Raw genomic sequence first — 288,358 nt, 5'->3', positions numbered from 1 at the left:
TTCAATTGATCATGTTATGAAAAATGTTTGTGGAAAATTGCAAACTTTTACAAACTTTGATGCTCTTGTCGTGCCAGGGGCAGAAAATTACCACCAGAGTAAGCATTAGTCATCGCGGACGATTCACGCTAAGAAAAGTAAAGATCGTGACACCTTCAGTTCCCCAATTTCCCTTTCGAATTGAAATATGGCTTTCTAATAATGTCGTAAAATTTGCCTCAGTAAGGAAACTAATAATTTGCCACACAGAAAGTTTGCCTTTGCTCTAAAATGCGCCAACTCCCTCATGGCCTCTACAAACTAGAGAAATTTTTGTCCATATTGAAGGAAATTCCTACTGTCAAATATGGACATATTTTTCTCTAGTGTATACGTGTATAGAGGCCATTAGCTTTATAAAGTCACAATTTTATTTATTTTTTGGTTGATGTGCTTGAGTTATTTTTTGTAACTTTGGCTATTTACATTCAGGATTTTGGTCCATTCGTGATTTTTTTCTTTCGCGATTTAGATCCATACGAGATTTTAATACACTCGGGAATTATGGCTTTCGGTATTTTAACCAATTCGAAATTTTGGCTTTTCCGGATTTTGACCCAATCGACTCTTACGAATTTTTGGAATTCAGGATCTTGCCGCATTTGAGATTGTGGCTTTGAGGGATTTCGGCCAATTCGGGATCACGTCTTATTCGGGATTTTGGCGGATTTTGACCAATTCGGAATTTTGGCTTTTCGGAATTGTAGCTCTCGGAATTTTGTAGCATTTGAGATTTTAGCTTTAGGGTTTTTGACCAATACGAAATTTTGGCTTTTCCGGATTTTGACTCAATCGACTCTTACGAATTTTTGGAATTCAGGATCTTGCCCTATTTGAGATTTTGGCTTTGAGGGATTACGGCCAATTCGGGATCTTTACTCATTCGGGATTTTGGCTTTTCGGCATTATAGCGTTCGAAATTTTGGCTTTAGGGATTTTGACCAATAAGGAAATTTTGGCTTTTCCGGATTTTGACCCAATCGACTCTTACGAATTTTTGTAATTCACAATCTTGCCGCATTTGAGATTTTGGCTTTGAGGGATTACGGCCAATTCGGGATCTTTACTCATTCGGGATTTTGGCTTTTCGGCATTATAGCGTTCGAAATTTTGGCTTTAGGGATTTTGACCAATAAGGAAATTTTGGCTTTTCCGGATTTTGACCCAATCGACTCTTACGAATTTTTGTAATTCAGAATCTTGCCGCATTTGAGATTTTGGCTTTGAGGGATTTCGGCCAATTCGGGATCATTGTTCATTCGGGATTTTGGCGGACTTTGACCAATTTTGGGTTTTCGGAATTATAGCTTTCAGAATTATAGCTTTCGGAATTTTGACTTTCGGGATTTTGTCGCATTTGAAATTTTAGCTTTAGGGATTTTGACCAATACGGAATTTTGGCCTTTCCTTGTTTTGACTCAATCGACTCTTACGAATTTTTGGAATTCAGGATCTTGCCCCCATTTGAGATTTCGGCTTTGAGGGATTTCAGCCAATTCGAGATCATTGCTCATTCGAGATTTTGGCGGATTTTGACCAATTCGGAATTTTGGCTTTTCGGCATTGTAGCTTTCGGGATTTTGTCGCTTTTGAAATTTTAGCTTTAGGGATTTTGACCAATACGGAATTTTGGCTTTTCCGTGTTTTGACTCAATCGACTCTTACGAATTTTTGTAATTCAGAATCTTGCCGCATTTGAGATTTTGGCTTTGAGGGATTTCGGCCAATTCGGGATCATTGTTCATTCGGGATTTTGGCGGACTTTGACCAATTTTGGGTTTTCGGAATTATAGCTTTCGGAATTATAGCTTTCGGAATTTTGACTTTCGGGATTTTGTCGCATTTGAGATTTTAGCTTTAGGGATTTTGACCAATACGGAATTTTGGCCTTTCCTTGTTTTGACTCAATCGACTCTTACGAATTTTTGGAATTCAGGATCTTGCCCCCATTTGAGATTTCGGCTTTGAGGGATTTCAGCCAATTCGGGATCATTGCTCATTCGAGATTTTGGCGGATTTTGACCAATTCGGAATTTTGGCTTTTCGGCATTGTAGCTTTCGGGATTTTGTCGCTTTTGAAATTTTAGCTTTAGGGATTTTTACCAATACGGAATTTTGGCTTTTCCGTGTTTTGACTCAATCGACTCTTACGAATTTTTGGAATTCAGAATCTTACCCCATTTGAGATTTTGGCTTTAAGGGATTTCGGCCAATTTGGGATCATTGCTCATTCGGGATTTTGGTGAATTTTGACCCATTCGGAATTTTGGCTTTCGGGATTTTTTTCGCATTTGAAATTTTAGCTTTAGGGATTTTGACCAAAACGGAATTTTGGACTTTCCTGGATTTTGACACAATCGGTTTTTTTGGAATTTTGGCGCATGTGCGATTTTGGCTTTCAGGGATTTCGGCCAATCAAGTTAAAGGACAATTGTTCTCTGTTCGGTCCGCCTTTCTATACTGCACTGTGTGCCATTTAGCAAATTACCCGGTATTCTATTTAAAACTGATTAATTGAAAAACTGGAGTCAAAACTTGAATAGTAAATAGTAAATTACAAAAATTACACATTTAATTAAAAAAAAAAAAAAAAAAAAAAATATATATATATATATATATATATATATATATATATATATATATATATATATAATACAGAATATATAAGCAAAAATCCTATTCTAGCTTTTTTCACTGTGTACTTCAAGGATAGCTTTTTCAGTTAGCGAATGGACTTTTATTGTTCAAGGTCCTTTCCATTGTTTATTGCGAATATTCTTTCATAATTTGTGGAATTGTTCGTTAAATATACAAGACTTTTTTTATATTTATTTATTTTATTACGAAGTTTAAATATTTCATAATTGTTTTACGACTCAATAAAAAAGAGATAATTAAAAGGGGATAATTAAACGTTTTATAGTCAAATCATGAAATTTTCATTTCTTTGATGTTTTGTTCTGCAATGGCGATTGAGGTCAACGCAGTGGTATAGTATTTAAAATGATCTTAGAATCCAAAAGCTTTTAAGTTCTAGAGAAAATTCTTGCCTATCCGACTCGAAGGACCAATAATTGAACTTTTATTGATGATTTTTAAGACTGAAAAATTGTTTTAAAGAATTCTATATTAACGTGAAAATGTTCTGAGAATAATCCACTTGAAGAGGGCCATCCAGAAGAGGATAGCTAGGAAATATAAATGCTACAATAAAATTTTTCATAAATTTGCACACTTCCATAAAAATCTTGCTTTCTGTTCGTTTTATGTGAATATAGCTGAGAAAAACTAATAAATTTCCTGACTATAAAATCACACACGATAAAAATCTCACACTATGTTCTCGACTGGTGCAGTTCTTTGTCACTTCTCCAAACTCCCCAAAAAGCATTATGTTTCCCCTATATTCAATACCGAATCCATTGTGCACATAAAAGTATTACAAACTGGTCTCGTTTTCACTCTAAGCAGATTATATCGTGTAATCCCTTCATCTTGCACAAACGTCTTTTGGTTGGGTTGGAATGTTCATCTTTAGCCACCCACAAATATTTTCCTCCCACAGCACCAGAAAGTCAATCCCTCGTCCCTCAGCAAAATGCACTTCATCCGATCTCTTTGCACAATACAAATATTTTTCCTTTCTCCAGGATTATGACAAAACTCCAGGAAATCATGTCAAGCTCCCCAAGAGACTTCCTATTTCATCCCCCAAATTCTCCTCCTCCACTTTTTGCCAAAAGACAAAATGGCAAAATATGCATTGTACTAAGTAATATTTTGCCAAATGCTGTGACTTGTGTCTTTTCTGCGGTTATGAATCTCAAGAAGAAAGTGTTTGCAATGTGCCTTTGGCACAAGGAAAAGTTTTGTGGCAAAAATATGCTTTTGCTCATTTCAGTCACAAAACTATGCTTTTTTTTGCAGTTTCCCAAAACATTTCACGCAATTTATTCAACCATAATGAAGAGTTGTATGCCTTCTTTTTTTGCATAACTCTGTGTCTCTGTGGCTAGAAAAGTACTATGAATTATTTAAAATTTTAAGTGATAATTAAAATTAAAAAGGATGACGTCAACGAAAGTTTTAAGCACCTTATTTAAACAAAATAGCAAGACATTTTTTTTTTTCAGAAATAGACCGTTTAGCTAATATACATTATTTTGTTAAATTAATTTTAAATCATGCTCTTATATGTTATTCTTCAAAAATAATCTATAAAAAAAATTAATTTCGATTATCACAGTGAACTACAATCGATTTAGGGTATAGTTTTATATTTTAGAATTCAATTACTCAATGTAGAAACAAATAAAATTGTTGAATGTAGGAGCTAAGATTGGATTCCTTAGACGTTTTGAGGATGTGTCTGTGGGAATTATGGGAGAGTCAGCGGTGTTTTGTCTGCTGGGTTGAGGGGGTTGAGCGAGAGAAGAGAGAGAGAGAGAGAGGGTGACGGCTGTCAGTATGTGAAAGAAATCGGAAGAGTGAACACGTGAATTATGTGAAGTTAATTCTGGATATTAATAAAAGATTGATTTGTTCAAAGTAATTTAGCAGTTTAATTTTGTTGTTCAACATAAGGTCCTTCGAGACCCAACCTAACAAAAAAAATGTTTAAGTCCACTCCAAAAACGCAGAAAAAACGCAAGAATGCAGAGCGTCTTCGCTCAATCGAAGAAGCCAAAAAACGCAAAATGGCGGAATTAGAGAACCTCGAAAAGCTCAAGGAAAAACTTGAGGCGTCTGATGATGAAACTGAGGATGAAGTAAATGAATTAAACGAGGAATATGAGATCTCAGAGGGAAGACAAGATTCTGCAATCCACGAAGAGAATGAGCTATCGATGCATATTGCAAACATATCCACAATTATTGCCAATCAAGAGAAGCAAGTCAGCAAATTTATCGCACGTCAGGCTGTGGCCAAAGAATTGCCAGATTTTAATGGTGACCCTGAGGAATGGCCATTATTTTATGCAATGTTTCAACAAAGTTCCAAGGACGGCGATTTCACAGCTATTGAAAACACCATGAGATTGGCAAAAGCACTAAAAGGGGATGCACGGGATAGAGTAAAAACTCTCATTGCTACTGCAGCAGCACCGGAAGACATCATAAACGTGTTGCAGTCGCATTTCGGACATCCAAGACAAGTGATAAATCGAATGATGACTCGCATAGCTTCAACACCTGACCCAAAAGATGGTGATCCAGAGAGTATTGTTAAATTTGCAACCGTTGTAGAAAACTTGTCGTTTGGTTTGAAATGGCTGGACAAAGGACGTTATATGGACTCTCCATGGGTGACAAACGATATTGAGAGAAAACTGTCTCCAACCATGAGGATGCTTTGGGCAATGAAAGCCAAAGAAATTCCAAATTACTCTGTGACGGATCTTGCAACTTGGCTGAATGACCAATCGAAAATTTCTTTGAATATTTTGCCGATGACGTCACTCTCGACTCAATCATCAACTGGAGAAAGGCAGGTGTTTCGGCTCCAAACAGCTGAAAAGCCGAAGCTAGAGGAAGAGAATAATCCGAATCCCGTCAGATTATTCCCTTGCTCTGGTGAGAACTTCCTGGGGAATTCTTCCACTGTTTGGACTGACTCTCGGCTGTTTTCACGGCCTCTAGTAACGGCTCTTTCGAGCCACCGGGCTTAAGGCAGTAATGCCCCCTTGTGTAGGCTACCCCCGGGGGTGCCTCGAGAGAGTTTAACCAAGGTTAGAAATAAATTTCCAACCTTGCAGTCCGGCAAATGAATGCCTCTAGGGAAAAATTCCTCCAGAAATATTCTCAAAGCCTGCCCTAGGTCTTAAGGCTTCTTGAAGAGAAGCCGCTGTTTCCTGGCAGTAGGGAGCCAATTGGCCGCTGGTAATCCTTAGGCAATAGGATGCCGCTGGTCTTGGGCCAAAAGGGAGATGCGATTTCTCTGGAACAAGCACTCTCGTGCTGCTAGAAGTGAAACTCAGGAATCTCTATCGCAATCTGATTTATTTAACAAAAATTAACCCTATTTATACAAAATCATTTTTACCCCACTTAATTACTAAGGTGAACTTCGTGAACCCATAATGCGTCATTGCAAAATTGCACATTCTTTATTTTGCTGACGAAAAAATGCTGATCAAGAAGTGAATGAACGGGTGTCATTAGCACTAAGCATAATGACCTACTTTCAATAAGAATTTGACAATTTTCAATCTCTAATATCATAGAAACTACTTGTTAGAATGGTAGCAAATTGATACCAGATAGAGTTAAGGATATAGAAAATAGGATGGTAAAAATTTAGGATCGTTTAGCATCCTAGTTTCTTCAATATTTGCCGTTAAAGTGAGGCTTGTTTTGTATACTTCGTGAAATGACTCGATTTAACCAAAACTAAAATCCGTATATTAGTTAAACTATTCGTCTCTAATTGAAATGACAAGACATTCCTAGTAGTAAGAGTATCTAAAAATAGTGTAGTAGTCCTTAAATCCTTTAAGGATAAGTCAATGACTTAAAAAGTAGGGGTAACGAAAACCCTTGTAAAGTCTTGGTGAAGCCAAAACTTTCCAACTTTTGTGTTGAATAATTCGTATCCTTTTTAGGATGTGAGGACTTATGATGAATATCTTGGTGATTTAACTATTCAAAAGTAGTTCGATATGAATTAAAACCCATTATTATCCCTTAAAGATTAAAAAATCCTTATTTGAAAATTATTTGTATGAACGTGCATGTTCATCTTGAACATACTGGGGCCCGCGCCCTGGAATAACGGATCCTCTTAGTTGCTCTTGGAGTTGTTTCCTATGGCTTTCAGGATTCTGTATCTTCTTGTAAGGAAATTCTGAAGTTCTTCCAAGGATGGAACCGTCGTTGTATCAGGCAAAGTCTCTTCAAAAGCTTTAGCAGTTTCAGAATCAAATTTGTTCATGGCGATGGATACGATTAAGGGATCCCAGGAACTGATGTCGTACTGAAGATTCTTAAGTCCCGTAAGAGACACGTTGATGCGATCATGTAGCCCAATAACATCTTCAGCGGAGTAGATTTTGAATTTCTTGTACCTGACTAAAGGTTTGACGTAAGATGCGACCAAAATCCTCTTGCTTTCATATCTAGTTTTAAGGATACTGATAGCACTGGCATAATTGGCATTGGAGAGTGTCAGGTGATCAATCAAGGACAGTGGTCCCCTTTCAAGGTATGACATCAAATACTGGAGCCTTGCTACATCTTTGAGCCTTGGATTTTCGTGAATGACTGTATTAAAGAGCTCAAAGAAGGAATGCCAATCTTCTTCGTTACCGGAAAACTTCTTGATCTCAATGGCAGGTAGTTTGGGAAACTGGACTAACCAATGAGACAACAGTCTGATGTCTTCCTCAGTTGATGGAATTTCTTCTTCCGTTGGATTTGAATGAGCCATTCTGATAGTAGAGTTGTAGGGAATTATTGAAGAAAGTTTTGGTGTGTGTCAACACTGGACGTGTGATTTACCCAAATGTAATCTGATCCTCACTGTGCCTTCTTCGCGCGTCGTGGATTGCCGCTTCAATCTTCCAACGTTTGCACTTTTGATTTTTAATTGTAGATGAATTGTGTGAAATTAATGCGGAATGTGACGTGTTGGACTTTGCATCCTCTCCGCGTGATAGTGATATCTGTGAATATATTTCGTGAGTGCGTGGATGGTGCAGTGAGTCTGAGATAATTCTGTATCTCTAGTTGATTTTGAAGATACTGAAGAATGTGTGGTGTCCCACAAGGAAAATGCCTGGATTAGCAAATTTATGAAGAAGCATTCATATATAGAGTGCTCTTGCCGCTTTTTTGATTCTTGGATTTCCACCCTCTTGTCTTCTGGAAATGTTGGAGCGAGGTGGTGAGTCAACAAGCTGTGGCAATCAGCGAATGTGATTGCTTTCCCAATGGATCTGGGCGGATGCTGGATTCTTTCTGGAAAGGCGTAAATTTCCCAGAATTGATGAAGTTTGGTGAGTAAATTCACCGGAGATCAATCAACTGATACAGTGTTTTTCTCCTCGAGGATTGTGGAGAACGTTCTTATGGTAGTGATCTACTGAATAAGATCTGGATGGATGTCGTCTGGACTGGACCTTAAAGTGACGTTGGACTTTTCTCAATCTTGATTCGATGAGAACTGAACTGTAGTCTGGAACCTTCTGATGAGGTCCTTTAACGATAGAACATCGTTGGATCACCGGAGACAGGACTCGATGATGGATCCTGCGATGTTTCCTCAAAGAAATACTGCAGGCTGAAGATTTGGCAATGGATCCGGTTTGCCGTTGAATGGGAACACCGCTCGAGAATAGAGGGCACCCAACACAGATTGGAATAAATCTGCTGATCACGTGAGACTGGACTCAGTGATGGAATGACTTAGAAAAGTCGTCTGCGAACCTCCTGAAGACAATGGATGAAGGACGAGCTGTCCCAGGACACCTTCGCCGGAATCCTTCCAAGAAGTCGTGCACTACTTCTTGGAGAATTAGCTGTCTGCTGATGAGACGAGAAACGATGAAACTGATGTCAATCGCTGGTGAAATGACGTCTTATGGAGACTGACGTCACGGTGAGTCGAATATCTTTCCAAGATACTCTCGTTGGTATGGTTAGTGTCGCTGATAGATCACTGATGAGGTTCCCTTCTAACTGCTTGTCGTATGTCCACAGGGAAGAAGCAGTCCTCTGGTTGGTGATTAACGTCCTCTGCGTACACCTTGGGTTGGGACCTCAACGATGCCAGATAATCTTGTAAGGATTATCCGGCTCGAAGGACCATGTTTCGGCTCCAAACAGCTGAAAAGCCGAAGCTAGAGGAAGAGAATAATCCGAATCCCGTCAGATTATTCCCTTGCTCTGGTGAGAACTTCCTGGGGAATTCTTCCACTGTTTGGACTGACTCTCGGCTGTTTTCACGGCCTCTAGTAACGGCTCTTTCGAGCCACCGGGCTTAAGGCAGTAATGCCCCCTTGTGTAGGCTACCCCCGGGGGTGCCTCGAGAGAGTTTAACCAAGGTTAGAAATAAATTTCCAACCTTGCAGTCCGGCAAATGAATGCCTCTAGGGAAAAATTCCTCCAGAAATATTCTCAAAGCCTGCCCTAGGTCTTAAGGCTTCTTGAAGAGAAGCCGCTGTTTCCTGGCAGTAGGGAGCCAATTGGCCGCTGGTAATCCTTAGGCAATAGGATGCCGCTGGTCTTGGGCCAAAAGGGAGATGCGATTTCTCTGGAACAAGCACTCTCGTGCTGCTAGAAGTGAAACTCAGGAATCTCTATCGCAATCTGATTTATTTAACAAAAATTAACCCTATTTATACAAAATCATTTTTACCCCACTTAATTACTAAGGTGAACTTCGTGAACCCATAATGCGTCATTGCAAAATTGCACATTCTTTATTTTGCTGACGAAAAAATGCTGATCAAGAAGTGAATGAACGGGTGTCATTAGCACTAAGCATAATGACCTACTTTCAATAAGAATTTGACAATTTTCAATCTCTAATATCATAGAAACTACTTGTTAGAATGGTAGCAAATTGATACCAGATAGAGTTAAGGATATAGAAAATAGGATGGTAAAAATTTAGGATCGTTTAGCATCCTAGTTTCTTCAATATTTGCCGTTAAAGTGAGGCTTGTTTTGTATACTTCGTGAAATGACTCGATTTAACCAAAACTAAAATCCGTATATTAGTTAAACTATTCGTCTCTAATTGAAATGACAAGACATTCCTAGTAGTAAGAGTATCTAAAAATAGTGTAGTAGTCCTTAAATCCTTTAAGGATAAGTCAATGACTTAAAAAGTAGGGGTAACGAAAACCCTTGTAAAGTCTTGGTGAAGCCAAAACTTTCCAACTTTTGTGTTGAATAATTCGTATCCTTTTTAGGATGTGAGGACTTATGATGAATATCTTGGTGATTTAACTATTCAAAAGTAGTTCGATATGAATTAAAACCCATTATTATCCCTTAAAGATTAAAAAATCCTTATTTGAAAATTATTTGTATGAACGTGCATGTTCATCTTGAACAGCAGGAGACAAACGCACAAACACGAACACCAAAAATACACAGTTCAGCGGTTATGACGACCCAAATTGCAAAGAACAGCTACAAATGTGCAGTGTGTGAAGAAGGCCATTATACCAATGAATGTCCAAAATTGAAGGATTCCAGTGTGAACGATCGTTACAATCTCGTAAAGGGTCTCTGTTGGGGATGTTTGGGCCGAAACCATCGCTTGAATACCTGTGTTCGCCGCCGCACTTGTGGATTAGAAGGATGTAAGCGAATGCATCATCGTTTGCTGCATAGGACAGACAAATCCGCAAAAGTCGAAGATGAGCAGAAAGAAAACGACGATAAGACAGGTAAAAAATAAGATCTATAAGCTGTGATCATTCAAGATTGAACGCAAAACAAAAACGGATAACATTTTTATGTGAATTAATTATTGAAGTAATTAAGATTAATCGCTAAACAAGAAATGAAGTAAAAATAAAATTAAATTGGCTAAATTTTGTCCTCAGTAAAATACATAACAGAATTTTTGATCTTTGAAATTTTTATATTGGATTTGTTCTGAATTTTAAAAAATTTTGATTAAATTAAAATGATTACTAGTGGTCTTTGGCAATATGACTCATTGACACGTGAAAGAGAAAACTATGTAATAAAAAACAATGAAATTGAAATAAAAAAAATGTTTCAAAAATACTAACACTGAGGTTTCAAACAAACTGAAAAATATGGAGATCCCTGTGGATGTGACCGATCCATCAGGACGAAAACTACTCACAATGGAAGGGTTATTTTCAAAAATTTCCAGTGAGTCTTGGAAAACTATCTCCATGGGAGAATTTCAATTAATTGTGTGTTTATCATAGGTGAGGCCGAAGAGTCTTGCAGTTCAAAGTGTACGCTTACGGGGGGAGATGATGCCTTTTTCGGTAAGCGTAAAAAAAAAAAAAAGAAAAAAGAAATTAAACACACAATTTTTGAAATTGTAAAACTGGTCTTATTTAAGGTATACCGATTATTATTAGCCAAACCAAGGTACGACGACTGAGATCGTCAGTTCGCATGGAAAAACAAGTGGTGAGTAATCGGTTATACGGGTGATACGAAATCTAGAGTGTTAGTAGATAAGGTTTTAAAACGTATTTTAAATGCATTAGGTGTGTCCTTATTTGGAGCATCTAATTACGGGAAAAGAAACAATGTTTGATGGAAAGAATCGAAAGAATGAAAATACTCAAATGTCTTCTGAGTCATGTGCCAAAGTCCAAAATTATGTTAAGAAAATTTCTTCAGTAGAATTTCAGTCCAAAGGAAGACCCCCAGCATTTTCTGGTGCGTCTTAATGCCAATCAACAGTAATGTTGAGGGCATTACCAGTAGAGATTGCTGCTCCTGATAAGAGTAACATTGTTCGAATTCTGGCTTTACTGGATTCTGCTTCATCAGTTAGTCCAATTGATAGTGCTTTAATTCGTCGACTGGGCGTATTTGGTACTCAGGCCTCCATGGAACTGATGTGGTTGGATGGTTCAAGTAAAGAAATTCACAGCACAACGAAGGTAACACTTGCAATACGAGGAGTCTTTCCGGATGCAAAGTGGTATGAGTTGCGAAATATACGAACCATGTCCAATTTGATCTTGCCAGAGGTGCGTGTGGATAAAGAGAAATTGATTAATCAATTTCCCTATCTCAAAACAATAAAATTTTCTGGATTTTCTAACTAAGCACCTCAAATACTTCTTGGTGAGGATAATGTTTTCCTTATCGCCACTCATGATCTCATACATGGTCCTCTAAAGGATCCTGTAACTTCAAAAACTGCATTGGGATGGGTAATTAGTGGCTCAGATGGGGGGAGACGACGTCACCCCGAATACACTCATATGTCGAGAGACACGAATAACAGTCAAATTCACGAGCTCATTGAAATTATCAAGACATCCTTTAGTACAGAAGATTTCGCTGTCAAGGTCTATATCGAGAAACCCAGAAGTCAGGAGGGCAAATACGCATTATCAATTATAGAATCAATGACAAAACGTGTTGGTCAAAGATTTGAAACATGTCTGCTCGGGAAATGTGGAATAGAGTGGGACGATGATCTGCCATCTGACCTTGGAGACGAATGGAGGAACTGGTTAAAGCAACTTTCCCTTTTACCTCGTATCTCAATTCCGAGATGCTATTCAGATTTACGTTTCCGAACAGCTTCAGTAGAACTACATGTTTTTGCAGATGGAAGCAGTGAGGCCTTTGCTTCAGTTGCATATTTAATATTTGTGAGAAATGGAGACATTCGTGTCAGCTTTGTAATGGCTCGTACCCGTGTCGCACCTATAAAGGGATTGACAATTCCTAAATTGGAATTGCAGCTGCTTTAATGGCTAGTCGTCTCTCCGACACAATAGAGCGATACATTGATATTACTATTTATCGGAAAGTCTTTTGGTCTGACTCTATGGCAGTGTTAGGTAAGATTCGAGGAGATCTTTTGCACCGCAATGCTTTCGTCGCGAATAGGGTTGGCAAAATAAACGAACTCACAAACCCTGAAACATGGAGATACGTGCCCAGTCAGTTAAATGTAGCAGATCAAGCCACAAGAGGGAATGGTATGGCCGATTTTAGTGTAACATCAGCTTGGTATCAAAGCCCGCTATTCTTGTGGAAAGATGAAAACCTGTGGCTGGCTGCACCCTGTACTCAGGATATGAAAAAAAAAATGAAAGCGAAGATAAGTTGGATTTTGAAACGATAAACGTTACAACTTTAGATGAACCAGCAGTAGCAGATAACGACAAGTTACACCAATTAGTATTGGATCCGGAAAATTATATGTGTTGGGATCATATGCTTAAAGTCGAGAGTTATGTTTACAAATTCATTGAAGCCTGTCGTCAGCGTCGCAAAACTAGTAACAGAACGGAATGGAAAAATATTTCTGACCATCAATGACTACAAAGGTTTGGATGAGAACGAAATAATTCGTGGTTACAGTAAAATTCAGACGATGTCACGAGCTAGCGAAGACTTCAAAAATCCTATCTTGCTTCATGCAGGGAATCGGGCAGTACAGCTAATGTTGCCTATTACCATCAAGACCTCGGTCACTGGGGAATTCCTTTGGTGATGACAGAGTTACGACCACGCTTTGAAATTATTACTGGAAGGAAGGCGTTAAAACAGATTCAGATGGATTGTATCACATGCCAGAAATCACGATCGCAACCTATCGTACCAATTATGGGCCAATTTCCTAAGGAAGCGGTGCAGATTGTGTTAGCAGAAGCAGAACATCTAGTGAATTCACGTCCGTTAACTGAAATCAGCGATGCAAATGAAGTCCTTACTCCTAATCATTTTCTGATTCACCGTCAGTTTGGGCTACAAGCAACTGGAACCTTCACTGATCAAGACCTTGTACTTCGTAAGGAATGGCGTAAATTACAACGTTCCACTGACATCTTCTGGAAGAAGTGGCTGCAGTTCTACGCACCGAGACTCATCAACTCAAATGTCAAAGTTGGAGACCGAGACCGTGCTATGATTGTGGATCTTTACCTGGAGCATAACACGTGGCCTATTGGACGGGTTGTCGAATTGTATCTAGGGAAAGATGGAAAAGTTCGAGTGGCCCTGGTCCCAATTGAAGAGGAGTATAAAGTGTTTATTAAGCGACCAGTAGCGAAGTTAATCGTCCTCAGAACGCCCGAATTGCTCAACGATGAATTGAAGCCGAAAGATCGGCTCAATTCGGGGGGAGAATATGTTGAATGTAGGAGCTAAGATTGGATTCCTTAGACGTTTTGAGGATGTGTCTGTGGGAATTATGGGAGAGTCAGCGGTGTTTTGTCTGCTGGGTTGAGGGGGTTGAGCGAGAGAAGAGAGAGAGAGAGAGAGGGTGACGGCTGTCAGTATGTGAAAGAAATCGGAAGAGTGAACACGTGAATTATGTGAAGTTAATTCTGGATATTAATAAAAGATTGATTTGTTCAAAGTAATTTAGCAGTTTAATTTTGTTGTTCAACAAAAATAAAAAGGTTAAACTTTTTCCATAACACCAAAAGTATTATACTTAAATTGATAATTTTATGCTTGTTTCATTTTTTGTTTCATTCCGGATTTGAAATATAAAAAACGTTTCGCCTAATACCGAGATAAAAATTAATTTTCTTTTAAGATTCAATATTGAATTTTTATTTTAGCTTATAAAAGTTGAATCAAAATTAAAAGTTTAGCATTTTCATTTTAGTTTAAGAGCAAGATTAAATTTTAGCCTTTGTGAACTTTCTGTGTATTTTTTGTGTTTGTGATTAAACACTAAGAAACTTTAAAATTAAAAATCTTTATTGGACGATATTAACTGGTTTTGACTCCGATTTCAGCATTTAAAATTTATAGCTTTAACTCGTAATTGCAGAGGTTATTTAATATTTTAAATATATTATCTTGATAATTCAGCAAGTTTCATTTGAAAATAAATTAATAAATCTTTATTTCAAAGATGCCCCACTTCCTCCTATAGTGCTTTTTTTAAATCGTTAAATGAAATCTAATACTTAAAAAATCAAAATGGATTTTTTGGAGAGCTTTGGGGAAGCTGCCGATCAACTTTTCTAAAAGAAATTTGGAAAATTTGCAATATTGTCTTATAGAAGAGCTGTCAAGGAATCAGTGAAGCTTTCCACATCTTCCTCGATACTCTGACCCATGATCAAAATCGGTGCAATAATAATTCTTTTGAAACAAAATTTTACAGAAGAGTTATTGAGACTCTAATAAGCATTTTCATTTCAACTTTTTTTTTATCAATTTCCCGGAATTTTCTTCAAGAAAAAATCGTCTTGAGAAAAAAGTAAAAAGTTTAACGGCTATCTGTATCACTTTAAATAATTAAATTGGGATTTGAATAGGACTTGAAATTTAAGTTTAAAACCTTCTTTATCTAAACGAAATTTCCTTCCAATAAAAGCTATTGAACTCCAAGAGAATGTTTTTAAACCTTTACCTAAATTCGTAAAAATCGGTACAGAAATTGATCAAAGAATAGAATGTCCTCAAAAATATCATCTAAGTGATTATACATATATGATATTTGATTTTCTAATAAAGGATTATATGGATTTATTCAATAATTTCTACTTCACTAAAATGGAATCAAAAATTGTTTTTTGTGCGAATATGCAAAACATAACCCATTGACTTAAATATCCTAAAACTTTCAAAAATAATTTTCATTATAATTTTTATTGTTTTACTTTTTTTAGAAAAATATTTAAGGTTCTATTCCAATGAGAAATGAATAGGGCAAATCTTTCTCCTGGACATTTCTCTTTAGCACTTTACTGTTCTCAAGTGTTTCTGCAGTATCGACGTTTCTTTCTGTTGTTATCTCGACTCTTTCCTCAGTCTTCGTTGTGTTCTAAAAGCACCAAATAGTCGTAACAGGAACCCATACAAAGAATTGTTGATAATTGTCCACGGTAAATAGATAATAAAGGTGTTGGTTTCTGTCATGACTATTTTGTGGTTTTTCGAACACAGCGAGGACTGGGGAAAACAGTCAATGCAGAAGCACTTGAGTGAGAACAGTAAGGTGCTAAAAAAGCATGTTCAGGACAAAAATTTTCTCTTTTCATTTATAATTCCATGGTAGTATAATGCAGAAATTCCAATTTCAAATTCGACCACTTTCTTTATAAAACTATGGCAATGCCCTCAATAGGTCAAGGTAGAGTACTTAGTAGCGTACCTAGAGGGATGCGGGAGGGGCGGCCCGCCCAGGACGCAAGCCATCAGGTGCGCCGGTTTGACTATTTTTTTAATCAAATGAACTGTCATGGATTGCCTCGTAACTCACGCCCTGGCCCTTTAATCTTGACATGTTGAACTAAAAAACATTGTAACAAAAGAGACTCAGAGACAATGGGCGCCCCTCTAATTCTTGAAATGCATTATGTCTTTTAATCGTACAAAATTTCGCGTTGAAATAAGAAAAATATATTTTAAAATTTTAAATCAAAATTGCTTTGAAAACACGCAGAGCTGAAGCATAAGATGGTTCAGATTGTGCACAAAACACGCACTACTTCTCATATTGTGCATAAAATCTGCACAGCTGAAGCATAAAACGGTTTACATTGTGTCGAAGATACGCACAGTTCAATTAAAAAATGCATATAAGATTGTGCTAAAAACCAGTACAGATCAATAATTATATCGCTCCTTGGAAATTACAAGGGGCCAACTCACTTTTTGGCGATTTTGAGTTTCAAAATTTTACACTTTATGATTGCTTGCGCGGTTTTGTTTGAAGTCAAGGGGCACAAAATAGATTTATCGTTCAAATTTTTGTGATACAAGGGACTAACTCAAGCAAGTTGATCCCGTGTCATTCTAATTTCATGAAAATTTGCGCATCATTTAGAATGACAAAGAGCTAACTCATAAAAAGACATATTTTGAAAGATAAAAATATGTATGTTTCGATATTTATAATAATGCTCATACAAATAGAAAAGAATTAAATTATTTTTATTAACATACTTAATTGAGATAATTATTTATACAAAGTTGAATCTTTCATGCCGTCTCCTGAGAAATGGCTCAGATTGAGTTGGCCCCTTGTAATTTCCAAGGAGCGATATACTTGTTAAATTTATGCTGACAACACGCACAGATTAAGTATAAAACGCTCAAGATCGTATTGACGATCTGCACAGCTCAAGCATGAAACTGTTAATAGTGTGCTGAAAACATGCACATCAGTCAAACATAAAACATAAAACATGCAGGACTTATGCTCAATTTCAACCATTTTATTTTTGAGCTGTATCTGCTGTGGCGGTTTTGAGTACCATCCGTTTTAAACGGAGTTTCGAAGGATAAATCCCTATTTCAAAATTTTTCCAAGATACCTTTTAATCATTCTGAGAGCAAGAACTTGGTCTAAATAAACTCCCAAAATGTTTTACCGTGAAAGTCAATCACTTGAATGACCGAAAATGCTTTAGGGCAGAATCACATTGACAGTAAAATGCTCGACGTATTTCGTTAATTTACATATTTTCATTGCAATTCTTACGCAAATTTTCGATTACCGTATTACCTTATCTCATACTTGGTGGCACTAGTTGAAATAAATATAAGAAAATTGAAGAAATAAAACAAAAATGTGATAAACGTTGAGCAAAAAAACTGTAATATTAATTTCTGATACAGTGTTTTTTGCTCACCGTTTATCAAATTTTCGTTTTATTTCTTTAATTTTCTTATATTATATTCACTTATGGTGCCACCGACTATGAGATAAGGTAATATGGTAATGGAAAATTTCTGTAAGAATTGCGATGAAAATGCATAAATTAACGAAATACGGTGAGGCTACGGCGACCATTTTATTGCCAATGTAATTCTGCCCTTAATGTTTAATCTTCTATATTTCATATTAAAGTAAAATGAAAGTTAAAATCGTAATAGAAATTTTGCAAAATTCCCTGTGGTTAAAATCCTGTTTATTGGTCATGAAAATTAGTTGATCGGCATTGAAAAGGACGATTCTGGGTTTGGGTTTCAGCAAGGAAAGGCGACACACATTGGCGATAAGTGTAATATTGGTCTTTTGGGGTCAAGAGTTGCAAATTTTGCCATTTGTTTGCCGACCAAATCATGGGTGAGTTTGAGGGGGGGGTGGATGCTCTTCTCTGTCCGCACTGCGGTGTTGAAGAGTTTAGATAGCAAAGTTTGCATTGAATTACTGACCAAGAGAATTATGAAAGTATGGGAATGGGGATTGAAAACACCGCACAAACCAATCCCAGCCCCCCAAAAAGCTCCCACAAAGCCAAACTCCAGAGAGAAAGCAGTATGTGCGAAGCTTTTGGGACCATCAGTAAGTCATCATTGAGTTTGGCAAACGAAATAAATTCGATTAAAGAGATTTCACAAATTAAATTCCCGGTTTTTGTTCAGGGGGGCGGAACCGGGAATGAAGTGAGAAGTTGCCGAGTGATTTTAGACTTATAAAAGCTCTGTTGGAGTATGATACAAAACATTTTAAGGGTGGATTTGTGAGTTATTTTTCCGAGTGTTTTCACTATCTATCACACCATATGATTCTTCCCTTGCATTTTCTAAATGGAAAGAGCTATGAAAGGATGGTTGATTGCACTGGAAATTAGCATGATTCACGAGTGTGCATTAATTAAATGGAAAAGAGCAAGAGACTGAAAATCACGATAAGACACTGAGCCAAGAAAAGAGGAATATCCCCCGCACCTGTGCAGACGAATAGAAGCGATTAATGACGCTTAAGCACGCATCTCGCTGACGAAAGCTCCATCAAATGGTGCTTTTCAATTTCCTTATTTCATTTCCTCACCACAATCACCCATCCGGATGTGCTATCCCTGTAAATCACCCCCCAAACCTCCTGGATGTCCATCAATGGAATATTTTCTGCATTGTGCAGAAAAAAGCACCAAGAGAGAGAAGTTTGAGGTGATCGATGTTGCGTCTGTGTTGTCTGATTTTATTTTTATTATTGCTGATGTTGAGGAAAAATGTTTCATTTGTAAAATTCTCAAATGTGATGAGTCAGATTTTCTTGGCCTTCGTCTTGGTAATTTGTATCCTCTTTTCCCAATTTTATTACAAATTCTATCAAGAGAATAAATTTCAGGAAATTTTTTGAAATGTTTCAAAACCATTTCTACTCCTTTCCCTTAACCCTTTAACGACGAGACACTTTTTACGGACTGAAAATCAGCATTAAACAATAAACTGAGAAACATAATCAATGATAAGTTTTACATCTAACCTTGGAAAGTCCAACAGAGTCTGATTCGGTGTATTTTGTGCCACTATGAACGATAGGGACAAAAATAGCCCAAAAATTTAAGTAATTTTTCTGACAATACCAATGAATAATATTTTTCGCTTTAATAAAAAATATTACGTATGAGTATTGTAGTCTTTATTGCCAAAAGGGTTTTGTTTAAGAAAAAATTGGATGTATAAAAAATAAATAAAACCAATTATGAATTTGGTAATTTAAAAATTCGTCATTTTTGAGCTTAAATATTTACTACATAGCAAATAGCTAGACATTTGCAAAAAATATTCTAGATACCTTCAACCTTCTACTTTACAATTATGTACAGACATAAGAAAAAAATAACTTTAGGTAGTCAAGAAAAATTATTTTCTTTATGGGACACCGGTGTTCCAATCGTCCTTAAAGGGTTAAAGCTCTCTATACATTGGGAGTAATTTTTGACAGAATTTTGACATTTCCACCTACAGCGCTGCAGGCAATTTCCTGCAAAAAAGCATTTTTGGATGAACATTTCTCCCAATAGAGGCCATAAGGGCCAAGAACAAAATTTTGTCAAAACCGAAATTCAACGTCCATGGCATTGAAATAAGTGTTACAATTTCTTTATCTTTCTTGCAGATATTAAAAAAAATCCATGACAAATTTCTCTAAATTAAAAAAAATGAGAATATAGTGAGATTTAATTTATTATTAATAAAATTAATATTGTTGTGGGATTGAGTTTATTAATTATAATTATTGATTATTTACCATGAAAAATTGTATTATTAAGAACATTCAATCCCACTACAATGTTGAAATATTGTTGGAAGTTCGAAAAAATATTATTCATTTAAACATCTGCAAGAATGGAACGGAATTCAATGCCACGACTAAACTCAATCCCACTACAATCCTAACGTATTTTATATCTGCAAGAAACGTAAAGAAATTCTGGGACTGAGTTTTAGTGATTGTGACTTTTATTTTATACAATAAATTTGCAAGTCACATGTACCATACATCCAGTAATAATTTTTATACGTTGTGGTACTGGATATTAAAATCAATTTCCCAAAAAAAACTATAGTTTTGATTTAATCATGCAGTGGTATTGGTTTATTACATACATTTTAGCAAAAAGACAACGTTTTGGGTTCTAGAATATATTTTTGTCATATCAAACATTATATTTATTTTATCAAAGCCCTGTGGGATTGATTTCAGAAAATCTATTTTCTTATACGACAGGTACTTTAGAATTGTCTACCATACATCGTGGGATTGATTTCCAATGCCATATTGGCTTTAAATTAATGGCGTGATTCTCTTAAAAGAAATCCCATAAATTTCTATAATCAATACCACAATGTTCAATAATACAGTTACCATTTTTTTCTTAAAGCAGTCAAACAATGTGGCAAAATTTAATTTCATTAAATATTCATTAAATATAGAGGCTATAATGAATCTTAATGTTTATGGTGTATTTCTTGATAAGGTTCAAGTTATTTATTTATCAAAAAGGTATATTTAAAAAAATCAATCTCACTGTATTTTAATAAAAAATACGGTACTTATTTTCGGAAAACTCCTCCCATGTAAAGATTGTGGGATTGATTTTCAATCCCATATTGACTTTCAATTGACCAACATGAGTCACTTAAAATTAATCCCATAAATTTTTAAACTCAATCCCACAATGTTTTACAAAACAGTCACACTATTAAAAAACAAGAATTGTACGAGGTTTCAAAATTTTAATCCCTTTATATCCTGAAATCAATCCCACATATCTTTTTTATTGTAAAAATAGGTAGTATAAACTGAATTTCACCTTTCAAATCATAAATTTTTAATGCAAAAAAAAGTGATTAAGGAAATTTAATTAGTTGAGATGTATTTTTAGATCTGAATTGTGCTTAATGGTGCAATCCTGTGAAAAATGAAAAGGGGACAATTTGGAACACTCTTTTTAAGTAACGGCTGTCCTCATGTGCTTTGCTTTGTGTTGGTTCCTGTCTCGATTATTTTATCCATTCCTCATGGTGTTCCAAAACGCTAAATAGTCGTGACAGGAACCGACACAAAGAAAAGTCGATTTTCTCATTTCCTTTCCATTAGAATAGCACCTTAAAAGTAATTTTTGACCGATTTCACATTATGTACTGACAAAAAAGTTTATTCTTTTAAAAATCAATGTGACAGTTTATTAGAGATCAATACCACAGAACTATAAAGTTAATCCCACAAAATTTTAAATTTCTGGTATTGACTAAATGACAGGAAATCATTGGGATTCAATCCCAATATATTCTAGAAATATTCGGTAAAGTTTCAAAAAATAAAAATTCTTTATTCCTCTTTCCTAAAATTTCTATGCTTAGTCATAAGCCTAGACATTTTTAAATTTCTGGTATTGACTCAATGGGAGAAAATCATTACAATTCATTCCCAATATGTTCCAGAATCATTCGATAAAGCTGCAAAAAAATAACATTTCTTTATTCCTCTTTCCAAAAATTTGTATGCTTAGACATAAGCTTGGAACAAATTTTAAATTTCTGGTATTGACTCAATGACAAAAAATCATTAGGATTCAATCCCAATATGTTCTAGAATCATTCGATAAAGCTGCAAAAAATCAAATCTTCTTTAATCCTCTTTCCTTAAATTTTTATACTTAATCATAAGCCTAGAATAAATTTTAAATTTATGGTATTGACTAAATGACAGAAAATCTTTGGGATTCAATCCCAATATTTTCAAGAATCGTTTGATAAAGCTGCAAAAAATTAAAAATTCTTTATTCATCTTTCCTAAAATTTCTATGTTTAGTCACAAGCTTAGAATAAATTTTAATTTTCTGGTATTGACTCAATGACTAAAATTCATTGGGATTCAATCCCAATATGTTCTAGAATTATTTGACAAAGCTGTAAAAAATCAAATATTCTTTAATCCTCTTTCCTTAAATTTTTCTACTTAGTCATAAGCTTAGAACAAATTTTAAATTTCTGGTATTGACTAACTGACAGAAAATCTTTGGGATTCAATTCAAATACGTTCTAGAATTATTCGACAAAGCTGCAAAAAATCAAATCTTCTTTAATCCTCTTTCCTTAAATTTTTATACTTAGTCATAAGCTTAGAACAAATTTTAAATTTCTGGTATTGACTCAGTGACAGAAAATCTTTGGGATTCAATCCCAATACGTTCTATAATTATTAAATAAAACTGCAAAAATTTAAAAATTCTTTATTATTCTTTCTTAAAATTTCTATGCTCAGTCATAAACATAGAATACCTGCAAAGTCCGAATTTTTCTAAATGTTCTATGATATCTTGAAGAGAAAATGTAACATATCGTATACCTCAACATAAGCAAGATTTTCCAGAAGAAAACTCTCAAAATTGCAAGAAATTTATGAGTTCTCCTTAATTTTTGCTGCTTCTCCAATTTTTCCAAGCCAAAAACGAATGAATTATGGACAATATTGTGCTGATATCGATGCTTCAGGAGAAATCCTTCTGCTATCATTTAATATCTGGTCGATTGTGGTCACGTCTGAATAATGTATTTCATCCACATGTTGGGCAAAAGTATAAATTTCAGTTGAAACAGCAAAAGAAATTGTTCAAGTGAGATTTTATTTCGAGCTTCACATTAAGAATCTTCCTCTGTAATGCTCCATGAGATATGATAATAGGAAATTTCTCAAGATGTAAAGGGGGTATGAAAGGGGGAAATGAGCTGATATCCTCGAGACTTGAGTTGAATGTCTAAAGAAAGGGAATTTACTTAAAATTCATATATTTTTCTGCTCTTGGAAATCATCACCACGCGACCAACAAATAATTCCCCAAGAAAGGGAAAATGTATTAAATGGAGTAAATAGAAGAGAATTTTGGGTTGTGGGTGGGTGATAAAATGGATCAGGGTAAATTTCTCTAAATCTCGCTAATCCCACCCAGAAATTCACTCACTGAATTAATTCACTCGATTAAAGTATTGTCTGCATTCACCCTCAGCCCCTCCGCAAATGTAAACTGAGCCTCAGGAGAAAATTTAAAATAATCGATTTGGGATCTGAAGATGGGAGAAAAAAAAAGAAAATACAATCCAAATGCACAATTCAATTAGCATTTAGGACCATTTTTTCGTTGAATTTAAATAACACTCCTTGAAGCATATGAGTGGATTTTTCTTCAATCAACCCTCTTTGCAGCAAAAAGCACCAGAAACCCGATTTACTCACAATCCGTAATCCAAGAAAATAGACTAAATCAGGCCTTCGAAAAAATCATTGGAATTTCAATTCGTACTTAAATCCAGCAAAGAACATTTGATGATATCGAAAAGGATGAAAATTAAATTTCGGATGGAATATTAGGCTGTATTGGATGTGGAGCCTTGTCAATTTAGTTTGCCTTTGGGGTTGATCTTGTGGGGTGTTAGATGTTGGTTCTTGAGCGTGGAGAAAGCACAATCATCAGACCTCATTTAAATGTATTAAGTTGTATTCCCTTCAATCGCAACAATAAACATTTAAACAGAAAACAGGAGGCGCGTCATTTTGCCCTCAGCATGGGATAAATTTCATCTTCTCGAGAGGTTTGAGGACTCAACCAACAAAAGACTGAACAAGGGGTTTGTCATTTCAAATACCAATGTCATATATGAAGAATTTAAGATCACTGAATATGGCTATGGTCCGGTCAGATCTGAGGATTAGCCAATTGGTGCCATAGTGTAAATACAATCTAAATACTGTCAAGTGCGCTAATCCGGGCACTTCGGTATGTGGATCATTATGACTACGCTAACTAGATAAAATTACTTAAAATAATATTTTCTTTTATTTCCGTAATATAGTCACTAAAGTAACATAATATAACTATTCAACTTTGAGAAAAAGCAAAAATAGAGCGCCCCAATAGCAGGCCCATGACGCTTACAAAAGAACAAGAAGAAAAACTTGTCATGTGGATCCTGGGATGTGCGGATGGTTGGCATCCCATCGGCAAGGAACAAATTCTTGACAGCGTCAAAATCATCTGCGAGACCTTCAAAATTCCAAACTATCTTTCGGATGGAGCGCCTGAAGATGCTTCGTTCAGCAAATTTCTCAAGCGTCATCCAGAGCTCAGCATGCGGAAGCTCAAGTCCTTCTCATTGGAAAGGGCTGTGGTTACTGCTGAAGATCTCATGGAATGGTTTCAGAATTGTTGAGAATATTCTTGTAAATTGAGTGATCCAATTAAAAAACCATTTGATCCATTTAGCGAACAGTCGATTCACTTAGTAAACGTTAATTTATTTCAGTTATCATTATTTTATAAATTTTCTTTAATATTTTTGATATTTTTTTTAATTTTATGTATCTGAATGAACAGTGAATAATTCTATGGATTTAGAAGAAGTAAAAAAGAATTTCATCAGTCCTAAAACAAACGTTTAAGTAGCACTCTACGGAAAACGATCCGGTTACTGCACCTTACTATAATGCATAAACTATATTTTCATCAATTATCCACTAATCCGTCTCTCGGCTTAAGTCGTATGTCTATTAAAGTCTTTACAAAAGACTTAACATATTTCTTGTTATCATAATTTACAATTAACAAGAAATATGTTAAGTTTTGAATCTATTTAACCGATTTTAATGATCTTGTAATATGTATGTCTGATACTTTTAATGTGTTATAGAAAGAGATATGGCCTCATTGTATTCACCGATTTCAGTAGATTTATTATATATTTTGTTTTATTTTTTAATTGTGATTTATTTAATTTCTTTTGAAATCGAACTCAGATGCGAACCGTGTTCCCATGCCGAGTTTCGGCTTTCTATCTTTTCTCAGAGAGGAATTATAGTATAAAAGCCCAGATAAGCTTATGGTAGCTGAGATTCTTTACAGGTGACCTCGAATACGTGCAACTCGGGGTGCTTGCAACTCGGAATACGTGAAAATTCGATTGTGATTTGAATTTTGGGGGTAAAGAATCGCGTCGAGCAAACGGTTCTCGGACACCGAAATGGATAAAATTGGCTAAAAAGTCAATATTTTGTAAGGTGGCTACAAGAAGGAGTGGAGGGGGAGGAGCCTATATACATGGTTAGGGAACCTTTCATAAACCTTGGTCCTATACCAAGTTTCAGTTTGCTACTTCTTCTCACAGGAAAGTTAAAATGAAAAAAGTCCACATTTTGTTTGGAGGCTACTGGAAGGAGGGATGGGGGGAGGGGGTTGTATCAATGAATAAATAGATTAAATCATACATTGACTCCATACCGAAATTCATGAAGATCCTTTTAGCTGATGTTGAGTAATTCGATGTCAAAATGATATTTTTCGAAAGGATAGAGGCGTTTTTACAAGGACTCCCGGCGAATATCGTCCTGGGTTTCGGTAATTTTTCATCCTACAACATTACCTATAAAATGCGCCTAGTCCCATCTGTTGTCGCCACATAGATCAACTCCCATACATTTTTGCCCAATGTTCTTTAAACAAATAAAAAATCTAATTTTTCGCGTAACCTTCTGAAAATTTACAAAATTCCACACAGAGAATTATCAAGTATTTTTCCTCCTTGCTGAAATCACGAACATCAAAAGTCTTCTTATTTGCATGTCAAATAGATCTTCGGATTGATCTTGCAGGAAGTATCCATGTTCAGGCAGTTTTAACAAACCGATACACATTCGCAGATCAATTTAAGCCTAATGAAGAAAATGTCTTTAGAATTTTACAATAGAGCACCCTTTGGAGCTCATATCTCCATTCTTGAATATTCAACTCCACTTCCTGGTGAAACTCTGAAGACGATGGCATGAGTTAAATCGCACGGAAAAGACGGTTTGGGCGACAAAGTCCTCATTGAGTGTGTGTTTTTGGTTGGGAAAGAGAACAATCAATGGGAAATGTTACCAATCCTCCCCCTGAATCCAATCCAGAATGAGAGAGGCGCAACTTTCTCCAGCCTTTTCCCTGTGACTTCTAGCTGAAGTTGAGCTCTTTGGGGCTGGAAATTGAAGGAGATTGGTGCGGGTGGCAAATAATAGCACTACTCTACATACAATTTGAGGCAAGAAGTCCCACTTTGATCCCCAGATGAGACGTGTAATTGAAATCTTAAAATGTCAAAGCCAAATTACCGTAGGTCGGAAATGAGCCAGAGTTGGATTCTTCGACCGTTTTTCCTCTCATTCTTGCAGTGATTTCCCAATTTTTTTTTTTTGGTGGCAAGAAGTACAGTGGCTCCCGCGGGAACGATATTCATTTAGTGGAAAAACTCAAAAAGTAGAACTTGATGAAATTTTATGAATTTTCCACCGTGAAAATCACTTTCAACTCTGTGTCGACTTAATCCACTCCCACACCGTCTGCAATCGCACCTGCAGGTGGATCAGGGAGGAGACTATGCTGGGTGAAATTACTTGCAATCTGTATGCAAAAGTCGTTCTCATGGGCGGCAGGAGAGTTAGAGCGATACCCAGGAGGGGTTTGAGGTGGCCAGACTGAAAGTGTCGGCGGGATGGAAGAGTTTGCCAGAGAAGGTGAGATTTTCCGGTCACGACGTCAAAATAGCAGACACCTCAATTGTTTAACTTAAGCTCTTCGACAAAATTACTATAATTTCCCCAGAAAACAACATTACCTCATTCCTATCGAACAATTCAATTAATTTCACCCCAGAATCAATTAACCAATCCTCGGAAAATCACAATCAATAATATATTGCATTTTCTAGAAATTATTATTAAATTCTTATTTTTGGCGATAAAAATTGATTAATAATTAATTCAAAAGCTCTTTGAGTAATTTGAAGAGTTGAAAAATTTGAAATTATACCGAGAATTTTCCATTAAATGACAGATTTTTTTTAATTGCATTGGCGTAACTCCAGCGAAATTTGTTCTATATTTTCTATAAAACAAAAACAAAATAGGGGAAGTGGGGCACCTTTGAAATTGGGATTTTTCACCTATTTTTAAATAAAATTGCGCTTTATCGTGATATAATTTAGGTACACAAATAGATTGGGAAGCTAAATTACATCATGATACAGCTCAGTTCCACTTAAACCTAGGAGAAAATCCCAATTTCAAAGGTGCCCTACTTTCCCCTAAATAAATTCAAGACGAAAATAAAAAAAAAAATAAAGAAAAAGGATTGCAAACTGTTTGATCCAAAATAAATTTGTGGTCAGAGTTATGCCCTAGACACACTTACGACTTAAGCCGAGAGACGACTTAGTGGAAAATGATGGAAATGCACTTTAACGATTATTTCCAATATAATTATGCTAAGACGTCTCTCGGCTAATCTTCATGTCTGTCAAGGCCCTTACGCCCCATGTCCTTTCATTTCCGAATGAGCTTAATTTATATTACCCAAACTCTTGAATTGATTCATTTGATAATATTATGAAAAAAATGTAAAGTGTTACATATTTGCCAAATGCTCGAAGTCATAAGATTATATTGTAAAGAAAAAGCGACGTGAAACAAATTTTATCAAGTGCATACAAAGACTGGTTCCCTGCCCCAGGAAAATCCCGAGAAGAAAAAGGAAAATATAAAAATTTGTTATTGTTAAATTAGTAAAAAGAAGTGTCACCATTCTCTACATGTGCCCGGTCCAAATAAGTCTGATCAAATTGAACGAAACTCAGAGAAGAACTTGAAGACTTGACCATTGATGAAGGCTTGAAGACTGAGCCGAAAGCTCTGGAAAAAGTTAATGCATTTTCCCTGAGCGATTTTCTACTTCCGACGATTTCTGGACCTTTATTCATAAGATTATATTTGTCCATAAATTATCTCTGTGAACAGTGTTCGGGTGTAAGCTGGTTATTACCGATTTAAACTAATTTATAAGCTATACTAGAAACTATCTTAAAATTATAAATTTATAAGGACTATGGTTATTTTAGTCTTTCAACCATTTACCGTGAAGCATGGCTGTACAAGTGTACAAAGAAACCATAAAGGAGTAGGAATAAATCGAGGACATTGGAATATAAGCACGGAATGTTCGTCTAGGCTCTTTTTCAATACAAATTAAAAAGTATTATATTAATGGGGAATGAAGGGCATTAAAAGAAAAAAATCTGTAGATAATGTCCACTTATTGGGAGGGTCATCGAAGACTGGAAATCTAAGTCTAATCCCGTTTGGCCTCTAAGTGAAGATAACGAGAAATAAATAAAATAATTAAAAAATCAATTTCCAGAACCTTAACAAAACATTAGTAATTAGGTTCGATACAGTTTAGATTTGGCAATTTGAATACCTCTCAAAAGAAATTAAATTTGACCAAATCGTTTGAAAATGAATTTTTCCAAGAGAAAATCAGCTCGACTGAAGTATATTTTTAACTGAAAAACATTATTATCATATACTTCAGTTAATATAAAATTCTACATCAATAAGAATTAATTGTTACCTCAATATTTGTCGAGTTAATTTATATCGCCCGTACAATTATACGATTTTTTCGGTTTTTCGAAAACTTATTAGAAAATGAATAAAATTGCTTAATTGAATTTTAGAAAAGCCTAGCAAAAAAGGAGGACGTGCGAGTAAAGAAAAACACGTCTGGGGATTATGCTAACTTATGGGGCGGTCAGCGAAAATCATGAGGTCAATATCTCTAATCGTTTGAGCTCCAGATTGATGAAAAGTTGGTAAAAAACATATTTTATATATTGTTCTCTTATTGAGTTTAAGCAATATATGGCTAAAAAAGGAATGTGAACCCACAAAACGCGTTTTATAAGAAGAAAGAAGAGTTTAGAAGAGTTCGAGGCTTTTGTGCCCTTTCCCGCTACGTAGAAAAAGAGACAAAGCTGTTGCCCCCTCTGCCTGCCCGAAGGTGTCTACGCTCGTCTGATGCGCAACCTTTCCTTTTGAGACTAAGTCGTTCCGTCTATGTCTCATGCATGTTCCTCCTGACAAATTTAGCGACTTCTCATCATAAGCCACGGGTAGCATAGTAGGGGAAACTGGGGCACCACCAAACACTGCAATTTTTTAATAGGATATTCGATTTCAGAGGACAAGACTTATAGAATTTTTTAGGAATTATAGGGATGCTTGTTCACTGAAGAAATGGTCGAGACAGTCCAAGTAGTTTAGAAATAAAAATTAGTGTTTGGTGCTACCCCGTGTTTGGTGGTGCCCCAGCTTCCCCTACTTGCCGAATGAGAATCCCGCCACTGCCGAATGAAGAGCCCTATCATATGAGACTTTAAAAGAGATGAGGTCACTTACGCTTAAAGACATCTCATATAGCCCTAAGTTAGTCGTCTCTGATCTCAATTGACGTCATCTCGTCGACAAAAATGTGGTATAGTACCTAAAGGATGGGGTCCCACCACCGGTAGATACGGAGAACTGTTGTAATTCGCCCGAAAAGGATAAGGCCGCCCACGCTTTCGGACCGGACATTACCTTAAAGCTTTAAAAGCGCCCTAAGAAGCGGGAAAGGGGCCATTTTCCCTTTAGTTATGAGCCCAAAACTTGAGTCAAACAAACCTTTAAGTTTGAAGATAACCCTATGCCTTCTTAATGCTGCTGGCCCCAGCCTAGTCTCTCCCTCCGCTCGACAGATTGTAAAGGTCTCATCCACAATAATTCTTTTCGAATTTCGTTTTCGACTCCGTGTGGATCTTCGAATGGACTTCCGAATGGTTTAGTTTAGTCACTAAAATTATGATTTTGGTATAGAACACCGTACTGGTCTCATCTGGCCCATTCTGGCCCTTGGCACCATTATTTTAGCAAGACGATCAAACTATATTCAAATGTCAATTTGAAGATTAACATGCATTTGACAACTTCGGTCACTTCTGACTGCGTAAGGTGGCATAATTTTATTACCTAAACTAATCCATTTGAAAGTTCATTCGAAGGTCAACAAAAAAATATAAAATGCTGTCATTTCTTATTACCTTAGGTGGAACCATTTCAGTAACCAGACTAAACCATTCGAAAGTCCATTCGAAGATCAAAAGGCAGTCGAAAATGTAGTTCAAGTATCTGCCACTCAAGCGCTAATGATACTTGATTTGTCATTTCTTTCTGAATGTAAACAAAAGTTTTGGCGGGAAAAAGAAGGATTTTGATCTGAACTCTTAAAGTCATTCTGCGAAGTAAGACATCACTCTTACTTTCAAAAGACTTCTGGGAAAATCACTTTCTTCTGGCAAAAAGAAACCATTTATCACTGTGAGAAGATGTTAAATCTCTATTTTCCACTTATCATTGCACTTTCTTCAGCTGCTTTTTTTCTGCTTCCCCCTTTTAAATCGCCTGGAGAACGTAGCAGTTTTGAAGAAAAGCTAAAGAGTATAATTGAATTATAGGTTTTTCTTTATGATGGAGCAGGAAAAAAAAACCACAAGATAAAATGGTCATTAAAAACACTTAAAGCTCATGTTTGAGTGTTGTAGCAATTAATAATTATGAATGAGAAGAGTGTAATAAACTTGAAAAGGGGTGTAACAGACAAAAATAATCATAAAAGAGGGTGGAACAAGACTGTTGAGATTTTTATGCGTTGATAAGGAATAAAGAAATCTCAAAAGAAAAGGGGTTCTGTATGACTTTTACCCCAATTAAGCAAACTCCCCATAAGAACAAATTGAGCAATGGGGACGCCAAAGAAAACTTCAACAGCTATAAATTTTCTATTTATTTTCCAATTCTTAAAAGAAAAACCATTTTTACATCTAACGGCATTGTCCCCACTGAGAAATGTTGTAGAGAATATTTAGTGTCTTAAGTATTCAGTGAACTTGAAAAAGAACAAGTAGAGAAAATTTATTACTCAATATCGTGACAATGAGTAATTAAAGTTGGTCTTACACATATTCTGGAGCAAATTTACTGGTGGTAGAATCTTCAAGGCATAACTTTATCCGCTCAATTTTTTTTTCTCCTGGCCCCAATTTGCCACCCACGAAAAGATGGGGTTTCATTTTCGAAACAATTATTCTCACCAAAGAAATTGAGGGTGCAAGAAGTGTGAGAAGATTTAAAAAGTTGAAATCAATTAATCTTCCCATTAGTGCAACAACAAAGTTTCACCACAGAGATTTTCTCTTCTTCAAGGTGGGAAACATCTCCCCTTTTCCCCCATTTCGCAATATCCTCCTCCCAAACGAAGGAACTGCAAGAGAACCTTTTTTGGCTTGCAGGAATATTCTTAAGGAGTATCACAACAACCAACTCCGTCTTCATTCAGCCACTCACGAATAATTAAGTTAATTCCTTAAAGAAAAAAAAATCAAGGGAAAAGACGGTAGTCTTTTCCGAATTTTCTTTCTTTTTTTTGAGGGGGATGGTTTTGCTTTCAGCTTCTTTCTCTTGCAGACACCACAATCTGTGGTAATTAGATTAATGTCATTCAATCAATAAATTTAGTTAAGTACGTAGATCCTCTGCTGTGGTCGTATGCTGGAAAGTGCAGACTTTTAAATTGAAGGAAAAGTCACTGAATTTTTTATTGGAATTCCCGTTGAAATTTAAAACGTGCAAACAATGGCAATTGAATATGTGCAGAATGCTCGTACTTACTGAATAAGTACTAAAATTTGATTTAAATCCTTTCGATAAATCGAATCAAAGCCCCTTTAGAGGATTTTCCTTTATTAGAATTTTCGTAAAAATGATCTATTTTGACGAGAATTTTTAATATTAACTGGGACTATCAATGAGAGAATTTGAAATGACACCCAGTGGAATAATGCCTGAAAATTTCCCTTAGTACAGAGGTGTGCAAGAACCGTTTGAAACCGAACAAACGTCAAATGAAACTTGTTCGTCAATGGTCAAAACGCTACCCGAACAAACTTATTTTGACGTTTATTCGGTTTCAACGGTTCTTGCACACCTCTGCCTTAGTGGTTCGTTTCTAAGAAAAATCTTTTTGCATCTGTCATAATTCCCTCAAATGTGTCTCGGCTAAAATTTAATGTCAGACCATTGATAAATTGGGATAATACAGTACTCTCGCTAATTCGGCTCTTTTAAGATCGGGTTACTTTTTAATTCGGGCAGCAGTTACATTTGAAAAAAGTTTCTTGTCATTTTTCAAATTTTATTATGATTATCAAATGAATCAAATATGCTCAAATTTTCCATGGTTTGTTTTAGTTTTGATGTAATTTCGCATTATTAAGGGATTTTCATGCAATTTATGATGTAAATGAGTGTGTAAGCTCAATATGTGTATGCAGATGAATAAAAATCGTTGTATTTCAAAAAGTTTGTCGCCAGAATTTCTGTATAATTCGGGTGACATTTCGGTCTCAAATGCCCGAATTTGAGAGAGTCTACTGTAATCGATTTTTTGTTTCATTTACTTACCTAAACGAATATTAATATAAAGATCTAAATTGAAATTATATTATCCGAAATTCTATTATCAGAAAATTAATAGAAATATCAGAAACTTCCAAAAATTTAATTAGGGTCAGTTTAAAAGTAACTGGAGAGAAAATCTCCTTTACGGCGTCTTTTATACAGGGAAACTTCGAAATACACGCATCTCGTCTGTGCTAAGCACCAAAGAGTAATCGGGAAATTTGTCCTAGTGCTTCAGTGTGCCCTGAGTATTTTATTTCGAAATGTTTCGAAAATCAGTCATTCAATGCTTTAATTATTTTTTAATGTTATTAGACCTTGAATTGTCTTATTAGGAATATTGCACTTTCATGAAAATCCTTTCTCCCGATCAGTATTAAATTCTATAACAGTATGACAATGTCATGACAAATTTTCGTAGTAAATTCTTGAATAAGATAACTGAAGTCCAGTGAGCATCGAATGGCTGTTCCAAAAAACTCTATCAGACTTTTAGTAACTAATGGTTCTGTTCAGTAATAACCTTTCGAAGAAACAAAGCCAAGCTAAACCTATTCGAAAATCTCCCGGAAGCCTAAAGTGTAAGTTCACATATAGTATGGTGCGGTAACTGGATCGTTTTCCGTAGAGTGCTACTTAAACGCTTGTTTTTGAACTGAAGAAATTCTTTCTTACTTCTACTAAATACATAGAATTATTTACTGTTTGATTTAGAAACATAATATTAAAAAATATATGAAAAATATTAAAGAAAATTTATAAAATAATGATAATACTAAAATAAGTTAGCATTCACTTAGTGGATCGCCACTTTGCTAATTGGGTCAAATGGTCTTTTAATTGGATCACTCAATTTACAAAGCATATTAAAACGAGAAAATAATTTTTTATTACATTTTTAAAATTTTTATTGGATTATTTCATTTAACATTTAATGTGAACGGCATTTTTGGTGTAATATCAGTTTTATGAACAACCATTGGAGGAACAAGTTGGCCAGTAGAAGACATAATGAAGAGTGTTGTGGCACATTCCTTCGGTCCAGAATTTTTAAGAGTTGGCACACGATTTGAGTTGAAATTGCTTTGTTGAAAATTCAGTGTGAGCAATTGCTTACGAGAAATATGACAGGACTTCGTGTTTACTTCAGTCTTATTTAGCTGTGATGAAGTACTAATAATGTTTCTTCGCTTTTTTTGAGTGATATTATTGAATATTCATTGAATATTGGGTTGATTCACGTTAGTAGTGATTTGTACATTTTACCTGGAGTGAGATTTCCCTTGTGAATTAAGTTTTTTGTGTGAAAAATGGGAAATTTTTTAAGACATTTACCAGTGAGGTGATACTCCTTATTTTGTACAGGTGTTTTTCTCAAGAAATTTCGTGAAGTATTAGCTTTTGTGATGACTAAGTAATATAAATGCCTGGAGAAAGAAAGGAGCATCTTCTCTACGAACGAGATATAGCGAGAAAAGCCTTGAAAAGCTCACGGAAAGGTCAGGGAATGCACAAATCCGGGCGTACTTGGAGTACCGAAGTCAACTCACTTTAAATAATGATATGGAAAGTGTCCGGGCTTCTTGTAACATTCTGCGGTTCCCTTACATGAAAAGGAAGAGGACTTGGTAAGATTGGTTGATGAAATGAAGAACAATGGTCATCCTGTTGAGGTGGATTAGCTGTCCAAATTTACAGCCAAGTTGTCCAAATTAGTAACCAAGTTGTCCAAAATAAGAGTCAAATTCACCTCTACATATCAATTCATTTTTAAACGTATTAAGACTCATTTTAGTAAAAACAAAGACAATAAACCATTGCCAAGTTTCTAAGCAACCCTTCTGAATAGAGAGTAACAAAAAAATCAATTAGTATTGAAAATATCGCACTTTAAACTTGGAACATCGATGCTTATAAGCAGACTGTCCAAAATTATGAGCCTTTACCCTACATTCGAATCCGTAAAACAAGTTTTTTACTGGAATCCACTTAACTGTCAACTCACTGGTGTGCAAATGTCAGAAGAAAACTCGATGGACAGCGCTCTCCACTCTATCAAAACTGTTCATAAAATTTCTTTTTAAGCTTTACGTGAAAATGTTCAACCAAATGAAAATTTGAAAATATGAAAATTTTCCAGTAAAGTTGTCAAGAAAATCTTCAATAAAAGATTCTGAATTTTTTTTATGAAATAAATAAATGGTTCTAAGCTTCCAAATTCATTTGTTCGGCATTCCGCGTTGTCCGGAATTACAAACTTTATTTTATTTCATTGTTTTCAGTATTTTACTTCTCAAAAAAAGAACAATATAATTTAATTTTAAATGAAATATATTTTTATTGTCAAATGAAAGCAATAAGAATCTTGTAAAATGTCTTATGCATATTTTTTGCTAAGCGTTGTTTTCTCCCATGGAAGGGCGCTGAAAACTGTTCTCAAAATTCAGTTTACGAGTCAATTTGACTTGAAATATTCATTCTCATTAAATAAAATGAATGATTATTTTTCCAAATTGTTGTGATCCCAATTTGGGTAAGTGTACCAAATTTCGGCATAGTTGCATGGGTAGCTCGCAAGCGTCAAAGTCTCATGTTTGGAATTTAATACAGTAGAACCCCGCTATAGACCATCGCTCTATAGTCCACAATTTATCGACTGTTGATTTCAAAACACTGATTTTAAGTTAGGTCATGTTTTTTAGTACACGAGATGCAATGTGGTCATTAATTATTTTAATATTTTTGGCAAACTTTATTGAGTAATTTGTGATAATTGTGATCCATAATGAAGAGAGCGAGAACAAGTACCACAATTGCAAAGAAAGTGGAAGCCGTCGACCAATTTCAATACTAAAAGCCGTTGATAATTTTGAAAAATTACAGCGACTATAGTGCAACCCAAGTGTCAATTCTGGAACCAAATATGGCCTATAGCAAGGCTCTACTGTATTTTTAATACAAATTGATTTTTTTTATTACTTCTTTTCAGGGAGTCTTGCTTGGAATCTTGTAGAGAGTTTGTTGTCTTTATTTCCTCTAAAATCATTCTTAATACATTTTAGAATGAATAAAAATGTAAACATAGCTTTGGTGGCCTATTCCGGCCACCTTCATTCTCATGGTTCCTTGCCCTTCCCGAATTATTCCAATGTCTTTTTCACATCATCTTGTTTGTCGTAGCGACATTTTTTTGTGTTACTTTTTGCATTAAATCTCTGGAAGAATATGCAAAAACTCAAAATTTATGGAAATTTGGGAAACAAAAAAGTGGTCGGAATTGCAAGCTGGTCGGAATTTTGTACACTTATCCTTAGTGGCAATTTTTAGAAATTCTTGAACAGTAATCCTTCTCCTGAAGAGGTAGTAAAACATGAAAAAAATTAACAATATTCTTTTTGATTTGATGAAGAAATGCCTTGTGGATTGAAGACATTTTCTCAAGAGAAATTTCACTCATATAGACACGAAAGCCATTAGGGTCGTGGAATTTAATTTTGCACCTCATAAATTATTTCACTTATCCTTTCGCACGTAGAGTTCTCATCCTCAACCTTAGCACATACACACCTTCATCTTATACAAAGCATAAAGTAGTGAATTATAATCCCTTTATTATTAACGTGTCGAAAAGTTTTACTCTCATGGAAATTCATTGAAAAAATATTAGGTGATGCTTTCTTTTCACCCATGTGAAAATATTCTGCACCGTCTCTCATTGAACAGACATCGATTTCTCAAGAGAAGTTTTCCTCATGGGGAAGAAGTTTTTGAACAACAGAATCCAGAATAGAGGAGCTAAAAAGGTGTTCCAGAGGGTGAGTGAAGAGTTAAGACTGACTTTATGAAATTTATTTCTTACGATATTCTCATCCAAGCACATGAGGGAAAATTCTTGAGGTGGTTGTAATGTCTCAGAAGGTGGGATTTTCACACTTTTTCCTGCATCGCCACATTCAACAAATTCCCTCAAACTCCTCATCGCGTGCGGAGATTGGTCCTTCACAATGAGAGTGAATTTCATCGACAAAAGAGGCATTATATGAGGGAAAAGCGGTGAGTATATTTCACAACTTTCCAATGACTAGAGTACCAACTTTTCCATATTATTTCGGCATGCCAGACAAAAAGACCAGAAAGAATAGAGGCCTGATTTATTTGGAACTTTATTGAGCTTTTGCCTTTTGTCTCTCCCACATAACATTTATTAATAAATCCTTTCAAGAGGACATCTTTCCCAAATCCTTACCCTACCAATGGATTTTCCAGCACGATACAATCGTCTGCTCTTAAAGCATTTCCACTATTATTATTTTACAATATTACACGAAGAACTTACAGTAGAAAGATTTACAGTTTCTCAATTAATTTCCTTTTCTATATCGTTCATTTCACTGAATTTTACCATCCATCAAATTTAATTAAAATTTTTAATAATTTTTTGAAAGCATTTTCAATTCACTCTTTAATGGTATTAATTTCTTGACCAAAATAGAATTCATATGCGGTCAACTTTTTTGCAACTGGAAAAACTTTCCCAATATTTTTAAATTATTTTCAATGGGAAATTGCTTTTTGCAATCACTTATTAATTTGTGACGCCATAATAGTATGGCAAGAGTATGTGCTTAAAAATAAAAATTTCACGATTTCAATAATATATTGCATTCACAGTCAATCCTCTTTGTTTCGAAAGTTTCTTTCTGGTTGAATATTTTAAAAAAGTTACACAGAGGTACCCCTAACCATACAAGCCGTTTGGCTTTTTTTTCTTTCGAAAGTGTCTCGAATAAAATGTTCTTAAGACTAGTCTTAAAGGACCATTTAGAGGAGGGTATTTTAATTCGAAATGTCCTGAGTTCGAACATTCACAAATGAAATTTCTCCAAGAGAAAAGACATTTGAAAATCGGTTTCGAAAGCCAAAGGAAAGACATTTTTTACTTCTCGTTTCATCCACGTGGTGGCAGAAGTGTTTCTTATTCAAATTTCGAAGTGTATTTCAAATGTCAACATGTGTCAGTCTTGCATTTTATTATGGGAAACAGAAATCAGAGACAAACCACAATTCAGATCATATCACTGCATAAACCTTTTTTATAAGAGTTTAGTGTAATATTCTATAAATTGTCTTACCCTTCTATAAAAACTTAGTTTGGATATTCGAAATTAATTTTGACTCCTTGAAGGACCAATGACATTTTTTGCAAATAGAATATTACAGACCTTTTAGCAGAGACACTTCTGGAGAATAAAATTCCAGTCCTGAGCACACCTACTGGAATAGAAATTCTTTCGAATTTCACGATTCTACGCAACAACGAGTCTTGGAATATTTTTCTCAATATGGTTTATTTATGAGATAAATTGCCGTACCAACTAATATAATCCACCTAAGTGTGTCTTGCCTAATAAAAAATCTGAAGAAAATAATCTTCTTTCTTTCTAAACGTATTTTTTTTTTGTAAAAAGTAAGAACAGGGCTATGACTGGAAATGAAAATTTGGAAAAAAGAAATGATAGGGATACTTTTATCCCATTTCATTAAAGGATTTTGCGTTTTTGCTTATTTTTTTCTTTTCTTAATAACTTATTATTAGATGATTCGAAAATCAGTGGAAAAGTGTCGAACTCACAAAAAAGGGCAATTCGTGAGTCATATTTCGCATTATTTTTGAGTGTATAACAATTTACTACCGATTAAATTGATTCATAAATTTAAAAAATCGTCCTGAAATAATAAGAAAAAGCAAATTTTAAAATATTTTAGCATTAGTAACAAGTAGAAAGTGATATAATTTGGAATTAGTGTTACAAGTTGGACAATTCGCCGGTACAAGTTGGACATGGCTATTTTCTTGATAAATACAGTATAAAAATTGTTTTTAAGCACAAGGAACCAAATTATAAAACTAAAGCATTAAAAATATACAAATATAAATGAAGTACTAAATTTATCAAGACAATAAGCCCTGTCCATCTTGTACTATTGTTCAATTTGTACCACTTTACCCTATACGGACAAATAAGAAGTAAATCTGAGAAAGATATATCATTTACAGGTACATTGTCGATTCATAACCGATTAAGTCCGATGCAACCAGATTAGAAAATTTCAAGATCTTTAAAAAAAACAAAAACAAATTTAAGGACATCGATTAAGAAATAGGCCCTCCGTACCCTCAAATGTGGTTCAACTTTGACCTTCGAAAATTTGATATCGAAATACCTTTCGGACATGGGTGTCTAAAAACGAAATGGCTCCGTTCAGTAATAACCTTTCGAAGAGACAAAGCTAAATCAAAGCTATTCAAAAATCTACCTGAAACTCAAATTGGAAGTTCACGTACTCGCCGCTTTAGATGATTGTTCTGACATTTCGAATTTCTGTATTCTTGAAACTTATCAATCGTCAACAATATCAACAACAGTGATACAAAAAGTGAGTTTTTGTGTAATTTTGTGTATTTTTAAGATAGTTGAACGTTTGAATTGCAATTTCATTCAAATAAATGTCCATTTGATGAACTTGCTCACTTTTCTGTAACTCGTAGGATTAATCTTTCGAACTTCGAACGGGTTTTTAGGTAAGTTCTCTCTGATATACCTTCGAATCGGTGCAGGAAAAACCTCAACAGATCAGAGGTCTCACATCGGGAATATTATTACTGAACGAGAGAAATATGTACCTGAACTACCTCCAATACATATTCGAAACAGGAAAACAATAAAAAAAGACTGTGATAGATATTATTGACTTATTGGAGAGGGGTCATCGAAGAACGAAAGTAGATATTCGCTCCAGGTTGGTAAATAAGTTAAGAAAAAGGATTATATAACTGTTCTCTCTTTTAAAAATGGCTTTACTCTGAGTAAAAAAGACGCCAAATTTCGAAAACAAATGTAACGTATAGCTTTTGAATAGGAATTCTAATGTGCCGAAAAAACAGGCAAAATTGATAGAAGGTAAAGTTCGATTAGGGATTTTTTGTTTCGAACGGTAGATTTGGAATCGAAATGCCCTCGTTTAAGAGAACCTTAATTGAGCAAAATATAATTGATATTCGAAAAATTCCGAAAGCCAAAATTCCGAAAGCCAAAATCCCGAATGTTCAAAATCCTAAAAGGGAATAAATTATATTCAGGATAATGTGTAGAATAATTTCCCAAGACACAGAATATTTCCCTTTGCCTTCATAGCAACCGCAGATGCAATCGCGGGAATAGCTATGATACTTTTAAGAATTCGGGTTTTTGGCTTTCGGGATTTTAACCGGGACCCTTAGTAAGATAAGATCAATATGCACCTGTCCATAATCTTACCTTCCTTTTTTTCCTTATGGAAAAGTGTCTCTGCTTACCTAATATTCTAAAAGATTTTTTTATATACTGATCTACTTAAACTAGTAATTAATAAATTAATTAAACGAGTTAATTTTTATGGAATAAAATGCACTAATCCAAATTTTTCTGCAGCTTCTTCCAAGACTCACTTCATTATTCAAAATTTTAAAGTGAATAAATCAGGATTATAAGCCTTTAGCACAATTGAAGAAATCTTTAATTTTGTGTTCTTGTACTTAAATCTTCAAGTTAGTACGTTGTACAAAAATTTAATTTTATGCTAAAACTCTAATTTTATGGTATTTTAAATGAATTTAAAAAAGCTTTAATAAAATTTTAATGCAATTTTCGTTGCCATAACAGGCAATTTTCTATTTAAATTTTTTTTCAGGTTGCAGAAACACTATAAAAACTGCTTTATGCAAAAAGAATGCATGAGGGAAAATCCATCGAAAAGACTTTTCAACGATATGAGTCGCGAAACAAAAGGTGAATATAATATAATAAATTAAAATATCAACGGAGAGGATATAAAACATTCCCTTTCACAGAAATTTCAACCGCCTCCGCCCCCCCAAAAAATATACTCCTTTTCACATTCAATTTCCCTGGAAATTTCTCGCGTGTGAAATTTTATTTGAGGAAGCTCTGGGAGAAACTTTAGAGAAAATTCCCATGAGGCGATAGAAGTGCTATACCATGGAGGGAAATCGGAGGGAAAAGGTATATGGTGGTCGATGGAGTGAAATGAGGGATGAATTGAGTATCGGAAGAGCCACCCTCTCCAAAAAGTAAGACATTAAAAATTTTCTATCTCACATTGGGAGGTTTTCCACTCCACCAAATCCTCTTCCCGAATGAGATTTTCCCTCATCAAAACTAATTATAGAAACTGAGAAAAGGATCTTTCCACGAGGAGTGGAGCAATTAATCGAATGAGTGACCCCGTCATCAAAACAACATGTTACTTAATCGAATCGGATTACTTTTATATGCGATTAGATCAAAACCAAGGATATAACCCCCCATGAGCTCAAATTAAAGTGTAATGAGATACCATTTATTTCGATTACCAAACAGGACGATGAAGGGAAAACTACAGAGAGTATTATATGATAAATTTTAATTACTATTCACTCATTCTGTGGCTTTTGAGAACTTTGTGCAATTTTTCCGCTTAAAATGCTTATTTAAATGACAGCTTTCAATGCAGTTCTTATATAAATTCTGGGTAAATAAATGGGAAAATATATTCTAAATTGAGTAAATAAAAAACTGAGGGGTTTTTAAATTCCCAGACTTAATTTCTTTATGGCTAAAATGGCACAGTGCATTATAAAAAATGATTGGAATAAAAGTCAGGTTAGGAATTCATCAAGATTTTGAGGTTAAATCCTAAAATGTCGGACCGTTTTAAACTCATTAAATTGCTATTTCTATACTGCAATTGTAATATAAATATTAATAGCGTGGTTATAATTACAATCTTTTGATAATTCTTTCTAAATATAATGTACGTTATTCTCCTATTAAACTTTGAGGTTATGTAGAAATATCACATTGACTCTCAATTCCAGGGTAAGAGTATGATATCCTAAGATGTAAAAAGACAACCGATACAAGCTTAAAATAAACTGCATTTTATTACAAATATCAAGATGTTCTTGAAGATCTCTCAATTCGATGAATTCTAACACCTTTTTTAAGGTTAAGTACAGCATAACCTCATATTTCTCATTAAAATATTTATTTAACAAAAGGGAATTAGCTCGATTGGGTGTCATTCTATTTCGCACATTCTGAAGGGGAGTAGTTCTTAAATTTTTAATTTTATTGGTATTATTTTGGACTGATGGCGGTGGTTACCAATACCCCGAAAGACAAAATCCTTAAAGTCAAATGTCCAAATTAGATTATCTTAATTAAATAATGTGAAACTAATAATGTCCCAAAACGCAGAAAATGCCTCTTTGCTTCATTCACTGAAACTTATAATACTCCAAAATACAGAAAAAATCCCTTTACTTCTGCAAATGAAACTAATAATTTCCCATAACACAGAAAATTTCCCTTAGAGTCTCAACAAGGGAAACTAATAATTTCCCGAAAGACAAAAAATATTCCTTGGATACAGAAAAACACAGAAAATTTACTTCTGTCCGAATATAATCCAATAATTTCACAAAGCCTAGAAATGTACCTTTACTCTAACAAATGAAACTAATAATTTCCCAAAGCACAAAAAGTGTCCTTTGGATCAAGCAAAGGGAAATTTACAATTTTCCAAAAACACGGAAAACGTTCCTTTACCTCAATAAGCGAAACTAATAATTTCCCAAAACACAGAAAGTTTACCTTTGACTGTCAACAAGCGAAACTAATAATTTTCCAAAACAGAAAATTTCCCTTTGCCCCAATGTAATCGAAACTGATAATTTCCCAAAACACAATTAATGTCCTTTTGATTCAGCAAGTGAAATTTATAATTTCCCAAAACACAAAAAGTGTCCTTTGGATCAAGCAAGGGAAATTTATAATTACCCAAAACATGGAAAACGTTCATTAACCTCAATAAGCGAAACTAATAATTTCCCAAAACACAGAAAACGGTCCTTTACCTCAGTAAGCGAAAATAATAATTTCCCAAAACACAGAAAATTTCCCTTTGACTCTTAACAAGCGAAACTAATAATTTTCCAAAACGGAGAAAATTTCCCTTTGCCCCAATGTAATCGAGGCTAATAATTTCCCAAAACACAAAAAATGTCTTTTTAATCCAGCAATTAAAATTTATAATTTCCCAAAACACAGAAAACGTCCCTTTACCTCAATAAGCGAAACTAATAATTTCCCAAAATACTGAAAATTTCTCTATGACTCTCGACAAAGCATAGCTAATAATTTCCCAAAACAGAGAAAATTTGCATTTGCCTCAGTATAATCAAAACTAATAATTTTCTAAAACACAGAAAATTTCCCTTTGACTCTCAACAAGTGAAAGTAATAATTTCCCAAAACATAGAAAATGTCTCTTTACCTCAATAAGCGAAACTAATAATTTCCCAAAACACTGAAAATTTCCCTTTGAATCTCGACCAAGCGTGGTTAATAATTTCCCAAAACACAAAAAAGTCCCTTTGCTCCAACAAGTGGAACTAATAGTTTCCCAAAACAGAGAAAATTTGCCTTTGCCCCAATATAATCAAAACTAATAATTTTCTTAAACACAGAAAATGTCCCTTTAATCCAGACAGCAAACCTAATAATTTCCAAAATAACAAAAAAAGTATCCTTTGCCCCAATATAAGTAAAACTAATAATTTCCCAAAACACAGAAAATTTCCCTTTGACTCTCAACAAATGAAAGTAATAATTTCCCAAAACACAAAAAATGTCCCTTTCCTCAAATAAGCGAAACTAATAATTTACCAAATTTTGGCTTTTCATTTCGTTTTTGGGATTTTGATTTTCGGGATTTCGACCTATATATTCGGGATTTCAGCTTTCAACAAGGCTTTCAAGATTTTACCGGAATCAATTTCGGACCTTCACAGGTAGATAAAATTGTAACAAATAGCATTGGCTTTTTATTTGAAACATTAATTTTTGTTTTTTTTTTTTTTATAAGTTTTCTGAAATTTTATTTAAATACGTTTAGAAGTATTTTAAGTGTGTCAAATTGAATATTTCAATTCCGATTATACCTTGTAGAATTTATTTGGTTATGATTTCATCAATATTTTTTCAAGGATGTGGTAATAAAACTCCACATAATTTGTCATTTTATTATATTTTACTAATTTTACGTTTTTTAAATATATATTTTTAATATATATTTTAAATCAGACTGGAAAATTTGAAGCTTTCGAAGTCATAGTATGTGCGAAATCCAAAGTTAAATAGGGGGTGCGGTATCTTCGGACAACTAGACAACTCAATTTTTCATATGTTCCCTAATGAATTTGACTCAAGGTAATATAAATTTTAATAGTTAGTTGTATACTTCACATTTCCTTAAAAACGCCATGGGTCAAATTCATTAGGAACATAGAAATGAAATTGAGTTGTTCAAAGGTAGCGCGCTTCCGCCTAATATAGTTTTAGCAATAATAATAATAGGGTAGTTTAAACTTCCCATACAAAATTTTATTACTCGTAAAAGAAAGTTATACAAATGAGGTTATGTGAAATAAAAATTATGGTTAGGAATTTTTAATTCCTCTAAGTACTAGATAGTGTCATCTTTGAAAGTCAAATTGATTTATTTATGTCAATTTTACTTGAGATACTGAAGTAGGGGAAAGCGTACTACTTTCGGACGACTCAAGCTTCGAACAATCGAACAATTCATTTTTTTATGTTTTTTAATAAATTTTAGCCATTCTAATATAACATTATAACAGCTAGTGTAAGGCCTCAAACTTCTTAAAAATAGCCATGGGTCAAATTCATTAAAAACAATTAAAAAAAATAGTTGTCCAAAGCTAGAGTCGTCCGAAGGTAGCGCGCTTTCCCTTATTACGTTCTATGCATACAGCTCCCGCTTTGTTATTCAGATGATTGGGAGACAAAATGACAGCTGTCCGCTTCGTAATCCGGATGGATTTTTTGAATTTGTTCAACGTCTCGAAAATATAATACAAGTTTTTTTTGTAGAATTAGAATTAAACTTTTAAAGAAGATTAAAAAGACATAATTAAAGAAGTCTATTCTATTATACTTCATTTATTAAACAAAAACATTACAGGATAATTCATTTTCATTGCTGAACACGCATGTATACATAACCTCAAAAGTATTTTGTCGAGAACTCGTCTCGATTACGGAGATCCGGATTAGAAAGCGGGCACTGTAATTAACGATCGCGCATTAACCCTTTAAGGACGATTGGAACAGCGGTGCCCCATAAAGAAAATATTTTTTTAAAAAGAAAGTTATTTTTTAGAAAAGTTATTTTTAGTTAATTTTTAAAAAGTTATTGTTTTTCTTGTATTTATATGTAATTGCAAAGTAGAAGATTGAAGGAATCTAGGATATTTTTTGCAAGTCTCCACCTATATGCTATATGATAAATATTTAAGCTAAAATCTGACGAATTTTTAAATTCTCATATAGAAAACTATTTTATTTATTTTTTTATACTTCCAGTTCTTTTTTTAAGCAAAACCGTTTTGGAAAAGGAAACTACAATACTCAAACATAAATTTTTTCATTAGAGTAAAAATTATCAGTCACTGGGTATCATCAGAAAAATTACTTAAATTTTTGGGCTATTTTCGTCCCTATTGTTTATAGAGACAAAAAATACACCAAATCAGACTCTATTTGTTTTTCGAAGTTTATATGTAAGACGTTTTAGAAGTTCTGTTTATCGGTTTCATTTTTATTGCTGATTTTTTTTTATTTACTGTTAAAGGGTTAAGTCTATAATTGTTTTTTAATGTCTGAACAGTCCGAATAAAGCCCGTTTCATTAGATATAGCGTCAATAAAGAAAATATTTCCCTCATGTCTCTTTTACTGAAAAGTTTCATTGAAAGAAGCAAAGTCAAATATAAGTGAGGTTAGAAAATTCAAAAGATTGAGGTTAGAAGCGTCTATTGCGCCTGATAGCATGCAACTAATTTGTACTGTCATCTTGCTCATAAAATATTTTCAAAATGAATGTTAGACATTGAGCAAAGTTTTCAGCGATGTGGAATGAAAACAATACCAAATAGTTTTAGATCCGGAAGCGAACTAAAGGTTCTAATTACCGTTCTCCCGGTGAATAACAACGGATATTTAGTTAGAGAGTTTGGGTAAATTTTCAGGCATGGGGTTTATTGGAAATTCGGATGTTGATTGTGGTGTATCGCAACAATAGTGGATGAGATTTGCCCAATATCATGTTCCTGTGACGCGTTCCCACAGGATAAGCCGCAAACATGATTGTCTAGTCACTTCCCAACATTAATTTTGTAATCAAATCGATCAAACACCTTCGACACCTGAACATCAGCTTTCAATTAGCCACCTCAAATTGATCCCTTCCGCTCAATCCCTCATTTCGAGATACCCTTAGTTACACTTATTTTCTTTTCCAAAGATCTTCTCCCATTATTTGGAAATTATAGGGGAAAACTTTGCCTTATCGATAGCCCCCCTTTGGATAATCCCTGTGGTGCAATTAGCTGATTCAGCACCTCAACCTTCCGAAATTTGCATAAATTCCCATCAATTCTGGAAGTGACAATCAACAGTGATAAAACATTAATTGAACAAACAGGTCATTATTTGTCCTCTTGTCAAGAACTCCATTTTCTCCGGGACATCATGCCGAAAAAAAATGCTATTTCCATTCAAATTTTATTGGCAGCATTCCATTTCCGCCAAAAAATCATCCCAACATGCCCCCCTTATCACTCAGCCAGACAAAAAAATCATCGCCACGCCAGACAATGACTGTGATAACAGTTTAGATAAAAATTTAATATCATTTGTTTACCTCCGCGATCCTGGATTTTCCACCCCCCTCCTACCACAACATAAAGTTGAAAAACAAGACTAAAAAAATCATCGTATAATTGGGCAGATTTGGGAATTGCATTTAAAGGGGGAAAAATAGGGATATTGAGACAAAAATTTCCCAACCATCCCCTTTAGCTCTTTGCTGTGCACTAAAAGTTGGAGCTTTGAGAATTGAGAAACTGAACTCACAAGTTCCACAATTTTCATCCCCTCAAACGCTTTTCCAAATGTGATAGAATCCACCCATTTTATGGACAAAAGTGGGGACGCATTTCCCCTTTAGAGAATGTGGAACGTAAGAGAGCAAAAGCACGTGTTTCCGCTTCCCCTGCAACGCTCATTGCGCGGGAAAACTACATTCCACAGATTCTTATGCAAAGCAAAAGACATCTCTATAAGCACCTTTACAGTTTTATACGATCCATCAAAACTGAAATCGTTTTTAAAGATATTAACCCTTGAAAAACAAAAATGAAGATTGTGCCCATGTTTTCTAGCTTAAGAATTTTCTCATGTAGAAAAAGTCCTGTAAATAAATCTTACTTAGGGTAAGATGGGGTAATTCGGAACAATGTCTATTTTGGAATTTTAAGATTTTATCACTGTTTGAGATGGTCAGACAGAAAAAGGAAACCACGAAGGAGTACAAGACTTTAGATTCAAGAGAACTTTTTCATTGTTTTCCCCTTTTGCCGTCGAAAACTGTTAAGAAATTTCAATATTTCAAATTAGACATGGTTCCAAATTACCCCATCTTACCCTACACAGTAAAAAATTGTGTGAGAAATAAAGTTGTGTATTTGAAAAGTTGTGTAAATTCACAAGCAATATAGTTGTAAATTGTAAAATTACTATCATAGTGGTGGTACGATACTAACATAATGCTAGTAAAATTATGTATTGTGTAAGGAAATTTGTGTATTGGAAAATTTGTGTGAGAACTGTCAAAATTCCATTGTTTACTATTGCAATTTTCTAATATTTCAGATAGATTTTGCATTTTTAACTGCCTAATTGTCTTCTGGAATCATTCATTGGATTCTTAAAATGTGCCTCAGTCGTGAAAAATTAGGAATAATTATGTAATAACAGAAAACAGAGGAAGCATCATGTAAATTAGAAAAATTGACGATGCAACTCTTGGCCATTTGCTGAAGAGAAGTAAGCAAGTCGGTAGCGCAGTCAGAAAACACGAGACCATCAACGCAAAGATTATGGGTTCAAGTCTCAGACTCTGTCTTGTTTTTTTTTCCTTTTTTATTCTCTTTTTCTTTTTTTTCTTAGTTTAATACCGAGACATATCACAGATAATACAAATAAACCGAACAAAATTGCTCTACAATCAAAATTATAGACAGGAAGCCATTTTATAAAATTGAAAATACACAACTTTGCCAATACACAACATTTCCAATACACAAAATTTACAACCATAGCGCTCGTGCAAAAATTACCAATCGTAGTGGTTGTAAATTTTTTTACTGTGTAGGGTAAGGTTCATTAAGAGAATATGGGAAAAATATAAAGTGTTCGAAGACAGAGTATGTGCGAAGCATGAAAGACTTCCCCTATTCATTTTACAGACTTTCTTATTTATAGATCTAGAGAATTGTGAGACATTAGAGACCCAGGGTGGAATCACCACTTCTCGCCACTTATATTGAAATTTCAATTTTTCCATTATTTGTGAAATAAATTAGCAGTACTGCTGTTACTTATAGAGTCGAAAAACACTAATTTTTTGTTTTAATTTAATTGCAAGTGCATCGAATTTAATATTTCTTACTAAATATAGTAAGTGTTATGAAACTTTTATTGAACAAAATTTATGATTTTGAATAAATAATTTGTTTATTGAACATTTAATTACATTAGGCGAATACATAAAATTTGTATTTAGTTAGTTAATGTTTTATTTTATATTATTCTAATGTAAAAACGAGCCATGGCGGAAAGTGGTAATATTCTAAAATTGATTCACCAGCTGTCGCCATAACTTTTCAACAGACGACGCTAACTTCACTTCATAGATTCTCAGTTGTCAAATCTGCTTTGTTTACTTTCTGCAATAGTCTAATAATTTGATTTCTCAAATAAAAGTGAAGAAAAATTATTTAATGTGAGTATTAATAAGGTGATCATGAGGAAAAGAAATGCTGAATGTATTCTTTTCATAATACTGCTCTAAATAATCGAGTTTGAACCTTTCCAAGTGGGTGGCGAGAAGTGGTTACAGAACTGGCAAAAAGTGGTAAAAAGTGGCGACGAAATGGTTATTTTTGTATTGTTAATAAAAATCAAACTTTTAAGTAATTCAGGGTTAAATTGGAGGACTATTGTTTTCACGAATCTGCAGCCAATACATTTAAGTAACTTTGTGTCAAATTTGAGTTGTCTTGTAATAAAGGGTAAAAATTATAATACACTTTAATTCCACTTTTTCCTAAAAGTGGCTATAAGTGGTTACTCCGCCCTATACCTTCTTCTGTATGAAGAATAAAATTTATAAAACCTAAGCGAATATGTGGCCACCTAATCACAAAAAAATTACAAAATGGCAAAATGGCAAATTATAAATAAATTTATTAGACACAACAAATATAAGAAAAATACTTTAGGAATAAGGAACATAAAATTAACGTCGCATAATTTTAATTCATTTAATTTTGTGTTCAAAGAATATTTTAAAAAAAATATAATGGGTCACTTAAAAAACTCGCAAAAAATTTAAAAAAATATATTTTTTAGTTCTTGAATAACCGGAACCATTATACGCAAACTCAGGATAAAACTCAGGTTCCGCTCAGTTCCGCTTTGAAAAACTTTTTACGAATTCTATACGTATTTTTATTCCAAAATAACAGAAAAGTATCCCAGGACCCAGGAGGAGTAACCAGGACAAGGTACAGGGTGTTCCGCTTTGAAAAAAAATTTACGAATTTTATACGTTTTTTTACGAAATAAATTACGAAAACGCCGTGATATATGCAAAACGGTTCATAAAAAGTCCTTTCAAATTTACTGCGTGAAAAAAATTTCATACATTTAGGAGAATTTTAAAAATGATTTTTTTTTAATTAGCTCCCAATTGTGGGCAATTTATATCAAATTCTTTCAGTCCGTTTTTTCTCAAATCGGAAACTCCCTATAACTCAGATAAATCAAACTTAGATGATGGTGTACTACGCTGATTATATAATTTAGGATTATTGGATTATTATAAATAAAAGACAATAATAATTTTTTTTTAAATATAAATTTTCGGTATAATTAAATAAGGCTGTAGCAAATGAGACAGTATTCTGGTAAGAATGGAGAGTAAAAATAAAATTCAGCTAGTATAAATACAGTATAGTGTCTGCCAAAAGTTTCTTGATAAATCTATCTTCGAGAAACTAGGTGGAAAAAAATGATGAAAGACATAACTTTTTAAAATTTTTCTTTTTGCAAATGAGTTGTTTGTAGTCCATAGGGGAAAGTACTCTCCTTTCGAACGTTCATGCCTTCGAATAATGTGAATTTCTTTTACTTTTCCTAAGAGATTTCTACATGATTGTCACATAATTATCAATAAATGATAATTAGCTGACTAATATTTAATAGAAATGTTTAAGTCTCTTAGAAAAACTTAAAGAAAATTCACATTATTCGAAGGCATGAACGTTCGAAGGAAGGGTACTTTCCTCTAGATGTTATTTATGCATTTAAGTAAAAGATCCTTCATTTTATTTCATATCGAAAATAATTATTTTCCAAAAGTTAATCATTTTTATTAGCCAAAAGTTTCTTGACACATTTTGAAAATAATTCAGAATGGTCCAAGACATGCAGCTGAGCTTTTTTAATCCGATAGTCAAATTAACTTTTTTTTGCGTATTTTGAGTAAAACTGTAAAATTTTATTAAGATTCTACTTGCCTACCCGTGAAATCCTAAAAATCAACCAACCATTTTACCATTTTTCTCAATGTGCGATTGATTTTTGAAATATTTAAAAATGTTAACTGCACGTATTTGATCATTTTGAGTTACTTTTCAAAGTGTGTCAAGAAACTTTTGGTTGATGAAAAGCGATCAAATTTTGGAAAACAATTATTTTTTAATATAAAATTAAGTGGAATTTGTTTTGTTTTTTTAATACATTAAGTAACATCTATAGATTACAGACAACTCATTTTCAAATAGAAAAATAAAAAAAGTTTTTTTTTATTTTTTCCATCTGGTTTCTGAAACATCGATTTGTCAAGAAACTTTTGGCCAACACTAAATAAACACCTAAATAAAATGAACTTCATAAATTATAAATTTCCAAGAGTAGGGAAATATTCTTGACTTGTTAAGAAATTACTCTTATTATCTACTAAATTTAATTGACAAAAAATTATATTTATCACCAAAAATATTCAGAACTTGCATTTAATTTTTCAGAAGCGTTTCTGGACTCATGGCCACCCTTTTTGGCATCTGCAACACAGACTTTAAATAAATTTTATTGCTAGTGTATCAAGTTTCACTTTAAATTAAAAATAAATAAATAAAAATCAAGAATTATCCAAAAATAACTAATATTAAATTAAAATTAAAATTAAATAAAAATTAAAATAAAATAACAAATATCTATATAAATTTAATTAACTTAAGTATTTTATAGAATTAAATATTTATTTATCAATAAACACTTGCAGTGAAAGTGACAATCAAAATGAATTTTTGATGGTCAACAAGTACAAAATTTCGGCCAGCTTGCAATTTCGGCCAATATTTTTGTTCTTCAAATTTCCATTAATTTTTAATATTTGTATACTCTAGAGAAAAAGTAACTTGTGAGTTTTATACTAAATTTTATTTTTCTTGATTACATTTGGGGAACATTTAAGAACTCATAAATTGCAAGAATCATTTAAGACCTTTTAGGAACATTTGGTAACTTTAGGAAATTCTTAAAACACTTGGTTACACTTGAGAACCTTTAGCAGCCCATGAAGAATACTTGAAATTTTGTTATTCTTTTTTCTTGTATACAGGGAAAATAGAGAATTATTGAGAATACTAAAAAAAAATTGAGAACCCTATCAAGCATACTAGCTCTTTAAACCTTCCGAAAAATCTTAAATGTATTTGATAATTCTTGGGAACGCACAAAAAAAACACTTAGAACTTCTTTGAAGTCGTTCTAAACTTTTAAAGCTCACGGAAAGTATTCAATAGCTTTTGAGAACACTGAGAAACCCTAAGCAGAATCAAGAGGATTTCTTTAGAACCCATAGAAAACCCTTGGGAACCCAAAAGAAACGTTTGACAACTTCTTTGACTATTTAGAAACTCTTTTTAGGAACATAAAATACTTAGGGGAAAGTAGGCATGGTTCGCATAGAGTGAACCTTCAAACGATGTGAATTTTCGCTTTGTATGTAAGGATCAAACTTACCATTACTCATCTCGTCTCATGAACTTAATAATTATCTATCCTATGGCTAAGAAATGACGAACTAGCTCTTTGTACACAAAGAGAAAATTTGCGTTGTTTGAAGGTTCACACTGTGCGAACCATGCCAACATTCCCCTAGGAATTTTTAGAAACTCAGTAGAATGCTTAAGAACTCTTAATAATTCAGGAAGAATACTTGAGAACAATTAATTTATTTTGAGAACTCTTTGGGTTCCTCTTGAAGCAATTCTCATTATAAAAAGAAATAAAACCCATCTCCATTCTTGTACTTCTTGTAGTAATTTATGTTATTTTATTTTCTTAAGTTTCCAACTAAAATAATTTCAAATTTAGTTTTGATTTCTTCATATTTCAATTCTTTTGAAAAGAAAAAGAAAAGATTTAAATAAATTTTCTCAACGTGGAAAAATCCAAGGCAGGTCCTCAAAACTCTTCAACTACTGCCTCATAGCCCTCATGTACCCATTCACAAATCAGAAAATCACAAAGAAAACTAAACTAAATCCTCTTTGTGTAATCCTTTGACATTCCATTTTCCTTTTTGGTGCATGGAAAATCCTTTTAATTCTACATGGTAGATAAAAACATGCAAATAATAAAGTTTTTCATAATATCAAAAGAGCGAAAGTTCTGCGTGTGTTTCCTCTTTCCTCTTTTCCTTTGAAATGGCTTAAAACTTTCTCCACGAATTCAATATGTGACATTCTTTCCTTCAAACTTATCCCCTTATGAGTCTGCGGAGAGGTTTCTTATTGGAAAATTATTAGGAAAAGGGGGAGATTCTTGAATGATAAACATGGAAAGCGTTTTGAAAACGGTGGATATTATGAATATTTGGCGGGATTGGCGGGACTGCTAGAAATTGGTGTTCCGCGGGATGGCGCTACTGGTCGATTAATCGCAAAGATGTCGTGATATTTTTTCGACAATTTCTTCTTCTTCCTCCAGCTGGAGTCAGTTTCTTCGACGAGAATCTCTTGAGAGCACGTAAAATTTATTTTGTGTCTCGCCGTGAATAGTGGCGTTTAGTTTGTATGTTTTGTGTGGAAGAAGGTCCATTTCCGAGTGATATGTGTTTGCTAGTGACCAGTTTGTGCTCCAAAAATTCAATCAAAGTGTTGTGAAATGTAGGAAAATTTTTTGCAAGTTGAAAATCAAAGTTAGGGACTGTTGCTTTTTTGTCCTCCTCCCTGATTGTTTTTGTTGTGCACCACCCGAAAGAAAATTGCAGAAAAGTCACAAATTCTGCACGGGAAACTCCTCCAGTTGGATGACATTAAGGTTTTGGGACTCTTGATCAAGTGCCAGTGAAGTTTCTTCAGTGATTTTCCATAGTATCTGAGTCACAAATTCCGTTTTATCTTGATGAACAAAAGTGATCTTCATGACCAACATTTGAGGACTAATTGGAGATTAATTGGCCGGAAGAGCAGGTAACTTGACTGTCTATCTCTGACCTAATAGGGCGAGGGATGGGTTTAGCTTGTAATCCGGGAGTAGAGGGAAGGGTTTGAGGAGCAATGATTTGGGCATTAGTTCTTGTGACACGTCAACGATGGCATGGCGAGAAGGCCTTCCATCTCGGCTCACGCATACTATCAGACTCTGGGATGGGAGGGAGTTGGGGAGAGGTCAAGAAACAGGTTCCGGTCCACCTTCAAGAACCTCGCGAGACTCGCGAAACCTCCGCAATATCTCGTAAACTCAACAGCGGATCGTTGTTGGTTCTCTGGAGTTTACTAGGTAAATTCCAAGAGATATCGGTCAAGAGAATGGTCAGGATTTACAAAGGCTCTCCCAGAATCTCTTTCATTCATCAAACATTCGTAAATTGCTTGTAATTTGATATAAATTAAAATGATTACACATGATTGTCCTTTCAAATCCGAGATCAATCTTTAATGACCTCTACACATTGGAAACAGTTTTCGTCAAAAATTGCATTCTTGACAGAATTTTGACGTTTCCACCTGCAGGAAGTGCAGACAATTTCCTTAAAAAAAGCATTTTTTGATGAAAATTACACCCAATGTGTAGAGGCCTTAAGGACGGGACTTTCAAAAATTGATGATCGGAAAAATTACCTTTTTCTGACTTTTCAGACGAAAGATAACTGTAGATTGGAAAGCCGTAGGAAAAACATTTTGAGACACCGGTGAACAAATCATCCTTGAAGGATTAAGATTTGAACCTACACAGTAAAAAAATGTGTGAGAAATAAAGTTGTGTATTTGAAAAGTTGTGTAAATTCACAAGCAATATGGTTGTAAATTGTAAAATTACTATCATAGTGGTGGTATGATACTAACATAATGCTAGTAAAATTATGTATTGTGTAAGGAAATTTGTGTATTGGAAAATTTGTGTGAGAACTGTCAAAATTCCATTGTTTACTATTGCAATTTTTCTAAGATTTCAGATAGATTTTGCATTTTTAACTGCCTAATTGTCTTCTGGAATCATTCATTGGATTCTTAAAATGTGCCTCAGTCGTGAAAAATTAGGAATAATTATGTAATAACAGAAAACAGAGGAAGCGTCATGTAAATTACAAAAAATTGACGATGCAACTCTTGGACATTTGCTGAAGAGAAGTAAGCAAGTCGGTAGCGCAGGCAGAAAACACGAGACCATCAACGCAAAGATTATGGGTTCAAGCCTCAGACACTCTCTTATTTTTTTTTCCTTTTTTTATTCTTTTTTTCTTTTTTTCTTAGTTTAATACCGAGACATATCACAGATAATACAAATAAACCGAACAAAATTGCTCTACAATCAAAATTATAGACAGGAAGCCATTTTATAAAATTGAAAATACACAACTTTGCCAATACACAACATTGCCAATACACAAAATTTACAACCATAGCGCTCGTGCAAAAATTACCAATCGTAGTGGTTGTAAATTTTTTTACTGTGTAGAATCAACTTTTTAAAGGTAGTTCGAATTCCTTGATAAAGATCTTTTATTTTAAATTGTCAAATTTCTTTTAAAACTTTAAGTTAAAATGGATCAAACTTCACATTGACCATGGAAATGTCAAATTAAAACAGTATCGTAGATATGGGTGACTTTGCCCCCCTACTGTTCGTGAGCTTTACTTTAATGCTAATATTTAACACGTCATGGAACCCTAACTAAAAGTGTCACGGAAGGACCAAGTGGCAACCGCTGCCATTGTTTGGATTTTATAAAATATTTTGACATTTTTACTTATATTTTAACATTCGGAGCCTCAGTCGGTTCTTTTCTGGTATCTGAACCAGAAATTTTATCTCCTTGGTCACTGTTTCTAAGAATTTCTAACCATTCGATGTTTTCATCTTCATCAGAATCATAGAAGAATGCTTTTTCATCGAGTGTTTTACGGCCTCAATAATTCACTGAATTTTCATTATTTTTCTTCTTAATAATTTACAAAAACACTTTAAAACTGTTCTTTTAACACTTCTACATAATAATAATCAAGAAAATTACATTCGCAAAACGGCAAACTCCCATATAAAATGCAAATGGCAGTAACTGCTACTTGGTCCTTCCGCGTGCAGTTTTTTTGTTTTTGCAATAGTTTTACATTAATATTTAATTTTTATTAAAAATTTTATAACGAAAAAATAGCCAGATGAATTCTGTACGCATTCAATCAGGCGTCCAAGCGAAATGATATATTCTTCATTACAAAAAATAAAATTGAAAATAAAATTGGAAGCGGCTGCCACTAGCGTCTTTACAAGTGTTAAGAATAGTCCGTGCCGATCCATTGGTACCGATGGTAGATCGGATTGATAAAGACCATACTCAAGTGCTAAAATTGAAGAAAAGCTTGCGAATAGAAGGGCGGCAAAGTCAGTCACTGAGGAATAAGTCACCCTCATCTACGGTACCTAGTTTTTACTATAGACTTTGCCTAGTAACCTGTGTTTAGTAGTGCTTAAGAGCCTAATACGGGTTTCAGACCTAAGGCTTAGCTATCGGCCTTAACTCCTCTAATTCCTTATCAAGCATGATTTTTTAGGAAATTGTTGTTTAAGATTGAAGATTGAGGGCGAATGATTCATTAGATTTTGAAAAATCAATAGAATTGCTTGTTATTAAGATTTTTGAGGCCTTTGGGAACTGGGCTAAACCTCCAGTCTGAAGCCGGCATAATGCCCTAAATACTCTTACGACTAAAGCCGAGAGACGGCTTAACGTAATTATAATCAAAATAATCAACACATTACATTTTCGTCAATTTGTGACTAATCCATCTCTCGGCTTAAAGCGAAAAACTGCTTAGTTAGTGGGAAACAGATGGGAATTTAGTCAAAATATTATTTTGATTATAATTACGTTACGCCATGTCTAGGCTTAAGTCCTAGATGTGTCTATGGCATACGTATAAGACAATAAATTATGAAAATACATTTCCCTGCTAAAATAGACCGCTCTAAATGAATCTCCGGTAAATACTTTTAATTTGCAAGTGTCATTTTTAAGACTTTTATAGTAAAACTTAAAGGCTTCACAATACGACATTGAAATGGAAATGTCAAATTTCTTACTTCTTAAATTTTGTTACGAGATTAAGCTGTCAACTAAGTCAGAACCATCTTGTCTTTACCTTCGACACAAAATACATATAAATTCCTTTATCTCAAAATTTAACAAGATGTTTAATTTTACTGGATCAAAAGCTTTTAAACTACACTTAGCTTTCCAATATATAGATGACAGCTGTCATAAACTTGAGTGCTTCAAAAACTCCCTCTTCACGAATTTTTATTTGTCATCTTCTCTTCCAATCATTCATATAACGGAAAGTTCGGTGTAAAGCAAAATAAAGTTCAAAATAACAAATCCGAAAAGAAATATCAAAATTCTTTAAGTTGTCTTTAATTTAAAAGCCAGTCGTCAAGAACTGAAAAATCATTCCACTTTTAAAATACATTGAATATTCTAACATTCGGCTCTTTGATACTCTAATGACAGTCAGTAGAGAAACACACGAAAAAGTCAAAAAATCGCTCTTCTCCTTTGGGTTTTATCTGTTATTTTCAGTCCCAATCAGTCGACTATCGCAAAGCCCAGTATACTGAAAATTTTGAATTGAGATGAAGCTTCATAAACCTTTAATCCAAGACTAAATTCGTAACCTGATAAAATTGATTACTATTCACTGGTCAGGCTATTATTTGGTAATAACCAGAGTATGGGGATTACCACTTATCGAGTACAACACACAATTTCTCCTAATCTGAAATAATTCTCTCTACTAAATCACAAATTGCTTGTATTGTGACATCAATCCTTTTAATTCTAAAGAGCTCTACACAATGGAAGATGTGTACGTAAAATGTCAATTTTGATGTAAAAGTTGGACTTCCATATCTATTGTCAAATTTACTTCACTCAGCACCTCCCAAATGACAGCTGTCAAACACTCTTGAACTTCAAAAAGAATCCTTTCTACGTCAGTTTTATCTGTCATTTTTATCAATTTTGAAAATTTCCCTTTCCCTGCATTTTGCAAAAAATGCATTATTCTAAAACTAATAAACTACAAAGACTATGTGTCACAATATTCCTTAAATACATAGGTCTGCTCGCAAACGAAAGTTCCATTGTGACGAAAATTTGTATAATAAATGTTATTCAATAAGCCCGTAAGATAAGAAAAATATTTATTTTTGGTCAAATTAGAACGTCCGCAGATATAGTCGATATAACGTTTTTAACAATTATCTGACTTTTTTTTATTCCGCCCAAAAACGCTCTAAAATTGGCCATTGGATTTGTTTTGGATTATCGTTTTCTTGAAATAATATTTTAAAAAAACAAACTCAGAATTTCATATTTTAACTCAGGTTGCTTACTTCTAATAGCTGTAAAGGTGTCTACACATTGAGAACAATTTTCGTCAAAAATTGCTTTTTTGAAGGAAATTGGCTGCAGTGCTTTAGGCAGAAACGTCAAAATTCTGTCAAAAATGCAATTTTTGACAAAAATTGCTCCCAATGTGTAGAGGCCTTAACTTGAAAACCAATTGCGGTCAAATTATGACACCTATCTTTTGGAAGGTTTTTTGATAATGGCTCAATCTATATGTCATCTTAGAGATTTATTGAATGACCTGTTAATGTATTGAAGCCTTAATGGAGATTCGAACCTGAGACATTTGTTTTTTTTTTTCAACTGAATCAATGTCAGCATTGCGTACCTTATGGCCCCTACATACTAGCAAGGCGTGAGCAATTTACTTCAATATATTGACGAAAATTTTTTATAGTGTGCAGCGGCCTTGAGTTTGACATCTGTCAAAAATACATTTGACAGCTGTCAATGTCACAAAGGAAGTTTCTGTCTAAATTTAAATATATCGATGGTTTCAAAAGCTTCCAAGGGGCTAATGACGGAGCTATAAACAGACATTACCAGCCGGAACTGAGTATCGAGGAGAAATTAAATAATACTGTAATTAGGGAAAAAAAAGGAAAATTGCACTTTTACCACAATCACATGCTCGTCTCCCAATGTAATCGACAGTCTCGAATGAGTCTGAAAATTAATTGACTGCGTTTGTTCACGTACTTGTGCACTTGGCACAAAACAAAACACCAAAGCAGACTCTTCCTCGAGCTGCAAGAAAATTGTAAAAGTATATAATGCATTTTTCTCCCAGTGCAATTGCTCGCGAAAAGGGGGAGGGTGCAATGGATAGATGACGATGATATAAGGGAATGAAGAAGAAGCTTGTCAGAGGTTGAAGATACACAAATTGACAGACCATGAAATATTTTCCATGAATAAACTGAGAATAGGAAAGAAAAAGAAAAAAACCTACGAAGAGAAGAGTTATTGGTTTCCACATGGTCCGTTCTTTCATCTAGAAAGACGATAGTGAGTTGATGTTGGGGGAAAATTTTCCAAAGTTGAGGGAAAGGGTCAAAGAGCTACAGTTATTTGATTAATCAATAATGAAAATGTTCAATTTCTCACACACTCTGGTGACATATTAAATTAATATGTGGGTGGAAGTCCTTTCCAAACCCTTCGATTTCTCTAGCCCTGGGGAGAAATACCAAATATAAACCCATTCCTCCCCGCCAAAGTGAATAATTTACCGTCTTGGTAAGTCGATTTGGATATCTTCATGGAGGCAGAGAGAAAGGTTTTAGCTCATTCAACTCAGCAGACATGCCTCATAAATCTCCCACAAATTATCACTTTGGAGATACCTTCAAGAGTGCTTTGTCAGACCAAGTGCAAAAGTAGGATCAAGATCGTGATTTTCTCACTTATTGAATTACTTTGCTAATTCACAAGAGTGTCTATCTCGTGAGAGAAAGGCAATGTTGACGGAATTTCGTGAAATATCCAAAATTTCAAATTAACGAGATAAATCACAAGCCAAAAGTGATTTTGTATAGTGATAATGATTTTGAAATTCATTGCAATTAAGGATCTGTGAGACACATTTCAATTAATTTTGAATTGAAGAGCTGCAGAATAGAAAATTGGATTTAAAGGGGCTTGAATATTTCTCATATGAAGACAAATGAACGGTATTACAAAATACTATAGCTTCCTGAAACATTTGTAGTTCATAGGGCCAATGGTAGGGGCGCTATAGTCTAAGACATTCGTCTACTTTTCCGTTAAGTTTAAACTAAAGAAAAACCGGAATCTTCATTTTAGAGTAGGGGAAAACACTATTGGACTAGCTATCAAAATACAATATCATAATGGGTCAAATTTATTAAAAACATATTGAAAAAGATATGAGTTGTTCGAAGCTTGAGTCGTCCGAAGGTAGAGCGCTTTCCCCTACAGTCGAAAAGTTTGCTGCTAAAATCGAATAAAAACACACGAACAGTTCCTAAAAAAGATTTCCCAGAAAAGCTAGGCAGACCTAGGACAAGGTGGCTGAATCAAATTCAGAATCTTGCCTTGAAACGCCTTCTGATCGAACCCGAACATTTTCCTGAAGTGGCGTAGGATCGACAAGCGTGGACTGCTAATTTGGATGTCATGAGCGCGCGACCCCAATAGCGATAAGCGGTTGAATGAAAATGATGATAATGAATGACATTTCCTAATGCTTCCAAATCGCCTTTTAGATCAGGAAAATTTCATGAAATCAAAATTTCCACCCCTTTCGCAAACTATTATACCTGTTTCTCCTATTCTTTTGCACTCAAATCTAAATTGAATTTGTTGTGACATTCAAAAGAAGAAGAAGAAGAGCACGAGAGACTGGAATAAACATGCAAAACTATATAGAAAGAAAGGGATAGAAATTTTGATTTCATTAAAAAAATCATTCATTTTAATAAGCCACTGTATTGGGTCAGAAAAATTGTAAAATCAGTAAAGGAGACCGGGGCAGATTAGCCACGTATAGTATTATATCGCTCCTTGGAAATTACAAGGGGCCAATTCAACCTGAGCCAACTTTTCAGGAGACAGCATGAAAGATTCAACTTTGTATAAATAATTATCTCAATTAAGTATGTTAATAAAAACAATTTAATTCTTTTCTATTTGTATGAGCATTATTATAAACATCGAAACATACATATTTTCACCTTTCAAAATATGTTTTTTTTATGAGTTAGCTCTTTGTCATTTTAAATCATGCGCAAATTTTCATGAAATTAGAATGACACGTGATCAACTTGCTTGAGTTAGTCCCTTGTTTCACAAAAATTTGAACGATAAATCTACCCCTTGACTTCAAATAAAACCGCGCAAGCAATCATAAAGAGTAAAATTTTGAAAAACTTTTCTAATAACGAAATTTATTGACTCATATCATCTGAGATTTTATAAAATTTTCTGTCTGAGTGCATTAAAACCTCAAAATCGCCAAAAAGTGAGTTGGCCCCTTGTAATTTCCAAGGAGCGATATAGTGGTATCTTATAGTTTGTCTGCGAAGGAATATTGAGGAAACTACTCTTTATTCTACAAAAATTTCATTTGGTGGCTAATTCTACCCCAGTCCCCCCTAAGTAAAGAATTTCATTTGATTAGAAAATATGACATCTTGTCAGTAAAAAATCCATTTTTTTAACTAAAAGACTGTCAAATTTGTTCAGTAATGTTTCCGGAATACCTTTTAGGTTAAGATAATTTAATTAAATCGAAATTCGCATTCTTTTATTTTCAAACGCGTTACCTATAGCTATCCCATTCTTTCGCACTCTTCTTCTTCTTCTTCTTTTGGACTTCAAAGTATTGGATTGAGTGCAATTCATTTTTAAATGCAATAGAGTGGGATGGAACTATGCAAAACAATGAATTTCGCCTTAATTAAATTTTCTCTTAATTTTCATAAAAAAAAATCTTCACAAAAAAAGCCATAACACTTAGCTTGAGAACTCTCTATTTTCGTTTTGGTAAAACTTTGTTTTCTTTTATATGATTATTTCATTTTTTTTTTGTACTAGAGAAATTTATGTCCATATTGAAGCAAATATCCTACGCTTGTGTCGGAAAAACTCTTCAATATGGACATAAATTTCTCTAGTGTGTAAGGTCCATAAGCTTGTTACCAGACTGGAGTTGAAACGATGAGAGATATTTATTTCCGGTCTTCTATGACTTTTAGATCGCAATTTTGAATTTTTGTAGATCAAAATTAAGCCTTTTTAGAGGCCCTATTTCAATCGATTTAGTTAAATTTGGATTTTTTGGAAAGTTCTTGAAATTTTCTCTATGAATAACTTGCAAAACATCGTTGTTGTCAAATGAAAAATTTAAATAACCGTTAGGAATTCTTAAAGTTCCAAATTAGAAGATTCTAAATTACCCTATCTTACCCTGCTACCTTTAAATTTGACACAATAAAATTTAATGCATTATTACATAATCTACACCACTTTTTGAATATTTAATACTAAAAAATTGTATCATTATTAGCTAGGGTGAATTTAAAGGAAAATCGGTCTTTCGCTTTGTAAGTTATAAGTACAAAATTAAATTTGAATATTTTAATAAAGTCTATTTGTTTATTCTAGTCTAAAATCTATAAAAATTGAAAGATTTAAAGTTATTTTTATAAAAATCAACCAGATTTTTTTGTACTGTAAAATCTTTATTATTTTGATAGATTGTATTACGTTGACGTAGAAATATGACAGAAGTCATTAATGTGATGTATTACTTTGACAGAAGTTATTACTTTGACATTTGTCAAATAATAAAATTTTGACATTTCTCATTTTCTTATCCATTCACTCTCACAAAATCTCCAATTAATCAGAGCCTTTAACCTCCCAATGAGCTTTCAAATTAAATTTCATAATATCTATGAATACGATCAATAAATTAATGGTATAATTTTCTCTCAATTCGTGGTAGAAAGAAGCAACTCGAGCGGATACCACCAACAACTGGTTAAGTATCTCTCAATTGCATTTGAAATGGGATTTGAAACCTTCCCAATAATTCTCCTCCTATAGTCTAATCAATTTGAATATAACCACTGAGAATTATGCTAAAATTGCTGAATGAGAGTGGTATAAGTGTGCCTCTGAAAGTGTGTTTTGCAAAAGAAAAAGACATTCCATTTGTCGTGAGCTCGTGCACTCAATGCCATTGTGATCTTTAACCTTTAACCGAGTCTTCGCCAAAAAAAAAACTTTGTCACATTTCCGAGAGTTGTTGTTGTTGCTCCAAAATCCGCGATTAAATGTGAAAGAAGAACACGAAACATTGTCTTTTTGAACTCAATATGGGGTCTCTTTTAATACGATCATACAAGATTAGAAAGTGATTGAAGAAAATTATAAAAGAGTGATTTTGATATTTTTTTTGAAAAGTGAAAAAAAAAGCTTGAAAATCGTGCCTGGTTATAAGTTTTTATTTATAGAGGTAAACTTTGTGAATGAGACGTTATTATTGTCTCTATTTACGAAGAAGGCTTATAAGGGAAATGACCGAGGAAATTGATTCTTTTGTTGTGGAAGAATTAAATATTTATCCAAATATGTCAATAGATCTATTATTTTTCATTTTAGTCCGTGCATTATACTCAAGAATAATCCCGAAGAAGATTTTCTTCTTTGTGTTATCTTGTAGAAATCTCTATGGTATTAGCAAACTAGGTTTCTTTTGTTACCCTTTCTATACATCCAAATGTGAAATTTACGTTCTGTTAAAATAGTGATTTCTGGATAAATGTGTGGATTATTTAATTACTTAGACGAAATATCTTAAAGTTTAAATTATTAAATTGCCTATTATTTTAATATAAAAAACAATATTTTTCATAAAAATCCTTTTTTAATGATAAATGTCCAACGCACAATAACTTTTGTTTTGTAAACATGGTTTCGAAATCGATTATTAGAATGAGCGAGATTGTTAGATCTAAATTCCATTAACCCTTTAAGGACGATTGGGTCACCGGTGACCCAAAAAAACTCTTCTACAAAGCTAGAAAAATAATTTTTTTTTTGGTCCCGCTCAATTTTAATGTTCGAATCATTTTGAAGATATCGCTTGACCCCTACGCATATCCTTATACGGAGCAACAGAGGCAACCTTTTCCTTCAGCAGGCACTAGCCTACTGATACTTCATTAGCCGAAGGAACTCATTTTGTTGATTTGCATTCGAAAATATCGTTTAAGGTAAGGAATAAAAAATGTACCTGATACAATAAAGAAATCTGAGTGTTTACGGAACTATTTAAATCCAAAAACAATGGTTCGAACTCAAAAAATGAGCAGTTATAACCAGCTTTCTTTTAAGTTGTTACCGTTCAGGAGCTTAAGCAACAAGAGACATCAACTTTCAGTCGTAGTGACCGCATGAAAAAATCATTATCTCCAGACGTTTCTTTCCTTTTTCTCCTAAAATATTTCGATATCGAATTTTCGAAGATTAAAGTTAAACTGAACTGGAGGGCCTATTTCTCAACCGATTTACTTAGGGAAGCTCTTGAAATTTCTGACTACAGAACTCTAGACTTAATGGGAAATAAATCGGTAAAGTACCCGTAAATGACTCATTTTATTCAATTTTTTTTTTGTTTATTGTTTATGTTTTGTTAAAAGATTTGATGGAGATATTAGAACTGACGATTGCACCAATTTCATGAGAGTTAACTGCCCACAGAGACTGATGCTCACTCACAGAAGACTTAGGACAGTTATACGGGCTTCAGACCTAAGGCTTTGCCATATAGCTTGACTGCTCTAATTTCTTATCAATCACGATTTTTTTTTTGGAAAACTTAATTTAGGATTGGATTGTTAAAGACAAGTAACCTATTAGGCTCTCAAAAAGCAATAAAATGGCACGCTATTTATGATTTTAAGACTTTAGGGAACTAGGCTAAACATATAGTCTGAAGACCGCAATAGAAAGAGCCCCATAGCAATCTTTCAGCACCCATAAGAGTGGTAGGAGTTAGGCATATTAAAGGAATGAAGTATCAGGATTGGTTGAATTCAGCCGTGGACTCGGTTAACATATGTCGAATAGGCCGTACGCTCTACACTTATATCTTTTTCGATCTAGAGACTAAACGGTAAAAAATATCGACTTCCACCAAACCAACACTCCAAAGCCGTGTTTCTTTTAGGATTTCTCTCAAATATCCAGCGATTTCTTTTATTTTCGGGAATGTTTTGGTGGTAGTCCAATGTAATATTTCGTCAATAGACACCTATGATCGAAAAAATTTCGACATCGAATTTTTGAAGGTCAATGTTAAATCATTTTGGAGGGCCTATCTGGAGGGCAAATCTGCTGCTTCGAACTACTTTCACTTGTGATTTCGGGTATTCCGCAAAGCCAATACCTTTGTCAGCTTTTTTAATTTGTCTTTAAAGGGCTAATATCCCACGAACAATAACTTATGTTTTGGAAACATTGTTGTGAAGTGACGTTTCAATTGAAGCGAGTGAAATGTAGATCTAGTCATCTTGCTCACTATTATATCTAGGCAGTTTCGAAAACGTTTTTACGAAACAAAAGTTATTGTGCATTACGCATAAGTCTGTTTCTATTTATGTAAATTGTAAAAAAGGCTTAATTTAAAATATGTTTTTCCTCAATTTTTTTTAATTAAATATATTTGTATTTGTATATAAAAAAAATTGGCTAAGAAATATAAAACATCTTCAGAAATCTAGAGGGGGGATTTCGGAATATATTTCATTATTATTTGCCCCAGAGGCAAGGGGTTACTCAAGTATGGAATACCGACACATTTTTCCGCTAGAATCCATGGAATTCACGGAATCACTGATCAGATTCTGACAGAATCTTAAATGGAATCCATACAGAATCACTAGAATCAATTGGAATCACTGGAATCAAATGGAATCACAGAATCCCTTATTTACGATTGCTATCATTTTGACAATATGATCCATCAAATTTAAGAAGTATTCCTGAAAATACCGAATAATGATAACTTTTACTTTGTTGAAATTATGTAGCTTTTTATTCCAAAAATTTTGCTTAAAAAGATCTATCACAGGTCTTTTTTTGAGTTCGAGCAGTAAAAATAGAAATATAAAAAAATATTAAAATTCAATCATTAATGTGAAAAATTGAATTTATTTTCACTTTTGATCTGAAATATTTATTATACAGCAAATATCTGGAAACTTGCAAAAAATATCTGAGAAATTTGAATACCGGAATAAACTGAATCACAAATTGGAATAATTGAGAATCACGGAATATCAAGTTGAATCATTAAGAAAATTACTTACTTAGAATCATTGGAATCACATTGGAATCCCATGAAATAACGGAATATGAACACAAATTTTCGCCCTTGAGTAACCCCTTGCCCAGAGGGTATTACAAAGCTCCCTTAGTGGTTCATTCCAAATATAAAATGCCCCTGCTGCCTGTTATAATCCTCCGAAATGTGTCTCGGCTAAAATAAAATCATACAGATTTTTTTAAATTTTATTTCGAAATTTTGTGGAGTTGTTCGATGGAGTGTTACATTAGACATTTGGAATAAAAAATTGATGAAATAATTCTATATACTTCATGATAATTTAATGAAAGTTTTGTTCGCAAATTCTTTTGCAAAAATTCAATGTTTTTTTTAACCCTATTTTTCTATTTTTAGTGGCTAGTTCTTAAAAGCAAAAAAAATGGAAAATATTTCGAATATTGTAAACCTCAGGACGGGATTTTCATTTCACAAGGGAGATTTTAAATTGAAATACCCATGATTAAATAGATCTTTACGGGATCGTGTTTAAATATTATGTCGATAGAACAGCTTTTGTGCTTCTTGGGGACTGTCTTAAGTTAGAAAACACTATCAATCTTAAAGGGATTATTTACAAACTTAACACATAAGGACTAGACAGAAATAAAGAAAATAAACTGTGAAAATGCAGATAGTGGAAAGTGTATTAAATTTCTCTGTCATTCGTGAAAATGAAAGAGTTCCAAGAGTAGAAAGACCTCAAATAGACACACAAGAAAAAAGAGCTACTGTCAGGTTTTAATGTGAAATTCTATCCACCACGAATTAGACACGATGTTTGCATTTTTTTTCTCTCACTTTACTATCAAATAAATTTTTCACCTCTACCCTTCGTAATTTTCCTGGAAATCTTTGCTGTTTTATTTTTTGTTTGAAGTGAGAGATACGAGAGAAATCCATCCAAGGTTTTACCATTTCAAAACACTGACCTACGAATATTTTCCCGTGTAAAGTGTATGTTGTGGAAATTCTACAAAATAACAAGAAGTTTAATGTTAAACAAACCTCTCTGGTTGGTGGCTTCTGAGGTGCAATTTTATTCGTTCGCGAAATTCGTGGCAAAGTGGTTGAGGAAAACGGAAGAACAAGTTAGTTATTTAGTTCGAGTATTGCACTTTGGGAATTTGCAAATTTCGCCGATCCATTTCATTGAACACGCAAAGTTATTCCAATATTGTAATGTGTCCAATTTCAATAAAACTTCACGCCTCATTCGGGAATAAGGGGGACATATTAATGGTGAATTTTTCGTGGTTGCACTGACTGAGAGAGAAAGTGTTGTGATTTTTAGGGAAGAACATACACTGGAGACTGTTTTCATGGTTCAATTCAAAAGAGTAAATAAAGGTAATAAGAGTAACAAAAAAAAATAGGGACAAACAATTGGCTGGTGCAATATTTTTTGAGGTAGAGGATTGTGCTCCAATGCTGATGAATTGCGTCACGCCAAAGTATTGCATTTTTGTGAATTCTTCCGTATCGACGTATTTCTATTAAATCACTCTCAATCGTTCACTAGGTGGACACAAAATAGAATAATACAAATAGTTGGAGGATGTGTGAAATTGAAAAAAAAATTGATACATCATCGTAGCGCTGCTCAGTGAGGGGTATTGGATATCACAGGGATTGGTTCCAACTGAGATCAACGATCTTAAATCACGAAAAGGTTTGCGGTAGGGTTCAAAATGGAATAATTTTGAAGCAGAATCGAAATTTGAACTGTAAGATCTCACTATTTTAGATTGGCAAAAGAAAGAAGCCACGAAGGATGTATTCTTTGATTGTAGGTCTTGCAGTTCTTCGTGGTCTTCTTTTTCTCATGGTCCATCTGAAACAGTTAAGGACTTTCCAAGTTTCAAATTTGGGTTCTGTTCAAAATTACCTATTGTACCCTATTACACTCAACAAATATTATTATTAAGGTTATAGGCGGTCGACGACATTGTCCATAAAAAGTAGGGGAAACTGGGGCAAAAAGTCACAAAACGGATATTTTATTTTTTATAATCTACCCGAACACCCCAGAAATTTCTAATTAGTTTCATAGGAAACTTACCGCTCTATCACTTTGTGAAAGTCATTTTCCTCTATTTTGTAATTTTGTAATGAAATTTATTTATCGAGACATTTTCTAAAAGATAATTTTGTGACCATTCCCAAAATTGCTGGGCTAATATTATCACATTTTGATACGTTCTATTATGGGCTCCGATTAATTTAAAAAATACATAAGGAAAACTAGGGCACCACCAATCATTGCAATTTTTGATCAGGTATTCAACTTCAGAGGATAGGACTTATAGAAATTTATAGGCATTATAAGGATGCTTGACCACTGTAGAAATGGTCGAGATAGTCCAAGTAGTTTAGAAATAAAAATTTGTGTTTGGTGCTATCCCGTGTTTAGTAGTGCCCCAGTTTCCCCTAAATGACATATTTTCATAGGAAATTTATTCCTTTACACTTTTCTACAATGGCGTTTTCTTTAGCTCAACGAGAAAAGCGCTTTTCAAGTTTTTTTTCCAAAGGCTATTTTTTGATAATAAAACTCTATTCAACTATTCTGAAAAAGGGCGAAAAATGGTGAATTGGGCGAAATGAATTTGATGAAATCTGCCGAAGAGTTGCCGAGTACTGGAAACTTTCCATCCACAAGTAGATCTTGAAAACTATTTGAAAAGCCAAAAAAGAGACTTTCTTACTTCTTGATAATTCCTCAAGGTGGTTGAAGTACATCTTTTTCGAATTTCGAAGTGCTCAAGTGTCAAAATGTGACGGTCTTCACATTGTTATGAGGAATAAAAGAGAACAACAACGCTTACTGTTCTTGTCCCATTATTTAATCACTCCATAATCAATGAGTAATTTTTTCCAGCTTTCTAGTGTGATATTTGATAAACTTTCCCCACCTTGTTGGAAAATTTAGTATGAAAATTCGAAATTGAATTTGAATTTTTCGAACATCAACGACTTTTTGTGCAAATAGGGTTCCATTTACTTTTTATCCAAGACACTATTGGAGAATCAAAATCTACTTTGTGTTTACACCCAAAGAAGTGTTTTGTGTTATTTTTAAACTAAATATTTCAGATTCAGTAAAACTCGACAGAGGGTGCAAACACAAGTAAATTTTGATTCTCCAATAGTGTCTTAAATAAAAGATAAATGGAATTCTATTTGCACAAAAAGTCGTTGATGTTCGAAGAATTCAAATTCAAATTCGAATTTTCATACTAAATTTTCAAACAAGGTAGGGAAAATTTATGAAATATTGTACTGAAAAGCTCGCAAACAGGTTACTCACTAATTATGGAGTGATTAATTAATGAGAGAGAAACAATAAACGTCGTTACTTTGTGAACAGGATGTACTTTAGCCACTTTGCGAAATTATCAAGAAGTAGAAATACTTCTTTTTAGCTTTTCAAAGAGATCTCCGAATTTTTCAAGATCTACTCGTGTATGATAAGAGAATTTTATCACCCTGAATTGAGCTGTGCGTACTATTTTATTTTTTTGGATATTTATCATTTTCACGGTCTACAACAATATGCGGCGACACATGGCAATGACGGTTCTTTTCGCCGTAGTACATCAGAAATTGCTTCAGCTTTTGTTACTTTTTGCCCCATACCTTTTATCTCTCTTTACCCCAAGTAGTAATTTTAATTAAAAATGAAATTCTGTAGAAAAGAATCTTCAAGAAATCAGAATTTTCATATCATTTAGGAAATATTCACCAGTGCATCAATTTTAGAAAATAAATAGGTAAAAATTGATATCTGCTGTAAGGAAAATATTTCAAAAACAGGGCTAAAAATAATTTTTTTTATTTTCTAAATTTCTTGTTCGAATTTTAAGAAATTTACAATATTGAAGAAGGTTAATGGAGGATATCTATAGAAAAAATTTAAGCCGCTATCATTTTTTACCTCAGAAGATATTGAATTTTTAAATTTTCGATTTCTGACTTTTTGGCCCAGTCTCACTGTGTTATCACACTTGCACATTAAAATTTTAATATGATTCACATTAATTGTCGCTGGTGAGAGTCCAAATGTGTAATTTGTGTGTTTGAATCATTTTGTATTCAAAATTTGATCTATTTGTTGATAAAAAGGTAGACTTGGCCCGCAAAATTTGGTATAAATTGATTTATAGCGTTAATGCGAAAAATTAATAGGATTTTCTCTTTAATTTTTTTAATGTGAAAAATATTTATGCTTTAGGTAAATTTAAACTTATTTTTGCAGGCCAAGTCCACTTCTTTATCAATAAATAGAAAAACCCCAACTATTAAGTGACTCAAAGACACAAATAACATATTTGGACACTCACAAGCGGCAATTAATGTGAATCACATTAAAATTTTAATGTGCAAGTGTGATAACGCCGTCACAGTTATTTCTTATAAACTATTTTAAGTGATTGTTAAAATATGGTTCATGTCATGGGTTGAAAAATTGTCTTTGCTAAAATACACAATGAGATTTGTTTCAAGGGAGGTGGGACAACATTGAGAACGCTTGATTTAATTAAGATCCACAATCGTTTTGCTTATCTAAATTACATTACCTTAAAATTTGAAATATGTAAAATATGTCATTTTCAATCTATTTCGGCTGAATATAACCGATGTAGCCTTACCGCCCCTCTTGTATTCTGCATTTCAGTAAAATCAGATAAACGAGGTCCTTGCTCAAAATTTTAGTTTGAAAATTCGAAATTCAGTTTGAATTTTTCGAACATCAATGATATTTTGTGCAAATAGAAAATTATGTACTTATGTACCTTTTAGCCGAGACGCTTTCGAAACTCATTTATAGCATCTCATACTTGAATCAAAGCTCATTTGTGGGAATATTCTGAAACAAACACAAATACAATTGTCTATTATACTCAATTTATTATAGTAATATTCTTCGACTAAAATAATTTACTCTTGAGTAAACTTTTTCACAAATGAGACATTTTTAGCTCAATGGACTTCAAATATTTGGGAAATTTATTCAAGTGTCAGTACTAAAACACCTTACATATTAATGAGTTCGTTTCAATAAATTCAACGACCACAAATTACCTCCGGAATTTGTTGTTGTCGTTTGGGAAAATTCATCAAAATAATTGTGCCGCAAATGTCTGTTACACGTTTCATGCGATAAAAAGGCGTTCTTATCGTTGAAAGTTTTAAGTTCAATGTTTGACAAAATAATCAACACATTTAGCTTTATAGGAGAGACCATTTTTGCCGCATTTTTTTTTTCTCACTTTGGTGCTGACAGAATTTTTATTGCTTTTTTTTCGTGTGCAAGATTTGAAGAATAAAATTAAATTATAAAGGGAAACATGTGAATTTTTCGCAATATACAGCTGGGATGCATGATTAAAATGTGAAAAGGACATAATGCAAATTTCATATTAATTCGAGAGAGCATTATTGTGCCATATAGAGTTGCAAATTTTAAGCTGTTTTCTGGGGCGTTGAAGCATTAAGAGCTCGTTGGAAATGTTGCAACAACCATTTTGACTCTAATCTAATGAATTTATGTTGCGTTTTTTTTCTTTTTGTTCCTGCAGAATCATTCTGAATTGTGAAATTCCTGGATGGAGGACAAGTGGAGGTGCAGTTGGGGAATTGCTGAATGTTTGAGGAGAGATGTTTCGTTAGAAAATTTTCACGTACGGCGAAAGTGACAAAATTTTTGATAAAAATTTTTGATCAGAAAAACATTTTTGGAGAAGAGGCGAAAGTGAAAATTAAATCGTATGGAATGTTGATGTGTCATTCGGATGGATCATTTGTGTGAAACTTTCTCTGTGATCCATCGTATTACTTTTTCGTTACTCTATTATTTGCATTTTTCCACCAATTGAACTGTTTTTTTTGTGAATTTGTGTGTGTTTTTTTTTATCTGTGTTCTATGTCTCGCCGAAGAATTGTGGCAACAATCTAACAAAAAAAAGTGATTATTTTGACTGGGTGAAAAGTGCGCGGGAAAATTTTGTGATAAACAATTGGAATTCCAGCAAAATGAATAGAAGCTGCTAAAATATTGCTCAGTGATTTTGTGAGCAATTGGCACACCTGAATTTATTGTATAACTCCCAAGTTGTGAGCGCACAAAAGCATGAATTTATATGGGTGACAATAGATCTAATTGTTAATTGAAACAATTACTCACCTCTTGTCATTTGCTTTTTTTTTTGAATTTTTATCAAAACAACCGTCAACAACATTGTTAATTTTAGTTACTCCCCTTCTCCATGTGGCATCAGTCCACAAAACTAACAATCAGTGCTTTTTTAAAAGTTAGTTGTCCCCCCAAAAAGGCGGGAGACTAAAGTGTGACTACAACAAAAAAGAAGAAATTGTGTGATTACACGAAAAATATAATTTAAAATATATTTTTCTGTTTGATTGTTATGAAACATACAAGTGGAAATTTTGCGAGAATGTTTCGCGGAAAATTGCGTATGAACACCTGTCGAATCATCTTGCTCACGTCTCTCGTGTGGCTGCTGATTGATGTGGCGCTCATAATGCACTACATGGACCTTCACGGTAATTGGAATACCGGTGGACGAAGATCCGATCATGGAGATTTGGAGGTGAGTTGTTTGCTTTATATTGCACAATCTACATAGAAAATCTCCCCTAATGGTTCGTGTCTAGACTAAAATTCCCCTATAATCTATTATAATTCCCCAAGTGTGTCTCGGCTAAAACAGAAAGCCCAGATTTTTTCCGTTTTAACGTTCAGTGAAATTAAAAAAGTATAGATTTTAAATACTGATATGCATTAACCAACAAACTAGACAAAATAATGACAAAAACTAACATATTTTGAAATTTAACCTCAAAATTGAGATTACCTGAGAAAGGTAAAGGTCTTTTTTTCCGGAATTCACGAAATAAAACAAAATATTTAACAAAAAATTTAGTATAATTTTTTCCCGCCAAATCTGTAGAGTAGGGTCGTTATCGACAACCTCACCGTGGCAATATGTGTTAGAGTAGAGGCTCTCAAATCTGAATCTCTCAAATTCGAACGACGTTTGAATTCGAAATGTCAATTATGGGGTTATGTTAAAAAATTCGTGTCCTGGATGAATTAAAATTATATTTATGTACTTCTTCCTGAATGTTCACATACATTATGATCATATAAAAATAAAAGGAAGTATGTGTAATATTTGAAGTATAATAATTTGATTTAAAGTACAATTTAATCTCACATAAATTTCGTTAGTTTTGAAAAAATCGTTCGAATGTGGGAGGTGAGTAATGTCAAAATTACCTCCCGAGCGTTCGAATTTAAAAGACTCTACTGCACTCAGTGATAATTGAGTGATTAAATAATGGAACATAAATTAAAAGCGTCGTTGCTTTGTGTTTTTTCGCATAAAAAAGGAAGACTAATACATTTTGACACTTATGGCGTCTACACATTGGGAGTAATTTTCTTCAAAAATTGCTTTTTTAAAGGAAATTCCCTGCAGTATTGTAGGCGGAAACGTAAAATTTCTGCCAAAAACGCAATTTTTGACGAAAATAGCTCCCAATGTGTAGAGGTCTTTAGGCACTACAAAGTTCGAACAGGATGTACTTCTGCCACCTTGTGAAATTATCAAGAAGTAAGAATGGCTCCGTTCAGTAATAATTTTTCGAAGAGATAAAGCCACTACAAAGCCAAGCCAAACCTAAATATTCGAAAATCTACCGGAAGCCTAAAGTGCAAGTTCACATATTCGCGGTTTTAATGCTAGCTCTCCTTTTCCATTTCGAATTTTCGGTATTCTTGACATTGATCAATTATTATTTTTATAAACTAAAAACTAAAGGAAATTCCTGATCCATTAGACTTTTTGAACTTTTAATTTTTTTTTAATCTGTGTAGTAAAGAAAAAAAATTATGGTAAAGCTACGCCATCCTATCCTATCTTTCTTTTTTCGAATTTAAACAAAAATGAAAAATCAAATTTTAAAATGATGACCTTACAATGTTGCACGATTGGGCTATTAAATCATCAAACCTAAAATTGTGCTTAAGATAAGCTAAATCAATCACTTAATATTAAGTGGTCTTATGCTTTCGATTTCATAATAATACAAGATTCGTTGGATTTGACTCCTTAATGACGACAAGCTTTCCTAAGAGCTGAATTCTATGCAATTTAGTAATAAAAAATATCGGCCTCGGAAGTTCTGGAAAACTACGGATGTCAAGTCCTATGTGGAACTAATATTAATAATAATAATAATGGTGGCACAACGTTTAATATAAGAACTTAAGCCTTCCCGCAAGGGGAGTTCGGGACATGCATTATTATTTTTTCTTGTACGGGATGAGGTTGTCAGTCCCATGTCCCGTTGAATCAAGTGCAGTGAAGCTCACTGGATCCAATTCGAACACTTTTATCGCCTGAAAAATTCCTGGTGACCTAAAGGGGATTCGAACCCGGGACACATAGAGCGAGTGCTCTACCATTTGACACATTGTGCGCCTGGAGTGGATTGGAACTGAGGCAGTAATAAACATGGGGTAGTTATGAACACTGCCAATTTTTAATTGAACATTGCACAGAGAAAAATTTTGACTCTAAATTTGAGAATATATAAGACTCCGGAAACTTAAATTGGACGTGAATCCGCGAGGCGTTTAAATTCAGAAGCTCTTTGCCAATGAAATGGGTTAGAAGCCCTATCTCTTTGATGGTAACAGATCGGGAGTTTAAGTTCAGCATTAGCTGAAAAATGAAAAATGTCTTGAGATTTGCAAATTACAACTAAATCTAAATGATCAAGGATTTAGGATTAAGGCATTAGCATTCATTGGATGGGATTTGAAATTAAAATTCTGGGTGTTTCCGTTTAAGAATTTTCCATTTTTCTGTTTGTGGACTTTACAGAGAGAAACCTTTATGAATTTATATTTAGATACTATATATACATGAATGAGTACCAGTACACAGAATTACACGTTCAATGTAAAATTTACAGTGAAAATCATGGTAAAGGAGCCAACATTTTTTTTTCACTGTGTAGGGACCCTTATCCACTGAAAAAAATAGTTGACATAGCCCAAGTAATGTAAACATAACAATCAGTGTTTGCAACTACCCCACGTTTACTACTAGTCCAGTTTTCCCCATATCTTAAAATTTAAATGTCACTTTTCTAAAACAATAGGGGAAGTGGGGCTATATTGAGCTGTGGGGTTACATTGATATTCGAGTTTTTCTCATATTTCTAAAGGAAACTTTGCCTTCACGTAATATAACTTAGATAGACAAAACAATTGTGAATCCAAAAAAAAACAATTATATAGATCAGCTGCCTTTAGAAATATGCGAAAAATTAGTATATCAATTTAGCCCCACAGCTCGATATAGCCCCACTTCCCCCTACACAGAGAATTTGAAAATTCTTCAGTTTTGAGATAAAATGTTTACTATTAGCAAGTAAATGGAGATTTGCAGAGCATATCTTATATTTCTACAACTTCCTACTCTACGACTGTGTACGAACCTTGGTTCTCAAAGGGTTAACTATTTTTTTGAATTTAAATATAGTTTCCTGTAGATTAATATTACAATTACCCTCTTATCTCCCTGGAATAGAAATCGTTACTTAAGGTGGAACGTCTTGATGAGGGCTACTTTTCTATTTTAGTCAGTCTATCGTTAGCCATAAAACCGTGCGTTGGATATTTTGCAATAGTTAGCCCTCCTACGGGTTATTTTTTTATAGTACTACCTGTTCTACCGCGAGTTTTAGAATAAGCATTGGTGGTTCAGTTGGATATTTATTAGTAAACTTTCGAATTAATTTGGTTTTTATTAAAGCAACATTGTTTAATTGAAAATAAAGACAAATGAGCAGTAAAATAATTGAAATTGGTCAATAAAATATAAAAATCCAGACACACTTCCAGACTGGGCTTGACCAGTGAGATCTTTTTCTTAATCATTTATTTATTTTACCGTTTTTCTTTTTGTAAACTTTCCATTTGCTCGGTTTGTCTTGATTGCCACGCATTTGTAAGGGGGTTGTACCCTGTTCCTGGTTTTTAAATAAATTAACAATTGAATTGAAAAAAAAAGCTTTTACAATAATGTTCTAAAGGAGCAAAAAATGAACTTATACGCGTATTTAGAACTAGTTTTTGAAGCTGAATCTATGTTTCAGTCTAATCCAAAGGACGAAGCTAAAACTAGAGTGTCTTCAATTCAGACAAAGTGTACTCGAATGATATTAATAATAAGTAGTAATTCTAAATTGATTACTGCTCAAATTTAATTTTTTGCTAACCAAGTTTAATTTTTTACTGCTCATTTGTACAGTTCTGTCGCAAAAAAAGCTGAAGTAAATCTGGTGTCTAGTTGTTTAGTAGATTAAAATCCTAGTTCCCTTAATTTAAAAAAAAAAGTATACAGTAAAGTGGGGTAACTGGATCGTTTTCCGAAGAGTGCTACTTAAACGCTTGTTTTTGAACTGATGAAATTCTATTTTACTTCTAAATCCATAGAATTATTCACTGTTTGATTCAGAAACATAATATAAAAAAAAATAATTTCAAAAATATTAAAGAAAATTTATAAAATAATTATTATACTGTAATAAGGCAGCATGCACTAACTGGGTCGCCTTTTCGCTAATTAACTTTTAGTTAAACCTTTGGATTTAAAATACTTTTTCCACAATGATAAAACAACAAATGTTTTCAATCAACCAGGTGTCAATAGCGAAGATATTACTGCTAAAAAATTTTTAGTGAAGAACCCAGGTGGCACAAGTTTGAAATGAGTCAATTACACTCACTTATTTAATGGATAAAAATATTATTTTTGCTTTTCGGCAAACTTGAATAATTATATTATGTTACTGTAGTGACTATATTACGGAAAGAAAAATAAAAATATTATTTCAAGTGGATTAGTCATAAACGATCCAGATAGCGAAGCACCCGGATTAGTACACTTGACTGTAATAATTTTTACCTTTCGTTTTTGAAGTTAAAATTAAGATATGTTGCTGGGTTGGCTCACCCTCCCCTGAATTCATTTTTCTTCGAATTTGAGCTATTATCACATTTTAAGAACTCAATCTTTCATTGTTGCATGATTGCAACATTCGTACTTATCTTTAAAAAGAAAAAAACTCCTTTTGCAAAACATGTGGTTTTTGAATAAACCTTTAATTGTGCTAAAGATAAGCTAAATCAGTTGACAACCACTTGAGATATAAGTGTTATGTTATTTCTTTGATGTCATAATAGTTAAAGCAGTATTGGGCTGTACAACTTGAAATAGAGACATTGTAAACTTTAATGTGAAATATTTAAAAATTTAATCTTCAGGAATTGTTATCAGAAGAATTTCAGTTCGATGGAATGTAGCAGGAAATAGACGGAAACACTGAACCTTTATTATTGAATTTTCGCAATTTTATTCTCTGCGACGTTTCGAGGATGGATGTCTTCTTCATCAGATATCGAATATGGCAGGGAAAACCACGTACAGGTGGGAGCTATTACATTGCACTTGGACTTGGATCACAAGTTGTTCCGTAATGTTCTGACTGACTGCCTGACTGACTGTGTCAGTCAATCGAATGATGAACTTTGTGGAACAGGTTGTGATCCAAGTCCAAGGGCAGTGTAACAATTTCCACCTGTACGTGATTTTCCCTGCCATATTCTATATCTGATGAAAAGGACATCCATCCTCGAAACGTCGTAGAGAATAAAATTGTGAAAATCAAGACAATTTCAGTGCTTCCGTCTATTTCCTGCTAAATTCAAATCGGTACTAAAATTGTGTATAAAAATCGATTAAAGCTTATTTATTAGAAAAAAAATACTATAAAATTTAATAAGTTACATGTCATCCATGCTTTATATTATTCGTAAATTAACGACTTATGGTGTTATTCCAATGAAAATTGAAAAGGGGAAGTCCTTCTCCTGAAAAGTTTTTTAGCAGTTTACTGTTCTCAGGTGCTTCTGCATTATTGACTTTTCTTAGTTTTGAGTCCTGTCTCGACTGTTTTGCACGGACTTCGTCGTGTTTTAAAACCGACAGTCGCGATAGGAACCAAAACAGAGAAAAATCTCTTAAGAACAGTAAAATGTCAAAAACTAATGTTTTTTATTATTGGAATAGCACCATTATACCTGCACCAATCCCAGGTACATTGATGACTAAAGATTCCTATGAGTTCTATAAATTGAGATTCTGGAACCATACAATAGAAAAATCTTCTCTAGCATAAAATGGGTTAACATTGAACTATCTCGAGTTGAGTGATTAGGGTGTGAATTGATTGATCTCTTCTGGATCTTCAAAAGACTCTCCGCAACGCAATTGCTTATTTACGGTTCTTTTCAATTGTTGTTTTTCTTACTTCCATCATTTAACTAGAATTTCATCAGAAAACCATGTTTTTCTACTTAAGAACAAAAAAATGTATAGCACAATTTCCTCACTTCCATCTTCGTTCAATTTGACTAAAATAAAAGAATATAAAAAAAGAATACTCCGTTTTAACAAGGTATTTTCCTTTTGTTTTATGAGAATACAAAAAAATTATTTGTGTGTTTTATTGTCTTAATTATTGTGGGAGGGAATTAATTAAAGGAAAGGTGTTTTTTATAGTGCCTAAACTTTATTTCTTGCACACCATTGCCATTAAAAAAAATTCAGTGAACTTGATGGATTTGCATTCCCTCAGCTCCACCCAAAACGTTTATTTTGAAGTTAAATTGAAAGGCAAGGTCTCTGCATTTTCGCACAAATTAATACACCATGTCAATCGGCAATTTGCAAATGCAATTATTTCTCTTTAATAATCCAATTATCCACTTAGTCAAATTATTCACTTCCCATTTGCATTTCGAAAATTTCACACTCTCAATCGACTTTGGCGAAAAAAATTTCCGATAACCAAGAGGTGTACAAAGAAAAAATCTAGTAATAAGCTTGCTTTAGCTTATGGGACCTGTGATTCTCTTTCATTTGAAATCTTGGATTCCAAGACTAATTCAAAATACAGTCTTGCCATGGATATTTAGATATTTGTAAGCTTTTTCTGAAATCGTGATCCCCGTTAATGCGAGACGTTTACATTTGATGCCCAAGACTTCACGAAGCACTGATATGCATATGAATATTTGATGTTCTATATGATTTTTGCATAATGAAAAATATCTCGACTGAAGTATACGCCTTAAATTGAAATTCAACAGTTTTTACACAACTTTTGTTGAAAAAGAAGTCAACACCTTTGGTTGAAATACGAAGGGTTTCACGTTAAAAAAAATTACACAGTAAAAAAATTTCAGATACTTTACCATGATTTTCATTGTAAATTTTACATGAACACGTAGTCGTGTGTACTAATACACATTTGTGTAATTTCTGCACATTTTGTCTGAAAACTGTGTAATTTTACACGAAATATGTAAGAAAATATACGGAATTGTGTAATCATTCACAGTTGGTTACACAGTTTACCATTTCATAAAATTACTATTAATCAGATTACGCGTTTTGCTGTAATACGTATTTGAGTATCGATTATTCTTGTAATATTTTTCTACTTTGTATAATAATGACAGTCTAAAACACTATGATCACTCCATAATAGCAGGCAGTTTTATAATAGTTTCAACAATTTAGTGTTACACAATTTTATTGAAAATATTTATGGCTATAATAGTGAACAATTTTACACAATTTGCAATTAAAATATTAAACTGTCAGATTTTATACTGGTTTTAAAATTATACACATTTTTTACTGTGAATTTTCTACACATTTTGTATAAAATTTGTGTAATTTTACACAAAAAAGTTTTGTCCTGAAGGTTGGTATCGACATTAAGACGGTGAGGGCCTCACAGGGAATGTGTTACAGGAAAGATATGAAATAAAATTCTATTTTGCATAAAATGTGTAACAAAGGTTACACAATTGTGTAATCGGTTAATAATTTTTCCATGTAAAATCTACTGTGTAGAATTTCACTGGAAATAATCACGAAATTTTCAATAAGCCATTCGAAAAGCAAACTTGTGTCTTACAAGATAGTGTAAACTGTTATATAACAATTTTTGAAAAACAGAATAAGTACGTTATTTTGTGTATTCAACGCTAGAGTTTGAAAAACTGAACGATTGCTTTCGAAAACTACAGAAAAGGCATAGAAAAGACATAAAATTATGTGAAGGAAGATTAGAATGATAAATCAATAATTTGCTTTTTGTACCAGTATTTTTGTAAAGTTACACAAAAATGTCTTAAGATAATGTGTGAAATATAAATTTTCTGTAATGGGAAACTGTGTAATCAGATGTCAAAATTAGCAACTACTCGCATATTTTTATACATTCCATTGAAATTAGGTGCAAAATTACACTATTTTAGACAAAATGTATAAAAATTACACAAAGTGTAGCAATACACAAAATTACATTTTCATATAATTTTTTACTTAAAATGTTATTAAACTGTCTATATTCTTCTACTCTGCATTTCTTTATAAATACTTTACAATTTTGTCAGTTCCAGAAGGTGAATCATGTGATTTATATAACTTCCTGTTCAAACTTCGAAATATTTCGAGTGTCACCATAATGTTAGTCTTACACTTTTTTGTGAGTAAAATTAAAGGAAAGAGCCTTTAGTATGCCTGTTTTTTTTAATTCTTCTAAAAAATACTGAGAACAATTTTTAATAGCTTTCAGTGTATTATTGGATTGGGTGCTCTGACAAGTGAAGTGTGATTCTAAAACAAAAACTAGAAGATATAGGGGGAGTTGGGGCTATTTTGAGCTGTGGGGCTACATTGATATACGATTTTTCGCATATTTCTAATGGAAACTGAGCATTAACATAATGTAAATTATATAGACAAAACAATTATGGATCTAAATTAAATTACAGCAAAGTCCAGCTTTCTGTAGGAATATAAGAAAAAGCTGTATATCAATATAGCCCCACACAGCTCAATATAGCCCCACCTTCCTCTACTAGGCTTTCCGATATTCGGCTGGTTTAGACCGAAATTGACCAACAAAAACTATTGCAAGAAGGTTTTTTCTAAGCATTCTCGTATGTTTGACAGCTGTCACGCGAATATCGGAGAGCCCTGTGCAAATGGATCTCTATTTAACAAAATATTGTTGATGTTCGAAGATTTAAACGCAATTTCTATTTTTAAACTAAAATTTCCGGACAAGGTGGGGAAAATTTACAAAATATCATGCTAAAAATCCGTAAAATACTGACAACAGAGGAAAGACTGACAGATTTTTGACACTAGAGCACTTTGAAATTCGCACAAGAAGTACCTCAGCCACCTTGCGGATGTATCAATGTTTTTTTTTGGCTTTTGAAATAAATTTTTGAATTTTTCAAGCTCTAATTGTGAAAGATAAGATTCAGTATATTTTTACACCATTTTGCGAAAATTTAGTTTGAAAATTCGTAATTTAGTTTGAATTTTTCGAACATTACCGGCATTTAATTCAAATTTTGACTGTTAAACGTCCATTGTCGTCTTAGTTTTAATAACCGACATCTAGCAAAATTATTTAAAAGTTACAAACAAGTTATTAACTCACTCTAAAAATAGTCGAAGTATCTTTTTCCAAACCCGAACTACAGTGTACTAAGACCTATCGACCGTTCCGGTTTTAGATCGATCTAACTTGGTGCTTGAACCGCTTCACTGTGATAAAGAAAAGATCACAGGTAAACCATATCGATGAGTGTGATCTTCTTTTTTTCTTTTACTTTAGCCACTATGGAGACGGCTATTGAAGAGTGAAAGTTTAATTATAGATTTTATTTTCTCTCCTTCTCAATCACAACACTTGAAAATTTTCTTCTTCAACTCACCTGAAACATACCATAAAAAAAACATGATAAAGAAAGCCGGTTCCGTGTCTCTTCACATGATCATCTCACTCTCAATGTCCAAGAACAAGAAGTACAATTCAGAGAGAGAGTGAGAGAAGTCAAAAGAAGATGAACGAATTAAATTAAAAAGTTTAAATTTAAAACACTATAACCCTTTGATATCATCAATTTATGATTAACATTTTTTCATATGTTCATTTGCCACTAAAATTATGGACGCCTAACACACTAAAGGAAAAAAATATATATTTCTTGAGAATTTATGGGAAAAGGTATATAAAAGTCCCGCTAGTGTTAGACATAGATAAAACAATAAAATTCTCTCAGCATAGAATTTCATAGCGGATTTCAAAGATAAAGAAGCCATTATAGGTATGTTTATGTGGTGAATATCCACCAATTTTGATGGAAGGTCGAGAAATTGTGTTCCCGGGAGATTGATGATGAAACAACCAATCAATTTCATGTTAACTACACTTTAGACCACCTGAAAAAGACTTCGCTGATCTCACAATTCAGAGATCATTTGGTTTGGTAACACAGATTCTTTGACCATGACTTTTGGGTTTATGTAATTATTTTTTTTTTTAGTTTTCATTAATAGGAATGCGAGAGAGTGGAAATGTCACTGGTGAAGATTCACCATAAAAAGAAAAGAAAAACTAGTTCAAGCGGAATTTATTGAAGAGACCCGTTTGATAATGTGGTCTTCGAAACTTTTATTGATATTTTAATTGTGCTTTTTAGGGCTCAGTTTTATCGCGTTTTACCTAATAAATTTTACAATTTTGGCGTAAATAAACAACTTTATCAGAAAATTTCTAGCATGACATGAGTAATGGACGTAAACCAAGCATTAACCGCACATAACCAGGAAAGGAAAACGCGAGATTTTTTAAGTATTCTGAAGATTATTAATTAAATTGTATCTAGATTCGCATATTAAGGTGATATTGTGTAATTCTGAATCTTTGAGACTACCTCACTGTTTAAGATGGCAAGTCAAAAAGAAGACCATGAAGAAGTACAAGGCTTATACAGGCTTTAGACCTAAGGCTTATGTCCTAGACACACTTACGACTTAAGACGAGAGACGACTTAGTGGAAAATGATGGAAATGTAGTTTGACTATTATTTCTAATATAATTACACTAAGCCGTCTCTCGGCTAATCCTCAAGTCTGTCACGGCCCTTAGCCATCTAGCTTTACTCCTATAATTCCCATCAGGCATGATTTTTTAGGAAATTGTTGTTTAGGATTAAATATTAAGGGCAAAAGATCCATTAGATATTGGAAATTCAATTAAATTGCTTGTTATTTAGATTTTTGAGACCTTCAGGAACTAGGCTAAACCTCCAGTCTGAAGTTGGTATTATACGGGCTTCGAATATGAGGTTTAACTAATACGGCTAATAGGCAAAGTTTTTGAAAAAAAAACTTAGAAGCGTTAAAGTTAAAGTAAGTTTGTAGTATCTGATTTAAAAAAATGGGGATCTCTGTGAACCAGGTTTAACTTTAAGTCTGACAGACCGTTTTCAACTCGAGCATATTTCTTACTGGTTTTTCGCCTTGACCACCTGAAACAATGAGAAAATCTGAAAATTCAGAATTATCCCATTTGGCTTAGCAGAAAACTTTTCGTTAGGTACGTAATAGATTAAGTGATAGAGTATTCGTTATATAATGTAAGTGCCATGAGGACCTGACTTCGTATCCCCTTTAGGCCCCTTAAAAAGCTATGGATTTAAGTTTTCGAATCGTATCTAGTAAGGTTCACTGAACTTGATTCTACGAGGAATGGGACTGACAACCTTATCCCTCTGATCGCCAAGGATGGGCCTGGCATTTTTCTGATAAAACATAATTCCCCTTCTATTGGCCGATTGTGATCGCTTCTAGTCGATAACATTAAACGCATTCAGTTGTTCGATTGACCGCTCAAAGCTCAATGTTTCTCTCTAAGAATGTGAGAGAATGATCGGTCTTTCTCACAAAGACTACCCCTAAGTGGCAAAGGTCTCGAATAGCCGTATCCACCGGAGGAGAGCATCAGCAGTGGCACCAATTCAAATGAGAGCTCAGGTATTATTTACCGGTTCCAGAGAGTGATATCACAAATTTTGATTTAAGTTTAGGTATAGTGGATAAACAATTCATTAGAAAACTACTATCGCATTTGGTTATTTAGGATTTGGGGTATTTTGGGGACCTCAGGGGCGCAATAGGCAAGACCATTGGGTCTTGGGCGGTGAGATCTCTGACTCGACTCTCACAGATATGAGTTAGAGTCCCGCCTGGTGCAAGCAACTGAATGTCTAGAAAAATACATTTCCACACAGAATAAAACGTAATTAAAATGCACCGCCTCTGCCTTGATAACTTCGGAAACATAGTAGAAACATTCACTACGGGGAACATTGTAATGATTACATTAGAATAAAAGTAAAATCTCTGGATATAGTTAATAACAATTTAGGATTTCGAGTCATTCGGAAAATGAGCTAAACTTCCAGCTGAAAGCCGTATTAAGTCTGGTATAGATACAAATCTCAGGGTTAGCCAAGTCTGAGTAGCTTCAAGCCTACTCCAAGAGAGAGACGGCTTAAAGTAATTATAATGAAAATAAAAATTAGACATCATCCCCATAAGTTTTTCACTACGCTGTCCCCGGCTTAAGCCATGAGTCTGTCTAGGGTATAATCCTTAGGTGTGAACAGGTTTATAGGTATATAAGGGCTTTCCCTTGTAAACTACCGGTGGAATTCTTAGGCTAGAAGGATTTATAGGAAATGGGCTCTCTTAAGCAACTAGTCGCCAACCTTCTAGCACCTAGTTTGATTCCGTCGAGAGATCCAAGTCCACACGTCCTTCTTCTCTGACGATGTAAACCTAGGGTGACATGATAACTTATTTTCGATACTAACTACTGTCGGTTTTGAAAAATTTAAACGATAGCAGGACTTCCTGTAACTAATATAGATATTTATCAACAGTCACATTCCTTTAAGAATGTCACAATGAATGGCCCAAAAATGCGTAAAAAATCGACATTCACTTTATCTAACAGATATAAATTTATCGATAGTATCGATAAGTTATCATTCTACCCGTGACTGATTCTCTCGGCTCTTTAACTTATAGGTACAGTGACAAAAATCCTGAAGGCGATAGCACCGTAACGGCTTAGAAGCGGCCCAGTAAGAATTTGAATAGTAACGTTTATAACAACCGTGAGTTTCGCAAACGTATACAATTTATTGGAAATAGTTTGACACCCTGAATACTTTAAGTCGCAATCTCTAGTCATTTAAATTCTAGGCTTCTAGAAGGATAAATGTAATGGTGCTATTGCAGTAAAAATGGAAAGGGGAAATCTTTCTCCTGGACATTTCTTTTAGTACATGACTGTTCTCATGTGCTTCTACGTTATCGACTGGTTAATATCGCTGTGAGTGTTTTTGACACACTTCTGTTCGCTCGGTACTTAATCCTAAGAATTTTTGTGTTATGCACAGAGAGAGGCGACAATTAGAACTAGTGATACGCAGCTCCACAGATTTCTAAGTAGAGATAAGAAAAAAAATCCTGCCTCCACCCAGGCTTGAACTGGGGGTCTTTCGCTGTCTAGACAAATGATCTACCAACTGAGCTAAGGTTGCACTGGCTCTGATTATATCTGGATTTTCTGGTAGAATTTTGAAATCCTAAAGTCCCCTATACATTTTTTTAGTACATGACTGTTCTCATATTCTTCTGCGTAATCAACTTGTCTTTGTCTTGGCTTCTGTCACGACTGTTTGGTGGTTTGAGAACACGACGACGATTGGAGAAAACAGTCGAGACAGGAACTATCGCAAAGAAAAGTCGATGACACAGAAGTAAATGAGAACAGTCATGTACTAAAAAATATTTAGGAGACTTCGTACCTTTAGATTTTCTAAAATTACGTAACTAATTCAAGTGACACTTTGTCATACGTATAAAATTCAAGAAGACAAAAGAGAAATTATTCTAAATAAGCACCTGAATATGTGGAAACCACAATAGCAATTTCCTTTAGCAATTCAGGCTGCATATTAAATTTTAATAAATATACTGGAAGTCCATATTCTGACATAATAATTGACCCAAATTTTGCATCAATTCACATACCGCAATTTTCTTGATATTTTTCTTTGTACAAAATCCTCTTTCCTTTGTCTCGGGCTTTTGACACTAATGGGTTAATTGCTTTCAAACGCGCGCCTTCATGATTTGTGATTGTGTGGTTTTGTGTCGATTTAATTGATGATGCTTCTTTGTTGAGCATCAATGCAACAATTACATTTAAATCTCTCCCCCCTTTATGCTCCATTGTTTAGTTTAGCATATTCCCTGAATGAATGGCATAACACCAGAAAGGTCGAAGGTTACCTGTTGCACTACTAAAAAGTCCACAGTTAATTTGAATAGCAGCATTTGGTGAATATAGAAGATTTACAATATTGGAAAATGTATTCTAAAAGCCCGATGGTGATGGAGTGGGAAGAGAAATGGGTCGTTTTCTCGTTTGTTATTCAATTTAAATGAACTTTTATATTATATATTTATTTATTTATTTATTAAATAGAGAGCAAACGAAGAAGAAACAGAACAATGAGTTCTTAATAAACGACTCAGATGAGTTTCAAATACATATATTTCCCTTAAATGCATATCTTCTCTCTTACTTAATTATCTAAGATGGTATTGTAAGAGTGTGAGATGAGAAGTAAAACTGCAATTAATTTTTATAAAATACCTACAACATTAGTTATGTGTTGAAAATTAAATATTGCAAAAGTGAATGAGAAAAAAAACAGTTGCATTTGCGTGTTTAAAACTTATAGATTTTCCTTTGCCAGAAGAGCATTTTTATTCATAACTTCAGAACCACAAATATCTCGGAAGCAAAATTTCCAGCAAAGAAGAAAGAGATATGGAAAATGTAAATTAACATAAATATGAAGATTCATGTATGGAGGCGAAGTGTGAAAAAAAATGAATCTTATGGAGATCTCAAACATTTCCTAAGCACATTTGACGCCACAATTTGTACCAGAAAAGAAAACATAACTCTCAATATTATGATAGTGTCTCTTTTTATGACAAAAAAGGCACCATAGTCTCTTTGCCCTTACATATAGCCCAATTAACCAATTGGTTCTGGGAGAAATTCCATGAACTTGGGAATCTTCAGCCATCTTCAGCAATTTTCCAAGTTAAAGTGGTTTATTTATCAATATTGCAACAAATAACGGAGTAGCTCTTATAATTTCTTTTCTTAGAAAAACTAATGAGAATTGTGTGAAATGTGACGCTTAGATTAAATGTAGGACTATAGTAAGGCCATGTAACTCCGACGATTGCAAAACTCGGATGCCGCGACCGATTTAACTCCGATACATCCACTTAAAATATAATTTATATTTTTAATTCTGTAATTAATTACTGAAGTATCATAATATAACTATTCTACTTTAAGAAAAACCAAAAATTATATTTTTATCGGTTTAATAAGTGGGTAAAAGAAATATTTTTTAAGCTCGGGTCAACTGGGTTGTGTACTAAAAATTTAATTTCTGAGAAAATTTTGCTGTTGACAGCTCGTCGCTGGAAAAAGTTTAGTGTTTTTTCTATATAATAAAACATTATTTGCAATCAAAATTATTAATAAAAGTTAGTGTAGTTATTGATCTACAAGGTGAGTAAGAGTTTATTGATAATATATTAATAATTCATACAGAAATAAGTGATTTTTGTGAATGTTTACATTTCGATGCATGTCGGATGCGGTGAAAGTCAATGTTTTGGTTCAGAATTTGCATTGTTCAGGACTCTTTTTCTGTTTCAGATGCCAAAGGGAACAAAAGAAAAGACCTATAAGGACAAGCCCTACTCTAAGGAAGGTATTAGGAATGCCTTGCAGTGTGTACGAGATGGTTCTACCATAGCATATGCATCCAAAACATTTAATGTCCCAAGAACAACACTGCGCAACAAATTGACCGGCAAATACCCAGAGGAGTGCCCCAATGGCAGGCCAACAATTCTTTCAAAAGAACAGGAAAAAGAACTTGTCAAATGGATCCTGGGATGTGATGATGGCTGGCATCCCATCGGGAAGGAACAAGTTCTGGACAGCGTTAAACTCATCTGTGAGGTCTACAAAATTCCAAACCATTTTACAGCTGGAAGACCCGGAGACGTTTAGTTCAGGAATTTTCTTAAGCGTCATCCAGAGCTCAGCATGCGCAAGCCAAAATCCTTCTCATTGGAAAGAGCTACTGTTACTGCTGAAGACCTCACGGAATGGTTTCAGAATTGTCTTAAATATTTCACAGAACACAACCTTCTGAGCATTTCACCAGACCGTGTTTTTAATTGCGACGAAAGTGCCTTCTTTTTGACACCGGAAGATGGAAATGTCCTGTCCAGGAGAGGTTCACGTGTAGTTCCATCTCTTAAAAATTCAGGACCGAAGCAATGTATCACAGTACTCTTCATGGTGTCAGCTACTGGCGAACTTGCTCCTCCAATGGCTGTTCATAAAACTGACATTACTCCAAAAATTGCCATTCACAACGCAGAAGGATGGAAAATGGGAACGTCACCACAGAGTGGCTGGATGGATGGGCCACTTTTCTATGCTGGTCTTTATTTCCCGAAAAATGTTTTCCAACATTCAGAGGAGTCCATTATCAATAACCAGCACGATCAGGCCACCGACAATAATCCTTCAAATGATCCAGTCATCCCTGGAAACCAACTCTCTGCAACTTCTGAGACTCAACCGATCTTCGACACACTAAAACAATGCTATTTCTGGCCAGGAGAAATTCCAAAACGTCGTCAGAAGAAGAGGGTCAAAGCCAGCAATGTCAAACACCAGTATATTGTATCTTCCGAGGAAATTATCGCGGAACAGGAGGAAAAATTGAGGCAGGATTTACAAAAAAAGAAAGAAATTGTTTAACGGAAGTTGACCAGAGAGAGGAACAAAAAATAAGGGCAGAAGAAAAGGAGATAAAACTAAAGGAGAAAAACATGGTAAAGGAAAAGGCTCAAATGCCAATTGAAGCTGAAAAAAAAACGTGGAAGGAAGTCAGCCAAGAAAACCGAGGAAAAATCAAAGAATTGAGTGCAATCTTAAAATAAATAAAAATATATATAATTAAATAATAAATTAATGAAATGAATTGATGGAATAAAACTCTAAAAAATGTTTCTGAAATAATATCTTCTCATTTTTATGCATTAAACTTTTCCTTAAAATGAGCATCCGAGTTTCATCGAATTCAACGGAGTTACAAAAAAGCATCGCAGTAACATTCTTGCGCATATATTAATATTATCGTAATTTTATTAATTTTCATCAATATTATTGCTAAAATTATATTTCTATTATGATTCTGAATTAAACAAAGAATAATTCTATTGATTTGGAATGGCGAAAAAAATATTTCATCAGTCCAAAAACAAGCATTAAAGTCGCACTCAATGAAAAGTATCCGGATTACCTCTCTTTACTATAAGAAAACTCTCTAAATAAGAACTCATGGATGCAATGCTGAACAGTTCTAGTGGAGTTTGCAACATTCTTTGGAGATTTTAAAAGCAATGAGCGTATTAATGTAAAATTAACTTAATTTAGGGGGAGACTTTTAGTCTTCGAACATTTCATATTTTTCCATAGTTGCTTTAATGAATATGGCTTAAGTTTTTCAGGATATAAGTCTTCGAAGCCTTAAAGCCTTCCCCTATCCTTGTTTTCCAATTTCAAAATTTCCCATAAAAAGATCTCGTACATAGCATTTTAACTTTGATTTAAAATTGCATGTTAATAAAGCGTTCCATGCCTAGCAAAATGCTCGAACTCGTAACTTAGGGGAGACTGGGGCAAAATTTGTCAAAACGAAAATTTCAATATTTAATTTTCTAAAATAAAGGAGACTGAGGCTTGAAATTTTTATTGTAGATAGCATTCATGAACCTTCCTAAACTTACAAAGTTTCAAGGGATTCGAGGAATGATTATGTAAAATAAAAAATAATGAAATATTAAGTCCTATTTTTGGAATATTTGGCTTACAGAAAATATCAATAGGGGAGACTGGGGCAAAAAGTAACAAAAAGGGTATTTTATTTTTTTACAAGCTACCCTAGCGCCCCAAAAATTTCTAATTATTGCAGTTTTATAGCACAATTTACTGCTCTACAACTTTGTGAAAGTCATTTTCCTCTATTTTGTAAGGAAATACATTTATCGAGCTGTTTTATAAAAGGTAATTTTGTGACCACTCTCAAAAATGCTGGGACAAATAGTACCAGGTATGGGATATTATCACATTTTGATTTGCTTTATTACGAGCTTTCGTAAATTTGAAAAAAAATAGCTAGGTGACATATTTTCATAGAAAATTAATTCCTCTACACCTTTTTAAAACACAATTTTCTCTATCTGAACGAGAAAAGTGCTTTTCAAGCTATTTTAGAAAAAAACACACAAAAGACTGCAAATCGTTTGACCAATACAAACAGCAAGCGGCGAGTCATGATAATGACGTTTCTTTTCGCCGTGAGATATCAGAAATTGCTTCGGTCTTTGTTACTTTTTGCTCTATACCTTTTGTTACTTTTTACCCCAAGTGGTCATTTTTAATAAAAGGATTTCTGGAGAAAAGAATCATTGTAAAATTCAAAAATAGATAACAGATTCGTATTCAAAGAATATCCAGATAATTTGGGAAATATTCACCAGTGCATCAAATTTAATATAAGTAGCTAATAATTGATATCTTCTGCACGGAAAATATTTCAAAAATACGGCTAAAAATTTCGATATTTTTTTATTTTCTAAAATCTTTGCTCAAATTCTAACAAACTTATGACATTGAAGAAGACCTGTGGAGGCTATCCATGGAAAAAATTTAAAGCCGCTATCTTATTTATCTTGGAAGATATTAAATTTTAAAATTTTCGATTTGTGACTTTTTGCCCCAGTCTCCCCTACATTTTTCCTATATAGTTGCTTTAATGAATCTGGCTTAAGTTTTTCAAGATATAAGTGTTCTAAGCCTGAAAGCCTACCCCTATCCTTGTTTTTCAACTTTAAAACTAAAAGATCTCGTGCATCGCATTTTAACTTTGATGCATATTAATAAAGCATTCCATGTTTAGTAAAATGCTCAAACTCGTAATTTAGATGCTATGTATAACTCAAAAGAAATTTTGCATCATTTATCGTTTACCAGTTCACAATGATTTTGAAATAAATCATAAATTACAACAAACAATCGCCGAAAGTAGCTGAAAATTATTGGAATTAATTTACGGGCAAAAATTACTTAACGGTTCATAACCGGTTAATTACCGCATACCATTTAGAAGTGGTTTAGTTTTATCAGAAATTCCAAGACCTTTCCAACAAGCCAAACATAACTCCATTCGGTTGAGAAATACGTTCTCTGGAGCCTTTTAAACCTTTGACCTTGAAGAACCGTTATTAACCCATTTGTACCCATCGATTAATATATTAATCAAAAAATAGACGATTTTTGATAATTTATTTCTGCGCAATTGATGTCCGAATTTCTGTCGGGAATGGATTTTTTCGTTACTTTGGTCTTTCAATTACTTCGAAAAAATACAGAGATGTAAATACATTTTTTTTCCTTTTCTCACTTCCCAGAAAGTCATACAAAATTTTTGTTCAAAATTGCAAACGGAAAATACGACATCCCATCGAATTTCTTAAAATTGACGTCCATCCTCTTTCCTGATTTGAATTCTGATTGCTAATTTGTGTTCTTAGATAGTTACTCTATCTAAATCAAAAGAGTTTGTAATTAATTAATGTACCGAATTTAAATTCAGTGATCGTTAAGACGCGTGTTTGACAAGGGTTCTCCGCGCCACCATGATAGATATTTTTTTTTCTTTTCAAAAAAAATCTTCTCTTAATCTGTATGAAACTAATTCCAAAATATGAACAATCTATTTCAAGTATTTCTGGTACATTGACTGAATGGGTTAAGAATCAGGGATTGAGCTCATAATTTTGGACAGTTTCTAAATTTGGACACTTTGAGGGCAAAGTTGGACACTAAAAATAAATTGATTAAAATTATTGATTTTTATTCCAATATTTGAAAAATAATGAATTCTATCTAAATATTTGTTCTTTTTGGAAGATTTTAACACTAAATTCGTCAAATTTTGAATATGATTTGATTTAAAATTGCTTTGTTGAAACCTCAGTGTGAGCACTTGCTTACGAGAAATATAACAGAACTTTGTGTTTATTTCCGTTTTATTTAGTTGTTGTGAAGTACTAACAATTTTTCCTCGCTTTTTTGAGTGATATTGTCAAATATTCATTGAATATTGTGTTGATTCACGGTAATGGTGATTTGTTGATTTGACCTGAAGTGAGATTTACCTTGTGAATTACGTTTTTCGTGCGAATAATGGGCAATTTTCTAAGAAATTCACCAGTGAGGTGATACTTTTTATTTTGGACAGGTGTTTTTTTCTCGAAATTTCGTGAAATTTTAGCTTTTGTGATGACTAGGTTGTATAAATGTCTGGAAAAACCAAGGAGCATCATCTCTACGAACGAGATGTAGTAAGAAAAGCCTTCAAAGGCTCCCAGAAAGGCCAGGGAATGCGTAAATCCGCGCGTACTTGGAGTGGTGTACCGAAGTCACTGCATTTTAATGAATGATATGGTATAGAAAGTTTCCGGGTTTCCTGTGACATTCTACGGTTCCCTTACATGAACAAGAAGAGGACTAGGTAAGATAGGTTCATTCAAATTAAGATAGGTTCTTTAAATGGAGAACAATGGGCATCCTATTGAGGCGGATTAACTGTCCAAATATACAGCCAAGGTGTTCAAAATTTGATTTAAATTGACCTCTACATATCAATTCATTTTTAAACGTATTAAAACTATTTTTAGTAAAAATAAGACGATAAATATCTTGCCAAGTTTCTAAGCAACCTTTCTGATTTATTTACAATATTTTTACAATAAATTAATAAAAAAAATAGGTGTAATTGCAACTAAGTACCCTCGGAAATTGGTTCCGTTATGAAACTTTACGGAAATTGTTTCCGTAAAGTTTCATAACCGTCTATTTATCCATTGAATCACTCAGCAAAAAAAGACGAAATTGTAGCCTGCTTTTACTGCTAGCGATATAAATTTTCATCTTTTATTTAAATTTGTTTTATTGAAATGCTTTTCCTCAATACTTTGCAATACTTTTATTTAAAACTGAAAATTTCTAGAACTCCCATTTTAGCCGAGACACACTAAGGGGGATTGTAGCAGATGACAGGAATATTTTATCTCAGATACTAACCTTTTAAGGGAAATTAATTTTAAAATTCACGACTTTAAAGAAGCCCTAAAGAGTTAACCTGGCACATTACAAAAAGATTAAATCTATTGTATCGTATAAATTTTATTTCCGTATATAAAATCACCAAGTTGAGTACGTCTGTAAAATGGATTATATTCCCACATGACTTTAGTAATTCATATTGTTAGTGATAAAAGTGCATCTGTGTCGAAATGTCGTCTTATCAGTTCGATCAATCCAAAAGAAATCAATCATTGTGTTTGTCAATTCTACCCTCACATTTTATTTCCTAACAAAATTTTCCCATTATTAGATTAGGATATTCCTTAAAAATATTTCAAACAGAAAACTTTTTACTAACACAATTTCAATTGGGCAATTCTGAGAAAGTTTCCCGAATGGCAAAACTTTGGTATGAAATAGAGAAGTGTTAGGGATATGTGAATGTAACCCTTTCGCATGGAATTTTGATGAATTGATACACAATTTTGATCAATTGAGCATTTGAAAGTGAAGATTGATTGGATTGTGAATTCCACAAAAAAAAAGAATAAGGAGACACTGATTTTCTTCAGCAATTTTTCCCGTGGCAGTTTACTTTGGATATTTCGTGCGAATGGCCAAAAAGTGGAACTTAATTTCTAGAAGAATAAGTTACTTAAGAAAATGAAGTTCTCGCGACGTCCCGTGATACACGCAACTCGACGTGAAAGAAAACTTCTTGATGAATCGGCATTTGTGGAAGAAGATTCTTGTAGCATTCCAGCAAAATACCTCAATCTCTTTCTCATACTAACCTTTATCTTTGTAAGACATAGCACAAAAAAAATAGAGAAGAAAGAAACTAATTTGACATCAAATAAAATGACAGCGATTTTCTCACTAATTTTCTCTCGGTAATTTTCCTCTCTCGTAGATGACAAGATTGGCAGAGAAGAGAATTGATGAGGATCCAATTGTTGGAGATGAGGAAATTGACACGAATAATAATATGGACGTGGGATTTGGGAATACCGTGCCAAGAACATATCGTCCGGAAGACTTGAAAAAGTGGCGACCAGCACCAACTGTGATGGAAAAATATGGTTATCCTGGGGAAATGGGAAAACCAGTGAAGATTCCCGATGAGCAGCAGGCGCTCATGAAGGAGAAATTCAAAGAGAATCAGTTCAATCTCATGGCCAGTGACATGATTTCTCTCAACAGATCCCTCACGGATGTGCGACATGAAAAGTAAGAAATTATTTTTTGTTCTTCTTTAGCATGGATTTGTGGCTCTAGCGACCACCAGTTGATTCCACCATGACTCAATAAAATTCTCCGAAGATTCATGATAACAAAAAAAAACCGTCTTATAAACCGCGAATCGTGCAAAATACTTCCTATTATTTTGTATGATGGAGCTGCAAAAAGTTTTGCACCAAAAAAAATGTTTGTTAATTTTACGAGGAGAAAGTCAATTTGAAGAAGAACGATCGATTTCGTAAGACAAATTTAATAAATAAATAAGAATGACTACCACAGTTAAATAGAGAGACTTAATATTTGCTACAAATGAAATTTAGCATTTTTAGTACAAGTACTAAAAATACCAATTTTATTTATTTTTCTGACAAACTCACTATATTCAAGAATATTCTGCTTTATGGTGCTTATTTCAATGCAAAAAAAGAAGAGGCGAAATCTTTCTCCTAATATTTATTTTTAGTACAGGACTGTTCTCAAGAGCTTCTGCATAATCGACTTTTCTTTGCGTTAGTTCCTGTCGCGACTGTTTGGTGGTTTTTTAAACTCGGCAAGGACTGAGCAAAACAGTCGAGACAGGAAGCAACACAGAGAAAAGTCGATATTACAGAAGCACATGAGAACAGTCTTGTACTAAAAAAAAATGTTGAGAAAGATTTATACTCTAATGGATTTCGACCGTTTTTTGTATCAATATAGTCAAAGGCGGGGTTTCGGTCTAATTTATGCTCTGCAATTTTACTTTATCATTGCCGACGTTTCGATCCTGGATGGGATCTTTTTCAGGGCCTATTACAATTATAATTCACAAAATTAATATGGTACAATTTTTTGGGGTGACTTTATAATTGTAATAGGCCCTGCAGAAGATTCCATCCAGGATCGAAACGTCGGCAATAATAAAGTAAAATTGCAGAGCATAAATTAGACCGAAACCCCGCATTTGACTATATTGTTGAGAAAGATTTCCCCTTTTCATTTTTCATTGGAGTATTACCATAAGACAATGTATTCTTGAATAATGTACCTGTGTCAAAAATATAAATTCGGTATTTTTAGTACTAGTACTAATGTTGTAAAATTTTCGTAGTAAATAACATTAGTCTTTCATATTCAAGCTTTTCTTTGTGTTGATTCCTGTGATGACTGTTTTCCCCAGTCCTTATGGCGTTACAAAACCACCTAACAGTCATAACAGGATCCAGCATAAAAGCCGATTATGTACTAAAAAAAAAATGTACGAGAGAAATATTTCCATCTTTCATTTTCCATTAGTATAGCAATATTATAAGTTTTTCATTGTGTTTTTGTTCACAAAATCTCCGGAAACTTTTTTTGTTACGTAACTTTTTTTACGTTCTCCAGTTTTTCGTGCCCGAAATATTTACTCTAGCTTAAGAGTCAATTCAATTTAATTTATTCGAAAATTTGCTTAGAAATTTATATAGCTTTAAAACAAGACTAATATTTTCAGAAAATTTCATAGTTTTAGTACATAAAAGTAAAATAATCTTCATGTTCAAATTTCAAAAATTCTTGAATTTTTTGTATTGAAATAAATCTCAATCTTATTCAACTTGTACTAAAATTTTTAATAATCCACTTATATATTTCTGCTTTAATTTTGTTAATATTATTTACTATTTATTCACAATAATAGGGTCATCCCTTTTACAATTGTGAAAGAAAGAAAAGCAAAAAAAATAGGAAGATAACGCTTCTATATTTTATAAACAGAAAGCGAGAGAGTATTTCACTTTAGTTCAAGTTGACTAAGATTGAGATTTATATTTCAATATAAACAATTCAAGAATTTTTGAATTTAGAACATGAGGATTATTTTACTTTTATGTACCGTCGTTGCGGGTGACTTTGCACTCGGGGGGTGACTTTGCACTCTGCTGTTCGTGAGACTTTGAACAATTCTAGCACTTATTGATAGTCTTCGCCGATCCGGTCTACCATGTCAAAGTATATAGGGATATGTTAAGTACCAAGTAAGGTACAATGATCCTCAAAAGGATTCTTGTGGTTTCAGTAATAGTCAATGAAATGCTAATATAGGTATTTTGCCAAAAAACGGCTCCGTGAAAAAGTTATCTGAAGGTGCAATTTTAAAATCGATTTCAGAGTAGTAAATTGCCCAAATCTATTCTAAATTTATTTGGCTAGAATAATCCACTTCGATTTTGTTGATTATTTTTATTAAAATATTTTTTTTCCCTATTATCTTTCTAAGAACGCATGATTTATGTTATAAAATTGCATGTAATGGTCTTTCTAAAGCATTATAATAAAAGTATTTGGCTAAAAATTATCCAATTTTTTGATAATTTAAGATAAAGTGACCGAGATCTACAAGATGGTGTGGTCGCCATCTTGGTTTGACGTTTCTGTCCGCCATTTTGAATAACTGTCAAAACCTAAAACTGGTCCGATTGAGCTGAAATTTTAGTATGTTCTACCTGATGTCAAAACCTTTTCAGAACATATATAACATCCGACCTAGGTCAAGCGATTGCCTGGATACAGGAGCTCCAAGTTCAAAATTTTGACATTTTCATGAATACAGAACTACGGAGAGCTTCTTTTATCGAAATCATCACAAAAAAGACTGTACTATCGTTAGGCGATGAGATCTAAATAACAAACAAAAACAAAAGTAATGTTTTTCTTTATAACAGCATATTATTTGAAGATCTGAAAAACTGTTTTTGCAAAAATGAAAAAATAAAAAAATTAATAAATGCACTTTTCATTAATTTTTTTTTAATTATGTAAGAGTAAATAAATATATAAAATAAAAGCCTCAACCATTTTTAATGGATACTGAGGCATTTCATTTAGATTTTAAAATTAAGGATTAGTAAATAAAGATCGCCAAAATATGATGATTTCAAAATTTTAAAATTTGAGCCTCTGTATCTAGGTTAATACTTGACGTAGACTGGGACATAGATACGTTCTGAAAAGGTCTTGACATCAGCTACAATATACTAAAATTTCAACTCAATCGGACCAGTTTTAGGTTTTGACAGTTATTCAAAATGGCGGACAGAAACGTCAAATCAAGATGGCGATCATGTCATCTTGTAGATCTCGTGCATATTACCCTTAGATGTAAAGATCTTCATTGTCGTTTATTATCAGAAATTGTTGATTTTTTAGTATTTATTAAAAAGTGCAAAGTCACCCGCACCTTATCCCCAGTGCAAGCCTTTTTTCTTGATTTTTTTAAACATAGTAAAATTTTATAAAATTAATGCTAGTGGCACAAAATCCATTCATTAACAACTGAATACAAATAATTTTACTCAAAAACCCCCCTCCCTTCACTTTAACTATCCACTTTTAGAGAGCAAAGTTGAAAAATAGCGAAAAAACGTGCAAAGTCACCCGCAACGACGGTACTAAAACTTTGAAATTTTCTGATTTAGAGGGAATATAATTGTAAATAATATATATATTTTTAGTACAGTGCGACTGTACTAATTTTAACGCATGTAGCACTCCATCATTGAATCTTAGTACATTTGTAGTTACCGAATTTTTAAACGCTAAATATAAAAGTTTGGCACTCACTGTGAAATTTCAAATATTTTTAAGTGCTCTAGCTGCTTACTTTTTAGTTCACTCTGTACTAAAATTGTTAATTCTTTAAAGGTTTAGTTATTTATCTAAAAGTTAAAAGGATTACCTGTGAAAATGATTTCCACCCTAATTCACAATTTTCTCATTTGCTAAAAAGGGTCTTATATAGTATTTAAATTTATCAAAATTGTTAGATGAGTACTAAAAACCCAATAATTCTTTTTTAATTTTTTAAAATTATTTTTTAAAGGTTTAATCAACTTATTATATAATGAAATCGGATTTAGTGCTCTCCGCGAAATTTATATTTTCTTTAGCCTTACTAAAATTTGTTACAGAATAACCTGAGTTACTAACAACCATTACAACGAAGGCACACTATTTTTTATTTTTAGTCAAAGATTTGCTTCATTGTCTTTCTCTTTAAATAATAATCCAGTTATGAACATTTCTGACATGAGTACTAAAAAACTATTTTTCCTTCTTTGATTACTTAAGAGTTAAAATTATGTGTTTTTGCGAAATCAAACAGAAAATGTTCTTCTCACATATTCAAAGTCGTATGCAAGTACTAAAAAGTCAAAATAGCTCTTGTACTAAAATTGTCTTAAATTATATTTTAAGTTTTTTGGATTAAAGCTTTAATGTACTCGTTAAGAAATATATTTTTAATAGTGCGCAAAATGTCTAAATCTCGTTTACAAGTCATACAATTTTTTTAGTACATTATTTTTAGTACATGTCATTATTGCTTTCCTTGTTAATTAGGTGTCGATCAAAGCACTATCCAGCCAAACTGCCAACCACCTCAATAGTCATTGTCTTTCACAATGAAGCCTGGACGACGCTCCTTCGAACAGTTTGGAGTGCAATCAATAGGTCTCCCAGGCCACTTCTCAAAGAGATCATCCTGGTGGATGATGCCAGTGAGAAGGAGCATTTGGGCAGAAAGTTGGAAGAGTATGTGGCTACTCTTCCTGTCCATACATTTGTCCTGCGAACGGGACAACGCTCTGGACTGATCAGAGCTCGACTCTTGGGTGCCAAGCATGTCAAGGGGCAAATCATCACATTCCTCGATGCCCACTGTGAATGCACTGAGGGCTGGCTGGAGCCCCTTCTGGCCAGAATTGTCATGAATAGGAAGACAGTGGTGTGTCCGATTATTGATGTGATTAGTGACGATACTTTCGAGTACGTCACAGCTTCCGATCAGACTTGGGGAGGGTTCAACTGGAAGCTGAACTTCCGATGGTATCGAGTGCCAAATAGGGAGATGGAGAGACGGAATCACGACCGAACGGCTCCATTGAGGACTCCCACAATGGCCGGCGGATTGTTTGCCATTGACAGGGATTATTTCTACGAAATAGGAAGCTACGACGAGGGAATGGATATTTGGGGTGGGGAAAATCTCGAAATGTCCTTCAGGGTAAGTTTGGTCTTTTCTATTCAGTTGCCGTTTAGTTGCTTACAAGAGAATTGCACAGAAAAATTCTGAACATTCCAAATGGCACCTTTTGGATGCATTCAGAAGGTGTAACATTGAGCTGCAAATATTGCTCATAAAAATGGCAGCAAAAGTTTAATGGGAGAAACGAAGATAACAGGTGAATAATTCATGTTGAAGGTGTGACTGAGGTTTGATGCTAAAAGCAGTGCTCGTAAAAATTTTCTGAACTTTATTCAAGAGTAAAAAGAAACTACAGGTTTAGATATCAAAAGTTCTTGATTATATTCCAAAGTTGTTCTTTAGAGAAACGTGAGTACTAAAAACGCTATAGTTTTTTAATTTATTAATTAAGATTTAATATGATTTATTAAAATGAAACCGAAATTTGAGATAAATTCACTTTACTAAAAAAGCTTTACGTTTTTTTATTCACCAAAATTAAGCGTGAGTACTAAAATTTAGTACTCATAGATATAAGTTACTAGTTCAAGGTTGAAACGTATTAAGATTGTATTAAACTTAATTTAAGACGATTAACATACGTAATTTCGTGATACTAAATTTTAGTACAGTAGTAGTATCAGTTGAGAAATGTCAAATCTAGAAAAGAAAAAAAACCTCTTGTATTTCAGCAAGTGAAGTAAGAATTATTAATCTTTAATCATCCATCTTTTGCTCAAATTATTCAGCTATAATTTTTAGTACTATAAGTACTAAAATCTTCGCCCTTCTCGTTACTACAGAAATAAATATTGTTTCAGTTTTTTGCTCTACAATTTTTAGATCTTTTAGTACAAGAAACTACTAATACGAGTATTCTTTGAACTAAAAATTATTTTAAGAAAACTCTTTAAAAAAGAGCTTGTTGAAGTGTCTCTTGGAATGCCTCAGATTATATATAGCCCCTGAATGTAACTGACTTCATTCTCCTCAAAAGAGGAGTTTTAGTGCGGAAAGCGCTAAACTTTCTAGTAATTTCTAGTACAAGAATTATAGTAAATTCTTACACATTTACTACTTTAATATCTATTGTTTTTTAGGACTAAAATTTCTTGAAATTCCGAATATCAAATGTACTAGAGATTTTTATTAATTTTTACTGCTAAAAATACTAGAATTTGTACTGATTTCTAGTACTAAAATACTAAATTATTGGAATTTTTGTTTCAAAGCCGTTTCTAGTACTAAAATGCTACGAATTATATCCGAAAGAAATTTTATAGTTTTAGCTTTTTCACTAGAAGTATTAGTACGATAAGTTTTATTTCTTTGGTACTAAAACTTCTTATGCTCTCGAGTATCAAAAGTACTAGAAATTTTTAGTAATTTCCAGTGATAATGTTGCTACATTTTCTACTAATTTCCCGTACTAAAACACTAAGTTATTATAATTTTTAGTTGGAAAAGCAGTTTCTTGCACTAGAATGCCAGAGATCATATTGAAAAGTTATTGGATGTTCTAGCACTTTAAATACTAGAAGCTTGATTATTTTTAGTACTAGAATTTGTTGTAATTTCGAATATCAAAAGATCTACGATTTTTTGGTAATTTTCAGTTCTAAAAATTCTAGGATTACAATTAATTTCTAGTACTAAAATTTACTAAGTTATTGGAATTGTTGGTTCTAAAAATAGCTTCAAGTACTAAAATGCTAAAGATCATGTTGGAAGATTTCGGTAATTATAGTACTATTAGTACTAAAAGCTTAATTCTTTATAAAACACAAAAAAAAATTTGTAAAATTGATCATAAATGTTTGTGAATTCTTGGTAGATTACTGACGGCAGCAATAGCACAAGAAAAACAGGAAAACACAATATTTTTCGCGAAAGCTTTCGTGAAGAAAGCGCGTTAAAGCATCGAAAGCTTTGGCAAAGATTTTTGTGTTTTCCTGTCCTGAAAGGATTGCACCCCCTGTCGCATCCGGAGGGAGTCCATCTCCTTGACTTCCTTATGTTTGTAAATTCCTACTAGGGACATACGAAATGCTCGTAAATTGTATATCCCACGGAAAAAGTTCGTAAATGTTTGTACCTTTTTTACAAACATTGTTCGTAATAGGATCATTTGACGAGTGTTTTTTCTGTTCTTTTACAAATATTCTAAATTCTAAAATGCTAGAATTTTTACTAATTTCTAGTACTAATACACTAAGTTATTGGAATTTTTAGTTCTAAAAGCGATAGGGCTAAAATGCTAGAGGTCATATTGGAAAAAATATTGGAAATTCCTACACTTGTAGTACGAGAAGCTTTGTTATCTGTAGTACTAAAAAAATTTAGTACTAAAATTTTAGAGATCATATTGGTAAAAAATATTGGAAATTCTAGTACTTTTAGTACTAGAAGCTTTAATACCTTTAGTACTAAAATGCTGGAGATCATATTGGAAAAATATTGGAAATTCTGACACTTGTACTAGAAGCTTTGTTATCTTTAGTACTAAAAATTTTTAGTACTTAAGTGCTAGAGGTCACATTAGAAAAAATATTGGAAATTGTAGCACTTTTAGTACTAGAAGCTTTAACAGCTAGTACTAAAAAGTTAGAGATCATATTAGAAAAATATTATCAACTCTGACTCTTGTTGTACTATAAGCATTGTTATCTTTAGTACTAAAAAATTTTAGTACTAAACTGCTAGAGATTTTTTTTTAAATATTAGAAATTCTGGCACTTTTAGTACTAGAAGCTTTAATATCTAGTACTAAAATGCTAGAGATCATATTGGAAAAATATTGGAAATTCTGGCACTTATTGTACTAGAAGCTTTGTTATCTTTAGTACTAAAATTTTTTATTACTAAACTAAAGTGCTAGATATCATATTGGAAAAAATATTGGAAATTCTAGCACTTTTAGTACTAGAAGCTTTAATATCTTTGGTACTAAAATGCTAGAGATTATATTGGAAAAAATATTAGAAATTCTAACACTTGATGAACTAGAAGCTTTGTTATCCTTAGTACTAAAAAATTTTAGTACTAAAATGTTAGAGATCATATTGGAAAAAAATCTTATTATTTTATATAATAATAATATTATATATATTATAATATAATATTTTATATAAGTCTTGTTATTTTTAGTACGAATTTATTTTAGTACTAAAATTTTATAGATGAATACAAAAGATCATGCATTTTTTTCTCTCAATGAAAGTGATGAAAAATACCAGTAGCATCTGACTCGAGACATACCATAAAACAGTGATAAATGATTCGTTAGGTATTGCATTTGAGAACAGAAAGTAGCAATATGATTTATTGTCCAATGCAACCCAAACATCACTTGTTTTGGAATTTATATTGTGCTGTGTAAATTCTCATTATAACAACAAGTTTTCTGTGCATTTTCTTTTGAGCATCTAAACTGCAACACATACAAATATTTTGAATATTTTCTTTTTCACAATAACCTATTGATTCCTTTCGCAGCTGTTTCCATTGATATTCTCTTTTTTTTTTGTTTGTTAACTTGTGATAAAATTTCGAGCTATCCCCCCTAAGTTAAAATGATTAATGATTTTTCTTCAGGCACCAACATTGAACTTTATTAATTATGTTTTTTTCTCTATCTTTTTTTTTTAATCCCAATGTCTACGACTGCCAACCACCGTTGTGTATAAAACAAAAATCCTTAATGCACAAAAATGTCCCTGCACACATAAAAAATACTTTTTATCTGGGGGCGACGTGATAAAACCAAAAAAAATAAATAAAAAACAAAATGAAAAGATCTGGCAATGTGGTGGAACATTGGAAATAATACCGTGCTCTCACGTTGGCCACGTTTTCAGGGATAAGTCCCCCTACACTTTCCCCGGCGGTGTCGCCAAAATAGTCCTCCACAATGCAGCCAGAGTCGCCGAGGTGTGGCTGGATGAGTGGAGAGAGTTTTATTATGCAATGAGCCCAGGTTTGATTTCAATTTTTTTTTTTTTGTTCTTTTTATCCTCTAACTCCTTCATTTTTATTCCCCATTTTTTTTTAAACTTGTGCATTTAATGACCATGAATCCCAAATGAAGAGATTTGGTTCAAGAGACAATCGCAGTGATTTATAATAATAAAAAAAAACCAAGACATTTCGAGTGGTTTTGGCCACAAAAAAAGCGCTCATTCTGCCATTTTTGGTGCATTTTCTTTAGATTGCGGGATATTACATTTAATATTTGTGCACAGTGATTAATTTTACAATCCACACCGCAGCAATTTTTCCCAAGAAGTTTATCTTTTGCAGAGTCAATGTTGATTTTTTTCATGGAGAAAAGAAAGGGTTTCTGGGATAAGAAATAATAAAAAAAAGAAGCAATAAAATTGCCCTCATTTTGCCATTCTTGCAATTTGACGCAAAATTGTGTTATTTGAGCTGTCTCATGGGGTGTTATAAATGTTACATAATATTTCTTTTCTTCAAAGAAAGAAAAAAGAATCATTTAATTTGAAATACGAGGTTTTATATTCAATTACATTCGCGTGTTATTGACACATGGGAAAAGCACAACGTAGGTCAAGAAAGGTGTCTTGACAAATAAAAAGCACTAAAGATTAAATGAAATTTATTCCTCAAGCTTCTAAAACTTCCAATAAACAAGGATATTTCGAAAAACAATCTACTACGTTATGTTCCAAGTGTGTCTCTGGAAATCTCCCAAAGTGTGTCTCGGCTAAAATAGAAAATGCAATGTGTTTTCTATTTCATTTCTAAACTTTACTGTGATATCACACTAGAGAATTTCACATTAAAATTTTAATGTGATTCATATTAATTGTTGCTGATATATGTCCTAATGTATAATTTTCATCAAGAGCTTTTAGAAATCGATTCATTTAGTGATAAAAAAATGGACTCGAGTCACAAAACTTGGTTTAAATAGATTAAAATAGCATAAATACGATTGATAATTAATGAGCAAATTAATGAGAATTGAGCAAATTTATGAGCAAAATTTGCTCATTAAATTTTCATCAGGTACCACTTTATTGCAGTCATTCGGGTAGTTTCTGCGCCACAATTTTCTCATCAATTTATTCGTGATTAAATTGTGATAAAAGGTAGAGCTACTACTATTTATCGCGCACGAGATGGAGAAAGGACAGAAGACATTGAGAAAGATCGGTGAAGAGGATAAGTAAGAAAAAAGCTAAACAAAAATGTGTTCGATCTACATTTTATATTCCTGCATTGAGTCACCAATCGCCGTAACTCACACCTCAGTCGGGATTTGGGTGATATTGGCTCCCTCATTTTCGTAGTCTTCTTTTGAAAATGAAGCCCTACGATTTGAAGAAGCTCTTTAAATTCCTCTGAAGTCATCCGGAGAAAATTATTATATCCAAAAAAAAATCGCCCCAGAGAATTTCAATGACACCATGTGAAGGTCGCGTTAGGAGCCAATCTCTCGCCCACATCCTCCTTATTCTCACTTAGCGGGTCCTTTTGCACGACAGGAGGAAAACTTCCTCTTCTTCACTAAAATCGCACATTTTCGCTCAAACGACTGAAATACTTGAAAAACAAAAACACTCATCTGACAACTCGTATGCCATCGTGACATTGAGCAATTCTAGCAATATGTCCTAACTAAATCAGCGATTTCGAGTGGTTCTAGAAGTTTTAATGAGCAACTTTTCACTTTAACTTTAATGTGAAATTTTCTAGTGTGATAACTCCGTTACGCAGCTTTCAGATAGAAAACTTTACATTTGATAAAATGGTAAAGCGTCTACGTCTACATAATATGTTTCTGAATAATTTCTGAAGAGAGGGAAAACTTAAAGAAATATCTTTCGAAGACCAAGAAAAAATGATGGATTCGAAATTGATCGGTTCAGTAATAACCTTTCGAACAGACAAGGCCACTGATTCTCCGAAATTGACTAAAAGAAAAATAGCTGTCTAGTTTCCACAAAGTGTCGTTAATGATCGAAAAATTCAAACTAAATTTCGAATTTTCGAACTAAAGAATCTGCAGATTTTCGGCAGAATTTCTGCCGAAAATTGCAGATTTTCTAGGCAGAAATTCTTCCGAAAATCTGCAGAGTTCCTCTTAATGTACTAGAATATACCGTTACAATTCAAAAAACCTCCGAGTAAAATCGGCAGGTAAATCAATGATTTGACGGGAACCTTTCGAAGACACAAAGCTATTCCAATACCAAGCTAAACCTATTCGAAGATCTACCGGAAGCCTAAAGTGCAAGTTCCCGTACTCCCCGCTTCAGCGCTGATTGTTCTGCTATTTCGAATTTCGGTATTCTTGACACTTCAATAGTCTCAATGTCAACAACAGTGCGTAAACGTTTACCGCAAAAAGTGAATTTTTGTGTTGTTTTGTGACATTTCATGATGGCAGAACGTTTGAATTGCAATTTCATTCAAATGAATGTCCTTTTGATGAAAACTTTTCATTCACAAGTAGAATTGTGAATGAAAAATTCGAAGATGTTTTTGAACAACCAAAACAGAGACGTTCTTACTTCTTGATACTTTCGCAAGGTGGCTGAAGTACATCCTGTTCGAATTTCGAAGTGCTCAAATGTCAAAATATGTTGGTCTTCACTTTATTGTGAGGAAAAACACAAAGCAATGACGTTTATTGTTTGTGTCCCATTATTTAATGACTGCATAATCACTGCAGTAACTCCTTTGCGAGCTTTTAATTGCAGTATTTCATAAATTTTCCTCACCTTGTTTGAAAATTTAGTATGCTAGCTCGAAATTGAATTTGAATTCTTTGAACATCGACGACTTTTTGTGCAAATAGGATTCCATTTACCTTTTATCCAAGACACTATTGGAAAGATTAAAATCTACTGTTCAACACTTGCGCACTTTTGTGTAACTCGTAGGTTCAAACGTTCGAACTTCCAACGGATTTTTAGGTCAGTTCTCTCTGATATACCTTCGAATCGGTATAGAAAAAACCTCAACCCGAGAAAACTCAAATTGAGAAGATTATTACTTAACGAGAGGAATCTCTAGTTGTGTTTGCACCCATTCACCTTTTAGCCGAGACACTTGTGAAGAATTTTAAACTTCAACTGTGAGCACACCAATTGAATGTTTTAGTTTCAAATAATTTCTAAATATTTCCAAAGCTTCTGTTTACAAGTAATGTGACTGACGAGGCTGGCGAAAAAGTAATGACATATTTCGCCCTCAAAGTGCTGCAATTAACAATTTTTTTCTGAAAGAATTGGTTTTTTGGATCAAATTTGAAGTGAAAGCTATTCAAAAAGGAAGTTAAAAGTACATTTTGTGTTTTAATTTCATAATAAATAATGCTGAAGACTGTCTGATTGCACTAAGAAATTTAACCCAGGACAACAACCTTATAGTTCATACAGCATCCTATTTTAGCACGTACAACATACCATCCGAGACACTTTCTTGAATTTAAGGATGAAAAATTTACCTTCTCAGTATACTAAGAAGTATACGCTTCTTGTTATACAGAAATTATTCAATTTAGCGTGTTTATTTTAAGATATCAATCAATTAATGAGACATCTTGTTTGAAATATATTTTCATTGCTTTTCTCCCTCTGGAACCTTATAAAGTATTTAAAGTTTTACTGACTGGAATATACAGAGGTAAAAAAAAATCATAAACCTGCGCAAACACAACATCGTAGCGAGAGATAAATTAATTTGTGGTCGATAAAAATTACTCTTGGAAAATTCAATAAAAATATCTGCTTGTTTAGCTGTCGCCCCAGCAAGATTTTCTTTTTTTTTCTGTCGAGAATCGAGACGGAGAGTGCAAGATGCTGCGTGGTAAAAGTTTAATTGAATTAAATTTCTGCAATTGGGAAAAGTTGTTGTGTGGAAATTGTAAGAATCACCGTCGTATTAACTAACTTTCCTACCCTTCATCCTCTAATCCAGATTGTTTTTTCTCTTAAGGATGGACTTTTATTAAATTAATTTTTATATTGCATAACCCTTCTCTCTCTTTCTCACGGGAAAGTAAACTCATCCAGTCATTAATATTTTTTATCAGTGCTAATACTTTTTTTTTAATAATCCTTTGCCATATTTTTTTATTATTAATACTCGCTAATACTTTGCTGAAAAAAATTGCGTGGGTTCGCGTTAATTTTCCTCCCCAAAAAAAAGAAGAACCTTTCCCTGAAAATAACATTTTTAACACATTTGAGTGATTTAATATTTGCCTCTAAATTGATATTAACAACTAATTTAATTAATTGGGATACAAAAAATCATTTTAAAAGGAGGAAGGAGGAAATGAATTTTCAATTAAAACTGTCACCATGTGACGTGTTAAATGATTGATAGTAATTGTTTTTCTCCAAGTTATAAAAAAAAGGTGACAAGAGATTTTTTTAATTGAAAATTGATTAGATATCATATGGAAACAGGAGCCACCGGTAAATACTTCATTCTCACTTAAAATTTTCTTCGCTCTCTTTCACCTGATTTATTCTCTTGATTGCTTTACGACATAATTTTTGTCTCAATCAATAAGTTTTTCTCAATGCAAAATCTCCAAAGTCCGTGAAAAGGTGCAAATGAGGTGTTGAAAGAGGAAGAAAAATAAGAGAAATAAAGTGAGAAAGTTGTATTAAAGAATTTTCCTAACATTTTTTTTATTGCCTTTTTGATTGACATAAAGTTGTGTAATATGAAAAAAAATGTTACTAATGAAAAAATCATTATTAATCTCTCAAAAACAAAAAAAAAATAAATATTGCATAAAAAGGTGTGGATGTGCGGTGGAATATTAGAAATAGCTCCATGCTCTCGAGTGGGCCACGTCTTCCGGAAATCAACGCCATACTCATTTCCGGGTGGCACAACGCAAATTGTTAACCACAATAATGCCCGTTTGGTGGAAGTGTGGCTCGACGAATGGAGTGACTTCTATTACAGCTTTAACCCAGGTTTATCCTTCTTTTATCAACACAATTAACCAATAAATTTGTTAAGATAATGCTCCTTTCTGTACGTAATGCTATGTTTGCCATTTATTGCATGTTTCTAAGCAACCAAGGGATCTATTCTTATGAAAGAATTTTTAGAAATAACTTATTTAAACACTTATGGAAATATCCTAAAGTGAGGTTATGCTTAAAAGTAAAGTTTGGTTAGAACATAACCTCACAGTTGCAGTTGCATAACCATAAGTGTTTTACAGATTATTGGATGATTTTTTTTTTTGAAAAGAAAAAAAAATACCTAGGGTCGAAGGAACACCTAGAGTAAAGTAATACCTAGGGTAAATTAAGCTAATTCAAAATGGAGATTTTTCGCTACTCCAAATGGAAACGTCACTGTTTTCATGGTAAATACAGTACTAAATTATTATATTCATATATTTTCTATACCACAATTTCATTATTTAGTTAATTTTGCTCCAAATAAAGCGAAAATCCATTCATATTCACAAATTTTAATTTGGTAATTTCTCAGAAAAATTAAAAGTGTACCTTTTCACCATCGAATTTTTTCATAAATCGACCATGTTTTCCAATGAAAAACACAATGAGGTGACTGTTGTTTATTCGTTTTGTTTAATGACCAGCGCACAATAACTTTTGTTTGTAAACATGTTTTCAAAATTTCCTATGAGAGTGAAAGAGATGACTAGATCTAAATCTCACTCGCTCTAATTGAAATGTCAAAAACATTTTTAATAAACAAAAGTTATTGTGCGCTGGGCATAATGCCCAACGCACAATAAAATTTGTTTTGTAAACACGTTTTCGAAACTGCCTATGAGAGTGAGCGAGATGACTAGATCTAGATCTCACTCCCTCTCACAGGAAGCTCCGAAAACATGTTTTAAAATAAAAGTTATTGTGCGCTGAGCATAACATTTTTGTCATATTTCTGGCAAATTTTACTTAAATTAAGTGCTAATCTTTATTGTTAACGGTACGTGAAGTTTTCAAATGAAATAATTACCTATTTCGTGAACAAAAAGGGTTTTTCTGAAGTGTCTGCAACTTCAATAGGAAACCTCGGAAATATGATTTTTTGGAGAGACTTTCCTATTGTTTTAGATGGGAAAGGAGAAAAGACCAGGAATCCTGCACTCAGTCGTCGCAGTTTCACTTATACACTGTTTGTCTCCAATTAGAAACTTTCACTTGTCTCCATTTGGATTAATTTGTTTCCAATAAAAGCATTTTACACTCGCGTATTTTTCTTGTATTTAAGAAGTTCTCAAATTATATCTAAAAAATTTTCACTAAACAGTAACATTCTAGAAGAGTCAAAGAGCAAATTTATGTAATTCTCTGCAGAAAAAAATATGAACTTAAAGTGTTGAATCTTCTGTCAAAGTTAAAGTGTCTGAAAATGGTTTTGAATTAGGACACTTACCCTATTGGCAATTTTGTCAAAATATTGAAATTTATTTAATAATATTTAATAAAATGCAAGGAATACCACGTTTTCTCTTCAACCTACTTTTTCCTAAAAAAGAGGCTGCGATTAACTTTTTCTCGTCATAACTTTAACACTTTTTGGGTGTAAAAAGATATCAAAATTTTTTAATGTTAATTTTACACCTTTTGAGGGTAAAATCAACATGAAAAAAGGGTAACCTTAACCCCTAATACACCTAAAAAGGGTAATATTTACACCGTTTTCGGATCAATACTGCAGGGTAAAATTAACATTTCCGGAATATTATTTTGACTTTTTCGGATTTCTCTCAGTGTCCGAAATTGGTGTAAATATTATGCTTTTTAGGTGTATTAGGGGTTAAAGTTACCCATTTTCATGTTAATTTTACCCTTTAGAAGGTTTAAAATTATCATTTAAAAATGTTGATATATTTTTACACCTAAAAAGTGTTGAAGTTATGAGGAAAAGAAGTTACTCTCAGCCCCGTTTTTTCTCTCAGTGCAGTAACCTTAGACACACACCATTTATGAAAGAGAGTGGCATTATTTCTATAAAATGCGGCCGGATTTAGTGTAAATTTTTTCCTATTTTCGTATACATTTTACGAGATATCTCCAGAACTACATATGTTGCCAATTTGAGGTTTCTGTATTTGTATTTTTTGCTAATTCATTCTACAATGACAGAAAACAGCTGATAAACTCAAAAGTTTTTTCGGCAAGCCAGAAATATATGGGAAACATAGGAAACGTCATGCCCCTGCCATTTATGGTGCTATCCAATGAAAATGAAAAAAAGGAAATCTTTCTCCTGAACCCTGTTTTTAACACATGATGCTGCCACGTGCTTCTGATTTATCGACCTTTCTTTATGTCAGTTCCTGTCACGACTGTTTGGTGGTCTTAGAACACCGCGAAAACTGGGGAAGACAGTCAAGACAGCAACCAACACAAAGAAAAATCGATTATGCAGAATTACATGGGAACAGTCATTTATCAGAAAAAAATATTTCCCTTTTTCATTTTGCACTAAACTTGTTGTAATTATATTGGATTATTTATTCTCTGGATTGAGGAAAGACCGGAAGCACCGGAAACCACTTTTCTCAACAAATTTTCACGTTTCAGGCGATTTCTGAGAAATGTCGTCACGCTGTTTGTCCGTCGGTCCGTCCGGCTGTTATCAGCTCTAGAGGCCAAACGGTTAGAGATAAAGACTTGGGACCTTCGTGGGACCCCCCATAAGTCGACCCAAGGATCGTTAACATGCCCCTCATCCCCCCCCCCCAAATCTACCCCCCAATTCTATCCTTCCCCTCCAAAACCATGTTTTTTGGGATTGCTCGAAAACGCGTCTTGCGATTTTTTTCATTTTTGGATATGTGTTAGAGATTATCCAGGCGAACATTTCGTGCATATACGAAAATACCATTGAATCATTTCGGATTAGTTTTTCAAGGTCAAAGGTTAAAAAGACACTAGAGTGCGCATTTATCAAGAAAATGGGGTCATGTTTGGGGTCGTTGGAAAGGTCTTGAAATTTCCGACAAAACTAAACCGGTTCCAAACGGTTTTGAATCGGTAATGAGCCGATTCACAACCGATAAAAAAAATTTTATCTGAAAATCAATCCTATTACTTTTAAAACTATTTTGGGAGATCTTTTGACAGATTTATGAATCGGTTCAAATCGGTTGAGAACCGGTAAACGGTAAATGATGCGAAAGTACTTTTGCGGTATAGCTTCTATGTCACGAGTTCGAGCATTTCGCAAAGCCTGAGACGCTTTGCCACCCCTTTTCATATGGAGTTGAATATTTTTTAAAAGAAATTTCTCCAACGGAATGACCCGTTAGTCTCCTAAATTGTTTTTTTTTTCTGTATAAAACTGAAAATAAACCAACATATTTTCATACAAATGTCCTTCATTCTGAAGACACTAATTAAACAAATAATTATTAAAATTCATGTCGTTTTATTGAAAAAGAGTTCCCTTTGTCATTTTAAAACATATTTCCAGCAAAAAAAAATCAATTTTTACATAAGAATAGATCCCGAGCAGAGTATGTTTTTTCAATATATTTCGCTTAAAGAGCTTTCCGTGCTTTATCGTCTTTTCTGTGCATGAAAAATCATTAAATTGTAGCATCTGCATGTTTGTCAACAAAACTAATTCTACTCACAAAAAGCTCCCCTTAGCACAAACCCTTATCATTCGCCTTTTTTTTCTCTTTTTCGTGCACTTTTTCCTCCCACAATTCATCCACCCATCAATCCCCATTTTTTTGTTATTCGTTTTCCTAAATCCCGATAAGTGTCTCACACATTTTTTTTTAAATGTTCTATTTACAAAAGATTTTTCTCCACTTTAGTGACAAGGAATGAAAGGAAAAAAAATGAAAAGTGGATGAAGGTCTCTTGTGTTGTTAAATGTTATAATCATCTCTGTGATGAAATATTCTCTAGAGTAGATGGAATTTTCTGTGTCTCTCCATCTTTTTTTTTTAAATGTTGCAACGGAGAACACGAAAAAAAATGCACATTTCACACGACACATAGTCATTTATCCCAAATTGTACCTTTTCTGTCTGTCTAAAAAAAAAACAAGAATTAAAAAATTTGTACAGATTGTTTTTGTTATAAAAAAAATTGAGATGAATTGAATTACACATTGCACCATGATTTTGTTGCTACAAAATAATAAAAAAAGACGCAAAAAAAGTGAAATTAATCAACACTAAAAGCGCACAAATTGATGCTACTTCTCTTTTCTTCTTCTTCTTTTCCTCTTTGAAAAAAAAAAAAACAAAAATTAAATAGTGTACAGGAAAATAAAATCTGGGTGCTTTGTGTAATTGTTTTTGAGTGTGGGAAGCAAAAGATGATGAATTAATTGGATTTTTTTCCGGGGAATGGTTTTAGGGGCGAGAAAAGCTTCGGCTGGCGATGTGAGTGCAAGAAGAGCTCTCCGGGAGAAGCTTCATTGCAAGAGTTTTCGATGGTATCTCGAAAACATTTATCCAGAGAGTCAAATGCCGCTGGATTACTACTATTTGGGTGATGTAAGTATTCAAAGTCTTTTTTTTATTTTAAATGCTTTTCCGTGTCCAAAGTAGCGTGTTTACTGCTATCAAAGTAGTAAAAGAAATAAATAAAAATAAAGAACAGTGTACACTGAGTGAAAGAAATCCAAAAAAGTTAAAATAACATTCCGGAGATGTTAATTTTACCCTGCAGTATTGATCCAAAATCGGTGTAAATATTACCCTTTTTAGGTGTATTAGGGGTTAAAGTTACCATTTTTCATCTTAATTTTACACTTAAAAAGATGTAAAATTAACATTAAAAAATGTTGATATATTTTTACACCTAAAAAGTGTTAAAGTTATGAGGAAAAAAGTTAATCGCACCCCCGTTTTTTTCTCAATGTAGAGAGCATAGGTCAGCTTAATCTACGGAAGACCTATTATTTTAGAATTTCCAGTGAATTTTATTAATAAATGCAATTTACAAATTTAATAAATAAAATATTCTTGAAAAAAAAACATTAAATAAAATAGTTTTTTAATAAAAAAATATTATGAAAAAGTTTTTTATTGCTTAAAAATTAAAAAAAAAAATTAATAAATACTTTTTAAAAATAATTTGAGCAAGAAAAGACTGTATTTTATTTAGATTTTTTAGAATTTTAGATTTTAAAATATTTATTAAACTGTTATAATTAAAACAATAACAAATATATTATGAGATGCAATGGTATATTAATATACTGATGAATTGTAATAGTTTAAAAAAAATTATTCATTTGCACACGATATTTTAAATGGATCAATGGAATAACATTTTAAATTGCAGATATCACGGGATTCAGAACAAACTAATTTAGAAGTCCGGACTATGGTAACTTTCCAATAATTTAGGAAGTTCTGAAATGACTGGAAAAATTATGCAAATTCTTTTAAAAAAAAAAGTTTTGAAAGACTTGTCCAAAGTTTTTGAATTTTTGAAGTTTTCCAAAATTCAAAATTTTACATCTCCGGATTTCGTAACCCATTTTTAATTATTTTAAAAGTAAACTAGAAAAAAATTGAGGAACATTGGGATTTAGCGGAATTAGCCCACCTTAAAGACATTTTCACCCAAAGTGCTTTTACTGTTTTCAAATGCCCTTATTGGATCTTATGAGCATTACAAAAAGTCCAAAATAATTTAATTTGGATTAAAAAGCGATAAAAGGCAAAATTGATGAAAAAAATTCAAAAGAATCTTTTTTTTTTAATTTTCGAAATGATTTTTAAGAGAATTTTTGAGAACATTTTTTATCGAATTTCCTCAAAGAAAGCAACATTGTTGTCTTGAAAGAAGTTTTTGGGGTTGTCAAGAGCATTTCCATTCTAATTTTGATAAAATTTTTCAACACTTTCGTCAAATAAAAGTCTTCTTGGTGGTTTTAGCATGTTTCTAAAAGGAACATTTCTCTGCTTTATCGGAATTTCCACCCAAGAAAAGCCCATTTTTTTGAAATGTTTTAGACATTTTAAAGATTTTTTTTGTGGAAGTGTTGTCATCTTTTCAACTAATTTGAGATCATAAAAAACGATATATGATTTTATGGTGAATTTTAAATAGTAAACCTGTTGAAATCTTCCCAAAGGACTTAAAAAAAATAAAAACTCAAGTTGCTTTTGATTGCAATTCCCTAAAAGAAAAAGAAAAGATAATATTTGCTTTTTAAAAACTATTTGAAGACTGTTTTTGAGCGATTTGAACGACTTAAAATCATCAAAATCGGATTAAAATAAGATTATGTCGATAAAGAATCTGAAAGCTTTTTTGGTCTAAGAATATCGTTTTGGGACATTACTCTCAAAAGCTTCAAATACAATTTCCTCTATAAAAAGCCACTGCGATCCTTGAGAACGTTTTTGCACCCCTTTGCCCAGAGAAAAATTTATACTAAAACCGGTCGCATTTTTTAGAGCTAATGTCACTCCCCTGAACATACCTATGACCGAAAAATTCGCCATTTTGAAATATTGTAGGTCAAAGGCCAATCACTTTGGAGGGTTCTTGCTTAAAATTGGATTTATTAGAAAGGTCTTGAAATTTCCAACCTGGCTGCATCGGTCTTAATCGAAAATAAATCGGTTAAGTACTGATTTATATTTCCCAGATATTGCTTTTTGATTGTGCGTAAGCGTATTACTGATATTAATTTTTTAGTTCGGAATTGATTTCTGCTTTGTGAATCAATTTAATCGATAGTAAACCGATATGCACCAAGAGACCATGCGAAAAGATAATTCGAGGAGAGATCTATCTCGTGTTGAAAATATTATCCGACGGATTATATACTACTAATGGGAACCGGTGAACGTCGGGGAAAGAAGGGTCAGCTTAGAAAATTTAGATTTTTCCCAAAGCTTTCGGCTCAGACTCCAAGCCTTCCTCAGTGGTCAAACCTTGTCTTTTCTCGATTTCCTCGACGTTCACTGGTTCCTATTAAATGGGGGCAAACGGAAACACAAGTAGATTTTGATTCTCCAATAGTGTCTTGGATAAAAGGTAAATGGAACTCTATTTGCACAAAAAGTCATTGAAGTTCGAAAAATTCGATTTCGAATTTTCATAGTAAATTTTCGAACAAGGTGGGGGAAATTTATCAAATATCACACTAAAAAGCTGGCAAAAGAGTTACTCAGTGATTACAGTTACTCAGTGTCGTTGTTCTGTTTTTTTTTCTCACAACAATGTGAAGGCCGACACATTTTGACATTTGAGCAGTTCGAAATTCGAACAGAATGTACTTCAGCCACATTGAGAAAGTATCAACAACAGTGGTAAAAATAAAAGGGTCACCGATGACCCTTTGAAAGGGTCACTGTTTTGACACCTATTTATCTCCGGAATTTCCGAATAAAAACAATAAAAAAGTCATCTTTGGTGTTCACTCAGTTGAGAGAAATACGATAAGAGTAATAAATTTACGATAAAACACGATCTATCGTAATAAATATGCATACAAAATTTCAAAAGATTCAAGTGAACCTTTCAAAGGGTCAAATATGATCCATTTTTGATGAAAAGAGTCAATTTGACCCTTTCATTTTTACCAGTGAAGTAAGAATATCTCTTTTTTGGGTTTTCAAATAGATTTTCGAATTTTTCAAGATCTACTTGTGAATGATAAGAATGTATCTCGTGTGTTCGAGCATTTCGGAAAGCTGGGAAGTTTAGATAGCTACAAATGATTATGTAAAATTGTATAGATTTTTTTCATTGGATACGATTCATCCCGGAATCGAACCAAGCCCGCTGCATCACATAGCCAACGCTTTGCTCATTGTGGTGCTATTGCAGTGAAAAATCAATATGATTTTTAGCACTTTACTGATCTCAAGCGATTCTGCATTATCGACTTTTCTCTGTGTTGGTTCCTGTCTTGACTGTTTTCCCAAGTTTTCGCGGAAAAGTCGATAATGCAGAAGCACTTGAGAACAGTTCTGTCGTTTCTGTCTGTTTTAATTTTCAAAACGATTTTACCCGAAACAGATCCGAAATGTGGAGACTGACAATTGTCTGGACACGATGGGCAGGAAGTCTGGGGAGAAGATTGGTTCCAGCTACTGTCACGGATTGGGCGGCAATCAAGTGTTTGCCTACACAAAACGCCATCAGATTATGTCTGATGACAATTGCTTGGACGCTGCCCATGCCATGGGCCCAGTGAATCTTGTGCGCTGCCACGGGATGCAGGGCAATCAGGAGTGGGTCTATGATGACTTGGTGAGTGTCTTGGATAAGTATTTTTTTTTTCGAAGGGAATTTAATGGAAATTTTCGCGGAATTTAGGATTTGACGATAAAACACGTGAATTCGGGTAACTGCCTGACAAGGCCGACCAGAGAGGATCCTTCGACTCCTCTGCTGCGTCCCTGCAACTTATCCAGAGGGCAGCAGTGGAAGATGGCTGCACAGTTCAAGTGGCAGGCCAATGGACATGATCATGAAATGGACAATGACATTGAGAGAACATAAGACTCTGTTTGAGCGTTTTAGAGAGAGAGAGAGAGCCCTTCTCTAGTCTTAAGGGAAGCATAAGACCTTTCTGGAGTTTCCCCAGAGAGGAGGAAAATGACGAGAAAAATCACCCAAAGTGATTGTGTGATTTGTGTGACTGTGTAGTTCTTTTTTTTGCTTGGACATTATTATTTTTTTTAAAAGATAATTTTACAGGAAAACGTTTTGTGGTAAATAAAAAAAAGCTCGCGGAAAAGGATGGAAAAGCACAAGATCAGGTGCTTGAAAGGCAAGCGCAAAAGTGATTTTTTTTAGCAATGAAAATTGCACAAAAAGGACAAAAGCAGTATGTAAATTTTATAATTAAAATTTAAAGAATAATTAAATGTAAAAGCTCTGCAATGTAAATTCCATTTTAGAACAAAGAAAAAAAGCTTAAAAAAAAACAAGATCAAAGAATCACGCAGGAAATTGAAAAAAAAAAGAAAACCCTGGGCACAAAAAGCTATTAAAATAAATAATTTGTAGAACAAATAAAATTATTTTAATTAAAATCGAAATAATCAATGTATAGGTAGATTTTATTTTAAAAAAATGAACGAAATATTTAAAGAAATTTTTGTTTTTTATTTTTCTTCACAAAAAAAAATAACCAAGAAATTAAATTCTCTGTGTAATCACTAGAATAATATTCCCTTCTAAAAAAAATACAAAAAACAAAACTACTTTTGTAAATAATTCCCCGATAGTTCTTAAGGAGTAAAGAAAAATTAATATTAAAAAAAAATCAAGTAAAATTGTGAAAATAAATGCCAGAATTGTCTGAGTGTCTAAAGAAAAAGTCTACTTATAGGAAACCCTATCAAAAAAAGAATCACAAAGAAAATGCAAAGAATTTTCGTTATCTTTTTAATTTAAAAAAAAAATAAGAAATTAAAAAAAAAACTGAGACATTTTATTGAATTTGAATAAAAAGAAAAAAAAATGTAGATGAGAAATTTGTAGAAGAAACAAGCATATCGATTTTATAATTGATCGTGAATTGATGAAAAACAAATAAACAACTAAAATATGGTGCAATATTTCGTGTGGGAAAATGCAGAAGATAAAAAAAAAGTGCAAACTTATGCACTGGAAGCACGAATGAAAATATCATTTAAATGTGAGAGAGAGACAGGAATTATTTGTTTAATGCTGCATGCGAGAAATTTATTAAAAAAAAACAAACAAAAAACTCGTTAATAAAGATGTAAAACCTCTTCATGCAATTCTTCCAATATTTATTGAGCTATCAGGAACGATTGTGAAGTCCAATTGGGGGGAATTTTAAAAAAAAAAAGATTAAACTTGAAAAGTATTATTTTTTCGTTATTTTGGACTGCAATGGAAAGGTAATCTAACGTCCCAGAATTTTTCTGAACGAAGATGCATAGGCTGTTGATGCATATGCATATGATGCATATGCAGATGATACATAGGCAGATGATGCATATGCTTATTTCACAGAAGTCAATTAATTCACCAAGAAACCCAATTAAAATTATTTTTTAAAAAAAAATTATTTTTCAGATAAATCGTGACAGATCCGAAGAAGTGCCAGGGAAGTGCCACAAGGAAGTACTGTACGCATATTTCTCAGTAATAAACTTCCATTAAACTAATTATCTTCGTCCATCATACACTGGATGCGATTTTTTTCCAAAGGGATTTTTATAAAAGGAAATATGTGCACAACTTCCGACACTTCTTTGAGATACTTCTTAGGTACTTCCACTGTTTCCCAGGAAAAATTTTCAAAATATGTGAATTATATTTCCAAGCATTTCTCTGCTCTTGTCTAGAATCTGAGATTTTGATACTGCCCTGAAGGAGTCGAAATCCACTCGAAAAAATGTAGTGTCTTGGCTAACCTAAAAGAGGCCCACTAAACTGAAAAATGTTTGGTGTCTTGACTATCTGTCACTGATAACAATCTCGAAAAAATATTTCTATCAAATACGTAATTTCTTTATTATTTTGCTGTCGCAGAGCGGCAATCGGCAAAATTTGCCAATCTGGAGCTAAAATCGGCAGTTCGACACAATTTGGACAGAAGTTATCAAGCCCTGTAGCCGATCGGCCGCAAAGTTTCACAGTAACGGAAAAATCCATGGAATTTATCTTCTATTTTTCCGCGTGAGCTTCCGGGGAAGTAAACGCTAATATTCTGCTTGGAATTCTGCGGAGTTATCAGCTTTTTTTCGCGTGGATTTCCTTGAAAAAAATTCCGAAGTATTGTCTTGCAACATATCTGAGAGCATTCCCTGGAAATTGAAACAAAATTTCCATTGAATATTCCAAGGACATTTCCGATATCTTTCCGGCCAGGGGAAGAGAACGCGAAAATTCCGCAATTATTTTTTGGCCTAACGCTATAATTCTTGCGAGCTAGACATACTCAAATGAACGATATGGTAGCAATATTTTCTATTCAAAAGTAGAACAATTGAGTGTTCGTCTGATAAATGAACACTCTCCGGGTTCTAAGCTGCCATTTGGCCTGATCGTCCATATTTGTGGATGTTTTTTCTGGAAATTCTCTGTGAAAGTTCCACGAATTTTTAATCAATTTTTGGAATTATTTTGAAGAAAAATATGAAAAAAAATCCACTGAAAAAGTCGTGGAATTCCGTAATATTAAACCACGGAAGCCTCTAAGGCGGTTGCATGGAAATTTCCACGGAGAATTTCGTTGAAATAAAGAGGATTTTTTCCAAATTTTTAAAGTGCTGACTGCCGGTTATACGCTAAAAATCCATAGGAAAAGCCTTGGGAAAATCCGTGGAAATATTCGTCAGAGAAAAGTCCATGGAAACTCGCGGACATTTCTTATTAGACGGTCCTATACAGAGTTCCGCAAACGTCCATGGAACGCTAGGAAGAAATTTAGCGTCAAATTCATCTCGGAAGCTTACGCGGATTATTAGCGGTAAAATCAGCGGACATGGCAGAAAAGGCTGCTGGAAATCCAATGGAATCGCTGCGGCCGTTGGATATATGGGCTAATTAATTACCCCATAGCAAAAGAAAGCGGAATAAAAGAATCACAAGGAAAAATTCCTCGGGATTTTCTAGTATTTTTCCTTGGTAATTTCTACGGAAATTCACCATAATATATTTCCAAGGAAATTCCCATGGATTTATAGTGGATTTTTTGTGTGGAATATTTCCCAAGCAATTTACATGGATTTAATGTGATTTTTCCACGTAAAGAAAATGGAGAACAAGTGAAGCTGTCTCATGCATCTCATATATTTTCATTTCCCAATATTAAAGAAATAGTAAATTTTACGAGGATTTTGATATGTTTCATTGAATCAGCGATAATAAATTAACACTTTAGATAAGAAAAAACTATCGTATACAAAAAATAATTTTCCTAAAAAAAATACGTTCCATTTCCATGAAATAAAAACACGGGTATTTTAGGTTCACAGTCTATTTAATGTTAATTAAAATTAATTAATAAATATTATAGGTAACACAAAAATTACTAAGATCTTTGCATAAAATCTGCGAGCAAAATAATTAATCTATTTTGTAGCGCCACAAACATTTTCTAGGGGAAAAGCGAAGAAACAAACGTGTGGAATTTTCTTAGAAAACTGTATGGAAATACAGCGGAATTTTCCATGGAATTATTCCTTTGATTTTCACTAGGCATTAAAAAAAAAAGGTCGTGTTGCGGTAAAATTCATGGAAAATTCATAGGAAAACTTTTGGAATATTCCATGGGAAATTCCAGTGGAATCCGAGGACGTTTTACGTATGATGTTCCATACAAACCTTCCATGCACTTCCACAAGAAAGTGACTCTGGATTCCCATTGGATTTTGTTCAAATTTTCCATGGATTGGCCATTTTCCAGGGTCTCTGCTAGGAAAAATGCCATAGAAGACTGCCGAAATTTAGCATCAAATTCTATGGGAATGAGCGGAATTTGACGCTAAATTTCCAATGGAATTTCCGCACCCGTCCGTTTGCTATGGGGTTTGCTTCAAAAATTTTAAAACAATTTTTGAAGGTTATGTTTATCCTAACCTCACAAATGCTAAATTATTGGCTACTTACGAGCGGTATGCTAAATTAATTTGCAAAAACCTTTTAAAAAAGGTTCTTCTACAAGAGCTTTACAATTCTAATCGTTCTAAATCGCTTTAGATTTTAGAAGTTACAGTTTCCGAAATTTATAGAAAAAATGCTAAGTGCGGAAATTTTTTAAAAATATTTTACTCCATTTCTTACCGTTTTTTGAAGGTTATGTTCATCCTAACCTTAAAAGTGCTAATTAAATTCTTTGCTATAAATAAATGCTTAGGGTAAGTGTGCCAAATTTCGGCATAGTTGCATGCAAGCGCCAAAGTCTCAAGTTTGAAATGTACAGTGCTGTTTCTCTATATGCACAGCTTTTGTGTCGGTTGCATTCAAAATCAATTTGTTTACATTTTGACAAAGTAATAAAGACAATTATTTTCTTGGTAACTAATATTTCTTGTTTTTAATTTTCTTAATTTTATTTTTTCTGTCTCATATTATATTTAAAATAACACGGGAAATTCTAGAACAGTAAAAAAAATGATAATTTATTAAAAGAAAGAAAAAAAACCGTTGGGAATTTCCAAAAAGTTGTGCATATTCAGAGAGAGAACTGTCAAAAAAAGTACCCAAACTGTGCATATAGCGAGACAGCACTGTAATATCTTTAATAGAAATTGATTTTTTTTCATTCCTTCTACTTTAGGAGTGTTGCTTAGAACCTTGTAGACAGTTTATCGTCTTTATTTACTTTAAAATCGTTCTTAATACACTTTAAAATGAATAAAAATGTAGACATAGCTTTGGTGCCCTATTTCGGCCACCTTCACTCTCATAGTTCCTTGCCATTCGGGAATTCTTCCAATATCTTTTCACGTCATCTTATTTGTCGAAGCTACATTTTTTGTTATTCTTTTGCATTATATAATCTCTTTAGAGTACGTAAAAACTAAAATTTCATGGAAATTCGAGGAACAAAAAAGGTGGCCGGAATTGCAAGCTGGCCGGAATTTGGCACACTTACCCTAATTCTGAATACATTTTCATTTAGACGTTATTGCTGATAGAAAACCTCTCCATTTGTCCAAAAATAATTAAAATTGATAGAAAAAACGGGTTTAAAAATTAATCCTCTTAACCGGTAATCTTAAATCTGTTTTAATTTAATCCTTTCTTTCAGAAAAGGGTTTTCAGTGAAGAAGTTCCCTCAATTAGTTCACGAGCTCTCCTTTTTGAGCTTCAAGATTTATCAAATAATTCTCAAGGACTTCACAAGAACTTCCTGACCAAAAAGAAACCTTTGAAAAGAAAAAGAAAAATGCAGAAAAAGAAATCCTCCAAAAAGCTAAACTGACTAGAGAATACGTAAAGAGAAAATAGCGCCAAGGAAGATCCTTTTAAGTCTTCCTGTTGAGTATTGTCCTTTTCTACTTTTAGAGAACAAGAGAATCACAAAAAAAAAAATTAGAAAGAAAAAAGATCATCTCAGTATTTTCTACTGAAATCACTTTCAGTTCTTTCCATTCCAATGCATTTAACACGGAAAAAACTAAATGAAGAGATGGGAGAGCAATTTGGAAGCCAAGATTAGAGATTAGCAAATGCTCCCGGACAAGTGACTGAGTCACAGGAATTGTAAAAAAAAAACTTTTCTTTCACTATCCCCCTGAAAATTAGGAATAAAAATAAAAAAAATATTGTTATTTTAAATGAAGGTGTTTTTATTTCACTTCCGGCGAGACAGGAATAAATTGAGAAGGTTTTTACTGCTCCTTGGTCTCCCTCAGTCTCCGGATTGCCGATCGCACGGACGCTGCAGCTGTCGTGGAATAAACCCAGGCTCCTCCGGCTACTCGGCGTTTGCACCTCTTGCATGACCAGATGCCCACAACAGCGCGCTTCATGGCGTCCTGAAACACCCACAAAAGCCCATGAGAATGCCATCCGAAAGCTTTTTCCGGGAATCAACTCACCTTTCCGCAGAATGTGCAGGTGTATTTTGAATGCTGGGTGATTTCAATCTTCTTCACCATTTTCCTCAGCGAGGCACCGTAGCGTGTGCCATATTTTCCTACAATTCCAACCTTCTTGGTGCGCTTGGCCTGGAAATCCCAAGAAAACTCATCAAAATATTGAAAAAATCCTCATGAAATGAGGTTATGTTTACACTCCCAAACTTCTCTACAATTTTTCGCTTATTATTTGAGCATTTTCGCACTGTTTTTCCACAGTTTCTGATGCACAAACATTCACTTTAGTAATTAGAGGAAAAATCGCAGTGAAATTTCAAGGGAAATTAGGGATTTTAGAAGAAAAACCACACAACTCACCATTTTGACTCCACGTTCTTTCAACACACGAGAAAAAGAGAAAGAAAATAAACTGCTAGAATAAACATGGCGAGCACTTTGAATGGTTGCACTGAAAATGTGTCAGATGGCGCTGGTACCGGAATTTGAAAGGTAACGGATTTATTTCGTTTGAATATTAAAAAAAAAAACAGAGCGAAATTCACAAGAAAAAACGAGGAAATTATGTAAAATAAAACTTAAATTGACAAACCGTGTTAATTCGTGTCAAATGTCCTCATCTCATTGTTGTATTTCGCCAAGAAATTAGTTTAGCTTCTGAAATTGAGGTTGATTTAAGCTTAACCTCAAAGATCCAAGGGGATTCTTTGCATTTTTAGATAGATTTTAAGTCTTTTGCAAATGTTTTTATCAGAGAATTGTTCCTAAAGAAAACCTCAGTCAAAATGATGAATAAATTTGGCAAACTTAATAAGATTCAGTGGGCCTCCGATTTGGAAAAACGGGTAAAAATGTGTGTATTCTATACGAAGGAACGTCCTTTTAACAAAGTTTTTTTTGGGAAAAAAATAAATGGTCAGTAAAAAGTCAAAAGTGATCAGCAAAAAAAATTAATTTGATCAGCAAATAATTCGAAATAATCATTAAAAATTTTCAATTTTGTCAGTAAAAAGTAAAATTTTGTCAGTAAAAAGTTAAATTTGGTCAGTAAAATCTTCGAATTGATCAGTAGATGTATTCGAGTTTATCAGTAAAAAATTAAAAAATAATCAGTAAAAATATAAAAATGGTCAGTAAAAAGAAAATATGGACAGTAAAAAAATAAAAAATGAGCAGTAAAAATATTCGAGTTGATCACCAAAAATTAAAAATGAGCAGCAAAAAAAATTAAAAAAGCAGTAAAAAAATTAAAAATGAGCAGTAAAAAATAAAAAGTAGTCAGCAAAAAATTAAAAATGATCAGTAGAAATATTCGTATTGATCAGTGACAGCGTAAAGCTCATTTTTTTATTTTTTACTGGTGTTTTAAAATTTTTTACTGATCATTTTTAATTTTTTACTGACCAAATTGAATATTTTTACTGCTCATTTTTAATTTTTTGTTGATCACTTTTCATTTTTTACTGATCACTTTTATTTTATACTGATCATCTTTTACTTTTTACTGATCATGTTTTATTTTTCACTGACCACTTTCTATTTTTTACTGATCGTGTTTCATTTTTTGCTGATCACTTTTCGTTTTTAACTGACCTCTTTTAATAAAGTACTGCTCTTTTTTTTAATTTTTTACTGATCTTTTTTAATTTTTTGCTGCCCTTTTTTTAATTTTTACTGACCATTTTTTTATTTTTTACTGATCATTTCGAATTTTTTGCTGACCAAATTTGACTTTTTACTGCTCGTTTATTCAATGCCGTTTTTTTTTAAGTACAAAAAAGCCCATTCAGAGAAACATACTTCATAAATAGCTCGTAAATTTTTGTAAATTTCTACAGAGGAATTAAGAAATGTTTAGAAAACGTATAACCCACTAAAAAGTTCGTAAAAGTTTGTACTTTTTCACAAACATTGTTTGAAACAAGATCACTTTACAAATATTTTACATTCTTTTACAAACATTTGTTCGTACATTTGGCAAAACTTTACGATAAAATTACAAAACTTTACAAACACTTTTCTGTGTCTTTGCGAACATTTACCAAAATATATCTGCAAAAGAATAAAAAATGCCCACCAAGTGATCATGTTGTGAAAAAATTACTAACGTTTTACAAACTTGTTTTTGGGTTATATCAGGCCTAACCTCAAAATTTCGAGTTCTATGTTTGAACTAAATTCTTTATGTGGTGTGGTGATTCTTCTCATCTATCTGACAGAGCCATGACTCGCTTAAAAGTTCTTCTAACTACTTCTAACTTTAAATGAATTTTAATTACATCTTCGAAATTATGAAAGATCTGAGAAATGGGTTTGGAATGTTTACTAACCTTAGAAGAAAATGTTGTATTTTTGTTGATTATTTACCCTATTTTCCTTACTACCAGGAAGAAGGAACACCTATTAGCACTTGCAAAACTTTTTATGACTTTCCTCATTAATATTTTCTTTTGATTAGAAAATATTTGTTTCAAAAAACTTAAGGTAAAGGTTTATTAGTAATCTAACCTCAAAAATCAGAAGGTTTTCTGGTTTACAAGCCGGAATTAAGAAATTGGGTTCGACTACAAAGTCGAAGCCAATTTCTTACTGTCACATAAAAATGCGTATGCGAATATTTCTGTACTCGTGACCGTTACGCGATATATGTCAAAATCGAGGTGAACTTTGTGTACAAGACTGTGGTCCTTGTAAAGAGGGATAAATATACTATATATCTGTTTAAATGCGGTCTTGTTCTGAGATGTGTAAGCTGAGTTTCTGATCAATTTGTGAGTTGGCTTCAAACAGCTTCAATAATAAGCTTGGAATTCTCTTCACTTTTCTTTAATTTCTAGTCAAATACTCTTTCCCTTTCCCTTTAGGTTTTTTTTTTTAAAGTTTTTTTACTTCTTTTTTCTTAAAACTTCACTGCACATTTGTAAGAGGGATACACCCTAATTTGTGTGGTTTCCAATTAATTGAAATTGAAATTGAATTGAAATTGAAATAATACTCAAACGAGATCTCGAAGAATTGTAAATTTTCTAACCTCCAAAAACTTTTGTAAGGTTATAACAACTCAATGCGATTTCACATGTAAAAAAAAAACAATTTTATCGCCTGAAAATGCGTAAAGTAGTTTAAAGAGCTCAATGTGTAAGAAATATTTTAGGTTATGTTCAATAAACTGTGGTGATAATAAATAATTTCTTATCGGAAAAAAACAGGACAATCTGTCCCATTAGTGAGCCTTTTTAGGTGGGTTAGATCTTCTACCTGTTCTACTGAGCAGTGCTCTTTAAAAACTAAAAGACTTTTTTACATTTTCTTAAATTAAGGTAATGTTTGGTTAGAACTAAAAAAAAATCATATTAGCTAAAATATTGAAGCCTTAGTGTTCAAAAGAGCAATTCCATAAGTGTCTTCATTTAAGAGGTAAATAAAGCGATCGCTTGATTAATTCTTGTTTGGATGTTTAATTAATCTAACAAATTCCACGAATTCTAACCAAGTTTTTTAATGTACTTCTGTCAGAAGTAGATTAAAAAGATACTTAAAATTCTAAGTGTAATCACGGACACTTCCTAGACTTTTGCCCAGAACCATTTCTCTAGTCTGAGGGTTCCTTTAATGATGACTTGTTGTTACAAATTTTGCATAGAAGGATTCAAAATATAAAAAAAATTGTAACAAATTGTCCTAAATTTTTTAGATTATACAGGACACAACCTTAATTTTTAAACAAATTTCTTGGTCAAACGGAAAAAAATTCGTGAAATTGTTGGTAAATGTTTGTAATCTCCTATTGAGGACTTACGAAATGCTCGTAAATTGTATAACACCTACACTTTTTCGAATTCGTTTCATAAAATAGGTGAATAGGGTTCTTTCGCAGATAAAAAAGAGAATGATACACTTTCAGATAGTTTTTAAATTCAGTTATTGACCATTATGGAAACAATTCTTTATGTTGCAAGAATCATGTTCAAGGTTATATTAAGCTTAACTTTAAAAAATTCAAATTTCATAATCTGCACTGTAGATAAATACCTTATCAATATCTACAACAAAAATCTTAGCGAAAAAATTTCAAATTCTCCATATTTTAACCGTATCAAATTCTAACCTCAAAAACGTTACAGGGCCTTGGTAATCTTTATTACAGTATTTTCCGGTAATGTTTATGCAAATCTGATAAAAAAATATGGATTTTTTTATTGGAGGAGGGAGAACAGGGAGAATGTTACATATTGAAAATCTTCTTTGTATTCAGATTACTCTTCAGGTTAGGCCATACATAACCTCCAATATTAGTGCAGCTTTTCTACGAAATAGGAGAATTTTGCCAAGTGAAACAGCCCTGAAAACAGCTTTATTAATTCTGAAAAGTTTCATTTGGTCAGTAAAAAATAAAGGAAAAGAATATCAACAATTCTCACTCTTCTTTAACCAAATAGGTTAGATTTCGAAGAGTTTTAGGTTATGTATAAAACCTAATACAGTAGATTCTCCCTCTATTGGCTCTTTTTCAATCGGGCGAAAAATTTTACTGACAATTTTCACGTCTAATTATGAAGCCAATTTGCTCAAATTCGCTGTAATTCTTCCTATACTATCGTAATTCTTTATAATTTAGCGCTTTTTGTGGAATTTACAAAGGCTTTGACGCCCAAATCTATCGATAAACCGGATGACATTTTGGCCCAAATGCCCAATTGAGAAAGAATCTACTGTATGAAAAAATCATGACATTTTTCTATTAATTGTAAAATATTGTCAAATTTTTAATTATGAGATGAATTCTCTCATTTAGAAGAAGTTTTAGTATTGCAGCCACATGAATTTTGAAATTTAAATAGATTTTAGAAAGTTATGTTTGACATAAAATCCTATTCAATTTCGTATCTAAATAAGAGAACTGACTTCTATAAATAATTTTCATCCCGTAATTAAATTCAGTATGTGCTCTTCAAATAAAAACAAAAACAAAATACTTTGTTTCTAACCTCAATCCTGTGGAAATATGTTTGGTTATGTCATTTTCAGAATTAAAACAAACACTGGACACCAAAGTAACTGCTATTTATTTAATATATTATTTATCTCTGATAATGTCACATATTACATATAATTAGAAAGTTTCTCTGAGCCACATTTTGTCATAAGGTTCTCTCCTCTTCAACGATTTTAGTTTAAAATATTTGACACACATGATAAATCGTCCAATGTTGATGATAGTTATATCCATTTTGCACCCACCATTGAGATGAAAGTTGGTATTCTTTTACAAAAATAATATTAATCTCTTCATGATCCTTCTTGTTCGTGAGAGATGGTTAAAATGGGGAGAATTTTCTTCTTCATTTCTTATTTTTTTTTCTTCTTTGTTTTGGGGGGGGGGGGGGCGGGGAGAAGATCGGGAATTTAACATTAATGGCCAGGTATTTAAGTCATCTGGCTTTTACATTTACACCTTTTAGGATTTTTTTTCTTATTGTGTGTGTGTGTGCTTTTGGTTGTTTTTTAAAAATTCAATTTTTTATTTGTTTTTTCTTATTTAAAAATATTTGTGTGCATTTCCCTCGTCGGGAACGTGAAATTTCTTCTTAGACACCATAAAACGTTTCGCTGGGAAGCCTGAAAAGATCAAAGTAAGAATGTTACGCTTTGAGGTTATGTCATAACCTAGAAGGATCATACCCCGATTGCCGAATCGTGGTGTCGGAGAATCTCGGAAAACTTCGTAGCGTGGAACTGGTTCAATGGCGTACTGTGGAAGATATTCAACTGGTGCATCTGACCAATTGTTAATCCATTCCTCGCGTTCATTGTCATCAGCAATTGGTCCAGCAAACTGGACATATGGAGGATATCCAGCTGATTCCAATAAATCCGGTTCATACAAACGACCACGCTCAGATCCTTCAAGCAAAGATGTCAGAGCTAAAATGTCAGCGGGACTCAATTTGGAATTGCGTTTTGGCCTGCAAAACAAGAAATTTTGAGGTTATTTAGGTCATTTAGGCTTTTTGAGTCTGTTGAAAGTTTAAAAAAATGTATATTTACCGACATACAACTGAAAATATAATAAAAAAGCAGAAAAACAGGAAAGAAAAACAAGGTTTTAAAACAAAAATCACATCCACAAAACACAAAAAAAGAAAACATAACGCAAATTAAAGACATAAACTTAATAACCTAGAAAAACGTTTACAGAAAACAAGAAAAGCATGAAAGTCTCTGAGATTTTAAGAAGTTGCTTAAAAAGTTAGGTTATGCTTATCATAAGATTAAGTTGATAGGTTAGGATTAGAAATCTTAGTCTCTGTTACAGGATATTATGGGAATCTAGAGGTTAGGTTTGGAGGTTAGATTTTTTTTACAATTTTTAAGATTGAGAAAAGTAGTGAAAATCGTTAAGGAATTGTGATTATATAGCGGTTTCTTATCAATCACCTGAATTAATAAAAGCCGGTAATGATACACACTGGAGACCTGTACATTCTTTTCCTTTATTCTTTCATACAACGTTTCTGAAGCAGATATCCTCCTTTCTCTGGCCTACAAATACATTTTTCTCTTATTATTTGTAAATCTTTTTAAAAATTGTCCAAAAAATTCATTGAAAAATGTATTTGTAGACCTAATGAAGATGAAAATCCGCCTCTGATATATTGTATGAAACACTAAAGGTAATGAAAGTACAAAAGTAATTACCATTTATCATTTACTGCCCTTATCATTAATTCAGCTGGTTTATAAGAAAACGTGGTATATCCATGATCCCTTTGTATAGTTATATCCTGTTCCCTTTCAACATATAAGTTCTAAACATAACCTTAAGATATTACACCTTATTCTCTTACTTGTCAAATATTTTGGTTCAAATTGTGAGGTTATGACTGGTTTATCCCAGAAATATTAGGGTCTTGTAAAAGAAAACCAATTCACTTCTTTTTAAATACAAGGTTAATGCCTAATGCATATTTGAATATGAGAAAATGAAATTCAGCTGTCATTTCTGCTTCTTTATGACATCTCACCAAATCTAACATCATGTAAAGATTTGTTGAAATATCCTAGAAATTCTTTTTATTCTGGATTTTGTATTCAGTGTTGGATTACTGATAAGAATTGGACGCATATTCAAATCTAATATAAGCGAAACAGCAACAGAATATATTTCTTATTTTTTTAAGGTTATGTTTAACATAACCTCAGCAGTATAATTGAGACAACTGAAAAATTCTTCCTAAAATTCTAATAATCCTTGAGAAACTCTTGAGGTATACCTCAGGAATGCTTGCATACTTAGAAATAATACTTTTGAACATTTTTTAGGTAATTTTTAACATAACCTTAAATTCCACATTCACCTTTTAGTCGAATATGAAATGAAAATGCTTGAAAAATGGAACAGAAATTTTAATATTTTAGATTTGATTTAGGAAAATTCTAGGAATGCTTGGATACCAACAAATCATGTGTTGGAACCTTTTTAGGTTATTCATAACATAACCTCAAATTCCAAATTCACTTCTTGGTCGAAGAAGAAAATAAAATTCTTGTAAAAAAGAAACGTAAATTGTAATAATTGAGATTTAATTTACGATAACCCTATAGGAATGCATGGATACCGAAAGATGATGCTTTGGAACCTTTTAAAGTTACTTTCAACGTAACCTCAAATTCTAAATTGGTTGAATTAGAAAGTGACTTTCGTGGTAAAATCGATAATTTCCTATAATATTTGGGATTTTTTTTAAATGAAAACCCTAAGAAGGCTTTAGATACCAAAGATAATTGCTTTGGAACTTCTTTAGCCTACCTTTAACATAACCTTAAACACCAAAGTAACCTCGTGGTTAAATAAGGAAATAAAATTCGTGGTAAAAATGGAAATTTCCTGTATTATTTGGGATTTTTTTAAACGAAAGCTCTGGGAATGCTTGACACCAACAAATAATGCCTTGCAAGGTTTTTGAGCTATTTGTAACAAAACCCCAATTTCCAAATAAACCTCTTGCTCGCATAAGAGAAAGTGGTCAAATAAACAGAAATTTCTGATAATATTTGGGATTATTCTCTGAAAACACTAGGAATGCTTGGATACTGAACCTTTTCAGGCTATTTGTAACATAACCTCAAATTCTAAATTAACCTATAGATCGAATAATAAAGTAAGATTCTTGGAAAAACGGAAATTGTCATATTTGGGATTTTTATAATAAAAAACCCGCGAATGCTTTGATACCGAGAGATAATACTTTGGAACCTTTCTAGGTTATCTTTAACATAACCTCAAATTCAACATTAACCTATTGGTTCAGCAAAAAAGTGAGATTCGTAGAAAAAAGTGACATTTTCTTGGAAAATAATATTTACGTAAAGCAGGCGTGTGTAAGAACTGTTTGAAACCGAATTAAAAGTCAAAATAAGTTGGTTCAGGTAGCGTTTTGACCATTGATGTACAAGTTTCATTTGACGTTTGTTCGGTTTTAAACGGTTTTTCCACACCTCTGCTATAAAGAGAAACCTCAACTTAATGATTTGTGTTTCTACAACAAGTTATCGTTCAATTTTCAGGTTATTTATCGGTTTCTTCAACATTTCTTAAACAAGTTTCCGTGTTTCTAGAAACGTTTTAGTGACTTTTGGATGCGATCCTGCTCTTTTGAAATTTTCTCTGTGTTTCTAGAAATGTTTCCAAATTTCTAAATAGCTTCTAGGTTTCTGAAACGTATTTTCTCGATTCCATAAACGTTTTCGGCATGATGATTTCTGTTTTTACAACAAGTTATCTTCCGATTTTGAGATGATTATCTATTGAACATTGGATAAACAGAGTGAAAGACACTTTGTTATATGCTTGTATCTTGCTCATCGAATTTTCAGGGAACATCATTGCAATCATAAGGTCAAGGATCCTACGAAGTATTATTTTTTCCAGGGGGGTGACATTAGCTCTGAAATATGCGACCAGTTTTAGTGTAAATTTTCTCCCGTTTTCGTACACATTTCACAAGATATCTCCGAAACTACGTAGGTTGCCAATTTGGGGTTTTCGGTTGCCCTTTCCATATTAAATTGGCTTTTATTTTGTATTTGTATTTTTTGCTAATTCATTCCACAATGACAGAAAACACCGAATGAACTCCAAAGTTTTTTCGGCACGCTAGAAACACATGGGAAATATAGGAAATGTCATGCCCCTAATTTTTTCTATCCGGTCCATTCTACTATGAAGGCTAACCAGTCATTTTATTAATTTAAAAATTATTCACTAGAATAAAAATCGTGAATTAATATTTCAAAAACGTTCAAAAAGTTAAAAGCATAAAAACATAAGTACAGCACAATTCGCGAGAGAAACAATTTCCAATTGCTTGTAAAATTGATGAAAATATCTGAAGAATTCTGACAATAAAAGAAAGTTTAAGTTGTTCTCAAGGGTTTCTCTCTCGTCAAGGAAGCATGAACTAGAACAGGGTACCAGGATATATTGCGATATTGTTCAAGGAGAAGTGCACTTCAAAGAAATATGTATATAGCGATGGGGAAAGAGGGGAGGGAATCAATATATCACAAATGCAATCCATTGAAGTCATTTATTTTCCGTATTCACATCGCTATATTGAATTTCCCGACGCTCCTCCTGTTGGTGTTTCCTGAGAAATTGCGCAAGAAGAGCCTCATCTCTCACCCTCTGACCTCCAGTCATCAAACTCACTGGATATCCCACGGCGAGGACAAGGATAGAGCCCACGAGAGCATAGAACATGTAGTTTATGCGAAAAATCCAACTGACATCATCATCTTCAGATGGAGCTTCTGGGTAGGATTGAGCGGATATTGCTGTGATGTTTGAACAGCCGTCACTCCTCAGGGGCAACGTGGGTTCCCGGAGACGCATCTGAGCACCCACAGAAATACCACCCACGACCAACAATGCACATATTCCTCCGTAGAGAGCTCCCTGTATAAATCCAAAATGATCCCCTCATAAGTTCGCTGGAAAATTCCCTCTTGGCAATCCTTTACTTTACAATATCAAATAACATTTCTTTTCCAAATGCCACATTTTATGGAAACATTTTAATTTCTGAATAAGCTTTACCCATAAATTATTTTAGATTGCGTCCTCTATTCAAGAATTATCACATCTTTCTTTGTATCACTGATTGGAAAATAGACCACGCCCACAATCTTTTTTAAAGAAAATTTATAGGAATGGAAATAAATTTTATAGGATGTTTTCCCAACTCTTCATTGATTCAAATAATATTGCGACATGGTAAATTTAAGAAAAACCACGAGGAAATTGGGTGAAAATGATATACAAGGGGGCGTGGCTTCCAAGAGGCGTGATAGCATCGATTTCCTTAAGTCTTTAATCTTCAATTCCACTAATTTAAGGAAAGTGCGGAAAAAATTAGGGAATTTGGTTGAAAATAAATTAAACAAATGGGGCGTGTTCTCAAAGGGCGTGGCCTTAGGGGGCGTGGAAGCATAGATATTCCAAGTGTGTAACCTTCAATTTTAACGATTCCAAGGAAGAGCGGACAAAAATCAGTGGATTTGTTTGGTATAATAAATTAAGCATGTGGGCGTGGCTCCCGAAGGGGCGTGGTAAAACAGATTTGTTTCTGTGGTTTTGAATAGGATAATACAGTAGACTCTCTCAAATTCGGGCATTTGGGACCAAAATGTCACCCAAATTAGAGAGAAATTCGGGCGATAAACTTTTTGAAATGCAACGATTTTTTATTCATCTGCATACACATACACTAAGTCGCGGGATTATGCAGATTTTCGGGACCGAACAAAACGCGCGAAATGGCATTATGCATCAAGAAAATTTGCATACCCGCAGGGGCTTTCTTCACTGAGAGAAATCCGAAAAAGTTAAAATAACATTCCGGAAATGTTAATTTTACCCTGCATTATTGATCCGAAATCGGTGTAAATAATACCCTTTTTAGGTATTAGGGGTTAAAGTTATCCTTTTTTCATGTTAATTTTACCCATTTTACACTTAAAAAGGTGTAAAATTAACATTAAAAAATGTTGATATATTTTTACACCTAAAAAGTGTTAATGTTATGAGGAAAAAATGTTAATCGCACCCTCTTTTTTTTCTCAGTGTTATGAATAAATTGGCCGTAGGACGAATTTATCGCGAAGTAAAGGAGGTCAAAACAATAAGATTTAACTCTTTAACAGAAATGTATTAACAAACTGTACTTTTTGGCCGAAATTCCTCAATAAATGGTTAGAAAACTTAAAAATTTTACCTCTATAAAAGAAATTAAAGTTTTATTCTGAAATAGAAGCATAGTGTTGTCAAATTTCCCGCGACGAAAGAATAGTATACATTCAGGAGTATTTCAAAAATGATTTCATAAATTGACTCCCAAAAGTTGGCAAACTTGCATAATTGAAAATTGAATTTATGTATGTTATTACTCTTATGGCCTCTACACACTAGGGAAATTTATGTCCATATTGAACTGTTTTTCCTACACAATCGCAGGGAATTTGCTTCAATATGGACATCAATTTCTCTAGTGTGTACAGGCCGTTAAAAAAAGGTATTTTGTTCTCTAATTTGAGAGTAGGAAGGAATTATTCAGGACTCTGAGAGCTCTTAGAAAAGAGTATCAGCCGTATCAGCGATGTTTGTTCCGGTTTCTCAATCAGATCCTCCCTCTGATGGTTTGCATATGCGCATGGCCCTACTCATCCACGTCTAGTCACTAATCAAGTCGTTCTCGTCCGTTTCTTATTTAGTACTCTCTTTCTATTATATAAGTACCCACTAAAATCCAAGAGTGTTAAACTCTGATCACGTATACGTCTAAGAGGGAGGAAAGTGGTCAGGGGATGATGCTGGTTCATCAAAACACACAAGGGTAGACTATCTCCATTAATGAAAAATTGACATCAAATGATATTAAATTAAATGTGAGAATTTTACGAACTTTAGTTCAATGTTAATTGTATTTATGTAGGGTAACGTGTGGTATTTCGGGACACTTTTTAGCATTTTAAAGTTTCAAACAGCTTAACGACTTCTCAAATTATTTTTTTTCCTTGTTGATACAAATATTTATGTTCCTTATTCTATCCAGAATAAGATTCTGATCGAAAAATGTTGAAAAATGCATCATTTTTTATACAAAATAGCAAAAAATGTAAAGAAGTAAAAGCGGTATATTTTGGGACAGTTGTGTATTTCGGGACAGACAAAAGTCGCTATTATGCAAATACATTTCACCGAGCCTGATTTTTTACTTTATAGTAGAAGTTCTAAACTTCATTCTTTCATAAAAATTTTGTTTAAATTTCAATTTTAAAATGACTTAAATTGAAAAAAACTAAGCACTGTTTGTGTTGACATCTGCAAAATTACCACACTGAAGGTTTTGTAAAAAGTGGAATGTGACACTCACAATTCACATGTATTTCACGCTTTAAATTAAATAAAGTTTCAGAAGTTTTATGTTTATCTGATACATAAAGAGCTTAATATTTCATATAGAACTTAAAAATAATTAGAAAACAAAGATTTATAGCATTTTTGATGTGTCCCAAAATACCCATATTATGTCCAGAAATACCACACGTTGCCCTACAGAGAAATCGTCAATCAGAGCAAATGACACTCAAATTATCCAGTTTTTTTTTTAGTGGACAGAGGAAAAATTCCTGCCTCCACCCAGAATCGAACTGGAGACCTCTCGTTAACCAGACGAGTGCTCTACCAACTGAGCTATTAGAGGCCACATGTTCTGCTTGACTTGCTACACAACCTTTAGCCAATTGCAAAAAATAATTTAAGAAAACTGAGGTTTTTTCATAAATTGCTTAAGCTGCATTAATGTTTGCTTTCTTACGTAACGTACGTAATAAAAAACTTTAAATTAAATGGTCTGCTCGCCGGGTTTGGCAATCGACAAAAGTGGGGCAAGTCAGGGTTTACGACCTTCTCCAAGAACTTATACACAAAATTCTCGTTATAGGCTTTTTAAAGGTATATTAGGGTATTTTTCAAAAGCCTTTTACGCCTTCTTCGAATTTAGAAACACACGATTTTACCAGGAAAACCAGGAAAACGTGTTGGGTTCATTAACTTTGCTTTTGAAAACGAAATTATTAACAAGAGGATGCATAACGGTCTCAAAAGGTCACTTGTATGTAAAGTGGGAGTGGCCTAAAATTATTCATGGGTGGAGCTTATTCAAAAAAGTCTTTTTAGAATGATATTGTAAAGTAATCCAATTTTTTGGGGCTTGGAAATCTTACATGCTCATTCATCTTAGGCAGAATCATTCCAGCCGTGAAGAGTCCAACGGCAATCCCTCCACTGATACTCAACACTGACACAGTCAGCTGAAAAACAGCCGCTCCCAGGGAATCTACCAAGAAAACCAGAAGCAATTGCACAACTCCCACAATCAGAACAATCCCCTTGAGCAGAAGACTTTTCTGTTGTTCTGTGAAATGCTGATGTGCTGAAACGAGGAAATCCTCATAGAGGCAGCCTGAGAGGGTGTTCAAACACGATGACATGGATGAGAGACTGGCTGAGAAAATCCCAGCTGTAAAGAATCCTGCCAATCCTGGAATTTCCACACCCTCATTCACCACAAAATGCGGTAGGATTTGGTCTATTTTCCGGATTGTACCCACTTTGAGGGGATCACAATCCTCGTAATTTGCATAGATTGCCAATCCAGTGATGAGAAATAGAGCATTGAACACGACATAGCCCACGCTCATGACTATCAGGCACACCTTTGCATCTTCAATCTTTGGGAGAGATATGTATCGTTGGATGCTGGTGGGATTGAGACCCAAGTGGAAAAGCAGAACAAATGGATTGCCCACAGCTATTGTCCAAAAGGACACCCTCACCACAGGACTGGGGTTCATGCTGCAAATGGAGCGAGATGTCAGTGTGATTTCCTAGGGAAATCACCAGCTATTTGTACATGGAAAAGTTCAAAAGAGGTGTTTGTGACAAGGAGCGGATATTTGATGTCATGTACCGCTATACATAAGCATCCTTCAACATGGAAAAGTTTATGGGAAATATTTTAGGAGTTGGTGCAGAAAGTTTTCAATTCAAAGACATTTCTGAGAAAAGCAGAAAGAATTAATCAAAGTAACAAAACATATTGTGATTCTTGTTTTTGTGTGGGAAAAAGCAGGAAATGAAAATAAAATTATAAGCTTCGCACGCTACTTTTCTTACAAAAATTCTCTGTTTATCTCACTCTTACAAAATGTACTTTAATTGTATGAAAATATGATATTTTCTTAAATATGAATTATTTTTGCTTAAATATAGGGCATCCCAATAGAGTTGATAGAATAATTTTTGTTTTGTAAAAATAACCTCAAAATTCCATGTAAGTGAGCACGGCAACTAGAACTAGATGGCGCTTTACTCTTGGAGAAATGTCAAAATCATGCTTACACGATATGTCATTCGATTGTTACTCATGAAACTCATAAAGTAATTCTTTACGAATTTCTCTATTCTATAAATAACATTTATTTATTTAATAAAATTTGGATATTGTTTTACAGTGATGTCTCTCTGTATGCATAACGTATCGATGCACAGCTTTTGTGTCGGTTGCATTCAAAATCAATTTTTTTTTACAATTTGACAAAGTAATAAAAAAAATTATTTTCTTGGTAACTAATTTTTCTCGTTTTTAATTTTCTTAATTTTATTTTTTCTGTCTCATATTATAGTTAAAATAACACGGGAAATTCTAGAAAAATAATAATTTATTAAAAGAAAGAAAAAAAACCGTTAGGAATTTCAAAAAAAAAGTTATGCATATTTAGAGAGAGAATTGTCAAAAAAATACCCAAACTATGCATATAGAGAGACAGCACTGTACTATCTTTATATTTTGTTTAATTTGTTGTTTTCGTTTTTGTATTATTTTATAGCTTGCGTGCTGCATCGAAATTCATGAAAGTTTCATAATTAAAGTTTAATTCCATTCATCTCATTAATTCAACTCTTAAATTTAATGACATAATGGCAAAATAACAAGTTAGAAAATAAAATTTTAGTTTACTGGATTCAACCGTATGATGACACTTTCGGTCTGAGGAGGCTAATGACGCTCTCATGCTCTCTTGCAAAATTTTTTAGCTTAAAAGCCTTAAAATCTTTTAAAAAAAAAATAATAATACAAAACTGAAGTTTTTTCAGTAATTCCTTAAGATACATTAATGTTTGCTTTTTTACATAACGTACGTAATAAAAAACTTTAATCGTTAAAGTCATTAAATACGTCCAGTATTTTGCTAAAAATAAATCGCGAATGCTAAAAATCAAGGTTTCCAAAGATTTTAACGTTTTCTAGCTCCTAACATCTTGAAAAGAAAAATCTATTAATTCTAGCCAAATGACCACTTTCTAACCAATAAGCTTTTACAAGTAGATCACACTTATTGTAATTCTCCGATTCGGTTAATCACCTCCGATCGATCTGATATTTAGACGGTAGGAAAATCTACTTTGTCGTATATACAATTTTTCCACTAATATTTTATGCAAGAGGCGCAAGAGGAGATGTTTTAAGACCGCAAGAGGAGACGGTTTAAGACCATTTTTTAGTTTATCTCAAAAATCGTTTACGATAATTACAGGGAGTTCAGCTTTCAAAGAAATTCTCGGGACCGAAAAAAAGTCCGAGAATTCACTCCACTGACACAGAAAAATTGCATACTCACAGGAGAGGTCTTTGGAATAAGTTACGGAATCGCCGTGACGTGTGCAAAACATTTTCAGCGTCAACTGTTTATAAGAAAGGTCCACTCAAACAAAGTCATAACTAATCTGTAATTTATTGAGCTGATTTTTTCAGCTTAACTCGATTGTATGAGTTGGCTTAAACGGTCACTGAACTAGGGTTTCTGCCGTTTACCCGGGGAGGCCGGTAATTGTAAGTCGGCAGTAGACGCAACTTAAGCACATAAATTTGGAAAATAAATAAGTAAATAAAATATTTCAAATTTACCGCGTGAAAAAATGCACACATTTAGGGGTGTTATTTCAACACTTATTTTATAAATAAGCTCGAAATAGTAGGCAATTCATATCAAATTCTTTTAACCCATTCCTTACCATGGTATTACACATCATACGAAAATTGAGTGATTTTAGATTATTTATTCTTGGGCAATTGTTATCCGAATTGCTGTCGAGAATGGATTTTTAGTAAGTTTAGTTCTTCAATTACTTGGGAAAAATAGTCCGATAGAGATGAAAATAAATTTTGTTGTTCTTTACTCGCTTCGGGGAAAGTCATGCAAAATATTTCTTCAAAATGGCGAACGGAAAATTCGACATCCTTACTTACTGAGGCATTTCGTTTAGGTTTTATAATTCAAGATTAGAAAATAGAAATCACCAAAATATGAATATTTCAAAATTTTAAACTTTGAGCCTCTGTATCTAGGTAAATGCTTGACGTACACTGGAACATAGATACGTTCTGAAAAGGTCTTGACATCAGCTACAACATACTAAAATTTCAACCCAATCGGACAAGTTTTAGGTTTTGACAGTTATTCAAAATGGTGGACAGAAATGTCAAAAAATCCTACACTCTGAATGTAAAATCTCAGCTTCAAATCGCTCTCCTGTAAAGATTGCCTACTGCGAGTTATTCGTTTTTTATTCTGAGCGGTCGAAATCAAGATGACGACCACCTCAACTTGTAGATCTCGTACATCTTGCCCTTAGATGTAAAGATCTTCAATGTCGTTTATTATAAGAAATTATTGATTTTTTAGTATTTATTAAAAAGTGCAAAGTCACCCGCAACGACGGTACATTGACTGAATGGGTTAATGCGTTTCCATTTAAGCCAGAACTCCTTGTAGTGTTATTATAATTATTTTTTGGAATAATGGTGCCATATTTCAAAATCGATCAAGCAGTTCTTAAGATATCGCCCTTTCAAAAACTAATCTTGATCTTTTTCTCTTCCAATTCTAGTTGTGTCATGCAAATTGATAATCGCGTCGTTTCGCGAATCCGGAGAACTACCAGAACCCCTGAAAATTCTGTATAAACCAGAGAAAATCCAGGGAGTTGTTGGTAAATTCTCAGAAATTTCCGTGAATTCTCGTGAAATATCGCGAGTTCTCGCAAATTTACATAAAGCCGAGGTCTGCACTTATAATAGAGAAAATTAGTTTGATACAGGGAGTAATCAGGTTTGCCAGTCACAGTTCACTTTAGCTGCCGATCAGCCAATCATAGTGATTGATCGGCGCCGATTAGCCGATCTGTCATTAATGACATTCCATTGATGAATCTGACATAGCTATAGTCTCCAGTTATGCTTTTATTGAAAAATTAAGTCAGATTCATTAAAGGAATATGGGAAAAATATGAAGTGTTCGAAGCTGGAGTATGTGCGAAGCCTGAAAGCCTTCCCTTACACTTTTTTACCATGTGGCTACTAGCAAAAAGTGATGAACCTACACTACACAGGAAAAAATGTGTAAAATTTTACTACTATAATAGTGAAAAATCGACCATTTTAGTTGTTTAATTTAAAAATGTTTAAAAAATGCACAACATTTTGGTAATTTATTGTCACGTGATTGAAAATTACCACTATTATAGTTGAAAATTATAAATATAATTAGTATGAACTATTATAGTTGTTTCGTGATTTAAAACTGTTTAACAAATTTTAAAAATTACCACTATTATAGTATGATTACAGTTTTTCACATTATTATTGTGTGAAAAAATACACATCTTTATGGTATTTTTTGTCACATGATCAAAAATTCACACTATTATAGTTTGATCATAATTTTTAACACTATTATAGTGTGAAACTTTGTGTATTTCAACCAAATTTGTTGAATTTTTAAACAAAAGTTTTTGAATTTTTAAATAAAAGTTGTTGAATTTTGAGACAAAAGTTGTTGAATTTTTAAACAAAAGTCGTGCAAAAATTGTTGAATTTCCAATTAAGACTTATACTTCAGTCGAGATGCTTTTCATTGGACAAAAGTCATATAGAACATCAAATATTTATATACAAAATAAGTATATCGTGAAGATCCGAGCATCAGATGTAATCCTTTCGCATTAGGGGGGATCCCGAGTGCAGGAAAAACCAATAAAAATGTCTAAAAAGGCAAAAAATCAAAATCTTCGAAATGAAAAAAAAAATTCAACAATAAACAGAATTCAACAATTTTTAAATACAACAATTCCAAATTCAACATCTTGAAATTCAACAACTTTAAATTAAACACTTTTTCCAAATTTAACACTATAATAGTTGTGTGAAAGATTACACACTATAATAGTGTTAATTTTTTTTACTGTGTACCTTACTCTCTGTATTATTTCTTCTAATTTGCTGCTCACTGCAAATACCTAGAAACCCGATTAAACTGCAGAAAGCTTTATAGTTCCCTCGGGAACTCTAACTCTCAGATTTCATATGAAACTTTCCTGTAACACAGATTACAGTCAAGAATTAAAGTTTACCATTCGTGGGAGGATGTTTTCCATGTTTTCATACAGTGAAAACTCAAAGCATTTAAATTGCTTTCCAAGAACTCCATAAAGAAAAAAGTTCTAAGTGCTTTTCTTAATATCTGACATACTTTTCCAAGCTGTGTGTGGTTTATGGGTCACTGTACACCTTTGGCTTTTATCTATTTCAAACATCCCTTCCTTGGTCACAAATTAAGAGGTTGAAAGGAGATAAAAAAGGGGTGAGATTTTACTTGAAGAAAATTAATCGACCACCTCGATCTGCAGCCTCCCACACTCTCTGGACACCACCAGCTGTGTGGATAGCAAGAACAGTGACCATTAGTGTTGCTGTCAGCATCAATGCTAACTGGAGTGTATCTGTCCAGAGAATGGCCCTCATGCCTCCCACAAGGGTGTAAAAAAGGCACACAATGCTGAGTATCATGGCTGAGGCATAAATGTCCATCCCGGTCATTTGATTTAGCGCCAAGGCTGGAACATAAATGGCCACTGGGAGGAATAGCATGATGGACAGAGCATAAATTGCACTCATCATCTTCTTCACGCGCAATCCAAATCTCCGTTGGATGTACGTGAAGCTGGACAGAGATCTCTGCTCAAATATCACTCCAAGATGTATTTTAATCACAACAATTGTCATTATCGTGGCTGGCAAGAAGATAAGCCAGTATTGTGTGCCAAAGGCATAAATTTCTGCTGGCATCCCCAAGAGAGATGGTCCCGACAGTTGTGTAGCCACAAGGGATGCCGCCACGGGGAAGATACCCATCCTACGACCACCCAAGAGATACTCAGTGGGGGTGTTTTGCTTCTTTTTCGACACAAATCCATAATAAACCCCAATTAGCACCGATACCCCAAATGCCACGACAAATACCACCAAATCCACTAAATTCACAGAGAAATCCATCCATAAGTCCGTCCTTTAGTAAACCTCGCGAAATACTAACCAATTGAGAATTTTAAACTCCCTGGCTTGGAGGCATTAAACAGTGACGAGGAGAATTGTCGCAAAAAAAAGCCAACAGCGAAAACGCCAATTTTAGAATCACTTTTCACACATTCATTGTGGTGTACCTCTAACAAAAAAAAAACTTGTTTTATACTACTATAAATATAATTGCTTTACTACGAGCATTAATAGGCTCAATGTAATTTAGAAAATTTATTCTCGAAGACAATCCATTAAAATAGAAAAAAAGTTGTAGCCTGTTTGAAGTTATTTACCAAGAATCGAAGCGAAAAATAGTAAATTTTCAATTTTAACTGAGAAAAAGTTTCGTGAATTTAAATTTAGATTAATAAGTGAATTTAAAAGTATTTCAAAATAAGCAACTTTGTGTAAAATTATCACTTTAGTATTGTGTAAATATGGACTTAATGAGGAATCCATATTTACAACTTAACATATACTTCAGTCGAGATACTTGACGGACTGCTTATCATTTTTTCGAAATTCCAGGAGACCAATTCTTTCTCAACAAAATGTTTCATGAGAGAGCATAAAAAACTGTAAAAGTCGTTGTAAATAATTACTGCACGGTAATAATAAAAATAATAATGCTTATTTCTTTTTTATCATCTATGGCTGCCGTTGACTTAATAACCGACCTCATTGGGCAAGTCGGCACCAATTTTTGGCAAAAGAGAAGCTAAAGGCTTGGAAGAGATTCCATACAAGGCAAAGCCAGTTAAGTACTTCAGTGCAAACTACATGCATAGAAAAATAGTGTAGGTTACAGATCTTTGTTAGGGTAGAGTCAGCCTTTTTGGCCATGTAAGCACTTTTGGCCACCTAAAGTAAAATCACATTGTAAGGCAATTATGAGTTTATTTAAACATATTTGATTTTGTATCGACTTGATTAATTCTAAGTTATTGAAAGAAAATCTCGACAAGGTAAACAATCACTAAGAAAACATGGTATTCTTATGCCCAACGCACAATAACTTTTGTTTGTAAACATGTTTACAAAATTTTCTATGAGAGAGAGCGAGATGACTAGATCTAGATTTCATTCACTCTCACTGAAATGTCAAAACCATGTTTACAAAACAAAAGTGATTGTACGTTGGGCATTAAGAAACTTGTTAATGTTACGAGAAATTGTTTTGCATTATTTCATATTTTTGATGAAAATATTTGATGTTATTCAATGAAAGTCCATTTTTTATTTAACTAAATTTTATTGTGATATCATCCTCAATAAGATTTTCTAACAAATTAAAAGAAAATCGGACGTGGCTAAAAGAGCTTACTTTTTTCGGCTGTGTAAGTAGTTTTGGCCATTCATTTTCCCATACATTTTACACGTGGCGCAAGTCGCGGACTTCATTAAAAACAATCGTGACTTTTGATTAATTTTTACTTTAAATAGAAAATGTGCAAAAAGTCGTTTAAAATACTCTAATAATCACATAAAATTGGTATTAAATAAGAATAGGACTTATTTTATTAAAATCCTATTAAAAACAAGTGGCCAAAAGTACTGAAATATGCATAGTTACATAAAATGAATCTTTCATAAAAAAATATCCAAAAATATTTTGGGAATTCTCTTGGATTAATAGGAAGAAACGGCTTTAAGGTATCTTTGTACAAAATTTAATTTTATTTAAATAAAGATTATAAAAATTACAAGTACATGAAACCTTAAAGTGGCCAAAAGTACTTACTCCACCCTATTTATTTATTTATTCTTACGTAAGAAACTTTGAGTTAGTAACAGTTGTTTATACGAGTAGGATTTCGATCATGATAGGCCTAGGGCCTAAGACCTAGTTATAGAGAGGGATAGGTGTAGATAAAAAAAATAGTTTGCTTTTAAAGGCGGTTCTTTTCGTCCTCATTTATTTCAATTTATGGTATCTCATGGTTTAATTGGTAAGAGCGCCAGTTCTTGCATTGAAAGTTGTGTTACTGAACTTTAAGAGTCAAGGTGAAAGAAGGTTAGACGTCTAGAAAAGGGGACTTTTCACAAAAAAAAAGTGGTGGAAAAGCGTCCCAGGCTTTGTAAATTGTTCGAATTCGTGACTTAGATGCTATTCCTCCAAAGTAATTTCGCATCATTTACTGTTTACCGGATCTGTTAAATAATTTTAAAGTAATAAAATTAATTGTTAGACAAAAATTATTTATCTGTTCATAACTGGTTTATTATCGGTTCACAACCGATTTGAACCAGGGGCATGACATTTCCTATGTTTCTAGCGCGCCGAAAAAACTTTTGAGTTTATTAGCTGTTTTCTGTCATTGTAGAATGAATTAGCAAAAAATATCAATACAAAATAAAAGCCAATTTAATAACCAAGATGCAACCGAAAACCCCAAAATGACAACCTACGTAGTTTTGAAGATATCTCGTGAAATGTGTATGAAAACAGGAAAAAATTTTGACTAAAACTGGTCGCATTTTTCAGAGCTAATGTCACTCCCCTGATTTGAATCAATTTATAAATCACTCCCAAAATACACCTCAGGGGTAATTTAAATGAATTTCGTATAAACTTTAGTTATAGATTTTGAATTGGTTCATTAACGGTTTCAAACCGAAAAGACCCCGTTCAGTTTTATCGGAAATTCCTAGACATTTCCGACCAGCCCAAATATAAACCTAAATGGGCCACATGTGCCAGTACTAAAAAAATACATAATATTCTTTTCAATTATTTTAAATGCTCAAGTGACAATAAAGGTTAAATGTTGGAAAATATTTATATCTAAAACTAGTAGAAAGTGCCTGATTTTTAAAATATATTGTGGACTCAGAAACATAGTAAAAAATTAGTCATAGGGACAATTAGGCTCTGTCCCCTATTATTATTTCCAGGAAATGGTGGATTTGCAATATAGGCTCTTTCTTCATTAATTTCTTATAGAATTCTCACATTAATTTTAACAATTTCTCATGAAAATATTCAAAATTAATTACTTCAATTCATTCAAATGACTTAATAAAATCGTCATGGGCTTACTAAATTGGAAAAAGTTTTCAGGTAAGATATTCAGATTGTTGTACAAAATTTATCTGTTATTTCTTTAACACAAATATTTCGATAAAAAAATGGTAGTAAACTATTAGATAAACTAAATGGTAGTGTAAAATGGCAAAAAGTTACAAGCATTAAAAAGATATTCGGATTATCGGAAAAGAAACTAAGAAACCATTTGTTTTTAAAGTTTTCTATAATTATGTAATAATCAAACAATTGTGAATGTACGTATATGTATTCTATGCAAAATTCCAAGACCTTTTCAACCGTATCATAAATTTTAGAATTGGTCAAGTCATTTAACAAATATTTCAAAAAGAAATCTCAGTAGAGAAAAATTTTTGATATAGGGCAGCCATTTTGATTTTTTCAAGTTTGATATAGCTTAGGTAAAATCTTAAGAGCTTCCTGAATAACATAACTTCAGTCATTTACACTTTCAGATGCTTTTTGATCTAAAGAGTACAATTTGGGAAACTTTTATGGAAAATTGGAACAATTTAAATGATTTATAAGTAATAAATTTTTATGTTTCTGACACTTTTGTCACCCATTGTCTTTTTCCAATCATTTTTTTTTCGGCACAAAATACTGCTGTGTGTGCAAAGGAAAATTGCAATTGACCTGCAATTTTCACCACTTTGATACAGACACAATTTTCAGCTTGGATCGAAAATTAATTAATTTCGATTGTCACACAATTTATAGCGATTCACTCAAACAATCAACTCAATCAACACACCAATTGTTAAATGAATGTCAGTAAACTTTTAGAGTTTCAGAAACCAAAATGTGATATTGTGTGGAAGAAATATCAATTTACCAAACCTTCATCCTCTGACTCAGTAAATTACTTTTCTAAAACAACAACAACAACAACAACAAATTGAGGAGCATCATCTGCAAATATTGCCATCGAGTATCTTGGGTTCAATTAAAAGTTCTCTGAGAAGATCAAGTCACCAAGTCCGTAATTACAGTCTCAAGAGCTACGTTTATACTAAGTATAAGTAATCTTAGACTTAAACTAATCAATCTAGATTCTAGACCAGAGGTGTGCAAAGACCGTTGAAACCGAATAAACGTCAAAATATGTTTGTTGTGTTAGCGTTTTGACCATTGATGTACATGTTTCTTTTGACGTTTATTCGGTTTCAACGGTGCTTGCACGCCTCTGTTCTAGAATATGCAAGTCTAGAAATCTTTCTTGCTAGAAGGCTTATTAAACTGTTTTTAAGCTTTAAGAAATAAAAATCAGTATTTGGTGCAACCCCGTGTTTGGTGGTGCCCCAGTTTCCCCCAAGTAGCCATAAGAATCTGAGACAACATCGTTTGAGATTCCTTTTTACAAAACGATGATAAAAATCAAAATAATTTTAAAATTTAGACAAGCTGGGGCCTTTGGGCAGTGTCCAAATGTCAGATATGAAAAGGGCTTCTTGGACAGCGCTTTTCCGGACTGATTTTCCACGGAGGGAGATTGACAGAAACAGAGATCGGCGTAGAAGAAATTAGTACTAACTACCGGGCAATTCCGCTCTAGAAATTGTTTAGGAAGCCCTCTCAGCAGAGGTAATCAAGAAGTTGTGGGAAGAATCAAGAATGAAAAGTAATCAAGGTCCCTTCGACACTTTACTATACTGAGAGGAACTACCAACTTTAACACAAGTTCCATAGACACCAAATCAGATGAGATTAGATTAGATTATTGTGGGGGCGGTACCTTACAGGATCGCTGCATCCAAGCCTGTACTAAGGCCTTTTATGCGTCCCCAATTGAGCATCCCTTGCTCGAGAGAAAAATGAATCAAGTCAGCCCAGTTTCCAGGAAAATACCATTAAAACGGCTAATTTATCCTTGATAAATCTTCATCAGAGAGCACTGGTGCGAACGTGACCAATTAAAAGGTTAGCAATCTGCCAGGATCTTCCGAGGCTGCCTCCCACCAAATGTTCTGTTCTTTTCCTATTCAAGTTGACCATGAATAATTTGGATACGTGACAATCTTCAGTTGTGGTCAAATCCGTAAACTTTAATAAAAGCCCCTCTGGTGTGTAATGATATCTGATGCTTCAACCCCAGCTAGCTCTTCCGCAAGCGGTTATCCAAGAACCTGGGCCCCCTAGGGCCAAAGGTAAAAAACAAGGCGCCGGAATTGCCGATTTCAAAAAGAGCTCTCCTCAACCCGATCCTGGTTTTTAGAACGGTAGCTTGTTCCTCCCAGATACAAATCTAAACCCCGCAGATATACAAAATCATCTACTCTTACTCTAAGTGCTTAATATGATGACCTATGTAAAATTTTAATATTTTACTGCTCGAACTCAAAGAGAGCAGTTATATAATCGTCCTTTTTCAACTTTTTACTGTTTTGGAGCTTCAACGGTAAGAGATATCGACTTTCAGTCTTAGATGACCCCAATAAGAAAACAATATCTCTCAACGTTTTCTTTTCCCCTCCCCACCCCCCTCTATCCCCACCAAAACCATGTTTTTACGGTTTTTCTCAAAATTGGCCCAAACTTTTTCAATGATTTTCGGATATGTTTTAGAGGTAGTCCAGGCGAACATTTCACCCAAACATACCTATGACCGGAAAATTCGCCATTTTGAATTATTGAAGGTCAAAGGTCAACCACTTTGGAGGGCCCATTTTTCAACCGATTTGGTTAAATTTAGATTTTTTGGAAAGGTATTGAAATTCTGAACCCGGATGTATCGGTCTACATCGGTAATGAACCGGTTAAATACCGATTTTGAATAATTTTTTCGGAAATTTATTTTACTTGACCTTAAATTTGTTCTCGAGCTAGAGGTCAAACGGTAAGAGATATCGACTTCCAGTCTTAGATGACCCCCAATAAAAAAAACAATATCTCTAGACGTTTTTCCTCTTTTTCCCCTATTCCCCTCCCCATCCACAAAACATGTTTTTTTCGATTTTTCTCAAAAGTGGCTCAAACTTTTTCAATGATTTTTGGATATATTTTAGAGATAGTCCAGGCGAATATTTCGCCCAAACATACCTATGACCGGAAAATTCTCCATTTTGAATTATTGAAGGTCAAAGGTCAACTACTTTGAAAGGGTAATTTTTCACCCCATTTGGTTAAATTTGGATTTTTTGGAGAGGTATTGAAATTTCAAACCCGGCTGCATCGGTCTTCATCGGTAATAAGTCGGTTAAGTACCGATTTTTTTATTTTCAAATACTTTTGTGATTTATGAATCAATTTGATATCTAGTAGATCAGTAATACCAAAAGATCATGCGAAAAAACTAATTCACGGTGAGCTCTATCTCGTGAGTTCGAGTATTCCGCAAAGCTGCGACGCTTTGCCATCTCTTTTTATCCAAGAATTCTAACTAATATTTTAAGATCGAGTTTAAAGATTTATCTGTATTTATCGATATTAATCAACCCTATCCACCATTCCGTAGGACTCTATAAAATCGTTTGTTATTTTGAAATAAATCCGGATTAACTAATCGTATAAACGTATTCATGAGCTGTGATTAAAATTGGTTAAAGATTTTATTTGTTTCCCATCCCAGCATTTTCAAAATCCGTTAAAAGCTGCTTCTGAGAATTAATACAATTTAGCCAATTTAGCATAATAATGCTGTAGAAAATATATTTTTGGGGGAAAATTGACAGTTTACCATCAACAAGTCATCAAAAACCTAATTATAGATAAAGCATCCAAAAACAAGGGAAAACGATATGAATTATCTTTTGGTGGCCCAAAATGGAAAAGCTGAGTTTGGTGAAAATAATTCCCATAGCTGATAATCACATCATATCGTCACCAACAACGCAATTTGCAACATAAATCGATTGATATCTAGGTGAAAATGTGTTACTTTCTCAATTGTTATTTAAATTTCAATCTACATTGGAATTACATGATAATATTGAAAGAGAAAATATTAAAATCAGTGTCAAAGAGAGGAATGCAAGTCTATCAATCATAATTTTCTCTTAAAGAAATTATTATGTAGAATGTATTTTGCTATCAATATTATATCTCTATTGATTTTTCACCCAATCCTCTTTGTTACACCTTCCCACTTTCGGGAAAATCAACATTGGGAAAATGGAATTCAATACGAAAAATCCTTTAAATGAATTCTGTGGCATTCAATTGAATGTCCAGCTTCTCATTTTGTCCCAAAGGAGGTCAAACAAGACCAAATAAATACATTCTGGTGTCAAAATTGCCTTCAATCATTAAATTGAATTCTCCAGAATCAATCCAAATGGCAAAAAGGGTGTGAAATGGAATAGCAAAAGGTAAAAGCATCGCAATATAATGTCTCCAAACCACCCCCCTTAAAGTCACCCTCTCCAACGAGAAGAAAGAAAAAGAGAACCTTTTGAGGTGATACCAAATAACATAAAAGAATTTCATCGTGTTGAAGATATTGAGTGAAATAGCATTTTCTCTGTGTACACTTTAGCCCTAAAACAAACACAATATCCAATTACAGAATTGAGCGAATGTGTTGATGAGAAAATTCGTGCAACAGGTGTTTTTTACACCCATTTTATTCCACGCCATTTCCACCCCTTTTAACACATATTCCATCTCTAAAAATTTCCATAGACTTTAACTCCTTCATTTTTCAACCGTGCCCTCCTTCCCCTTCAGAGCTTTTGCAACAAAATCACATTAATTTGTTCAATCACGCTCACTTAAGACCGATGGAAAAGTTCAGAAAACTTCGAGCACTTTCATTAAATCAGACATTAGAAAATTAATGGTTTTCTCTGGAATCTCATTTGGTTCTCAATTGCATTACAAATTTAATTTGCATTTTCTTTTGAACATTTTTCACTCACGCATTTATATTGATTTATCATTTGGTGTTGGCGGCAAATTAAAAATAAGAAATTTAATCACTTAGAACTTTTTGGAATATGGGAAGTTCTTCAGATCACCGCCAGAGGGTGCAAAGTTTCGAAAATGATGCTGTCATTAAGTCGTTAACATTACAATGATAAATAATACTACTTTAAATATAAGTGCATAATAAGTCCTTAATAAGACCTTAATAAGTATACTTATTAAGTCCTTAATTAAGTTTTTTTTGCGAAATTGTAGAGGCATCTGGCGGCACAAAAATAAAAACCGTAATAGAATGCGATGGTCACATGTTGATTATTAGCGTAAACTGAGGCATTAGTAAACACGGGATAGTTGTAAACACTGTTTTTATGTCTGTGCAACTAGAATTCATGTGAACCAATATGGAGATTTGATCGTTAAACGGGCTTCAGACGTAAGACTTAAGATAAGATAAGATTTTGCCAGGGGTCAGTTCTCCATTTCGGATATTCCGATGCATCCAGGCCACCAATTGGGCCCCTTATGCTTTCCCACTCCTATTCTATCTTATCCCCCGATACGGCTAGCCGCTCTATATCACAGATCTGTGGGCAATCAGTGCCGCTACTATATTACAGCATCTCTTCTCGGTGTGTGTTTGGGATTAGTGGCAGCGAATATTTGTATCGACTGAAGTACCACTTTCACATCGAAACTCGTTTTCGTACCAGCCTCTATTGTTTAGGCGGTTCACTTTTCTTTGCCAATATGCACCATTGACATTACTATTACTACGTAAGACTTAGGGCCTTGACAGACTTGAGGATTAGCCGAGAGACGGCTTAGCGTAATTATATTAAAAATAATAGTTAAACTACATAGTTTGATAGAGAATTTTATTAGCTACATTTTCATCCATGTATAACTTTTCTCTCAGATTTTTTTTAAACCTCGAATTTGAGGTTCAAATAAAAACAGACCACTTAGCCAACTAGAGGAAACCTTCACAATTTCGGGTGTCATTATTTTTTGTCCTACCGATTAGGCAACGCAAGCCCTTATTATAAAATTTAATGCTCAAATAAAGATAATATGGCGATCTTAATATGCTATTTTAATTACTTATTATAGTCCCATTTTCGATTTAAATCTTAAAGTTTTACATCTAAAAAAAATGGCCTTTAAAAAGTTGGTTCGTATACACCGACAAAGACCTGTAACGTGCGTTTTTAGGCGAGCGATTTAATTTAAAATGAAAGCCTTCAGGCAAACGAATTTCATTTGAAAATGAAATTGTTAAAGCTATTAACTAAAAAAAGGGAAATTCAAGTTGCCTTTAATTTACTTTATATTGTTTGAACTTTAAAGGTTGACCAAAAGGACCATTTTGGCTTAGATTCTTTTTAAATTTTGTAATAAGCTTTTAATATGAAGTGTCATGAGCCTTTAATTTAGAGTATGAATAAATTAATTTTGATTAGAATTTTTTTAAATTAGACTTAGCTAAACTGAATTTGTTATGATGTTCAGAAGAAGATAAAGACTGCAAAAGAGTGACATGAACGCGCCCCTAATATCTGAGAAACAAAACGATCAAAATTTCGATTTCATGAAATTTTCCTAACCAAAAGATATGCTAGAGCCATAAATATTTATGGCTCCTGCACATCTTTTAGGAAAATTTCATAAAGTCAAAATTCACGTCCTTTTACTTTCTAAAAGCCTTGTCTATTCCACTCTTTCGTACTCTTCTTCTTCTTCTTTTGAACGTCGTCGGACCAAATTAAATTTAGCTCAGTCCAATTTTGAGACCGAAAGAATGGGATGACTTATGAAAAACTTTTGAGATATAATGGGATGTGAATTTTGACTTCATTAATTAAATTATACCGAGCTAAAAGCTGTGGCTAAGGCATTAATATCATTTTTTATATTTCCAGCACTCAATTTGAATCAGGACAAATTTTATTAATTGATTTAATTGTTTCGAATATGCTTGTCCTTGTTTACTCATCATTATAAAACTAATTTAGCTTAATCTAAATTTGAGTGCGAAAGAGTAAAACAGTTATATGCAAAGAGAAAGAAAGAGCCGTAAATTTTCATTTCATGAAATTTTCCTGATCTAAAAAAGCCATTGCATTGTGTATCTGGTAGATATTTTAGATCAGAAAATTTTCATGAAATCGAAATTTATATCTCTTTCTTTCTTGAGCGTTTTTGCATATCTTTATTCTACTCATTCGCACTTAAAGTTAGATCGAATTTTAAGTACGAAGTTGAATTGCGATCAAATTTGTTGTGATGTTCAAAAGAAAAACAAGATCGTTGAAGAGTGAGATAGCCATATACAAAACATCTAAGAAAGAAAGGGTTGTGAATTTCGATTTCATGAAATTTTCCTGAAAGGTGTGAGGCAGCCATTATGCCTCAAGTAGACCTTTTAAATCAGAAAATTTCGTGAAATCGAAATTAATCTTTCTTTCTCACTTATTTCGCATATCTTTATCCTACTCTTTCTTTTTAATTTTGATTTAATATAGATGTAACAAATAACGTCATAATGTTTATTACCTCTGCGGTACATTAAACAGCAAAATGATGAAAAAAAAATCCATAAAATATTATGATACCAATAAAATGCGAAACCTTTATGAGCTCACATCCTCAACATGACTTTAAAAACATTTCTAAATTTATCCAGAGAATATTTGTTCAAAAAACAAATGCAAATTTAATACAACAAAGACTTTCCTGTTACGTCATTCTAATTCCTAAATGACTATTCTCATTTAGATACGAGAGGGATATAGTTAATCCTTGTAAACAAAGAACAGAAGAGCTTCACACTCTGTCCAGGCCAGGGATCTTTTATCAACACTCTGAATATTTGTAGATGACCAAGCAAGTTCTTTTCAGCTTTTATGTATGCTAATTTATGAACTCATTCGGAAAATGATGGTGATTGAAAAGGATTTACTTGCGGTGGAGAATAATATTGGTGCAAAAACTTTGAATAAAACATTCGCTATAAAAAAACGTTTTACGCAAAATCTTCTCAAAAAAAAAGTGTCTAACTTCTCCTTAACTCATCCCCTTGGCCCTATTTCCAATAGCTATTTTCTGCACCTTAAATCACCTCGCACTGGACGTACGTACACCTTTCTGTAACACCTTCTAAATATACGACTGGTGGGCTTCATGAGACTAGAAATTGGGTAGCAGAAACAGGATCCACCTACGCAACAACAGTCGATATAATAAAAAAGGATGTTTCAGGGGAAAAACGAGTGAATGAGAATCAAGTCTCGCATTACACACGGGCTTTAAATCAAATTACAGAAGAAGGCATCTTTCCAAATGGCGAACATTTCATTTTCTTCCATCGACGGTAAGATTGTTGAGAGAAAACTTTCCCCAAACAGCAAAGAGGCATTTTATTGGTGAGATGTTGAATGAATTTCCTTCAGAAAAGTGATTCTTCCCCAGAACAAACGAGATGATAAAGGGAAAAAGTAGGACATTGGAGTCACCTTTCATGGGAGACACGACAATGAAAATGCCAAAGAAAATTCAATTAAAAAAACTTGCTCCTGCACATCAGGAAGTTTATTTTAATTGAGAAGAACAATTCGTAGAAGGATGTATAAGAAAAAGTAAAATAAAACTAAGCACTGGGAACTTAGAACTTGAGACAGTAAGTTCGCCTACGTAATTTTGTCGCAGGATAAATGAGAAATGTGAGTGATAACATCGTAACGATTAGCGGTGGCATACGGGCAGCAGACCTTAGATTTAGCTTTGTGGTTTACTTATGTATCTTAATCGGTACAGCTAAAATCCCGAAAAGCCAAAATGCTGAAAGTCCCAACAGTCCTGAAATCCAAATTCCCGAATAGCCGAAATCTCTAAAGTCAAAATCCCGAATTCCAAAATCATGAAAGTGAAAATTCCGAAATCAAAAATGCTGAAATCCAAAATCCCGAATAGGACAAAATTCCGAATTGTCAAAATCTTGAAAGGGACGAAATTATTTATTTTATTCGGTGCAAGTTTAAATCCCGAAAAGCCAAAATGCTGAAAGTCCCAACAGTTCTGCAATCCAAAATCCTGAATAACCGAAATCCCTAAAGTCAAAATCCCGAATTCCAAAATCATGAAAGTGAAAATTCCGAAATCAAAAATGCTGAAATTCAAAATCCCGAATAGGACAAAATTCCGAATTGTCAAAATCTTGAAAGGGACGAAATTATTTATCTTATTCGGTGCAAGTTTAAATCTCGAAAAGCCAAAATGCTGAAAGTCCCAATAATCCCGAAATCCAAAATCCCAAAAATCCAAAATCCCGAAATCCAAAATCACGAAACTCAAATGGGCAGGGTTGTGCCTTCACATAGTAAAAAATATTTTTTACATTTTACATGTAAAAAATATGTAACAATGTAAAAAAAATATGTAAAATGTGAAAAAGGAAAATGAAGCATTTTTGAATCGTTTAAACATTTCCTGTAAGCAATATCAATATTGATATTGCTTACGAGGAATATCAAAAAAACATTCTTGGGAAAGTCATGAACAAAATTTCGTTTTAGTGTATTTGCCACATTTGGAATAATTGCAATGTAAATATAATGGAGTGATATATTGTCTATATTATTGATTATCATTTATTCAGAAATTCAAACTAAAAGACAGTACTTCAAATTGAAGAGTTCATCAAGAATTATTTTTGTGTATTGAAGAAGACAATCAAAACTCCAGGAGGGCAGGAAAAATTAAGGACTTTGTGTTCTTAATACAGGGGGTTCAAATGCACAACACAAAAAATAAAGCCGCAATATATAATAATAATAATAACAATAATAATAAAACTCACATCGACATTAATGTCGACAATCATAATTGTGCATAAAGCACGCACTACTTAAGTTAAATACAGTTAAAGTCATAAAACCGGCACTGATTCAGCATGAAACGGTTAATATTATGTTCAAATCCCGCACAGCTTAAGCTTAAAATGATTTCACGTGTATGTAACTCACTTATAGCTTCAACACAAAAAGGTTAAAATTGCAAATAAAGAGCGCACAGTTTCAGCACAAAATGGTTAAAATTGAATATAAAATGCACACAGCTTTCGAACGAAACGTTTAGCAATTTAGATCGGTTTTACTCGAATTCTGTGCAAATTTTATTAAAAATCGATATAATATCATAATTGCTGTGTGAATTTTTGTTTAATACTTTTGTCTCATTTTAATAATAAAGCACGATGGTTTTTAGAAAATTATCACAGAAACTTTCATTACCATAGAATCTGTGTTAGCAAGGAGACACAGATTCTCTCCATTAACATTTTTTTCTGGAATATGATGTCTTGGACAAGGTATATAGCAAAGTCCCCCAAAAAAATTATCGTTATGAAGAGAGCAGAAAATAAATCTTAATTCAAATGATTTTTACAATACTGATGATTTGCAGAAACCACAGAACAATTAGAAAACTCCCTGAGCACGTAGAGAAGTTTAAAAATTATTAATCGTTTAGATGGTTACTATTTATCTGGCATTTTGTCCCTTTAGCCTCAATAAACTCTTTTTTCGAGAGTCTAACTTCGACAGATTTTCAACATTTTGTCTGCAGAAAGCTCGTGTATATAAGTGGGTGGTTCAATAATACTGAGATGAACATGTTGCTTATGAAAATGAGACAAGAGTTATAGTATTTTATGTTGAGAAAACAAAAGAAATAAAAATGAACTTAAAAAATGTTTTAGAACCTTAAGAGTAACTACTTAAAAAGAACTTAGTTAAAAGTTCTTAATTAAGTAGGGCAAAGTAATACAAGTTAGACATAATGTTACAAGTTGAACAATTCGCTGGTAGAAATTGGACAGGGATTTTTCTTGATAAATTCAAGACTAATTTTTTTTTAAGCACAAGGAACCAAATTATAAACTAAAGCATTGAAAATATACAAATAAAAATGAAGTACTAAATTTGTCAAGAAAAAAGCCCTATTCAACTTGTACCATTGTCCAACTTGTACGTACACTTTACCCTACTTATTGAAAATACTTTTCATATCCTTAAAACAAACTACTTAATTAAGGACTTTTAGAAAGACCTTAATTAAGTACTTAGTGTAACAACTGAGTAGGGGGAAGTGGGGCACCTTTGACTGTGGGGCAACTTTGAAATTGAGATTTTCTCCTATTTTTAAATAAAATTGAACCTTTTCATGATATAGTTTAGCTTCACAAACAGATTGAGAAACTAAATTACATTAAGATATGCCTCAATTCAGTTTAAAAATAGGAGAAAAATCCCGATTTCAAAGCTGCCCTACTCTCAAAATAGCCTGACTTCCCCTAATGCAATATTAGTTTTGCTATTCCCCACAAGGCGTTGACGTTTAACTCATTTTAACATCATTTTTTAATTAGTTGGATGTTCTACTTCTCCTTAAAGCAAATCAATTTTTGAAGAATCAATTTCCAGATGTGAGCTTACTGTATGGCCGCTTTAAGATTTTTTTCTAAATTTACATCTATCGCAGGATGGATGCGGTCGAAGAGTGATTTTAAATACTTTTGGAAAGGCCTTCGTTCCAGCTTTAATCTGTTAAAATTTAAACGTGATTCATGCAATAAAGGCTAAGTTATTATGAAAACTATAATTTTAGAAATATCCCTATGAAATTGAGCATGACAAAAAATTACAACGGAAACCACAAGTCTCAATTTTTCAATTTATATTCTTTATCCTTTACCAATTCCAATCTCAACACCATAGAAAATTAAAATATTAAACCTCTTTTTCCAATACGAAATTAATTGATGTTTTCCGCAAGTAAATCACAAAGCTTAACAACAAACTAACCCTACATGAATATTTCAGGAATCCACAAACCCTACAAACCCATTGAGAAAAATCCGACCAAAAATAGAATAATACAGAAACCAAAAATATTCCTGCTACCCACGCCACATAAAAGGTTCCCAGCATAAAAACATCCCCATGGCTAGAAAAAAAAAAGTTTTTCCCCACAATGGAATTTTAATGTATGATGTGTACGTAATACATTCCCGAGTGAATAGAATTTTCAAATTAATTGGCATGAAGTGTATTCTCTCCATCTGCCTACATTATCTAAAAAGGGTTTCAATGAAAAAATCTCACATTTTGCAATCAAATCACGAACACAATTGAACTTTGAGAATCCCTCTTGAAGCACCTTGGAGAGACAATATAGAAAAATGACAGTGAAAAAGTATTCAGACATTTATTACTTTCAAGCGAGAAAACTTGTAAAAGATTACAGTTTCACCTCTATTAAGAATTTTCCCTCGTGAGAAAATACCTGAAGTAGCTTGAAGAGCTTTTGACATGATTTCCCGCAATTTCCCTTCAGATTTTCAGATACTCCAGAAAGTTATTTGATTAAGCACATGGAGGAAATTTGTCTTTTAACTGTCTAGGAAGATGGATTTTCCCTATAGAACATGTGTATCCGTAATCTATAATATCCGCCAGATTTATGGGGATATGCTTCAAGTTGATAAAGGAGAGAAAGAACGTGTTCGCTATGATAATTTTAAAATTACGGTAACTTTTCATAGAGACGTCTTCATAAAAATCCACATGCATAACATGGACATAATTAACTTTAGGCCACGCCTTCTTAAGACCTATAAATCAATTGAAGTGGATTTTTTAGGTAAATTTTTATTATTGATAATCCTATATTGATAATAATAATCTAGAAGACAAAAATCAATTAAATTCAAATTAGTTCTGATAAATATCCAAAGATTTTATCTATAATATATTGGGCCACGCCCTTTTCAGAGCGCACAATGGAAATATGAAAAAAAGGGTTTGAATTTGTAGCTTTTAAAAATCATAACATTGTTCATAATATTAATATTAGAAAAATTAATAGAAGCTTTCTATTTAGGAGGCACCAACAAAAGTAGGCTAACCCTTGAAGGGGCGTGGCATATCTATTTTTTTCTTAAGAAAACACTGAGAAAAAATGCTATTGTCCTTGTCCTAGCATTTTTAGTAAAACTAAATTTTAATTAACTAATTTAACTATTGCAATTTTTAATAATTTTGTTTAATAATTTTGTGTAGAAATTTTAATTTAGTCTCAATTTAAATAAAACCAAAATATATAAATACGCTTCAGGTTTAGCAGAACAAGTCCGACGTTTGTTCTTCAAAGCACTTTGATGGTCTGAAGAGAATCCTATCTAGGATCAAAACGTTGGCTATGTAAAGTCAAGTTGAAGAATTCAGGACAAAGGAGACCGAATTTTTACATTTTTTGACTTCAGCTGCACACACGGTCGAAATACAGAAGCAATCCGTATTCATACTTTTGCTCAATTCTGTAATGTTTTAAATCTTATACCAAATGCCGTATTCTAATATGACCTATTCGGGATTCTATCTATTCCGGATTTTGGCCCGGATTTGGAGTACCAGCTTTTAGGGATTTCGATCCATTCGAGATTTCGACCCATTCGGAATTTTGGCCCGATTCCGGATTTTGGCCCATTCGGGATTTCGGACTCGTCAGAGATTCTGACCCATTTGGGGTTTTAGCTTTTTGGGATTTCGATCCGTTCGGAATTTTGGTCCTTTCATGATTCTGGCTATTCGGGATTTTAACTCATTCAAGGTTTTGGCTTTTCACAATTACACCCCATTCGGTATTCTTTTTATTCGGGATTTTGGCTTTTCAGAATTACACACCATTCGGGATATTGTCTCTTCAGGGCACTATCGGATTTTTTTTGGTTTTCGGGATTTGGCTAACACCGGATACATCAATAACAGATAAGAAAGAGAGATTTAAAATCCTCTAGAAATTATTTAATTGTCCCAAGCGAAATTTTAATCAATTATTTGTTTCTGCAAATCAATAGATTTAGTGTTACGCAATGTTCTGGGTAGAAATTCTTCATTTACAGATGATTTCCGGAAAGCAAATCAGGTTGGTAAAGCTGACTCCCAAAGGAAACATCTTTCACTGAGATATTATTTAGAGCTCTATAAAGAATTTTCCCTCTAGCTTTAGATTATATTACCAATCCCTGGCAATTTAGCGTGTGAAAAGCAACTTATCTTTTAGACCATTCTTGGCTAGAACGCAGTTGAGGAAGATAGTTAAATTAAAAATTCTATTCCGTTAATAGAATAGTGTAGAACTCTATAGGGTGGACCCGGTGGACCCATCGCTTTTGAACACTGTGCGTGCATTTACCACTGCCTATAATTTTCAATTTTTACCTTAAACGATTCCGAAAAATCTTCAAATTGTTGTTTGCATTATAAAATGCTAATTTTGGATTTTGCGAATTAATTTTTAGGTTAAAATTTAAGATTTCTACAATGAACACGAACACTCCACTGTAATAGAATTTTTGTCTTGGAAAAAAGAAAACCTTTTCCTTAGAGTTGTATTTAACTAAATCGTAAAAACTGTTTCTCCCGAAGTATACGTTTAAATATGAAACTCTTTAAAAAGGATCGAAGTGATGAAAATTTCAAAGTAGGATACAACAGGTTAATAATTGTGAAGGGAATCTTTAAACTTTAAAATTCCATACTATAAAGAAAAAGAGAATAAAAAGTTCTCAATAGTGTGGATCTTGTATTTCTTCGTGGTTTTCTCTTTTTCTTTGTCCATCTGAAACAATGAGGAAATTTCAAATTCAGGATCTGATTCGATTCAAAGCGCATTGTGCCCTACTACTGCATGAGACCTTTCACTTTGGTCGCCTGAAGCAATTCTTTTCAATGGATCGCCGGCCTACAATTATGCTGGCGTTGCTTTAGTTTTTTTTTAATTTTAGGTTGATATTCATAAAGCCATAACCAATTAATCTCAAAATCCCCTTGGAAAACTTCTAATTTAGGCTTAATCCCAAAAAATAGCCAAAGAAGAATCTCATTAACATGGGTCTTAAGGTTTCCAACGGAAAAGATTCTCACCAGGAATTGGTTGTACTTCTAATTTTCAGTATAGCATGGAAAAAACAGAATAGTTTTTTGTGTGTGAAGAAAATGCAAAAATTGAAAGCTGATTGCTTTCCCTTATAAAGTTCTATTATGTAATTTTTAAATATTTTCTCTCCTGAAGTATACGCTTAAGTTTTAAACTTTTGAAAATGGATCAAATTGATGAAAATTTCAAATTACCACTGCTTGGGGCCCTTTTCTTGGGTAGCTGAAATTATTCTTTTTAAAAGACTTAGAGGAAAAGCTGCATTGCATTAATAGAAGTAGAAGTAGAAAGGATTTGACTTAGCTTATGTTGAAGCGTCTTAAGGCCTCTACACATTGGGTGTAATTTTTGTCAAAAATTCCATTTTTGACAGAAGTTTGACGTTTCATGCTATAGCGCTGCAGGCAATTTCCTTCTAAAAGCAAATTGCTCCCAATGTGTGGACACCATTAGGGAGTAGATCGTTAGGAAAAATGTTGAGAGTTCTGGAGACTCATCTGACTGCCACGGAGCTTATCCGCATGATTGTCTTGAGAGTTTCCGCCCTTACAGATTTCCTGACGGATCTAACAATTAGAAGACTGCTCGTGGCCACTTTCCCCTAACGGGTTCTATTTAGTTGATTCTTAAAGATTTTTTCTCCTGAAGTATACGCTTTGGTATTAAACTCTTTGAAAAGATTGAATTTATGAGCATTTTAAAATACCATTGTATGGGACCTTTTATTTGGGTCGCTAAAGTGATTTTCGAAGGAATCCTGTGTCGATTTTTAGTGTTGCCTTATGCCCTAGACACACTCACAACTTAAGCCGAGAGACGGATTAGTGGGAAACGGATGGAAATATAATCCCATCATTATTTTGATTATAATTACGTTAAGCTGTCTCTTTGTTTAAAGTCGTGTGTCTAGGGTATTAGTATCTTTTCAGAAGATAATCACAAAGAGCCAAAGGAGAGTCGTAAGCCGTATTGATAAGGATATCGATTAATGTTAATATATAAGTGCATAAAAGTAAAGTCTCTGACCTTTCAAGTATCAAACCCACACCGCTTTGCCTGAGAATCCTTTAGTATAGCTTCTCGCCCACGAAGTGCTTACCCATTGAATTAGAATAATTGCGTTGATTTGTAATATCAAAATGAGTTTTAAATTATCAAATACAGAGGATTTTATGTAAATACTTTAAATTTTGCAGACAGTTGAATGTTTTTCATCATGAATAAAAGCTTTCTATGAGATTTCTCCAGGGAATTCGATGCTATATTTATCGATGTAAATATTTTGACCTAATTCTCGACAGAATCTTCAAAGACCTTTAAGAATTTGCTGAAGGCGTTCAGAATTCACGTTAAACTTACATCAATATTCTAGAAAAAACAACAATTACAGATTTAGGGGAGGGCTTTCAGGGTCATGAAGTAATTTCTTGGTGATTTTCTGACGCGAATTTTCCAAGATATAGCCATTAAAGCTTTATTCAATCCAAATACGTGTTTGTGCAATTTAGCCAAATGATGCCAAAATATACAGAGACTTTCTATATTCATTCATGGTTGGTTGGGGAGGGATTTTGGGGCTCATGAGTCAATTTCAAGGGTGCAAAAATTGGATTTTCCAAGGGATAATCTAAAAAAAAAGAAGATGGTTTGAGGTACTAACCTTATAGCTGTTCGTCTTTTTGGGTGTTTCTTGTCACTGGAACGCTTCTTGCGATCTCCGTAGTATTTGTAGGAATACTCGAGGGGTAGGGCTACGGGTTCAGTGTAGAATTGAGAATTGAGAAGATTCTGGAGATTGTCATAAGCAGCACCATGTCGATTGGCCGGTTCGTAGATGTCTTTAACAGAAGAACTCCCCAATTAACCCCTATTAATAGCCCATTTTAGCATTGAAACTTACCATCCCAATCTTGATAGAGGCCAAGAGTTGGCTCATCGTTCCACACACCATTTACCACTCCACTCAGTGGATATTCACTGGGATATCCATAGGCGGATGATGGTAGATTTTGAGGGACAACACCACGTTTCTGTGGCATCTTCTCAACACCATCCGAGACGCTCTGTGTACTCTCCTCCTTTGATGTGGCAATCGATTTGAGACCTTCCGGGGATCTTTTCACTGCTGAAAGCACCCACAAGAGGCACATTTATAATCATCATTACCATCTTCTGCATCAATCCTCAAACATGGTCGCACCAAGATTGAGGGGGCAAAGCAACAAATTGAGGGCGTTTTCATGCTGTGCCAACAGTCTATTTAAGTATATGATACCACCAATTTTCATAACATCGCCACGAAGGATTCATCCTCATCCCCCCATCACAGAAAATCCCGTCATTATCCACCCAACCACCCACCTCATTCACCGCACGAGCACTCATTTGGCTAATAAATTATTACTTATTGATATTAAAATTGCTCACAAAGGCAATAATACTCGTAATCTTCCAGCAAATTTCCCAGAATTTTCATCTCAAAGTGTTAACCCGCAACATATTTTCCTTCCATATTGCACATGAAATGGTAATTAAATTTGCAGGTACTTAGACACTCCATATTCTATCACTTAATACACGATAAAATTGCTCTTAATGCTCCCAATGCCCTCAATGTAAAACAAGAGAAAACTATGAAAGACTATTTTAAAGAAAAACTCAAGCGAACATGATACAAAATTAACAATTTTTTGAGAGAAAATTATTAAAGTTTTTATCGCTCTTGGGGAAACATATAGCTCCTCTGTAGATAGAGAATTTTCTTTTCAGCACAGTGTTAGAGGAAATTTAAAGCTCTACAATTTTCCCGAACACCATTTTCTTCTATCTCGAAGAAAAATGTGTTTTTCATGCCATTTTATAGAAGCTGATTTTGTAGGAGCTTATCAGCTATTGAAAATGCTAGGAATATTGACAAACTCAGGGTAGTTTGTGATACTTTTTTTCTTTTTCATTAGCTTTATGGGAATTTTTTTCTTCTACGACCTTGTCGAATTAAATTTTTCTCTGTATTAAAGAGAAATGAGCTTTTCAAGTCACTTTCTAAAAGCTGTTTTTGACAAGAAAAGCATAAGAAAGGCGGAAAAGGCGGACTGGAGACCGAGTAATAATTTCAACAACCCTGCAACTTACGAAGAAGATGGAAAAGCGTCTCGGTTTTGTCATCTCTTTTGATTTTCCATTCGGTCATGGGTATCTACAGACAAAATATTTGGATAGACTAATGCCCAACACACAATAACTTTTGTTTTGTAAACATGTTTTTGACATTTCAATGAGAGTGAGTGAGATCTAGATCTAGTCATCTCGCTCATTCTCATAGGAAATTTTAAAAACATATTTACAAACAAAAGTTATTGTGCGCTGGGCATAACTCTAAAACTGGGAACGAGGGTAAAAAAAAGGAAAGATGCACCTACACAATAAAAACTTATGCGGAGGGGTGTCATCGAAGACCGGAGATCAATATCTCTTACCGTTTATCTTCTAAATCAAAATACATTTTGAACAAAAGAAATAATAGATTCTTCACCGATTAATTTCCGATTAGTTGGGTTGGGAATTTCAAGATCTTTCCAAAAGAACCAAATTCAACAAAATCGATTGAGAAACAGTCCCTAAAAATGGTTTAACTTTCGCTTTTGAAAATTCGATGTTGTAAATTTTTTCCGTCATAAGTGTCTATGGATCAAACATTCACCCGGACTACATGGGGTTCCGCTTTGAAAGAAATTTTCGGGACCGAATTTTTGGGACCGTTGGATCCATTTTTGAAATACAGTGCCCGCTCTCTAATCCGGATCGCCGTAATCCGGACGAGTTATCGACGGTTACATTTAAAATCATTTTGAGGTCATGTATGCATGTGGCTTCACTAATGAAAATGAATTATCCTGTGATGTTTTTGTTTAATAAATGAAGTATAATAGCGTAGAAGTCTTTAATTATGTCTTTTTAAGCTTCTTTAAAACTTTGATTCTAATTCTAGAAAAAAACCCTTCCATTATATTTTCGAAAAGTTGAGCAAATTCAAAAAATCCATCCGGATTACCAAGCGGACATCTGTCATATTGTCTCCCAATCATCCGGATAACGAAGCGGGCACTATAAACCCAAAAAACGTTGTTTTAGGGGAGGTAGAGAGGGATGGCGGGGAGAAGGAAAAATCATTCTAGATTAATGTTTTTAGAAGGTGTCACCGAAGGCTGAAAGTTGATATCTCTTAGGTCTTACCCTTAAAACTCCAGAACGGTAAAGTTGAAAAAATAGTAAATTATACTGCTCTTTGAGTTCGAGCAGTAAAATTTCTATTCACCTTTTTAAGTATTGTTCGATGAATAATTATCAATAATACGGAACCGCTGAGCGTTGGTGAATGAGTCGAATGAGTGAATAAACTTTTTGCTAAGCTATCCCATCCCCCGGCGCTTACCGGATCCCTATTATTTCTATTGACTGAATAATCAATTATTCAGAAAACACTGACTACCCATGTAACACAGAGCTTTGTGAATGACGTGAGAAATGAATAGGGATGTTGCGTCACTACCTTCTAACTTATCTTCTTATCTTTTGACTTCTTCAAGCTTGGTTGATAAAATTACAAAAAATATTCCGTAAATTACAACAGATCATAAGTTTGTTTGTCAATTCCCATTACCTAAAATTTACCTCATTGCGACCTAGTGGAACTAGGTGATTTACATCTGGTAATAAATACTCGTATGTGTGTTTAAAATTAAAAAAAATACTAAGAAATGAAAATTTTGTATAAATTTCATAAAAAGGTACGGTCAAGTAACGTAGAAAAATTGCACCCAAATTACAATTCAGAGGAAAACTACCGTCGGACATACGAAAAGTGAAAATTCCGCAAACGACACCTTTGACTTTGAAATGTTACATTTTTAATACAAATTGAATTGTTTTGTTACTTCTTTTTAAAGAGTGTTTCCTCGAACTTTGTAGACAGTGTATATAATGATTTTCGGCCAGTGAAATAGTTTTTAAGAAATGAAAACACGGGATTTTGACCTTTGATCTTCTCCTCCTTTATTCCCTTATTGGGAATCCCAATCTGGCCATCGTGATGTCCACTTCGTCCATTTGTGAAAAGTAGTAGTAAACCATTTCTCTGACATCCTTTTCCCGCCATTCTATTTCCATACCTGAAGAAGGAGCCATCAAGCTCCGTAACGTTGGCAAGGAATAAAGGAAGAGAATATCAAAGGTCAAAATCCCGTGTTTTCACTTCTTTGTAGACAATGTATCGTCTTTATTTTCTCTAAAATCATTCTTAATACATTTTAAAATGAATAAAAATGTAGACATAGCTTTGGTGCCCTATTTCGGCCACTTTTATTCTAATAATAGTTCCTTGCACTTCCAAAATTCTTCCAATGTCTATTTCACATCATCTCGATCGTCGAAGCGACATTTTTGCTATCTTTTTGCATTGTATGATCTTTAGAGTATGCAAAAACCAAAAATTGATGGAAATTTAAGGAAGAAAAAAAGTGGCCGAAATTGCAAGCTGGACGAAATTCAGTACGTTTATCTTAATAACTATAATGACATCCAGTTTGGCGTTTAGAATGCACAGAGCTCTTTAATATTTCGGGTGACAGCTGTCAAACACGCGAGAAAGTCAAAAAATCCCTCTTTCATGCACTGAGAAAAATCCGAAAAAGTTAAAATAACGTTCCGGAAATATTAATTTTACCCTGCATTATTGATCCAAAATCAGTGTAAATATTATGGTTTTTAGGTGTAATATTGGTTAAAGTTACCCTTTTTCATGTTAGTTTTACACTTAAAAAAATCTTGATATATTTTTACACCAAAAAAAGTGTTAAATTTACGAAGAAAAAAGTTAATCGAAGAGATTCAAATTAAAAAAAATGACAGCGTGCAAAAACAGTCTATCGTATACACATGTCCTTTTATTAAAATAGCATGTTTTTGCTCTGAATGTATCATACGACAAATAGAATTAGTTAACAAATGGTATGTTATTATGTTATGGTATGGTATTTATGTGGTTTTTCGCGAGAAATGATTTTCCTCCTTAAGGCTATAATTCTTGTGAGCAATTCATATGCAATTGCAACTACAGTAGACTCTCGCTAATTCGGCTCTTTTAAGATCGGGCTACTTTTTAATTCGGGCAGCGGTTACATTTGAAAAAAGTTTGTTGTCATTTTTCAAATTTGATTATGATTATCAAATGAATCAAATATGTTCAAATTTGACATGGTTTGTTTGTCTTAGTTTTGATGTGATTTTGCATTATTGAGGGATTTTCATGCAATTTACGTTATATATGAGTGTGTAAACTCAATATCTATATGCACATGAATAAAAAATCGTTGCATTTCAAAAAGTTTGTCGCCCGAATTTCTGTCTAATTCGGCTGACATTTCCGCCCCATTTGCCCGAATTTGAGAGAGTCTACTGTAAAGTAAAACGTTTAATTCGTGATTTTGGAGTGTGATTTGGGGAACCAAAACAAGGAATGTGGAGAACAACCTCTTACCCACGGTGTCTAAAGTGCGCACATTCGTAAAATTGTTCGTTAATGTTTGTGAATTCGTAATAGGGTTCACAAAATGCTCGTAAATCGTGTAACTCGGTAAAAAGTTCGTAAAAATTTGAACTTTATTCACAAACATTGTTTGTAATTTTTTGTTCTTCCACAAACATTTGTTCGTATGTTTTTGTCTGGCAAAACTTTACAAAGAATTGACAAAATTTGAAGAACATCTTTCAATGTCTTTACAAGTATCAACGATCAAATGTATGTGAAACAACAAAAAACGCTCCTTAAGTGATCATGTTACCAGCGATGTTTGTGGAAAAAGTACAAACTTTTACGAACATTTTAGTGGGAATTAACAAACATTTACGAACAATTTCACAAAATATTCTTTTCTGTGTAGAAAAATTCAGCATAAAGGGATTTTTAAAGAGTATAACTGAAGCTTTTTCTTAAAAGCAGTAGTAGGGGCGCTGTGATAAGAAATTGAATTGAATTTTGATGATAAAATCCTTAAAATTTAAGAATTTTCCTCGTTAGGAAAATAATCCCCTGGAGGCAGAGGAGACTGAATGCATTTTCAGGGCTTCTCATGGGAAAAATATCGTAGCCGCTTTGTGGAGTAATAAAAAATCTCATTTCTTGTAAGCTCATTAGGAAAATGAAAATTTTTTTTTATTAACTAATTAGGCGCCAGGAGCTAAGAAAGATGAATGTTTGCGGTGACTTTGGTTGTGAAATGAAAAGCACTAAAGACAGTTGGAAGAATGATGATGACAAAAGTCTATATCTTTTCTGTGCAATAAAATAGCAATTCTGAAGGCAGTGGAGAGGCAATTTCTCGGATTTTTCCTTCAACATAATTTATCACTTAACGTCCATTTCGAAAGGGATTCTATTGAGTCCAAGGATTTCATTCAGTCTTCCCTTGAAGAGGTTATATTGCTTGCTCGTCCCTTTTCGTCCATCTGAATTAAGTTCATCAAGGAGATATGAATCCCAGGAAATCAAAGTCAGAGAACAACATCCCATTAACACGGCGGATGTTACTTTATCATTTTGGCAAAGAGATATAGACATTATATGGAGGTATATACCCTATCGTGACCTTTATCGATTCTGACGCCCTCCTGTCCGCAGACTTTTTCGCGTGGGCGCATTTTACGCCAGTTCTTCATCATATCTTTTGCGATGTGTGATTATTTTCCTCATTAATCCCTCATTCATGCCCAACTCACAGCCAAACAGAAAATTATGTTAATGAATGAAAATACATTTTCACTGTTTATGCAACTTTTTGCCCATCTTCTTCAATGTTTCAACAGACACTCTCTAACAAAAATATCATATGACAATGAGATTTTTATGAAAATGTCCTCCTAGAATTTATAATCGTCATAATCGTCCTTTTCTGACTTTTCTTTCGCACTTCCCATTCCAAAAAAGTCCCCGTTAGAAGAATTATTTACTCCAACTTCTTAAGTTACCATTGACATCAATTATATTCCCTACACGTTTTCTGTGTAAATAATATACCAGAAAATTGTAGACAATTAATTAATGTCTTCATGCGCAATTTATCTCCTGGAAAAAACATCCGTTTTATTTCTTCACTTCGAAAAAAAAAGCTCACATTTGTCTTTTCTTTGAATTTTCTTGGAGTTATCGGGTAAACTTACAAGCTAAATATACTATCCCCTTTGCTCCTTCCGTAGTGATTGATCAAAAAATACCAAATCAAGCAAAGGATTTTTCATATCATGCGTGAAATCAAAGAACAGGATATTCTCTCATATTTGTGCAAACAAACTGAGAGGCTTTTTGCACGAAAGTATTGATTGAAGGATATTCTATTTCATCCTTTTTTCCAGATACAACACAGATTTCCATAAGGTAAAGACCAAATTTTCCAATTTAGATTAAATTAGGTAGAAATTCAAATTTGAACAGTACTCAATTTAGATCTTTATGGTTTTGGCACACCATTTACCTCAGTAAAATTTCATGAAATCAAAATCCACGTCCCTTTCTCTCTCAAACTATTTGCATAAGTCTATCTCACTCTTTCGGTCTCAAAATTGGACTGAACTAAATTTGGTGTGATGTAAAAGAGAAGAAGAAGAGTGCAAAAAAGTGGGACAAACATATACGAAGCTTTTAAGAAAGAGAAGGATGGGAATTTTGACTTTATGAAATTTTCCTGATCTAAAAGGTGTGCTGGAGCGGTGGCGGTCAAAATCCCGAATGTTCAAAATCCTGACAGGGATGAAATTATATGGAGGATAATGTGTAGAATAATTTCCCAAGATAGAAAATTTCCTTTTGCCTCCAGCAAGCGTGGCCCGGATAACAGATTAAGTACTTATTAAGTAGTTATAAAGTTCTTAACTCAAGGACATAATTTTAAGGAGTTGTAGAACATTCTACAACTTAAAAAAATATATGAAAATGAGACAAACGTCAACGCTTTGTGGCGAGTAGTGAAACTATTATGGTTTTTCTGACATGTCAATTCGTTTCATCGCTTTCTATCCAATGGTTAACATGTGTCCGTCGCATTCGCTATTCAAGTTTCCACTTTTTGTTACCAGATGTCACAACTTTCGCTCAAAAAAATCTTTAATTAATTACTTATTAAGGACTTAATTTATGTACTTGGACTAAGTTATTATTTAAGAGCATGTTTCATGCCTTTAATTATAATATTGCGCTAGTAACAGCTTACCTTATGTTAGCCGGGGGGTGCAATCGTGGGAGTAGTCGTGACACTTTTAAGAATTCGGAATTTTGGCTTTCGGGATTTTGACCCATTCGGTATTTTAGCGTTCGGGCTTTTGGCTTTCGGGATTTTGATTGGGACCCTTGTCGGAGCTATTATGGCTTCGGCATACCTCTTTTAGATCAAGAAAATTTCATAAAGTCAAAATTCCAATCCCTTTCTTCCTCCCACGCTTTGCGTATGTCTATCTCATTCTTTCACACCCTTCTTCTTCTTTTGATCATCACAAATTCAATTTAGCGCAGTCGAATTTCGAGTGCGAATGAATGAGATAGACATATGCAAAACTTTTAAGATAGAAAGGCATGTGAATTTTGATTTTGTGAAATTTTCCTAATCTAAAATGTGTATCGGAGCCATTAAATTCGGTAAAATTTTCATAAACATTTTTCTAAAGAGAAAATTAAGAGTTTATCATTTCACTTGCATAAAATAGAATCCATTTACGTAACGATTTAGAATTTTACTGACGAAAATTTAAAATTCTATTGCTCATTTCTTTAATTTGTTTTTGTTACCTTGCCGTAAATTAACGAATTTGGTCACACTTTATGTATTAGAAAAGTCTTTTGGATCAGGGAAAATACATGAAATCTAAATTTTTATCTCTTTCTTTCTCAAAGGTTTTGCACATGTCTGTCTCACTCTTTCGCACTCGAATCCAAATTGAATTTGTGTGAAAGAGTGGAATAGGCATAAGCATTGCTTTTGAAAAGAAAGTAATAAAGATTTTGATTTTATGAAATTAGGTTTCAAACACTGCAAAAGACCTTTCCATAATGACATTATTGCTTTGAAACCGAGAAGTGATTGACTTTCATTTTAACTACTCAAATTTTACTGCAAACCTTTTGGATCAGGAATATTCCATTAAATTAAAATTCACACCCCTTTCTGTTTCATGTGTCTGTCCTTCCCTTTTGCACTCAAAATTAAAATGAATTAAATTGGATTTATTGTGATGTTCAAAAGAAGAAGAAGAGTGCAAAAAGACAGAGCAGCCACATATGCTTGAAAAAGGAAGGGAAGTCAATTTTGATTTCCTGAAATTTACCTGACCTAAAAAGTGTACCGAAGCCATCACACTAATTTATTTATTTTTTTGTCGTAAATCATATTTTTTGCTTATCCACGGTCATATCCCTAATGCTTCAGGGAATTGATTAAGATCAGAAAAAATTGATGAAATCAAAATTTCTATCCATATCTCCATCAAAATCACTCTTTCGTACTCAAATCCAAATTCAATTTGTTGTGACGTATAAAAGAAGAAGAAGAAAATAGCGAATGAATGAAATAAACACATCCAAACATATTTTGAGTAAAAATCGGATGATAATTTCGATTTCATGAAATTTTCGGCTAAAAACAAACGAGCAGTAAAAAATTCAAAATAGTAAAAAAATCAAGATGAGCAGCAAAATATTTAATTTTGGTCAGTAAAAAACCTAAATCTTTACAAAAATGGGTCTAATTTATATAATCAACATCTAAAATTTTTGAAGATAAAATTAAAAGCCCCAAGTGCAAAAATTTGAACGATAATATCACTGTTTTATTTCTTTTTATTACTGTTCAATTTTACCTTTTTACTGCTCATTTGTACAATGCCGAAATTTTCCTGAAAGCGTACAAGAGGCACTGCCTCCAGTAGATCTTTTAAAATTGAACTTCAAAATTGAAGTTGACCTTGAATTGTATTTGGGCGAATACTTATTAATCGATTCATGATAACCTACCCTAAAACAACGGTTTTATTAAGCGGACAGATTAATCTTGTCAATATTTTGTCAAAAGTATGTTATTGGCCAATTTGACAAAATTTTTTCTCACATTTTACATGGAAAACATCCTTTTGACAAACTTTCAACAACATCCAGTTGGCCGGCAGTTTGACAAAAAGCTTTCCATATTCTGGAATGATCCTTTTGGCAAACTTTATTTTGTTAATTTGACAAAATTTTTAATATATTAATTTTCAAGATAATAAGAAGAAAAGAAGGAATGTAAATGTAGGTTACGAATTAGTAGGGAAACCATGCTACCTTCGGACGATTTATGCTTCGCACAAATCATTTTTTTAAATGTGTTATGAATGAATTTGGCCCATTACTATTATTATATTTTAATAGCCAGTCCAATGCCTCAAATTTTTAGAAAAGGGCTATGGGTGAAATCAAAAAGGAACATAGAGAAAAAATTGAATTGTCCGAAGCTTGAGTCGTCCGAAGGCAGCGCGCTTTCCCCTAATAAGTTAAAAGCTGCTCAAAAATTCCCAATTTTAATAACTTTTATTGGTTATTCCACACAAAATTTATTGTTATCTTTTATTAACATTTACATTCAGTTTTTTTAAATCTCGATTCCAGAAAATTTAAAAATTTTCTGATGATGTTCTGTATGAATTTTTGGTACTATAGAAGATTTATGCGTATCAGAGTTCTTACCGATAAATTTATTGATTGGTATTATTTTTTAATTTATTGCTGATATTTTTATCTCTGTAATTTGTTGGTGCAACATAATTTTATTACTATAAAACCATTTTACCCATCACTTCGAATTAATTACCTATTAAATTATTTCTCTTTATGCTGATCGATTGAGCAAATGAGAAGGGTAGAATGGCCTAATTCAGAACTTACTGAAAAAAGGCATTTCCATAACTCAAAATGGGAAAACAGAATTTATCCTCAATAAACAAAGCACTAAATTTTAATTTCTGTATTATCCGTGTCACAGGTTTATTAAATTTAGCAATCCTTGTGGCTCCGGCAAAACTTTCAGATCAGAAAAATTTCATGTAGTTAAAATTCGAATCCCTTTCTTTTTTACACGTTTTGCTGATGTCTATCTCATTCTTTCATACTTTTCTTCTTCTTCTTCTTCTTCTTTTAAACATCACAAAAAAATCAATTTAGCTCAATTGAATTTAAAGTATGAAAGAGTAAGCTATTTGCAAAACGTGTGAAAGAAAGAGATGTGAATTTCGATTTCATGAAATTTTCCTGATTAATGGGTCAAATTCATTAAAAACATTAAAAAATGAGTTGTTCGAAGCTTCAGTCGTCCGAAGGTACCGCTCTTTTCCATAATTTTAGCCCCATCTCGCTCTGCGATTGGCTAAAGCTTTAGGAGCTTTCAAGCTCCAGTCAATCAGAGAACGCTATGGAACTAAAATATTTAATGAGGAAAATATTTAATTTATAATTTATTCTTATTATTCTTAAAATCTTATTTTCCCAAAAAAGTGAAGAGGGATTAATAATAATTATGTTTTTGCACAATATGTCAAGGACAGTATACATTACCACGTAATTAACGTCAAGAATTGCCCATGACTCCGTTTGAGCATAGGGTGGAAAATTGTACGATTTATATGCACTAAAATGTGTGGAAAATGATTTCCTCCCAAGATATCAATGCCAACTCAAATAACCTGTTGTTCCTCCACCCCTTTCCCCACCCCCAAATATTAGGCAGCAGCAGAATTACGCAGAAAAACTCTCAGTGGAAAATTTCCAGATGCAGAAAAAAATAATTAAAAGGTTTAAGTCACTCACTTTTGCTGGCATCTTTGGTGGTTTCCACGAGAACGGATGTTGGTACACATTCAGCCACGACGATGATCGCCAGGACTGCTAGACACGAGCTGCTCAGTCTTTTGGCCATCCTGTCCACCTTCGGAAAATTGTGCGTTCACACGGAAAATTGGCACGAGAAAGAGAGGAAAATCAATTAGAACACTCTCTCTAGGGATGTCTTGGGGTGAGATCTTTCAAGGATGTTTTTCTGGTCCCCACTATCCTTGTCCCCAGGAATCACTGATTTCTTTTATTTTACCTTTGCGAACTGAAGCTCAGGCGATGACTGGACTTCTCCTCATCATTCACCATGCAATTATACCTTCGCATCCCACTTGTTGGGGCTGTTCTGGATGGGAAGGAATGCGCGGGAGTTGACGAAATTGCAAAAATGCTTCTCCGTCGTGTTCTGAAAATTCTGGGAAAATATCACACGGGAAATTGTAGCCATGTGAAAATCACGAGTTTTTCGCAATTTGTACGTATTGCTGAAGGCGAATAAAAACTTTGAAGGAAACTGTAAGATAGATTAAAACCGCGTCTGAACTTTCGAAAAACATTAATTCTGGCATAACAGAAGGATACCTAAAAACCTTTTTCAATATTGAAACTATAAATTTTTAGAGAATATTTTGCGAATATGGAGTGAATATTTGCCGAATATTGAGTGAATATTTGTCGAATATAGAGCTATTGAGCGAATAATTGTACCAATATTGTGCGAATATTAAGTGAATTACTGTTTGCTGAATATTGAGTAAATAATTTTGTAAACATTGTGTGAATATTTAGTGAATATTGAATGAATATGTAGCGAATATTGAGTGAATAATTGTTTGAATATTCTTCGTATACTGCGTGAATATGTAGTTCCTAGAATATTTGTCTAATATTGAGTGAAAAGTTTATGTAAATTTTTTTGGAATATCAAGTGATATATTTGGCGAATTGTGAGCGAATATTGTGCGAATAATTCTGCCAATATTGTGAAAATATTGAAGGAATTTATTGTGTAAATATTTAACGAAGATTGGGTGAATAATTGTTTAAATATTTCTGAAATATTGAATGAATATTTAGCAAATGTTGTATGCATAATTCTGTCTATATTCTGAAAAAATGAAGGAATAATTTGTTGCATAATAAGTGAATAATTGTGGGAATATTTAGCAAAAACGGAGTGAATACTGTGCGAGAATAAATCAAATAATTAGGGTAAGTGTGCCAAATTCCGACCAGCTTGCAATTCTGGCTACCTTTTTAGTTCCTCGAATTTCTATGAATTTTTAGTTTTTACATGCTCTCTCTAGAAATTTGCAAAAAATAACAAAAAAGTAGCTTCGATAAACGAGATGACGTGAAAAAGACATTGGAATAATTCCCGAAGGGCAATGAACTGTGAGAATAAAGGTGGCCGAAATAGGGCACCAAAGCTATTAAGAATGATTTTAGAGTAAATAAAGACGATAAACTGTCTACAAGGTCTCAAGCAACATTCCTTAAGGAGAAGGAAATAAAAAATCAATTTGTATTAAAAATATTACATTTCAAAGTTGATATTTTGGCATTTGCCAACTATGCCGAAATTTGGCACGCTTACCCTATGTTAATATTGTGGAAATATTTAATAAATAATTGTATTAAATATTTAGTGAATAGGGGGAGGCTTTGATCGTTCGCACATACGCTACCTTCAGACACTTCATATTTCTCCCATATTCCTTTATGAATCTCACATATGGCTATATATTTGTAATAGCTAACCTTAAATCCCATCTTTCCTGAAAAAATTGGGAGTCTAATCCTTTTTTCCTAGTTTCAGGAAGCAAAAAATAAAAACAGGTCCAAAACTGTAATTTTGCTGTGCAATATTTCATACGATTGTGCAGAATTAATATCACTTTTCTGAAAAACTACTATCACAGAGGGTAGAAGGGTTATTAGGAATCAGATTTATGTAAAAATCTTTTAGGCTGAACAGGCACTTTTTGTGGGTGGAAGAAAATTCACAAACTTGACTCAGATTCATCGATCGCACATAGAAGACATGGCTTCTCTCACATTTTCCAAGAAACTTCATTTTAGATGCGATCCCTCATATTCACATCTATTGTAATCTACCGATTTGATCCACCACTAAAAAGGAAAACTTAAAAATCGTAAAGTTGATAAACAAGAAGTAATTTGACTCAAATAGGCTGCATTTGAGTAATTATTAAGCAATTTTGCATTTGTTTGATAAAAAAATATTTTTCAAGCTTGCACAAACTGAATGTGCAATGAAAGAATCACATCTGCAATAAGCTCATACAGTTTACAACTGGTTTTTGACAATCTTTGACATAACCTCACTATTGTGTTTTTTTGCATGACAAAGAAAAGAAATTGTCCGTAAGAAGATGTTTTGTGAAAATTTTAGCTTGTTCACCTGCTGAAGCTCAATATCTGTGCTAAATTCCGATTTCTGTAGCTGCAGAAACAGAGAAATCTTCAATGCGATGCGCATTCAAATGTTTTTGTGCTATCCGGCTCCGTGGAGGAATGGTGGAATCTTGTGTGATCTTCTCGCTTGCAGAGTTTTAGTCAATTTTTAGCTTTAAAAACTTATTGATTCGTGTAAATTTGGTGATATTTGGACTTTTCAAGAAAGTATTCATCAGATTTAACCGTTTCCGGAGTGAAATTCTCGTAGAATCAAGCAAAAAAATGGTTTTTAATGTCAATAAAACATCTCTCAGAAAAGTTCCAAAAAAGTGATATTAAAATGTTTTATTCCTTGTACAAACGGTTTAATCAAGTAGATTAGAGTTCCCTTTAAACAATGATGTGCAACTTTTAGTGTCCGGTGCAAAATTTACGGTGAAAATGGGGTGTTCAATGATGGCGTGAATCGTGTGCGATAATAGAAACTTGATTCATCTATCGGACAAATCGCTATTAAATTTTCATTTTCCTCTGGAGGAAAATCTAAGGATTTCCTGGGATTTTGTTTGGTGGGATTATGAACCTTATAAGTAAGACATTTTTTTGGCATAGTTGGAGAATCCATACGGTTTGCATGGTAGTCAGAAAAAATCACTGAACTTGAACATCATTTTTGTGTGCGAAAGTTCAAAGCCTCCCCCTACTAAGTGAAAAACTGTGTGAATATTTCTCTAACATTGAGTGAAAAATTGTGTTAATATTCAGCGAACATCGTGTGAATAGTTATGTGAATATTTCCCGAATATTTAGTGAATATTTAGCGAACATTGACTGAATAATTTTGTGAATATTTGGCGAAAACCGAATGAATATAAAGCAAATTTTTTTGGCGATATTTTGGAAATATTGAAGAAATAATTGTGTGAAATATTTGGTGAACATTGCAAATACTTGGAAAATATAATAAACTCAATTTTTTAAATAATTTTGTTTTGATTAATTATTGATTTAAGTTAATTAAATAACGGTTACAAGTTAGAGAAATACAAATATATTATAAAAATGATGGTAAAAAAAATGATGGTAAAAAATCGGCCAAAAGGGAAAAATTTCTTCTGATTTATTTTTTAACAAAAGTAATAGAGCTATCCACTTACAATGTTCTGACAACCCCCCCCCCCCCCCCCCCAAAAGTTAATGCATGGAATCCAAATACCATATGGATTTTCTTCTCATCACACTCCTTCATCTTCAGAAACTACTCTTTTGAAAATATTTAAAAAAAACACTGGTTTATCGATTCCTTTCATTTTTGGATATGTTTTAGAGGTAGTCGAGGCGGACGTTTCGTCCTTAGCCACCAATTCTCTCCGAAAATTCCTTCATGGTTTTTTCAAGGTCAGTGGTCAATTAGTACTTATGGCTCCGGCACACCTTTTAGATCAGGAAAATTTCATGAAGTCGAAATTCGAAACCCTTTCTTTCTCACATGTTTTGCATATGACTATCTCATTCTTTCGCATACCAAATTCGATTGATCTAAATTGAATTTCGAGTGATGTTTAAGAGAAGAAGAAGAGTGCTAGAGAATGAGATAGACATATGCAAAGCATGTGAGAAAAAAAAGGGATTCGATTTTCGACTTCATGAAATTTTCCTGATCTAAAAGGTGTGCCGGAGCCATTAGGAATCAAATCAATTCTCAGGAAATTTGATTTTCGACGGACTTGGACAATATTTCATTTATTTTGAGAGATCTAGAAATTTTGTATAAGCCTAAGGAACTTTTATTCCGTTTTAGAATGTTATAGAGCAACTAAAATAGTGTAAAAATATTGACCTTGAAAACTGCAAGAAAGAATTTTTTTGGAGTATTGGTGCCTAAGGACGAAAAGTCCGAAATGGGGGTTGTCAGAACATTCTAAGTGGCTAGTTTTATTTCTACACTTTAGATTTTTTTTCGATTCACTTTGTTTCATTTTCATTTACTAAAAAGTCACTTCGTCGCAGCTGTAAGGGAAATTCGAAAAATTTCGAACGTTAACCAGAGTGGCTCAACCGAAAAATGGTTGGTTGGCGACTGGCCCAAAAAATATGCCTCACTTGGATTTTAAGAACAGGAAAATAAAGAGTTTATAACCTGTACTTTTCCTGCGATCATCTAGACCAGAGGTGTGCAAGAAAACGTTGAAACCGAATTTACGTCAAAAGAAACATGTACGTCTATGGTCAAAACGCTACTATAACAAACTTATTTTGACGTTAATTCGGTTTCAACGGTTTCTTGCACACCTCTGATCTAGACATATATTATATAGTTATGCTTACAGCACACCTTTTAGATCAGAAAAATTTCAATTTCGATCTGAAAATTGAACTGAACTAAATTTAATTTGGTGTGATGTTCAAAAGAAGAAGAAGAAGAGTGCGAAAGAGTAGAACAGACATATGCAAATCTTTTGAGAGGGAAAGGGACGAGAATTTTGATTTCAAGAAATTATACCGAACTAGAAGATGTACCGGAGCCATTAAGATCCATTTTGAAAAAAGAAATAGGTTTCTTTACATCTTTACTGACTTTACTGACTGCTCTTTATTGATTTTTTTTACTGTCCATTTTCAATTTTTTATCGCTCATTGTTATTTATCCTTTCCTCTTTCTGTGGAGAAACACTCCTATGACAATTTTCAGTGGACCGACTGAGAAGTCCTTATTGGAATATTCCACTTGCCATTTCCGTAGTTACAGGCCTGAGCTAAAAGAAAAGCCGAAGTGAATTTGGTAATGCCTGTTAGCATTTCTAGACATGCCGAAAAAATTCACGTAGAGAAAATGAGAAGTTTTTTAATGTGAAAATTGTTTAATTCCTTAGAGTTAAGTCATTTTCACAAGAAAATCCTTTTAATAATTTATTTGAATACAGTTATTTGGGTTAATTGTGAATAATTGTCAATATTACAATAAAAACATTGGGATGAAATTTTGAGCTGGAAGACATATATTCTTCTGAGTTGTCCCAAAATTCAGGATAGGTTTGAGAAAAATTCTTTTGTACAACACTATTTTGATTAATAAGCAATGCAAAAGTACATATTACAAGAAGGGACACGACCTGCTAATAAGGATAAAATAGAGAAGAAAATATTTTGTCGCATTTCAGAGATTTTTTGCAACCGCAGCGCCGCCAGACGTTTGTCAAGTGAGTTATTTGTGTCTCTATCTCTCTCTTACAGTTGATTTGCCCGCGATTTCAGAACTTTTCATTTGAAGTGATATTTGCATTTAATTTCTTTGTATTTCTGAAAGAATCAAGTAAAAGGATGTGTAGTGAACAGCTATCCGTCTTCCGACAAAGATATCAAGAAGACAATTTTTTTCTATATGAGTTTTTATGTCTGTTATGTCTTTTTGGCGCAAAAATATTTATCATGGCATCGTGAATGAGCGGGAACAGTGTTACCAGTATAGCTATCTGTAATTTCCATTAAAATTATCAACACAAAATTTCCGATATTACACGACTTTTAACGAGCACAGGTCTGCGTAGTACAGTGCACGCTCTCTAATCCGGATCGCCGTAAACCGGAAGAGTTATCGACGGTTAGATTTAAAATAATTTTGAGGTTATGTATGCACGAGTATTCAGAATGAAAATGAATTATCCTGTGATGTTTTTGTTTAATAAATGAAGTATAATAGCATAGAATTCTGTAATTATGTTTTTTAAACTTCTTTGAAACTTTTATTCTAATTCTAGAAAAAAAACCTTGTATTATATTTTCGAGACGTTGAACAAATTCAAAAAATCCATCCGGATTACGAAGCGGGCACTGAACTTCTCCGTAGGCGTAGTTTATTTCGGATTTTACTCTGTGAGTGTATTTTTGTATTTTATATATATAAATTATGATTTATTATTTCAGAAGCTTAATTTTATAAATAAAATTGAGCAGTAAGAAATTGCCAAGTGAAAATTATCACTTTTCACATGAGAGTTTTTCCCTGAAACCGAGAATAGGGGCCAATGTGAACTTTCTAGAACACAAACCACTACCGTTCAATTCCAAAAGATGTCGCTGATGGCAGTGCTGAGTGGGAAAATTCTTGGGACAACCGTGGGATCCGTCGGATCTGTCAGTAGCTTTTGTCCGTGACGTTTCTCTTGTTCGTGTGCGAAAGGTTTTTTTTCTTCAAGAGTGAAATTTTGCGAGAAAAGTGTTGGAAAATGTTCTAAATTCCACCTTGTGAGGTGCTCCATTGCTTGATCATTTTGATGAAAGACGAGGAAAAATGGATGATAATCTCTGGTATGTGTGATTTTTCTCAAAACACTGCCAATTCATTTGCAAAGATTGCGAATGACGAATTTCTTATCACTGTCTTATCTCTCTCTCTCGCACCTCTCCATCGCATTCCACGACGTGTCTTGGCCCCGGAAGGCTGATGGAACTGGAGTCGGCTCTCCTGGACGACTGCACCGTTAACGATATCTACTCCATTTGCAACGGCAAGACCATTCCGGAAGGTCTGCGGCCGGATGTTTGGCAAGTTTGCCTGGACGTTCGCCACAAGAATGACCAGCTGGTGTCCTTCAATGAGATCTTCGATTTACCCTTTCAGCGTCAGCTCCGCGAAGATTGCGACAGTGTCGTGAAGCGCCTCGGCAATGACGATGAGGACAAGGTGTCCGTGGTCTCGGATCTCGAGTCCATCCTCACATTCTACTGCAAAAATCGCAGTCTCAAGTATGAGCAGGGCAACGGATGGATTGAACTTCTCCTGCCCCTGCTCTCCCTCAAACTCCGAAGGTCAGTTTGCCATTTTTTTAATACAATTTTTCAGAAAAATCCCTAAAGTGCCCAGAGTGCAGCATCCAGGACAGAACAAGGATGCTGCGAAGATTTCTATTCAATTAAATCAATTTCATGCGCGCATAAATTACATTTTTGCCACTCGAGAAGCAATTAAAGCCAATTATCAGACAAGTGAGTCACTTTTAGTGATGCGATTAAATATTCCTTGCCAGTTTATTTCATGCTTTCCTCAAAAATCACGAAATTACGTGATTTTTTTCAAGCAGAGAAAGGAGGGAAAAGAGTGAAATTCTCAAAATTATTCAATCGAGAGGGAATTTTATTTCTATGATTAAAATCACAAAAACGAATTTAAAGTTTAGCAGACTGAAAAGATTCTGTGATTTCTTCATAAAATTATTGTTTTTAAATAGTTTTCTTGTCCATCAACTTCAAATTCAAATAAAAAATAAATAATTATTGTTCTGACGTGCAATATGCAAAAGATAGTAGATCGTAAAAGTTACAACCGTGAAGAATTTGCGAAGAGACAACTGAGAAAGAGGAGAAATAGTTACTGTATGAGCATTTCTATAAAAATTATAATTAATAATCTATAATTTAATCTTAGTTTAATAGTGTATTTTTCCCTGAAACTGTCGCAAAATCTTGACATTTGCATTTTAATAACTTTAAAAGATTACAGGTGAGTCCGACAGCCTTACATAAAATAGAAGAAGAAGAAGAAGAAAAGATTACAGAAAAGGTTCGGTTCTTAGATAAAATCTCCCGGTCGTTTCGTAAAATCTCCCGAGTGTGTCTTGGCTAAAATGTAAAATTTGGCAGATACTATTTTCTGTCAAATCGTTAGAAATCTGTCTTATAAACACGAATTCATAATTAGAAAAAAACACTTTTGAGATATTTTAATAATAATTAAATAAATTTGGAAATGAAAGCAAAATGACATATCTATTTTTTTCATTATTTTTTTTTTAATTATTTTCTTTTTTCATAAATTTCGTTTTAAAAGAGCTAGATAGCCTTATTAAAAACAAAGAAATTCTTATTATAAAATAAAAACAACAAAAAAAACTAACGTTTTTGGTATTTTGAAACCAAAAAGTCAACCAAAGATCAATATCGTCGGTTGCATCGACAATTGACGTATCAGGAATTCGTCGATTGCGTCTACCTCTGTCGTATCTGCATGGTTTTGTATCTCCATTTGGTGCAAGCATCAATACAGACGTCTCCTCTTGCGTGAGATGCTGACACAAAAGAAATGCAGATACGACAGACGTAGACGCAACCGACGAATTGTGACAGCATTTCACACAAGAGGCGACATCTGTATCTTAACTTTCACCAAGCAGAGACAAAAAATATGCAAATACAACAGCGGTCAATGCAACCGACGAGTTTGAGCTTTCTACCTTTTCTCAGAGAGGAGTTACAGTGGAAAAAGTCCTCATTTTGTATGGGGACTGCTAGAAGGAGTGGTGAAGGGAAACGCACATATACAAGGTTAAAAAGCCTTCCATTACCCTCGATCCTATGCCAAGTTTCTGATTTCTAATCCTTTTCAGAGAGGAATTATAGTGGAAAATATTCATTATTTTGTATGGGGGCTACAAGAAGGAGTGAAGGGGAGAAGAGTCTAAAAACATGCTTAAAGAGCCTTTGATAAACCTAGATCCCACGCCAAGTTTCAGCTTTCTACTTTTTCTCAGAGAAAAGTTATAATGAAAAGAGTCCACATTTTGTATGGAGGCTACTGAAAGGAAGGGTGGGGGAAGGTGGTAGTATTCATGGATAAATAGCTTAAGTCATACACTGTATTCATACCAAATTTCAACAAAATCGGTTCAGCCGATCTTGAGTAATTCGATCTCAAAATAATATATTTTTCGAAAGGATAAAGGCGTTTTTACAAGGATTACCGACGAACATCGCCCTGAGTCTCTGCAGTATTTTATCCTTTATCATTATCTATAAAATGCGTCTAGTCCCAGCTGTGGATGCCACACAGATCAAATCCCATACAGTTTTTGGCCATTGTCTTCTCTTATTTACTTGAGGTAATTCCAAAAAAAAAAGCTAGCTATATGAACCCGAATGAGTCCGATAGCTCAAACATAAAATAGAAGAAGAAGAAGAAGAAGAATTCCAAAAACCTCCCGGAGGTGCTTGGAATTAAAAATTAATTAAATGTCCATTCAGATGCTTCAGTCATTTGCACCGGGCGGGACTCGAACTCACAATTGTGACAGTCGGTCGAGTCGCAACGGAATCGGAACCGAACGCTCTTACCAATCGCACCACGAACTTCTCAAGACTAAAATGTAAATTTTACCCTACTGTGTTGATTCGAAATTGGTGTAAATATTACCCATTTTAGGTGTATTAGGGGTTAAAGTTACCCATTTTCATGTCAACTTTACCCGTAAAAAGGCAAAAAGTAACATTGAAAATTGTAGATATATTTTTACAGTTAAAAGGAGTTACTGATATGACGAAAAAAGTTGATCGTACCCTCTTTTTTCTCAGTGAGAGTTTATAAAGGATCACCAGTCTTTATGTGCACTCTCTTAGTTTTGCTGCGAAACTTCAACAAATGATGCACAGAAATTAATATTTTTGTCAAAAGTGACGATTCATAAGTTCAGGAAATGTGCAGGATTTTGGTTTTCAGCTAACAAGGGAAGTACTCGAGTCATTAAATTCAGAAAAATCTGTGGCTTTGTTCAAATACACAGAAAGTCATCAAATGAAACGTGGTATTCTCTTCAGTTTCTTCCGGTGTTCGTCAGAGGATTGCCTTCTTCTCAAATCAAAGACTAAAAGTTTTTCTCCAAAGCTTTCAACCCTCGGTATGGGTCTTCCTCAGTGGGTCAATTATAGTCTTTCTATTGATTTGGAAACGTTTTTCGTCCTCTTAACACTACACATAGCCACAAAACTTACTTTTCTTGGGAAAATTTACTATTATTTTTTCTTAATATAATTTTATTTTTTGTTTGCTGCTTCCTCTTCAGTGGTTTTGTTCCAACTGTGGTCCTCAGTCTTTTTTCTCCTTTTATTCCTCTGTGAACGGAATCTTATCCCTATTCACAGAGGAATAAAAGGAGAAAAAAGACTGAGGACCACAGTTGGAACAAAACCACTGAAGAGGAAGCAGCAAACAAAAAATAAAATTATATTAAGAAAAAATAATAGTAAATTTTCCCAAGAAAAGTAAGTTTTGTGGCTATGTGTAGTGTTAAGAGGACGAAAAACGTTTCCAAATCAATAGAAAGACTATAATTGACCCACTGAGGAAGACCCATACCGAGGGTTGAAAGCTTTGGAGAAAAACTTTTAGTCTTTGATTTGAGAAGAAGGCAATCCTCTGACGAACACCGGAAGAAACTGAAGAGAATATACAACTGCGTCAGATACAGTATTCGAAGAAACGTGGTATATTCAAAAAGTGCGAGATTTGGTTAATTATTTTAAAAAAGAGATGGCAATGGGTCTCAGCTTTGCGGAATGCTCGAACTCATGAGACAGAGCTCTCCGTGAATTAATTTTTCGCATGATCTTTTGATGTTTACTCATCCAAGAGATCAAATTAATTCATAAAGCACAAAAGCATTTCAAAATCAAAAATTGGTAAATAAATTATCATTTTAGAATGTTCTGGCATGAGGTGCAAGCATATGGACAAACAAAAAATGTAAACACGAGAAAAGCAAGTCATTCACGGATAATTCACCGATTGATTACTGATTCCAAAACCAGTTATACTTTGACTTTCGCAAGCTGGCGATTTTTTTAGGTCATAAGTTTGGACGAAATGTTCGCCTAGACCACCTCCAAAACATATCCAAAAATAAAAGAAATCGTTGGAGCCGTTTTCGTAAAAAAAAAAGCATGGTTTTGTAGGGATGGAGTGGAGTGGGGAGAAATAAAAATCACAATAATGTTTTTTGGGTCAATTTATGGTGGGGTCTTCTGAAGATCCGAAGTTTATATTTCTTACCGTTTCGCCTCTAGATGGTTAACAATTTTATAGACAGAAAAAAGAATATTTAAAAGGATTGGTAATTTACGGGTACTTAACCGATTGATTACCGATTGCGATCGATGCAATCGGGTTGAAAATTTCAAGACCTTTCCAAAAAATCGAAATTTAACCAAATCGATTGAAAAATAGGCCCTCCAAAGTGGTTTGATCTTTGACGTTAAAAATCCAAGGCAGCGATTGCTTTAGGTCATAGGTATGTTTGGACGAAATGTTCACCTGGACCACCTCCAAAACATATCCAAAAATAAAAGAAATCGTAGGAGCCGTTTTCGAGAAAAACCAAAAAAAATCCAACTAGATTTTGGTCTCAGAATAACACCAATTATCTGTCCTTTTCTGCGCAAGAGGGCTTTATGTTCTCCCGTCAGTGACGCTGTAACTGTTCTCAATTTCACATTCTGAAAACTTTGGTTCGAAACGAAAAAATATCGGCACTAATTTTTTTAATCTCTTCAAAAGTTTACTATTGTAATGTAAATTATATTGGAGTAGGCTTTCAGGTTTCGCACATACTCTAGCTTTGAACATTTCTTATTTTTCCCAACTTCCTTTAGTGTATCATAAAGCTGTGCTCTACCACTTTACCCATTGGGTGCCCTTTAAATTTTATTTATATGAAATAAATAATTATAAAGATTTATAGATGAAACATTGAACTTCTGTAAGTTTTTTGTGTTAGTAAATATCTAAGACACACCTTTGTTTTTTATTAGTCGAGACTCAAACCGTCTTTGTTTATTTGACCGTATAGGCTTTCGGCTAATCCAAGATACAAATCGTAGTCGGATAGCATTAGAATTAGTAGAAAACATTTCTAGGAATAGTAATATGACCAATTTTATCCGTTTTGGAATGTCAGATACTGTCGTAATATAGGGCTCTGATTATTGGCGAGGTTTATTGATAAGATCGACCCTGTAAGCTCATTTTGTGTATCTCTGTAAAATTCAATGTTTTCTTCCATGTTACAAAACATTCAGCTCACCCTTCTCACATTCGTCTTTTGATAAGTCAACCGACCTAAATAACTCACTCATTTATTTACTGAATGATTTTCATAGTCAATAAACTTCAGTGAATCACCAAGTAAACCCAAAATCCGCGTCAATTTTCTCTTTTTTGAGTGTTAAAATGTAATATTTGCTTCCAGGTCTGATACTTACAATCTCTTCGAAGCCATCCGTGATGCTTACATACCGAAGGGCTGCGTGAAACAGGGCAATGTATTTCACCTGTTTCGCCTGCTCATTCTCTACCATGATCCTGAGTTGTGCTCAATGTTGGACACAAAGCGCATAACTCCTGATCTCTACTCCCAGTCCTGGTTCCAGAGTCTCTTTGGTGCTACCTGTACCCTGCCTGTGGTTCTGTCCATGTGGGATTTGTACTTTCAGCAGGCAGATCCGTACCTCGTATTCTTCCTCAGTCTCATCATGCTAGTGAATGTGCGCGACAAGATTCTGGCCATGAAGGATGAATCCAAGGAGAAGATCGTTGAATTCCTCAGCAATATGCCGTGTGCTCTGGAACCTGATGATGTCGTGGACTTTTGTTCCCTGGCCCAGTACTATGCCATGAAAACTCCCTCATCCTTCAAAACTGACCTCCTTCAGACACTCTTTGGTGCCCATGTCGACTCCCCCCTTGATCCTATTGTTGCTCAGGCTCTTTGCCTTCCGGTTTCGGTGTACGAACTCGTGGATAATGCCTCAATGGAGACACCACATCCGGAAGCTGTACGCTTCTTTCTGGTTGACTGTCGTCCGGCTGATCAGTACAATGTTGGACACTTATCAACGGCCTTTCACCTGGACAGCAATTTGATGCTGCAGGAACCTGTGGCATTTGCAACAGCTGTTCAGGGTCTCCTGAGGGCCCAGAGGCAGTCCATTGAGGCCAATTCTAATGCCGGCGGAGAGCATTTGTGCTTCATGGGATCGGGCAGGGATGAGGAGGATCAATATACGCACATGGTTGTGGCTTCATTTTTGCAGAAAAACACCAACTACGTCTCGTTGCTCACGGGAGGCTACGCAGCCATCCACGAATACTTCGGTGACCACATGATCGACTGCCTGGAGGATCACGATGTGCACAGGTAAACACAATCACTGGGTTACTGGTACCACCAGGTTGCGAATCGTTAGGGGTATCGGTTGACGGTAAACGCAGCGAAATGTGAATGGTGTTCATAATTCATGAAAGAGTAACGTCGGGTATGACAACAAAAGGAAGGATCGACAACGGGGATAAAACAAAGTTATCGTGAATTGTTCTTCCTGTTTTCGGATTGTAATGAAGATCGGGGTACGAGGGAAGCTAGAATTTTTCGCTATCAACAGTCAACCTTGAATAAAGAGCGAAATGTGAATGCTGTCCCTAATTCATGAAAGAGTAACATCGGGTATGACAACAAAAGGAAGGATCGACAACGGGGATAAAACAAAGTTATCGTGAATTGTTCTTCCTGTTTTCGGATTGTAATGAAGATCGGGGTACGAGGGAAGCTAGAATTTTTCGCTATTAACAGTCAACCTTGAATAACGAGCGAAATGTGAATGGTGTTCCTAATTCATAAAAGAGTAACGTCGGGTATGACAACAAAAGGAAGGACCGACAACGGGGATAAAACAAAGTTATCGTGAATTGTTCTTTCTGTTTTCGGATTGTAATGAAGATCGGGGTACGAGGGAAGCTAGAATTTTCCCCTATCAACGGTCAACCTTGAATAATGAACGAAATGTGAATGGTGTTCCTAATTCATGAAAGAGTAATGTCGGGTATGACAACAAAAGGAAGGATTGACAACGGGGATAAAACAAAGTTATCGTGAATTGTTCTTTCTGTTTTCGGATTGTAATGAAGATCGGGGTACGAGGGAAGCTAAAATTTTCCGCTATCAACGGTCAACCTTGAATAATGAACGAAATGTGAATGGTGTTCCTAATTCATGAAAGAGTAACGTCGGGTATGACAGCAAAAGGAAGGATCGACAACGGGGATAAAAAAAAAATTATCGTGAATTGTTCTTTCTATTTTCGGATTGTAATGAAGAACGGGTTACGAGGGAAGCTAGAATTTTCCCCTATCAACGGTCAACCTTTGATAACGGCGGAAAGGGTATTCCAGGCTAAAGAGGATCCTACATCTAGGCAATGACCTATCAAGTCATTACGAACCGGAGCGAACTGTTAACGATGTCCCTAATTCATGAAAGAGTAACATCGGGTATGTCATACAAAGGAAGGACCGACAACGGGGATCACATAAAGTTACGAAAATTAGGGTACGAGGCAAGCCTAAACATACCTTTGACAATCCTCAACCTTGAATAACGGCCGAAAGGGCATTTTGGAGTTCTAGTAACAATGTTTAGTTAGTCAGGGGAGAAATCTGATAGAGAGAGCAAATGGATGACAAATATAGTGCACCAACTCGACTATCTCAGCGGGATTTCCTCTGATTTAATACAGAGTTCTTCGGTCAAGCCTAGTTATAAGTTGCTCAAAGTCCGTTTCTGCATACGTGTCCTCGTTCATTAGAGTTAACATCATCTATCTACCACTTCTGAGCCTAACTGTCCCATGTACCTTCGGTTAAAAGTACCGAAAATTGTGTGCAGCGTTTATAGTGACTACTTAGCATTCCTTTTGAAAAGGAAGATCACATTTGATCCCCCAACAGGTTTCAGTTTAAGATGCACCTTTCGGAAGATCAAAATTAGTTTACCGTCCATAACGCACCTGGTTTCTTTCTTGACGAAATGTTCTATTTAGTTTATTCATTACGACTTTCTATCCCGAAGTATACGCTTATGTGTTAATCTCTTTGAAAGCATCGTCTTGATGAAACTTTAATAGTATTACTGTATGAGATCCTTTGCTAAGAACACTGAGACTGTTTTCGGAAGATTCCCCGGTCAACATTTTTTTTCTTATCAATCAAAGCAATCAGAATTTTGTCAGGTTGTTTTTACATTCGAATCGATCACATTTTTAAATGAAACGAAATTCTGCAATGCCAAAAATTAATCATTATGTGATTGATAGATGCCTCGTCTGCTGTGGAAATTCCACTCACTCAAAGAACAACAACACAGCTAGGAATCCCATCAACACTCCTTCCCAAACAGCCTCGTCGTCATCCCAGGGACCTCAAACGAAGATCACGGCGGATCTTTTTAGTAAATTGGGCGCATCACTCAAATCAAAATCAGCCGAGATGAAGGGGAAGTTATTTGAATACATTGTCAATCCAACAACGAGCATCAACAGCACCAATTCCGGGCAGAATGTTGTGGAGAAGCACGTTTCGGCGTCTGAGAAAAACGGACGGAGATATCGAAATGTTGCCCCGGTGTTCAGTATTGACGAGGAGAGTGAGGAACCGGTGAATACTGGAGCAGGAGACGGTGACGCAAGTCCCCAGGATGAAACAGATGCCAAGGAAATTGTTCAGTTGCAGTCATTCCTCAAGCAACCGGATGTTATCACGAGTTTTAGGTGTCAGGAAGTGCACATGAATGGAAGGATGTTCGACAGTCACTTGATTGTGACCAAAACCCATCTAGTTGTCCTCAGGGACTTGGGTAAGGGTCAGAGTCAGGTGATTGTGCGACGACATCTTTCCAGTATCGTCAAAATTACCGCCAAACGACGTCACAGAGACTTGATAACATTCAAATATGGCGTCCCCGATGGTGAGACCCTCCTCATCACCGACATGGACAGATTCTTGATTCCCAATGCGAGCAATGCAACGGAAATTGTTTCGCGACATATTGTGCAACAGCTGGAGAACAGCAAAAATGCGTAGGAGTAGTGAGATAGCCCCCCCCCTCCCCCTCTTCAATTATATTTATATTTAAACTTCTGTGTAAACCTCTTTTTTGTTGATTATTTTAAAATATTTTGTATAAATTAGATGTTTTACTGAAAACAACCTACCATTGTCGCTTTCTTTTCGTCATTTAGTGCAATATTAAATGCCTTGAAGAACAATAATTTGTTGGTGTTTTGTCAGAATTTGTAATGGTTTTCTTTTGGTTTGGTCAGGAAAGTTTGGTAATTATGCAGAGAATATTTTCCTAAGAGGGGTAAGTAAAATGGTAAAATGATTCTGTTTCAGCCCTGTGCATGGTGAATTCAACGTTTTCTGAGACTGGGCTTACTGGGCTAGTCAAAGTACAAGCTTAGTGTAAGGGTCTAAATAAACTTAAGCTGTCTATACACTAGGAAAAATATGGATAAGTGGGCCTTCAATACTATTGATAAAAAACTTCAATTATTGAAGAAAATGCCTTCACACAGGAACTAATACGTTTCAATATTGATACTTTGTGTCATTTTCCAAGTCTTGCGGCTTGAGATTCTTCTTCGAGAAAATTTATCATTTTGCTCCTGGAAAACTTTGGAAAGTGTTTATCGAAGTTCATAGGGATAGTGTTCAATGAATTTTAGTGGAAAATTTTCCAAAAATGCGAAAGAGGTGTGTTTTTCTGCAAATTTTGTGCCAGGTGGAATTCAATCAAATTTTAGATAAGTTCTTTGCAATTTTTCTTTAAAAATTGCCGTAAGTGATCTCTTGTGTGCATCATTAAAGAGTCCTTTGGAACTATGACCCCATATTCCAAATTCTAACACGAACGAAAAATAAGAAAATTGAGAGATTCATTATCTTCTCTAAAGTCTCGGATAATCGAGAGAAATCTTTATGAAATGCAGCAGAAATTTACCAGGAGACCTCTGAGGATCGAGACACTATAGAGAGATTCTTGAGGATCACATTATTAAGCAAATTCCCTCGCAACAGGATAAAATCGGTTTCCAGTAGGAAATCACATCTCCTGAAACGTATATTTTTCTCCACATTTTTTTTAACTTGCACCTAAATCCACTAAACACATCCCAATAGACTTCAAGAAGTAATTTTCGAATATTCTGCAGCAGAAAATTATCGAATTTTTGTGAAAGGAAAAATGAATTTATTTAAGAAAATATGAAATGAACTTGATATTAAAAATTTTCTTCAATATTTCTTCCATTTCTTCCATATTCCGCTTCAATAATATTATGAAAGAGTTATATTGATGATATTTGTTTCAATGTGTAGGGGTAAACAATATTGATATACAACATGGAAGAAAAACCATCCATATTGAAACGAATATCGAAGAAATTGCTATACACACTAGACAAATTTCCTTCAATCATCCAAATTTATGTTCATATCGATCCCTCAGAATATAAACCGAACAACTCGCGAATGGCCAACTTTTCAAGAGAGCGATTTAAAGCTGAGATTTTGCATGCTGATCATAGGATTTTTAAGATTTGGAACCCATATAACTTTGAAAATAATTAACTTTTCGGTATAATATTCACGGGGAAGGTAGAGGGTGTCAAGTAGTACCCGAAAAGCAAAAAAAAAAACGAATTTGGCAAAAAATCGAGTTGTTCGGATTATATTCTGAGGGATCGATATATTTTACTGATGTGTAGGCGATTTTCATCAATATCACATATTGATTGCAAATATTGATGAAATTTTTTCCTAGTGTAGACAGATTTAGGCTGATTCTCATGGCAGTAAAGGATAGGTAAAGGAAATTTGTGCAAAGGACTTCTAAACGACGATCCTAAGCCATGAGGCCCTGAGTATATGACGGGATAAATTTTTACTGTCAAATTTTACAGGCTAAATATTCTAGAGGAGCCTAAGTCTATTTTGGGCCCTAAGGATTGCCCGTCTGTACGTGATCATTCTTGCCTAATTCAATACATGATGAAGAGGAAATTATTCCTCGTCAAAATATAAATAAAAATAAAGAAAAAATGGAGTTCTGAAAAGTGACCTTATAGTAATGATACGCACTGTAGGAAAAGCGCTCTACCTTCGGATAACTGAAGCTTCGGACAAGTAATTTTTTCTATGTTCGTAATAGGTAAAGCCATGGCTCTTTTCAGGAAATTTAGGCATTGAGCCAAAGCTATTACAATTTATTATTTTAATGGTCAAATTAATTAAATTACCCCCAAAAGAAATCGTTTTAGCTAAGATTCTTTACAATCTCAGCTTTTGTGGTCCCAGGTGAAATCCGACCTCGTCAGATCGGGCCCAAATTTTTGATTTAGACGTTTTGATACTCATAGATCATGAATATCATATGAGGAGCTCAGAGCAAAAAAACGCTATTTTAATAGGGAAATGCATACGACTTAGAGTTTTTTTTGCTCCGAGCGCCTCATATGCGCTAAAAATCGATTTCGATTATTGCGAAAACTAGACGATGCTTTTTCTTTAAATTTTAGTATGTTGCAGCTGAGGTCTAGACCTTTCCGATCTCAGCTAAAAGAGTTCAGCACCATAGGAAAAAAGGGTAAGGAGCAGGGTATGAACTAATAACATTCGTACATCCTGAGAAGTGAAGTACTGTTGCCTTCTAAGGGTGTAACGGGAAAAGTTAACTCTTTTATTTATATGGGATATATGGTCGTCTCAAGCTAAAGAATCATTGAAAATAATACTAAAATTTTTGGCTTTATGGACGTAAGGTATAACCTCATGATTGAGGTAAAGACGAAGTGAATAAGGACGGTATCTCCCACTTATAATTAGAAAAGCCTGAGATTTACCCGGATTGAGAAGAAGATCATTCATAGCCCACTGAAAAACCAAACTAAGTATCTCATTCGCTTGAATAAAGCACGCATCAGGTGCAAGAGAATCACCGAAGCAGTAGATCTGCAGATCATTTGCATAAAAATGAAAATTAATATTGTTATTATTCAAATTTGAAGCTAAATCGTTTATAGAAAAAAGAGAGGACCTAGTACTGATCCTTGGCCAATACCCCTAGACAATGACAAAGTTGTGGACATTTCACAGTTAAATTTAACATATTGAGCATAAAATGTGTAAAATGTAGTGATATTCCTGTAATTGATCTAAGATAAAATGTATTAATAATATCAATCGAATCTGTGTTATTTATAAAACCTTATGCCATGTAATGTTAAACTCTCAGAAAACGTGAAGTCATTGGACCTTTTATGAGTCTTATCTTGTTTTTGTATTAACAATTCTTTAAAGTTAAAGCATTATAATTGATAATATTATTGACAGATAAATATATGATATCTGCAACTTAACAAAAAAAGAGCCCTTGCTTATGACGATAGTTGATGCAACCGTCAAAGGTCGAGCGCGGGAGTGCAGTTGCGCCATCTGGCAAAAAAGGCGGGAAGGTGAGAAAAGGGCAATTGCACGCCATCACAACAGATGCGGAAGAGGTCAGTACTAGTGCAACAGTCCAAGTGTTTGCATCGCGATCTTGCAAATTTTGAGCATTTTCGCCAAGAAACATTCCGTAAATTGTCACAATTCCCAGTGAAATTCAAGCTTAGGTGGTTTTAGTATCTTTCTAAATTGAATGCACGTGGAATAATTTTGAGAAAATTAACGGAATTTGCAGAGCGAATTGTTCTTTTTCTGACACAGTGTATCTCTATTATCAATTTTTGAGCTATTTATCAAATTCAATTTTGCAATCTTAGTATTTCAAAGTCTGATTTTAATTCTGTGGCTATTGCTTCAGCCCCAGAGAAGGTGTTTTGTGTAAATCTGCCAAAAGGAGGTTGAGGAAAATCCCCAGACAGTGAACTCGTAGAAAGGAAGACAAGGTACGTTGCCTACATTTGGGGTTTGGAAGTGAGGTTATGTCAGATGCCATGGGAGACTCCGCCACTTTTTTTTCTTTCTCATTAAATCCCTCTCTCATTCTCTCTTATACATGGTCATGGACACCAAACAATGAAGAAGTTGTCTGTCTTGAGGAATTTATGCTCTTTTTAGCAACATTCCTTCGCAACAGTTAATTTTGTTTGTGCCCTCGAAGAAGCATATTTTTGTCTCTTTAAAGCTCAATAACGGTGATGAATTCCGAGAGAGTGAAAGAGAGAGGGAGAGACAGTGACCTAAGAAAAAAAAACCAATCCAAAAAATAGGCGGTTTTAGTTCAATTTGAACAAGTCAAAACTAGAATAATCCCAATAATTTTGTCGCCAAAATCAATTAAATATTGCCCAGAGACGCATCCCAAGGGGTCACCGGACTGAGGAATAACTTGCGCAGAAAGTGCATTTGTGGAAAATGTTCTGGAACATTACCGCAAAAAAAAATTCCATTGAAAAGCGTCCCGTAGGCGGAAATACCATGAAAATGTTCCAAATACCACAATTAAAAATGTAATTTATTTAACTACTTTGACTCTCTAATTTTTGCACTCAAGCCCCTTCCATTTAAATTATAAACAATTGAATTTATTCCAACTGTTCTAAATGAATGATAAATAAGACAAAGAGTTCACTGGTCAGGTAGACTGATACTCTGGATAAAATTGCAAAGATCCAGCTGAAAAAAAGAGTAGCAAAGCGTTCCAGCTTCTGCAGAATGCTCGAACCCGTGACTTAGATGCTATATCTCAAAAGTACCTTCGTATCATTTGTCGTATACCGATTTGAACCGATTCATAAATCACTCAAAAGATTCCCCAAAACTAGTTATTGGTTCATGAAACGGTTCATAACCGATTGGAATCGGTTCAGGTTTTCAGGAATCCAAGACCTTTCCAACGACCCCAAACTTGATACCATTCGATTAAGAAATGCGCTCTCTAGAGCCATTTTAACTGTTGACCTTGAAAAAAACCGTTATTGAAAATAAATGCACGACCAAGGGGGTAATAACTGAGCTAAAAAATTGATCTGTATTCACATATTCACTTTTTTGTATGGAGAAACATAAAAATACTCACTACTCACATATTCACCTAGAAGTGAATATATATTCACCAAAAAGTGAATATATATTCAGATTATTTCACCACACAGGGTGTTGTACATCTACTAGATTTGCAGTTCCTATTTTTCTTTAACTATTTCGTCTGTTTTACAACTCTAGGTACCACAAAAAAAATTAAATAATTATTTAAATATTTAATGAAGTGTTTTGCTGTTTGAGAATTAATATCGGTGAAACATACAGAGAGAAGATTGTTTTCTTTCCCCCTTAAACAATATCGCGGAATATGCCATTCTTGTACAATCTCAATAACATTGAACACGAAATATTCTAAATTAAACAATATTTAAAGGATGGATATTCATAATAAGCTATAATAATTACAAAGTAGGATTAAGGATATTCAAGTCTAAGATAATTTATGAAAACATCTTGCTAAATCATACATTTTTTAAAATTCTTCTGGTTAGCGACTTTTAAAATTTTCACATAAGTAAATGTAATAATTAAAATTGTCTAATTCTCTTACACTAGAACCCCGCTATAGGAAATCGCTCTATAGTCCACAATTTATCGACCGTTGATTTCAAAACACTGATTTTAAGTTAGGTTATGTTTTTTAGTACGCGACGACATGGAATGTTGTCACAATTATGTTAATATTTTTGGCAAACTTTATTGAGTAGTTGTGATAATTGTGATTCATAATGAAGAGAGCGAGGACAAGTACCAAATTCGCAAAGAAAGTGGAAGCCGTCGAGCAATTTCAATACTAAAAGTCATTGATAATTTTAAAAAAATTACATGGACTATAGTGCGACCCAAGTGTCAAATCTGGAACCAAATATGGCCAATAGCGAGGCTCTACTGTATCTCGTTAAGAAATTAAATTGGAATGCGAGGTTATGTTCAACCTAACCTCAAAAAATTAAGGAAAATGTGTCGGATTTAAAGTTTTTCGAATATTCTCGTTTAAATGAATTTTTAATGCCAATTTAATCTGTGAGTCAAATAAAGTATTCTTTGATTTTGTAATTTTAATTCCTTGACGATCACTGTTTTTTTTTAAGTTTTAAATTTTATACAAATTTATGAAATTCTGATTTTTTTTTGTAATTTCGAGGTCAGAGCATTTTAAATACTTTTGAAAATTATTTTATTTTTATTTTTTTCCATTTACAAATGAAAGGAATTCGCTTTTCAATCATCACATAACCTAAAAAAGCAATTTATTTTCAAAAATACCAAAATGAGAAACTTCTCTCCTTTATAATTGTTGTTGAATACATTCATAAAACACAAAAAAATTAAAAACTGGAAATCGCGCGAATGACTGAAGTTTGCATCACGAATTGCATCAAATACTAACCTCAAATTGTATGTCCTTTACGAAGTTAATCTTTGTTTTCTGAAGCTAATTTCGCTTCTCTGCTGTGAAATATATGATTACTCTTGGATTAAGAGAAAATGCGGCTTTACGTTTGTGAATTTGCCCTGATTTCAAGTTTTGAGGTTAGAATTTTAGATTTTAATATTTAAAATGTAGACAAAATTTTTACATTTATAGAAATTGCTAGATTATTAGAAAATCTGAATTTCAATTTTTTTATTTCCTTCGAATCATAATGCTCTTTGACTTTTGAGGTTAGATCCAACATAACCTCATCTTTCGAAATAACCTCTTAGTCAAATAAAAGAATGAGACCCTATATTACTCATTGCAAATGAATACAGTTCGGAGGTCATGATAATTTGAAAATAAATAAATCGGTTAGTGTCAGGTATTGGAAGGAGAATGTAAATTCTGTAACGAGGGAAATTCTGTAACGATATGACAATGTCATATGACAAATTTTCGTGGTAAATTCGAAAATAGGACAGCATTACAGCCCAGTGAGAATTGAATGGCTGTTGCAAGGAGCTCTATAAGGCTCTTAGTAACTGATATGAATTTGATTTTCGAATAATTTTTATGAATTTACCACATAAAATTTTTTTAATTTGTCATATGACATTGTCATATCGTTACAGAATTCCCCTCCTGGGTAGTTCAGAAAAGATTAAAAGTCGATATCTCATACCGTTCGTCCTCGTGCGGAAACAAAAAGAAAAACAGAAAACCGCCAAACAGCGCAATGTCATTTGACCAGAAAATCTATAATTCCAAAAATTTCTAAAGATCCTATCACAAAAAGATGGTAATCAACAGATACTTTACTTAAAATCGATGGATTACATGTTTATCTCTCCCTGTGGAGTTCGAGCAACGAAAAAAAGCTAAAACACGCAATTAGTGCTAATTTTTTTTCATAGTCGAAATTTATTAAATATATTTCCCTCCTCAAGAAGCCACCACTTGCGTCAATATTCTTCCCCCTCGCATGAATCTCTCTCTGCAAATAATTCAAATAACTTTTCATTAAGAAAAAAAAATCTCGTGAGTAGTGCACGTGATAATCGACGATGTTTAACTTTGTTAGATGAGAGAAACATTTGGCCAGAAAAGATAATTAAACACGCACGAATTGGAAAAATTTTCTCCCACAAAATTGGGTGCAAAATGAAGTGCTTTGGAGAGTAATAAGTTCTTCTATGGTCATTTTTTTTTCTTAGCCAAATATCGCTTCCAATTGAAGATAGAAAAGAAATCAAATTGGCAAAGTTGGCAAAACCCAAAAACTTTCCAAATGGAATATTTGGGAGGTTGTGGGAGGTCGTTGAAATGAATTCAAATTGAATAGGATTCTTTCGGGATTTTTCTTTTAACAACAGCCCTGTGTGACATTAAAATGTCAAAATATAAGTGACATTGACAGAAGGAAATGACACATGTTTGATTCGGTAGCTTAAACCGAACTTTACCGGATTAGAAATCCGTTAGTAGTTTATTGAACCGTATATTATCCATATTATTCCAGAATTAAGCCTTATGGGATAATTAAGTACGAAATCTTATCATAAGACTGAATTTTGAACAAAAGTGAGTATTGTCATGCAAATAAATTTAGTGAGAATAGTCATAAATAATTTAAAATAAATTTTTTTGCAACATCACGTAATGTAAAGTAATTTAATTGGTATCTACACGAGATTCGGTTAAAACGGTAGTTGCTTTAATAAAGTCGCTTATTTCAATTTCGCTTTTATTTTTAACAAGAAGCCTCATATGACAATTCTCATAAATGTGCAGAATCACTCCCCCGATTAATATTCAAAACATAAAGTTTTGAAGCTTGAGATTACGAAAGTATCGTACCACTAGATTTTCCAATGTTCCTTGATGAATTTGACTTCTAATTAGTCAAAATTCTAGTATTAGCACAGGGGACGGTAGAGTCGAAAAATCTAATTATTAGAAAAAAATTAAATTACTCTACTTCTAATCGATCAAAACGATTTATTGAAAACGTTAATCGATAGATTTCATTATTACATTAAAAAAACATCGAAAAAAATTGAGCAATACGAAACTTCAGCCATCCGAAGTTTTAAAACGTTCCATATGTTATCGTGTCAGTTTAGATTTCATTATAGATTAATTGGTTATTCCTAAAAATTATGTCTTCACCTCTCTGATCGAGGTTACAAGAAAATTCTACTATGCACTTATTTTTTCGCAAATAGAACAAACGTCATGTTTGAATGGTTTCACTAGATACTGATCAAGGCTACTCTATCACTCTTAATTTGACTGTAATGATGTGGGGGTCCTTGAAAATCACAAGGTGCTATCTCATACCGTTTGATCTATAAAATTCGTAACGTTGGGAGACGTAAGAAAAAGGTAGAATGCGTATCTTCCATTAAAAAGAACCTATTCAGATACAAAAATTGAGATTGATACCACTTTAGTATCCTTAATTTGACTTTGATGAGGGTTTTTTTTTTGAAAATTTTAAGTTGGTATGTTGTACCGTTTAATCAAAAAAATTTGTAACGTTCAAGGACAATAGGTAAGCAATAGAAAGCCTTTTTCCATTGAACATTAAAAACCGATTCAGACATAAAATCGTGGTTAAGGCTACTCCTTAATTTTACTTTAATGAGCACAGGTCCTTTGAAAATCCTAAGTCGCTATCTCATATCTGATATGTCTCAATATCATATTTAACAGTTAATTCAAATTAATATTTAGAGTTGTTAAGTTGGCACTATTGTTAAATTGTTTTTTTGATAGTTTTAGTCGTTGATAGGTTTAGAGTGTTGAAATAAAAGTACGTCTGAAGGCAGTGCGCGTGTCTTAATAACTCGGCTACCAAAAGTATTATAATTCTACGGAATCATCAACCATCAAACGTATTAATATCGTATAATTTATAAAACTAGCAATATTCGATGTCGTAAGCAAACCGTAGAATATCTTTTTTCACCGAATGAGATACAAAAATCGCAGTTGAAGCTCCTTTAGCATGCTTAATTTGACTTTAACGAGGGAGTCCATTGAAAATCACATGGCGTTATCTCATACCGTTTGATCTACAAAACCGGTAATGTTCGGTCACTTAAGAAAACGGTAGAATATCTTTTACCAATGAAAAGTATCGATTCAGATACAAAAATCACAGACTTTAACGAGGGGGTCCCTTGAAAATCACATTATGGTATATTATACCGTTTGATCTACACAATTAACAGCATTTGAAGAAACAGGAAAATCGTGCTATGCCTTTTTCCAGTGAAAAGAACCGATTCGATACAAGAATCGAGATTGAGGCTACGTTAGCATCTTTAATTTAATTTTAATGAGGGGGGTCCTTTGAAAATCAAAAGTCGCTATCTCGTTGCATTTGATCTATCAAAATGTTTACGTTCTGGGACGTAGAGAAGCGATAGCATGCCTTTTTCCATTGGAAAAGTTCGATTCATTTACAAAAATTTCAGTTGAAGCTATTTTAGCATCCTTAATTTGACTTAAATGGGGGGCGTTCTTGAAAATCCCAAGTCGCTATCTTGTACCGTTTGATCTGTAAAATTAGTAACATTTGGAGACGTAAACTAACGGTAGAATGACCTTTTCCCCGTGAAAGAGACCGATTCAGATCGACTTTTCGATCAAACAAGTTTAACTTCCTTTATGGGACTGATGCAGGGGGTGAATAAGTATAGTTAGTTAGTGAACCGCTAATGGCAGATCGACAGATTGCGTCGATCGGGAACCAAAGTGATCCGTGATTGGCAGACCTGTTTACAGCCTGGACTGATGTATGTATGTTATGGCTCTGTGTAACTTGCAGAGTTAAGAAAAATAACAATAATGCATGTCAACAAATCTCGGTTACGCGAAGACCTAGTTCCTCTCCGAGATGTTGTAACACGTAATTATTATTTTTAAAAATAGGGCAATATCTTTCCGTATTTTGCAGCCAATCTCTGAAAGAGAAACACTTCCTGTAATTCTTATCAGATGAAGAAACGATCTTTGAGTGTTTCATCATATTTTTGGCAGACACTCTGACCACTTTATGCTAATTTCCTCTCAAACATGACAGGCTTTTTTTTGGTTTTCGCAATTTATCAGCTTGATAAGACGTACTTTCATTGAGATTTATAATTATCAATTCTTAGTAGAGGACAATTCATCAAAAAATTTAGATAGTGAAGACATAAAAATAGAAGTATAGCTTTCACCGTCTTGATCCCCTAAAAAAGCCACCAAAAATGAACAAAAAGCACCAATGAATTAATTATTTTTTGTAGCTCAGAGCTTAGTATGAGACGGAGAATGATAAAAAAAAAAGCATAGAAGCTTCCAATCACTGACTTATCAGTGGAAGACTCTTGTTTTTTCTTGGACTTTTTCTTTGGTTGGTAACACAGATAATTTCTTCTAACACGGGCATGCTCCCCTGAAAGGGGCAAGAAAAAAGTGTTTATGTCTTACTTCTGTGTCAATAAATCTTTTTTTTTCCTAAGAAATTAGCATGAAGCTGTGCTTTTTGATTGATACGAATCACACATGGAAACATCTCAAAGAGGTGGGATATTTTTGCCACCCGAAAAAGAATAATATTTGATCTCCAACTGTGATTTTTGTGAAACTCATTTAGACGCAAATTAATTCTACCATTCGTCAATTGTCGACCTATTTGCTCCAGAAATTATCACATTTTTTTGCTCTCTCTCTCTCTCTTAGTTCAGTTTTTGAGAGAGTGACTTTGACGAATTTCGAAGATTCTGGTGAAGAAAATATTTTTTCAACACCTCCAAGATTGATTCTGGAATTGAGGCCGTGGATGGGGTGGGTTGTTTATAGTCCAAAAACAGCGACAAAATTAGCATGGCAACTTACTTAAAATTCACCAGAAAAGACATTTATGATCTCCTTCTCGCATCTCACATACTCCAAAATACGTTCAGTGAACCTTTTCGAGCCGCGCTTAGACTTGAAAGATATGTTTGTGTTTAGTGGAGAGTATTTTTCTGGATCATGTGAATGACTTTTAGTGGTAAAATATTGCGATTGTGAGAGAGGGAAGAATACAGGATTAGTTGGAAAAATTGTGCAAAGCGAAACCCAAAGTAGAAAAAAACAGTTTCAAATTTTATCCAAGACACCAACCTTTTGTTATAGCACCTTCTGACATAGGGAAACTGGGGCAGTATTAAACATGGAATGGTTGTGAACACTGCGATTCTGGACTTTAGAAGACGAGGCGTATATAAATTCATAAATATTATAGGGATCTTTATCCAACAAAGGAATTGTCGATATAAGCTGAATTAGTATAGACACAAAAATCATTGTCTATAACTACCCCATGTTTACTACAGTTGAAAATATCCTATTTCATACTAATGTTGATACGCGATGATGCTAAAAGCTTTTATTAAAAAATAATTTGCATTGCGGAGAGTAGTTCCTCTTTTTATACTTTAGCCAAGACACATACCTCTTTATAGCAAAGCAAGTAATGACATATCGAGCTCCTCTTTGTTTTCTCAAAGAATAAATATTTCAAAAATTTACCAAAAATATTTCAAATATTTCAAAAAGTTGTTTATAAAAAATTATATTAAAATTTCAAAATTAAAACCTTTATCTAGGGACTTTGACTTCAAAAATTTAGTCCATGCATCTTCAAAATTTGCGCATGAGACATATTCACATCGAACAGACTAGGCTTTTTACCTTTTTCATTGCTTTTCGAAGAAGCAATGGAAATATCAGAAATATCACTATGACGCCTTCATTGTCCTTTGCATCGGGAACTTAGTGATCGCAGCGCCTCTAGTGTAAGAAAAATATCGAAAATTTCGAAATAAACAAAAAGTGACATTTCACTTTGTCAAAAAATGGCCGATTATTGTGATGTGGGTGATGTGCAAAAAAAAATGGAAAGCGAAGAAAAAGAGGTAAATATTTGTATAAACAGTGAATAGAACTTATAAAATAGGGGTCTTTAATATTCTAGGAAGGAATTCTCATGGCTGTTATCAAGGAAATGCGAGAGAACAGCCTCCTCTACGATATCTCCAATAAAAAATATCAGCTGCGCCACAGAGGAGCCCTAGAAGCCTCTGCAGAAAAGCTCAAAATAAGCGGTAAGGAATTACTCAGTGTTGATAGGGGGTCATTGCTGTGTATTATCGAAGTGATAAACACAATTCATGGTAGATTTGTCGAAGATTTAAAAAAAAAAGTTATAATCCTTGATTAGCTTAAGGTAGGTGTGATTCTTAACGTGACCCAACTCCAAATTCGTGTAAATTTGATTTCAAATTCTAGTTCTGGGAGGTAATGATGGAATTTTCAGTCAAATTTGTCAATAAATACAAATTTTGTAGTTAAACAACACAAGCAAACACTATTGGATGACATAAGATTTTGTGGAATTTCCTTCAAAATGGTTTCTATGATTTCTTTTAATTTTTTAAAGGTTTTGAAGAGCGATCAGGTAAATTTTTCATCCATACCCGTAAATTGGCCTTTTTGAATTTTTCGAATTAATCATCAGTAAAGTACCCATAATTGAATTACATTGCTCAAAAATTGTTTTTTTTTCTAATTTACGATTAATTTACGAGTTGATTAATCTCTTTAGTTCGAGTAGTTTATCTCTTTAGTAGATGAGTGTAATACTGAATCAAACACCCAGCGAACACATTATTAGCTGAAAAAAGTAGCGTTTTCAGCATGTTTTTGCTGAGCCGATCAGCAAAAATACACATGTTTTCAGCTGTATTGAAATCGGTTAGAATTTGGTGCTCTCTGGGCTTGGAATTTTAATTTTCTGTTTATAAATTCTCCACGTTTCACTCTCCAAAATATATTTTTGTGAAAAATCCCGTGTTTAAGCCCTTCTAAATATTATCTGGAATAAGTGTGCAAAATCATAAAAAATGGATTTGTAAGTTAAAAAAATCACCTCAATCAATACTAAACACAGAAATAGGGAAAAGAAAATCAAAGTTGACGCTCTACATTTACTAAGATTTGTGACTGGATATTTCAAAGCGTAGCCTCTTTTCAGATTTAGATATACTGGGGAAATATTATAAAGAAGAACGTATGTTTCCATAAATTTCAATATAAAAATAATCATTTTCAGTCAAATTACTGGACCAAAAAATACATTACATTAAGAGAAAATTTAATGAATCCCATAAGGAGGTAAGAAAGCAGAAGATTTTGAAAGGTCGAAGTGGTGATGGCATTGACGATTTATCTGAAAGTGACGAAGCATCTTCAATCGAGGATTGCAAAAAACCCTGGAAGTGGTACAAAGCATGCGACTTTTTGAAAAGCACGATGAATGTGAACAAAAAAATGAAGGATTCTGCAATTAAGAGGAAGATTACCAATAATAAAGACTCAAAGACGATAAAATTTGACTTAAAATCTTTTGCTTATACCGAGTATAAAGTGCCCACAAAGAAATCAAAATGTGAGTCAAGCGAAGAACCCTCTACATCTGAAAAAGAGAAATGCTTGTCTTTAGTGCCATCATCAGAATCCTTTCATTTAACACCTAAAGTCGATGATCAGAATTCAAATGAACTTCCTGATCCAATTTCGCAAGTTCCAGAAACAGCATCCCCGGAATTTGTTTCCATTGATGCAAATTCAGATCTTTATCCAATACGTCTAAGATCAACAAGTTTTCCGATGACTGAAGAAAGAACCAAAAAAGATGTAGCAATTCAGGTTGGATATCGTGGGAATCAATTGGAAATGCTGCACAATCAATCGACGATTCAAATTTCACACGACAATTCAAACTCCGAAGGACCATCTAATTTTGAAACTGAAGGATCAGTTTCTACTGATGACTTGAGGATTTTTATAAATTCTTTAATTGATGACTTTGTGCGAGGTTATACTCCCAATACATTGTTAAAATTAATCCGAGACTTGAGTGTTTTTATGCACAAATTCAATAAAGAAAACAAAGTGTCTGGTTAATAAATAAAGTTTGCTTTATTAATTTAAGATAATATTTGCTCATTCTTATGGATATTTGAAAATTTATTATATTTATAGAAATACTTAAACTTCAACTTCTGTTTTTTAAATCCACTGGATTCTAAAAAATCTCAAGTATTGACATGTTTTAAGTATTGGTGAGATGGATGTTGAACCCTGGGCACATATTGAACAGTTTTCTGCAGAAATGAGTAAGAGGCATGGTGAGAAAAGCTGAGCTTAGTCGTCCAAGTGAAATAGCAGTTTTCAATGCAGTGTATTTTCCTATTTTCACCTAGTCATAAGATTTGGTTAATGTTATAAAGAAAAATATGGCGACTGATGTATGGTTCCTTCTAGCGGTTAAGGGAATGACTCGTGATGAGCAAGTAAGAAACATCGGCGCTCGTTGCTCAATTATTCATTAGATAGATTTTGTAAGTATCTCTTAGACTTTGAACCTCTCGTGAAGTACGGCCTCTTACTGACGGCATATCATTAAAACTTGAATCTGGAGGCATAAAATCTGATACTTGAGGAGTATTTTTGTCTCTGGTTTTATTGATGAAATTATGCAAGGTAACGGCGGCTTGAACAATCAACTCAACATTTTTTGTATTTGCTGCGATTTCAGAGCGAAAAATGCGAAACCGGGTGGCCAGGATACCAAAGCATCTTTCTATTGTGCTTCTTGCTGCGGAAATTCTCTGATTGAAATTCGTTTTATCTTGCGAAAGGTTTCTTCCACTATATGGGCGCATCATATACTTGGTCAATGGAAATCCCTCATCGCCAATTAAAAAGTATCCGTAGGATATATCGGAATTAGGAAGAAGAGTCTCGCATGGCCAATCTATGTCATCTGTTTGAAGAGCTGTTCCCAGAGCTGAGTATGTCCAAACGGACTGGTCGGATTGTGATCCAAAACCCCCAATACAGACATATGTGAAATTTAAATCCGCATCGCAGACAGCAAGCAGTGAGATCGAATAAAATTTCTTGTAGTTAAAGTATTTTGCACCTGACTTCGGAGGCTTCTGGATTCTGATGTGCTTACCATCAACAGCACCGACACAATGTGGAAGATTGTTCTGATGATACCAGCTCTCTGAAGATATCATTAAGTCGTGCGGCCAAGTAATGTAAATTTCACTGAGTGCGTCCCATATTGCCTTGCAAGTTTCCGTCACAATTTCCCTTACAGTAGATTTTCCAAGCAAATAAGCAAGTGACAAGCCCATCACTGATTCTCCAGCAACCAGATGTCTTAAAGTAATAAGTAATCTAAAATCTGAAGGTATGGTATCCCCTCTTCTTGTATGATCCTTTTCTATAAGTGGTTTAACAGAATCCAGAAGAAAGTCAAACTGCCTTTGTGACATTTTAGTGTATTCGTGGAAGATGGGTTCTATAAAAATAAGGTTTATATTTTATTTAATGCTAGCTATACCGCGAAACTTTATATAACAACACAACGCGAAACAAACAATATTGAATAAAATAATAAAAATTTATATCTGATGTATAGGCAGTATAAGGCAGAAAAACAGTCAGTTTTCTTCATTTTCAAGTAAATTTTAGCAATTATCAAATCTGTAGGCTGCTGCAAAAAGATGCAAAGTTTGAGCACTTCTACTAGTTTTTGAGAAATTTGTATTTAAGTTTTTGAGAACTTTTTGTGAATTTTTCTTTTATAAGTGTGAAGCAAAATTATGCAAAAATTTGTGGGAATTCTAGAGAATTTCCAAACTGCATGGGCTCTCAAGAATTCTTGAGAGTATTCCTGAAGATTCCAAGAATTTTCTACCTAGCATGCGTCTTAATACTCGAGAAATTTCAATAAAAAAATTACAGAAACTTGAAGATTTTTTGAACATATCCGAAAATTTCCAAGAATATTTCGCAATCTGCGGTTTTAACCCAGTTTGGAAACCATTTTTCAAAAAATTTTTCGGATTGTAAAATTGTCTAGGAATAAGTTGTTTAAAAAAACAAGTTTAGGGGTATTTTTTAATAATAATATACTTTATTCACATTATATACTTTATTTGCAACATCTATCCTGTAAATGTGAGTGTGATCGGAGAAATTTCAAAAAGTCGATGTATCACAATAGCTGTGGTCAAGAAAGAATCACCCCTAAACATAATTACTGAAAATGCTCTCACCGAATCTTCTGAGGTCAGGAACGACGGTTTCGTAAAAACTATGAACGCCTCTTGCAGTGTATATTGGATGCGTTCTCCACCGCCTTCTCCCTGATCTACGAGGCTCTTCATCATTCTCTATAGAAATCGCATAGTTCTTCATTTTTTCAATGATCACCAAGATGATTTCTTTTTCTGCCAGGAAAATTTGCCAATCTTCTTCTTCATCCGGTGGTCCATTTGTGTTTCTTTGTAAGAAATAGGCACACAAGATACGCCTAGCACCTTCGTCGAAGATTCGAGCAGTTTCTTGAGAATCCTGCTCCTCTCCAGGAGTGTCATATCTTTCTCTTATCCTCTGTTGTAACTCTCTGCACTTTAGTGAAACACTTTCATTCATCAATAAGTTTTTTTGTCGCATTTCCATACTCTTGAAATCTTCAAAAATTATGTACTTTACATCATTCACATGTATTTTGTATAGAAGTTGACTTTCGCTAATGTTTTCGCTCATTTTTAATTAAATTTCACAAATTTTCACTAAAATAAACACTCTTTGTTTTGAATTTTCCTGACATCATCTGACAAAAAGATGGCCGATACAAGTTCGAACATTTTTCGAACAGTGAATTTAAATAGAGAATGTTAACGGATTATGTGATATGGAACTGTCAAGAAAAGAGCAATTGACCGGGCAATTGCTTTTTGCTTCTTGTTCAAGGTATTTAAATTTGGCTAATTTTACTAAAATATCATTTTCTTTTTACAGAATATTGTCTCAGAGAACGGAAAAAGATCAAATTGATGCAAAAATTGGTTTGATGTCGCAATTTTTTGAATATTTTTCCCACGTGTAAAAAAGCAATGAAGGAGTAAAAAAGCCCAGTCTGTTCGATGTGATTAGGATATTAATTTTGTTTCAGATATTTAGAAAATAAGAAAAAAAGTGTAGCAAAGATTTTGTGAAATTAAATCAATTTGATAAAACTGTTTAATTAGCAAATAATGATGCAAGTGGTAAGCAGAGACACAAACCGAATTATCGTAAATTGTATTTTTTGTCTTTTGCTTCGTGGTTTTTCCTTATTCATCATTGATTTCTTTCTTTTTTTTTTTTAATAATCTAACATTGCAAAAGTGATTATCCTATTCACATTTTACTTAAAAAAAAAACTTTTGTATACCAAATAATAAATAATAACACTCATGTTTTCCCAAAAGACTAGCTTTTCAGGTGTGCGTCTTGGATAATATATAAATATACCACTCCACTCATTACGAAATGTGTTCTGTCAGAAATCATTTTCAGTAAGCATTTCTACCTTCAGAATTCTAAAATATTGGTCAAATTTAAAAAGACCGTGATCTGAATAAGAAACACTAAGCCCATGAATTAAAAACGGTAAGCTAAGACACATCAGACAAATAGAAAACGCATAATGCTTCATCTAGGTTTACGTTAAGTTAATAAGTTTCTCTTTTTAAATTAAAAGATAATTCTTCTAATTAAGAAGTAAAATAAAATGAAGCAGATTAGGAGAAGAATAATTCTTATGGTATGTGTCTTGACTTCCCATAACATTTTGCCTTACTATAAAAATCGTCTACTTCCTAAATTAAATGTTTTTTAGGGTGGAATCACCACTTTTCGCCACTTATATTGAAATCGCTATTTTTCGTGATTTATGAAATAAATGAGCCAAAAATTTCTTTGTATTTTCACTGCTGCTATGTACAGTGTCGAAAAATAGTAATTATTCGTTTTAAATTTACGATTTTGAGCATTTTTATAGCAATATTTTAAGCAAGTGCATCGAATTCAATATTTCTTACCCAATATACTAACTGTGTTATCACACTTGCAGATTAAAATTTTAATATGATTCACATTAATTGTCGCTGGTGAGAGTCTAAATGTGTAATTTGTGTGTTTGAATCATTTTATATTCAAAATTTGATCTATTTGTAGATAAAAGGGTAGACTTGGCCCGCAAAATTTGATATAAATTGATTTATAGCATTAATGCGAAAAATTAATGCGATTTTCTCTTTAATTTTTTAATGTGAAAAATATTTATGCTTTAGGTAAATTTAAACTTATTTTTGCAAGCTAAGTCCACTTCTTTATCATTAAATATAAAAAAAACCCAAATATTAAGTGACTCAAAGACACAAATAACATATTTAATGTGAATCACATTAAAATTTTAATGTGCAAGTGTGATAACGCCGTAAGTGTCATCAAATTTTCATCAAGCAAAATGTATCTTTTTGGATAAATAATTTGCCTATTGAATATTTAATTACACTTGTGGAATAGATAAAATTAGTATTTTGTTAATTAATACTTCATTTTATATTATATTATATTTATATAAAAATGAGGCATGGCGAAAAGTGGTTATATTTTGGAATGATTTTACCACCTGTCGCCATCTCTTTTCAATAGGCAACGCTAACTTCACTTCGTAGTTTCTCAGTTGTCAAATCTGCATTGTTTACTTTCTGCATTAATCCAATAGTTTGATTTCTCAAATAAAAGCGAAGAAAAATCTTTTAAATTGAGTAATGACAGGGTGATCATAAGGAAAGAGAAATACTGAATGTATTCTTTGCATAATACTGCCCAAAATAATAGAGTTTGAACCTTTCCAAGGGGGCGGCGAGAAGTGGTTACAGAACTGGCGAAAAGTGGTAAAAAGTGACGACGAAGTGGTTATTTTTGCATTGTTAAGCAAAAATAAAACTGTTTTGCATCAGTTTTTTAAGTAGTCCAGGGTTAAATTGGAGGACTATTGTTTTCACGAATTCAAACCGGTTGAGGACCGGTAAACTGTAAATGATGCGAAAGTACTTTTGAGGTATAGCATCTGAGTCACGAGTTCGAGCATTTCGCAAAGCCTGGGACGCTTTGCCACCCCTTTTGTACGTATAATGCTTGTATTATCTATCTCATACAACACACCATTTTTTCTTAATCCGAGACACCTTCGCGCAAAATCAAAATTATGGTTACGCAGGTGTATTTGGCCTTAGAACTGTTTGAAGAAAGGTAATTTTGCGAAATAAAATGGATTATTCGTCCAATTTGATTATCTCTGAAATAAATTAGACAATTCTAAATTTAGAGCATTGGCCTTTGAAGTGTTTGGAAATCATAAGTAGGTTGCATTGCAAAATATCTCAAGCTAAATCAGTCAAAATGATTTCTCTGCCGGCAATTTCTCTGAATACCCCTTTGAGGAAAGGATTTGTCTTGCTCTAATTGAACTAAAATTTATTGAGAATTGCCACGATGAAGCTAGTGAAAATCTAATTGATGATTTTCCTCACACTTCTTTGCAGCCCGAAAAGAGCGAATACAAGAGGTGGAGTGGACTGACAAGCGAATTCTTGTGCCAAGAGATACAGAAAATGAGATCTGACGGCCGGACTGTGTCCGAATGGGAGGACAGTGTTCTCTTTGATGCCGACGATCCTGACTTTTCGAATCTCACGGCCAATGGGAATGGCATTCTCAATTCAAATCCTCCCCTTGTGGCAACAAGTGCAACGGAACGTCTTCAAATGTTGAACACTTTGATGCGGAAAGGTAAGTTTTCTTTAGTTCAATTGTCTCGAGGGGGAAATGTTGGGAATGAGAAATAGTCGTGACACGTGGATTTTTATTGACACGAAGATTAATGTTGGGAATAGGGAGTCCATTGTGCTGGGGAATACAATATGTTCCTACTGTTGCATTTTATTGCATAAACGTGCAAACACAGACAAAATAGAAAGACAAAAAAAAACCAAGTAAAAATTGCAACTCTTGTGTCTTGACATAAAAAACTTGACACTCATCAAAAACACCCGAATCATCTTCAAGTTTGGGGCCACAAGAATAATTGTGATTTATTTATTGGGACAAAAGAGACACTGACGAACGCTCACGCAAATCAAAAAACATTGTGAATGAAGAGAGAAGAAAATGAACAAGGTGACACTCTGGGGGCACCAGAGAGTGATATAATTCAAGAAGTATTTTATTGCATTTTATGAAGAATTCCCTGAAAGAAACATTATATAGTCACAAACTCGACCACGGACACCTTTCACGTTCCATTCCCCCATCCAGATCACCTTCTGTGGTGGATTCCAATTCTTATGGAGCCCGACACACATGCCACTTCCAACTAAAGAGACAGACTCCTCAAGTAATTTCCCAAAGGTGATTTCTTGGCGTCTGTCTTCTTCAGGCAAGACCTACACATTGCAATGGGTGCCTCTCTAACAATTGCAGCAAATGAGAGGATTCACTCGATGAAGTAACCTTTCGAGGAACTCTCAACCAGCCTGACGACTAAATAATTTATCGGATTTTCTGTAGTGGATTGCACTCAAAATAGAACAAACACCCAAAAATAATCCTACAACCCATGGCATAGAATTGTGATTGAACCTAAGATAGATTGAAAGCTATTCAAGATTATAAATTGAGAGTAGAGTTAAAGTTGGGGGAAGTTTGATACCTTCGGATGACTGAAGCTGTGGACAACTTAGAAAGATGAAAAACTTGAGTTATCTGATGTGTGCGTCATCCAAAGGTACCGTACTTTCCCGTTTTGAGACACCTGGGGCAAAATGTAACAAAGCCGAAAATGCCTCAGTGAAAATGTCTCAAATTTCAGATAACTTAGAACATATGAAAAATTTGAGTTATCTGCAGTTCGCGTCGTCCGAAAGTAGCGGACTTTCCTGTATGAAATACCTCGGGCAAAATGTAACAAGCTGATAATGTCTCAATAGAAATGACTCAAGCTTCGGACAACTTAGAACATATGAAAAACTTAAGTTATCTGAAGTTTGCGGCGTACGAAGGTACCGCACTTTCCCCTTTGAGACACCTGGGGCAAAATGTAACAAAGCAGAAAATGCCTCAATTAAAATGACTCAAGCTTCAGAAAACTTAACGTGAAAAATTTGAGTTACCCGAAGTTTGTGTCGTCCGAAGGTACAGCAATTTCTTCTATGGGACACCTGGGGCAAAATGTAACAAAGCCGAAAATACCTCAATAAAAATGACTCAAGCTTTTGACAACTTAGAACATATGAAAAACTTGAGTTATCACAAGTTTGCGTCGTCCAAAAGTAGCGGACTTTCCTGTATGAAATACCTGGGGCAAAATGTAACAAAGCCGAAAATGAACTGAAAAAGAAAATGGCTCAAGTTTCAGACAATTTGAGAACATGAAAAACTTGAGTTACCTGAAGTTTGCTTCGTCCGAAAGTAGCGCACTTTCCCCTATGGGTCACCTGGGGCAAAATGTAACAAAGCCGAAAATGCCTCAGAGAAAATGTCTCAAATTTCAGATAACTTAGAACATATGAAAAACTTGAGTTATCTGAAGTTCGCGTCGTCCAAAAGTAGCAAACTTTCCTTGAAAGTAGGAAATTGGCTTCAACTTTGAAAGCCACTCGCCGGGAACTAGAGTCCAATTTTGCGTCAAATTCCGCTCATTCCATGGAATTTGGACGCTAAATTTCCGCAGTCTTCCATAGAATTTTTCCAAGGAGAGGCCAAGGAAAATTTGAACAAAATTTCATGAAAATCCAGTGTCACTTTCTAGTGGAAGTCCAGGGAAAGTTTATATGGAAAATTAAACGTGAAACATCCGCGGATTCCACTGGAATTTTCCATGGAATACTCCAAAAGTCTTCCTATGGATTTTCCATGGAAAATTCCTGCTTATTTCCGGGGGAAAATCTAAGGAATAATTCCACGGAAAATTCCACTACCTTTTCATACAGTTTTTAAAGAAAATTCCACACGTTTGTTTTTTTCGTTTGACAGCTAGAAAATATTTGTGGCGCTACAAAATAGATGAATTATTTTGTTCGCAAATTTTTTGCAAAATTAATGATTTCTGTGTTACCTATAATAATTATGCAAATTATGTGTATTTATTTCATGGAATGTATTTTTTTTTAAGAAAATAATTTTTTCGTACGATAGCTTTTTCTTATCTAAAGTGTAAATTTGTTACCGTTGATTCAATAAAACACATTAAAATCATCGTGAAATTTACTTTTTTTTTAAATAGGGAAATGAAAATATGAGATGCATGTGACAGCTTCATTTGTTCTCCATTTTCTTTGGTGGAAAAATCCATATTCAATCCATGTAAATTTCCTGGGAAATATTCAATGCAAAAAATCCGCTATAAATCCATGGGAATTTCCTTAGAAATATACTATGGAGGACTTCCGTGGAATTTACTAAGGAAAAATACTGGAAAATTCCGAGGAATTTTTCCTTGTGATTCCTTATTCCGCTTTCTTTTGCTATGGGGCAGTTTTGAATCCGAAAGAATAGGATAGACGAATTTTGGTTTCATGAAATGTTATCGATCAAGATGTGCCGGAGGTATTACCATTTCAAATTTTTAGTGTAATTATGTCAGTTGAGTATTAAATAAGACTTCTTAGGAATTTCGTTTCATGTTACGAAATTTTCTTCTGCACTAAATGATCTATTTTGCCAAATGATGGCTGTCGAAAGTGACAAGAACAACATTCCTAGACTGTTCCAAATTTCATCCCAAAAACCAAATTGAGCATAAATACCCAAAAAGATCACTTCTGAGAATTTTGCCGAAAGCAATCATTAACCTTATCTAGAAAAATAGGATCACTCATTCATCATCTCTGATCTCAGGCGCATTTTTGCAGAGGAATATCTGAATTTGGGAAATCATGAAGTGAACTGAAGATAGAGAGTGCGAAACTTGATTTCTATGGTGTCTTACCTGTCTTACAATGAAGTTTATCTCACCAAAAAGTTTGTGAGTGGTGATTGCAGTTCACCCACTCGGAACGGAAATGAAGGAGAAATAAAAAGCACTTTATTGAGGCTTTTCTCTCAACTTGATCATTTTTTATGAATGATGTATAAATTTTCCGTGGTTGGATGAAAGTAAAAAAAAAGAGGTTATTGCGGTGTTTCGGCGAGTAATGATTTTTTCGCCAAAAAAAAATTAAGCAAGAAAAGTAACAGGCTTTCCACTATCTCTTCCCAAGACGGCACAGATTATCTCGGTAGAGTCTGGCTAAAAGTCACCCAATACGGGGGGACTATTTATAGAATTCTCAATATTTCATCAAATGGCAACGAGTCACCTCATTTAAGACCTTTAACACCTCCTCTGTTTGAGATTTTTCGGAGGCTTGTGGCTCCGGCAGTCGCGATAATGAGAGTCGTTTTTGTTTTGGATACGATAGCGCTTGGGGACAAATAAACAAAACAAAATTCGTTATTGAGCTAAAGTATTTCATCATGGAGACTCTCTCCCATTCTCTCCCTGGAACACTCTTCCACCCAGCACAAATTCCTAATCACTCTGAGGATTATATTTCTCCTTAATCTAAGGGGATTATTTGGTATTTATTGCCATAAAATGGCAAATGGCGATAGGAACGAAAAAACGGCTGTATTGCTTCTTCGAATTAGAGTTTCACGATTCTTCAGATTTATCAGTTTATCGCGAAAAACAACCAACAATCCCTTCCATTTCATCCCATCATACCGCACTCACATTCTCCCCCCTCAATGTGCCTCAATTATAGGAATTTTGCAAATTAATTTAATTATCACCGATATGTTGTGAAGAATACACTGGGCAACAAAAACATTTAAAACGAAAGGAAAAGCAATTTTACAATTTTTTGATCATCTAATTGTAATGGCTGTGCAACGGTTTTTGAATTCAAAATTTTGTAAAATGACCGTTATTTTAAATTTGACAGAATCGAAGTGTCATTCTTCACGGCTAAAGTTGTTTGGCTTTAATGAAGGGTCTGGTAAACTATTTAAAATCTTCTCAAATTAATCCATTAAAATTAGAGCAGGAAAAATTTGAATTATTTCTTAATAAACAAATAAATTACAGAGAAATTACTGACATGTGCAACATTTTTCTCCGCATGAGGGCACTGTTTTCTCCCGCGAGAGGCGCTCACAACTGTTCTCAATTTTAGTTCTCAAGATTTTAATGGTAAAGCTCCCCTAATTTGAATAAATTTATTAAAATTATTCGAAATTGGATTTATTTAAAATCAAAATAAACTTTAATAGAATTTCTTCTACGTATAATTTCTATGTACGGACACGGACGAAATGTTCATCTAGGCTACTTCCAAAACATATCCGAAAATAAAGGAAATCGTAGGAGCCGTTTAAGAAATAAAAAAAAAAACATGGTTTGGAGGGGGGGGAGGGTTACCGAAGACCGGAAGTCAATATCTCTTACCGTTTCACCTCCAGTTCGATAACAAATTTTCGAACATAAAAAAAATTAAAGAAAATTAAATTAATTATGAATACTTAACCGATTCATTATCAATTCTACCGATCGACATGTATCTGGATTGAAAATGTCGATACGTTTCCAAAAATTCCAAATTTAAGCAAATCGGTTGAAAAATGAGCCATTCAAGATGAGGTAATTTCAATCGTCGAAAATTCTATATCGAATTTTTTTCGGTAACAAATATTAGGGGGAAGAGAGACACCTTTGAATTGAGGTAGCTCTGAAATTGTGTTTTTTTCTCCTATTTTCCAATGAAACTTAACCTTATTATCACATAGTTTAGCTTAATAAATCAATTTCGAAGCCTAATTCCATTTCCATGATAAAGATCAATTCCATTTAAAAATTTAGTTTAAATGGAATAGTTTTTGGGGGGTTGGAGGGCATCAAAGTTTATATCTCTCACACAGTACAAAAAATTCGGCATATTTGTTCCAAAACTTAGCTCATACACGGGCACCCAAATTTTTGGCACAATCTTCTTCCTTTTGCGAGACTCAGGAAGATACTCAACTTTAGTAACGAATTTGTTCTAAAAATTAGCTCGTCCATGGACACCGAAAATGTTTGAAACAATTTTATATTTTCTAGGAGAAACAAAAAGACACCCAATATTAGTAACGAATTTGTTCCGAAAGTCACCATCGAAGCGAGGCTGACACCAAATTTGTGGCATTTTTCGAGCTACAATATTTATAGTTTCTCTTTTTTCTATTTTCGAAATTCCTGAGAATCCCTTCCCCTCCTGCTGCTAGGACCGAAATTTTGTCACCGAAATCCATCTCGACTGAAGTATAGGCCTTAACTGTTAGGCGAAACGGACGAAATTTTTAAATTACACAAAATGTCTATATTCGGTTACAACTTTTAGGAACAAATTTATATAAATCGAAATCGACTCATTTGTGGATATTCCACCGTATCGAAACGGTTCGAAAAGAAAAGTTTAACACAATTGTCACTATATTTCGTAACAAAGCCGTGAAGAAAAATATTTTAACAAAAAATATCTTCACCATGTGCATATTTGTTCTAAAAAAATTGTTCCAATATTTCGGTCAGTATTCATAAGTTTTTGTGGTGACCGTTTAAGCTCCAGTAGGGGAATTCTGTAACAGTATGACAATGTCATATGATAAATTTATTTTTTTTACATGGTTAATTCGAAAGAACTAATCATAAATCCGTTTTATATTTGTTACTAAAAGCATCATAAAGGTCCTTGCAATGGGCATTAGATGCTTTCTGGGCTTTTATGTTGTCCTGCCCCCAAATTTTACCATAAAACTTTGCCCTATGACATTGTTATACTGCTACAGAATTCCCCTTCAGATCGGTGACCAATTCGAAAGAAAATGAATTGTGTATGCTCTTGATATTTTTACTACTACTTGAGACTCAGTTGGAAATGCATGGAACTAGTTGATAGGGACAAATGAGGTTAAATTGAATCAGGGGTGCGCTAGAATCGTTTGCAACCGAATAAACGTCAAGATAAGTTTGTCCAGTAGGGGAATTCTGTAATTTTCGTGGCATTATCACGCGTGAGTTCGAAACCTGACAATACCAATCGAGCTTTTTTTCATATCATGAGTTCAAAAATGCAATTCATTGATTTTTTGGATTTTTTAATGAAATCCCTTTGCTTGATGATTTTATGAAAATACAGTAAGTCTTGGTTGATTTGTTTAACAAAATTAATTGTCATTTGAATTGCCAGAAATCTCAAATATGTGACTTATGACAATATCACGTGAGCTGAAATGGCAATGTTACGGGTACAGAATCGTATTTTCGAAAAAGCTCTCCTAAGATTCGAACCCAATTTGTCATATGGCATTGCCAGAGCGTTACAGAATTCCCACCAGGTAGCGTCTTGGCCATTGACGTACAATTTTCATTTGACGTTTGTTCGGTTTTAAACGGTTCTTTGATTTACAAGAATTATTAAGTAAAACCCGATTCATCCGAAGTGAGCCCCGATCTTCTCTAAATTATTAGCCTTCCCGTATCGTTCTCGCACGATTGACAAATCGCGAATATGCGATGGAAGTGCTAATATCCGATATTCAATTCATAAAGTGTGAAAGGTATGTTAAACACGATGATCTTAGAGGGGGGTCGTCGCTATTGAGTTATGTAATCTCAAAACCAATGGATTGTACATGTTTTGTTCTCTACGGCAATTCTAATGATTAAATCATTCTTCTTATGTCACCCACTGTATCATGTCACTCTGGTGATATTTTTTCACATTTGTGTACTTTGTTGTAATATTTGCCTCCTCTTCGATCAACACATTTGAGTTTCTTCATTAAATTATCTCCGTGGACGAGCCTCTATTTTGTTTTCGAGCATTTATTTTGATGATTCTGCATTTGCTTGGGGCAAAACAACTGACGTGAGTGCTGATAGATATCTTCGTGTTTTCCATAATGCAAGCACATTTTGATTTTGGGATGGTGTGAATGAAGAGTGCAACTAAGAATGATGAATTAAACCACTTAAGATGCACTTTATCAATTACTTTGTCTATGAATTTATGAATGAAACGCAACATTGTTTGATGAATGAAGAAGAAAAAATTGTATAAAATCTTTCTATTAATTGCCACACTTTCCCATCCATACACCACACAACCTTTTCCATTGAACATCAATGCCATTTGATTGGAATTTATAAAAAATCAATTTCTTGAGTATTGTTTCAACTTCTCAATGATATTAAATATTATTATTCGTTTCTTAACGAGAAAATTGATTCCCAGTGAAAGCAATAGACGAAGAATAAAATAAAATTTCTTGACCTATCGTGACCTAGACGGGCAAATTTCCTCCTGATATGGCAACAATTTTTGCATTGACAAAAAATGGCTTGTGCCACATTTCTTTCCCGAGCCATCGAGAAAAATTATCGTCACCACACTGAGAGAAATCCGACAAAGTTAAATTAACATTCCGAAAATGTTTATTTTGCCCTGCAGTATTGATCTGAAATCGGTGTAAATATTATGCGTTTTAGGTGTATTAGGGGTTAAAGTTACACTTTAACCCCTTTTATTAGGGGTTAAAGTTACACTTTAACCCCTAACCCCGAAAATGGTGTAAATATTACCCTTTTTAGGTGTATTTGAGGTTAAAGTCACCCTTCTTTCATGTTGATTTTACCCTTAAAAGGTGTAAAATTAACATTAAAAAATGTTGATATATTTTTACAACTAAGAAGTGTTAAAGTTCTGAGGAAAAAAAAGTTAATCGCACCCCGTTTTTTTCTGAGCACTGAGAAAAAAAGAGGCTGCGATTAACTTTTTTCGTCATTACTTTACCACTTTTTAGGTGTAAAAATATAAATTTTTTAATGTTAATTTTACAACTATTAAGGGTAAAATCAACATGAAAGAAGGGTAATTTTAACCCATAATACACCTAAAAAGGGTAATATTTACACCACTTTCGGATTAATACTGCAGGGTAAAATTAACATTTCCGGAATGTTAATTTTACCCTTTTTCGGATTTCTCTCAGTGAGTGCACTGACATGGAATACTTTAAGTATGTGAAATTAAGGAAAAATTCGATAGGCTGCTTACCCAACAAAAATGAATTAAATTGAGTGTAAAAAAAGACATTAACAAATCTGCGACAGTTTAAGTTTAATAAATTATGTTGCGGGGGATCTTTCAGCAAATCACATTGAAAGTGGTTTTGGGTGAATGTACGTAATTGTGACTGAGATGGAAAATCATGAGGTCAATAACACGCATGATATACGGAGGAAAAGAAAATTTTCTTCAGCTGCCAGACACTTCCATAAAGGTTTGTGTCGAGATAAATTAATCACCGTATAACACGCTGATGTTTGTGCCATGATGTGCCTATGTAATTAAAAAAAAAATGTGGGTCTGGGTCTAAAATTTATTTATGTTGTCAACGACAGATGGAAAATAGCAACAAGACATGGAAATTTACGGAAAAATTTAAACCTCTCTTCCCAAAAATTAGCATCAAATAAAAATGTTCTAAGCTTCGTTGAGATGCCATAAATCTTACCAGAGAATTTTACTATCATGCACTCTTTTCCCTGCAAAGTACCCTTGGAAAATTATGATTAATGCATTAAATTGTAGCATAGAATTTTTTTTCATCTCATTCACCGTGACATAAAATGCAAAAAAATATGCTACTTGCCCAGAAGGTTTATCACGCTTACCCAGTGGCTTACATTGCTGGATACAAATTGAAAAACAATTCATAAGAGCTCAAATGAATTTTTTATGCGCAAAAATGCCATAAAGAAAATTAGAAATGATGAAAGTAAAATATTCCACAAAATATTGATTCTTATGTCAACTCAATTGAGGTGAAATGGAAACATAATTTTTCCACTTTCAGAATCAAGGTTAATCCCAATTTAATTGATACACTCGTGTGTTTTGTCGAAATGTTCCCCGCCCGATTGACATGGAGACCCCTAAGCAATTGGTACTAACCGTGTACAAATAAGTGGTTTGTAAGAAATTGCGAAAGTGGTAAAACTGACAAATAGCAGATCAATCAAGATTAGTACACTCAGAAAAATAATCGAGTAAAACTGACTCAAATTGATGTTGAATTAACTCTTTTTCGTTGTGATTTTCGATTAAATTAGAGTTGATTTTACTTCTATTCAGGTGTAATATTCAAAAGAGTTGTTTTAACTTTTTTTTTCCTAAAATTTACATGACAAAAGAGTGTAAATAACTCTTTTTAAGACTGAAAATAACTCGTTTTAAGAGTTAAAATAACTATCAAATCCGAAAATGGATATTTTTTGCATTTTACTGCTCGAACTCAAAGAGAGAGCAGTTATATAATCGACTTTTTTTCAACTTTGCACTGTTCTGGAGCTTAAACGGTAAGAGATATCGACTTCCGGTCTTCGATGACCCCTCCTTAAATTACATTATCTCGTACCCAACCTCTTTAATTTTCCCCCCTCCCCTTTCGTACGTTCCCTATCTCTCAAAAATAGGTCAAAAATGAGGTTTTTCCAATTTTGCAAAAAATTGGCCCAACCTTTTTATGTTTTTGTCTTATTTTATCATTTTCTTTATTAATATTTTCTTGATCTCAAGTTCCGTATGTTTCAAGCGAAATATCACGTATGATGCACGCATATGTCTTTATGAAACACTGTTTGGCATATTTCTAGTTGATGTTCCATATGAACTTTGTCACACGAAAATCTTCTTGACTGAAGTATATACTTAAAACGAAAACACTTAAGCATATACTTCAGTCGAGATGAAATTTTACATCGAAAAAGAGTAATAATTACGTCGATATCCGACAAACTAATTCAACAAGCACGAAGAGTTGTTTTAACTCTATTTAACAAAATTTACAACGAAAAAGAGTAACAGTTACATCGATAGGAGAGACCGGGGCAGAATTAGCCACGTATAGTATTAGATAGTGGTATCTTACAGTTTACCGTCGAAGGATTATTGAGGAAACCACTTTTTATTCTAAATATATACTTCCCTTACTATTCATTGAAATATTTATCAGCTTCATACTAACATTTTTTGTACAAATTATATGCAATGGAAAATTCCGTTTGGTGGCTAATTCTATCCCGGTCTCCCCTATTCGTAGAGTTAATTCAACTCTACCATATAGTTAACTTTTTAGGTTTTTTCTTAGTGTAAATAATTAGGTAGCTTTTACTTCGAAACCGATATAAAACCAAGAAAATTTCAGGATAGGAGAAAGCGCGCTATCTCCCGAATGACTCACCGTAGTGTCGCATATATATGATTAATATTAAGAATAAGAAAAAAACGGAAAAAGAGCTGTATTAAGGGATATCTCTGGTAATTGACAGTGATAAAGTTGATCACCCTAAAATTATGGTGTTTCTGAAACTTATTCAAAAGAACTGTCCTGAGAGTATGGAAAATTTCGGTATGCATTAAGCAACTCGCACGCTTTTCTCGGTCCCGAAAATATGCATAACTCCAGGATGACCAGTAGAACTAAATCCTATTTTTTTAATAATTCATTTTAACGGAGTTTCAAAGTCAAAGAGGTCGAAAAAAGACAATGTCTAAGTGAAGACGATTAATTTGGCGCAGAGACTGAAAGTATACCACTAATTTGTAAATAGAAGTATTTGTACTTCAAGAAAGAGAATTAAAGAGAGCCTACGCGCAGTTTAAGTCTTCTTTGGTAATTAAACTTTTATAGAAGCTTTATGAAACAAAAGTCCAGTATAAATCAAGTCAGGCAGAGGAGTAATAGGAAATTATGAAACAGTTAAATTGATTATTTTATCAGATCAAAAGATTCGTCCAGGAGAGCTATCTTGCAGTTGAGGTGCTTTTTCTGTTCTGTTGGGTTTTCGGATAAGGAGCAGTGCATGTTTTATTGATCGAAGTATTATTGTTTTTCTTCGAAACTTGTCTTTGTACAAGGCTCAATTGATCAGGGGCTTCATTTGAGCAAAAAGTTCAGTTGGATAGTCTGGGCTAGCCCTTAATTTCGTAACTTCTAAAAGCCATAAAAAATATACTGATCCAGTTATCCACTAAGACTTTATGAATCGGTAACGAAACGTGTTTTACAGAAAAATAATTTTTCTGCAATTCAATTATTTTAGACGATTTTACATAAATTTTTAAGTCTTTTCTCTTTTAAAACTAATAATTTATTGTATTTATCGTAAAAATTTATGCGCAAAAAAAAAATTAGAGAGCACGGCATGGAAGGCAATAAAATTAGAATATTCCGTTTTATGTATTTCAGGATAAAGGTATATCCTTGTTCTCCAAGGGTACGAATTTATAAACAATTAAGCACAATCACTGAATTTTAAGTTAGTGAAGATCGGGGTAGAATTGGCCAGCGATAGAATTAGATAGTGTGGTGTTACAGCTTTTCTTAGAAAAAGTATTGAGCAAACTACTATTTTTTAGACTAATTAACTACTTCCGGGTTAACTGAATTATTTATTAGTTAGATTCAAACATATTTTCATTAATTGTAGACAAACAAAAATTTCACTTGCTGACTTATTTTGCCCCAGTCTCCCCTATTTGAAGAATTAATTGTCTTTCTTGAACCATTTCAGCTATATCCTAAGTTTAAATTTCTCCAAGAACATTTCGTGCTCATTAGAAATCATTGTAATTACGTCTTCTGGCTAATGTGCAGATATCAAGAATCCTCGGATCACAAAAAAAAATATTTCGTAAAATTGTTCGTAAATGTTTTTGAATTTCGGATGATTTTAGAAATCCGCAAAACCCATAAAAAAAATTCGTGAAAATTTGTATTTTTCACAAATATTGTTCATAACATGATCACAAACGTTTTTTTTGTTTTCTTTACCAACATTTTGTCGTATTAAAGGCACAGAAAAATCTTTGTAAAAGTTTGTCAAGTTTTGTCAGCTAAACAAAAATGTACGAACAATGTTTGTGTAATATTTACAAACTTTTACGGACTTTTTACTGTGTTTTTTTATGTTCGTAGAATTTTGTCAATTTTTCGTAATGTTTTGCTAGGGCAGCAAAAATGTACGAAGAATGTTTATATGTTTGTAAAAGTTTGTCAATCGGTAGTAAAGTATTGTCTGGCTTACAAATATGTTTGGAGAATGCTTGTGAAAAAGGACAAACTTTTACGAATTTTACGAGCATTTCCTAAGTTTCCAGTAGGAATTCACAAACATTTACAAATAATTTTACGAAATATCTGTGTATGCAACTCTTTTATTTTCAATTTTTGTTAAGCTTTTCCTTCTGTTCATGAAAAATTAAATAGAAATTTTATTTTTAGTTATTTATTTCGAGGAAAATTATATCGACTCCGTGTTTTGCAATTTTAATAAGTGATATATTTAGTACGATGCGTGAATCAATAATCACCATATGGTCAGCTGGGTTCGAGGGGAAAATACCCAAGATTATTTATAGTTTGATCCAAGTAAAGTACTCATACAGGTGAAAAACTGTTAGTTTACACAGTAATCGAATTTTAATCAATTTATTATCACATCCTCCCAAGCATGAGCTATTTTAAGTAAAAGATCAATTGATAACGTCAAATACACGTGCGCTGTATGGAATGTTGCTGACGATGTATTAGAGGCTCTTTTGAAATTTTCTCCCTTTTGATGACGTACTTTTTCTCGTGGGCTTGTCCCCAATTGTCAATCCTCCAAAGGAAAATTTACTTGGCTGAAAACGTGTCTTTTAGCACTTGAAACCTAGGGGAAGGGTTTGAAGGTTCGCACACAATCTGGCTTAGAACACTTTTTATTTTTTCCATATTCCTTTTAATAAACCTAGACTAATTTTGCCATTAAGGTTCGTTTTCTTTAAAGGAATAATGTGAGAAAAATATGAAGTGTTCGAAGCCAGAGTATGTGCGAAGCCTGAAACACTTCCCCTTCATTTTTTTGTGGTTTTTGCTAGGCCCACCCTCTCTTATTGCGGAAAAAGAGAATGCTTAAAAGAAATAAATAGAATTCAAGGAATTTTTGCATTTCAAAATAACAATTTTACAAGTGTGCGGAGAAAAAAAAGCGTGGCCGAATGTTTGGTTTTGCAACGAGGTGACTAAAAATAGAATACTTGTGCCTAATTTTAAACTAGTTTCCTCCATTAATATTTAAATCTTCTGTGGCTCTTATTGACTCTCATCGACTGCGATGCAAATAAATCGCGAATAGGCAACCTTTTAGCATTTTTTTTCTCTTTGTAATTCTAAGTGGATTTTTTTTGACTATTCTCAAGACATTCTTGTCTATGCTCTCTGGACTTTGGCAAATATTTTCCATTGAAAATTTCAATCTTGAAGACTCTTTTTTGTCTGCCATTTGTGTACTATTCCCATCCGCAATTGATTTTAGCGGTTGGTTCTATTTGCAATTAAATTCTAGCGAAAAGTACACACGGGAAAAAAATCGTGTTGGCGTTTTTGAACATTGAACGCAATAGTATTTCTCCTGATTCGTCAGAATAATTACATATTTTAATAAACGAGTTCACGCGTTGTGAATTACAAAATAAATTAATGAGCTATAGAGTGTGCTGAATTTCCGGAACATATTCCATAAGTTGATTCTATTTCTTTTCAATCACATGGCCAACATAGGTCAGAGGTCACAAGGGTGACCCCGGGACACTCTAAAGCTCAGGAATGGAAAAAAATGCGTGCTTTGCTGTTTGAACTTGACTCCACAATGAGCTCCATTTGGACTATGAATGAAACATGAGAAAATATATTTACTCCTCTTCATATTATGTTTGTTTCAAAAAAAAATCTTTCCACGAAAGACCATTTTTGGTTAGTTAATATTTGGAAGATCATTTGGCTATTATCTTGGATATTTTTGGAAATCTCTTCAGAGTGGACACCTGCTTTGTCTATTTTTGCGAAGAAAAGCTCTTCAGAAAAAAAATAGAGAGATATTTTTTGATCATTGGGAATGAAAGTAAAAATACAAATTATGTAAATGAACCAAACGAGGTGAGGAAGTCATTAAGACATTCCTCTTTTTTTTCTTCTTCACCTCTTATCACTATCACATGGGTAATGTTCACATAGAAACAGTGAGAAGTTAAATTGTATGTGAGTTTGTTTTGCATGTCAATAAAGCAAAACAATGATGATCATCCGGTCAAGTAGCGCGAGTTTTTCACTGTTCACCATTAAATAAATGTGAACGATACTCTTCTTTTTTTCCATTCGGAAAAGAAGAAGAAAAATATGAAAAAATCAGGGGGTCCTTATTTAAAAATTTGGGTTTATTACAGACATGTACTAAAAAGAAATTCTGATTTAAATTCATAAAACAATTTGGGTCTAACAAATGGCTTCTTAACTTCTTTTCTCTATTCGGTCACTAGCATTGAGGGTTTATAAAAAAGATACATTTTGGATTTTAGCACAGGCTTGTACTAAAATCCCTGTTTTAAATTCGCTTTTTTTCGTAGAAAATTAAAGTGAAATTTGTTTGAAACTATATGGAAAATAAGAAGGTCAAGGAGATGAACTCCCTCCGGATGCGTCAGGGGGTGCAATCCTTTCAGGACAATCCTTTCTGAGTTGACCTCAGATTAATGTCCAAGAAGGAGTACCCGCGACGAATTTCCGATTTTCACTGTGAATCCTCATTTGGAGTAGTAGACAGACAGTGCGGACAAAATTTCAGAGACAAATCACAGATTTGACCACTGAGGAAGACGCGTTGAAGCGTTGAAAGCTTTGGCAAAGAATTTTGTGTTTTCCTGTCCTGAAAGGATTGCACCCCCTGACGCATCCGGAGGGGTTCATCTCCTTGACCTTCTTATACGAATTGCCGTCAGTAATCTACCGAATATATGGAAAATATCTTTTTATTCTCAAAAGAAAAGAGAGAATAGGAATACTGAGACAGATTGGAAAAACTTGAGCTTAGAACAGATATGTACTAAAATAAAAAATGGATTTAAATTCGTAAATTTTGGAAAAAAAGAAAGAAATCTTGCGTCAAATAAGTAGACTCTCAACTTCTTTTCTCTATTCGAAAAATAAATGGATGAATAGAATAAATCCGAGGGTTGAAAAAACGCTTTGGGTTTTAGCACAGGCATGTACAAAAATCCCTGTTTTAAATTCGCTTTTTTCCGTAGCAAATTAAAGTGAAATTTGTTTGAAACTAGACGGAAAATATCCATTTATTCTCAAAAGAAAAGGTACAATAGGAGTACTGATACAGATTGGAAAATCTTGAGTTTAGAACAGACATGTACTAAAATAAAAAATGGGTTTAAATTCGTATATTTTGGCAAAAGAAAGAAATCCTGCGTCAAATAAGTAAACTCTTAACTTCTTTTCTCTATTTGGAAAACAAACAGATCAATAGAATAAATCCGAGGTTCAAAAAAACACTTTTGGGTTTTAGCACAGGCATGCACAAAAATCACTAATTAAACTCACATTTTTCACTAACAAATTAAATTAAAATGTGTTTGAAACGAGAGGTGAAAGCATCATTTTTATTCTAAGAAGAAAAAAAGCTATGGGCATATTCAGTGTTTGTCAAAAACATCTGTTTAGCACAGACATGTATTAAAAGAAACTGATACAAATTGTCATTTTTGGTGGAATATTAAAATAAAAGCTGTGTGTAGGAGATGGATATTAAAGATTCTTTTTTACATAGGAGGAGAGGGACAATAAAATTATATCAGAGGTTCTGTATAAACCATTAAAGCCTAAAAGAGAGGCATGTACTAAAAAGAAACCCTGATTTAAAATAGTATATTTCGGAAGAATTTAAAGAAAACCTGTGTCTAACAGGTAGACTCTTCTGTTCTTTTCGCAAATAATAGGATCAATTGAATAAATCAGGGGGTTCAAAACACACTTTGAGTTTTAGTACAGGTAGGTAAATACGTCTTAATCAAATTTGCATTTTTCATTAACAATTTAAAGTTATATTTATTTGAAACGAGATGTAAAAACACCTTTTTATTGTAAAAACAAGAGGCAATAAGAAAGCCCAGAAAGTTTGAAAAAAATGAGTTTAACACAGACATGTACTTCATAAACGGATTTAAATTCTTATTTTTGGGTTGAAAATGAAAAAAATACGGATGCTATTTTTCTTTGTCCTCTTCGCAAAAAAGCGACAATAAGATAAATCAAAAAGATTGTCATAAATAGTTTTGAAATTAGTACAGATATGTTCTATAAACTATGATTTAAATTTATGTTTTTGGGTTAAAAAACTCGATTAAAACTATTAGATGAAATATGCATTTTATATTTAAAAGGGGAAAGGAAAAATGAAGAAAAAAAATTAGGAGGTAGAAATACAACAATTTATATTGAAAAGTATAGGTAAAGTACTTATAACTAGGTAATTATAGCCTCTGATTTTTAGTACAAATTACAGGAATAAGCAAAAATCTGAAGAAATACTATTATAAACTTGATGATAGATTTTTTTTTCAATTTTCACTTTATTAGCATTATTTATTAGTCTCACTTTGAATAATGCTGAAATAAGTGAAAACAATTTGGCTACACAATTTGTACATCTATCTTCATTTTGTGTACACAAAACAATAATTTTTCACCATTATATTGACCAATTCACACAATTTCGATTATTAAGTTGAATTATTTAAATATTTTTCTAGAATATTCTTATGAATCTCCAGAGGTCATTCTATCGGTGTTTTTCCTTTAAGACTATATAGACACGATAACGATAATGATAAAGATTTTCTCTCAAAAAATATCGAGATCTAAATGTGTAAATGTATCAATTGGATAATGCTGAAGAATATAGATCAAATAAATTAGATCATCCTTGGGAGAATACATTCATATGGAGTTTGTTTATTGTATGAAGTTATGAAAAATTGCATATATTTATAGAGATGCCTCACAGTAGAGATATTGAGGTCTTCATCTAAGTTAGTATATTTTACTATATTCCCATGTGTTCTCACTGTAGGGCAAAGCTGAATACCTTCGGACGACTCAAGCTTCGAACAATTACTTTTTTTAATATGTTTAAAACGAATTTGACGCATCCAATGCTTCAAATTTCAAGAAAAAGCCATAGGTCATTATATTCATTAAAAAGATCGAAGAAATTTAGTTGTACGAAGTTTGAGTCGTCCGAAGGTAGGAGAAAGTACTCTTCCTTCGAACGTTCATGCCTTCGAATAATGTGAATTTCTTTTACTTTTCTAATGAGAGACTAATGTTTAAGTCTCTTAGAAAAACTTAAAGAAAATTCACATTATTCGAAGGTATGAACGTTCGAAAGGAGAGTACTTTCCCTTAATACGCTTCAACCTATTTCACTTTTATGTCCTGCAGAATTATACGCTTTCAGTATTAATAATTTTACAATCAGTTTTTTTTTAAACATGTGACTGTACCAAAAAATCTCCCAAATTGACACAATAAATCTTTTGACTACGTACTTCGTTATCTCAATTTGTGGTATCTCACTGAAATGCTCCTTTGATAATAAGAAAATGTGACTTATGACAGACCCCTCGGTAAAATGTCTCATGCAGTAGATTTCGAGTGTTTTTTTTTTGTTGTTTGGCACGTGGCCATTCATGAGTTGAGCACAAAATTATACTCATCAACATCACTCCTATCATGTGATTTTTTCCCAATGTTGGGGAGTAAAAGAGACTCCTGTCCGGCCAACTGACAGACGCAAATATGACCTCAAATGTTACAATCTTTCGCAACAATTAATATCCAATTTAATCCATTTGGTATTGAGGGTGGTTTAAGAAACATCGCAATTTCTTTGAAATGGGGAAAAAAGATCTAGTGAATTGATCAAAATGTGGCTTTTTCAAGGTTACTTCAAGGACAAGCTATTTGTAAAAAGGAGAACAGAAAAAAAGCCTCAAAGAGTGTGAACAATGCAATTTTTCTTGTATATTTCTTCAAACAGATATTCTAATCAGTTCATAATCTAATCACAAGTGCTATTTATTGCTATTGAAAACATGTGTGAGAGTCAATGGTGACAATATGTGCTACATAGTCACGTTTCCAGTGACTCTGCAACTGATAGGCCCACCTGATGAATTGGCCCTATTCACAAATTTCCACCGATTTTTTTTTTGTTGTGGGAGCTTTTCCTGTCTCTTTGGTCATGCTTTAACATGTGATTGATGATAGCAAAAAGTCCCAAAAATAAACCAGCGAAATCACATTGCAAAAAAAGACGCCAGAGCATTAACTAAATTAAAAAATGTTTTTTTGATTGCCACAGAAAATTGATAACATAGAATATTTATTAAATATGCGCAGGAAATGGGAGAAAAATTGCCCCAAAACAGTTTTTCAACTGTGAGTCAGTGTCCTCAGAGATATTCTATTCCCTTGGAAATTCCCAAGAAATCAAGCCAAAGATAGCAATATGCTGAAGTATTATAACTTTATGAGCAGAAAATATTTGTGGTTTATTTACCCGAGAAAAAGAAGTTAAACATTATGAGTCCAAATGAAGTTTATAAGGCTAATGGAAGATTTTTTCACGAGAGCCAAATTCAGATAAAAAAAAAATTGTCTGGAAATGTAAACACAAAATCACGTTTTTTTTTCTAGAGGACTTCTCTTTAGAGGTTGATGAACACTCTATGACCGTTTCCGAACAATTTACTTGCACGCTAGCAATGCAAAAGTCAACACAAAATCATCATAAAACAAGTAATTTCTCAGCAATAATTTTTGCAGCCAACAAGCAACAATTAGTTAAAAAACAAATAGATAATTTAAAGAAAGAACATGAAAAATTACCATTTAATACCATCGTCCAATTTTACAATCTATTGTTGATGAGGGATACCAGGGAAATTTTTCTAAGAATGAATTTCCGGAACGGAAAACAATGTCAGTGCAATTTGCTAAAGTTCATTGATAAAATTTTTATTGGATGCTTTTGTAAAATAAATGAGTATTTTATGATGCTTGTACTCAATTTGTAATTAGCAATAAACTGGTAATAAAAAACCGTTAAAATATTGCATTTTAAAAAACGATTGAAGCGCTACGAACGGTGATTGCATGAATTTCGCGTGTTTGGCAAAGTTTTCAGCTGTAATTACCTGTTTGATATTATCGCAAGGAAATAATAGTGCAATTCCGATAAACTAACACCTAATAAAATCATTAATAAAATTGAGTCATTCAAAAAATTTTCCAGAGTTTTAAAAAACCTTTCTTTAAACATTTAAGGAGTAGGGGAAAGTGCCCATGCTTGATACCACTGAAAGCTTCGTAGTGACTAAGTTTTCTACATTTCATAATATAGGGGGAACTGGGGCAGTAGTAAACCGGGGTAGTTGTAAACACTGTGATTTTTTTCATTAATTTTAAGACTCCAGAGGATAAAACCCATAAGCATTCAAAGATACCATGGGGATGTGTGTCCACACATGAATTGGTCAATAAAATCCTAATACTTTAAAAATAAAAATCATTTTTCCCGAAAATGTTGATATTTCGACTATTTTGGTCATTTGGATTTCCACCTGGAAATTAAAAACTTTGTAAAATAATCGAAATGTAGCAATACCAGTTCTTTCCTACATCTTTTAGGATTATATTAATGCATTTACTAGAGAAATTGCGATCCTCATTTTTTTGAAAGAATTAATGATTGGTCAGAAAACAGCATTTGGGGTAGATGTAAACAGGCAATTTCAACTTCACAAAATGAGTAGGTAAAAGAGCGGGAAATTGACCTTCATGTGAAATGTCTAATTCATCAACTACGAAAAAAATTGGTGGCACTGTTTTCAATAAGAAGTCACATGATGTCAAAATATGGGGAAAATCCATTGAAAAATGTCTTTTATTTGCATGCTTTTAGTTTTTTTGCTATTTTAATTATTCTTTGTAAAAAGTGTCGTGATTTTTTGAAAAATATACAGTTTTTATATATCTCTTAAGTAATTAAAATAATCGAAAGTGGTGCAAAGTTAATTTCAAGGGTGGAAAAAAGGGTGTTTACATCCTCCCCAGAAAGTGTTTACTTCTGCCCCAGGTATTTTGTGAAAAGAGAAAAATGCACAGTGACACAAATTTTATTTTTATGGAAAACTCAATTGCTTTCCAGCATCCGCATTACCTTCGATGTATTGCCTATACCCAAGGGTAAAACATGAGCTAAGAAAGATTTTCCAAAAAATTACGGTGTCCTTGGAAAATCACCTCAAATTCGCATCTATCGAAAATGGTTACATGTGCCCCAGTCTCCCCCATATGTGACTCAACGCAACCATATTTTATTATATGAGAAAGTGGCCAGTTTTTAAAAAATATTACGAAGTCACGTTTATTGAGAAACATATGAAAAATTTAGTCATTACGAAGCTTTCAATGGTATCAAGCATGGGCACTTTCCGCTATTACAAAACGGTGCCAGCCAAAATTCCGAAAGGGCCAATATCCCGAACGCCAAAATTTCTGAAATCCTGATAAGGTTAAAATTCCGGAAGCCACATCTCCGAAGAGAAAAAACCCGAACGGTCAAAATCCTAAAAGGGACGAAATTATACGGAGGATAATATGTGGAATAATTTTATAAAACAAAGAATTTGTCTCTAGTAAGTGCGTGTGCAAACATTTGAGTAGCTAAGGATATTTTTAAGAATCCGGAATTTTGGCTTTCGGAATTTTGACTGAAACCCTTTAACAATACCGAGGCATTTTTACTAGGTACTGTTTTTCAATTACTAAGAAAGCCATTCTTATAATTTTTCATCGTAGAAAGCTAAAAGCTTCTACTTTCGAAACATTTACATTTAATTAGAAAAATAGGCCACGCCTTCTGTGGTACTTTAATCCAATAATTTAAATATTAATTATTATTTTTAAGTTTATTCGTATAAATTGTCTCATACACGTTCAAAAGTGTGTTGTTTTCATTTTTATTGAATTGAAATTAGGGGAATGTAGACACGGTTCGCTAACAGTGAAAATTAAAACGATGCGAATGTTCTCTTTGTTTAGAAAGAGTTTGTTTACCAATTCTTATCTTGCTTCACGAGGTTAATTTATGGCTAAGGCATGACGACCTATCTCTTTGCAACTAAAGTGAAAATTCGCATCGTTTGAAGACCTACGTTTAAGTAGCATGAGGCTAGTACCTAGAGTACCTAGAGCGGGTACTTAAAGGCTAAAAGGCTAAAAGGCTAAAAGCTAAAGGCTCGAATCGGTAAAGGAAAAACCTCAACCGGAGCTCTCAAATCGGGAAGGTTGTTACTCAACGCGAGGATTATTAACTTCCGAAACTAACTACCTCTTAGTGGGGTTACGATTTTCAAATTGGAGTTGTCTGATGCGTGTGCGAACCATCACACATTCGGTGTTCGAATCTATATACAGAGTATAGTATTTTCGAATTATCATTCTGAAAATAATTTCCTTCGTATTCAAAAAGTTACTACGTAAATATCAACTCAGATTTACCCTTCATGCACTGTGTAAGGTGATTTCTCGGAAATTGAGTTAAAACTGTGAGAAATCAAATAAAATAGGGGACAGCGCGCTACCTTTCGACGACTCAAGCTTCGGACAATTCAATTTTTTCTCTATGTTCATTATGGATTTCATCCATAGCTCTTTTCTGTAAATTTGAGGCATTAGACTGGTTATTAAAATATATTTTAATAATGGGCCAAATTTATTTATAACACAATGAAAAACATGATTTGTTCGAAGCATAAATCGTCCGAAGGTAGCGCGCTTTCCCCTATGCTCTGTCAAAATTACCAATTTCGCTCAAATTTTATTTTTTGTGATTTATGCGCCTAAGAACGAATGGCTAGGCTGAATATTTTTACATTGATGATAAGGTTTATGATGACCTATCGTATGACTAATAAGATATGCAGAAACAGCTGTTTGCAAGCAAAGAGAAAAATCGCATAGTTTGAAGTTTAGTATCGCAAAGTTTGATTTTTGTGGGCCAAGTTCGGCTCTTTATTATAAAATTAGTCAAAAACTATAGAGGAAGGCTTTCAGGCTTCGCACAAACTCTGGCTTCGAACACTTCATATTTTTTTCATATTTCTTTAATGAATTTGTTCTAATAGTTGCAATATATTCAAATATCTAGTTTCAAGCCACATAATAAGAAGTGTTCGAAGCCAAAGCCAAGGTGTGTGCGAAACCTGAAAACCTTCCTTTAGCCCAAAAAATTGTAAAGTCTATAAAAAAAAATAAACGGAATATAATGTTAAAGATTGGTATATTAGAAAGATCAATAAATAACCCATTCAATGAGAAATTGAGCATTAATGTTCAATGATTTTCATGTACATAAAATTGGTTCTACATTTCTCATATAATTTATAGTTTCTCTTAATGGAAAATTGCTACTGAGAGAGATACCAATTTTCATTCTTTCATTTCCACTTATTACATTTTCTCATTAGAGTAAAGTGTTTTCTGCAATTCTATGTTGGATACCTAATTTAATTTCACGGCTTTTCTCTGTAACAATTTTCTTTGAAACATTTTCTGCAACAATGTGTCTGAATTTAGTAAAATGTTCCTATAAGCCTCTTTGTATGTCCACCGTCTTTTCCGTATAATTCCATTGTGTATGAGAGCACAACAGATATGATTTATAAAGAAAAATCTCATGATTACATTTCTTGCAGATTTTTTTTTAAACAAAAGACGCGTACGGATAAGAAAAAAGAACCGAAGCTATAATCTTAGTGTCTCCACTTGAGAAGAAGTTGAAAAGACACTTTTTTATTATCAATACCAAGAAGAAAAATAAACTCTGCACAAGATATCGCAATTTCAAATGAATTGGGTGGTGATTGAGGGGGGAAGGAGGTAAAATAAAAATTCACACTATAAGATAAGACAATGAAATTGTAAACTTCGCACACTCAAGAGACACGAAGAAGATGTCTGCAAGGAAAAAAAAACTTCTTGCTATGTTAGCACTAAAACTACGCGTGCCACAATTAAAACAATAACTTATATGCCGTGTAATTTGCAGTCAGTCGCATCTGTGGAAGGAAAAATAAACAGATTTCCACTTACACGAGCTGATCAAGTGATATCCTCAGCGTGGCAATGTGGTGACAATATTGTCATAAAAAAGTGTGTGAATTATCATAGAGAATTACGAGGTGAAAAAAAATATATGTGGCAGGTGTATGAATATGAAATGTCCCCTAATTTCCACGTGGATAGAGGAATTTTCTTTTGTAACAAATTCCGCAATGCAAAACGAAAACGGAAGAATTACGTAAAGCAAAACATTAATATTTGTCTTGTAAATTGTAGACGTAAAACAATAAAGCACTTTCCATTTTGGACTAAAAATTTATTTACGAGGTATACAATAGATGAGATCAACTGACGGTTAGATTTATTTTTGAAAATAGGACAGCTTAACCGAATGGGTAGTACCGCCAACTAAGAAGAGCTGAAACTTTCAGAAAGAATATAGGGTAAATTAAGCTAATTCAAAACCTGCTCTAAATGGAAATTTTTGGCTACTCCAAATGGAAACGTCATTGTTTTCATGATAAAAACAGTACTAAATTATTATATTTATATATTTTCTATACCACAGTTTCATTATTTAGGTAATTTTTCTCCAAATAAAGCGAAAATCCATTCATATTCACAAATTTTAATTTGTTAATTTCTCAGAAAAATTAAAAGTGTACCTTTTCACCATCGAATTTTTCATCGATCGACCATGTTTTCCAATGAAAAACACAATAAAGTGACTGTTAGTTTATTCGTTGGCCATAGATGCGGTAAACGCGAGAATTCTGCGAATTACAGTTGGGTTTAGGTTTAATAAAAATAATAACAATAATCCTTTAATTTCAATTGTCTATTTTGGAGAAATTCATTTCACTTGAAAGGCAGAATGTGTGAAAGTTCCCCATTGCGCGGCAATTTGAAAATAAATATGAGGCAATTTTTGAGAAAGATAAAACGTGTTTATAGGAAACTTGCGATACCAGAATTGATTAAAATTACTATTTTGAAGTCTTCTAAGACTCTAAATCATAAAAATATAATCGAACAAGAACTTTATAACAGAATTTTTACTCTAATTAATCATACAGAGAAAATAAAATATCGCCAAAGATTTGCTAGGCGATTGTTAGGCGATTTATTGTGATATTCTTTAAAGAATGTGATTGTTGGTAAATATCTATGTTAGCTACAAAAAGTACAGCTATCGTTCAGTCGATTTTAAATCCTTTTCTAACCTATGTCATTCTCTCTAACCTAACTATATTACTTTTTCTAACCTAATAAAATTGTTTATGTTTGAATTTTTGAGGTTAGGGTAATGCTAATGGAAAAATATTGAATTGTGGACATAAAAACCCGAGAAATTCCTTTATTTCTTTTAAGTTCGAGCGATTTCCTTACTCAATTATGATTTTGTTCCGTATTTTCCAAGTTACGCTCGTCATAACCTTACATTCCATAATGTTCCAACTATTACAAATATGATAGGCATATTATTATATTCTACGTGTGAATTTTAATCAACTTTCCTAGACATATTGCACTATAAAATTCATTTTTTTTGTTCCGGAAGATAAATCTTGTTTAAGGTTATGCTTCCCACATTTTTTTCTTTTGGGGACATAACGGTGATAAAATTACGGTTGATGACTTGGAAAAATTTTATAGATGAACATTTTTTTGAAGCTCGTCATAACTGCAGTACATTTCCATCACGATAAATGTTGTATATAAAGTCTGCACAAGGTTTTTATACTTAATATCAAGATTTCATCATCTGGCACATCAGGTGCTCTATATTTTTGCCCACCCCCATAAACATCCTCAGAGCTCTTTTTGTCATCAACATCACCTTACAAAGGTGATGAGACATGGCTCTATTTTAAGTGCATCACCTAGTTGACTGATTGAAATTACTATTGATGCTATTTATTCACACATTACATTTACACTATGGGTTTTTTTTCTGTAAAGATTTCCATAAATAATTCTTTCTAAATAAGGCTCAAACATCTCGTGTTCGATAATCTGAGTCATTCGTGTTACTTGAGAAAAATTGTAACCATAATGCAAAGAATCTTTAAGTTATTCGCAGATTTTTTTTTAAAAATCTTTTTTTTAGCACAATGTGTTGAAAGGTTGTAGTGACAGAAATCACAATACTAATGATTGGAAAATTTTACAAGAAGCGCTACTCACAAACCTGTTTTATATTTGTAAAAGATGATTTTTTGTGTAAGGAGAATACTTAAACTTTTGTGACAAAAGATTCTCTTTATCGACAATTTAATTTCGACAATATTTCGACAATCGATCAAATGTCGTACAATTGATCATTCAGAGGCTACTTAGTTGCGCTATGAGAAATCACAGTTTTTAGTGCAAACCTCTCACATTTTGGTGAGTTTAGTTAATTTATCGATCGACGTTTCGTTCAGATGTTTCAGAAGGTGTTTTGTTACAGAAAATTGTTACGATTGTCGTAAACGTTGTAAACATCGTCCAACTAAATTTGTTCCTCGTGCTGTTTTGGTATTTCTCTGTATTTTATCTATAAAGAATGTTCATATTATTTTCGAATTAGACAAACAAAGTTTCTCGATCGACCTTTCGTTCAGATATCTTTTACGATGTCCTTCGACAACTTTGAACGATTGTCGTAAACATCGCTTAACAAAATTTGTTCCTTTCAGCGTTTTTCTGTATTTGATTTAAAGAAAGAATGTTCATATTATTCTCGAATTTGACAAACAAAATTTGTCGATCGACCTTTCGTTCAGATATCTTTTACGATGTCTTTCGACAACATTGAATGATTGTCGTAAACATCGCCTAACAAAATTTGTTTCTTGTGCTATTTTTTAGCGTTTCTCTGTATTTTATCTAAAGAAAGAATATTCATATGTTTTGTCGAATTTGACAAATAAAATTTGTCGATCTACAATTCGATCAGATTTTTCTCACTGTGTCTTTCAACAACACTGAACGATTGTCGTAAACATCGTATGACAAAATTCCTTCTTTGTTTAATTTTGTTGACATTTATCTCCATTTGACTAACAGAAAAAAATGTTCCAATTTTTTTCGACTATGACAGAAGGCAAATTGATAGACATTTTGACAGACCGTCAAAATTTTGACAGAATGTCGATCAACACGCGTTCGATCCAAAGCTCAACAAGTGAAAATCTCTGTGCGTAGCCCATAACTTTCATTTCCTCGCCAGATTGATTGAATAAATAGAAATTTTCAGAAGTTCTGAATTCGTGGGGGAATTCCGAGAATGACGGAATAATGAGCATTCTTATTTTATTGCTGAAATTGTAGGCCACACAGTATAAAATTTCAAACAGTTTTAACTATAAGTTAATTGTTTATCTGCAAATTGTCCGTGGCAGTGAAAATTTCACAAGAAAATATAACATGAAATACGTCAAAGTAAAGTATTCTGTGCACTCTGAAAATAGAACTCGGGAAATTGTCATAAAAGTTTTAATGTGCAAGAAATCTGCCACAATATGAATATTACGTGAGTTGTGTTTCTTATTTGCACACAATCAGCTGAAAAAAAAAGTTTCCATGCGATAATTCTCTATAATTGAAAAATATCGTCAACGGATTTGGTATGGCGGAGAAAAGCTATAAACTCGGTGATTACTGACAAATTTGTTAATTATTCGTTTTTTTTTTGTATGTGACCAAGTCCTTGCGGTTTGTCCATGAAGCGAAAGTGAAAATAAAGAAAACTGAGCGGAAGAAGTGCGTGTTTTGTTGTGATGAATCTCAAAATTTATTTTTAATTCAACCAATGTTTTTCACGAAAAGTCACAATATTGTGATGTTCAATTTGACGTCTTCCCATGCCATCACATTTCCTTATTTATCACAAGATTCATCCAGCAACAAAATGCGCCAATATTGTGCTTTAGTTTCTTTTTCGCACGTTTCTATCAATTGGTGCTGCGATGCAAATAAATCTATCATGATAGTTGAGTTATTAGCGAGAGATATGAATCACTAGATACAGTGATGAATGGCTGTTTACTCTGTTATAGTTCCAGAAGCAAGTTAAATGCACTAGACACATAATATTTTCTATTTATTCTTACGGTTAAAATACGCAGTAGTCCGTTATAAATTAAAATTTTAGCCGAGACACATACCAACTGACCATAGAAATAATCCCAATAGGCTTAATTAACAATGCATATGCATACGGGGCATTATTCCTTTTATTCTGTTGTTAATCTACCGTCAAGAAAAAGATTTATTAAATAGAAAGGGTAATTAAAAATGTTCTTGATAGAAACGATAACTAACTTTATGGTGTATGTCTCGGCTAATTTTGAAAATCTTGGAAAAATGTATTTTACTGCTTTATCTCACAGAGGGAGCAGTTATACCTGCTTTCTTAAATTGTCACTGGCCTGGAGCACAAACGGTGAGAGATATCGACTTTCGGTTTTGGTGACCCCCCCCCCCACATGAGCAGTAAAAAATGCAAATCTATCAGTAGAAATTGTGGTCAGTGAAAGAATAAAAATGGTTAGTGAAATATTTTTAAAAAATGGTCAGTAAATAAATAAAAATAAGCATTAAAATATTAAATAGTAAATATTAAATAGTAGTGAGCGGTAAATTGTTCCAATTGGTCAATTAAAAATAAAAATCGGTAAACAAATCCAAAACCGTTGACCGATTTTTATTTTTTTTTAATAAACACTTAAATTGAATATTTTGACTGCTCATTTTTAATATTTTACTGACCATTTTTTTATTTTTAACTGGCTATTTTTCTAGTATTTTACTGAACAATTTTAATTTTTTTACTTAAGGTTAAATATTTCTACTGCTCCTAAAATAATTTACTGATCATTTTTAATCTTTTACTGATCATTTTTTTTCAGTATTTTACTGAATATTTTTAATTTTTAACGCACAAAAACTGACAACTTTTAACTGTTTATTTATTAATATTTTATTGGCCTTTTTCTTTTTTACTGGTTTATGGTAATTTGCTGAACACATTCGATTTTTCACTGATCAATTTGAATATTTTACTGCTCTTTTTGAAATATTTTTATTGTTTTACTTATCATTTGTAAACTTACTGATCATTTTTCAGTATTTTAGCGCTCATTTTTCATATTTTACTAAAAAAATTGAACTTTCAATGACCAAATTGTATAGTTTTATTGTTCATTTTGAATTATAACTGAAATATAGTCAAGTGTGCTAATCCGGGCGCTTCGCTATCTGGATCGTTTATGACTAATCCACTTTAAATAATATTTTTATTTTTATTACCGTAATATAGTCACTACAGTAACATAATATAACTATTCAAGTTTGAGATAAAGCAAAAATAATATTTTTATCCGTTAAATAAGTGAGTGTTATCGACTCATTTCAATCTTGTGTCAGCTGGGTTCTTCACTAACAATTTTCTAGCAGTGATTATTTTCACTAATGACAGCTGGTTTATTAAAAGCATTTATTATTTTATTCCTTGTGAAAAAAAGAATTTTAAATCCAAAGGTTTAATTAAAGGTGAATTAGCGAAAAGGCGACCCAGTTAGTGCATGCTTATTAATTTCAGTATTTTATCATTTTTTTATAAATTTTCTTTAATATTTTTGATAATTTTTTTTATATTATGTTTCTGAATGAAACAGTGAATAATTCTATGGAATTAGAAGAAGTAAAAAAGGATTTCGTCAGTCCAAAAATAAGCGTTTAAGTAGCACTCTACGGAAAACGATCCAGTTACCCCACCTTACTATACTGATCATTTTTAAACTTTTAATGACCAAATAGGATTGTTTTATTCTTCATTTTGAATTATTACTGATCAAATTTAATTATTTTACTCGAGGGGTAACTCATTTCAGGGAACTCGAGCCAATCTGGTTGGGAAACCCATACATTTTTTTCAGGAAACCCGGGGAACCCATATATTTTTTTGGGTACTCGAGCCAATCTGATTGATTATGAATTACCCCTTGGTTTTACTGATCATTTCCAATAACATACTGCTCATATTTTCACCTTTGCGATGTTTAACAATTGCACTATTGTAAGAAGTATCTATTTTTTAATATAAATATTTTAATAGAAAGAATTTAACACGTTATATTTTTTAAAATAAAGAGATATTACGATCAATAAATTTAATGTCAAAAGAAATCAAAGAAATATTCAAATAATGTATTAAAAACTTGTATGAGAGTTCTTAAATTAATTAAGCTAATACACGCACCCTCTAGTTTACAATATTAAAAGTAGCAAGTACACCACACCAACATGAAGATTTTTGTTCACGAAATTCGCTCTGGTTTATTAATTATTTAAGGTATTTTACGTTCTATGTTTAGTTCAGGAAAGTTTCCTGGACAAAGGGAAATTGAAGTGTTTATCAAAATTAGCCAGGACACCACACCAGTTATATATTATACTAGTTTATAGGATGTATAATATTGTAGATAAGATGAACTAAATTTTGGTCGATTGCTAAATAATGAAGACTTTCATGCTTCTCAATTTAAAATAAAGGAATGTGTCTCGGATTGAGGGAAGGTGGTGTATTGTACCCAAACAATAATTTAACTGAATATAATCAGTGCTCTTTTGTATTTCACTGAGAAAAAGAGGGTGCGATTAACTTTTTTTCGTCATAACTTTAACACTTTTCGGGTGTAAAAATATATCAACATTTTTTAATGTTAATTTTACATCTTTTAAGGGTAAGATCAACATGAAAGAAGGATAACTTTAACCCATAATACACCTAAAAAGGGTAATATTTACACCGTTTTTGGATCAATACTGCAGGGTAAAATTAACATTTCCGGAATGTTATTTTGACCTTTTCGGATTTCTCTCACTCAGTGTAGTTTCTCCCGGATTAAATTTGTATGCACCTCCCGCTCATTCCCTAAGGGCAGAATCACATTGACCGTAAAATGCTCACCGTCACCGTCAAACCCCTCACCGTATTTCGTTGATTTACGCATTTTCATTGTAATTTTTACGCAAATTCTCAATTACCGTGTTACATTATCTCATACTCGGTGGCACTAGGTGAAAATAATATAAGAAAATTGAAGAAATAAAGCGAAAATGCGATAAACGGTGAGCAAAAAAACTGTACGAAAAACTGTAGCAAAAAAATCCTACAGTTTTTTTTTGCTCACCGTTTATCGCATTTTCGCTTTATTTCTTCAATTTTCTTAAATTATTTTCACCTAGTGCCACCGAGTATGAGACAAGGTAATATCGTAATGGAAAATTTGCGTAAGAATTGCAATGAAAATGCGTAAATCAACGAAATACGGTGAGGGCTTTGACGGTGACGGTGAGCATTTTACTGTCAATGTGATTCTGCCCTAAATCAGAGGTGTACAAAAACCGTTGAAACCGAATTAACGTCAAAATAAGTTTGTTATAGTAGCGTTTTTACCATTGACGTACATGTTTCATTTGACGTTTATTCGGTTTCAACGGTTTTGCACCCCTCTGCCCTAAATCATATACATTGCCTTATTTACCCAAGACACAAACCATTTCGAGTAATTGACGTCATGTTGCGCTTCGAAACAATCTGATTGCTACAATTCAAAAACAATTCATCGTGTCTAGTCAAAATACATTGATCTTGTGAGACAATCCTCAATCTTCTTCCTGCTTCAATGAACTCTAACATCTTTTGCTTTTATGCAATTGATTTTGTCGTTTTTTGCACTTCAATCCTCTCTCAATTGTTATCCCACTGACGATGTTATGTGAATGGCGTTTTTATGGGTGTGTGACCACAAAATTTGCAAATATAGATTTGATATTTTTCACATGGTGTCGTGTAATGACGTCTAGTTATTTAAAGGCAAAAGTTTTTCACGCGCAAAACATATGGCCGAATAATCAATAATGTGACAGGAGAAAGGGGGGCCTGTTAGGTACCAATCTTACGTCGTCACTATTAATAAATTGCTCAATGAAAGCGAGTGGCGAGCTAAAAAAAATTGCATTCGATCGGTGAATTTTGTGCGCATCCCGATACTTGACAATATTCCTGGTATATTTAGCATAAACATGTGCCAGGAAATGTAACCAAAGCATGATTCTTCTGCAGAAAGCTCGTCTATCACCAAAAAGACTAAAACAAAACAACTAATCAGGAACAGTCTTTTGATCTTTGTGCTTTCTTCTAGGAAAGAACAATAAAATGATATCTATTCGTGTTTTGTGAAAATTTATTAAATCATTTGACGCTTTCTCGCAATTTTACGTAATAAATTAACTGAGGAAAAAGAAGTTTTGACTACTCGGCGCACTTCAAAAAAGTTACACACCAAACTTTATAAAAAGTGTCATAACTATTTTTAAGAGGTGCCCATTAATTTTAGAATACAGCTGGCGCTATGCCGCATTTCAATGTTCGTATTTCAAGATCATTAAACTAAAAGGAAACTCTGTTGTTTTTTTTTTCTTATTAAAGGTTTCTGAACAACAGAAAGAACGTAATGATATAACGTAATGAACGTAACGCATATAGTAAATCTCGTAAAACGTATCTTGTTCTCGGAATAACGTCTGCTGGGTTCAAAGAGAAAACTCGTATAAGGCTTTGATGATCGTTTTTTTACCAGAAATTACGCAATTTCGCACACATGAGAATTAGTGGATCCCATTCCTAAATAAAAGTTTATTTTGCTAAAAAATTAGAATATGAATTTCAAAGTGCAGCCGAAATCTTTCAACATTGACACTTAATTAGAAATTAATTTTCTTGTTTGTGTTGTTTTATGTTTTTTTTTTATTATTTTCACTTTTCAAAAATATTTTTAAAAATCAAGACAAAACCTCAAGCTCCAATTTTGAGCTATTCCGGATTTCTTGAAATTGAAAACGAAAAGTTTTGTCAAATTAACAAGAAAAGTTAGTCGAAAGAACGTTCTTCCATACAGTATACGGATTTTTTTTAAAGCGGCGACCAACTAGATTTTGTTAAAAGTTTGTCAAAAAGGATGTTTTCCATCTGAACTGTAAGAAAATAATTTGTCAAATTGGTAAACATCTTTTTGACAAAATTTTAACAAGATCCATTTGTCCGTTTAACAAAACGTTTTTCTTAGAGTTCTTCTAAATTAAATACCTTTAATTTTATTAAATATTTATTTTAGGAATCTGAAGCTTTGAATGCATTTTTGATTTTTGAACTTCGCGAAAAACCTTAAAACTTTTCTTTTAATTACAAACTTTACAAGTTTACTCAAGGTTGGTTTCCAATGTTAAGACGACAGTGGCCGCCATTACTCAAACGTGGATTCCTATAAAATCTGTATTTGGCAAATTTACTTTTAAGGACTTTGGCTCAAAACTCAAAAAAAAAAGTTATTTCAATATAAAATCTTCTTGTGAAACAAATATCCACTAGGGTCAAATTTGCAAAATCCAATCGCATTTGGGTCAAAATGCGCTTAAGTTTATTAAAATTGAAGAAATTGGGATATGTTACTTGAAATTATGTTGAAATTATTCATTACTTTTTACTAATTCTTTTTTTTTTTGCAAAATGTCTTGCATAAATTCCAGTAGAACACATGCTGCAACAGATAATTCATTAAAAGTCATAAATAATTTTCAAAAGAGTATTTTAGGGTGACGATCCAACCTTCGTGGTCGATACATGCTTCATTTCTCTCAAAATTCGTTTATTTTGGCGGAATTTTCCGAAAAAACTCTTGTTCTTTCCATTCAAAAAACTTTTTTTTTTATAATCCTCCAAAAATATTCTCCTTAAATATCAAATGAAATAATTTTGTATTTAGCCAATCTCCTACAAAAATCTTTGCTATGCTTTAGCAAAGACCGCGCATAGTCTGTCAGATTTGCTATTTTAGCCAAGACACATTTGGGGGAATTATAACAGGAACAGGGATAATTTTATCAGAGGATCGAACCACTAAGGGCGATTTTCCAAGACACATTTCTAAATATCTTCGTTTAAATGAGCTTTTTCACGGGGATTCTTGTCGAGAAACGCATTTACAAATTCATCTCTTCAAAATTGACCTGTTCTAAGTGTATTTGTTACAAAGAAAATAATTAATTGAATTAATTAATTGAAATAATTTTGAATTTAGCCAATCCCCTACAAAAACCTTTGCTATGCTTTAGCAAAGACCGCGCACAGTCTTCCAGATTTGCTATTTTAGCCAAGACACATTTGGGGGAATTATAACAGGAACAGGGATAATTTTATCTGAGGATCGAACCAGTAAGGGCGATTTTCTAAGACACATTTCGAAATACGTTCGTTTAAATTAGCTTGTTCTGAAACGCATTTGCAAATTCGTCTCTTTAAAATTAACCTGTTCTAAGTGCATTTATTACAAAGAAAATGCAGTTAGAACACTTTCAAATTGTTGCCATTGATCTTGAGAAGCCGGATTGATCGAGATCCCATATGTTCAGGTAAACTAATATTCTTTAAAGAGATCCTAAATAGAAGTTCTGGAATATGTCTAAAGTATTCTTTCTCAATTTTATGATCAAACTAACCTTCGACTGTAAATTAGCAGTTAAACCTCATTCAGATTGACAGGTCTTAAGACACAACGCATTAATATTCGAAGACATATCCCAGATACATATTTGTATTTGGGAAATCCAATTGAACTCTGGCGGTCCAATATGGGGAAATCATCTAGACAAGCTCGATGTTACTCATCACGCAGTCCCAAGAACAGACTGCGCGAGATTGAGCAATCTGAGGGGGAAAAGTCTCCCTGATAGCGACATAGACGCCTACAAAACATTTTTTTGCTGTGCTTTACTTTAGACTCGGCACCACATATAATTTTTCCCCACTTTGGAGCAACGTCACAGACAATCCCACTGTTGGTGTGTTGGGTCCGGAGGCGCCAACATATAGACGTACACATACAGTCACAAATCCCACAATAAAGTTATAAATACTCGGTAACTTCCACGATTCATGCTCAGTCGATAAATGTTAAGCTTACCTCTTGGTTCGTAAATTCAGTTTACTCCCAGTGGTCTTTTTAACTTTGGCTTCAATCATCTTACTAACTTGGATTAAAGCAGTTTCTTGAGTTATTTTAAGTGAAGATTTGAAATTGACAGTGCTTTGAGTTTAAGTGCGAATGCAAATCTCACGGACTTTATTTTAAAAGTTAATCTTGTGTTTTAAAAAAAAGCTTACAAATCCCTGCAGAGAAAAGCTCTTATTTTGGCAGTGCAGTAGAGTGTAACTTTTCAATAAGCGATACATCTTAAACTACAACAATCCTTATTAAACTAATCAGGAAAGACAGAAAAAAAACGTAAGTTCTCCTTTTTGTTGTTACTTGAAAGTTCTTAAGGTGACTTTACGGGGGGCTTTTTTCTGAGCTTTCGAGATAGACAGAGTCTTGTTAAATTTGTGAAATTGAAGTGAGAGAGAAAAAGCCCATCAAGGTCTCCCTCCCAAAGAGAGCCACAAATCCGTCTTGCCGGCGACAAAAATCTCACGTTACTCTTTGGCGCCAGTATTTGTATGTGATTAGTCGAGCAGAAACTTTTCATTACAAAATTCCTCATCATTCCTCTTGTATTTTAATTCACATTCCCCAGCTTGTTAATCGCGTATTAAATACCGCGACTGAAACGTCAGGTGTCTACCATTAATTGCTCTCAAGATAACTTGACTTTTTTTCTGCAACAAACTCAGAAAAAAAAACTTTCCTCGCCAAAATAATCCGCGTAAATTCTACTGCGCTTCAGAAATTTTTGTATCTTGCATGAAAACAGAAATTCAGGTTGATTTTTTCTTTCATCGTTAATATTGGGAGACAATTGGCTAAAAGAACTACTTTGTATTCAAGACTTGTCGAGTAATTTATGTAATTGACTACACGAGAATGTTATATAAAATAGATTTAGCAGGGTTACAGACAATTCTTGGATTGAAGAGGCTATTCTGCTCTTGTATGATTGAAAAAAAAAGTAGATAAAGGTTGAAAATACTGAAGGGGTCCTGTAATGGAACAGTGGTCAACAGGACCTACGATGACAAAGGAGGTGTTAACAAAAGAAATCCAAAATACCAAGAATATGCATTCCATTCATTTACAGTGATATTTTGTATCGTAAAAAACCGTTAAGGGTTAAAAACACTGAAGGGGTCCTTTAATGGAACAGTGGTCAACAGGACCTACGCTAACAAAGAAGGTGTCAACAAAAGGAATCCAAAATACTTCAAAATACCAAGAATATGCATTCCACTGACTTACAGTGATCTTTTGTATCGTAAAAAACTGTTAAGGGTTGAAAACACTGAAGAGGTCCTTTGATGAAACAGTGGTCAACAGGACCTACGCTAACAAAGGAGGTGTCAACAAAAGGAATCGAAAATATTCTGAAATACCAAGAATATGTGTATTCCGCTATGATTATGCATTCCGCTTATTTACAGTGATATTTTGTATCATAAAAAACTGTTAAGGGTTAAAAACACTGAAAGGGTTCTGTAATGAAACAGTGGTCAACAGGATCTACGCTAACAAAGGAGGTATCAACAAAAGAAATAAAAAATACTCTAAAATCCCAGGAATATGTGCATTTCTCTATGATTATGCATTCCGCTCACTTACAGTGATATTTTGTATCGTAAAAAACTGTTAAGGGTTAAAAACATTGAAGGGGTCCTGTAATGAAACAGTGGTCAACAGGACCTACATTAACAAAGGAGGTGTCAACAAAAGGAATCCAAAAAAATACCATAAAACTCCAGAAAATACGCGCATTTCCCTATTCCGCTATGATAATCAGATGAAATCTTAGTGATCTCCCTCAATCAAAATGCTGCTTTGTACAAAACGAATCGCATCTTAATTTATTCATATCGCGCAACGTTCGATAACCGTCACTAACCGTCGATAACCGACATATGTCTCTCCCCCCCTCCGCCACTCCTCTCAATTGTAGTCAATAATTTTTTTTCGCCAATTTAGAACCATTGAAGCTTCGCGATGATCACGCAAATGGCATAGAAATTAATTTAAAAAGAATTCCTTTTGGAATGCGCGCAAAAGATGCTGGTGATGTCCAGTTCACAGCAGTAAAATCTGTTCTTGTCCAGCCTGATGAAGTGTGTGGGCCTTCTCTTTTTTTTCGTGCACCACAGAGAGAACGCCAAGTGATAAAGTGAGATAAATGCAAACACTCCCCATAGTCTCTCACTATATAAGTAGGAAAAGTTGAATTATAAGGAAAAGCAATATTGCAAAACTAGAGAGACAATAAATCGTCATCCAGTCTGACATTGCTTCAAGGAATATATTTTTGTGCATTTACAAGCAAATACCACTTGGCTTGATATGCATAAGAGGAGAAAGATATAACATTCTCACTTAGAAAATTGAATGGCAATTATAATTTGTGTGTAGACATGGCTTTTTTTTTAGAGAGAGTATGAGAAAGAGTTTCAGGGCACGGAAGAAATAGTCCTCAGAAATTGCACTTAAGACAATTTCTATTTTAAAAGTGAAATGTTAACTTAATTGCTATTGATAAGTTGGACTGTGGGAACATATTGACATTAAACTTATGTCGTAACATAGAATTTATATAAAAGATTCTACATGGAAATTTTCTATGTTTATGGTTATGTCAATCATAACCTCAAAATGGAAGAGTATTACGGTTTAACGTTCCAAAATTGAGGTTAGGAACCATTATCTTTGTAATGCCGCATGGTAAACGTCGGGGATTAACGTTATTCAGAAAGCTTTTAAATTTTAACCAAATGTTGAATGTCAAAAAGAAACATAGAAACATAGAATGATCTGTATATCGTGATGTTTTTTTTTCGGGAAGTTATCGACAAATAGTCGACTATTCTGTTAACGTTGATTCAACAAGAAGAGTACTTCAACTGATAGAATGTTTAACTTAAAATTAGGCAATTTAAATTCTTAATTACTGTTTCTAAGAGCCTTGAAGAAAACACTTCGTTCAAAGAACATTGCGAGATCTCCAGTTCGATTCCAGATGGAGGCGGGAATTTTTCCTCTTTTCACTTCGGAGAAAACTGAATAATTCGAGTTTCACTAGCTCTGACTGAAAATTCTTTGTAGATAAATATAATTGATATTGATCAAAAAGTTTGTAAATTGTTACAATTGTGAGGTTATGTCACAGAAAAATCGTTTTTCACAGGTTATGTTAAGATATTTGAAGTTTTAGAGCGCGGTATTTTACTAGAACAAGAGATAATCTTGTAGGGCTAAGGTTTCAAAGACTTTTCAATAAGAAATTATGAAAACAACGCTATTGTAAAATTTGAGGTTAGATGTACTTAACCTAACCTCAAAGAAATAAATACATTTTTTTAGAAAATTCCTTGCAAGAATCAGTATTTTTAGTAGCAAATTGTTTTTCTTTTTGATTTAAAATTCCAGGGAAGTGGTTACTTCTTTTAGGTTAGAATGTCATTGAATTCGGGAAAAGCCTTTAGGTTAGGATCAATGTAACCTCACTTTTCACGACATCACTTCTTGCTAATAGAATCAAAGATGTCAACATAGAATATCGTTCTATGTTGTTGTATTAACCTCTTTTTTATTTTACGTTAAGCATAAGGTAAACCTTTTGTATTATATTAATAAAATTACATTCTTGTGCGATATTTCACAAAAATACCTGTACAACTTTCTCAGGAGAACTCGAAACTGCCCCCCCCCGTTTTATGTCGTTCCGCATTACTATTTTTATGACTGTGTTATGTCAATATGTTTCCACCTTCAAGTACTTAAACTCTATGACTTTTATAGTATTTGCAAAAAAATAAATAAACGAAACGGACATTTTTCTGCACCTTGTCGACCGTTTAATAGTTTATGCTTTGAGGCATTTTTCTCTAATTCAATTTACTCTTGTCTTTTTCTTCCTGGAAAGTCCATCGTGAGGAAGCCCACTCTAAAAATCATTTAGCGAGAAACCAAAAATAGAAAAGATTGATGAAGTGACAAGAGAAAAACTGTTAGTGGTCAATGTGGTCAGAGAAAGTGATGCCTTCATTTAATCAGGAAATGATCAATATCATTTAGCGAAAAAAACAATTTTCAAACACCGCAGAATTCGATGATCGTAAAGATCAATAAAATTGATTGTAAATAAACTAAATATTAACCCAATTGAATATTTTTTCGATGTGTTTTCACCTTCAGTGCTATTTTTTTGCGAAGGAATTTGCAAAATGTCAAATTTCTCCAGTGAAATAATCTTTTGGTTCAATAAACTCCTGAAAGGTTAATTGCCCGGTTTTATTTAAGAAAAAAATATCATAGAGCTTATAAAAATCCGTACAAGGTTGGTACACAAGCGAAAATTCACCCTCAAAATGCAAAACTCTGAAGAATTTTTAGCATGCAAAAAACCCACAATATTTGCATAAAAGAATTATTGAAAAATAAACATGGGGGAATTTCTTATAGTTGAGTAAGTTCTCGGTAATCCCATCAAGTTATTGATATATTAACTCTTGATATCGAAAAATCACGCAGAAAAAATCCATCGATGGAGGTGAAATTCACCTGAAATTTACATAAGCTGTTCCTCATCTTCACGCAAATCTCATTTTCACTCATTGAGCTTTTGATTGGCGAGAGGTGAAAGAAATACCAACAATTGGAATGAAGAAGTTTTATTTACAAAAACTTTATTTTTAACACTGCATTTCGTTGCAATTTTTAGCATCGCTCTTTCCCGATGGCTATCGTGAAATTATTTTTCCCTCTCTAAAATTACTCTCTACAATGCATCATCACGTGAAATGTAGTGGTCGATTTAGAAATATACTGCACTCTATTTTGGTGGTAGAAGCTGTGAGCCGAAAAGGCGGAAGGCTTCAAAATAATTGAGGTTTTAATTGAAGCTTTTGGCTCAAGCCGAAGCTTTTGGCAAACATTGTGAAACTGATGAAAGTTCGGAGGCTGAGCCGAAAGCTTTCGGCTGAAGTTAGAATCGGTCGACCAATCAGAAGTTAAATTTTGGCAGCCATATTGGAAAATCGCGGTTTCCTATTGAACCGAAATAGAATCCCCTTGACAAAAAGCGGACGACGAAACAGCTAATTCGAGCTAAAACGGAAAAGGAATGACATCGCTCTCAGACGGAGAAATGATATGAGATCTAGTGGATCCCAAATTCACAAATTTCACCCAAGTGGATATAAGAGGAAATTCCTGCCTTCAACCTGGCTTGAACTGGGGCCTTTCGCTGTCTAGGGAAATCCTCTACCAACTGAGGGCACCGATTGTGATCGTCTTTGCCACTGAACTTAACCAATTGCCATGTGCACTTCAACTCGTTTTGACTCACTACGAACCTAAGAAACGATATCATGAGTTCTTTGATTACTGTAACTGACGCAGTTGTATATTCTCTTCAGTTTCTTCCGGTGTTCGTCAGAGGATTGTCTTCTTCTCAAACCAAAGACTAAATTTTTCTCCAAAGCTTTCTACCCTCGAGGAAGATCCATACTGAGGGTTGAAAGCTCATGCGTTCTTCTTGGACGTTCTAGACCGGACTGACTCTGTCGGCTTTCCAATTTATAGGCTTAGAAGCGGCCCAAAAAGGATTCGAATAGTAACGTTTATAATAGTTAGGATTTTTGAAATCGTATACAATTCATTGGAAATAGGTTTACAATGTGGTCTGACCAAGAAGACGAATTGAAGATGATCTCGAAATTGCGTGCTTTCTCTACAAACAGATTGGATAACTTTTTCAGCAACAAGGAAATCCGGAAGTCGTCGGGAAGAAATAATCACTCAGGGAAACACATCAACTATCGCCAGAGCTTTCGGTTCGGTCTGCAACCCTTCGTCAGTGGTCAAATCTTGCAATTTTTCTCTGAGACTCGTACAGAGTTTTGGTCAGGATTATAGCACGGCGTAAGAGGGAACGGGGCGCTATTTTTACACTGTCTTTTCACAATTTTTGTAATATTTGGTACAATTTTTTGTCTTTTTCTTTTTGGGTTTTGCTGGAATTTCTCTTTGTTAGCAACAGTGCTAATAAAGAGAAATTCCAGCAAAACAAATAGTGCCTCCGTTCCTTCTTATGCCCTGCTATAATCCTGATCAAAATCAAAACCCAGAACTAGTCTCAGAGAAAAATTGAAAGACTTGGAGATCGATCCGAAAGCTCTGGAGATAGTTAATGTGTTTCCCTGAGTGATTGTTTCTTCCCGACGACTCCCGGATTTCTTTATTGTTGATTGTAACTTCACATCGGTTTATTCCCATGATAACTTTTTCCTATCAGCTCTGTGAGCTGAGTAAAGGTGCTGGCTTCAAATAGCTCCATATAAAAATAGAATTTGACATTGAGGTGGGATTTCCTGCAAATTGTGACAGGTGTAATCGTACTACATAACGATCTTTAAGATATTTTAAGGGCCTGCGACTTTTTCGGGTTTAAATGCAGGCCATTCTGAATTGCCCTAGGCTCAATTCGTGCTAAAACTGTGTTAAGTTTATCAAATGTCTCTGTTGGATTACCAGGGTCACCATTAGAAAACACTTGCAGGTCACCTGCAAATCTATTGCGATCTATAACTTTTCTGGAAATCTAATGGAGGAATATAGAAAGAAATATGAAGTGTTCGAAGCCAGAGTGCGTGCGAAGCCTGAAAACTTTCGACTAATTTATTATATTTGATGTAAAAATCGATCGAGACCATTTAAAACCCTTCATACTTGAGAATTTATCCCAAACTTGAGCGATGATTTAAATTCACCAAAAAAAGAAATTTGAATTTTTGAACCCTTGTGGCCACTTCGGCTCCTTCCTCTGCCCATTATCTAACAAACCGCAATATTTGTAAAAGCTAACACACACTCTAAGTGTTGAAATAGCCTTTTTTCTCGCCTTGACATAAAAGTCTTACCATCCAGGTGTATGCGTGTGTTTGATTTAATAATTCGCATTTTCTAGGCAGGCTCGAGAGCGTGGCCAGGAATTACACTTGACAACATAAATATTAGTTCAAGTGGCAATAGGGTTATTCTGGTGCATTCTGTCGCACACGATTATATAAATTATTAATTTCTTTATCACATAAAACCCAAAGCCTGCATTATATTTGCAAGTTAATTGCTCTGAAAGGCATTACTGAGCTCTCTCTCTAGGCCTCATAAGTTGCATTAATTGAAAGTCAATTAATGCGTGTGGATTGCATTGGGGAGTAATTTAGTCTTTTCTGAGAACTTTGGCTATAAAACCGATTAAGGGGAGAATTGAGGGGGGACGGGGTACAGGGGGTTGTACTGAGGGGGAATCACAGCAAAAATAGGCGGATAATTTAATGGGTGCAGACGATGAAATTGCTATTGTCGGCACTGTTGGCAATTAAGAGAAAATTGAAGAGTTGTCGACAGAGTATTTTAATAGCCATTGAGTGGCTGAAAGTGTCTATTTGTGGAGAGATATTGGCTGTTTATGTGTTGTACATAAGTCTCCCTCTATGATGCAATTTTCCGGGGAGATTTTTCTTGGCGCGTTGGCGTCTCCTCGAGACATTTGCCACAGGTCAAGCTGATTAGCAAAAGTCTCACGCGAATATAGAAAGCCCGCCATTAAGGATGAAACACATTGACCGTTAAATAAATACAGGTAGCTAAAATATTACGCACTGTTTCCATAATGTAATTATTACTTAGAAAAAATGCAGATGAAAACGAGATAAAGCAAAAAAATATAAAAATAATTTAAAGAGAAATTTGTTAGTAAGCCGAGACACAAACCATAAACCAATGACCAATATTTCTCTAGCAATCTAACCGTCATAAAAAAAATTGCAGATAATAAATTCACATTAACTTTTTTCCATTGTAATTGGAAAACAAAGAGAAACTAAGAGAAAAGCAATATAAATACTAATCGGGAATATTTTATCACTGAGCCAAGACATAAACCATAAACCAGTGACCGACTTGTCTCTAACGATCTACCGTCATAAAAAAATTGCAGATAATAAAGTTACCTTAACTTTTCACACTGTAGGGTAAAGTGGTACAAGTTGGACAGTGGTACAAGTTGGACAATGGTATAATTTGGACAGGGCTTTTCGTCTTGATAAATTTACTACTTCATTTTTATTTGTATATTTTTAATGCTTTAGTTTTATAATTTGGTTTCTTGTGCTTAGAAACAAATTTTGTACTGTATTTATCAAGAAAAAAGCCATGTCCAACTTGTACCGGCGAATTGTCCAACTTATATCACTAATTCCAAATTATACATTTTACCCTAATTGGAAAACAAAGAGGAACTAAGAAAAAAGCAATACAAATGCCAAACGAGAATATTTTATCACTGATCCAAGACACAAACCATAAGCCAATGACCGACTTGTCTCTAACGATCTACCGCCATAAAAAAATTGCAGATAATAAATCCGCCTTAACTTTTTACACTGTAATTGGAAAACAAAGAGAAACCAATAGAAAAACAATACAAATGCTAATCAGGAATATTTTACCACGGAGCCAAGATACAAACCATAAACCAAAGGTCATTTTTTTCCTAGCGATCTACCGTCATAAAAAAATTGCGGATAATAAATTCACATTAACTTTTTTCCATTGTAATTGGAAAACAAAGAGAAACCAATAGAAAAGCAATACAAATGCCAAACGAGAATATTTATCACTGAGCCAAGACACAAACCATAAACCATTGACCGACTTTTTTCTAACGATCTACCGTCATAAAAAAATTGCAGATAATAAATTGACTTTAACTATTTACACTGTAATTGGAAAATAAACAGAAACTAAGAGAAAAGCAATATAAATACTAATCGAGAATATTTTATCACTGAGTCGAGACACAAACCATAAACTATTGACCGACTTTTTTCAAACTATTTACCGTCATAAAAAAATTGCAGATAATAAATTCACGTTAACTTTTTACACTGTAATTGGAAAACAAAGAGAAACCAATTAAAAAAACAATACAAATGCTAATCGAGAACATTTTATCAGTAAGCCAAGACACAAACTGAGAAAGCCAATCAACTGCACTACCTTGATCTTTCTTTTCATCTGTCATTAGATATAAATAGTACCGGATAAATGTGAATTGATTCCCCAAAATAATAATTGCAAAGCAAAAAACTAAAAGAACCGAGACACAAACCGCAGAAACAGGTTATTTGCGCTACTGCGACTGATACTATTTTCCTATAGTATTTTCGGTTTAAAAGCTCCGAACAAAAAAAGCAAATAAGCTGCAAACAAAAAATGCAGGTGTATAAATATCTTTATACAGCTGGGAAGCAAAGAGAAAACAATACAAACAGCAATAAAAATATTTCATCAATAAGTCAATATAAAAACCATTCGAGCCAGTCATCTATTCTACCTTGACCGGTTTTTATTTTCCATACATCTGACAGTTGCAGAAGAAAATTGTATATTCATTTTCTTTGGCATATAAATTTCAAATGCGAGATAAGAAAATAGCCAAGACATAAACCATAAATCCAATCATTTTCATATTCTTTTTTAAAATAGTTTGGAAATTAAAAACAATTGACCTGTAAATTATACTGAATTTTCTAATTCACATTTAATATTGACACATTTTTTTCTCTCACATTTTTTTAACATTGTAGCCTATTCATCGTGATTTTTTAATAAACTTGGACTTGATTCGGTATCCAAGGACTTTTAGCTAAGACACTTACCAAATACGATTTAGACAAAAGGACTATCAATAGGCTTAGTTGTTCCGTTTCTCTTGAGTTCTTTCGCAATTGTTTTGTTTTTCACTTGACGAATATTTGTATTATTTATAGCGAACATAGTAAGGTAACTGTAGCTTATATGCTAAAGTTTTATGGTGTGTGTCCTGGGGTACCGTTAAAATTTAAATGAATGTCTTTTTACTGACTGTTTTCTTTAATATTTTTTCTTTAATATGGTTTGAAAAGTGAAAAGTAACTGGCTTTCTCTTCTCTTTATTTTTCTTATAAGGTTTCCAAGCACTTTTAGTCGAGACACATACCAGATAAACGTAAAAAACGGTTTATGCTTAATATTGAGCACTTATTTGTAAATATATCAATATTCTTTTTAAATAAAATCCTCTAAGCTACAGAAAAGAAAAATAAAATATTACGCAAGTCTGCCCGACTTAGTTTTAAAGGTGTATGTCTCGGCTAATAGACACATACCAGAATGTCCTCTCTGTTTCACCTAATTTTTTCATCTTTCACTTTTTAATTCAATAAAATTAAAGGAAAATTAATCAGTGGAAATTTATTTCAAGATAAGATTTCTGTCAAAGTGTCTCAACTCCAATTCCCCCAAACAAATCTCTGTCACTCATCACTTTTCGCATGATTTATTTTCCCATAAACATTAGATGCAATATCAAAGACAAACACGGAATCGTAAAGTGAATAAATTGGCCTAATCGTGTGGAAAAATGTCGTGGGAATAGGAAAATGTGTCTCATACGAAATTCACAAAGTAAAAATTTTCCATACGGATGAGAGAGAGACACTCAAAGCACCAAAGTGAGGTGGAAATGGCTCGGAAAACTCCATCCCATTGAGAAGGGTTGAAGAGCAAATCAATATCAAAGAGTGGAAAATTCCACAAAGTGAAGAAGGTTAGATAGAGAAGTTTGAGGACCATTTTGCGTTCAAAATTTTCCCTTGTCCTTGAACAACAACTTTCACTGTAAAATTTCCCAAAGATTGGATTTTTTATCTAGAATTACCACAAAGAACATTTTATGGACATAAAACAATTCCATTTTGCGGTTTTAATGTAAAAGAAAAAAAATCCCACAAACAACATTAAATTCCGGGTATTTAGCATCTCTCTTGGTCTCTTGCTTGTTTTCCCAGCATCATGAAACGTCAATTTTATGATTTGTGGGCGTTCATTCATGCGCCCACAATCAATTAATTTTCTGCAAATCTCGTCATGTGTGAGAGAAATGCGGACCATTTACTCCTCCATCTCATCAATGAACGGGGGATTTTGCACATGAGATCCAATTTCCTGCTCTATATTTTGCCACTTTTCTGTCTTGCTACATCCAGTTGAAAGGGGATATTTATTACGGTTAAAAAGACGCAGATTGGGATTTTCCATCTTCTCGTTTTATCTCATGAACAACCATTCTTCATAAAAGAGTTTGGTGAATTTATTATAAAAGACTATCAAGTCTCCAAAGAGAAAGACTTAGCTAAATACCTACAAAAAAAAGTTGTTCAAAGAGGAATTGTACGTTAAATCACAACAGTGGTAAACACAACAATCATTAAATAAGTCTCCAAAAAAAGTCTCCAAAGTTCCTCCAAAGAAGTTCCTCCAAAGTTCTCCAAAATTTCCATGTTGTTATATTTTTCGTTCAAAAGCAAATAAGAATCCAAAGAAACAATTTTTAATAGGTCTCCAAAAAAGTCTCCAAAAATTATCAATTTAGAAAAAATAGAAAATGGAAAGTACTAAACGACTTATTAGAAATACTATATGCTTGAAGCAAACAGTTTAATACTAAACTTGAAGCAAACAGTTTAATACTAAACAGAGAATTATTCTGAAACAAATAAATATTTTCTCAGCCTACTGAAGAAGACCCATACCAAGAATTGAAAGCTTTGGAGAAAAACCAGATTCTTTTAATTTGAAAGAGGAATACCCTTCTGACGAACACCGGAAGAATTGAGAGCATAAAGTTCCCCGTCAGACTCCAAAAGAAAGTAAACAGAAAAGATTCTATGATTTTTATCAAACTCTCCAATACTTTAGAAGAAAGTCTCCGAAAATTAATTTCTGATGCAAAATGCAAAATCCTGATGTAAAATGCAAAATAACTTATTCAAAATTGGCCTTACTTCAAGGAAACCAAAGTGAAAGTAAAAAAAACCAGTGGAATCGATTGAAAATGGTCTCCAAGGACAGAAAAAACGTCTCCAAAGAAAATTATTACGGAAACTAACCTAAAAATAAAATGAAAAAACACATGCTTAAAAGAAAATTTGTTTCAATCAAATTTTGAGTTGAAATTGAAAATAGCAGACCCTTGAGCAGATGAGAAGATAGTGAAAGTCTCCAAAGGCTTAGAGAGAAATATCTGAAGTATATCTATCTCAACCATCAGTGAAACAATTTTTAAAGTGCTCTGTCAAAACCAAAATCTGTTTTATTGAAATAACATCTAAATATTAGGGTAAAAAGATTTCAAAAGAAGTCTCCAAAACGAGTATGTTCTACAAATTCCTTTTAAAATAAATGCTAGGGGCATATTTTAAAAGATACTTCGTTTTTCTTCTAAAGGAGTCAAATAGAGTAAATCAAGGACAGAAAAATGTCTCTAAAATGAAAATCCCTTACAAACCTAATTAGGATAAAATTCCAAGAATTCAACAGAATTCTAGTTAGTCTCCAAAGATTCAGTACACCTCAAAAGAAAACTAAGGCTATCCTGCAAGCTTTGTTGGGAAAAAACGACAAATACCTTATTCAAAAACATATTTTGGGAGTAAAAAAATCTCATCTCAAAGAATGGAATCAAACTTGATGATTTTTCAATAAGTCTCGAAAGATGAGGAAAATCTAGTATAATCAAAAATTATTAAAAGGCGTCTATTCTGTTTAGGAAGACGTTTTACTTGCAAGCAAAAACACCTTCCTTTGAAAATTAATATGAAGAAAATTATTTCGTCAATAAGTCTCCAAACATTGAGAACTCTACAAAGCAGCTATTCGAAATATCATGAATCTTATTGAAATATTTCATACAATCACGAAAGAAAACAAGAAAAACCTCTATAAGTGGAACTATGGCTTATAGTTCAGTCTCCAAAAATGTCTCCGAACCTCATAGCATTAAATTAAATGAAAAATCAAAGTCTTATATTTAAAATGTTTAAAATCAACCAAATATAGCTTATATGTCAACAAATATCAAATTGTCAGAATCTGTACAAAATATATCCAAAATACCTTATCCTCAAAGTCTTTAAAAATGTCTCCAAGCCCCAAAATATCGAATCAAATTAAAATAAAAGTTTTATATCTAAAACTTCAAAAGCAGATTATTATTTTGTGAATAGATTTCAATCAATTCAATATTTCTAAAATATCTTGTACTGAAAATCTCCAAAAATGTCTCCAAACATCAAAATATTAAATCAAATTAAAATCAAAGTTTTATAATTGAAAATACTTCAGTGGTAACTTTTGTGTCAAATTTCCGATAACTCTGTAAAAAATACTTCTAAAATTTCTTGTCCCAAAAATCTCTCCAAACCTCAAAATATTAAATAAAGTTAAAATCAAAGCTTCGTTTTTAAAAATTCAAAAGAAGTCGCTTTTTCCTTTGTTAATAGATGTGATATTCTCAGAATTTCTGCACAACGTTTCCAAAATATATTGTTCACAAAATCTCCAAAAATGTCTCCAAGCCTCAAAGTATTAAATTAAATTAAAATCAAGGTTTTATAATTGAAAATACTTCAGTGGTAGCTTTTGTGTCAATAAATATCAAATTTCCGATAACTTTGTAAAATACTCCTAAAGTATCTTGTTCTCAAAGTCTCCAAAAATTTCTATAACCTCAAGATATTAAAAAATAAAATGAAATCAAAGCTTTATATTTGAAAATACTTCAGTGGTAGCTTTTGTGTCTATAAACATTAAATTGCCGATAACTTTGTAAAATACTTCTAAAATATCTTGTTCTTAAAGTCTCCAAAAAAGTCTCCAAGCCTCAAAGTATTAAATCAAATTAAAATCGAGGCTTTGTAATTGAAAATACTTCAGTGGTAGCTTTTGTGTCAATAAATATCAAATTGCTGATAACTTAGTGAAATACTTCTAAAATATCTGACTGTTAAGTCTCCAAAAATGTCTCCAAACCTCAAAATAGCTTTGTATTTAAAATTCCAAAAGAAGTCGCTTTTTCTTTTGTAAATAGATCTCAAATTGTCAGAGTCTCTGCACAATATTTCCAAAATATCTTATTATAAAAGTCTCCAAAAATGTCTCCAAATCTCAAAATACGTCAAATTCATACAAAATATTCCTAAAAAAAAATGATCTAAATGCAACAGAAGGCTAAAAAATTAATTTGCATTAATTGAATTTGGAAAACAACACATTGGAGACTTCCTGGAATTTTTTGTTTTGATCGGTTGGCGTCATTCAGTCATCAGTCTTCTGTGCGTTTAATTTCAACAGACATTCTTCTTTCCGGCAATATAGCACCTATTCATAGTCGCTAATCAGTTCTAATCAGTAGCGTGGAAAAATTGGCCAAAAATTGAATGACAAATCGCGTAAATTCGTGGAATATTTGAGAATGACTGTTTTGGGCTGGCTTTTTTTATCAATTAAAGTAGGTCTATTATAAACACTCTCTCAAGTTCATTCACAATGCCTTGTCCCGCATGTGAATGCAGCGTGATAACATTATTCACTTTGAGCGATTAGGTGCAATATTCAACTTCCCCACGAACTTCAATCCAAATGAGATAATTGATGAATTAAAAGTCCAAATGGAAGGAGTATCCGCAGCTATTAATTGATCATTAAATAGTTGGGAGGTTTTTTTTTAAGCTGAGCAATCTTATCAGAGGAAGTTCTGATGCACGCTAAAAAATTGTTCAATGAAAATTTTTTCAAGTGGCTTTTTAGTGATACGAATTTTTTTTTTGTAGGTCAAGAAGCTTCAATTCTAAACTTTTTCTCTCCTTTTGTATTCTAGTGCCTTCAACAATGTCCGTTGCGAGTGTACAAGCACCTCATTTAGCTGAATTGTGCTCATCTCTTGGGTGAGTTGTCATAAATAACTTCTCTCAATTGGGAATGATTCATAGGATTCATAGAATGGAGGAGACTCACCTGGTTTTTTTTTCTGGGTGAATTCCCCATCGCTGAATTGGATGCTAATTGGTGTTTTGTCTTTCAGCCGCTCAAGTCTGAGTGTCTCATCATCACTGTCCGATTTGGTGGGGAGTCCGTTTGAGATTTCAGCGGACAATGTCCTGACCATTGAGGACCTGCGTGTCCAGATGGGTTCTTGCTTCACGTGCGGCGTCTCCTGGGCAGAGGATCACGTCTCGCTGGACTGCAGCGAGTGCGGCGGATATGGCCTGGAACGGCCGTGCCCGCTCTGCGATGGCAGCTGTGGGAGCACCTGGAAGAGGGATTTCACAATGGTAAATTCCCATTCTTCCTTGACACTTTTTTTACACAATTTCACTGAGAGACATTGAAATTGGACAAAGGTTTTGTTAACCGAATTCGAGGTTTAAAATTAAACCAGCTTTAAAATTAAACCCTAAAAAATACCAACGGGTTTAGGGTTTTTAAGGTTCAAAGATTCCGGAAGATTTGCAAATTTAAATAATCCCAAAGACCGTAAACGACTAAGTTTAATCTCATAAATTCAAGGTTTAACGTTAAACCAGCCTTAAAAATAAACCTGTAAAAAAGCAAGAGGCAAAGGATTTATTTAAGGTCTTAAAGTTTAAGGGCTTAAACCATCAGCATTCATCAAATTTAAATAATCTAAAAGCCATTGAAATGTGACTTATACGGGCTTCAGACCTAAGGCTTAGCCATAAGGCTTAACTTCTCTAATTTCTTATCAGTCGAGAATTTTTGGATAATTTTACCTTAGAAATGGATTATCAGGGTGAATTATTTATGATTTTAAAACCTCCGCAAACTAGGCTAAACCTCTTGTCTGAAGACGGTTTAAGTTTGATTTTGTAAATCGAGGTTTAATATCAAACCACGCTCAAAATCAAAGAATTTAATAAAAATTTAAAATTCAAGACTTAAGGATTCATTAAATTTAAATAATCCGACAGCCAATAAGATGTGCCTAGGCTTTGTATATTCAAGGTTTAAAGATAAACCAGTTTTTACATTAAACCTTCAAAGAAATACAAATCGAACTAAAAAGATCTATTGAACATTTAAGATCCAGTGCTCGAAGTTTAAGGTCTCATCACATTTAAATAATTCGAGAGTTAATGAAATGAGCTTAAGCTCTGATTTGTAAACTCCAGTTTAAAGTTAAACCAGACTCAAAATTAAAGTTTGAATTTATTTGTTTATTATTTATTAAATTTATTATTTAATATTTTATTAAAATTTTATTTATTTATTATTTATTAAATTTTTTATTTATTAAAAATCCAAAATTCAAGGTTTAAGCTTTATAAAATCTAAGTTTAAAGATAAACCATTTACATTAAACCTTTAAAGAAATACAAATTGAACTAGAAAGATCTGTTAAATATTTAAGATTCAGTGCTCAAAGTTTAAGGTCTCATCACATTTAAATAATTCGAAAGTTAATAAAATGAGCCTAATCTTTGTTTTGTAAATTCGAGATTTAAAGTTAAACCAAATTCGAAAGAATATGAACAAATTTTAAGAGTTTCAGGTTTAAGGTATTTGTTTCTGTCACTCAATAATTTTATTACCGAATAAAGTATTTCCTACGATCCAAAAAAGATAATTTGAAGATAAAATAAAACATTTTTATTATAAAAATTTCTAGTCGATACTATAACATCGATCTTATACGATTTTATCAAATTGCACAAATGGAAAGTTTTTGCATTGTTCAGAAATGTGTTCTAACTTTATTATTTTATTAATTACTTTTCGTTTTTAGTGGTTTATTTTAAGTTTTTGGTAACGTTCTTAGGTTCGGTTTAATAAGAACATCGTTTCGATGTCTATCTTTTTATTAATTATTTCGGTAATATCGAAAAATAATAAGAAATGTTTCGAATAATATCTTTCCATTTTTTTATGACAATATCATTTCGATATTTTAATTATCTGTTCGAAATTGATACAATATTATTCTATAGAAAAAAATGTTTCGATTATCGATATCGTTTAAGATTACAAAAACGTGTTAAGTGCTAATATGATATTCGTATAATTCCGATTTTTTTTTAATATTTCGAAACATCGAAATAGATCGAAGCGATAGTTTTGCAAAATCGACAAGATAGAAAAGGTAAAGAAGTCATAAAATTTCTAAAGTTTTAAGAATATCTTTTCGATTTTTTGCATTATCTTTTCAAAATTGATCCGATTTTACTGAAAAAATATTTTTCGGTTATCGATATTATGCAGAATAATGAAGAAGCGTTATGTGCTAGAACAGAATTACACTATTCCTTTTATGATTTTTTCTATTTCGAAATATCGATTTTATCAGAAACATCGAAATGATTTTAGAGAAAATATGAAAAGAAACTAATGAAAATGATATTTTTTAAAAACGATAAGATTTACCAGAACAAAATTACAAAACCGAGAGACAGTCAAAGAAGTTATAAAACTTCTTAAGTTTACGTGAATATCGTTGCGATTTTTCGCATAATCTTTTTAAAATTGATCCGATATCACTGACAATAATATACTACTTTCTCAAAGAATGCTGTTAATACTTTTCTAATGTTTTGATGCGTTAAAATAGCGGTTTTAATCCAAAAGTTTTATTTAAAAAAAAATAAGACAAACATTAAATAGTTAAAGAAGTAATAACACTTCTTAAGTTTACGAAAATATCGTTTCGATTTTTCGCATTATCTTTTCAAAATTAATAGGACATCACCGACAAAAATATCCTTCTTTTTTGAAAAACGCTGTTCTACTTTTCTTGATTTTTTTGAGGCGTCGAAATAGCGGTTTTAATCAAAAAGTTTTATAATAAAATAAGACAAAATAGAAAAATAGTTAAAGAAATAATAAAATTTTTCAAGTTTACGAGAATATCGTTTCTATTTTTTTTAATATAAATTTTGTTTTTCAAATTCGTTTTGTTATTTTTGCAAAAACTTTAATTTCATAAAGCCTAAAAAAGAAGACTTTTTCTAATAAAATAAATCGTATTCTTTTCCAAGAAACGTTCCCTGCTTTAAACCTGTATAAATCGAGACTTAAGGCTATCATCCAGAATATATCATAAGACTCCAAGGCTATCATCGACAAAATTAACAAAAGTATCACAAAAGAGAGAAAAAATCAATAAAATTTCTCAAGTTAATGGGAATATCTTTTAGGCTTTTTTTAAAAATAAATTTTGCTTTTCAAAATCGTTTTGATATTTTCGCAAAAACGTTCCGATATTTGATTGGGTCTAGAATGAAAGGATTATGGCAAATCTTATAAATAAAATAAGTCAAATTCTTTTCAAACAAAAAGCGTCTTCTGCTTTAAACCTGAATAAACCCAGACTTAAACCTCCTAAATGCCAAGGCTTTAATTTTAAACCTCAAAATTGCTCTCTGTGAAATCTTTCGACAAAAAAAAGTTAGAAAGAAAAGTTTTAGAGGAATGTTTTCTTTCTAATGCAGTCCCATGCTTCTGGAAAAGCGAGGTGGCAGGGATCGTGTCCATCGCATCCCATCAGCCATCCGCCTGCCATGGTGCTGCCCACAATCGTGACACCCGCCGCCGTACCGCCAACTTGTGGCGCGACGCGGAATCAGTTCCTGGCCCAGGAACTCTGTGCCCGTCTCGAGAAGCTCTCAACCCAGACGTGATTTACACGCCTCCGAGGTACACTCTCCATGTGTTCCCCCCGACACTTCCTGAGAGACACACAGAGCATTACCCAGAATCCCTGCAGGGCTCACGTTGCAGTTGAGCCCTAGAGGGCGCATCCCTTCGGAAGTACTTGGTGTTTTCTTTCGTTTTTTTTTTTTGTATAAAAAAATCAACATTATGTGTATAGTCATTCTCTTGAGAAAATCTTTTACACAGATTTTTTTTTTTACTTTTTTGGTCAGTCCAGGGAAATTTATATTTTATTCCCTGTGAGGTCAAATCTTATGCTAATATTAAAAGAATTGTTTTTTTTTTAAATGTGTATAAGAAAATTATGTGTGGAGAAAATAGAGAAAGAAATTCAAACAAGACTGTGGCGCCAAAATGCTCAATTCTGGACATTAGTTCTTTAGTTTTTAAGTGAATGGAATTTTTGCAAGACAAATATAATAATGGGAAAAAAATGCATTATAATTGTCTTTTTTTTCTTGTGAGAATAACTTGAGTTTGTGCATTTTATTTTTACAAAAGTGGAAGTTTTTTTTCTGATATTTTGCCAAAAAAGCGCTACAGTTTATTCAAAATTCCATTTTTTTCAGATCAAAATATTTATTGAAGATGTTCTTGCTGATTTGAAAATGTTTTATTTCTTTCAGAACGTGTGGAAAGTATTTTTTCTGGTATTTATTTTATGAAACAGTACGAAATCTAATGGGGAAGGCACAATTGCTTTTGTTTTGTAAACATGTTTTGGAATATGCGTGAGAGAGAGCGAGACAACTATAATCGTATACCTCTCATTCTGACTCGCTCTGAAATGTCAAAAATATGTTGACAAAACAGAAGAAATTATGCCGTGGCTATTAGATTATGGACAACGCAGAATTGCTTTTGTTTTGTAAACATGTTTTGGATTGTGCACGAGAGAGAGCGAGAAGATTACAATCGTATAAAGCTCTTTCTGACAGATATGTCAAAACTATATTATGCGATGTTCTTTAGTTTATGGGCAACGCACAAGACGTTCTGTTTTATAAACACATTTTAGAGCGCATTTGGAGAGCGAGAGGATTACAATTTTATATTGTTGATTCTCCGTGAAATGTCAAAAATATGTTGACAGAACAAAAACATTTATGCGATGTCCGTTAGATTATGGACAACGTACAAGAGCTTTTGTTTCGTAAACATGTATTGGAAAACGCGGGAGAGAGTGACACAACTAAAATCGTCTTGCGCTGATTCACTCTGAAATGTCAAAAATATGTGGACAAAACCAAAACATTTGCACAATGTCCGTTAGCTTATGGGCAACGTACAAGAGCTTCTGTTTTGTAAACATGTTTTGTAATACGCGTGAAAGAGTGACACAACTACAATCGTGTTGCGCTGATTCGCTCTGAAACGTCAAAAATATGTTGACAGAACAAAAACATTTTTGCAATGTCGGTTAGATTATGGGCAACGCACAAGATCTTCTGTTTTGTAAACATGTTTTGAAATACGCATGAGAGAGTGAAACAACTACAATCGTATATTGTTTCGCTCCGAAATGCCAAAAATATGTTGACAAAACAAAGTATTTCTGCCATGTCCATTAGATTATGAAGAACGCACAATTGCTTTTGTTTTGAAAACAGTTTTTAAAAAGAAATGCGTAATATATCCAGAATATTGTAATTGGAAATTGTTTACTGTTCTTGAAATCTCTTAAAAAATATATTTACAAAACAAAAAAAATATGCGATGCCTATTATATTGCAGACTACTCAAAATTACTTTGTTTCTTAAAAATTTGCTGAACGAAATTAGTTCTGCGCAGCCCATTTGAATTGCAGACATTTAAAATAATTCTTTTCAATTATTTTTATTTTTCAATTTTTAGCAAGAACTATCTTCTTCATTTTTTCAAATAAATGCGCAACATTAATTCATATTAAACATCTCAAAAAATATATATTTAATTTAAAGAGAAAAAAAAACCCAGAAAACCATAAGAGCATAAATATAGTAAAGAAAAACTTTTTAAAAAGAGAAAACACTTAATAAAATTTAAGAATGTGTGATATTCCGGAAACAATATATTATATTTGTAATTAATTAAATAAAAATGAAAAAAATATATAAATATACACGATATATTGTCAAAATTTCTCATGTCAAAAATAAGAAAAAAAATTGATTAAGGAGGATTTGTATTGGGAGTGTTATTTCTTGTAGTGAGAAATGATCTTCTGGTAAAATTTTCTGTGAAAATTTCCAGTGATTTTTTTTTAGGTTTACAAGGCGCACTAGCAAAAAAATGGTTGATATTAATTGGTAAAAAAAACAACAAATTTGACTCAAAACTATCGCACATTTTTCCTTGATTCTTTTATTTTCTTCAAAACTCAATTTCTTTGACAATATGTGTTCCAAAAAAAAAGATAACTGCAATAGATAGAGATATTTCTTAAAGACAAACTCACTACCATTAATTTATGAAAATGCATTAATTTTTAAGGATAACTACTTTATAACTTTATGAGCACAGATCACCATTCAGAGCGTCCTAATTTTCATTTCTTTCAATTATCCATTTCGTTCGACAATTTTATATTTTCAAGAAAATTATTTAATTCTTTAACAAAAAAATTGAAGCACAAAAAAAAGACCAAAGATAGGCAGAAAAATTTATCGTTGAGATGGCCTCTGAAAATTGGTGTATGGGCTAAATAGAGAATTTTTTTTTTCATTTAGCAAGAATTTCTTTTCTTCAATACGTTCTCATTTGCAAGAAAAAATAGCTTCAACCATGTTAATTTATTAGCAAAAAATAAACAATAGATAAAAGAATTTTCTTTTATAACAATAAAACTGAGAAGAATTTCTTATGTAAAAAAATATAAGTTACTCTTTTTTATATTGTCATTATTATTTCATTTATTCAATAAATATTTCTTTTTCCATTTTATTTACAAAATGTCTTTTATTTGCCCAGAATTGTCCACTCTAGGTTTTGTTGTTGGGAAAAGAATTGCGGAAACATTTAGTACAGGCATGTACTAAACATAAACTAGCAGGTAAAAGAGACTTTATTTTCTAGCTTTGAATAAACGTCTTTTTTTGAGACTAAGGAGAAAAATATTCAAAAACATTTGTCGTTAGACATTTAGCACATGCATGTACTAAACAATAATTCAACTAAAAATAGAAGATTATAATTTTCGTTAAATATGTAGTCAAGCATTTTGTAACTTAATTCGAATAAATTCTTTGCCGAGAACATAGAAATAAAAAATAAGTATAATTCTTTGAGCATTTAGTATACGCATGTATTAAACACTGAAGATTTTATATCATTTTTCTGATACGTAGGGTGGAGTTTACACTTATGCGCAGCTTGCAAAAATCTTAAGTTATTACCTAAAACAGATTTCGAAGTATCACAAAATTTATTAATCACATCATAAACTAATAATTTTATGACTTCTCGAAATCTGTTTTATTTAATAAAAGTTTCTGTAAGTGTTCTAAACTTGTGCCAAGAATATGGAGAAAAATAGGAATGAGTTTAACATTTAGTACATGAATGTACTAAACAATAATTCAACGCGAAACATAAGAATACAATTTTTTCCTTCAAATAGTCAAAAATTCTTAGTTAATTCTAAACAACTGTCTGTCAAGAATGTAGGGAAAAACAAGAATTAAGTATTTTTTTAAGTATCTAGTAGGGCCTCAGTGGATCAGTGGATAGAGCAGTGGCTCTGTGACTGTGAGGTCGAGGGTTCGGGACTAGGCAGCTGCAGATTTTTCAGCTGCTGTAATAGTCTCGAATTCGTCCAGTGAATGAATGGAAAAGTAATGTCAATACATTGACAATGAACCACCTAAAAAGAGAGGTTGGTATAGGAAATAAGTTTCGACATGCAGAGTTCAGTCGAATACAAATACTCATTCACTGCCCCGATCCACAAACCAAGGTTGGTTTACCGTGATATAAAGCGGTACTGTGTGTATCAGAACGCACACAGAGCACTGTGATATGGAGCAGGTTTACTCGCCTTGGGGGTTAAGATAGAACAGGAGAATGGGGAGTGCATAATGGGCCCAAATAAGTGGCCTGGGTGCAGCGGTTCCGCAAGGAATATAACCGACCCATAGACAAATCTTAATCTTAAGTATCTAGTACATATTTGTGCTAAATATTGAATATCTTATTTTTTAGAATAGAATATTTTATATCTTTTTGAGATAGGTAATAAAACATTTTGAGAGTCTATTCCAAAGTCCTTTGCCAAGAGTATGAAGAAAAATGTGAAAAAAAGAAATACGTTAAATAAATAATGATGTACTAAACAAGAAAGCAGCATGTGGAAGACTTTAGTTCTCTTTCGGTAGGTTACAATTCTGTTAGTCAATTTAAAATGAGTTTATTTCAAGAATAAGTAGAAAAAAAAACTAGGAAAAAATTGTGCCTTAAACATTTGGTACATTCATGTACTAAAAGTAATAATTCCACACGAAACATAAGATTACAAGATTACAAATTTTACCAGTTAAATATGTAGTCAAAAATTCTATAAAGTCATTCTAAAGAATTCATTGGAAAAAAATATAGAGAACAATAATTAACTGATCTTTTAAATATTTAGTACATGTTTGTTATGTGATAAATATTGAAGAATTTAATATTTTCTCTATGATAGGATATTTTATTTTTTCTTGAGATACGTAATAAAACATTTTTAGAGTCTACTTCAATTTTTTTTTCCTAAGAGTATGAAGAAAAATAAAAAAAAAGAAATAAGTTAAAAAATTAGTACATGATTTTGCTAAAAATAAAACAAGACGATATTGAATACTTTAACTCTTTTTTGATAAAATTGTTCACTATTGTCTTTCTAATTAATGTTTCTTAAGAATGTTTATTTTAATCCTGCAAAAAAATCCTTATTATATTTATTTTCGAGACGTTAATCAAATTAAAAAAAAAAGCTTTGCAAATAACAAAATTGACATCTGTCATTTAGTCTGAATTGTCAGGTGTTAAAACATTATAATGTATGCATAGAAAATTGGTGTCTAAGATTGTAGAGAATCTCAGCTAAAAATTAATCTGGGTTAATTTTATTTTAAATATATTTTTTTGTGGCGAAAACAGTAAACTTTTGATCTTAAAGTGATGCTTTTCTTGTATCAGCATCGAAAGAAGAATAAAGGAAGTCCTCAAAGTTAATATTCCTGATTTATTCTTTAGTTGCCGAATGTTTAAAACTATCTTATTATTACAGTAGAGTCTCGCTATAGGCCATCGCCCTATAGTCCACAATTTATCGACCGTTGATTTCAAAACACTTGTTTTAAGTTAGGTTATGTTTTTTAGTATGCGACATGCATAATTATTTTAATATTTTTGGCGAACTTTATTAAGTAGTTGTGATAATTGTGATCCATAATAAAGAGAGCAAGGACAAGTACCACAATCGCAAAGAAAGTGGAAGCCGTCGAGCAATTTCAATACTAAAAATCGTTGATAATTTTAAAAAATTACATGGACTATAGTGCGACCCAAGTGTCAAATTTGAAACCAAATATGGACTATAGCGAGACTCTACTGTACCTAATTGTTTGTATTATTAAATTAGTAAAAATAATTTGAAATGAAGATGTAATGTAAAACAGGACGAAAAAATTACAAATCTAGAAGGTAAAGACGCCACGTGGTGGTTAGAATGCTAAACATCCCATGAGAAGACCAAGAAGACTATAATCTTCCATTCAACTCCGTTTTAATTAAAGTATTTTAAAAAAATCAAGCAACCATTTGAACAAAATTCCCGAAAAATCACTTTTCCCTAGAATTTCTTTTATATCCGCGTTGTTATATTATCAGGGCATTTTTCATCCGTAAGAAAATAAAACGGAGCAATATGAATCAGGGAAATACGAAGAATTTTGGCCAGGAAACTGTTCAGCGAACAAATTATTTCTGTGGGAATCATCGGGAGAGAGAGAAGAATGAAGGAGCGGCCTGTAGAAGTATCTTCACAAGGACTGAACAGTCCCAAAAGAATATCCCTCAGAAGTTTGCCCAGGAGATGCAGAAGGATGCAAAGGAGATCAAATTGAGTGCAATTGAGAATAAAATAGAAAACATGCTAGTGAATATCGATAATGCTTCTGGAAGTCAGGAGACTCTCTCGCCATCGTCAGGAGAGACTGTGAAGTTGAGGGAAAGGCAGGAAGCCCAGGAAACTCTCCCTGAAACACGAACAACGGACTTGGCCCTTGAAGGTTTGATACAGCTGCGAGAATCATTGAATTCCCGTGTGGACAAGATGATGCGGGAAAGTGAGATGATAATGGAGGACTTTAAATCTCTGGACATCCGTTCAGATGCCTCCAACACTCCCAGGAGTCAGAAATACAGCTCCCGGACGCACAATATCGACGATCCGGGGGAGATTCTGAGGAAGTGCAAAGAAATCCTCATTAGACTCATTGACCAGGAAATTGAGAAAGTGGCAAGAAGCAAGACACTCCGTTACATGGAGGCTGGCGATGGAAATACAAGGAAGCTCTTTGCCAGAGATGTTTCTCCTTTCCGGTCAGGGAATGTCGCCCAAAGTGAATCCTTCCGGGACATTAAAATTCAGCGGAAGAGCCTCATTGAGAGTATCTACGTGCTCAGTCAGAGGCTAAATCAGCTTGAATGTTATGAAAAATTGTAGAGTTTTGTCCAGGAAATTGGATATATTAAATAAAAAATCTTAAAATTAAATTGAGGATGAAGTGGAAGCGTTCCCTCTGGCGTTTTCAGGCCAATTTCAGTAGAAAATCATATTTGAGAGAAAATACGTGGTCAATATTCTTAGTCAGAAGGTAAAGCAGGTCTGACGGGATGAAAATTTGTAGAATTTCCCACGGAAAATGAGATATTTTCAAGAAAACTTTGTGACTTACCAAAAAGACGCCGCAAAACTTTTTGCCGGGAAAGCCACTTTGGAATAATCTTCTGTGTTGAGGTACATGAGGGCGCCAGCGTCTGTGTGAAGTGGGACATGGGACAAAGTCTGGGACAGTCCGACGACTGTCAGAAGTGTTTGTGAAAAAAATAGCTCCAAAATGGATAAAAAGCGTGTAAAGGCCAAAAGACGTAAAGATGTAAGTAAATTCAATGATGTATTCCCTTCCTGGTCACCTAAAGATGTTCAGGAAGCCCCTTTTGGAAAAATTCTCCAGAGAGACACGTTGTTTTTCTCCCTGTGACCTTTGTTCTTCCATCAATTTTGCTTTCCGGGCACCTGGGATTATTGGGATTTCCTGGGAATTGTGCCCCTGGGAAGACTTGTTTGTAGCTCAGTTCCCTGGCTTAGGGTCCAGGGAAGAGCATTAGTATCCCTGGGCAGACAGAATTCAGACAAAACAGCTGAGATTTGTCAATAAATCTCTGCGGGATGTCTGTCAGATTGCAGACGTGGAATGTTTTGTTCCGTAACGGGAGTTTAGATTTCTGGGTCTCTCATTAGCATGGTAGTGGCTAGTGTCCTACTTAGATGCGCCTCATCATCTGTTCCGAGCCAATTGCATCAGTTGGCAACAGAATCTCTAAACGCAGAGATTGATTTTCTTTCTGTCTGTGTTTGCTTTCCGGGAACAATCTGGCGCTCTTCCGGCAGGAGTATACGGGTCCAGGAGGTGTTGAGGAGGTTGTGGAGAAGCCTCCCAATGAGGAATATTCAGTGGCCAAGTGGCTGAAGCGCAATGTTCCCACGAAGAAGACCAAGTGTCTCAATCACAATGTTGAGTACTTCACAGCATCCAAGGTAAAGATTCCCCATCCCAAGAAGCATTTAATTCTCCAGAAGGTCTTACAATATTTTTTCTTTTAAATTCTGTCCTAGTGAGAAATTATTACAAAAAAGTTCTACAGGCTACTCCGAGGTTTTATTACAGAGAACCTATTTTTAGTTACCAAAATAGATTTTCTTTATCAATCAAAATTGAATTTTCACTAACCAAAATTCATTTTTTGTCAATTTCATGAAATTCAAACGATTGAAATTTTTCCTTTCAGTCTTCAAGAAGTCAGATATAATGGTCTCTTTCTATCTAATAAAAATTAAAAATATCGAATTTAGATTTGACGGAAAGAGATATATTCGATTATCGTTTGAATTGTAAAAGTAAAAGTAAAGTTTTATTTGATTGAATTTTTATAATTGGAAAGGTGTGCCAACGCCGCAATCAATTAAAAATCTGTTTTGGTTAGTCGAAGCTAAATTTTGATTTTGACATGTGATTTTTATGGCTCTGGCACATCTGTTCGATCGGTAAAATTTCATGCAATCGAAACTCACATCCCTTTCTCAAATATTTTGAATATGCCTATCTCAGTCTTTTGGACTATTTTTCTTCTTATGAACATCAGACCAAATTAAATTTACAGTAGACTCTCGCTCATTCGGTTCTTTTTCAATCGGGCGCAAAATTTTGTTGACGATTTTCACGTTTAATTATGAAGCTAATTTGCTCAAATTCGCTTTAGTTCTTCCTATTTCATCGTGATTCTTTATAATTGAGCGCTTTTTGTGGAATTTATAAAAACTTTGACGCCCAAATCTATCGATAAACCGGATGACATTTTGCCCCAAATGCTCATTTGAGAGAGAGTCTATTGTAGTCGTATGGTCGTATGCAAAATACCCAATCTAAAAGGTCTGAAAGAGCCATTACAATTGAAATTAAAATTGCAATGTTCATTTGACAGAAAGTGAAAAATATGTCTGATTTCAGTTTAAAAGAGTAATGGTTCTGGCACACCTTTTAGATCAGGAAATTTTCGTGAAATCAAAATTCACATTCCTTTCTTAAACGTTTTGCATATGTGTATCTCATTCTCTAGATCCGGTTGAGCTAAATTTAATTTGGTATGATGTTTAAAAGAAGAAGAGAGTGAAAGAGTGAGATAGCATATTATTGAATAGATTAGAGAAAGAAACAATTGCGAATTTCGACTTCAAGGAATTTACTTGATGTAAAAGGTGCGTCGGAACCATAAAAAATAAAATTTAAATCGATTGAATTTCACTAAATTGAAAACGTCTACCCGTGCCATTAAAATTGTTTTTTTGCTCATCAAAATTGATTTTCTAATTGATCGAAATTCATTCATTCATTTTCAACCGCTTATCCCTATTGGGGTCGCGGGCCCATGACATCCAAATTAGCAGCCCACGTTTGTCGATCCTCCGCCACTTCAGGAAGATGTTCGAGTTCGATCCCAAGACGTTCCAAGGCAAGATTCTGAATTTGATTCAGCCACCTTGTCCTTGGTCTGCCTCGAGGTCGACGCCTTCTCACAATGGCTTGCATATATTTTCTGGGGAATCTTTTTCAAAATTGATTGTTTATCTAACCTAAATTAGATTTTTACTGACTAAAAGTGATTTTTTTTCTGGCCAAAGTTGAATTTTGACTGACTCTAAATTTTCGTACTGACCAAAATTGATTTTATTAACAAATCAAAATTAGTTTTTTTTTTTTGATCGACATTGATTTTTTTACGAACCAAAAGTTGATTTTCCTACTCATGTAACTTTTTTACTCATCAAAATTAAGTTTTTTCCTGACTTAAATTGACAAGAAAATTGATATTTTACTGTTTAAATTTGATTTTTTCATAGCTCCAGAACACCTTTTAGATCAGGAAAATTTCATAAAGACAAAATTCGAATCTTCTTCCTTCTCAAATGTTTTCCAGGTGACTATCTCATTTTTTCGCATTCTTCTTCTTTTAAACATCACTCCAAATTTAATTTAGCTCAATCGATTTTGGATTGCGAAAGATTGAGATAGACATATGCAAAAAGTTTGAGGAAGACAGAGATTCGAATTTCGACTTCATGATTTCCTGATCTAAAAGGTGTGTCAGAGCCATTACTGACCAATTTCGATTGTTCTTTTGATCAATACTGAACAAAAATTTCACTGAACAAAATTTAATTAGATTAATTTAGATTGGTAAAATTTCATGAAATCAAAATTCGTGTCTCTATTTTTCAAAAGATTTGCATATCGCTCCTTGGAAATTACAAGAGGCCAACTCACTTTTTGCGATTTTGAGATTCTAATGCACTTATAAAGACAATTTAATAAATTTTCAGATGATACAAATCATTAAATTTCCTTATCAGAAAAGTTTTTCAAAATTTTAAGCTTTTTGATTACTTGCATAATTTTGTACGACTGATTGATTTTTTGCGGACTGAACTAAATTTAATTTAGTGTGTGATGATCAAAAGGAGAAGAAGAGTGCAATAGACATATGCAAAGTTTTTAAGAAGGAAAGGGATGTGAATTTTGACTTTATAAAATTTTCTTGAACTAAAAAAAGGTGTGCCAGAGCCATTACAAAAGATTTTTTTTCTAAACGAAATTGAATTTTTACCAAGGGAATTTAAGTTTCAATTTTTGGTTAACTATTTTTAACAAAATATAGTGAAACATTTTTTATTCATAAAAATTTATTAAAAAATGGAAATTAAATAAAAGATTACAAGTTGATTTAAAAAAAATTCTATGAGCCCTCTTATATGTAAATCACAAAATATTAATGGAGCATTCTATAAGTCCTGAGTCAATAGAATTCGTCGGAAACTTAAAAAAAAAAACTTAAAAAAAGGGAAAAGTGTTTTTGGAATTAAATGCTTCTTGGGTCAACTTACCCCTTGCCCTTCGAATCGTTCTAATGTCCTGATTCCCAGGCCCTTGACGCCCTCATGGAGTCAAAATTCGCAAAGGGGGATGCCCCTTTGTTTCCCACTCGAGAAGCTGCAATTGAACTCCTGGACAGCATGTTGGTGCACAAGTTTTTCCATCGTGCCAAGAAGCTGCCCGTGACCGACGAGGAGCTCCGTGGACGCAAGAAAACCGACGACAAGGCCAAGAAACCACCGCCAGAGGAAAAGAAAGCACCCAAGGAGCCCCCGAAGGAGGCAGAAAAGGGAACAGATGCCGAAAGTAGCCACGTGGAATCCACAACAAAGTCCGAACGCGTGGAGAAGGAAAAGAAAAAACGCAAAATTCGGTTGGATATGCATCCGGAACAGGTCTTTGTTGACGGTTCTGAGGCTTATGTCTGGATTTATGATCCCATTCCCCTTCACTATTGGCTCTTTGGCGCTCTCATGGTTGTCTTTGTGATTGTCATGTGTCTGTTCCCACTCTGGCCCACTCCGTTGCGTCTCAGTGTCTACTATTTGAGTATCGCAGCTGCTGGTTTCTTGGTCTTCATCCTGGGTCTGGCAGTGTTGCGCTTCATCGTTTTCTGCGTGGTTTGGGTGGCTACGGGATCCAAGCATCACTTCTGGCTGTTCCCCAATTTGACGGAAGACGTTGGATTCCTCGCATCCTTCTGGCCACTCTACAAGGTAAGCCAATTTTAACCCTATTTAATCATTTTCAGGATTTTTCGGATTTTTCTTGATTTTATTAGGGTTAAGCTTTGGATAGATTCGAGGTTTAAACCTAAACCCGGTTTTGCGTTGAAGGATTAGGTATTGTACGCCAGATTTTTTATGTGAGCCAACTTGAAATGTCTGTAAGTTGGATTTAAAATTCGTGAAAAAATGCACATTTTGGATTTAGACCAAAATATCTAGGATTTGGAGTAAAGTGACAGAATGATGACATTTAGGTGATCACATGCAGTAGATCAAAATGTCTTCTAAAATTTCTCAAAGAACTTGATCGTAACGGTTGCTTTGGAGCAGAGGTAATTCAAATAGTTTTTAAACTCCTTTTTGACAAGAGCGCCCCTTGTGTCCATGTGACGAACCACAAAGATATTACGTACAGTAGTAGACTCTCGCAAATTCGACTCTTTTAAGATCGGGCTACTTTTTAATTCGGGCATAAGTTACATTTGAAAAAAAATTGTTGTCATTTTTCAAGTTTTATTGTGTTTATCAAATGAATCAAATATGCTCAAATTTGGCATGGTTTGTCTTAGTTTTAATGTGATTTTGTATTATTGGGGGATTTTCATGCAATTTACGTTATATATGAGTGTGTAAACTCAATATCTATATGCTCATAAATAAAAAATCGTTGCATTTCAAAAGGTTTGTCGTCCGAATTTCTGTCTAATTCGGCTGACATTTCGGTCCCATTTGAGTCCAATATGAGAGAGCCCTGTAGCCGATCGGCCGCAAAGTTTCACAATAACAGAAAATTCCCTGGAATTTGTCTTCTATTTTTCCGCGACAGTTTCCGTGGAAATAAACGCTAATATTCCGCTTGGAATTCTGCGGAGTTATCAGCTTCTTTTCGCGTGGATTTCCTAGAAAAAAGTCCGAGGAATTTTCTTGCAACATAACTGAGAGCATTCACTGAGAATTGATTCAAAATTTACTTTGAATATTCCGAGTATATTTTCCGGTATATTTCCGGCCAAGACTTCATGGAAGTAAACGCGAAAATTCTGCAATTATTTTTCGCCCTAACGCTATAATTCTTGCGAGCTAGGCATACTCAAATGAACGATATAGTAGCAATATTTTTAACTCAAAAGTAGAACAATTGAGTGTTCGTCTGATAGATGAACACACTTGCCAATTGGCACTGATCGTCCATATTTGTGGATGTTTTTTTCTGAAAATTCTCTATGAAAGTTCCACGAAATTTTTAATCAATTTTTGGAACTATTTTGAAGAAAAATATATTTAAAAAATCCACTGGAAAAGTCGTGGAATTCCATAATATTAAACCACGGAAGCCTCTAACGCCGTTGCATGGAAATTTCCACGGAGAATTTCGTGGAAATAAAAAGGATTTTCCAAATTTTTAAAGGGCTGACTGCCGATTATACGCTAATAATCCATAGGAAAAGCCGCGGAAATATTCGTCAGAGAAAAGTCCATGGAAACTCGCGGACATTTCTTATTAGAAGGTCGTAAACAGAGTTCCGCAGACATCCATGGAACGCTAGGAAGAAATTTAGCGTCAAATTCCATCTCGGAAGCTTACGCGGATTTTGAGCGGTAAAATCCAGGGAATTCCACGCGGATTTTTAGCGGTAATATCAGCGGACATATCAGAAAACCGACTACCAAATAATAACAATCAATCAGAGTGTTTATTTTAGAATCACGTAAATCGTAAACAATTTTGATATTACCAAGATATAATTTCTAGCAAACTCAGCATATTTTATCATTCCTGGAAGAATTTTCTATCAATGAACAATTTTCGATGTACTTTTAGATCTTCAATTTAGCGGTTTAATGATTTAAAAATAAACGGTCATAAAAATGTTCGGAGTGCCAGGAGCTTTTGGAACGAAAAATGGTAATTCCTCAATAATTACCAAAAAATGGTCATAGCCGAGACACGAAATGTATAAAAGTGGTTATCGCTCAGTTCTCGCTGTCTCGGCTATTTACACTTACCCCAGCTCTGTGGGCGCTCTAAAGGGGAAATTCCTTCTCTGTTTCTCTCTCTGCAAGTCCAATGCAATACTTTCCCTTTCCCTCCGTGGGAAACGGACTGTAGACGCCAACGACTAATGAAAGAGTTCCCCGGGCGCAGGAAGCTTCCAGAATCCAATCACTGACACTTTTTTCTCCTCTTCTGAAGGGAAGAAGGATCTTAAAACCTCATTCAATAAACCTCTAACCCAGGCTGTCCCTCGACAGGGCGGTGACCGTATATAATCCCCGCTGGCGACTGTACTGAGTACCACTACACTGACACACTTACAAAACATAGAATATCGGTAATCCCGGCTGACCAATAAATGCCAATTCCACTGTTCTCAAAATTGAATTTAAATTTAACAGAAAATGCAGGCCTTGCTTGGAGCTAGAGGCGGGAATTATGAATTTTCCGCGAACAGGGAAGGGAATCCCTGGCTCTAGTCCTTGTCATTTTTCATCAATTTGTGTTCATCATCCTTGGATCGATTTATGGCAGGGGGGTCTCCCGAAGTTCCCAAGTCGTTATTTCACACCGTTTTGTCTCTAGGCCTGACGGTTTTGTCCTTAACGAAAGCCAAAAATCTTTATTTCCGCTAACGTGTCCTAGTGAATATCTTTAACCGATCATTATTTGGTCGTAGCACGAGTACAAAGGCACTGGAGAGAAGTGCAAAAAGTGCAAGAAACAGCACAAGGACAAGGACAGTGATGCTGAAGATGAAACGTGTCCACTTATCAAGCAGAAAAAGTCAGGGGGAAAGAGTGAGAAGGACGACGTAGAAGACATCCCATCGAAGACAGAAACCGAGACGAAGGAGGAAGCGTCTGACGCGAAGGATAAGGGAGACCATGAAGAAGGTGACACGAGGAAAAGGTTCGTTTTGGAGAAAATTTTTCCCAACGAGAAATCAAGATTAAAGGATATTTTTTCCCTTTTCTTTGACTTTTGTACTTTTAGCTCCTTGACTCCTTCTGAAAGTGAATCCGAGAGTTCTCAGAGATCTTCGACAGGGAAGGACTTTGAGATTGTCGATTCGACGGACTTGTCACCAGAAGCTCCTGAATAAAAGGAGGCGGAAGGAGCATATTGGTGAGAAAAGAAACACATTTATTTAGCACAAGCATTTCCAATATTAATTAAAAAAACAACAATATTAGAAAAAAAGTTTTAAAACAGTGAGAAAATGAAACAAAGTAATTATAATAAATATTCTGCAGATTTTATCGAAGAATTTTACGTTGAAATCAAATGAAACGTGAACAAAAATCTTTAATAGACTTTTAAATGGATTTTCATTTTGTTTTTATTTTCTGATACATTCACGCGGCTTTACTAGCAAAAAAGAAAAACAAACAAGCAAACAACTGATAAGTAAAAGCCAGCAGAAGCAAAATATTTGGCAAGAAAAAAAATTAGAGACAATTTAAAGCTTAATCTGGGAGCTTTTATGCGACTGTGAGACTAGAAAAAAAATCTCACTTGAGTTTATTTAAAACAATTTATTTTAATTTTTTTTGTTAATATTTGTCAGATCGTAAAATTTGAAAAGCAAACAAAAAAAAGGAAAAACAAGCTTCCGGAAAGTGGAAAAACTTTTAAATTACTCGAGAGCTTTTGACTTTCTGCAACCCAATTTTGAGAGGTTATACATTTTCTTTATTCAATTTATATTCCCAAAATAATTGTATATAGAATAGTGATTTGTTTATAATTATTTTTTCCTTGGAAAATTATGAAGTTGAGTAACAAGAGAAAAACAACTTGCAGTTAGAGAATCAGACACTTTGTTTACAGTACAGTGCAATCTAATTGAAATTTAACCCTAAAGCGGACAAGAAACAAAATGTGACACAAACGAGCAAGGCGACTTCAATTTAATCTTGTTACTGAAATATTTGGAGTTTTTTTCAAACGGATTTGATCGTTTTGGGCATTCGGAAAATTTGAAATGTGTTCCGGAAAGAAAATCAGAAAAGGTTAATTGAGGTTAGGTGCTATATAAAAAAAATCCTTTTCACGATCGGAGCGCCCCTGACGTGAGAATCTGGCGAAATTTGAGAGTTCTTGAAAAGTGTAACATGTTGAGATTTTTCAGTGAATATTGAATGTTTGAGTAAAATACAAATGTGATGTCCTTTGTGTTCAGGAGACTCATAGGGATCCCATGCAGCGTCGACCAAGGATTAATGGCATGAAGTTGGTTATTGAGAGGGCCCGGTTGCGCCATTTCTGTAAAATCGGACATTGACGGCAAATCGGTTGCGCTCTCTGTCTCCAACAACATAGAGATCTTAACCGTAGACTTTGAAAACTTCTCCGTAACATCCGTTTATAAGCCTCCGGGAGAGGACTTTCTCTTCTTGCAGCCGAGTAACTTTGCGACATCTCCTGTCCGCTTTGTTCTCGGCGACTTTAAGTACCCATTTATAGCTATGTATTACGCCGACGTAATACAACGTTCTATTACGCCGATGTAATACACCAATGTATTATGTCGGCGTAATACAAGCTTCTATTACTTCGGCGTAATACGCCGGTGTATTACGCCGATGTAATACAACGTTGTATTACGTCGGCGTAATACAGAGCTATAAATGGACTCTAACTGTCAGAGTACTCTCTGGGGCTACAGTACAACGAACACGGATGGGGAAGCTCTGGAAGAATGGTATGAGGGCAAGGGGCTAACACTTATTCATGATGCTAAATTACCAGCATCATTTTACAGCGCAAGATGGCGACAGGGTTACAAACCTAATCTCATCTTTGTAGCTGATTAAATAACCCCGTGTTGTCGCAAGTGCATCTTGCCCCCTATGCCTCACTCCCAGTACAGACCCATTATGTGTAAAGTAACGGCTACCGTAGAGCCTAGAGATGTTCCATTCCGTAGAAGGTTCAATTTCTGTAAGGCTGATTGGTAGAAATCCATTTCAGATGTTGACACGGCTGTGGGAGGTATCGATCCGAAACCAGAGAATTATGCCCTAGATACACTTACGACTTAAGCCGCGAGACGACTTAGTGGAAAATGATGGAAATGTAGTTTGACTATTATTTCTCATATAATTACGCTAAGCCGTCTCTCGGCTAATCCTCAGGTCTATCAAGGCCCTTATGGGCGGTTTGTGAAGACTGTTAAAGGGATATGTCGTGTTAGCTACATTCCGGGACTTTGAATCGGGCCCATTTGGTGACGCTACGATTGAGCTTGGTGGTGCTTTGGCTGACGTAGTATCGGAGAGTCGTCAGGAACGTTGGGTGTCTACTGTTCAGGGTCTTAATCTCACTCACAGCAGTTATCAGGCCTGGAGATTGATACTACCCATCGGTAACGACCCCAACACCGACAAGACTCTTCCATAAGTCACTGCAAACCAAATCGCTCATCAATTGCTCTTGAATGGCAAAGTTCGTAAGACCGCCACTAATTCAAAAATAATTCGGAATGTCGCCTCCGACGTCGATCGCCTGTCCGCGCCTTTTCGTGAGGACAAGCTTAGTTTGGTTATTAAAACGATGAAGAATTGTTGTGTCTCATTTGTTGTTGCTGTGTTACGGCGTCGACTGTTGACATTGGTTACGCTGGGATAATATTTACTCTTTCGTTTGTAAAACGGAGGCGAAACTACTATTATAGCCCCCAGCGCATGCAGGGAGGGCCACCCGAAAAAATCAAATTGCGTGGATTTCGAGATGCGTGCAGGCTGTCAACTTCCTCCCCTGGAACTGCTCCTGAAATTGCCAAGCCGCAGGTTAAAGTCGAGGAGACCATCCTCAACGAGTGTGGACTTCTGTCTGGAACAGAAATGGAAGGAGATCTGGAGTAGAGCCGCACCAGTCAATGGTCACTTGGTCCGGGACCCAACCTCTCGAGTTCCAAGCTTCGACTTGCGCTGCCGCGAGTGGGCAATGTTAAACAGGTTCCGCACTACGCAAGAAAGATGTGCCTATTTGCTTCACAAATGGGGAATGGCTGATTCTCCAGAATGTGACTGCGGTAGTGCATTTCAAACGATGAGCCACATCGTGAACGACGGTTTAAGGCGAGGCTTTGTGGGTGGACTTGGTAGTCTGGACCGTTTACCTCAAGCGGCTCACGATTACTTAAGACACTTAGATTTAAATCTATGACAACTCAGAAAGGCTATTTGTTCCTATGTCTTGTAATCTTGTAAAAGAAGAAGAAGAACAGAAAGGCAGCAGACATTGATGGCTTGTACGCCGGAAAAATAAAAAAAAACTGGACCAGTCACTGTTGACTGGATCCTCAGACTCACAACAACGATCCAGACAACCATCCGAGGAGCTAGCGTCCTACTTTTCTTCTATGTCATATTTTCGAAATGTTTGAAAGTATGCACCTGCCTTAGGGGACAAGCTGATCCGAGTGCAAGCTAGATACCGCTCTGGAAAATCCAGCTCTGGTCAAGTTTTGAACTTCACTCAATTCATTGAGGATGGGTTTGAGGAAGGCAATATTACAGGTGTTGCCTTCGTTGACCTCTCGGTAGCCTTTGACACAGTAAACCATAGAATTGTCCTTTCCAAGATCTACAATCTTGGTTCTAGCTGCTAAAACAAACACGTTTCATGACGTAGAGTCCCAGCTTGAAGCCTGTCTTGTAGAATTTTCAAAATTCTACAAGGGGAATCAACTGAAACAGGGCCTTTTACAGTGCAGTAGCGTTTAAACGCAATGGTTTCCAACTTAAGAAGTCGATGTGTAAGGACAAGCGGCGTAGCGCAATCGAGAGACTACAGACGGCGATGGGGATTCTCCGAATGCGGGGGGATCCAAACCACCCTCACTTTTCTGCTTGTGCGTTGTCCGCTGTCTCATGCGAAATAGGGAATTTGATGTCGACAAGTCTGCTTGCCGTTGACGTGGCCCGTTTTTGGGCAAGACATGTTGGCTCCGTTCAGTAATAACCTTTCGAAGAGACAAAGCTACACCAAAGCCAAGCTAAATTTATTCCAAAATCTACCGGAAGCCTAAAGTGCAAGTTCACGTACTCCCGCTTTAGCTCTGATTGTTCTGCCATTTCGAATTTCGCTATTTTGGACATTTCAATCGTAAACGTCAACCGTGTGCGAACGTTTGCAGCAAAAAGTGAATTTTTGTGTAGTTTTGTAGTATAAGTTCTCTCTGACACACCTTCAAATCGGTAAAGGAAAAACCTCAATCGGGAAGGTTATTACTGAACGAGAGTATTTAATTTAACGATTAATAATAATAATAACTAACAAATTTAATTATTCTTTAGATATTTCCAATTCGAGGTTCAATTTTCAGTAAAAAGTGATTAAAGTAAAAATGAAATGGTCTTCTGTTAGTTTCGTCTCAGTCTTACTGTCAGTTAACACTGTGTCAACTGTCAACTGTCAGTTACAGAGCTCCTAGCGGATTTTCAATTAAACTTTCATACGCTGCTGAGTTCTGTCAACATATTTCATATTTTCAAGTCCTAAGTGATCAAAACCGATTAATAAAGTACAATCAAATCATTGGCTACTTCTACAAAATACTTTCAACCTCTTACAGCTCAGGTAAGGGTTCTCTTGAATCCTCTAAAATCGCCCTTGCTCGTTTGAAGGTCAACCATTTATATTCCATGCAGTATTCCCAAGTAAAATTAAATCAAATATCAGCCATATTCCATTTAAAGGGAAATTTTTAAATAAAATATTGTAAAATAGAGAGAATCTCAAATTCAAGGATATAACATAACCTCAGAGAGACATTATCGTATAAAATTGTTAGGAAGAAATTGGTAGTTCTGTGTAAAAAAAAAGATGCTTTAAATCCCTTTATTGTAGTAGAAAAATTGTAATGCGAGTGTTTTTCATGTTGAACAGAGAATTGTGTAAAGAAAAATAAATAAAATGCGAAAAGTTCAATTTCAAGTGAAAGATGAAAAAAGAAGAAGAAGAAGAAACTTCAATGAAATTTGTCTCTATCGCAATTTTGTTGCACTGTACTGTGTTTGTTGTGAAGATGAAGGACAGAAAGTGTAATCTATATTTATTTATTATTCCTAAATGAAATACAAAAAATATATATATTAAATAGTTGTAAGATAATAAGAGAAAAAACACACAAAAAAATAATGATTAAATATTTACGGTGGTTAAAATCGTCTTAAAAAAATAATTTCCTGTGTTTTTTTTTTTTAAATATTTTTCTCTGTACCCGATTTTTTTCTTTACCGCGCCGCAGGATAATAAATAATTTTTTTTTGGCGTCAGAGGCATGAAAATGATTTTCATTTTCCATCTCTTTGTTTCCTAGCAAATAGATATATTTTAGCGAGTAGAGAAAGAATAAAAAGAGAAAAAGATTAATAAAACATTGTCATGCATGACATGTTGTTCTTGGTGTTCCAGGGAAGACCGATTCAACTTTGAATTGATTGCCACCCTTTCCATCATTCCTCTCCTCTAGGACTCTTTCGCGCGATGGAAAATGCACATATTTTCTAAAACAAGAGAACTGGGTTAATTGTTTTACACAGAGAGAGAGGAGAACCCAGAAAAGTGTGGAAGGGGGGAAACTAAGAGATGGAATAAATTCCATTCAACATGGTATTTTCATGTCGAATATCAAATAAGGAAGAAAATTGTGCGTTGAAAGGCAAACATTGAGTGTTTTCACAGTTTTCTCTCAGTGTCCCTGCACAACACAGCTATTTCACTTTCAATTAAAGTGAGATGCACTGGAGATTCTTGTGGGAAATTCTTTTTGCAAGTTCAATTGCATGTGAAAATTTTAGGAGAATTTTCCTGAATGTGGGAAGTACTTCAGGTGAATTTTAATCATATCGCTTGGACAAAGCCAAAGAGGAATTTCCTGTTCTGAAACTTTAATTTTCATCGTTTACTAAATTGAATTTTTAACCACTGGAAATACTTTTGCAGGTAATTCTGGTAAAATGTGCAAAATTCGTCCTGAATAAATTATTATTAATATCCTGAGTGGATAATGGAGAGCAAATTTGCGAATTTTCAACTTAGCTTTTTCGATGATAACCAATTAATTTGCGGAATTTTAAGATAATAAAAAAGTAATCACGTCCACTCATGGAAAAATTTTATCTGCGCTGGTAATTAGGCAAAACATTTTTGCTGTGTTTTTGTACTCAGGCGATTACAATTCCGATTCCACTGAACCGATTTGTTTCTTCATAAAGAAAGGTTAAAGGCCTTGAAGCGGACGACAATTCTATAATACTAATAAAGTTCGTAAAACCAACACTAGAGGCGCTATGCCCTCATATATAGCTAGAACGCATTTGGATCAACTTTAAATAAAGAGATGATCTCGAGAAACAACACAGGGAATCACATTCTATAAGCTTTCAGAAGTCGAGAGATTTCTAACCTAGATTACTACATTCACGTTATTTGCCGTTTACCGGTTTTCAACCGATTTGACCAATTCATGAAGCACTCAAAAGATTCTTTAACTCTTTCGTCTCCTTTAGGACTCTGGGTACCCATGGAAAAAAGATTTTTTTGGACTATTTAGAATCGATAAAAATCCGATTCTTGTGGATGATTACAAACTATAAGGATGTCCAAATCTAGGATATTTCTCGCAGGATCCCAATTAACTCCTGAGCTAAGATATTTTTGGTCAAAAATCGTGAATTTTCGATTTTCTGCTTCCTTGCAGATATTGTGACTTTTTGGATATTTCTAGACCAGAATAAGGAAAAACATCTCGGGGCCAATAAGTATGATAACTAACAATTACAGATTGCATAAATTCGAAAAATATTTTTTCCTTAAATTTTCAAAAAAACTTTTTCAAACTTTTTGGGTACGCTCGTCTCCAAAAATCTAGAGGTCAAATGTAAGGTTATCCCGCCAATGCCCGCCATTTGCTTTTTGACCCCAACCTTGTACAGTAGACTCTCTCAAATTCGGGTATTTGGGACCGAAATGTCACCCGAAGTAGAGAGAAATTCGGGCAACATACTTTTTGAAACACAACGATTTTTTATTCATCTGCATACACATATTGAGTTTACATAGCCATATATATCGTAAATTGCATGAATATCCCTTAGTAATGCAAAATCACATCAAAACTATGAGGCCATTTACATCACCGGATTAGATTGGGATTTGTTTAATTTTTCTCGATACAAACGGCAAATCCAATACGACCCCTCGTATTGAATTGGATTGGATTCAAATTGTCCCAATTGTCCCAAACATTTTCGGAGCGAGCGAAGCGAAATTCGGAGTTGCATTTGACGTTAAAACTAACCTATCATTTGTGTTGTTTTAAGGCCTCTACACATTGGGAGTAATTTTCGTCAAAAATCGTATTTTTGACAGAATTTTGACGTTTCTACCTACAACAGTGCAAACGATTTCCTTCAAAAGAGCCATTTTTGACAAAAACTGCTTACAATGTGTAGACACCCTTAGTAAGGAAGTCGCACAAAATAAAATTTTCAGGACTTTTTTTTGTGTATTGTGCAAGGATATGGTCAACGACAAGTTTAAAAGAGGTTGCAAAGCAAGGAAATTAGGCTCCTCTTCTAAATTGATCAGGAGAAGGAGGTTGTTGTGACGATAGACTCTAAAAAAATAGCAACCAAGAAATTTTTGTAGAGTTCCTTAAACAAGGATATGAACGTAAATGTTAAGCAAATTGTGTAGTTAAATTTAAGAATTTTAAGCAAAATATCCAACTAAAAATCGAAAATATTATTTTTAACCTCACAAAAATGGCAAAAATCCAATTCAATCTCAACAGTACGATGTAAACAGACAAGATTGCATTCGGATTTTGGGACAATCCAATCTCAATCTAATACGACGATGTAAATGGCCTCTATGATAAGCTTTTAAGACCTAAGGTAGGGTGGGCAAAAAAAATCTATGATAAGCTATGCCAAATTTCAGCATATTTGATTTATTTGATAATTATAATCAAACTTGAGAAATGACAACAAACTTCTTTCAAATTTGAAAGTGGCCCGATCTTAAAAGAACCGCATTAGCGAGAGTCTACTGTAACAAAATTCCAAGCGGGAGCGACATTTTTGCCAATATGGCCGATAATTTTGACATTTGGCAGCGCGGGAGATTACTTTCAGGGAAGTTTTTCCTATTCTTTCCAATTTTGGTAAATTCTGATTGTCCAGGAAGTGTCTTTTATGCTTTTGAGAAAGCTTAATGTGTCTGCAATAACATCGTGTTGAGAGAAATGTGTTTTAAAGTGTTATTGTGTGAAATATTTTGAGGAATCAGTTGGCAAGCAGGAATTTGGTGTCTTCTTGACCACTTCTGGACATCCCACAAGATACTGGCCAATAATTCTTCTAGTTTTAGTGATTAACATTGTAAAGGAGTCATTTGACACGCAAAAATAACTCAGAAAATTGATATTGACTTTTGGAAAATTGACATTTATCTCCTTTTCGTTCTTTTGGGGACGAGAGTTCCCATGAGTTTTCCAATTTCCCAGAGAAGGAAAAAATTCTTTCTCTACAAAAGTATCATATTTGACCACTAAGACTTACAATAGAGTTTTACTGAAATTCGTTCGCTGGATATGTTGTGGTCCGGAAAGAGTTAAAGACAGATTTCGTCCAGATAATAGCTGTCAAACACGATGTTTCATATGTCATTTTCATTCCCAAACACCCGGACAACAGAGAATTCAGTGCAAATGTGTATTTTAAAGGTAAGTGTATTTTTCTTGTCGCTTTATAAATCGACAGCTACTTTCCATACTATTCTAAGTCGACTGAGAATTACACGGGTAGCACAGGAAATCATCAACTTCAAATGATTCATCTGAAAAGTCGTATTTTTAGGACATGAATGTCCTTCCGGTGAGCGTCGGTGTATTGGGTGCAATCCAAAATAAAAACACACAATGTACCAGAGCTTTCGACACCTATCACCATCGAACAGACTGGGCCATTGCTCTTTTAATCGAATTTCAAAGAAGCAATGGAGAAGTGGATATGACACCTTCATTGTTTTCGATTAGATAACTCACTGAGAATAGCGCCATCCAGTGTAAGTAAAATGTCCAAGGCGGGAAATATTTTTAATTGTTCAAAACAATGTAGTTCACATTATTCACATGTATTTTATACTAAACTTTAATTTCACTAAGCCTAAACTCATTTTAAATGTATTTCAAAGGTTTTCACAAGAGTTTTACGAGTAAAATTTCCTTTGTTTTGATTTTTCCTGGCATCAGCTGATTTCGATGGTGGTCGATGAAATTTCGAACAGTGAATTCAAATAGAGAATATTAACGGACTATGTGATATGGAATTGTCAAGAATAAGCAATTGACCGGGCAATTGCTCTTTGCTTTTTGTTCAAGGTATTTAAATTTGGCTAATTTTACTAAAATATCATTTTCTTTTAACAGAATATTGTCTCAGAGAAGGGAAAAAGATCAAATTGATGCAAAAATTGGTTTGATGCCGCAATTTTCTGAATATTTTTTCCACGTGTAAAAAAGCAATGAAGGCGTAAAAAAGCAATGACCATGTAAAAAAGCCCAGTCTGTTCGATGTGGATCATCGTGTCTTCTTCAGTGGTTCTTGGTTAGTCTTTCTTTGGATATTTTGTCAAGTTTTGGTCTACTTTTTTACACATCAGTTTCTTGAAATTAGTTAGGAGCGAATTTCTTTTCTTTCTTTGTTGTACATCAAACGGCTTGGCACTTTGATGTACAACAGCCGTTTGACAGCCGTTGAGCCGTTTGATGTACAACAAAGAAAGGAAAGAAATTCGCTCCTAACTAATTTCAAACAACTGATGTGTAAAAAAGTAGACCAAAACTTGACAAAATATCCAAAGAAAGACTAACCAAGAACCACTGAAGAAGACACGATAGGTGTCGAAAGCTCTGGTACATTGTGTGTTTTTATTTTGGATTGCACCCAATACACCGACGCTCACCGGAAGGACATTCATGTCCTAAAAATACGAGTATCATCCACCGTCGGCTCATCTTTCTCTACATCTGAAAAGTTCTCCTTCTAACTGTGTTATCACACTTGCACATTAAAATTTTAATATTATTCACAATAATTGTCGCTGGTGTGAGTCCTAATGTGTAATTTGTGTGTTTGAATCATTTTATATTCAAAATTTGATCTATTTGTTGATAAAAAGGTTGATTTGGCCCGCAAAATTTGATATAAATTGATTTATAACATTAATGCGAAAAATTAATGCGATTTTCTCTTTAATTTTTTAATGTGAAAAATATTTATACTTGAGGTAAATTAAAACTTATATTTGTAGGCCAAGTCCACTTCTTTATCAATAAATAGAAAAACCTCAAATATTAAGTGACTCAAAGACACAAATAACATATTTGGACGCTCACAAGCGACAATTAATATGAATCACATTAAAATTTTAATGTGCAAGTGTGATAACGCCGTTACGCTGTTTGTCTCCAATTAGAAACTTTCCCTTGTCTCCATTTGGATTAATTTGTTTCCAATAGAAGCATTTTACACTCGCTTATTTTTCTTGTATTTAAGAAGTTTTCAAATTATATTTAAAGCATTTTCACTAAACAGTAACATTATTGAAGAGTTGAGGAGCGAATTCATGTAATTTTCTTCAGAAAAAAAATGAACTTAATGTATTGAATCTTCTGTCAAAGATCCTTAAACGCGAATATCTCGTAAACTAGAAGAGATAGACCCCCCAAAGTTGGCATCAAAAAAAAATTTTGTTAGGCATATTTTGTATGCAAATCTTTAAACGCGAATATCTCGTAAACTAGAAGAGATAGACCCCCCAAAGTTGGCATCAAAAAAAATTTTTTAGGCATATTTTGTATGCAAATCACAGGCACAGTGGGCAACGGTTAGAGCTTGGCGCTCAATTCAAACTCACAGTCAGTAGAGCCCTCTGCCGATCGATAGATCGGCAGAGAGAGACATTCAGTATGGCTCAGGCTGTCGAGTGGACCCAACTGACCAGGTGTTAACAGTTGGTAACCAGCTGTTAACAACTCTGTTAACAGAGTTCTTAGGTTGCCTAACAAATTCATCTGACTTTTTGTTCCAAAATGAGACACTTTTGCGTTCATGGTGGACACTAGTGGAACTAATAGCTAAATTTTTAGCTGTCGCTGTTAACATTCTGTTACCAGAGTTGTTACCATTCTGTTAACACCAGTGTTACTTCTGTGTTAACAAGAGTTTTTCAAAATCGTTTTTTACTTTTTTAAATAATAAAACATTTTTTTAATTAAATTACATTTTATTTCATATAAAAAAATAAAGATAATCACAATATCTTAAAAATACCGAATGAGGCAGGAATTGTTGCACTTATTCTCAAGCTGTCTGGTGCTGTCTTGTCTCTTGCCTCCTTGCCTCTTGTCTCTTGCCTTTGGGATGATCTGTCGGAATTTTCTCCGTGCTAGACTTTCCCAAATCCGCTTTCAGGCCCACAGGTTCATGTGATTCATCCTCAGGATCATGTAAGAAAGAATAAAAAAAATTATAAGTCTAATTTTTGGTTTTAAGCAGAAATGTCGGAACGGAAGTTGAAGATCCTGAAGAAAGTATGCCAATAAGTGATGTAAAAAACACATTTTAGGAATTTGAGCAGATCTCTGGCCACAATGACGATCAACAAAGTATAAAAATTCCGAAGTCCGCGTACTCGTGTAACTTCTGGAAAATTGTCTATTTTTTGGAAGAAATTTCCAGCCGAAGGTGGAAAATCGTAAAAAATATTATTCCAATGAGGGTTGTGGATTAGACATCCAATTTATTCTAGTCGATTTTTGGTCAGCGTGATAAGAACAAATGTGCAACTTCCGGAATGCGGACACTTGCATGATTTCTTGAAAATTTTCTCGTTTTGGATAGAAATTTTTAGCCGGAAGTGGAAAGTCGTCGAAAGGGTATACCAGTGAAGACCTTGGATGGGAAATCCAAGTGATTTAGGATGAATTTTTGCAAGCAGAATGCGAAAAATATATCAAAATTAACAAGCTCGCGCATTCACACAATTCCTGGAAAATTTTCTATTTTCGAGTGGAATTCTCTGACCGGAAGTGGAGAAATAGGTAGAAGGTACATCAGTGAGGGCTATTT

General features: G+C 33.7%; 7 protein-coding genes and 1 non-coding gene across 16 annotated transcripts; 4 read left to right on the top strand and 4 right to left on the bottom strand.

Annotated features, from left to right (window-relative positions):
• The first annotated feature begins 52,537 nt into the window (after nucleotides 1-52,537).
• LOC129806634 (polypeptide N-acetylgalactosaminyltransferase 5) lies at nucleotides 52,538-117,543 on the top strand. Of its 8 annotated transcripts, none has more exons than XM_055855360.1 (9): nucleotides 52,544-53,014; nucleotides 70,891-71,077; nucleotides 71,249-71,922; nucleotides 93,540-93,856; nucleotides 98,228-98,891; nucleotides 107,638-107,818; nucleotides 112,211-112,350; nucleotides 115,841-116,074; nucleotides 116,141-117,543. In XM_055855360.1, exons 3-9 carry the CDS (start codon nucleotides 71,737-71,739, stop codon nucleotides 116,324-116,326), a joined length of 1,908 nt encoding a protein of 635 aa, XP_055711335.1. In that variant the 5' UTR covers nucleotides 52,544-53,014; nucleotides 70,891-71,077; nucleotides 71,249-71,736; the 3' UTR covers nucleotides 116,327-117,543. The 8 variants fall into 8 exon arrangements, with proteins under 8 accessions (XP_055711333.1, XP_055711334.1, XP_055711335.1 ...); XM_055855362.1 differs by having other exon boundaries at nucleotides 70,891-71,425; nucleotides 71,563-71,922; XM_055855361.1 differs by having other exon boundaries at nucleotides 70,891-71,455; nucleotides 71,563-71,922.
• Nucleotides 117,544-122,079: 4,536 nt separating this feature from the next.
• LOC129806640 (60S ribosomal protein L37a) lies at nucleotides 122,080-122,796 on the bottom strand. The gene is made up of 3 exons (XM_055855371.1): nucleotides 122,713-122,796; nucleotides 122,356-122,484; nucleotides 122,080-122,292 (listed from the first exon to the last, which is right to left on the bottom strand). Exons 1-3 carry the CDS (start codon nucleotides 122,713-122,715, stop codon nucleotides 122,146-122,148), a joined length of 279 nt encoding a protein of 92 aa, XP_055711346.1. The 5' UTR covers nucleotides 122,716-122,796; the 3' UTR covers nucleotides 122,080-122,145.
• Nucleotides 122,797-127,395: 4,599 nt separating this feature from the next.
• LOC129806637 (uncharacterized) lies at nucleotides 127,396-173,049 on the bottom strand. 2 transcript variants are annotated; one of them, XM_055855368.1, is made up of 6 exons: nucleotides 172,896-173,049; nucleotides 172,616-172,733; nucleotides 161,639-161,863; nucleotides 161,399-161,576; nucleotides 128,035-128,318; nucleotides 127,396-127,971 (listed from the first exon to the last, which is right to left on the bottom strand). In XM_055855368.1, the coding sequence occupies exons 2-6, from the start codon at nucleotides 172,722-172,724 to the stop codon at nucleotides 127,892-127,894; spliced, it is 876 nt and encodes a 291-aa protein (XP_055711343.1). In that variant the 5' UTR covers nucleotides 172,725-172,733; nucleotides 172,896-173,049; the 3' UTR covers nucleotides 127,396-127,891. The 2 variants fall into 2 exon arrangements, with proteins under 2 accessions (XP_055711343.1, XP_055711344.1); XM_055855369.1 differs by having other exon boundaries at nucleotides 161,639-161,860; nucleotides 172,896-172,977.
• Nucleotides 131,924-141,846, bottom strand: LOC129806635 (sodium-coupled monocarboxylate transporter 2-like). Its single transcript, XM_055855366.1, has 3 exons — nucleotides 141,130-141,846; nucleotides 135,640-136,270; nucleotides 131,924-132,310 (listed from the first exon to the last, which is right to left on the bottom strand). The coding sequence occupies exons 1-3, from the start codon at nucleotides 141,807-141,809 to the stop codon at nucleotides 131,939-131,941; spliced, it is 1,683 nt and encodes a 560-aa protein (XP_055711341.1). The 5' UTR covers nucleotides 141,810-141,846; the 3' UTR covers nucleotides 131,924-131,938.
• Trnat-ggu (transfer RNA threonine (anticodon GGU)) lies at nucleotides 135,044-135,117 on the bottom strand. The gene has a single exon. It is a non-coding gene; the product is annotated as a tRNA-Thr (tRNA).
• Nucleotides 173,050-179,158: 6,109 nt separating the features above from the next.
• LOC129806633 (TBC1 domain family member 23) lies at nucleotides 179,159-188,926 on the top strand. Its single transcript, XM_055855357.1, has 4 exons — nucleotides 179,159-179,368; nucleotides 179,501-179,869; nucleotides 185,074-186,021; nucleotides 187,973-188,926. Exons 1-4 carry the CDS (start codon nucleotides 179,352-179,354, stop codon nucleotides 188,736-188,738), a joined length of 2,100 nt encoding a protein of 699 aa, XP_055711332.1. The 5' UTR covers nucleotides 179,159-179,351; the 3' UTR covers nucleotides 188,739-188,926.
• A 3,273-nt stretch (nucleotides 188,927-192,199) lies between these two features.
• On the top strand, nucleotides 192,200-264,747 carry LOC129806639 (protein pinocchio). Its single transcript, XM_055855370.1, has 5 exons — nucleotides 192,200-192,604; nucleotides 208,620-208,866; nucleotides 257,965-258,031; nucleotides 258,169-258,418; nucleotides 261,590-264,747. The coding sequence occupies exons 2-5, from the start codon at nucleotides 208,689-208,691 to the stop codon at nucleotides 261,776-261,778; spliced, it is 684 nt and encodes a 227-aa protein (XP_055711345.1). The 5' UTR covers nucleotides 192,200-192,604; nucleotides 208,620-208,688; the 3' UTR covers nucleotides 261,779-264,747.
• A 4,063-nt stretch (nucleotides 264,748-268,810) lies between these two features.
• LOC129806636 (translocation protein SEC62) lies at nucleotides 268,811-281,613 on the top strand. Its single transcript, XM_055855367.1, has 5 exons — nucleotides 268,811-268,931; nucleotides 269,447-269,593; nucleotides 272,534-273,199; nucleotides 275,887-276,119; nucleotides 276,204-281,613. The coding sequence occupies exons 1-5, from the start codon at nucleotides 268,893-268,895 to the stop codon at nucleotides 276,310-276,312; spliced, it is 1,194 nt and encodes a 397-aa protein (XP_055711342.1). The 5' UTR covers nucleotides 268,811-268,892; the 3' UTR covers nucleotides 276,313-281,613.
• The last annotated feature ends 6,745 nt before the right edge of the window (nucleotides 281,614-288,358 follow it).

The sequence above is a fragment of the Phlebotomus papatasi genome, chromosome 3, assembly GCF_024763615.1.
Source record: "Phlebotomus papatasi isolate M1 chromosome 3, Ppap_2.1, whole genome shotgun sequence".
Classification (NCBI taxonomy): Eukaryota; Metazoa; Arthropoda; class Insecta; order Diptera; family Psychodidae; genus Phlebotomus; species Phlebotomus papatasi.
The sequence above is the reverse complement of the archived record's forward strand: the minus strand, read 5'-3'. Positions and strand labels throughout refer to the sequence as shown.

Coding starts and splice junctions, on each gene's coding strand:
- LOC129806635 (XM_055855366.1), bottom strand. CDS start 141,809: ATGGATTTCTCTGTGAATTTAGTGGATTTGGTGGTATTTGTCGTGGCA. Junction 136,271..141,129: donor GGTCGATTAATTTTCTTCAA/GTAAAATCTCAC, acceptor CTCCATTTGCAG/CATGAACCCCAGTCCTGTGG. Junction 132,311..135,639: donor TGCCTAAGATGAATGAGCAT/GTAAGATTTCCA, acceptor GGATTTATACAG/GGAGCTCTCTACGGAGGAAT.
- LOC129806636 (XM_055855367.1), top strand. CDS start 268,893: ATGGATAAAAAGCGTGTAAAGGCCAAAAGACGTAAAGAT. Junction 269,594..272,533: donor AGTACTTCACAGCATCCAAG/GTAAAGATTCCC, acceptor CCTGATTCCCAG/GCCCTTGACGCCCTCATGGA. Junction 276,120..276,203: donor GAAGGTGACACGAGGAAAAG/GTTCGTTTTGGA, acceptor TTGTACTTTTAG/CTCCTTGACTCCTTCTGAAA.
- LOC129806640 (XM_055855371.1), bottom strand. Junction 122,293..122,355: donor CCTGCACATTCTGCGGAAAG/GTGAGTTGATTC, acceptor TGGGTGTTTCAG/GACGCCATGAAGCGCGCTGT.
- LOC129806633 (XM_055855357.1), top strand. Junction 179,870..185,073: donor CTCTCCCTCAAACTCCGAAG/GTCAGTTTGCCA, acceptor ATTTGCTTCCAG/GTCTGATACTTACAATCTCT. Junction 186,022..187,972: donor GAGGATCACGATGTGCACAG/GTAAACACAATC, acceptor TGTGATTGATAG/ATGCCTCGTCTGCTGTGGAA.
- LOC129806639 (XM_055855370.1), top strand. CDS start 208,689: ATGAGATCTGACGGCCGGACTGTGTCCGAATGGGAGGACAGTGTTCTC. Junction 208,867..257,964: donor GAACACTTTGATGCGGAAAG/GTAAGTTTTCTT, acceptor TTTGTATTCTAG/TGCCTTCAACAATGTCCGTT. Junction 258,032..258,168: donor GAATTGTGCTCATCTCTTGG/GTGAGTTGTCAT, acceptor TTTGTCTTTCAG/CCGCTCAAGTCTGAGTGTCT.
- LOC129806634 (XM_055855358.1), top strand. CDS start 71,737: ATGAAACATACAAGTGGAAATTTTGCGAGAATGTTTCGCGGAAAATTG. Junction 71,923..93,539: donor CCGATCATGGAGATTTGGAG/GTGAGTTGTTTG, acceptor CCTCTCTCGTAG/ATGACAAGATTGGCAGAGAA. Junction 98,892..107,637: donor ATCTCGAAATGTCCTTCAGG/GTAAGTTTGGTC, acceptor TTGCATAAAAAG/GTGTGGATGTGCGGTGGAAT.
- LOC129806637 (XM_055855368.1), bottom strand. CDS start 172,724: ATGGCCAAAAGACTGAGCAGCTCGTGTCTAGCAGTCCTGGCGATCATC. Junction 161,864..172,615: donor CACCAAAGATGCCAGCAAAA/GTGAGTGACTTA, acceptor GGGTGCTTTCAG/CAGTGAAAAGATCCCCGGAA. Junction 127,972..128,034: donor ACCACGATTCGGCAATCGGG/GTATGATCCTTC, acceptor TGATCTTTTCAG/GCTTCCCAGCGAAACGTTTT.